Source organism: Anolis sagrei, chromosome 2, assembly GCF_037176765.1.
Source record: "Anolis sagrei isolate rAnoSag1 chromosome 2, rAnoSag1.mat, whole genome shotgun sequence".
Lineage (NCBI taxonomy): Eukaryota > Metazoa > Chordata > Lepidosauria > Squamata > Dactyloidae > Anolis > Anolis sagrei.
Genome location: NC_090022.1, coordinates 139148997 through 139437354, shown reverse-complemented (window position 1 = coordinate 139437354; position 288358 = coordinate 139148997). Strand labels below are relative to the sequence as shown.

Genomic DNA, 288358 nt, shown 5'->3' with positions numbered 1-288358 from the left:
CTTAATAGGTTACTTCAGTTAAAAGCTTATTCTTTCTTTGTGATGTTTCTGTTGCAATAGAGATTCTCACTGGGTTTCTCTCACCCTTTCTCTCATACACTAACTATTAATATAATTAAGTCAACTCGACTTATTTAAACTACTCAGGCTAAAAGCCAAAACCTTCCTTGATTCTCTCTACTATAGAATTAGCCTTTACCTGTAGCTTTTAAACTATAGATTACCTTCCTGGTTCTCACTACTCAACAGAACCAGCCACTCCTACAGTTCACAGACTGTAGACTAACTGTTTTAAAATGGCTGCCCTGCCAAGTGGCAGTTGGCTCCACCCCTGTTTCCATGGTAACCCAGCTCAACATAAGCTGAGCTGGCTACCACCCCCCTTAGTTATGCAACATTAAATACTTACCCTTTAAAACATCTATCTATAATTATACCTAACTGCGAATTAAAAATTTACACTTCACTACACTGCTCTATATCCACACAACCCTGAATTGCGAGGTGCCAGCAGCTCTCTAACAAACATGGGTCTGGTGTGCCTAGAGTGCTCAATGAAATGGCAGTGTATCTCATCAGCAGAGCAATTAGTATTCACAAGCAAAAGTAGAGCAACCAGTCCCGTAGCAGCAGCACCCCACACAAGGTCTAGAAGAGAAATAAAGTACATTTACTATTCTTTAATAAAGCATATGAAGCAGGTCTACTTACAAATATCAAAGTTTCATAATATAGCAAGAAGCTTTGTAGCATGTGCTCTTCAAATAGGAGGGAAAGAGAGGGAGAAGTCTAGATTGCAAAACAGAGGCCGAACAAATTCAAGCTAAGAGCAAAGTAACAGATACAGGAAGCGGGACTGTGTAGCTAAGACTAATAAAAAAGAAACAACATAAAGAATGCTGTGCTTTAACGTTTAGAACAGTGGTTCACAACCTCCCTAATGCCGTGACCCCTTAATACAGTTCTCTCATGTGGTGGTGACTCCCAACCATAACATTATTTTTGTTGCTACTTCACAACTGTAATTTTGCTGCTGTTATGAATTGTCATGTAAGTATCTGATATGCAGGATGTATTTTCATTCACTGGACCAAATTCAGCACAAATGCCTGATATGCCCAAATTTGAATTCTAGTGGGGTTGAAGGGGAGATTGATGCTGTCATTTGGGAGTTGTAGTTGCTGAGATTTATAGTTCACATACAATCAAAGAGCATTCTGAACTCCACCAATGACTGAATTGAACCAGTCTTGGCACACAGAACTCCTATGACCAACAGTAAATACTGGAAGGGTTTGATAGGCATTGACCGTGAGTTTTGGAGTTGTAGTTCACATATACCCAGAGAGCACTGTGGACATAAACAATGATGGATCTGGACCAAACTTGGCACGAATATTCAACATGCCTAAATGTGAATACTGGAGGAGGTTAGAGATAATAGACCTTGACATTTGGGAGTTGTAGTTGCTGGGATTTATAGTTCAGCTACAATCAAAGAGCTTTCTGAACTCCAACAATGAGAGAATTGGGCTAAACTTCATACACAGAACCCCCATGACCAATAGAAAATACTGTGTCTTCTGATGGTTTTTGCTGACCCCTCTGATACCCCCTCACAACCCCCCCAGGGGTCCCGACCCCCAGGTTGAGAAACACTGGTTTAGAAAGACATCCAGAATGAATTTGCCTGTAAGTAACTGATGTACTCGTAACCACACTTCACTCTGGCCATAAGTCCCACATTGGACATAGTGGTTGAGTTTGTGAGAGTTCTAGACGTTACCACCCTCCAAAACATTGGATGGCACCAAGTTGCCCACCTCTTTTCTAGGAGCAACCAATCGATATTTCAAAGCAATGATAAATGAACTTACCATGTTGCAAAGGTATATAGTATGACCTCCATATCACTTATCCATAGTGTCACTTACTCATTTTGAGCTTCCTGTACACACTACACCGTCTTCTCATTCACTCCACTGAAAACAATAGGGTTCACTAATATCTGCAGCTTTGTATATCCATGCAAAATTCTGAAGCGTATTCTCTGCGGATATGGAAATCACACTGTATACTGTGGAACATTTTTGGTGCTGTTGAAAAAATGGATGCCAGGTAGCACATCACAGTTGCTACACATATCGGCCATGAGGGTGTGTGTGTACATGATGTGTATATGTCATCAGAGTTGATGCCGTAACAGATTTCATTCACTCAGACAGAAACTAGTCTTCTGAGGTGACACAACTAGAAAGCAGTACCATAGCCAAAGCCCCAGTCACTAACTCTAACTGTGAGCTCAATTTGTGAGGTTTCACTGACCTCATAGGGCCCCACAAGGGAAACTGCAGGATAGGTGAGTGCAGAGAAGTCACACAAGGAGCTGAGCAGGCAATATGAGTAGTACTGCAGTCACCCAAAGTACTCAATAATAAGAGATTAAGCCTGATTGTGATCCACGGCAATACATTCCAGAACTTACATCATGCTGCAATTACTAGTAACGACTTTTCTCTTGCTGGCAACATACGCACCTTACAGCAATATGGCCATTCCTGATCCAGAGGACACCATATTAGGCTACATATCAGAGCTCCTCAATCCTGAAGAATGCCATGAGCTCTACCTCCGACTAGCCATCCCACGAAGAGACGCAGAGCAATCGTCTTCAGCGAAAGATCGCTTCCCTCCAAGCCAGTGGCAAGACATCTCTAACATGGACCAATGCAAAGAAAGGCTTATCCACTGGCTGGAAACACAAAGAGGTGCCATGGGTTGGGACCGCTTGGCCCGAGCTCTCCGACAAATTGGACGTCCTGATATCTCCCGGGAACTGAAGAAGAGCCTGAATAAGAACAGGAATTTGGAACCAAAATGGGAGCCTGACGTGAATCAAACCAAAGAGGCCCCCAAGTCATCTCTGCTCCTTGAACAGAAGGTCCCCACCCGGAGAACTCGTCTCAGCCCCATCCCAAATCACTCGAGGCCCCTTCTGAAGGAGGAGGGCTGGGGGCTGACAACCTCCTTGCAGAAGTTGTTTGTGCACCCTTTCAACAACCTGATCCTCCAGCAGTACATTGGTTCAACTACCCGGCTGCTCATTGTCAGTGTCCTCACTGGACTGATCCTCTGGCTCATTTCGGTCTATTACATCATCTGCTGGAACCTGCGTCAGTGCCTCTTTGCAACCGGAGGCCGCTATGATGGGACCCCAGCTGGGCTGAACATGAACTTGACAGTGATCTGGAACCATCCATTGGAAGAAGACTTGTCAGAGAGTATGGAAGATCCCAATACTACAGAGGAAGAAGAAGGGGAGAACACCGAGGAAGAATTTTGACCCACTGCTCAGCTTCCAGTGAAATATGCAGGAAAGTTGATCTCATTAAATAAATGCACTTGTGGCTCTTTGGTCTAAGCTTGGTGCAGCAATTGACCTTGGGCACAACTCAGCTGAACAAGTGGGCCTAAATCCAATTGCTCTTCCCAACTAATGTGGACCCATTGAATCAGTGGGACTCTCAGGAGAATCAGTTGATCAAGTTCCCATTGATCTGATGAGGTTTGCTCTGGTAGGATGTGGAACTGGATTTAGGTAGATCATTTTAGCAGATAATGTTTTAACCTATTCATTTTAATATCTATATCCACAGATTTTATTTAATAGGTGCAAGAGACAACGCCGATTAGAATAGTTGCATATCTTGGACTTTCTGCTGGGAAGGATCAGTTTCTTCTGAGAAAATGTTTTGAATTTATAATGTGTTTTTTTTAAAAAAAAAAACTCTGCTTGTAATGTTTTAATGTTCAACACTCCTGCTCTGTGTTCGTAGTTATAAAATTCATTCATTCATGAAGGCTATTAGATATTCAGAAGATATGGTCCGATTTTCAGTCACAAAGGAGATATAAAGCAGGCATCAAAGATTTATTATTATTATTATTATTATTATTATTATTATTATTATTAGGTTGCTGTGAGTTTTCCAGGCTGTATGGCCATGTTCCAGAAGCATTCTCTCCTGATGTTACACCCACATCTATGGCAGGCATCCTCAGAGGTTGTAAGGTCTGTTGGAAACAAGGCAAGTGAAGTTTATATATCTGTGGAATAATGTCCCAGGTGGGAGAAAGAACTCTTGTCTGCTTGAGGCAAGTGTGAAAGTTGCAACTGGCCACCTGAATGGCCAGCTTCAAAGACTGGCTGCTTCCTGCAAGGGAATCCTTTGTGAGGAGGTGTTACCTGGCCTTGATTGTTTCATGTCTAGAATTCCTCTGCTTTTTGAGTCTTGCTCTTTATTTGATGTCCTGAATTTAGAGTTTTATAATACTGGTAGCCAGATTTTGTTCATTTTCATAGTTTCCTCCTTTCTGTTCAAATTGTCCACATGCTTGTGGATTTCAATGGCTTCTCTGTGTAGTCTGACATGGTGGTTGTTACAGTGGTCCAACATTTCTGTGTTCTCAACAAACAGAGTATAGATCAATAATTTCAAACCTTTTTCATGGCTCATGCAAATATGTGTATGGATGACCGAGTGTTGTGTTGGTACGCTTGGGCCCTGGTCTCCGACGCAAGACCCTGATGTATTGTTGGGAGAAAGTTATCTTCGCCACCTTTCCACAAGCATCAAAATATCTCAGATCATCCCGGCAGAAAAGTAAAAACAAGATTTAGTCACAGATCTTCTCCATATTTTCTAATTTGGCCTAAAGGGCTGATTGAAATGTCCCCATTCCCACTGAGAAACTGGCAATTTTTCTCATGGCACAAACGAGAGGCTGCCCTCACTGGGCAAAAGACGGAAGGAATCATATCATAGAATCCTAGAGTTGGAAGAGACCTCGTGGGCCATCCAGTCCAACCCCCCTGCCAAGAAGCAGGAAAATTGTATTCAAAGCACCCCTGACAGATGGCCATCCAGACGCTGCTTAAAAGCCTCAAAAGTAGGAGCCTCCATCACTCTCTGGGGTAGAGAGTTCCACTGCTGAATAGCTCTCACAGTCAGGAAGTTCTTCCTAACGTTCAGGTGGAACCTCCTTTCCTGTAGTTTGAAGCCATTGTTCCGTGTCCTAGTCTCCAGGGCAGCAGAAAACAAACATGCTAACTTCACCATTCTTGTGCCTTATCACATTAGAACTGAAAAAGGAGGCATGGAGTATGCATGCCATTTGAAATCCTGTGGCTGCACAATTCTAGGGCTTATAGATTATTGAGACCCAGGGCCTCTCTGGCTGAGCATTTAAAAGGCCCCTCCCCTAAACTATAAGACCCAGAAATCTGGGCAATGATCAGTCTCATTCTGCTAGTGATTTTGATGTGGATGCACTGCTTTGAAAGCTACTGGGCACTTCTTTGGACTTCCAGAATACAGCAGCTGCCTCCTCTTGAAATTTGTGGTAAACTGACTCCACCTTGTGGTTTCTCCGGATTTTTGTTACAGCAGATGCCTCAAGTGAGGGAATGGTGGACTTCATTAGACTGGGTGAGGAACCTTTGGCTCATCAGATGTCTTTGGACTACAATTCCCATCTTCTCTTAGAATTGGTTATACAGCCTCAGGCTGAGAAGATTTAAAGTCCAACAATATTGCAAATGTGCAGGGAGGCGCCAGAGTGGATGTAGTGTAGTGGTGTGGGTGCTGGACTAGGGATGTGGAAGATGAAGGCTTGAATCCCTGCTGAGTTGTGGAAAGCCACTAGGCAAGTCACACTCTCTTGGTCTCAGAGGAAGGCAATGCCAAACATCCTCTGAACAAATCTTGCCACAAAAAAAAACATGACAGAGTCAACAGCAAAAAGAAGGAACTGTATGTTTTCTACTGCTGCTTTAAACAAGCTTTGAACCATGATGTAGTGGAATAGCCTAAAATCAGAAAGAAGCACTTCTGAGTTTATTGGCTTTGCCATCCATTTCCTACCGTCAGAATGTATTTAATATTATATTTGTGGGCATGTTTGTTTACAAGTTACATCAGCTCTAAGAGGACTTTTATTGCTCATCCTTTCAAATAATGTCATTGTTAGGTTGCAGTTAGTTTTTCGAGCTGCATGGCCATATTCCAGAAACATTCTCTCCTGACGTTTCACTCATATCTATGGCAGGCATCCTCAGAGGTTGTGAGGTCTGTTGGAAACTAGGCAAGTGGGGTTTATATATCTCTGGAATGTTATTGTTGAAATACTGCAAGACCTCAAAGCACCTCGCAAACACTTTTAAAAGACTCACTAATAAACAAAAAGCTGAATGTTCTTGATGTTACACAGCCAATATTCCTTTACAAAGAGGAATCTAGGAGGCAGGCAGAATGAAACTGGACAATTCTTCAGATTAATTAGAACCAAAAATTTGACTAACAACAAAGGGAGGGTTGTTGTGTGCTTTCCAGGCTGTATGGCCATGTTCCAGAAGCATTCTCTCCTGACATTTCACCTGCATCTATGGCAGGCATCCTAGACCTTACAACCTTTGAGGATGCTTGCCATAGATACAGGTGAAACATCAGGAGAGAATGCTTCTGGAACATAGCTATACAGTTCAGAAAACACACAACAACCCAGTGATTCCGGCCATGAAAACCTTCGACAATACATTGAACAAAGGGAGGGATATATGGCTCTCTATGTGTTGCTAGACTGCAATCTCCACTCTTGATCAGCACAATGAATGGTAAATGATGGGATCTGTCATCCAATAGTATCTGAAGAATGCACTTTCTACATCTCTGCCACAGGACAACCAGGCTATCCAAATTCTTAGGATGAAATGAATTATAGGGTAACCTATAGAAGGCATGAGATTGAGGGAGGTTATTACAAGGAGTAAATTTAAGAGAGATTAAAAACATGTGGACGAGTTGCTGGTGTGGGAGAGACCAGAAGAGGGCATTGTTGGAGAAGCTGAAACCAGAACAAAGATGCCTGTGTAGTCTGTGGTTACTGTTCGCCAGGTGGAAATGTGGTTTTTAAGATTAATGCACTAGATTGCCCAAGGATCTTTATTTAAGTAACACCAATGTGATGCAGGTGTTCTCTATACATGTGGAACAGCATCCTGTATATTAACAGCAAATACATGCTCTGACTGCAAAGGATTCTTGTAGCAGCTTTGAGGCTAATGGAGAGAAAGTTGTAAGCATTCATAGATTTGGCCTTCTTCCTCAGATGCAAGAAATTTAGCATCTTGAAAAGCTTTTGCTACCAACTTCTTTCTCTTAGGTAGTATCTAAGATGGTACAAAATCCTTTTACGTACTGATATCCCAGGCTAATATGGCAATGTCTTTAAATTCTCTGACTATTGGTTCATATGGAGCATCCCAACAAAAGGGAGGTTTGTACTCCGAAAGAATACAACTCCATCTTCCAAAAACAGTGAACATATAGTGATCACAGACACAAACTTATCCAGTGAAGAGTGAGCATGCTTGATGGGCAGAGATAGTTGATTCAGGATTCATCTATGCTGTAGAATTAATGTAGTTTGACCCACTTTAACAGCCAGGGAATCATGGGAGTTGTAATTTTACAAGGTCTGCATCTGCCAAAGAGGGCTGGTGCAAAAATATGGGAAGAGGTGTGAGAGGATTATACCCATCTAATATCACAACTACAAACCCAGGATTCCATAGCATTGAGCCATGGCAGTTAAAGTGGCGCCAAACCAATTCTACAGTGTAGATGCACACTGATAGTGAAGGAGAAAAGGAAAACCATTGAGGAGAGAAGGGGCTGAGATATTAAAGTGACATTTAAAGAGACATATCTGTGAAATTCAGGGGGAGGAGAAAACCCCACACCCAATCTCCAGTCTTCTGAGGTTTCCAAAGTGATATAACCCGCTCAGAACCTGCTGAGCCCATAGGAAGCAGATTATACCGCACGACTCCCTGAGATAACCCTGGTAAGCCATAAAGCCGCTCCAGACCCCTTTGCTTGTGATAAGAGGACATGGGAAGGTTAGCTAATTATCCATCCTAGAAACACGTGGATGAGATGGCTGCCACGGCAGCAGCAGAAGGGCAGACGTCACTCTGCATCATTCTTGGATTCAGCCACAGCTCCTCGAGAAGGATTGTCTAGGTGAAGGGGAGGTGGCCATGGACATGATGCTTTTCTTAGGTTTCTTAGGAGATTGATTGATTGATCTTGTAGTCCTGTCACCTGCTGCAACTAGGTTGCTCAGAAGAAGCATCAAGTCAAAACTACAATCCCTACTCTCCAAACCAAGAAATATTGTAATGATTTTTTTTAATTGAGTCATAATTTTTAATATGGTTTAATAGAGACATCGGAGACACACTTTTCTGTTTTCCACTTTTTCCAGGAATTGATCTCTCTGACAAATATATGGAGAGGGGAAAGGTTGTACTCCATCCATAAAGACTTGCTTTTTGCTTAATTTCTTCTTTTTCAAGCTCCAAACTGGTGGGAGAAAGCCTTTAACATTTCTACAAAATGTTTCAAATAAACCTATTTTATGGGGAATAAGAATATTTAGAAGGAAATTGTGGTCTGTGTGCAAATTGCACAAAGGTTGTGGGAATCCCTTCCATCCCTTTAACATGTCCTTTTCTTGAAGAGTACTAGTAGCAATGGTCACATGTCCAAATTTTTGGATTCTTCCCTACTCCGAAAAAGTTGGATAGTTATTTTTGAGTTCAGATTAAAATGAGCAGATTAACCACCACACTGATATGAAATCCCTTCTGGCTTTACATATATAATTTTTGCTTGCTGTTTTGATTAGTCTACATCTGCTTTAATAAAAACACATTACTATGTGGATGTGTTTTCCCTCATGGTATTTTAGGCTATAGATACTATATAGAAATGCTTCCAATATTAAATAGTATGTTTTTGTGAACCACTAAGAAGTCATTACAAAATGAGTGGCTTATGAATGCTTTGAAGTACAGTATGACCCACATATCCAGGGGTTAGTTTTCAAGACCTCTCAATCCCTAAAACCATGGATAATAGCGAAACCTATATTTTTATTATACTTGGGCTGGAAGCATAACATAGATTTGCCCTTGGAGACCTAGAGAGGCCCACAAACACTTCTGGAGGAAAATATTTTCTGGGTTGTGGGTAAATAAGATTGTGATTTCTAATCTGTGGATAATGGGGGTGTGCTATAAATAAATTCTATCACACATATCATTCTTGTTTGCATTGAACTGTGGAAAAACATACTTTAACTTTTTTGGATATTTGAAAATAAACCTATCAAGTGAATCAATGTGAAATCTGTGCTGTTTATGTCTCTCTCTGCTATGTGCATGGGGTTAAGCAGGGGATGAGTGCCTTTTTCTGGTCTGCCTATTCAAAATATCTTTATTTAATTTGCAATATCCTCCAGGTAATATGAGCACCATAATCATATGAAGGGAATGACAAACCTGCTCTGAAAAATCTTCTCCTTAAACTCTCCAAAGAAGTAAACTAGGTCTACAAAAGCTTAACATAAGTTTGAATTAACTTGAAGGCACAAAATAAAAATGTGGTCGAGTTTCCGAGTGTGTGGATTGTGTGGTTCTCCAACGAGGAACTGGGAAGAAAAGAGACCATCTGAGGATTGCAATACATCCGACGGGTAAAAAAATAAAAATGCATATAAGAATGCAAATATGGGAAGAGGTGTGAGAGGATTATACCCATCTAATATCACAAACCACATTACAAGCATGCCACCCACAAAGGAACCAAAAATATTCCAGCTTTTAAATTAGATTTAAGAGAAAAATCAGGAGAGTGTTTGGAGAGGTTTTTTTTATTTCGTGTCAAAAGCATTCCATAAATAAGTATAAAACTGATAAAATAGAGGGAGCACAAGCGGCTAAATCATTTTAGACCAAAACCGGGCAACAGCATCCGCATCGTCTGTAGCTTTAATCAATTCTTCCTCTGTGAATGAAGCAGGGCATTGTGGGCAAGTATACCGGTGTGGAGTAGTTTGGTCTGCTCCATAGTAGCACAAGGTGGAGGATTCTTCTAGGTAGTGCCATTTTGCCAGGTTGTCTTTTGATCTGCCCACTCCACTTAAAACTTTACGGAAATAAAACTACTTTTATGGAGGGCTTGTGGACCCACTGTGGAGACTTGAAGGGACACACACAATATTTACCAAACACAGGTAACAGGGATAGTGAAACATACATGTCATATGGATATAATATAAATATCCCATTCCAGATTGCCCATCCTGCCTTCTATTTGTACACATCCTTCTATGATTCCATGCTATGATATATCAGCAGATGCAGAGTGATGAAGTGCTGCACAGATCAGATGTTCTCAGATTTTTGATGCACATGATTCTGTCCTCTTAGGGTGCACCTACAGTGGCTACTTAATCTAGAACCTTAGTCAGTCTGGAGCATTATGTGCCATCTCTCTTCCCCATGCATTATCCTCCAGACTGGCCCTGAACTGATCATGATGCACCAGGCCAAATCCTGTGGAGATGCCACACCATGGCCCACACAGACCAACCACCTGGCATCATATGAGCACCGGTGGCCCTTCCCCTGTTTTTGGTGCCACTGCTGCCTCTTCCTTACCATTCTAGGAGCTTCAAGGAAAGACAGCTAGTCAGCAACAGACATTTGGACATGAGATGAAAAAAATGAGAGGTTGGTGTTTCCCACCACATTGATCGCATGAGGAAGGGAGACTGGATGACCCTTGTCGTCTCTTCCAACTCTATTATTCTATGCCATGTACGAGGGTTATCCGGAAAATAAGGTTACAACATTTCTTTAAAAAATACAAATAATATATTTTAATAATACTTTCATGAATTGTAGTATAGATGTTATATTATTTTTCCACATAATCACCACTGAGTTCAATCCATTTTGTCATTTGTGGGACAGGTTTTTGATGCCTGTGTTACAGAAGTTTCCCTTCACCTTTTTCAGCCAGTTCATCACTTCGATTTTCACCATGTCGTCGTCGGAGAAGTGTTTTCCACCAAAGTGTTCCTTCAATTTAGTGAACAGATGATAGTCATTGGGTGCGCGGTTGGGCCTGTGAGAAGGGTGGTTTAAAACATCCCAACCAAATGAAATCAACAATTCTTGTGTTGCAGGAGCGGTTTGCAGATGCGTGTTGTCATGAAGGAGACAGATTCCCGTCGTCAGCCACCTCCAACATTTGTTTTGAATGGCTCTGTGAAGTTTTTTTCATGGTCTCACAATATATTCCATACCCATTTTGTCACATGCTGTCTTGAAATTACATCGTCTCCATAAACTGAAATGATTTTGCGATGAATCACAGCGGCGTTCATGCCCTTAGCATTTAGGTAGCGTATTACAGTGTGAACTTTGCACTTGGAGAGAAACAGAATGAGGATGCTCATCTCTAACTTCACTACAGTGCCAGTTGATGAGCTACTAACAACTGGCACTGTTCTTTAGCTTCTGCTGGCTTCCCACTACACGGCAGTGATACCAACTTCGCTCATCGAAATTCCCCCACAAGAACTATGTGCCTTGTAACCTTACTTTCCGCTTAACCCTCATAGATGATTTATTGGGCCGAATTTATTTATTTATTTATTTATTTATTTATTTATTTTGGAGCATTTGTATCCTGTCTTTTGCAACCCCCAAAGGGGGACTTAGGACGGCTTACAATTAGCAGTCATTAGAAACAGTTAGATCACAACAATTAACATAAATAGGTTATCAGCAATAAAAATACATTAAAAAACAATACAAATACATTAAAAATCAGGCCAAATCCAGCTGTCTGCACAGAAAGAGAACCTAAGGGTGCTCTGGATTTTTCCCTAACTTTGCTTAGCAAAGATGAGTTGAGGCAAAAAAGAAAAATCATCATTGAAAGCAGCCATATGTTATTTGGACCACCAGAACCAGGTTTAGTGTGAATCTGCCTTTTTTGCCAGTGTAGACACTGCCTTAATTCACAGAAAAGCTTAAAGCAACTCACTGATATCTGTGGCATACCCTCTTAAGGAGGAAGTGGAGAAAAGAGAGAAGGGATGCTCACTCAGAGTAGACACATATGATCTTCCAACTATTTCTGGACCATAGGACCTAGAAACACTCAAGAAAATTGCTTCACTGAGCTGGTGGTTCTCTTGAGATTTCCAAAAATACGCCTTCCTTCTTGCATATGTGTGACCTATTTTGAAAGTGATGTCATTGATATGAGCTCATTATATAAACATATAAAACACAAAGTAAAACAGCAAGCAGCACAATAAAATCCTCATATGCAAACTCATTTCCATTCCTACTTCAGTGTCATTACAAGCCTGATCCCAGGGTTACCATATTTAGCAAACAAATAAAGAGACATATTGCACTGATCACTCTCATGAATCTCTCTCTTTAAAAATCCCTTCTATATGAATGCAAGAATTGATACTAGAAATATTTCTAATCTCGAATATATAGAAATATAAACAATCTGGCCTTTCCTTTCCCCCCTCTTCCAACAGCTATCTTAACCATTCCACCCATATGCCCAATTTTTTCTCCCTCCCTTCATCCATCCTCTCTCTCCTCTTGAATAATATAGCCCTGAAAAAGAGAGCATGTTTGGGAAAAGGAAGACATATGACAACCCTAGCATTTTTACTCAATTACTCCAATAACACATACAATATCAATGATAACAGAAACACTGCAAGGTTCAAAATGTGAATGGGATAAATAAAATCATAGAGTCATAGACTGGGAAGGCCATTGGGTCCAAGAAAATTGTTTCTTCACCCACAGCTTTGGAATCATTGCTTCAACTGGACCAGAGATAAACACAGCCAACAAAAATAATCTTGGTATCTTGGTTTTAAGCCTGTTCTCGGGGTTATTCAGAGGTCTGATTAAGAAAATTGCATTGGATAGACTGCATCCGCTCTAATTTCTTAGATATGGCTGTCATGATTTTCTATGGGCAAATGGACTAATATATAGTATCTGTATCTCAAAAACTAGAGCTGACAAAGGAAAACTGGAATCAGCATGTCAAATATACCCCAAAACAGATCTAAAATTTGAAGCACCAAAATGTGTGTAAAAAGGTAACGGTTTCCCTTACATTAAGTCTAGTCGTGTCTGACTCTAGAAGGTGGTGGTCATCTCCATTTCTAAGCTGAAAAGCCGGCATTGTCCATAGACACTTCCAAGGTCATGTGGCTGGCATAACTGCATGGAGCACCGTTACCTTCCTGCAGAAGCGGTACTTCTTAATCTACTCAGATTTGCATGTTTCTGAACTGCTATGTTGGCAGAAGCTGGGGCTAACAGCTCCCTGGATTGGAACTGCCAACCTTTCAGAGAGCAAGTTCTGCAGCTCAGCGGTTTAACCCACTGAGCCACCAGGGGTTAAACCGCATTGTGTAGGCCAGTGCAATCTAGCCCTCCCAGAAACCCATCATACTGACTAGGGCTAATGTAAGCTGTAGGCTCAAATAATTAATGTTGCCCACTCTTATAAGTGGCTGCCCACCTTCTCTGGAGTCAAAACATTGTACAGTAAACAGTAGCATAGTTGCAAGTTATGGGAACCTGCATGCAGGATTTAGAGGCACTTGGTGTTGTTTACCTCTAGGCCAACTCTGGCTATTTATAAACTGGCAGTTTATCCGCCGTTGATGCACGACTGGCAACTGACCAGTTTTCCTGTTCACTTGAGCTGCTAACATGCGTAAAGCAAACACCAAGTGTGGTAGATCAGATAGCGTAAAACACTTTCTTGAACTTACAAGTCAATGTCGCTTCCTTCAGCTTGTCAGGGCCAGGAATCAATGTATGAATATGCCAAAGAGAGTGCAGTGGTTAAAATTAACTTCTGACTTAAATACTCTAAATCCTGCTCAGAACCGTTTTAAGTAACATCGCAAATTAAGATGTCTTCCCTAGCTAAGCTTATAGCAACGTGCAAGCTGTCACAGCTCAGGAGTCTAAATCCCCATCTCAGGCCCAAGACTGAAGCTTCTTTTGTCCCCGGAAACTGTATCCGAAAAGTTCCACATGTCTTAGTATTTTGGAAATGATGCTCCACCCAGCATATGAGGCAACAAACACTAAAGGGAGAGGAACAAGAGGTGAATATCTGCCTACTTCAGGGAAAGTCTGGCAGAGACCTGCTCAGAAGACATGCCTCAAAAACTTAGCTTCTGAGACACCTTCTCAGACTACAACGGCAAAACTGCAATAATCCCAGGTATGTTTTCCTCTTGCTATTATCGTGTTTAGAAAGTGTGTAGCTGTTTCGTTTCTTGCCAGTGGTTTGATCTGATGCCATATTGTTTTGAAAATATTAAGAACTTTCGGGCATCACCACAACTGAACACAGAAGCTGCTCATTGTACTTTCATTCCTGAAACAAGGCTTGTTGGTGTGTTTTTTGTGCCATTTTGTGTGTGGTCTTCAATATCGTCCTGGTATTTGAAGATTAGGATTTCACCTCTTTGGGTTACATTTTGCAAGAAATAGTTGTTGCTGCTTGAGGGGACTCCAAAAAAGCACCCCAGGGCCCATCCCCATATCAAGACCTATTAGCACCAGTCAACTTATTTTGACACCTGAGTCTCACAAGGATCTTCTCTACAGCATCAACACTATAATAAAACAATTATCTAAAAGTCTGTTATCCGTTCATGATACCCCAAATCAGTTGCTTGAGACACCTGTCTCAATATGTGTAATATGCCATCCATGATATTCCTGGAAGTCCTGCATGTGAAAACTTTGGTCTAGTGTGATGAAAAATATTGAGGAAAATAATTTTATTTTGTGAAAAAACTCTTCTTTTTAAGGGCATGAGGCAAGATGAGCTAAACAGGACTGCCCATCGACTGCATCTGTTATTGATATATGTACTGCATATGCTCCTGTTTAAGTCGAGGGTAGAGTGTAGAGCCAACATTATGGATTTTGATATGATCCATTGATAAGTTGAGAGCCATCCCACAAAACAGTGAAAGCATCAACTCCGCCTCAGAGGGCCAGTCCTCCATGGCGTCTACCACAATTTCTCCATCCAGTCACTCAAAAAAGCAAGAAGCAGCCCCATGCCAGAGAGGGTAGAGGTGGTTGATGCTTCTTTCATGTTCTACCAGGAAGGGCTAAGCTCTTGGTGACTCTACTCAGAAGAGGATGGTTCTTTTTTATCTTTTTCTTTTTTTCTTTTGGTAATAGTTAAAGCACAGCACTCATACTGACCTGTGGATAAGTCAACCCAAGTTAGAATTTCCAGACTTATGGTATTAATTTATTTCAATTACATCCCACCATTATCTTCACAATATCTCTGTGTGGTATGTTTGGCTGAGCTGAAGGAAATGCCAAAGTGAACTTCATGGCTGACTGGGACCTGAACCAGGATCTTGCCAGTCCCAACACTGCTATAATTATATCACAGAGTTCCCTGGGCCATTTAGTACTGCGGGCCCTGGCATCCACTGTGGTTTGGTTCCAGGATCCAAATCCACAGATAGCCAAGTTCTATGATACACAATGGCATAGTGAAATGGTGTTGCGTATATAAAATGACAAAATCAAGCTTTACTTTTTAGAATTAAAACAAATATTTTCAAGCCATGGATGCAGAATCTGTGGATATGGAGGCCGGACTATAGTTCATCCAAAGCAAAATACAGTATGCCTCAGGAGACTTTGTGATACTAGGAGTGGTGAGATGGGGTAAAGCTGGACATTCTGTTCTGGGTAATTTAGAGAAGAGTTGTTGTCCCTGCCACCATATTTTTGTCTGTTGGCTATTATTTCTTCTTGTTTTCCTGCAAACTTACCAGGGACTGGCAACCAATGATTCAAGGACCACCATGAGTCCAGGGACTGCCACTTTGAAAAGCACTGGTTTAGAGAAGAAGAAAAAGATACTTATTCCTGGGATACGAATTCCTGTTAGTCTATTACAAAAAATTTTATTTCATTGTTGGCTCTGTGCTCATGTACATCTGATGTGCACAAGTTGCAAAGCACAGCAGATCAGCTCCCCACTGATCATGCATGACTTGTGAGATCCAAAGGCCAAGCCACAGCAACCACTCATGCAGTCATATTCAGCTGAAGGATGGGTGCGTTTCACCATGTCCGTATTAGGCCATTTCTTATTAAGTTCACTCTTCAAGTGTGACATAACCGCTCTGAGTTACTGAGGCTTGGGGTGACATTTTCTGACATTTTGACTGTTTGCAAGGAAAGGAGCAAGTGCTGGCTCTGCCCTTTTAACGATTGTGTGGGCTTATTGTGCCTACCCCATCTCTTTCTTTCAGTTATAGGTATATTCAGGTTTCCCTCGGCGCTTTCAGCATGTGTGGAAGGATGCATTGATTCTCCAACCTCCGTGGCCAAGCGGGGGGCAGCAGGGTAATCCTAGTGATCCGCACCCCACCTCATGGCAGCTGACACTTCCCCATCACATGTGTAGCCCCATTGTTCCAAATGGAACACGGGGAGGCTCCTGTGTTGTTGGTGCAATGTTGTAGGATGCAGCCACCCAATTGAGTCATGGAGCCCCACCAGAAGTGAGACTACATTGTGTGATGGGCGGCATGAGGTTCTGTGGCTCAACTGGGGCAGAAATGTCGTAAGACACAAAATGTCCACTTGTGATGAGGTCGTAAGTACACTAGGAGGGCAGCCAAGAGCAGCCTTCTGAACTTTGCTGAATGTAAGATATATTTGCTAGTGACACCTTAGAGAAGCCCTAAAATGAAGCAACTTTAAGGCACATAGCAACAACATGAATTCGGCCTAGTGGTGTGATCAGTTGATAAAGATTCCAGCTTCACTAAGGATCAGATCTTCTGGGAATGAAAATTGGCTGACCCAGGATATTTTACTGCCTGAGATAAGGAAAAATTATATCCTTCCGCACCATAAAAAGCTAATTAGACTGCCAGTCAGATCTTACTTTTGGTGATGATGCAGAAAGCCATTTTGGGAATCAGGACAGGCTTTGTGACAGTCTTCTAAACAGAGGGGGATGACTTGATGGCTTTGAAGGAACAGTTTGGGGTTGTGGTTGGGGTGCTGCTTCTAATGCTCTCCAGCTTCTGTGGCCGAAGACAAGAGCTCACCTGCTAAATCAGTGCTACTCAAGCTGGTGGTTCTGTGATCAGTACCTTGGCTGCCACTGGCATACCAGTGAGTTTTCAAGAACGAAAAGAAAAAAATGGGCACAAGAATAATACCAGACTGAAATAAAATTGCTGATCCCCCTAAGTCAAACCCTGAGGAAGCATCGTGGTAGTGTATCATAGCACATAGAATAATAGAGTTGGAAGACACCACAAAAGCCACCCAGTCTATCCCCCTCTGTTATCCACAATCAAAACATTCTAGACCAGGGATTCTTGCACTTTTTTAAATTCATGACCTCTTTCTGCCAATAGTTTTTAATGAAATCCCGGGTATATAGGTATATAAAATATGTATAAAATCAAAGAATTACTTATAGTAAATCAGCATTTGCAAGTCTTGCTAAACAGGCTGCTTTTTCTTTTTATGAACTGCAGCTGAAGCATTTGTTGCAGAGTCCACTTTTAACACTGCACATTGTTGCTAACAGATTCATGTAAATTTCTAAAACATACATTAGGTGGCATTCAGAAACCTTTTACTCTTACCAAATTTCTTGTGACCCCAATTGGTCACAATTGGGTTTCGGACCCAATTGGGTTTCGGACCAACAGTTTAAGAAGCACTGCACTAGACAGATGGCCCTTCAGTCTCTGTCTGAAAACCTCCAAAAAGGAAATTCCACCAGATTCTGAATCAATGTGCTCTTATCAGGGCTTTCTTTCTAATTTTTAGATAGAATCTCTTTTTCGGTATTGGAGTAGAGATCCAGGATACCTGCCCTAATCCAGTTAGTTTCAGCCAGAATCAAGAAATCGTTATTACTAATATGTCCTATTAATTTCAATTTGGACCCAATGCAACTAATATATATGGATCCAATACTATGAACTATATGAAAACAGAAGTATCAGAGCACACTTTGATGCTACCTTTCTTTTTTTTTTCCCTGGTAGAAAAGAGTTAAATATATTAGCACATTTAAAAAAAGTTTCTAACTCTTTCCCATTATTATATACTATTATAAAACTTGCATGCACTAACATTAAGATGCAAAATAATAATAATTTTTAAAATAAGCAAATACTCCACTGTCTTTCAATTTGGCAAGCTTCCCAGATAGAAGTAGTTCATTTTGTCTTCATTGTCTCCATTGTTCCATGTCCTAGAGCTGAGTTATACAGATCCGGTATCCCATGGCTGATCCAACATGGAATACAAAGACACGAGACCACTTAATAATAATAATAATAAAAATAATCTTTATTTCTACCCCGCCACCATCTCCCCAATGGGGACTCAGTGATCACTTTGTCTTTGTCTTTGTACTTTAGGGAATCCATTTTCAGTTTAGTTATTCCCAACATGGTATACACCAGATCAGCCCTCCAGGATGGATCAGACAGGCACCACTACCCACTCCCTGGGCCACTGTGGAGACAAAAAGGAGTCTTGACTGCCCAGTGATACTAAACACAGTTCAGTGCTACTAGACAGTGACTCTAACGGCCTCCCCGCCCCCAATACTCCATGTTGTGGCTGTCTCTGGACATGCTATGGGTACTACCAGTCAGCTGTTGATTCCAATGATGTCAAACAGGGCAAAAGAGGAACTAGGAAGTGGAGATCTCTTCTCAGATTACCCTGTTGTTCTACCCAACATCACTCCAGGAGACAGCCCACTTGTAGGACACATGAGCTGAGCCAGCCACAACACAGATGATGGGAAGGGATGCTAAGTGCCATCCCATGTCCCCAGGCCTCCCAACCCAGAAAACATGGGATTTCAACAAAAACATTTGAATCCAGTTTAGTCTCAGAACCAGCTTATTTACAAAGGAAACCCAAAGTTGGAAACACTTCAAATTAAAGGATAGAATTCATACTAACCTCAAATCAATATGGGGCAAGGCCATGTTGAGGTGGCCTTGCCCTGCTTACCCCGGATCATCTCTGTGCAGTATTTGGCTGTCCCAGAGCTTATCTGGGCCTGTTCCACGCTTATGACCTCACCACATAGCTCAAAATCAGTGTCCTAGGATGCCTAGGGCCCACTTCAGGGACGAAGCCCCACTGCAGCTATCATATGACATTGCCTGTGGCTCCACCCCCAACTGGGGAAAAAGCATCACCAGACGCTTTCCCCAGCAACATGGGATGCTTATCATGTTGTGCTGGCTCCAATGGAGCCAGCATTGCACTTCCCCAAGAAGGCCAGATTTCTCCATGTGATGGGGAAAGTGTCACAAGAGGGAGCCATGCGTGGGGCAACAGATTCGCCCTGCTGTTCCCACCTTTCCTCACCAGAAGCGTGGCGAAATGGGTCACTTTGCCTGGACTTTATAATGAGGTGGAGAGTAGTCAGTTTCCATGTGTTCCTAGTCTCTGGAGCAGCAGACAATAAATTTGCTCAATGTGAAATCCTTTCAAAAATTTAAACATGGGTATCTTCTTCAAGCTAAACATTCTTAGTTCCCTAAGCCACTCATCACAGGATATGGTTTCCAGAACTTTTACAATTTTGGTTGCACTTCTTTGGACATGTTCCATCTGACAGATAACCCCTTACATGTTCTTGCAGTGCGATCTTAGGTCTTACTGGGTATATATCTAGTTCAAAGGAACTGAGGGTCCCATGGGCTTCACTGCCAGCATGTCCACACTGAATATGCATCCTAAAACAACATGCCCCCTTCTTATGAAATAGCAGTGAGAGAAACCAGGAGTGATGTTGAGCCAGTTGTCTACCATTGCCCATTTCATTAGAAAATTCCTGACAATCATGTATAGAATATCTGGGGTCTCTGAAACATGACCTTAGAAGATGTTAAGCAGATGGCCCAGGCTTGGAACAAGTAAGACATGAGTAACAATCTCTCAAACCCATAGCATGCTCAGAAGAAAACCGCACGAGGTAATGCAATTTGTTCATGATGGATAACAATACATTTTTTTCTTCCCTTGCAGGCCCTCCAGTGCATACTTGGAAGTTTTTGTTGAAGCATAAGGGAAAGGGGTACAACCATGGACAGCCAAAGAAACGAGTGCTGTTTTCTGTGAGTGGGCTGGATGACCGATGCCAGCGACGCAGGAGAACGAAGCACATCACCCACCTTAGATGAGTCAGATCCAGAACTACACTATGAGGAAGATGAAAATGAAGAAGATGAAGAAGAGAGTGAAAACCAGGCAAAGGAAGATTCAGACACCAGCAGCATCCTCTCTGATGACTCTGTCTATCCCATTTATGAACATGCTGCACCTGAAAATGATGGCACAGAACTCACCTTCTACCAATGTTGCTTCAGGAACAATGCAATTCAGTTAAAGCAAAGGCTTTATAGTGGGGTGACCAGACAGGAGGTCATGGAACTAGACATCAATGGACGGGTAATTAAAAAAAAACACAATCCCTGTAACCCTAAGACAACATGCTAACATATAGGACTGAAACAGCCTTGGGATGAAAATAATGCAACAGCTCACATGGGATCAAGCCCCAGTTAAAATGGCTAAGAAACGAACTCTCTGTAGCATTGCCAGGATTCCAATAATATTATTATATACCAGAAGTAATACAGAAACTGATTACATAACAATATCAAGGGTACCAACAATAAATCAATTTGCATTGGGAAGGTGTGGCTAGGGACCTCATCACATGAGGAATTTTTAGCATCCTAGAATGCTTCTGCCCCAGTTGTGGGACAGATGGGCATGAGTCCATCACACCATGTTGCTCAACTTCTGATGGAGGCGCTGCCCCTAACCGGCATGGAACATGGGAAGGCTCTCTGTCCTGGTTGAGTGACAGTTCCCCTGTATGATGGAGAAAACATGGCAAAACAGGAGGGGGGGGGGGGCAGTGTGATAAGGTTGCCAGTCATTTAGTCAAGACAAAAAGCATCCTGGGGCATGAATGAAAGAGATCATTAGGAAGATCAGTGATCAACATGCCAGCACCTTCTTGGTATATTCTAGAAATATGCTCTCTCAGGTTCATTTTCACAGAAGGGTGGATTCTTTCTATTCCTTTCTCCTGAGTTTCGCTTCACACTAAACTACTGTTGCTGGCAAAATCACCATCTTCCTACCTTTTTCATGTTGTTCCTTTTCCTAAAGGGGTCTTCTATCCTTATGATGGCAGGACCCAACAGAATTGCATTAACTCTGGTTATCAATCATATCCATATGGTTTTAATTGCAAAAATACAGTGAGTTCTCCCTCCTGGCTTAGGGGCTCAAGACCTTTGCAAACATGGGAAAACCACACACAAAACACTTAAGAGAACATCTCTCTAGGAATCTCTCACTCCTTCAGCCCAACTATATGTTCAATATGAGGGAAGAAGACAAACTCCTGGTGGTGCCTTTTAAATAGTTCATCTGATCAGCACTCCCACACCCACACCCCCTGGAAGATATTATTATAGATGTCACACAAACCATGATTGGCCCCTTAAAGCATTTTCTTGCTTCAGATGTGACAGAGGATAAAGTCCTACATCCAGTAGTTACATAAGACTCAATTGCCAATTCAATTACCAGTAGTTTCTCTACAGCAGTGGTTCCCAATCTTTTTTTTTTAACCAGGAACCATTTTGACAAGGGACCACTCTCCAACATTATTACCAAAAGGGTTACGAATCAATTTCTGGTCAACTTGAGATTCTGTTTGGTTATTTGGGGTGCTGATTCAGAAAATTGAATTGGATAGACCACATCAGCTCTAGTTTCTGATACAGAACATGCAATTCGGTAGTCACCATCTGCTCGCACAAAGAAAACCATATTTAATAAGCCTCAGCACTATAAGAGGGTTTCGCAAGACCAGTTGCTCTCGTGGCAATGGTGCAGTAATGTTGAGGCCACAGACCAGATTTTAGTTCTTGCAGATCACTAGTGGTCCACGGACCACAAGTTGGGAACCACTGTTCTACAGGGATTTGCATTGTGGGCCCTTCCTATTCCAAATCTCCATCAGCAAAATGTCTTGGGTCAGTCTTGATCGCTTGGTGCAGCATATCAAGACTGGGCTATGTCATTAAAACAGAAATGAATCTCTTACAGGAGATACTAAAGTTTCCTCAGTAATGAACTCTTTTCTATTTTCTTCTGCAGAATGGTCTGCTAGTGGCATGTTTCAAGGGCTTCGTGGACATTGTCACTACTCTCAGTAAATGCCGCTACTTGGATATCAATCATCAAGACAATGATGGGAACACAGCACTCATGATAGCAGCTCAGGCAGGTAGGAAACTGTATGTTTGCCTTTGGTGGGCAGTGAGAGGTTTCCTGGTTTTTGGAAAATTCAGATAGCACTGCAGGGCATCTGACCAAAATTCAAAAGCCTGATTAAATAATGTTCTCTTACATTGTGTTCAAGTGATCAGGAAACTCATGAGTGTTGTGTGCATTCACCAGCCTGTGATGACCCTACAGTTGTTGGGCTGCAATTTGCATCACTCTTTATTGTTGACTGTGATGTCCAGGCCTGTTGGGCATTGCAATTCAGCAACCACTAGAACAGGCATGGGCAAACTTCGGCCCTTCAAATGTTTTGGACTTCAACTCACAGAAATCCCAGCCTGCTTACTGGCTGTTAGGAATTGTGGGAGTTGAAGTCCAAAACACCTGGAGGGACCAAATTTACCCATTCCTAATCTGGAAGATGTCATAGTTCTCACACCTTCTTTAAACAAATAATAAAAATGGGGAAACTATACTGTGTGTGAAATGATTGGAATTTTAGGAATTGTGCTGAGCTATACATGAGGGCAGAGTACTGAGAAAGTGACCAAGTATTCCAATTTAAAGAGGGCTGCTGGGACCAAGTCCAGTTCAAAATGGAAAAAAACACATTCAAGGTACTGTAAGGAGGGCCTTGAAGCTGACCATCAGTGGCAAGCACACTGACCACCTTTATGTCATTTTTGTCATCAAGCTGACTATGACATACTTTTGTCATAACAGCTCTGTTAAGATCTTGCAAACTCAGGCCTTCATCTTGCAGAACTATCTCTTGTTTCATTTTGATCTGTCTCATCAAAGTTTTTACAGTAAACAACATTCAGAAGTGGCTTACTCGTACATAGTTCTGCACATGCTAAATCCTTTAGCAAAAGTGCCACTGTCATTATCTCTGAGAAGTCTTCTGTCAGTGTTAGCTGCTACTAGTGCTGCCGCCCAGTGGGTGTTTGTTTAGTCTGGTACTTCATAAAGGACGTCCCTGACTGGAGACCCCAGCAGCAGTTCTACCAGCAGCATAGCCTCTTCATTGGAGGACATAACCCCACTGCCATGGAGAGGTAGTGCCTTGGTGGGACAGATCACCTAGATATCCTTAAATTGTGACTATATTCCTGGCTGAATCATAGTTATGTGAAACTATGGATGCAACCAAACATGGTTGAATTATTTCACTTCTGGTCCCGGCTTATCATAGGTTTCAACTATACAACCGTATAATGCCATATGAAACTGAATTTATTGTTTTGAGGCACTGTGTATGTGCCATTGTAAGATGCCTTGAGTCCTCCTGCTGGGGTAGAGAAAGGCAGGGTATAAATATGGCAAATACAGTGTTCCCTCACTTATCGCAGGTGTTACGTTCAAAGACCACCCACAAAAAGTGAAAATATACAAAGTAGGGATGCTATACCTATTATATATCTCACATTCCAAGGATAAGGCAGAAGCGAGGAGAGATTTAAAGGCACCGTGCACTTTTTTTTTGCTAGCTATAAGGAAGGGGCCAGGCATGTAGCCGGGGGGGGGGGGGGGCTCGGGGGGCTTCAGCCCCCCCCCCCCGAAATTTTCATGGTGGTTCACGAAAAGGCCTTATTGGTGCATTATTTAAACTTATGTTTATTCATATCATGATTTGATCACCATACTCAATATATCCCATATGCATGGGGGTATTGGGGTAATGATACAAAAGGTTTGCTAGGCTAGACCCTCTTTCACTCAGACTCAGCCCCCCCCCCCGAAACTCAGCCCCCCCCCGAAACCCCCCCTGAAAAAATTTTTAGCCCCCCCCCCCCCCCCCCCCGAAACGAAATCCTGGCTACGGGCCTGGAAGGGGCTATAAGGCCGTGATTTACATACTGCTTTTATCTCCTCATTCTCTTTTTTTTAAACAATTGGCTGCCTGTCTCCTAAGGGGGAGGGTGAAACACCCTTCCACACTCCATCATTGCCAGGAGGCAAAAACCCACAAAACAGCGAGTCCGCAAAAAGCGAAACATTAAGTAGCGTGGGAACACTGTAAATAATAAATAAATATTATGTGGTCAATTTAGACTCATATAATGCAGTTTAACTTCATTGAACTGCATTACATAAGTCTACACTGAACACATAATACAGTTTTAAATGGTATTATATAGCAGTGTAGATAGGTTGAAGTATACTACAGAATCACTTGGAAGACCTAGCAAATTCCAAGAGAGACCATTTTCTTATAGGCATGAGTAAGTGACATTGCAGGTAAGGGTTCAGCAGTTACAGGTGCCATACTGTATTTCTAAGAGTCTGCAGGGTGTAGCTGTTTGAATGTTGTACTAGGACACTGGGAGACTAGCATTCAAATCTCCACTCAGCTAGGGAAACCCAGTGGTGACGCTGGAAGAGCCAAACTCTGTAAGCCCTTGAAGAAGGCAATGGCAAACCTAATCTGAAGAACATTTGTCCCCAAAGCCCTATGAGAAGGTTGACTTAAGTTGAAGTTGACACAACAGCTTGTAGCAACAATTATTTATTAATTTAAAGTGATCCTTATATATTGAGATGTCTGTATGTTATATAAATCAATGTATTCTCTTGTGTTTTCTTAATTGTCCATTTTTTTGGTCAACAATGAAGTGGCCACATGAATATGTGCGAGTGAGCCAAAGCATTAAGATCTGTAAGATCTGCAGTAGTATCATCCTGATATATATATATATATATATATATATATATATATATATATTGCTAAAGCTTAAGACCCAATTACACATAACAAGCAACAGATGTTTCCCAGTTTTACAACTGTATTTTCCCCTCATAAAGACACCTAATGAATTTGAAGGGGAAAGTAGGGCCAACTGTGGTGAAATGGGCCAGGGCAGCCAGAATTATGCTCCCCTTCTCCCACCAGGTACTGCTTTTGATCAGAACCATAATTTCTGGAAGATTTCATTGTTTTCAAAGGTTTAATGAGGTGCCATGGCTGGCACTTATGTGTAACATATTTTCTCCTGGAGAATGTCTTGTTGCATACATATCTGTTACCTTTTGTGTGTAAAACAGCTCTGGAAAGAGCAGAGAAGGGAGAAGAGGAAGGAACTTTGATCCTTTATTTTTACCCAGATTTTTCCTCCATGTTCATTGGGGAATTATCTTGTGATTGTGTTGCCCACACACAAATATGTATACTGGTGTATGTTCTCAGTTTCATGCTTTGTATCCAACAATTATGAGCAGGATTGGCTCTTTCATTAAACAAAATGAGGCAGCTGCTTTGGGCAGCAAGTGCTGGTTTTCATGAAAGGGCAGCAAGTTGTTAGCTGCTCAAACTAACAGTATTGATATTTTGGCAAGTAGCCCCAAGCACTACAATAACTTAGATGGTTTTGAGTGTTGGATAGATTGACTTGGGTTGATAGAGAGTGAGGTCTCTAAAATCTAAAAACATGTTGATAACAAATGCATACTTATACATTTTTAAAGAAATGTATAAGAATGTGTTCCTGACATTGAAATATAATCTCAGATAGTGCAAAATACAATATTGATATTTCAGTGATGATCTCATTTGGCATCCAGACTAAAGATGGGAAAACATAAAAAATGGAAAAATTAGGGACCCCCCTTTTTTCCCCCAAAGCCTTTTTTCTGGAAAAATTGAAAAGTGTGTAGAATATGTTATTTTCCAATGAGAAATAATATATCTATGTCATGGTATTCAAACTACCATATATACCTGAGTATAAGCCAAGTTTTGGCACATTTTTAATATTGAAAAAGTCCCCCTCGGCTTAAACTCGAGTGAAGGTCCTGGCGGGAAAGTGTGGGGATGAAAGAAGCCCTTTGCAGGCTTCTACCAGCTGTACATCTCCTCCCCTTTCAGCACAGCAACCCAGCTGAATCTCTGCCAAGAGAGGAGGAGAGGAAGGTGCATGGCCTCTCCTCTCGGCACAGCAACCCAGCTGGATCGCTGTGCCAAGAAGGGAGGAGAGGAAAGTGCATGGCTCATCAGCCATGAACCTTCCCGCCAGGCCAAGCTTGGCCTCTTTTCTCAGGTTGCTGTGCCGAGAGGAGAGAAGAAGCTGCATGCCTCAATTAATGTAATTTTATTGGTATCTATTTGTATTTTGAAATTTATCAGTAGCTGCTGCATTTCCCACTCTAGGCTTATACTCAATTCAATACATTTTCCCAGTTTTTTGTGGTAAAATTAGGTGCCTCGGCTAATATTTGGGTTGGCTTATACTCAAGTATATACGGTATATAGCATGAAGACCTTAATGAGAGATTTCTGAGACTTTTTGTTTCTACACACTTTTTTTCTTTTTTTCTGAGGGAAAAATGCCTTTGGGACAAAATGGAAAAAAACTCCTGTTTCCCCCCCCCCCCACTTTTCTGTTTTTTTTCTCCAGGCATTCTCATCTCTATTCCAGACATACAGAGATATTGTCATTCCATGCTTTCACACATTCTTTCTGTAGTTCTCTGTTTAAATGTATCACAATTTGCTTTTCAGGCCGCAGTTGAGAAACAGCAGAATTACAAAGCATTTAAAAAACTCAACACAGTTTAATTTTGCCAAATTCACTTCCCTCCTGCACTCTTCTGCTGTTCTGTCAAAAAAAAACCTGTTCTTGGTAATAGGTAGATTTTCAGGAATAGTATGAGAGTGATGGCACTGTGCAGACTGCAGGGTAAGAGAGGAAATTAGTTGTTCCATTAGGTAGGATATCATGGAAATTGCAGTCTTATGGTCTTGAAAGGCTCCCTTCAAAATATCTGTTTCTGAAGAGGGGCAGTGTTCCTAATGCTATTTCCTTTCTCTCTCCTGCCATCAAGGACATATCACAATTGTTAACTACCTTCTGAACTACTATCCTGGATTGGAGCTTGAAATGCGAGACTACAGAGGTCTGACTGCCCTCATGAAGGCCGCGGTACAAGGGAGGAACGAATGTGTCGCAGCCTTGCTCTTGGCAGGTATAATTGCTTCTCTTCAGTCTGTTCAGTATTTAATTCTTTCATTCGTCTTAATTTTATCTACCGTAATCACTTTGTCCCAGCATCTCATGTAACACTGTAAGAAGCAGGAGTGGAAATCTGTGGTGTGGTGGCGCATCACTGTCCACAAAAGCCTATGCCATAACAAATATGTTAGTTTTGAAGATGTCCATGGGGGTTCCTGGTCGTTTGATGGACTGGCTCTTCCTTTTTCTTTAGCTTACCTGGCAGTGGCCACAAATATCTATCTGCAGTTTTAATTTTTCACAATACCCAATTGTTATGCTTTGTCAGAAGCATTGTGGTAGTCACAGCCATTCAGTAATGTTCAGAGCTCCATCATAGAGTGCTACAGCCCAAAGGTATCGGGTCCAAAAAAACCCCAAAATCTCTAGCTATGTATGTCTAACCAATATAAACAAATCCAAAGTCACACTGAACTGTTGTTATTCTAGAATTTCCCTCACTAGACATTTCTTAAAATGCCTGTATGTGTTTAAAGCACTGCAAGGGATTAATCAAGCCCAGCATTCAGAAAAGAGCCCTAGATAATCAGTGGGCTTTTCACTCTCATCTTCTCAGCACTGAATAATTCACATTAGACTTCTGATAAGGCCTATCACAGTTTGGACTAAGTCCAGTTGACAGGCCCCTCCAGTATCCAGCTCTAGATCCTTATTCTTGATCTGTCTGGCTCAATGGATTAACTACTGACATCTGCTGGCAGTTTTGACACACAACACTGCTTAGTCTTTTGTTACCAAATCCAATACCATTATTGTCCAATGTCCAGCAACTTCCTCCTCCATCACTACCCACATCCAATGACAGTCAGCGGAGGGAAGTCCATGTGTTATTTTCAACATGACATTATAAGACTTGTGAATACATTTATTTCACTCCAAATAGTTGACATCAAGAGGGGAGAACGAATAATCAAAATCAATACCATGAGGAAGGTCAGGCTCACCCAGTCATGGCTTCCACCATATCTGCAGAGTGGCAAATTCATTCTGGGGGCCCTTCCACACAGCCATATAACCCAGAATATCAAGGTGGATAATCCCACAATATCTGCTTTGAACTGGGTTAACTGAGTCCACCCTGCCATATATTCCACTTCAAAGCAGAAAATTTGGGATTTTATTCAGCTGTGTGGAAGGAGCCTAGGTTTCAGTCTAAATTTTCAAGAGGTTCCAAACTCTGTTCCTCAAAATAAGTACAGTACTTTGCATAGTTCCTTTTAAATTTGGACTGAATTGCCGAGACAATGAAACGTACGCTTCTATGTCAGCTACTGCAATGGATTGTGATGATTCCCATGCTAGATAGTTGTGGGAGAAGGAAAATGTTTTCTTTCTGTCCAGACATCAATACAAGAATTTATGAACTGCAGGCTCTACTGGCAAATCTGGTGGTTCCTGCCTATCTAAAGACCTACTTATTTATCTTCAAATTCTACTTCCCCCTTCAAGCTCCTTTAGGCATATATACAGGTTCCTCAAAATACACATCAAGTGAAGTCTATGTTGGGGCAAAAGAAGCCTACTGCCATATTAACAGCAACCTTAATGAAGAAGCAGTTAAGTGGTGGTCATTATGAAAGGCATTATGTCAGGGAAATCAAACCATGTTGGATTTCTAATAACTTGTGATTTCTCCTAGGAGCTGACCTGGCTGCTGTGGACCCAATTAAAGGAAAAACCGCACGAGAATGGGCAGCCCTGACTGGACGCTTTGAAACTATCATCCGGATTCGAACCCTCCTCGAACGTCCGTGTGCTGAGCAATTCTCTAAGAAGTACTTGCCAGAATGGCCTGCTTTGCCTATGCTGGTGGCAGAAACATTGGGTTTATCCAGAACCAAGCGCCTGACTAATAAAATCCGTTCGACATTCACTATCAATTTTCCACATGACCCTGAGCCAGATGGTGTGATGGATCACATGGTGCGCATGACCACTTGCTTGGCTAGCCCTTTTGTGGGCACAGCTTGCCAAACGGTCTGTCCTGACAGCCCACCAGAAGTGGGCAAGCAAAGACTCTCAGTACCAGAGATCCTCAAGGAGTACAAACCAGATCCTGATGCCAAATCCATGGCCAGTGCATCATCCTGCAATGGTCAGCTCATGACGCCGACACGAGTTCTGATACCATACCAGCAACCCAGTACTCTGGTGAAGATCCTGTCAATTCCTTTGCGCCTGCGTCGCAACACCATTTTCCCTGATGGCATCCCAAAAATTGAACTCACCAAGTCGCCTGGACAGTCAGCTCCCAAAGAGAAAAAAATAAAGCCCGACAAGAACAGGCTGGAGTTGCCCAAGTGGCGATACAAGGAGCTGAAGGAGGAGAAGAAGAAAGCATTGGAAGAAGCTGGGAAACCTAAAAAAAGCAAGGGAAAAAGCAAAAGCAAAAGAAAGAAGTAATAGTAGTCATTGGGGGAAATGTAGTGGTGAGGAGGGAAGAAACTCCCACTAGGGTGCTGAAATTTTGCCCCTGCCAATTGTATCAAGTTAGTATTACTCACAAACAATTCTTTATCATGTCTCGGCCAGGCTAAACAGCTAACTATATGAGATGTTATACCATTGGAAACTGGTAGTGATTCTGCTCGGGGTTTTAGTCTGAGGTTTAAATGCACCATCCAAGGCCCTGAATTTCACCCTCAAAAATGTTCAGCACCTTGGACAGGTAATTTAACATTTGAGCTAAGCTGGGTTCAGTACTTTGGACAGCTTCTTCAGAGCTTAGATCAACCACAGAAGTGGATTCACCACTCCATGGACAAGGAAGCTACCACTGGGTTACATGTAACCTGAGTAACAGGGTCGCTGATGTTCCAGGGAGATGAAATATGGAAACATATACTTAACAGAGTTGTAGATCAGGTGTTTAAGCCAGAGCATATAACCTTTTGGACTGCAACCGCAAGAATCTCCCAGCCAGTGCAAAACCATGCTGACTGGAGGATTCTGGGAGTTGTAACCCCACTACATACTTTTCCAAAATGTGATTAACACCCTACCCTGCTTTTCTGCTCCAAATTCCCTTTCTCTCCTTGCTTTAACCCTCAAAAGGTTTAATGTGTGTATTTGGCCCATGGATATGTTCTGGACCTGCAAAACCTCTTTGGAGACCCACCAAAATGGACTGGAATGAGTTGGAAAATTCATCAAAATGTGCTGACACATGTTTCCTTTCACTTCTCTGCTCTAAATTGCTTCTTTGAACTATGATTTGTTTGAAAAGCACCAGGGCACCACTTTGATGTGATGTGTAGTTTACCACTAAGACACTAGGATCCTCTTCGCACAGCTCTTTTTGGCTGTGCCATTGAGACAGCAATTGCTGGTGAAAGGGAAGGCATGTGGAGTGGCTCGTGGCCCCTCGTGCACCCTCCCCACTTCCCCCATCACATGGTGGAGATGGGACAGGGTGCAGTCCATGTCCCCATTAGATGGGAGAAAGGGCAGCAATACATGTTGCCCCACCATACTTTCCCCCATCATTTTGACACTTCCACCCCACTTTGGGAGGATTGTGGGTGGGGCCTGCCATGCATTGTGTAATGGCACACGGTGGGCCCCGTTTTTGCCATGTGAAGAGGTGGTAATTCTTTCAGTGGCTTCCACAAGTAGTTCTTGCATCCTCTGTTAGTGTGAAACGTGGATGTAGCAATGAAAGGGTTAATAGAAATGTGTTTGCCACTTAATTTATTGTTATTGAGTTCAATATCTGACAACTCACTAAGTGTTGTTAATTTAGTTCTACTAATTTCCATACATCTGGACAGACACATTCATTGAGGAGTTGATTTGGCTTGGAAGTGCCCTTATCACATCTACTACAAATTATTAGGCCAAGTTCGGAGCGGGGATCATTATCAGGAAAAATCTGCTGCGAAGGTCAATTGGCTAGCATTTGTGCCATTACAAAAACATTCTTCCCCTGTCTCCAGATTACTTTTGTCATTATTATGTACATAGATTTTGCACAATGAACATTATTAAGTTGGGAAGAAGCTGAGTTCACACTGTTGATAAAAGAACCCCTATGACTTTTCTTTGAATACTACTTTCTTCACCCTCTTATCTAAACCCAACTGTTTTTTGCCTTCACATAATATGTGCTGTTGTCATATAGTTCCAATACTCAAATCTTACTACTGCTGTGCCAGCACTTCTGGCTTACACCTTTCTCATACTTGTTCTGTACTATGGCATGTTTTTACATCCATGGTAGGAAAATTGTTGGGGTTTTTTTAAATCCTAGAGAAGGGTAATTTCAGAACAGTGGCCCTAGGGAACAGATGCTGCACAGCCAGTAACATTTTTAATTAATAGAAATGTTTGTAAACATCGATATTTTTCCTCTTCCACCCCAAGGATGTGTGCTCATGGAAACTTCCCCTGCCTGTAGTACCATGCCAGTGCTTTTAGAACCAAGTGGAAAGTATCTGAAATTCATATTCAAAAAGATGACACAAAAACAAATCCATTGATGATGTCACACCACAGAGACCGAGGCAGCCCATCCTGTTTCTACAGTTGTCCCCATGATGCACACAAATGATCACAGTTGTGTTGCAGCCAGCCATTAGGTGAAATCCACATGGAGTGCATTTATTGCCCTACCGACATGGTGGCTTCCATGTCAGTAGGGCAATAAATCCATTCCATGTTTTAATCTGGATTTAAAGGAGCAGTCCAATGCACTGAACCTGTTTTGAGGGTGAGATTCAGCTTGGTCAGCTTTTAAAAAAAAATATTATAGCCTGAACTGAATTCATTCTCATCATCATGCAGTCCATCAGCCTCCACTAATCTAGCCCCCTTTTCTAACCCTTTACATCAATGGTTCTCAACCTGTGAGTCCCCAGATGTTTTGGCCTACAGCTCCCAGAAATCCTAACAGCTGGTAAACTGGCTGGGATTTCTGGGAGTTGTAGGCCAAACTCATAGGGACCCACAGGTTGAGAACCAGTCAGTGCAGGGGCCAATCAGGAAGTTTTGCTGCCTGAAACAGAGGAGGGAACAGTGCCATCGCCACATCCAGCCTCTGGTCTTGAGTCACATACATTCAGCCAAGTTATTTTAACACATGGAACAGAAAATCTCACAAGAACCTCTCCCCACATCTGTTAGTTAAAATAAAATAAATACAGTCTAAATTATTGATCTTTTACTGTTCCTTATGTCACTCAAATCTGCTGCCTCACTACTCCTAACAGTAGGGCTGGCCTTTGTTTACTATAATATATATCCTGCCTTGGAAAGAGTTCGTACCTAACACTACACACCTGTGACATCTGACCATATCAGTGAGTATGATCACTTTACAGCATTGAAAGGCAGATTTGCTCCCTTTATGGCTACGTTAACCAATACATATTCTACAGATATATAAACCCCACTTGCCTAGTTTCAAACTGACCCCTCAACCTCTGAGGATGCCTGCTATAGATGTGGGCGAAACATCAGGAGAAAATGCTTCTGGAACATGGCCATGCAACCCAGAAAACTCACAGCAACCCAATACATGTTTCGTGGGCTAATACAATTTGTGGACAGTCAAGACTTTAAGGCTAATGTAGCCTTTGCTAGAGCTGCTAGGAACTGAACTTTATGTTTCTGACGAACCGAAGGGTTTTGCCTGTTTTCTTCCTGGTGGTATGATCTTCCTCTTGTAGCAATAGCTACATACTTTTCATGAAAAAATGGTTCAATAAAACATTTTTCCATAGTGATTAGAATTATGTGTTAACCTTCACAAGTTTTCTCAAAGGAATAGACTGGTTTCTAATCAGCCCTAGTCTCCTGTGTTCCATTTCTCTCTGTCTCTACAACACAACTCAGTGGGAATACTCCAAGGTGTAGTTACACAGTGCTGCAATCACAACAAAACACAAAGTCCCAATCCTGTTATATATGCCAAGCTGCATCATTTCAAAAAACAAAACAGCATTTCAGTTATCTCCAAGCGACTATTAACAGTGCTATGAAAACAGTCAAGCAAACACTTTACTCTTGTGGGAGTAAATGAAACAATTGTCACAGTCCCCTGAGACATCTTTGCATCTGTACAAAAAGTCTTTAGCATTCAGGCACTGTATCCAAAAACAGCTAAATCTAAAAGAAACATTAACCAGTTTTTCAGCACTCATACAGATACAGAGTTGTTTCTCCACTTTTAGAAGCAGTCATGAGAGTATAATAGTTGTGTCCAACCTACCTATGTATATATTTCTGCAGCACACAAGTTATATATAAAAGAGTCATATCTTTTTGATACCTAAAGAATTATTGTATGAGAAAACTAGGGGCCCTTCCACACAGTCCTATATCCCAGAATATCAAGCAGAAAATCCCCCAATATCTGCTTTGAACTGGGTTATCTGAGTCCACACTCAGGGCCCTTCCACACAGCCCTATATCCCAGAATATGAAGGCAGAAAATTCCACATTATCTGAGTGTGGACTCAGATAACACAGCTCATAGAACATAAGAGAGAAAGGTTTGAATCCCCACTTGACCATGGAAACCTACTGGGTGACCTCAGATACTGAGAAAAAGGTAAGTCACACTCTCTCAGCCTCAGAGAAAAGTAAAGGATACTGCAAGTGGCTTCCTCACCAAATTTTTCATTTAGAATCGGCAAAAATACATCCACTTTAAAGTATTTAAACTTGGAATTCAGTATTTTGTAATCAAGGCAATTTTCTGGGTGGCAATACAAGTCTCGTGTTGACTGGCAAAGTGCCTTTGAGAAGTGATTGACAATAGCCCATGGGGCATATTTATGGGGGCCCTTCCACACAGCCATATAACCCAGAACATTAAGGCAGAAAATCCCACAATATTTGCTTTGAACTGGGATATCAGAGTCCACACTACCATATATTCCAGTTCAAAGCAGATAATGTGTAGAAAGGGCCTGGTAATGCTGGTGACACATTAGTAATGCCATTGTCTGGTGGAACTGCCATTGTGTTTAATACACCACATCAACCATTCTGCATCTGAACATTTTATAGAACATGCTTCTTATAGACTGAAAACTGGTTCAGACGCCGAGATCTCAGCACAAAAACAATCCTGTGGCTTATCAAATCATGTAATAGTTGTGTGCTTCTGTTCCCTGTTATCCCAACTTCTTTCTTTACTTACCAAGCTTAACAAATACACATTGATTTCATAAACCATAATAAATTATTACAGCCTCACTGGGGACCTGTTACAAAAGACCTCCTAAACCAGATCCATATCTACACAGAGTGAGGACCTCATCACATTATATTTGGGAAGCGTCCTAGGATGCTTCCTCAATGAATCCCAATGGAGCCTATCATATGGCACAAGGCTACTTCCAGTGGGGCTGCAAAGGAAGTATCCTGGAAACTTGCTGTGTTCTCATTAGTAGAAATGGGGGAAGCCAGCCAGCAATGCTTTCCACTGTGTAATGGGGAAAGTGGCACAGTGGATGATGCAGGGCATGGGCCAACGGTTTCCCTTGCTGTCCCACAGATTCGCCACGCTGCCTGGCTAATTCCTCCGCTGTCGCTTGGCTTCAGGACCTCAGTGTGATGGGGTCCTTAGAGACGGCTGATTACTGGAGGACTTTTAAAAGTAAATAATTTATCAGTTTTATATGCTGGAACAAATACAAACACATGATTATAAAAGAAAATGAACATATTAAGCAAAAGAAATAATTTTCTGTACAATGTCCATATTCCATCGCAGTTTCCTAAAATTCCTGGTGCTTTTGAAAAACAAAATCAGCTCTTGAGAACAGGTGTCGCCTTTCCTCCCACTGCTCAGGTTATATCATTGAGTTATTTAATCGGTAGAGTTGCTGTGGAAGCATGAAATGCAAAAGAGGACTCTCTGAAAGCAGTCTTTGTCCTGCTTTGTATTTCATCTCCAGGCTCCGTGCGGCTGTCTTCCTTATCTGACTTCTCCAGCACAGCTTGCATATGGGATGGGGGCGTGCAGACAGCACACGGATGCAGGAAACATCTACTCAGTCTGTACACGCTGTCCTAGTTTGTCTTTAGCGTCTGGTAAGGAAGAGGAAGAAAGAGGGGAGCTGAGGATGGGTTTGATTGGGAGGATAAGAGAATTTGGGGGGGGGGGGATACAAACTAGAGGTCATGATGATAAGACTTATGTTTTGAAATATTTGCACATAAGCGAGTGAATGAAGAGCTTGCTTTAGCCAAAAAGGCACACAATCCTGAAATAAGGTGCAATGGATCTTAGCTCCCTCCTTCTATGCATTGCTTTATTGCTGAAATAAGATACATATCATGTAACTGTCTATTTTATGTATGAACAAGCAAACAAATGACAGCACATCTTGTTTGGTCCTTACTTACTTAGGCGATCCCTCATTGTCTGTGTAAGATTGTCCTCCAAGTTCGGAGTCCTAACAGTAGGTTCGTAAGTGACTGTGGAGCCCTATTCTTGACCTGCATGTTCTGCCGCAGTGAGGGCATCGGTTCCCAGGTGGAAGGCAGTCCCAGCCAGGGTTGGCTTGATGGGCTTTACTCTTGGCACGTTTCTCTCTTTCGCCCTCCATTCATGCCTCTTCAAATTCTACAGCACTGCTGGTCACAGCTGACCTCCAACTGGAGCGTTCAAAGGCCACAGTTTTTAAGGTTGGCTTTGAGCCCATCTTTAAATCTTTTTTCCTGTCCTCCAATATTCCATTTTCTGTTCTTGAGTTCAGAGTAGAGCAACTGCTTTGGGAGACAGTGGCGAGGCATCCAGACAATGTGGCCGGTCCAGCGGAGTTGATGTCGGAGGACCATCGCTTCAATGCTGGTGGCCTTTGCTTCTTCCAGCACGCTGACATTTGTCCACCTTTCTTCCCAAGAGATTTGCAGGATTTTTCGAAGGCAGCGCTGATGGTTTGGTCCAGAGGAAGCAGGGGTTAGGCAGCATCAAGGGGCCCTTCCACAGAGCCAAATAAATCCCACATTATCTGCTTTAAAGTGGAAAATATGGCAGTGTGGACTCAGATACCCCAGGGCCCTTCCACGCAGCCCTATATCCCAGTATATCATGGCAGAAAATCCCACATTATATCAGAGTGTGGACTCAGATAACCCAGTTCATAGCAGATATTGTGGGATTTTCTGCCTTGATATTCTGGGTAATATGGTTGTGTGGGAGGGCCCACAGAGAAACACCCTCAGGTACTACATTATGAGTATAGGAAACAGCATCATGTATAAAACCCTTCAACTAGTGTTACTTATTAAAACTCAAAGATAATAAAGTTAATTTTAAAAAGGGTTTAACACATTTTGTTTATCATTAATAATCTTAAAAATTTAATTTAGTTGCAATTATGTTGGACTACTGTATACTGTATACCTGGTGCTGCCCAGGTATTGGAAGAGCCGCTGCCATCCTGCTTTAATCCCTTCTTTATCTTTTCTCCCTTCATACTTTTTCCCCTTTCCTTTCTCTTCCTTCATTCATTCCCTCCTTTTTCTTCTCCCATTCCTTCCTTCTTTTCCCACTTCTTTTTCTCTTTCTCCCATTCTGCCTCCTTTTCCCTCCCTTTTTTACTTTCTCCAGCTGTGAGAGGGCCTACCTCATGGTGTCTCCTAGTTAATAAATTTATAACGTAATCAATAACTGCTGAAATATAGTTTTTTTAGCTAAAACTTTAGCTAAAAATGACCTAGGGCCCTTCTACACAGTCAAATAACCCAAAATATCAAAGCAGATAATCCACATCTGCTTTGAACTGAATTATCTGAGTCCACACGGCCATATAATCCAGTTTAATGTGGATTTTATACAGCTGCGTGGAAGTGACCTCAGTTTTCCCTTTTCCATTACAATCTATTGAATATAGGCAATAACTGAATTCTTTGAACAAGTTTGTACCTATTGCTGTTAAAACGTCTTGTAACACGGAGTAAATTCTACCTGTAATATAGAACCTGCAGGAGACTTTTGAGCATAGCTTTGCTTGTGCCCGGTGGGTTAAACCGCCGACCTGATGAAATTGCTGACCAAGAGATCAAATCCGGGAGCGTGGTGAGCTCCTGTTAACCCCATGTTCAATAGGTAACAGTGCTCCATGCAGTCATACTGGCCACATGACCTAGGAGGTGTCTACGGACAACGCCAGCTCTTTGGTTGAAAAATGGAGATGAGCACCACCCTGCAGAGTCAGACACGACCAGACTTAATGTCAAGGGGAAACCTTTACTTTTACCTATGCTGTGTGACTTCAAGTCATTTTGACCCTAAAGCTAGGCTTTTTCTGAGGCAGATGAGAAGGTTTGGAAAAACACCCAAGCTCTTTAGCCAAGAAGGCTAAAAGCCCTGTACAACCACAACTCCTATTATTCCATAACATTGGGCCATGGCAGCTAAAGTGTTGCCAAACTGAATGTATTTACCCTGTAGACACACCTGGAGAGGGAGGGGAGCAGGAGAAGCCAGGAGCCCAAAATCTCTACTCTGGCATTTCACAAATGAAAACAAAGCAAATGTGTTAATGCAGATGAATACAGAAATTAGGAGAGGTTTCCAAGTTTGCCCAAATGCACTCTCAGTGGTCCTGGTTGGAGTCCATTATATTTCCTCAGCCTTTGCCATTTCATCCTGAGACACGGTCAGTTACTGAAGGAGGGTCAGTCTCTTCCTTTACAGATAAGAGCTATATGTCCATCTTCTATATGTGACCTCACAACCTCTGAGAATGCCTGTCATAGATTCAGGCGAAACGTCAGGAGAGAATGCTTCTGGAACATGGCCACTCAGCCCAGAAAACAAACAACTCAGTGATTCCATTAAAGCCTTCAACAACACATTGTCCATCCTTTGTTTTGATACGAAACAAGTCAACCTGTTACTTCAGAGACCAAACCATATCCCTTCCTCTTCATGGGCCTTCTATGACAAAATTTAACACCCCCCCCCCAAAAAAAAACCCCATCCAAGAGTCTAATCTTTGTGGCAGCTGCACATTTGGCTAAAACATCCTTCTGATTCCATTAGAAAATGTCACATTTGTCCCTCTTCCGCATCCCGACCCGTTCTTCTTTTCAATGGTTTCATAATGTCTGTCTGGCACCACATTTCTCCTCAAGAGTTTGTCTGTAGGAGTTGGTTTGGCTCTTGAATGGGACATACTTGACTGATTGTTAAATTTCCCAGACAGTTTTCTCACTGCCTTCGCTAAAATAGTCAAGGTCTTCCGGGATTTTTTTTTTACATTTCACACAGAAGAGTGTCCTCAAGATTGCTGCCTGAATGTATAAGAAAGCATGCATTACCCTCAAGAGCTTTACCATGATTACACTAACTAGAATTATTATTTTATAATTTTTAACTAAGGGTGCATCTGCAGTGTCAAATTTATGCAGTTTGACACCGTTTTAACTGTCATGACTCTATATTATGGAATTCTGCTCATTGTAGTTTTTGAGGTCTTTAGTCATCTCTAATGGAGTGCTGGGCCGTGGTGGTGCAGCGAATTAAACTGCTAAGATGCAAAACTTGCTGATTGGAAGGTCGGTGATTTGTTAGCCCCAGCTTCTACCAACCTAACAGTTTGAAAACATGCAAATGTGAGTAGATCAATAGGTACAGCTTCTGCTGGCCACAACAGCTTGGAGGTGTCTATGGACAGCTCTTCGGCTTAGAAATAGAGATGAGCATCACCCCCAGAGTCGGACATGACTAGCCTTAATGTCAAGGGGAAACTTTTACCTAATGGACTGCTAGTGTTTCCCCAAACGACAAATCTCCGCATTCCACAACACTGAGCCATGGCAATCAAAGTGTGCCAAACTGCATAAATTCCATAGTGTAGATGCCTCCTGGGGTGTATATTTTTGGCCTACAATTCTCATCCTCTCTCTTTATTGGCTATGCTGAGTAAAACAGCAGAGAGTCAGCAGAAAATGCCGGAATATCTGCTATGAACTGGGTTATCTAAGGGCTCTTCCAGACAAGCCCTTTATCTCAGGATCTGATCCCAGGTTTTCTGCTTTAAACTGGATTTACCATCACAGCCTTGTTAGGGCTGCAACACCCACTCCATCAATACGTTCGGCCATCTTGGCCAACCTCACAGTGTCCCCATCAACACTGCCATATAAGGCAATTTGAAACTCAGTCTTAGGGCCCTTCCACACGGCCATGTAACCCAAAATATCAAGGCAGAAAATCCCACAATATCTGCTTTGAACTGAGTTATCTGAGTTCACATTGCCATATATTCCAGTTCAAAGCAGATAGGAACCTCCAGCACCAAATCCTAGAAGCACCTTAGTAGAACCAAGATCACTGCACACTGCGCATCGCACTTATATTTAATCCTACATCCCTCCTGCCACGCCAGCACTTTTAACCCAGTACCCCTACTCCGGCCGGCCCAGTTTTAATAGTGTCTTGTGTATGGTTTACCATTATTGTTTTCTGCTTAACTGTTTTTAATTTGCTTGGGTATTGTATTGTTGTATTGTGTTTTGGGGCTTCGGCCTGTGTAAGCTGCATCGAATCCCTTGGGTAGATGCTAGCGGGGTACAAATAAAGTTATAATAATATAATAATAATAATAATGTGGGATTTTATTCAGCTGTGTGGAATGGTCCTTATTTAATGTAGTTTAAATACACTGGACTGCATTGTATAAGTCTACTACACTGACCATATAATGCAATTTCGAATAGTGCTATATGGTAATGTAGATCAGACCTGTAAAATGTTGTAAAGTATGGGAAACCTGCCAGTAGTGAAGCAACAGAAAGTGTCAACTCCGTTTGTCTGATTTTGGAGAGCCAAGGTTCATATTGTACTTGAGTTAATAAAGAAAAAGCCTTGGGTGACCACATGATCTGAGTCTGAGGAAAAACTATGCATGTCACGAGTTCATGCTGAAAAAACACATTTCTGCTGTCAAACAAAGCCACGATGAAAGATGGATTCAAAAATAGACCAGAGCTGGTTGACTCCACAAGAGGTGAGTGGGCAGCTGAGATTTCCAAGGAGGAAGAAAGATGGCTCATGAGATTAGAGGAAGGTATTCCAAGTCAAGACACATTTCCTGCAACGAGATTTCCTTTTCCTGCCTCCACAGCGCAGATCTGCTGTTATCAGATCAAACTTCTTTATTTCCAATTCAAGGGATGCAGACTCAACAAAGTTCTTGTATTTCCCGTCCAAGAGCCTGAAATCACCATTGCTCAAGATAAGCAACAACCCTTACATCTTAAGTGGCATTCAGATGAACTCGGATTATACGAATAACCCATGCATTTGGAAAATGGGGGAAATGGATCAGCAACCTAATCTGAGAAGACTTTGCAAAGAGTCTGGCTCCATAATTTTTCACAACAGGAAATGTCAGAAGGGTATTTTCTTCCTTCTCCCTGCCGTGTCATTGAACACTCAAGGAAACAACCACTGGCCATTTTCTCACAATGAATTAGCATGTGGGAAAACATAGAGACCTTTAATTTTGGTCTTAGTAGAGCTATGTTTTGTGGTTCGGCCTCTGGAAATATCAGAATGCTTGTAAGTTTACTTTCTCCATAACATAACCATCACAAAGTCTGCTTTCCTGGATGGATATAATCCCCCACTGGGGTTAAACCACTGAGCTGCTGAGCTTGTTGACCAAAAGGTCACAGGTTCAAATCAGAGGAGGGGCGTGAACTTCCGCTGTCAGCCCCAGTTTCTGCCAACCTAGCAATTTGAAAACACAAATGTGAGTAGATCAATAGGTACTGCTTCGGTGGGAAGGTAACAGCGCTCCATGAAGTCATGCCGGCCACATGACCTTGGAGGTGTCTATGGACAATGCCAGCTCTTTGGCTTAGAAATTAAGATGAGCACCAACCCCCAGAATCGGACATGACTGGACTTAATGTCAGGGGACAACCTTTACCTTTACCTTAACGCTGATATCATCCAACAATTCAGAGGAAAATGAGGATACTGTATGGCCAAGCAACATTTGAGATGACAAGGCTTATTAATGAGGGAGAAAACATCATCTAGCAGAGGCAAGGTTTCCCATGCACACCCTTTTCTCTGTTCCACACTGAGTTTAATGAGTGCAGACATTTGCACTTTGAGTTCAGCTTGCAGCAACTGAAGTAAACTAAAAGTGAGGACAAAGGGATACAGGGCGGGGGAGAGAGAGAGAGAGAGAGAGAGAAACTGGGACATTTTACCATCATCCATGCATGTAGCCGGGGGGGGGGGGGGCTTGAGGGGCTTCATCCCCCCCCCCCCCGAAATTCTCATGGTGGTTCGCGAAAAGGCCTTACTGGTGCATTATTTAAACTGTTATGTTTATTCATATCATGATCTGATCACCATACTCAATATAACCCCCCCAAAACTCAGCCCCCCCCGAAACCCCCCTGAAAAAAATTCACACACACCCCCAAACGAAATCCTGGCTACGGGCCTGCCATCATCAATAAATAGTACAAAACATGGTATTTATGTAATGTCAGGCAGTGTCTAAATTCAATACAAATGACATTCATGAGATATATTGTGTTGATACTAGGCTTGTGCATTTTGGCTGAACCTCAATCTTTTTCTGCTGGCCGGATTCCAGTAGACCCGTATGCATTTTTGCAAGCCTCCTAAAAATGGGCAGGTACCACAGCTGAAAAATGCGGCTAGATCTGGCCCATTGGTGGCAATGGGGAACTTACAAGGCTCTGCTTTTCATTCCTGGGACCATTTCCTTTTTTCCCCTTCAAGGGAGCCTGGATTTCAGCAACAGGGTGATCCTGGCACTCCAACCTTCGCCTCTGTATTTGACACTGAATGAGCAAAGGAAAACATGAGTGCCTAGAAGGTTTAGTTGCAAGCTCACATAGTTTGTGAAGCTGTTCAACATTCTTAGAAATAATAGAGTATGTATGAGAAGGCTTTAGTCATAGCTTCCAGTTTCCGGCTTTGTAGAGCTGGAGCTGACGTCTGAAAGCAGCTTATACTTTGATAATTGAATATAAAAATACCTGTTCAGAATCAGACCTATTTATAGTAGGCGTAATAATCAATGTTTTCTCTTCCCAGCACCCTGCACATCATTAGTGTTGTCATTGTAACAATTTACATCTCACCTTGCATAATGGATTAAAAACTATACAAAAATGTCAATAAAAGTATATATATACATTTAATTTAGAAGACAATTAAGCAATGTATTAAACATTAACATTCATTAAAAGACTATATGTCAACCTTAACACCAGCATTGCACAATGTTAAAAGCTCAACAAGTCAGTTTCTAAAAACATAATCACATAAAAATGTTTCAACTTCCTTACAGAAGTGGAGCAAGAATGGAGCTCTCCTGGCCTTCCTAGGAAAGGGGTTGCAAAGTCTGAGAGCAGCCACTAAGAAAACTGTTTCTCTTGTCCCCGCTAAATGAACCTGAGAAGGTAGTATAATAGAAAGAAGGGCCTCTCCTAAAGATTTTAGAGCTCCAATGGGCTCATATGGGGATATATAGTCCTTCAAACAGCCTGAATCCAGGTTGCAGAGGCACTGAATGTCTACCATCGATCATACCTTAAGATTTGCTGTGCTGTCGCACGCTGGGCCTGTACATAAGACTGTAGACAGGGCATAAATTCTGTGTGCCCAACGGGACGCCGGGGCTGCCTCAGATTAAAGGCCTTTGGATTTCCTTAAACAGAGTCTTTAGGTTGCTTAAAGGTTCAACAAAGTTCTTTATTATTGAAAACAAACAGGTACTTTAAGGCTTTCTTAATAGTCTATTGGCTCTCTCGATCTTGTCCACAGGGAACAGGCACTATCTTCATAAACTGTATTTCAACTAATGGGGAAATCCTTAACCTCTAATCTAGGCAGTCTGTCTTCGCCTCTGTTGGTGTGGAGCCCCTACACCCGGTACCAACTGCTTCTGGCTTCCACAAGTGACCCTTACCAAGCAGAGCTTTGTAGACTTCCAGGGGGAAAGGAGTTCAGGTTTCTGTGATGGCTGGCTGAAGTCCTTCAGCAAAGGAGCTGTAGGGCTGTATAACCCTGGCCAAGCTGTGAGCTGTATATCTCCCCGGCCAAGCCGTAGAAGACGAAGCTTTCTACAGGAGCTCTTGGTATTGTGTCCTGCATGAAAGGCTTCTCTGTGTAGACTGAACTCAAAATGGCTCCTATTCCCTCTAAAACCCAAAAAGGGGGCGGAACCAGGGAACCTAACTATAATTGACAGGTGGCTTGCCCTATGATTGCAGCCAAAAGAAGCCACCTATCTGCAGAGTTCCTGAAACTTGGGACTATAACAAACATTAAATGCGAAGCAAACAAAATTGGAGCTCTTGGTGCAGTTGTACCTGCACATTTGCTACTTTCATTGCTACTTTCATTGCCTATATGTCTATAGGACATATTGTATAAGCTAGTTATTTGGGTTCCAGTCCTATATGTCCTATAGTATTTAAGTGCTTCAAGATAACATCCAAATCTTGCATTGTATAAGCTAGTTATTTGGGTTCCAGTCCTATATGTCCTAAAGACATATAGCACTGGAATCCAAATAACTAGCTTATACAATGCAAGATTTGGATGTTACCTTGAAGCACTTAAATACTATTTTTATAGCACAGGTTTGGTGTGCAATGGTCTGCTTCAACAGATGTAACTCATCTACAAAAATCATAACAGAGGCCCATCTACACCAACACTAAAATTCTGCTTGAAGTCAGCTCAAGTTTAGTGTGCTCAGAAAACAATCTCCAGAGCAGTGTTATCTTTTTTAAAAAAACTCACCAGAAATCCTGGATCAAGCTAGAAAATCTGCTGAATTCCTTCTGTGTATAAACAATGCAAAAGAAGAAGCCAGACGGCAAATGCAGGGATTCTCATGTAAACAGGAGTAAGAAAGCATTCACAATAAAAAAGCAGCTGTAAAGCCCAGCTGGAAAATAAATCTCTCTCCCACCCACCCCGCTAAGGAAAGCCCAGCGTTCCCATAGGAATGCCTGATTTTACTGCCCTGCCTTGCTGAGTTGTGAGGCAAGTGCTTCTGAGAAGTTGTTTGTCTCTTAGGGGAGGTAAAAAACATATTCCTGGATTTCAATTGAGCCAATCAATCTGGAGCAGAATGTGATGAAGAAATCCTGTGGATTTGTGTGGACTCACTTGCATATACCAGCCAGTTCCTGTGGTGCCTATGTCGGCACTCTGGAGTGAACTGGATTTCTATCATTCTCATTCTGCTCCTGATTAATTGCCTATGTAGAAGTACCCTATGTTAGTTCTCAAAATAGTTTTTGCAAACTGTTATTAGGGTATCTGTCTTGTTCAGAATGGATATGATAAAAATTAGTTTGAGGAAGGAACACATTTTGAGACACTGCATATTGGCAGAGGTTTCTAGTGAAGGCCAATGGGTCCCATGTCAATGGGGCAGTGAATTTGCTTCACATTTTAATCCAGATTTTGAAGGACCTATCCAAAGTAAACCCTAGTTCATACCCTTAGGCATCTTGGATTGCTGTTTTAAAGTTCAGACTCAGCCCCAGGACAGATTTACCACCACCACTGATATGGAAGCCACCAGTTCTCCCTGGATTTTGATATTAATGATGCTGAAGAAAGAGGACTTGCATGTAATAAGCAAAAATATGCCCCCTCTCTATGCTGAAAAAAGAAGAACACATCAAATGTAACCTAGGTTTTTCTTTTCTTTTTCTCCCCTTGAATGAAGAGAAAGTTGCAAGGGATTATATTATATCTTGCATTTCTATCACATGGTTGTCAAAAGCATAGGAACCCCACTAGTGGGACTCTCACACTAAAAGGGGCATTATGAAGTGTCAGTATATGGAAAACGCATAGGGGAACAGGAAGGTCCAGCCAGGAGGTGTGAATTAGGAATTCCTACCTACTGAATCACAGCTTTAGGGTAGTGCTTAACAGGTTACAGAATATTGTTGTGAATGCATTACTTATAGGGGTGACATGGGCATAATGTGTTTGTTTTTTTTTGTGAGGTACCATTGCAACCTTACTCCTATTTTTATCTCATTAGAGTTTTTTTTAACATTTTATCCTGTACATGTGGCCTGCCCACTGTTACTGCAATTGTGTTTATTGTAATGTTATTTTGTTACTGTATGCATATGTGTTTTTTTAATGTAATTTTGATGATTTTGCTTGTTGTTTTTGGTTTTATTTTGCTGTAACATGTTGTCTGGGCTTGGCCCCATGTAAGCTGCTCCGAATCCCCATTGGGGAGATGGTGGCGGGGTATAAACAAAGTTGATTATTATTATTATTATTACTATTACTATTATTATTATTATTATATCAGAGATATTTTGAGTTTGAGATTTTGAAATGCCTGTATATGCATATATGTACATAATGAGATGGGACAAAAATCTAAAGATGAAACTAATTTATGTTTCAGAGGCACCTTATACATATAGCCTGGAGGTAACTTCATATAATATTTTGAATAATTTTGTGGATGACACCAAGTTTGGGCACACTGAAGCATCACAAAGCCAAAGCATCCTTATCTCAGACAGGCACATGGACAATTTTAGATTTCAGAATTCAAGATAAGGTATGCTCAACTTGTACTTGTTTGGAGGAATTATATTGAAGAATTAGGACATTTTTCTATTTTTAAGTGTGTTGTTATGAAATGATGATGTTGGTGGTGGTGATGCAATATGTTAATGACAGGCTGCTAATGCACAATTCTTCCAGTAATGAGTAATATATTGACTTTTAAAAATATGACTAATGTGTTACTTTTTAAAAGCTAGATAGAATTTATTCTATTATCTTTTTACATTATGCCTTGCCTCTCTTTCATTGGTGTGGGCAGGTGCAAAATGACCTTAATTGTATCATGCTGTAGGGAGTCCTTGAGATAGGTTTTAACCCACATTCAGTTTTAGACCCATAGTCTCCAGAAATTTCTACGTTTCTCCCAATCTCTAGGAGAAGATAGATTTCAGGGTCAGCAGCACTGGTAGAAGATAATGTTTATATTTCTGTGTAACGTGGTGTTACAGCTTAGGAACTCATCTCTAATGGGTCCTACCTGACTCCAGAGCTCACTGGCTTGATGTTGCTTATTTGTTCAGTCGTTTCCAACTCTTTGTGACCTCATGGACCAGCCCATGCTAGAACTTCCTGTCGGACATGGCCACCCCCAGCTCCTTCAAAGTCAAGCCAGTCACTCCAAGGATGCCATCCGTCCATCTTGCCCTTGGTCGCCCCCTCTTCCTTTTTCCTTTCATTATCCCCAGCATCGTTGTCTTCTCTAAGCTTTCCTATCTTCTCATTACTTCACCTTTGCCTCTACTTTTTTGTATGTGCGTGGTGTGGTGATTTTAGCATTGGATTATAACTCTGGAAAACAGAATCCAATTCCTGCCCAGCCATGAAACCTTCTGTGTGACCTTGGGCAAATCATACACTCTCAGCCCTGGAAAACCCAGTGACGTATGGCCTTAGGGTCACTATAAATTAGAAACAGCTTGCTGACACACAACAACACAACTGTACTTATGCAATGTCAGTACACTGAAACATTCCCGGTCTACTTGGCATTTCCTCAAGAACTTGTTTTGTCTTTACTTATTTGCCTTCATATTTTAAAATATTTTGTGCACATCTCCAGCTTTGAATATCTGTAATCCCACTGGTACCTCCCACCATGTTTTTCAGCAGCTCTGTTTTGGTCCCAGTCCTGTTGGTACTCACCATCTGTGTTCAACATTGGAGAAGATGCTGCTGCTGCTGACAGCTTAAGTGTATTCTGGTCTTCAACAGAACGGCCAGTCTCACTTAAGCACAGGAACCAAACAAGGGCTGAGCTCAAAATGTTGCAAGACAGCACAAAATAACTGTTACTTTGCAAGCTTCACAAACTTTACTGGGTCAAGAAGCCCACTGATAGCAGCTTACCTAAAGGTAAACCTTAGAAAAGTTACTTTGAGGACCACCCAAAAATATTTTCTCAAAGGGAAGCAGAAAACCTAGCAGGGTTTTGACAGGTCACTGTTCTTCTAGTTATCAGACAGGATAACGTTTTACTGTTTTGGACAGATAAAGTAGTGATTAGTTTGGTTAACTAACACATAGCTTTGGATTAGTCCATTCAGATTTGAAAATGAAGGCGGCAGCAGGGAAGGATGGGAGGAAGGAAACCCAGAAAGGTGAGGCAATAGGGAGACCATAGAGAACAATTGCACAGGGCCCTGCTGTGCTTGGGAGGAAGAGTGTGTTGTGTGTGCGCATATAGATCTACGCTCCGCAATAGGAAATGCTTTATTAGCTGGGAGTGGTGGAGAAAAGCCAGGCAGGAAGAGGCAGTAATAAGAAACATTTTTAACTTCTCCCACATCCAGAGCTTGCCAAACCGCTGCTTTCAGCAAGAGGGAAAGAGCAGGGGGGCTGGAAAGAGGATCCTGTCTCCCCCCACAACCCAGCCTTACACACTCCCAGCTGCCTTCAACTCTGTGGCTTCCTTGAAACGGACTTCACTGGAGCTCAGCTTCAGCCCCAATCTGGGGGCACTGTTCTTACTGAAGTGAAAATCCAGGAGGACTGGAACCGTTGGAAAGGAAACCCATGAATCCATCTCAGGCCATGCATCTAAGACCCATGAAGAGATGCCCAGTGTGACTTCAGTCAACAACTTTCCCAGAAAATAAAAACCCATCTCGGACTCTGGTACCAAAGAAAATGCTTTCATCTGAGGAATTCTCAGCCAAGGCCTGCTGAAAGGAGATAGACGGCAGGATACGGTTTAAAGCCCAAGTTTGCTCCGTTCTGTCTACAAAGACTCCCGGGTAAGTTAGAATTAATGTGTGTCTCTCTTGATTCGTTCCATATTTATTTGAAGACATTCAAGAGAACATCTCTCGGGCAAAAGCGGGGGATAAATGTGACATTTTTAATATCAAAATTTTAGGCCTCAGGCTTTTTATAGCATGGAGAAACTATTTAAATCCTGTATGTCCATTACTCCTGGGCAAAATAATTACAATAGCAATGATGAAAGAGAAAGGAAGTACATTAGAGTCTTGATTATCCAACCTTTGCTCATCCAAAGTTCTACATTATCCAACACAGCCTGCCTCCCTCCCGGATCCACAGACATTGCGATGTTTTGCTGCTAAATTCGTAAATACAGTAATTACTACGTAACATTACCATATATAGAACTGCTTTTTCTGTCGAACTGTTGTAAAACATGATGTTTTGGTGTTTAATTTGTAAAATCATAACATAATTTGGTGTGTAATAGGCTTTTCTTTAATCCCTCCTTATTATCTAACGTTTTCACTTAACCAAAATTCTGCCGGCCCATTTATGTTGAATAAGCAAGATTCTATTGTAGCAAAGAATAATGCAGTTATTAATTTTGTTTTTATGCTATGCATTTTCAGCACTGCAAGAACTATTCCATGATATCATCAGGGATTTGCATTACACAATACACAATGTTACATATAATGTCTTCTTTCACAAATCTGTTGTGGACATGGCCCACTAGGGCCCCTTCCACATGGCTGACAAAAATCCCACATTATCTGCTTTGAACTGGAATATTATTTATTTACAGTATTTATATACCGCTTTTCTCACCCCCGGGGGGAATCAAAGCGGTTTACACAAAAATAACGCAAAATTCAATGCCTTATATATATAAACCAAAACTCAATCAACAACATATAACTAGCATAAAATCAATATATGGCAGTATGGACTCAGAAAACCCAGTTCAAAGAATATATTGTGGGATTTTATGATTGTAAGCCGTCCTGAGTCCCCCTTCGATGGTTGAGAAAAATAATGCAGCCTTATTTCTCTGGGTTATATGGCTGTGTGGAAGGGCCCTAAGTTAGCATGTGGCCCTGCAAGGCTCTTTCTGTGACCCTTGGCTTCAGACAGCAGTTTTTCTCACAAAATTAAAAGGGGTGTTGATGTGTGTCTTCTAACGCCTTCATAGATTTTGGTAACATTGCATTTTAAAATATACATTTTTAAAATACTAGTTTTTCAAAATAAGTGATAGACTTCTCACTACACCTGGTTTGGGTTTTATTCTTTGCATGTATGGCCCACAGACACACTCAAGAGCAGAAAAATGACCTTCAGTCTGCCTAAGTTTCCCTCCTCTGACCTAAAGAAAAGTCCTGCCCCTCAATATCCAGCAGGTCTGTGCAAGAGCTAGCAGGCTTCTGCTAGATTTTAAGGGAGCACTTATCAAGAGATAAAGGCCAGAATCTTCTTGGTGACATACACTGCTATAACATTATTATTATTATTATTATTATTATTATTATTATTATTATTATTATTATTTCTAAATCGCCCTCTCTCCCCAGAGGGACTCAGGGAGGTTTACATATATATATATAAAGGCAAACATTAAATGCCATAATTAAATCACACAATATCAAAAGATGAAAAATAAACATTATCAGACTTATTGCAACAAGAGAATTCAGATTAAAACAAGAGATACAAATACTGAGGGAAACATAATTATATCAATAAAACATAATTGCACTAAGCATATACCCTAAACAGTTAAAACGACCAAACTGAAAAATGTGGCAAGCATCAGTTGTACTTTAAAGTAGACTGTAGCAGCCATAAAGTGCTGGTTGTGATAGTCCTTCTCCTCTCTGTAGAGAGGAAGGTGGAGGCCATTTTTATTTCTTTAGGGAGGGAGTTCCAGGGATGGGGAGCGATCACAGAAAAGGCCCCCTCTCTTGTTTCCACCAACAGCGCTTATGACGGGATGGGACCGAGAGCAGGGCCTCCTCCACTGACCGAAGTGTATGAAGGGTCTATATTTGGGAGATGCAGTTAGACAAATAGCCTGGAGCCAAACTGTTTAGGGCATTATAGGTAACAACCAGCTCTTTGTATTTATCTCAGAAGCAGACCAGCAGCCAATGGAGATGCCATAACATGGGACTGATTCTCTCCCTGTACAGAGCCCCAGTTAGTAACCTGGATGCTGATCTCTGGACTAGTTGAAGCTTCTGAACTATCTTCAAAGACAGCCCCACATAGAGAGCATTGCAGTAGTCCAGGCAGTATATAACTAAGGCATGGACTACCATGATCAACCTGGATTTATGCCAATGTATATTATTTTGGGGAGTCAATGTAGTATAGTGGTTTGAGCATTGGACTATGACTCTGGAGATCAGGCTTTGAGTCCAGACTTGACAACTGGAAATCCATTGGATGGCCTTGGGCAAGTCACACACTCTCAACTTCAGAGGAAGACAATGGCAAACCTGAGATAAAATCAGGTTTGGAGTCTTTTCATGCAAGCCCAAGTAAGATCATTCAGAATAATAGATGGGAGGAGCAGATCCTTTTCAGTCGTGGTCCCCTGATTGCAGAGGTCTCGAATGAAATGTGTGTGGTTTTTCCCCTTGAAATCTTTGAAAAGGCTTTGAGATTCCATCTGTTTCTGTTGCCTTGTAACTACTTAAAATATTAATGTATTTTTATATCTTATGTTATATTTTATGGTTTAAACAACCCAGTACAGGCTATTCCTTAAATTGAAGATCTACACAACATAACCTGTAAAAAAAATAGTATAACATGGCAAAATAAATAATATTTCAAGAGTGGAAAAGCAAGACAAATGGCATGTGAAATTTTAAAAATGGGTGTACTACTCACCTAAAAATGCAAAATTGGTGTTATAAGGCAGGAGAAATGCAGGATTGCACCAGAAATCAACCTCAATCATCCAGCCTTTAGGAGAAAGGGAGATAAATTTCACTGCTTAATAATTTTATTTAAAATGTTTTTTGCACTGGTGTTGGCCATTGATTTTAAAACTATTATAATATATTGAGATCAAAGTAATTGGTTGTTTAAAATTAATAAAATGATATTTTGTTTGTGTGCAGGTAGGTGCCTTCAAAGTATCTATTGACTTATGGCAACCCCATGCATTTCATAGGCTTTTCTTAAGCAAGGCATATGCAGAAGTGCATAGTTTGTCAGGTCCTACCAGTGAAATATAGTCTACAGCGCCTGGTTGTCTCCCCACCAACTACTCACCAGGTTTGATTCTGCTTGGTTTCCAAAATCAAACAGGGTCTAGAGCCTTAGGATATTAAGTAAACAGCTGGGCATAAATAAGAAAGGGGTGAGCGGCTGCAGACCAACCTAGGGATCTGGGGAAAAGACACACATGAAAACATTAACTCTTCCTCAGGTCTCACTTACACACCTTCTAAATTGCCAGATAATCCAGGAAATCACAGCAGAAAATCCACATTATCTGATTTGAACTGGGTTATCTTAGTCTACACTGCCATATCATCTAGTTCAAAGCAGATAATATGGCATGTGTACAGCTGTGTATACATTCCCCATTAAGCCCTTTCTACATAGCTGTATAAAATCCACATTGAATTGGATTATATGGCAGTGTGGACTCAGCTTCACTAGCACAGGGCTTCATTTGTCCTAAACCTGGCACTGGTGGCCTCCCACACAAGTACTAACCAGGGCTGACCCTACTTAGCCCCCATTGTCACAAAAATGATGTGTCACAGGTAGCATCATTGCTTGCAACAAATTACATTTCCTGAAATACTGTTGCTTCTAGAGCAGGCATGGGCAAACTTTAGCCCTCCAGGTGTTTTGGACCTCAGCCCCTACAATTCCTAACAGCCAGTAAGCTTGCTGGTATTTCTGTAAGTTGAAGTCCAAAACACCTGGAGAGTTGAAGTTTGCCCATGCTTGTTCTAGAGTGCTATGCCAGGCTCTAGTGATTTCATTGTCTTTTTTACATGATCCAGATTGCTTAACTGTTCTACAATGCAACCTTTCCTCAACTAGGGAGCGTAAAATGTGAAGTGAGGTATTCACTCATTTTTGTGAGATGTTGACAAAGGGCCCTTCCTCACAGTCATATAACCCAAAATATCAAGACAGATAATCCACAATATCTGATTTGAACTGGTTTATATGAGTCCACACTGCCACATAATCCAGTTCAGTGTGGATTTTATACAGCTGTGTGGAAGGGACCAAAGCCTGTTGAAATCACAAAGGCGTGAGATCTCGAAGCCCTCTTCAGCTGCGCACTCAGCACCCAATTAGGCATGTTGCTGCTACCAGATTTAAATATCACACTGGTCACAGAATGAAAGATTGCCACTGTGGGAAATTCTCTAGTGACATAACTTGAAACAAGACTGAAAACTGTTCTTGAAGTTACATACATTGGAAAATTAAAATAAAAAGGAACCAAGTTATGAGTATTATTTTGGCATTAAAAAGCAGAACCAGCCTCTCCCTTTGAGGTTTGGAGACTTTTAGCCACAGAATTATACTTGGCACTTACAGAGGACTTGTTTAAGGTCTCAGGGGTGTTTCTGAAAGGCAATCTTTGCAATGAGTTAGACCTATAACGGAGCCAATTTAAGAATGAGTTGGGGAAGGCTGCTAGATGAGAGAGTAACTTGCCTTTGTTCCTGATGAGATCTGAGCCAAGGACTCGCCTCATGCTCTTTAAGTGCTAGGGAGGATAAGAGCATCAAAGGAATCAGTGGAATGTAGAACACGGCTGGGGAAAAGGTGGCACTTCCCCTGTTGTTGGACTGCAAAATTTCCATCATCCTTGGCCATATCATTCTGCCAATGAACACTGGAGTTCAACAGCATTTGGAAAGCCACAGGCTGTCCACCCCGATGCAGAATGAGTGGCAAGGAGGAGTAGACATTGAAACCAAGATAAGCCAAAACAAAATCACAAGGTAGAAGGAAGACTCTAGCTCAATGGCAAAGAACATTCTTTGCATCCAGAAGGTCCCAGATTAGGTCCCTGGCACCTCTTGTTAGCACACAATGCAAATAGAGAGAACTCTTGTTCCTGTTAGGACCCTAGATCCTGACTGGGCCAGAGTGAAGAGAGAGGGGGCCAGGGGACCGTTCCACCTTGTCTCCTGTGCTATGCTAATAATATAATGTAATGTAATATATTGTATATACATATATTTATAATATTATAATATAATATACTATAATACATTACAATAATAATAATAATAATAATAATAATAATAATAATAATGTAATACAATATAATAGGGAGCCCCCAGTGGCGCAGTGGGTTAAAGCGCTGAGCTGCTGAGCTTGTTGACCAAAAGGTCGTAGGTTCGAATCCAGGGAGCAGCGTGATCTTCCTCTGTCAGCCCCAGCTTCTGCCAACCTAACAGTTTGAAAACATGCATATTTGAGTAGATCAATAGGTACTGCTTCAGTGGGAAGGTAACATCGCTCCATGCAGTCATGCCGGCCACATGACCTGGAGGTGTCTACAGACAACGCCAGATCTTCGGCTTAGAAATGGAGTTGAGCACCACACCCCAGAATCGGACACGACTGGACGTCATGTCAGAGGAAAACCTTTACCTTTACCTACAATATAATAGTAATATGATAATATAATTATATATTTTATATTACATGTAATATTGCAATATGATGGTACAGTACAATATAGTAATATAATACTGATATTGTACAATGCTAATAATATAATATATCATAATTATATATATATTGTAAACCGCTCTGAATCCCCTTCGGGGTGAAAAGGGTGGCATAAATAAATAAAAGAATACTACCCATCTAAATGAACAACATTGGGTTCAGTAGACAACTGTTCTGTGGGCTAATTGATAAACCAGCCACCTTAATGAACAGATGTAAACATTCATACAAGTAAACTGGCCTGTACGAAATGTGGTTTGAGCAGCTCTGTACAAGATTATGTCTACAGTGAAACCACTGTGTAATAGCTTTACCCATATGGCCAGCCCACAATCCTAAACCCTCATTTCCCACGCTGTTTTTTCTGGCAGCATTGTGTATGTAGGACACCCTGAAAATTGCAGTGTCAACCAAAAGCTGCAAGAAGATTCTACTGAGCAGTGGAATCCTTCACTCAAAGGCAAGTTCTAGCTTCATGCGTTGGTTCCCCTTCCTGCTCAGCTCAGTGTCACTTAAGGGTAAGAGAGAGAGGGAGGCCCCATCGACACTTCCATATACAGTCAGTCCCCAAGTTACAAATATCCAACTTACAACTGTCTCATAGTTAACAACAGGGGCGGGACAACAGGAAGTGACATAAATCTACCCCTCGGAAGGGAAATTCACTCTTGATATTTATTATTTATTTATTTAGAGTATTAGTATCCTGTCCTTCTCAACCCCTGAAGAGGAACTCAGGACAGCTTACAATTGGCACTCATTAGATGGTGACAAAGAAACAGAACACAACGATTAACATGAACAGGTCAACAGCAATAAAAATACATTTAAAAAGCAATAAAATGCATTAAACATATTGGCCCTTAAACTATTAAAACAACCAAGTCTGAGTCTGCAAATCCAAATCATAGTCCAGACTTCCAGTCCAAGGTCTCTTAATTGACAATTCTCATGGAGAAAAAGTGTCTCTACTGAAGCTTTATCACCAATCCTTGTTTCACAACAAGCCAATTTTTTCAAAATCCAGTGATCACTGGGACCAAAAGGGAGGTGAGACCTTTCTGAGTAAGGGCACAAACAGCAAAAGAAACAGCACAGGGGTGTTAACCCTTCCCTATGATATCCAAACTGTGTGTACATATACATATATACACACACATTTAAACTGGAGTTTCACTTCAAAATGTACCTGTTCAGACTTACATACAAATTCAACTTAAGAACAAATCTACAGAACCTTTCTTGGGTTGATGTAAGTTTTTCGTGCTGTATGGCCATGTTCCAGAAGCATTCTCTCCTGACGTTTCACCTACATCTTTGGCAGGCATCCTCATAGGTAGTGAGCACCTCACAACCTCTGAGGATGCCTGCCATAGATGCAGGTGAAAGGTCAGGAGAGAATGCTTCTGGAACATGGCCATACAACCCTGAAAACCTACAACAACCCAGTGATTCCGGCCATGAAAGCCTTCGACAACACATAGATCCTATCTTGTTTGTAACTTGGGGGCTGCCTGTAATGTAGTTTGAAACAATGTAGATTCATATAATGCAGTTTAACTACTCTGAACTGCATTATATAAGTATACTGATCATTATATGAGTCTATAACTGCATTATATGGATATTGTGGACTTGTTTAATGTGATTTAACTGCATTATATGAGTCTACATCATCCAGTTAGCAACTGATTTGCTACTGCATTGTTTGGCAGTGTGGAGGAAACCAGAGAGAGAGCAAGAGTGAGAGAGGGATTTGGAAAAAAGCAGCAATCTGATCACAGGACTATTTGGGATTTTGTATCAAATACTTAGCTAGCATCTTTGGTCAATAACAGATCTATCAATGGCAGTTAGCTATAACAACCAATACTGGGATGTTTTTCCAAGCTGACATGCTTCAGATGTAATACTGGGAAGTTGGAAGCCATCTTTATTATAGCCCCCCATAGGGATCTAACTGGTCAACCCAAGACATTTTTCAGTCTAAGGCAAAAGTTCAAATGCTGTCCTTCCTGGGTTGTTGTAGGTTTTTCGGGCTAAATGGCCATGTTCTAGAAGCATTCTCTCCTGACGTTTCGCCTGCATCTATGGCAAGCATCCTCAGAAGTTGTGAGGTCCTTCCTGTCATGTTCCATAAACAGAAGATGATCAGGCCGGCGAATCTGAATTCAGTGTTGGATAGAACAGCATCTTCCACTGCACCTGTTTTCTAAAGTTTTATTGCCACAGCCACCATCAGCTGTTTGAGGTAGCCCCCTCAATTTCTGACTTGATAGAGCCAGTCCTAACAGTTGGAGACAGAATGCTAGACCAGATGGACTTGGCTCAAGCCTATCTGATATCTCTTTTTTCTCATTTTGGTCCTAACTACTCTTAGGCAAATCCAATAAGGATGTCATCTCAGTATCACAAGACCCCTATGGGTGAGCATTCAGCAACTGCCAGACGTCAGAGTGGCTGCTCAAAGCTTCCCTTCCTGCCCTTTCATATAAACAAGAACATCCTACTGGTCAGGAAATGGGTGCAATTGTCGGACCCCAAAGAATGCATAAAGAAGGAAGAGAATCAGCTACTAGGGGTTCCTGTGAAAATAACAGTCTTGCTGGAACTAGGACATTGTGTGGTCCAGTCAACTACACAGATACTTAACTTTGGATCTTTAAACATATTTGCCTTGCGTTTTGCTGTCACAATCTGACACTTTTGTGTACATGCCTGAAATTTTCATCCACATCTTCCTTTGTTCTGAGTTGACACAGGACAAATTAGAGCTTGGAAATGTCATTTGGGATTGTAACATCCAGAATCACTCATCTGTCATGACCAATGGTCATGTTGGGGGGTTGTAGTTCAATAAAGCAACACTTTTAAATTCCGGGAAATTCCCTCTTTTCTCACACTCAGGGCCCTTCCACATAGCCCAGAATATCATGGCAGAAAATCCCATAATATCTGCTTTGAACTGGATTATCTGATGGCCTTTCCACACAGCCCCATATCCCAGAATATCAAGGTAGGAAATTCCACATTATATGCTTTGAGCTGGGTTATCTGAGTCCACACTCAAATAATGTGGAATTTTCTGCCTTGATATTCTGGAATATAGTGCTATGTGGAAGGGCCCTAAGAACCCAGAGCTGATGGGGTCCATCCAAAGCAATTTTCTGAATAAGCACCACAAATAGAAACAGGCCTAGAAACTAAGACACTGAGGGCCCTTTCACACAGCTCTATATTCCAAAATGTCAAGCAGAAACTCTCACAATATCTGCTTTGAACTGGGTTATCTGAGTCCATACTAAAACAATGTGGGATTTTCTGCCTTGATGTTCTGGGATATAGGGCTGTGTGGAAAGACCCTTAGTCTTTTCACTTTTCTCCTCCTCTCTATATGAGCAGAGAAGACCTTACATTTCCCAATTCCTGGGTTGGATTTCTAGAAGGATGTGATTTTTCACACAGTTCCAAGGTCACACTTAAAGAGAATCTGGAAAGTGACAGATATACACGAAGGCGACTCTTTGGCCTATCCTCTGGGGACTCCGGTGGAGACAGTGTCTATGAGAACTAGAAGCTCACAGGCCATCTGAGAAAGGAAGAGGTCACAGGATTTCACATCAAGGGCAGAGAAGTCTGAGAAGCAGCTGGAGCAAAGGAGGGAGCTGGGATGTCAAGGCTGTTGAGCTGTCCAAGAGGAAAAAAAAGAGAACGTAGAAGAGAAGAGAGTGGGAGGAAGTATATTAGATACAGACATGCACAGACAAATAATATGCTGGAATTGGCTTGGCTTCTCATTCTTGATTCTTGTAAAAAATATTAGGGGAGGGATATAGTCTAATGCCTCTTGCCTTGCTGCAGCCTCTTCGTGCCAGGATTGTCTATACCAATATAACTCCCTTCCGTCTTACAGTAGACATGCAGTAATGTAATAAAAGACAATAGTACAATGTAATCAGTAACGCAAAACAACAAATAAAACGACTGCCTAATAAATCTACAATTAAAAAAGACCAATAATGAAGAGAAAGGCTGAAGGAGGGAGACAGAGAAAAGGGGAGAAAGGTCACCATACTCTAGTCCTGCCCATTCTTGAAACATTTTTGTTTCACTACAACTTGGAATTAAAAAAAGAAATCAACTCAACAATGGGAATGAAATGTTATAACAAGTGCCAACAATTACTGTAAAATAGTTTGAGACAACAAAAACCCATGTGAGCAACAGCAACTGTGCTGTTTTATGTCTCCATGTCGTTTCTAGTTGGAAAGTTTTCTGGAGCTTTTTTTTCCCATGTCAGAAGCGAACATTTTGCAAGTCGCTTCTGGTGTGAAAGAATCAACCAACTGCAAGGAAGTTGCCCAGGGGATGCCCGGATGTGTTACCATCCTGCTGGGAGGCTTCTCTTGTGCCCCCGTATGAGAAGCTAAGGCTGACAGATGGGAGCTCAACCCGTCTTGCGGATTCAAAACACCAAACTTCAGGTCACCAGTTCAGCCGGCACAAGGGTTTAACTCATTGTGCGACTGCAGCTCTGGCGCTGAGAGTATGTGACTTGCCCAAGGTGAGTTTTCATGGCTGAGCAGGGAGTCAACCTTTTGCCTCCAGAATTATAGTGCAACACCTAAACCACTGAAACATTGGCTCTCTCTCCAAAAGCCTTAAGTAAGAGAAGGAAAAATGCAACAAATAGAAGACCTGTTGTTCCTGGTGTGTCTCATGTAGATGTAACACGATTTCCCTACAAACATGTTTGCACACAAGGGCTCCAAAATAATGCTAAATTGTGGTTAAGGCTGATAATGTAAAGACCAGGTATGTGTTGGAAAATAGTAGGAGATAATTGGTCTTGATGCTGGTATTTAAGAGCCAAGGAAGACTGAATTGCAGTATTCTCATTCATTCTGATCTCACTATTTACAAAATAGTGATGTCTGATGTCTTGTCTATATCTCCTCTTCTGGAGCAAAACCCAAGCAGCCTCTTGTGGGGGGCAGTTGTGTCATGATTTCCTAGGTAGTCTTATGACTGGGGCCTTGCTGTGTATGCTTGTTCTGGTAGACCTTTGTGAATGCACAAACCCATTCTGTTTACCAGTCTCCATTTCCCCCATCGAGAGCAGAATCTAAGCAATCTTGATTCCTGTCGAAGCTGCAACGCCCTGGCCGCTTGCTGGAATTTGTGAATAGCAGGAAACGGAGACTTGCAGCTTGTTTGTGCTAGGAATCTGTGACCGACGAACAAAATCAGTCCCTAGACTTTCAGACCAGGCCCCACATCTTGTGCTTTGTATTTATTTTTATTCGTTGTTTGCTTATTATTATTATTTTCACAAAGGAAAGGGTTGCAAGAGTTGGACAGAGAATGGGTGAGGTTAAGACGCCACTGAGTTTAGCTTGGCAAGATTTTCTGTTTCACAAGAGAATGAACAAACAAGCAAGTCCTCCACCCACCCACCCCACTGTCTCCCTCAGTGAAGCAGCTGGAATATTTTTGTATATCTATAAAAAGTATTTTTATATCATTGATAAGCCTGCTGAAAAAAATCCAAGAGTCTCTGCAATCAGAGGCTGGCTTCTGTTCATGGAAATAGAAGGGACATGTTGGAATCAAACCAGGCAGCGCAGCACAAAAGATGAACTTACAGCAGTACAGGGCCAACTCAGCATCTTTGGAAGCTGAAACTTCCTGATAGGAATAGATATTTGATTACTGGTTAGAGGTGGAGGTAGGAAATATAAACCCCAAAGCCAAAAGGCCCCAGTGAAATCGGATTTGAGAGCAACTTCTGAAGGTTTCTCATTCTTCATGGCTTAGTTTAATATGCTGCTGAAGAGCTCCCTAGTACACCATTTCTGGCTAAAGAGTTAATTGTGGTGATCCAGAATAGGTACAAATGAATTATGCCAAAATGGTTTACTGGTGTCATGCACATATTAACATAAATAGAAGCCAAATTAAGTTATATTGTTGGCATTAGTTAATGTTTTTCTAGGCGAGTTTAATGAAAATGGTTATATCATTCAAACATAAACTTTAAAATTCTATATAACAACAACAACTTTATTTTTGTACCTCGCCTCCATCTCTCCAAAAGGACCCGGGGCAGCTTACATATGGCACAATGCTCCTGAAACAATGCAAAAAATATACAATACAATAAAAGGTAAAACCACAAGCATATAAAACAATTATTTGAACATTAAAATAGCACCCAATAACTAATGGTGAGAACAGTCGTTAAACATGGCCAACCGTATCCAGGAGCAAGGGAATGAAATATGCAAGTTGTAGCTCATGAACGAGGGAATGGGACGAAAGTGCAGTGCTGTCATTAATTGTGGACCATTGGGGTTAGACATTCTCAAAGGCTTGTCCAAACATCCAAGTCTTCAGTTCCTTCCGAAAGGAGGACAGGGTGGGGGCCTGCCTAATCTCCATGGGGAAGGCGTTCCAAAGCCGAGGGGCCACCACCGAGAAGGCCCTCTCCCTCGTCCCCACCAACTTTGCTTGTGACAGTGGCAGGACTATAAAGAGGGCATCCCCAGCAGATCTTAACAATTGTGCAGGAACTTTGAGCTATATGAACTTTGGTGGAATTAAACCTCATTTCTAGTTTCCAAAGACTTTATTTTAAAACATACTTATTTTTAGCATGGCACCTCCCACATGTTTTAGATCACAGTATCTCTGACCATTGACCAGATTGCCTAAGATGATGATGGAAATGGTAGTCTCGACATACGGATAACATCATTTTGTATACTCCAGATGCTCAGTCAACTTCTGCTCAAAGCCTAGGCTATCTGGGCAGGTAAAGTTGCAGAAAAATTCTCCTGACACCCAGTCTAGGGCTGAAGATGTTCAATCCAACGTAGGTTGAAAACCCCTGTGCCAAAATAATAATAATAATAATAATAATAATAATAATAATAATAATAATAAATTGTGCAGTTTTCTGGCATTGTATATTTCTGCCGCTTCTGTGATTGTTCATTTGTATTTTGATTCTGTAGCGCACTTGTCGATGTATGTCCAGAATCAGCAGCATCCACCGTGGTCCTTTTTATCCTGTGTGTCGACCGAGCTAGTATAGACTTCGCTTTGGTTTGTTACTCCATAATGCTAATAGGTTAGGTGCTCTTAGTTCCACTCCTCAGCTGAGACCTCTCTGGCTTGGTTGACAAAATCATGATCTGTCAACTGCAAAAGGCCACCTTACTTGGATTTGTGTGCATCATTCAAAAATACATCATACAGTCCTAGGTGCTTGGGAAGTGTTCGAATTGTGATTTTGTGATACGAAATCTAGCATATAGATCTCGTTTGCTGTGACATACTGTGCTTTTGTGTCAGTAAAATAATAATAATAATAATAATAATAATAATAATAATAAAATTCATTTATTACCCGCCTCTCCTGATGACTCAAGGCAGGGTACAACAAAGTCAAAAACACATGAACATAAAATATATACAATAAATTACATATATTAAAGCACACACACACACACACACATATATATATAATGTACCAAGCACAGATATGGAACTGACATATAGTAGCAACAAAATGTAAACCAAAACTCATGATTGAAAATTGACTAGATAGGCCTGTCGGAAGAGATGAGTCTTCAATTGCATTTTAAATTCCAACACTTCATTTAGCTGACGGATCTCTCTTTTCTAGCAGGTCATTCCATAGTCTTGGGGTGACTGATGAAAAGGTCCTCTGGGTGATGAGCATCAGTTGGGTTCTGGCTGATTGGAGGACCTAAGTGTCCTAAGGGGTGAGTTGTGCAAGAGAAGACGATTCTGTAGATAATCTGGACCGAAACCATGTAGGGCTTTAAAGGTGAAAACCAACACTTTGTACTTTGCCGGGAAATTGATTGGCAACCAGGGGAGTGACTTTAATATAGATGTAATATGCTCACTCCTAGACGTTTCTCTAACCAATTTGGCTACCTTATTTTGAACTAATTGGAGCTTCCGAAATTGTTAACCCAATGTACAGCACATTACAAAAAAGGCTCAAAGCAGGTTTTCTGAGATCACAAGAGATCTTGGCATTTGTGTCAGGTTCTACCAGGGGACAAAAAAAGGAAGAGGAGAGCCAGGATGATGGGCCCCAGTTGGAGCCAGGGAAGGCTAACAATCTTGCCACGGCATCAAGTCTGGTCCATCCCAGACAGAGTTGAAGATCAGGCGGGGGGAGGCAGGGGCTTTTCATCCTCTCAACCAATGAATATTAAAGCACTGGGAACAAAAGTTCAGGCAATGCTCCATTTTCAATATAGGACACTGAGCTAATGAGGCCAGCTGTGCTGATTAACTGCTGGCAATAAATTCGCTCAGCCCAGGCGCTTGATTCCATTGCTGGAGGCAACAGCTCCCAAACCTCCAGGCAACCCTGTCTGACATCCTTGGCTTCCTGACCTTTGGTATGTGCTTATGGACTAATATTTCTGGCAACATCCCTCTTAGCTTTGGATTTAACTCTGGTCTGCTCTCCCCTATGAAACTCAGGCGGCCTGGACCAGTTTTCTGTTTGTAACCTGATGGACTCCTTGAGTCTGGACTGACTTTATCCCTTCCAGTTCTTGTGAACTATAGCAAGAGAGATTTTTAGGAGTGTATTTCATTCTTTTTATACTTGTGTTTGGTCACTTCTTTTAGAAAAAAATACTGTTTTGTGTGGTTTGGGTTGTTTAAAATGTTATTGTGAATATGTTTTACTAGTTTTGAAAGCTGCCTTGGATCCCACACTGGGAGAAAGGTAGGATGCAAATGGAATAAAACAAATAATTGGTATACTCATTGATTGTAATCTTATGGTATTTCCTCAGTAGAGATCATTGTCCTATTATTTATGTGACCCCCCCCCCCATTGTTGTTAATATTATTGCTGTTACTTGCATGTAACATCCTATTGTGTATCCTCTTTATCAAACAGAATGAGACTGTGTGTGAGAGTATGCAAACCACACATGAAATGGTTATTATTGTGAAATGTGTGTTAAAGGTGGTTATTATGATTTTTATTGTCAAATAAGTCCCTTCAGGGAGAGAGTCCCCCTTGTGGGGAGAAGGGCGGGATAGAAATATACAAAATAAAAATAAATAAAGGTGTGGGTTAGAAATATATTATTATTATTATTTTACTGACACAAAAGCACAGTATGTCACAGCAAATGAGATCTATATGCTGGATTTCGTATCACAAAATCACAAGTCAAACACTTCCCAAGCGTCTAGGACGATATGATGTATTTTTCGAATGATGCGTGTAGATCCAAGTAAGGTAGCCTTTTGCAGTTGACAGATTGTGATTTTGTCGATGTTAATTGTTTCCAAATGCTGGCTGAGATCTTTTGGCAAAGCAGTTCGATTTTGTGGTCCTGATAACGGCTGAGTTTTTCCTGTTGTTTTTCTTCAACGCGACTGTCATCTGGTATGGCAACATCAATAATCCAAACTTTTTTTCGTTTCCACAATCGTGATGTCTGGTGTATTGTGTTCCAAAACATTATTATTATTATTATTATTATTATTATTATTATTATTATTACTTACCCTGTCTTTTTGTTTTGTAGACAAAATGCTTCAAGGACTTATCATGGGTATTTTCTTGATGATCTTGAATCTTCAAAGAAGCTTTATCACTGGTAAGGAACTTGGGGAGAGGTGGGCAGGTAGATTGTGTACTGGACAGGTCCTTGTTAAAGCATGGTTGTCAAACTTTTTGTTCCTTCTCAAGTCAAAATTAGTGTTTTAGAAGCTGGCAGTCCCACTGTTGGTTGGGCTAAGGACAGGAGACAGAGCTGGGGCAGAATGGCGGGGACAGTGTTATCTTACCAAGTCTTTTTAACAGAATAGGCATAAAGAATGGTGAACGAGGAATGAAAAGTACAGACTTGGTACCAAATTGCAGCAATATATATAAACAAGGCCATAAAGTGTAAGCTGGATGAAAAGAAAATTCTAGTCTAGCCCATCCTACTGTAGTTATATGTGCCTGCATACAACAGACAAAGTAAACCACAGCTGCCTCCAGAATTCCTTACTGGGCATATGTGAATAGCAGCATAGAGAAAAGGAAAGAACAGGTACGTATGTACCAGCTACTTCCCAGCATGTTAAAATAACATGTAACCCGGATTCCAAAATGGAAATAGAAAGGAAAGTATACACCTTCAAATGGTACATAGATGGTTTAAACAGCCTCACACGGAGTTTACTCAACCTGGCTGTTTCATTTCACATTTGAATGTTTTTTTAAAAATAAAAGGTTTGCATAAACATATTGAGCTGCTCTTCTTTTTTGTGGTGCAAATAACCTATCCCTTATTCTTTACATATTATTATGTTCCCTCTGGTGCCAAGTTCTCTACTTCATTATCTATGGTATACCAGTAATTGTTCAGTATGACAAACAGATACACACATACTCTTATTTAGATACATGTATATTCTTGTTTAGAGCCCCAGGTGGCGCAATGGGTTAAACCGGCAGAACTGAAGACCAACAGGTTACAGGTTCGAATCCGGGGAGAGGCAAATGAGCTCCCTCTATCCGCTCCAGCTCCTCATGCGGGGACATGAGAGAAGCCTCCCACAAGGATGATAAAAACATCAAATCATCCGGGCGTCCCCTGGGCAACGTCATTGCAGACGGCCAATTCTCTCACACCAGAAGCGACTTGCAGTTTCTCAGGTTTCTCCTGACACAACAACAACAAAAAAAGCAGGACTGAAGACAGACAGGGCAGAGGTTCAAATCCAGGGAGAGCGTGGATGATCTCCCTTTGTCAGCTCCAGCTCCTCATGCATGAACATGAGAGAAGCCTCCCACAGGGATGGTAAAACATGAAAACATCTGGGTGTCTCCTGGGCGACAACCTTGCAGACGGCCAATTCTCTCACATCAGAAGTGACTTACATTTTCTCAAGTTACTCCTGACACACACAAAAAAGTCTGTATGCAGCATCTTCCATTCTTTCTGCCTCTCAAAGCTGTTAATCCCAAATAATGTTTGGCAGCCTGCAGCATTGTTTGGTTGCATTGGGAAACTAAAGAACAAAGAGTGAAGTTTCTGTTAAATGTCCTGTCCTCTTTCACATCCCTGCAGGTGAGCTGACCTGTGCTTGTGATGAACACGCACCAAACTGTGTTTTCAGTGAAGAAGGAAAAAACTATGTTTGTTCTGGAGTGGTGTGTTTTGTCAGCAAACATCGGGCGGATGGAAACATTATATCCAGGAAAGGATGCCTGCAAACAGAATATGAGACATGCAGGGGTAGCATACAAAAAAACTATGGCATGACATGCTGCTCGTCCAACATGTGCAATTTAAATTTAACCATTATGTTGCAAGGTAGGTCTGTCTGTTTCCAAGTAGGTCTGATAATGCCAATCAGGATGGATGTTTTCTCCCACTTCTCTGATTTTATTCCTCCAGCAAGACATGAGAGCCCCATGGGATTGTACTCTAGATTAGACATGCAATAGTGACTTAAAGCTCCTTCTTTTTACTCTAGAGCAAGGTTGGGAATCATTGCCCCTCCAGGTGTTGTGGGACTGCTGGCTACAGATGGGCTTCACCTCACAAAAAATGGGGAAAATATCTTTGGTAGTAGCATGGCAAATTGGATCAAGAGGGCTTTTAATTAAGTCCTTGGGGTGGAGATGATCCCTTAAGCATCTGTCCAAAAGCAAGCTCTAAAAAAAAACAAGGATGTGTTTGCGAGAAGATGAGAGAGAATAGGGGCCACAATAAAAATCACGGTTGTATAAAAGATGACAACATGCAGAACTTTAGATGTCTATACACTAATGCGCAGTGTTTGGAAAATAAGAAGAGCCTGATGTCCTAGAACAGCGGTTCTCAACCTGGGGGTCGCGACCCCCCAGGGGGTCGCTGGGCCATTTTCCGTGGGTCACAAAGCCACCTCAGTTAGCTCCGCCCCCCACCAAAATGGCTGCAGGATCCTGTGCGAGCCAAACAGCCAGGCGCTCCTAGTTGGCTCTCCTCTTCTCGCAGGACTGCAGGGAGTCAGGAGGAGGAGCTTGTAGGCAAAGGCGTGCGCGGGCCCTTGCCTCTTGCCTAGCAGAGAAGGGGCGAGGATTGAGCAGGCCGCCCACTGCTCTCCTCTTGCCCCCCCCCCCCTCGCCTCAGAAGGTGCAAGCCATGGAGGGAGCTACAGCCATGGAGGGTGCCTTTGCCACTCGCCTGTCGCACCCTCTGGCCTCTCAGGCAGCTGTGCCTGCACCACTCACAGGGCAGCAAAGAAGCCTCTTCAGGAAGTGAAGCGATTGAAGGTAGGATAAATCTAATCTTTTGTACATGCCTCTATTGTTTGTGGAGTTCAGAATGCTCTTTGGTGCCTGGTGAACTGCAATTCCCATAAGTCAGGGTTTATTTTTCCCAACCCCCTCCAGTATTTTCTGTTATGACGTAGCAACAAAAATATGGTTGGAGGTCACCACAACATGGAGAACTGTATTTAGGGGTCACGGCATTAGAAAGGTTGAGAACCACTGTCCTAGACCCTTTCCACACAGCTGAATAAAATCCCACATTTTATGCTTTGAACTGGAATATATGGCTGTGTGGACTCAGATAACCCAGTTCAAAGCAGATATTGTAGTATTTTCTGCCTTGATATGCTGGGTTATATGGCTGTGTGGAAGGGCCCTGAGACCAAACAATGCCATTCAAAGAGTGGTAACCACGTTTATTTTGATATATAAAAGGGCATAAAGGAATCCATTGCTAACTGATTTATCCCAGCCCAAGCTTTTTGGAACTCCTGTCCACCTTGTCAGATTCATTGCTCATGGAATCACTTCAGAGCATGAGATGGAGCTTGCTCTTGGCCACTGGTATGGTCTGGAGGCTTCCCGTCGGGTCACCCATTTGGCCACTAAGGGAACAGAATTATGACCCAGCTGGGCTTTTCTCATCTTCTGGTCACAGTAGTCTCTAATGCAGGGGTCCCCAAACTAAGGCCAGATACGGCTCTCCAAGGTCATTTACCCGGCCCTGCTCAGAGTCAACCTAATTCTGAAATGGTTTGAAAGCATACAACAACAACAACAACAATCCTATCTCATCAGCCAAAAGCAGGCCCACACTTCCCATTGAAATACTAATAAGTTTGTATTTCTTAAAATTATTCTTCATTTTAATTATTGTATTGTTTTAAGTATTTTTTGCGCTACAAATAAGATATGTGCAGTGTGCATAGGAATTCATTCATGGTTTTTCTTCTCAAAATTATAATCTGGCCCTCCAACAGTTTGAGGGACTGTGACCTGGCCTTGTGTTTAAAGTTTGAGGACCTCTCCTCTAATGAGTTGGGAATCTTTTGTTGACATGTTACCAATTTGCTGGAGTAAATAGAAACTAAACAGTCAGCACTACCACAAAGAGAGCAGAAACCCAATGGAATCATTTTATTTCTTTCCAATCAGGTGAAAAAGATAAAGTGGGTCCATCTCTTACGAACCTTCTCCTGATGATCTTGGTCCCACTGTTTGCCATTGTACTCCTTTCTTTGTTGATGGGGCTCTTTTTATGGAAAGTGTGCCAGAACCATCAAAAGAAAATGCAGCTTGGGTCTGATGATTTAGGAGATATGGATTTCATCCTGAAGTCATCCATCGCTGGCGACAGTACCTTAGAAGTAAGTCAGTGCTGAGAACAAATGTCTTGAATGCATGTTCCCTTCGGTGTCCCTGCTGCCATGGCCCCTATCTCCAGACAGCCCTCACAAAAGGAAGCAGGGAGAAGGTTATTGGCAAGCCAGTTCATAGCTTTGGTTCCTGAGTTGCATCTCAAACACAGCCACAAATAGAGGAACTTTGCATTGGTTGACTTTGCCTTTCTTTGTATTCTCTCTCAATCTCTTTGACAGATCTCTACCTGTTTACCGTTGATTGTCTTTCTTTGTTTTCCCATCTACTGGCTTGCCATCAGATTTAATCATAGCAAGAATGGGCAACATGTGGCCTCCCAGATGTTGTTGGCTGTGTTGGATAGTCCTGGTATGAGTTACAGTCCATCAAAAGAGCCACACATTCCCTGTCCGTCTTATATTACTAGCACAAGCGATCTCAAAAATGGAGATTGTAATTTGTGAAATATCTTGGGTGCCTTTGTCTGTTTTCTCCAGTAGGCAAATCCGGAGATCCTGCTAAATTATCTTTTAGCTGGCTTTAGTATCTCCATTTGCAAGTAGAAAGCAGACAAGGAAGCTACATCAAAATTATGATCATGGCCAGTGCATCATTTTATTTGGCTTCGAGTGGTGCCAGATTTTGCTATTTTATGAAGCGTTTCTCTTGCCATTTGTAAAGCTTCATCATTTGCTTCCAAATGTACCCAGGACTTGATGGAGGATGACTGCACTACTGGGAGTGGCTCAGGACTGCCCTTCCTTGTCCAAAGAACTGTCGCTCGGCAGATCACACTGTCTGAATGTGTCGGTAAGCAAAAGTATCTGTGCACTACCATCATCACTCCTCCAAAAGCCAGTCTGTGTATGGCAAAAGTTGGAAATGTTATTTTTAAAAATCTGGCCATTATAGTCACAAAAAGTATGCTTTCCAGACAAAATACAGTTCCTTTTTAAATTTTTGCCCTTAATTATCTCCTCTTGTCGTACTGCTGTATTCAAAACTTTAAGGACTCAAATGATCAATAATGGGGAGAGCGAACACCTTGTTTTTTTGGTATATCAATCACATGGTGCAGCCTCCGGTGGCGCAATGGGTTAAACCCTTGTGCTGGTCGACTGACAGGTTAGCGGTTTGAATCCAGAGGAGTGGGGTAGGCTCCCATCTGTCAGCTCTAGCTTCTCATGTGGGGACATGAGAGAAGCCTCCCACAGGATGATAAATTCCCCAGTGTCCCCTGGGCAATTTCTTTGCAGATGGCCAGTTCTCTCACACCAGAAGCAACTTGCAGTTTCTCAAGTCGCTTCTAACATAAAAAAAATCACATGGTTTGATTAACTCACCACTGGACAAATCTGTGCCAATTCTGAAGTTACCCTCAGTTATCCCACTAAGAAGTGATTTCTGATGTAGCAATTTTAAGATAAATATGGATTGGTATCTGTCATCCTGAGAATTCCTTTGCCAGCTCCAAATTATCGTTAGTCCTCTGTGAAAAATGTTAGGCTCAAGGAAAGTGATGCACAGACAAAGCTGAACATTAAGCATGTCTGTCTCTCAACTCTACTGGACAATAGAATTTGTATTGATAAGATGTATCAAACATTTTTAGTCAAATATTATTCAAAAAAACTAAAAAGTTAGTTTTGAGGCAGAAACAGACATTATGAAGCAAACACTATAGGATCCCAACTTTGTGGATATATCAAATAACTTTGACAGACAGTTATGTTCATGCCTATGTGTTTTCGAGTCACCCCATTAATTTTATATGGTTTTTCCTAGATCAGGAATACTCAAAAATAGTTTTGCCAGCACCTTCCTCTGGAATATAGCCTACAGCATCTGATATTGGTTAGCAATATTGGTTAGCGGGGTCAGCTAAGCAGGGTTAGCTGACCCTGCTTAGCTTCTGAGGGCACTTCCACACAACCTTATATCCCAGAATATCAAGACAGAAAATCCCACCATATCTGCTTTGAACTGGGTTATCTGAGTCCACACTCAGATAATGTGGGATTTTCTGCCTTGACATTCTGGGATATAGGTGGAAAGTCCCTAAGATCAGCCAGGATCTGGTGCATTTAGGAACAGGAGTGAATGCTTAATGCTTGCACTTCTAGCTGATTTTACTTTGCAGAATTCCTCTCCTGCTCCCATTCCACCAATATCTACCTGCATAGTTTAAGACTGAAAGTAAAGACTGAAAGTAAACCCTACAGAGGGAGGCCCCCTTCCATACAGCTGAATAAAATCCCACATTATCTTCCTTGAACTGAGATATATAGCAGTGTGGACTCAGATTATTTATTTATTTACAGTATTTATATTCCACCCTTCTCACCCCACAGGGGACTCAGGTTGGATTACAATACACATATACATGGCAAACATTCAATGCCATAGACATACAACACATATAGACAGACACAGAGGCAATTTAACATTCCAGCTTTCCAGCTTCATGCAGGTATGCTGGATTCCAGCCACAGGGGGAGCTGCCTCTCCACCGTCCACTTGTGACACCAAGTCCTTGATGGAGTACTTCCTCATTCTTACACACGCTGCTGGAAGTTTTTATCATGTCGTAAATTAGTTAAATTAGCCTCCTCGCATAAAGCGGTACCTAAATTTCCTACTTGACAGATGCAACTGTCTTTCGGGCTGCATAGGTCAACAGTAAGCTAGACTTTTAATGGCCAGGAGCTCACTCTGACCTGGGCTGGCTTCGAACTTATGACCTCTTAGTCAGTAGTGATTTAATGCAGTTGGCTACTAACTAGCTGTGTCCACTTCAAAGCAGGTGTTGCGGGTTATTCTGCCTTGATATTCTGGGTTTATATGGCTGTGTGGAAGGGCCGTAAGGACCCTTCCACACAGCTGTATAAAATCCTACATTATCTGCTTTGACCTGGAATATATGGCAGTGTGGACTTGGACAACCCAATTCAAAGCAGATATTCTGGGTTATATGGCTGTGTGGAAGGGCCCAGGGAAGAAAGACAAGGAAAAGAAATTCTGGGGGAGGAATGGGTGATCAGGGAAAGGATAGATGCCCTTTTCCTAATGAATCCCAGCTAAATTCTCCTCTATGTAATTCTTCCCCCACCCTTCATTTTTGCCAATAACTAGCAGGCACATATTTGGGAAATACAACTTAGCAAAGTAGTCTGTTGTTCTACTCTTTAAAGCTTAATTGCTTTTACATATTAGAAAACAGCATTTGGCTCATGATGTGATACAGACTGACTCACAGTTATGGAAACCCTGCTAAAAGAGGTGGCTGCTGAACAGCTAGACAGGAAAGATGTAAAGCCGGAGTGTTGAAAGAAAGGGTAAATGTCACATACAGTAAGTTTAATTTGCGTAGGAGGGGGCCTTGCCGAAATCTCCCATGTTTCACAGCATATAAATAAAGAAATGCTGCAGAAGGTTGGAAGGTGATAAGAGACACATCAATTAAGATACGGTAGGAGCCAAAAGTATGCATCCCTATAAATGAACAGTACACATCAACAAAGATTGTCACAGGGAGTTTTTTGAATATGTTTCATTGGGAACACATGGATTACTTTTACTGCAAGGAAGAAAACACTAGCAAGAATTTAGTCACATTCAAACAACTGGCATTGATATCAGCTGCTGAAATACTTTGGGAGCAAATACATTTAATATTCACTGAGCATTTACACTCTTCAAATTATGCATCCAACTTCGCCAATTGATTGTGAGTTTGAAGAGCATTTACACAAGACAGGTATAACAGTTTGATTCCACTTTAACTGTCATGGTTCCATGGGATCTTTGAATGTGTAGTTTGGAAAGAGCTTAGATCCCTCTGTTAGAGGGCTTTTGTTCATCCTCCTAAATTACGTTTTCCAAAACTTAATTCTCAGTCCCTTTTTTCAACTACCTTAGCAATTGTAGTTCAAGGAATTGCAACACCTAGTCTAGAATTCCAAGTCTCTCAAGAAACTACAAGTCACAGAATTTCATAGGATGGAATCACGGGAGAGTGCAGGTGAGTTCCCTTTGTCAGCTCCAGCTCCCCATGCGGGGAAATGAAAGAAGCCTCCCACAAGGATGGTAAAACATCAAAACATCCAGGCATCCCCTGGCCAGCATCCTTGCAGATGACCAATTCTCTCGTGCCAGAAGCTACTTGCAGTTTCTAATGTCACTCCTGACACGAAAAAAATAGTCATTAAAAAGTTATTGTTTTGAAATCTTTTGACTGCACACTGTAAATAAATCCATAGCTGAACCTCAACAGTTCAGTTGTCTTAAAACTCATTTGGTCTTTCAAATACCTACCTACTTTTTAAGAACCATATGTGTTGATTTGTTCCTCTATGTGTTTGTTTCTTTTTAATCTGCAAATATTTTTAAAACGGTTCCAAACCTATACCAGGAATTACAGAGATGTGTTGGTAAGAATTTTTTCCAGTTCAGTGTGACCAAACTGAAAACATAGAGTTGGTGTTTCAAGACTTACGCTGGAAGAAGAAAATGTACAGGCAGTAAATTTGTCCATCTTCATCTTCAGTAATGAAGTGAATGACACCTCTAGTTTGGAGATTGAGCCACTTAAAACTCCTGCATTGAGGCCCAAGGTTAGCTAAGACCAATGTCTCATAGTATCATGCCTTTCTTCCCCCTCTCATTCTATGGGAATTTCCTCCTAGATGGATAAGAATTGTCTGAATAGATTACCAGAATACTGTCACATTATCACAGCACCATAAACCCTAATTTTATTTAATGAATATATCCTCCCTTTTAGCAGCCAACATGGTGTAGTAGTCTGATCATTGGACTACAGCTCCGTTGACCAGGGATTGAATCCATGCTTGGTCATGGCCACCTTGGCTTATCTTGAGACAGTCATATGCTCTCGACCTCAGAGAACAGCAATGCCAAACCTCTTCTGAACAAATCTTGTCAAGAACATTGTGTGAAAAGATCACCTTAGGGTTGCCATAGACCAAAAAGAGTTTTGGGAGGAAAGCAGAATATTAAATAAACAAATTGTAGAACTGTTTGCAGTATACCAGTTGTATTGGGACACAATGACAACACATTCTTTCTTTCTGCAAAAATGTCCTGAAAACCATTAACTAGGAGTTTTTTTGCTTCTGGCTTGGAATTCTTAGTTTTGTGACTTTTTTGGTCACAGGCTCATCAGGAAAACAGTGCAGGTTGATAGCTTCCGAGTCTTGCTCTCTGACAGAAGTGAACTCTAGCCAACTATATCCTAGGCAAAACAAACAATGTAGGCTGGTGTATTCAGGGGAACATATTGATATATTTATATGTTCTTTAGGTCAAAATAAAGACTAGGCAAGACAAACCAGATGAATTTTTTGTTTTTAACCCACTCCCCCACAGGCAAGGGACGTTATGGTGAGGTGTGGCGTGGAATATGGCATGGGGAAAATGTGGCTGTCAAGATCTTCTCGTCCCGGGATGAGCAGTCATGGTTCCGGGAGACCGAGATATACAACACGGTGCTGCTGAGGCATGACAACATCTTGGGTGAGCTGAAATGATGATAACCCTCCTTAAAGAAATGTCACAATAGAGACCTAGGTATCCCAGCAGTTCCAAGTGGTCTCCAAAAGGAGAAGAAAATTGTTTCCATATGTCAGGCCCCTGGCCCATTCTAGGTTTTGGTCCAAGCTATCCAAAGTGGAACTCTTGTTTTGGAGGTATAGTGCAGCACCTTGGATGGCTTCTTAAAGTTCAAATGAAAACTCTGAATGAATTCAGTGGATGGCAATGCATGGATGCCAAGGCAATCATCCCCTGTCATCCACTTCACATCTATTATTACTCCCAGACCTTTCATTGCCCCAAACAATAATGAGAACAAGGGAGGATATCCAAACAGTCGATGTAAAAGAGTCATTTTATTGTTCTTGGAACTAGCCCAATATAAAATGTCAAAATATCTTCCATTTTTTCTCCCAGAGCAGCAAAAATAGGGAAAACATGGGTGAATGGGAGCCAGAGCTGTAGAGGAAAATGCCATGTGCACAGTTAAATAGTCCAGGTTGGCCCTGCCTATGTCTATCTCTTTATTGTATATTATTTGCAGACTCTAAGTTATATTTCAGCACGGTTCTATATACCTCCTGTTCTTTGTGCCTGTAAACATTGTAAATATGGCATAATTACTGGGGTGAGGACAGGAAGGGTACATTTCTTCTTTTTTTAAAATGAATTTTATTATTATTTCCAAATTGTACACATTAGAACATAACTATTGGTAGATACATTTCTTCTGAGCAACACTTTTAAAAATCCATATAGACTTCTTCCTGCCTTCATCTGATAACCCAATAACCCCCACCCCTAGCTACCAGGCACAGTAGATCAGTGTGCGGTGCCCAAGGCGGCAGCAGCAGCAGTAAGATTTCCCTCTTCTTTGGGGAACAGACTAGTCCTTTCTTTCCCTGCTTCCTCCTCCAGGGCTTGAAAAGAAAGGCACTGAAAGGCAAAGTGAAGAGATGGGTGTGGAAGTGGCTGCTCCAACCCATACACAAACACATAGTCATCCTCTCAAGATGCAAGAAGGGAGGGTACAGAAGGAGCCAGTCCTCAATTGGGGTGTTTGCATGTGCCTTTAAATCCTGTTGACTTATCGCGATCCTATACATTCCACAGAGTGTTTTTTAAGCAAGGAATACTCAGGGATAGAGACTGAGGTAAGACTGGGAGTGCCACTCCCAATTCTCAGTAGTGGGCTGCTAAGTAGCATGTGTGTATATGTACCTTCAAGATGCATGTTGACTTAAGGCACGGTAATTCCATGAATTTCATAGGAATTTCATAGGAATTTCATGGAATTGTCAGAGTTCATTTTGCCTGTCTTTCCCTTGAAATATAGAGAAGGATCAAAAGGATGGGAACCATATTGGGGGCCTTGCCAGTTTATTGGTTATGGCTGTTTGAAAGGACAACAAGAATAGAAAGAAATAATGAATAAGGTGTAACTTATTGTGGTACATGTTTTGTAGGTGTAAGCAGGACCAGATTAGCTTGGATGCCACTAAGCCTCTTCCATTAATCATTCACATTATTAGAGCAGAAGAATATAGTCACTTGTTTGTTAACCTTTTGTAACGTTCAGCTTTTTATATCTGAATAGCTTGTTGTTGTTTTATGCCTTCTAGTCACTTATAACAACCCTACGGTTAATTCGTCATGGTTTTCTTTGCAGCATGGGATTGCTTTTGCCATCCTCTGAGTGACTTGCTAAAGGTCACCCAATGGATTTCCATGGCTGAATGGAGAATCAACTTCTGCTCATAATATTACACCGCAGTGCTTCTAACAGCAGAATTTGGAAAATGTATTTTTGGGGATTTGTAGTACAAAAAGTACCCCCAACTCCAAAACAACCTAAATTGTTTAGAAAACTGCAATAGTTGTCATAAAAAGTGGATTTTCTAGGTTCTCAGAAGTAGACATGTTTCTTGATGCTACATCATTGTTTTTGACAGTTTTTCTGCATGATCAGCCATGTTGGGTTTCCTCTCGTTCACACATATACAGCAGCTCTGTTAGCTGAGAGATTTGGGGAGCTCTTGTCCATAGAGTAACTTTTCCAAAACCTGGACAAAGGTGCATGTTTATTTTTACAACATTGTCTTTTATCATTCTGCATGTGCTTCTGGCATACAGTGGGCCCTCGGTATCCACTAGGGTTTGGTTCCAGGGCACACACAAATGCACCACGGATACAATAATCTGTAGATGTTCAAATTCCAATATAGTAAAATGATGTCCCTGATATAAAATGACAAAATCAAGGTTTATTCTTTTGGAATGTTAAACAATATTTTCAAATGATTGATGATTGAATCAATGGGTACAGAATCTGTTGATATGGAACTGTACACAAATGCACATAGACACATCCAGGTTCATTCCATGAGGTGCCTTTTGTGGGGACTGGTAAATGTAAGTAAACAGAACCATTACCACAGTTTTTGAATCAAGATATACCCTGCAGTATAATAAAGTGTCACTCAGGCTTGTGTAGCAAGTAACAGTATCTTTACTTCAGTTCAAAAAGTCAAACAGGGCAACAATATATACAGCAGTCTCTCTGAATTGACACAGAGAACAGAGGGAATGAACAGTCCTTTTAAACAGTCTTTAAGTTATACTTCATACCTTAAAAATGATCAGGTTTCAGAGAGTTGGCAGCCATTTCCTTCTTGGCTGTTTTCAGTCAGCGCTCTCTTCACTCTCCAAAGTGAAAGTGGCAGTTAAAACTGTTTGTCTCAGCAGCAAGCCAGACACAGCAACCAATCAGAACTCTGGCCCCTGCCATGCTCAGCCAATAAGCTGCCAACACATGTCTTTCCAGTTAAGCCACCACATCATGACATCTCTTTTCAAATCCTCACACCTTTGTGCATGTCCCATTCCTCCTGACCTGTGATTGTCTCCCTTCCCTGGTCCCTGCTGCAGGGTTCATCGCCTCAGACATGACCTCCAGGAATTCCAGCACCCAGCTCTGGCTGATCACCCACTACCATGAGCACGGTTCCCTCTATGACTACCTGCAGTACACTGCGCTGGATGTGGAGACCTGCCTCCTCCTGGCCTCCTCCATCATCTGTGGGCTCGTTCACCTCCATGTGGAAATTTTTGGCACTCAGGGCAAGCCAGCCATTGCTCACCGTGACCTGAAAAGTAGGAACATCCTGGTCAAGAACAATAAACAGTGCTGCATTGCTGATTTGGGTGAGTGGGCATCTTAGGCTGAGCAGTCTCTTCTGGCAGCCAGGAGGCACTCTTTTTCCACCCAGCCCTGATTCAGGAATTAGGAGACATGTTAAAGAAGATATATAACCACAATGTTGAGAGATATTCTGGGATCTCTAGTTGATTTACCCACCCATGCAGGCAGGTATACACAGCTAAGGCATCCCTGAGTTCTAGCCACCCAATTTTGTCTGTTTGGAAACCTAAAATAAAGGATAAGCCATCACCTTCTTTGGCTGTTTAGACAAAATCTTCCTTCTTGTTAGTTGCATCTGTTGGCTCATCTTCTGGAACAAGATAAAACAAAAATTGCCAAAAGACATGTCACAGCCCTTCAGAAGTGGTGGTTTGAATACTGGACTACAATTCTGGAGATCAAGGTTCAGTTCCCTACTCAACCATGGAAACCCACTAGGCATGGGTTTGGGCAAGTCAGACACTATCATTCCCAGAAATCCCCATGATAAATTTGCCTTAAAGTTGTCATAAGTCAGAAATTACTTAAAGGCACACAACAACAGATGTGACACAGATGTGATTAAACATACTGAACTCCTACAATTATTCCTCATAGAGCTTTTAGATTCTCCACTATCATGTTTTGCTTTCTGAGTTGTTTGGACTTGTAATTCCCATGATCTCCAGTCAGCAGAGTCACTGGTCGGGAATTCTGAGAGATGGAGTCACAAAACATAGAAATTCTGTTCGTTGGCCATCCTGCATTTTCTATTCATCCCTCCCTCCTTCTGGTAATTCTTTTAATATTTTGCTCCTTAGTCCTAACCATGTTCTCCATGACATAAAGTACTTTGCCCCATGATGCCCGATGCTCAGTGGGAACATGAAGCTGGGCTTCATCATCAGGCAAGCAACTTGCTGATAAATCTCTCCAAGAAGAATTCTTCTAACTACTGACACCATCATCATTGCATATTTTCAGGTCTGGCAGTCATGCATTCCCAAAGCACTGACTTCTTGGACATTGGAAACAACCCACGGGTGGGCACCAAGCGTTACATGGCACCTGAAGTCTTAGATGAACAGATTCACATGGACTGCTTTGAATCCTTCAAGCGGACTGACATCTGGGCCTATGGCCTCGTACTCTGGGAGATCGCCCGGAGAACAGTCGTGAACGGTAAGGTAGAATGAATGGGGAAATGCACCAAGTTGGAAATCTAATAGTAAGTTATAGGCTGGGAAGGAAAGCATGGCCAGGGGAGAGATCATCAATCTTAAATTGAAGTCTCTCCACTATAGATGTAATTAGATCTTTCTTTCTTTTTTTAAATCACAGCAGATAGATAGATAGATAGATAGATAGATAGATAGATAGATAGACAGACAGACAGACAGACAGATAGAAGCTTTGGATAGCATAGGGAAGGGTGAACACCCCTGCGGTGCATGTTTTGCTGCCTGTGCTCTGGTTCAGAAGATTTCACCTCGCTTTCTGTCCCTGTGATAATTGGATTTTGAAAAAAATTGGCTTGTTGTGGAAACAAGGATTGGGGATAAAGCTTCAGTGAAGATACCTTTTTTCTCATGATAACTCTTTCAAAAGTGAATTTCCCTTCCAAGGGGTGGATTTCTCTCACTCCCTGTTGTCTCACCTCCGTTCTTAACTATGAGTCATTTGTAAGTCAGATGTTTGTAACTCATAGACTACCTGTTTATCCTAAAGGCCTGACCGAGCACAGACTAGAGCACGGACTAGAGCGTATTTGAAAGCCTACTCCAAGGCAATGAGGGCAACAGAGAAATCGTTCATTGCTGCCAACATTGCTTCTACAAATACCCATCCAGCTGAGCTTTTCTGAGTGGTCAGAGGCCTATTACATACTGCTCCTCAAGGAGAAATCCCTGCCCATTCAGCAGTTCGCTGTGATAAATTTGCATGGCTCTTTGCAGATAAAGTCATGTAGATCAGTTCCAACTTGAATGCTGTTATTGATACAATTCCAATGGATGTAACTTTGGCTCCTGCTTGTCCAGTGTTGATGGCTACCTTTCAGTTTGTGCAGCCTGAGGATGTGGACAGGATCCTTGGAGAGGTGAGAGCTACCACAGGTATTCTAGTCCCTAAACCAGTGCCTGTTATCAGTAATGGACTGGATGAGGACAAAAAATTGAAATTTAATCCAGACGAGACAGGTATTCTTCTGATCAGTTGGAAGGCAGATCAGGGAATCAGGATCCAATTTATGCTGGATGGGATCACACTCCTGCTGAAGACACAGATTCGCAGTTTGGGGGGTCCTCCTGGACTCAGTATTGAACCTGGAGGCCAAAGTGTTGGCAGTGGCCGGAAGGGCATTTGCACAATTAAAACTTGTGTGCCAACTGCACCTATTCCATGAGAAGCCAGATCTGGCCATGGTGGTACATGCATTAGTTACATCCTGTCTGGATTGCTGTAACATGCTGTACATGGGGCTGCCTCTGAAGAGTGGTCAGAAACTTCAGCTGGTTCAAAGAGCTGCGACCAGGTTGCTAACTGGAGCTGGCTACAGGGAGCAGACAACCCCCCTGTTGCAGCAGCTCCACTGTCTGTCAATTTGTTTCTGGTCACAATTTAAAATGCTGGTTATGACCTTTAAAGCCCTAGATGGTTCAGGTCCAGGCTATTTGGCTGACCGCATCACCTTGTACGGACCTGCCTGGGCCCTGAGATCTTCAGGAGAGGCCCATCTCTCAGTCTCACCTCGTCTCAAGCTTGTTTGGTGGGAATGGGAGAGTGAGCCTTCCTTCTCGGTGGCTGCTGCCCCTTGACTCTGAAACTCCCTTGTCCCCAGGGAAGCCAGAATGGCCCCCTCCCTGATGTCCTTCCTGCAGCAACCTTTTTATTCAGGCAGGCTTTTAAAGAAGGTTTTTAAGATCATCAGGGACTGCTGTGATTTATATGCTTTTATGGTTTTAACCTGAATTGTTTTTAATATTAATGAGATTTAATACTGTTTTGATATTTGTATATTCTAAGTTGTATTGAAATGCTTTTTATTGTGAGCTGCTTTGAGTCTCCATATGGAGAGAAAAAGTAGGATATAAATAAACATAATAATAGTAATTCTAAGATCTTGCTCCCACTTCCGAGCATTTGCCACCAGAAGCAACGGTCTCACTCTCCCAAGTGGTAGAGCTAGCCCTTCTTCATATGGTGTGCTTATTCAGAGCCACTTAGGACAAATTTCCAAAGTGGTTCTCTTCCTGCAATTACTATGTTAATTTGGAATCATATGAACAACACCAAAAACGTCTTGTCTAGAAGCAGCCTTAGAAGAGAGTTAATGTCAGAGGAGTACTGGTTCTTTTAAAACAAGTGAGAGAAACTCCAACATTCATCATCCCCTGGTTGAACAATGGTTGTGGAGATGGCAATAACTTGGTTTTCTAAAAAAGAAGGCTGTAAAGTTTACTGCAGCAGCTGCATAAATCTCCTGTTTGGGATTTACAACAGCAGCTGCATCCAGGGGATGGAGGGGAGGCCCGGCCCCTCTGCTCGCCAGATCCCTTACAGTTGGCTCCCTGTGCACAAATAATCACTAAAAAGGGACTGTTAATGTGGAGGTTTTCGACTGGCTGAGTCGGACAGTGTTTTCTCTCTTGCTTTCTCTCTCTATCTCTTCTTTTCCTTTTCTACCCGAATGATTAGCTGTAAATTATAAACACTGTAATCTAGTGTCAGCGCCCAGCTCACTGATTAAAGGGGCCATTAGACTCAATCAGCACTTTGTTTGTTCAGCTCTGATTAGGAAACAAGCAGAATCACAGCTCGCTCTGGCAAGAGGCCACATCCCGGGAACTTTTGGTCTCCTCCTCCAGCCCCGTCCCTGCCTGCTGCTGTCCTCAAACCAATGCGGAGGCCTCAAAGGGCTGATCCTTACTTTTAGTCTCCCTAGCTCTCCACACCTTGCATTTGCATTCACTTAGGTCAGGAAAGGATGAAGGCCCCTTCCACACTGCTGAATAAACCCCCAAATGATCTGCTTTGAACTGGGGGTCCTTCCACACAGCCATATAACCCAGAATATCAAGGCAGAATAACCCACAATATCTGCTTTGAACTGGGTTATCTGACTCCACACTCAGATAATGTGGGATTTCCTGCCTTGAAAATCTGGGATATAGGGCTGTGTGGAAGCACCCTAGGTTATCTGAGTCCACACTGCCATATATTCCAGTTCAAAGCATAAAATATGGAATTTTATTCAGCTGAGTGGAAGAGGCCTGGGGTCCTTCCACACAGCCTTTTATCCCAGAATATCAAGGCAGAAAATACCACATTATCTGCATGTGGACTCAGATAACCCAGTTCAAAGCAGATATTGTGGGATTTCCTGCCTTGATATTCTGGGATATAGGGCTGTGTGGAAGGGCCCTGGGATACGACTGGATAGCTAGTGGTCAGTATATTGCTTATAGCTGTGTTGTAGGTGGAGAATTGGGAAATGGACTTTAAAACAATCCCTTTGTTTGTCAACATTTTTTAAAAAAGAGTTCGACCTGAGAGTTCTTACAATTGGCCTATTCTGTGGTGCTGTAGAAAAGCTAGGCTTGCGTCTCCAGAGTTTGCGCTTCAGCTATGATAATGATTCTTTCTGTCACTCTACGCTTCCCCACACTCTCTCCTTTGATTTTTGCTGCAGTTCCCATAGTAGCTTCAGGGTAAAATGGATTATCCGAACAGTGATCTAATGCTGTGAATTATCCCTGTTGTAAAATGAAATACTATGGAGTGCCTTGGTCTGGAATGGGCTATTAAGAACCATTAGCTTAACAAAAACACCTCCAAAGAGATTAAGATAACTGCATGCATTTTTTTGGAATCTCCTTGGGGGCATGACTGCAAGGAATGTCAGGATGAGTGCTTGTATTTCAGCATTTACCTCTGCACTTGCTGTTTTTTCTTATTTCAATGTCTTGTTGCAATACATCTTACACCCAAGCCTCTTTTCCCTCCTCCCCAGGACCCAAAAAAGTTCAGGGGGAAAATTGATATTTCTTAGCCAAAAACAGCTCAAATTTGCCACCTCACATGAGGTGTTCCTGCCATAGTAAAGGTAAAAGTTTCCCTTGACCTTAAGTCTAGTTGTGTCCAACTTTGGGGTAATGGTGCTCATCCCAGTTTCTAAGCTGAAGAGCCGGCGTTGTTCATAGACACCTCCAAAGTACCACCTTGGCAGGAAGGCAACAGCGCTCCGTGCAGTCATGCCAGCCACATGACCTAGGAGGCATCTACAGACAACACCGGCTCTTTGGCTTAGAAATGGAGATGAGCACCACCTGATGTCAAGGGGAAACCTTTACATTAGGTTAATGTCAAGGGGAAATAACTAGACTTAATGTCAAGGGGAAACCTTTACCTTTACTTGGAGTAAAAGAGACCTACTTCCCCCAAGTCTTATTTCTGTCTGACCTAATGTCAAGGGGAAACCTTTACCTTTACTTGGAGTAAAAGAGACCTACTTCCCCCAAGTCTTATTTCTGTCTGACCTTTTGCCCAGCCAAACCAGAGGCTTCAAAGAAAATAGCCATTAATTAGAAAGCAAGAGAATCTCTTAGTCAAGACACAGATTGGGCAGGCTAATCCTATCTCTCCTTCAGAGTAAACCACCAATTAATAAGCCTATTATACACACAGTTCATGACCTTTCACTGAACGTCTGTTAACTGTTATGTGCTTGCATGCAACCATACAGACACAACACTAACATTCTTCACACCCAATATCTACCTTGGGCTTTCCAAGTAGTTTCAGATTGCAATTCACATCATTCCTCCTCACTGGTTATGCTGGCTAAAGCTGCTGGAAATTTTATCTAGAGGGCCACATTTTGCCCATCTCTGCTTCATTCCTGCTTTATGGCAACCCTGTTGTTGTTCATTCGTTCAGTCGTCTCCGACTCTTCGTAACCTCATGGACCAGCCCACGCCAGAGCTCCCTGTCGGCCGTCACCACCCCCAGCTCCTTCAAGGTCAGTCCAGTCACTTCAAGGATGCCATCCATCCATCTTGCCCTTGGTCGGCCCCTCTTCCTTTTGCCTTCCACTTTCCCCAGCATAATTGTCTTCTCTAGGCTTTGCTGTCTCCTCATGATGTGGCCAAAGTACTTCAACTTTGTCTCTAGTATCCTTCCCTCCAATGAGCAATCGGATTTTATGGCAACCCTAAGCCTATCCTATTGCATGGGGTTTCTTGGGAAGACTTGTCCAGAGAAGATTGCTTTGTCTTCTGCTGAGACTTTTTTTTTTCATGTCAGGAGCAACTTGAGAAACTGCAAGTTGCTTCTGGTGTGAGAGAATTGGCTGTCTGCAAGGACATTGCCCAGGGGATGCCCAGATGTTTTGATGTTTTATCCTCCTTGTGAGAAGCTTCTCTCATGTCCCCGAGCTAGAGCTGATAGAGGAAGCCTATCCACGCTCTCCCCAGATTTGAATCTCCAACCTGTTGCTCTTCAGTCCTGCTGGCACAAGGGTTTAACCCACTGGGGGCTCCTTTCTCAGCAGAGGCTGACAAAGTGTGACTTGCCCAAGGTCACCCAGTAGATTTCTATGGCCGAGTGGGGATTCAAACCCTGCTCTCTAGGATTAAGTCACTATGCCATATTGGCTCTCTTGATAGCTTTGTCTGGTTATGCAAAGAGAGCAGAGAGGGTCCAGCCAAGTCTCCTGTGAAAAGAAGTGCCACAGCTTTGCATATGGATAGCCCTTGCACCCCTTTTGATGAGGTTTGATTGGCTAGTGCATTATAGTTCCCTTGTAGTTGGAGTAAGATCGAGAGGGGCCTTGGGATAATGAACAGGGGAAAAATAGGTTCTCAGCCTTCGCCCCCAATGGATTAAAGCCTTCCGTGCGAGAGCCATGCGGTAAGGAGTGGATTAACAAAGCCCAGCTGTCAGACACTCTGGGAGAGCAGAGATGGTGGCCACCGCCAGATGGCACTGGAGCCACAAGGTGCTGAGAAAGACAGCCCATAGACCCTGTGATGCAAGGGCTCCCAAGCAACCTGCCAGTGCAGGAGCCTGGACATTGAATGTGGAAACCGCTGCTCTGGGAGAATCCTTCTGCTGAGATCATAGCATGAAGCTTCCTGGAAGAAGGGACATTTGAGTTCAAAACCCTGTGAAAGGAACATTTCCAAGACTGCTCTTACCATTGGCCTCCTTACTTCCCATGGAAACATCTAGGGTGTCACTGATCAAACTAGTTATCGTCCTGTTCATGTAAATTCTGTGAAAGTTCAAACTGAAACTTGGAGCACATTTACCACATTTCTGGACATGGAAACTCTCAGCTGCCATTGGCAACATGTTGTTCCCAGACTGAAACTGCCAGATGGCCTAATAAAAAGGTGGGAATAGTCACAGGCATAATAGACATTGTGGAATAATTTCTGTAAGTTTTTTTTGTTTACAATGAAGGCTGCTGCTCTTCAGCTGGCCCCTCTAAAGAGCAGCTAACCGAATCACATGATATATTATGATGGTTGTAAAAAATATGGTTTATAGCCGAATACAGCCGAGTAATAAAAATAAGAAACACAATAAAAGCAATTTGATTAAAATCAGTTAGCTAGTTGGTATACCGGAAGACCGGGGCAAATAGGAATGTATTTTTATCTAGCACTGGAAAATCATTAGGAGAAGGGCGTCAGAAGTGTGTTCTGAATGGGAGAATGATACAACTCAGAAACACATAGCAGCTACTGTATTTCTTCAGTTCCAAAACACACTTTTCCCCATATAAAAATCTCTTTAAAAGGGATGTGTCTTAGAATCAAGGGTGGTTTTATAGAGTCAGGGGTGAAGCTTTGTTTCCCTGTTGGTGATATTGAAATTAGCATACATCTTATAACCAATTGTGTCTTAAAATCAAAGAAATGCAATATGTCTATATCTATCAGTATCATTTCAGGCAGGGATGGATTTACACTCAAGTTTTGTTTTTTTCATGTCAGGAGTGACTTGAGAAACTGCAAGGCGCTTCTGGTGTGAGAGAATTGGCCGTCTACAAGGACGTTGCCCAGGGAACACCCAGATGTTTTACTATCCTTTGGGAGGCTTCTGTCATGTCCCTGCATGAGAAGCTGGAGCTGACAGGTGGGAGCTCACCCAGCTCCCCGAATTCGAACCGCCGATCCTTTCAGTCAGCAGTTCTGCCAGCACAAGGGTTTAACCCATTGCACCACCAGGGGCTCCACACTCAAGTTAAATAAACTGTAGTTTAATATAGAGTCAGCAAAGTGCAGCCAATAGGCAACATGCAGCCCCTTCCATTTTTCACATCCCCAGTTGTTCCTAGTATTTTTTTTAAAGAGCCTCAGTTTGTCACTAAAATTCAGCATCAAACCACTAAATGTACTGTTGTGAATTGAGGAAAAGAATGAAAAGCACTCTAATCAATGGGATAATCAACATCCATGCCAATATGTCATTCAGAAGCCAATGCCACAGTGAGTATCATATTCCTCAAACTCAGTTTAATATTACATTTAAGATTCATTTGTATACACAAATGCTGAGTGGTGTACAAATTGGGGCATTTTAATCGTTAATGAAGAACAAAATGATATTATTTGTCCATAATGAAATTTAAATATATAAAATAAAATATAAACAGGATCAGTATATTTTAATTGATTATAAATCAAAAATTCACTATTAAACTCTGCACCTTCTGCCTAAGCGACAGCCTGTTTGGCATAAGACCTTTAAGAATTTGCCCAATCTGAAAAGGAACATCCAGCTCCAGAAAAGCTGCTCATCACTTAGATTATGAGGGCCATTTTAATTTTAAAAAAACCAAAAAAAAAAAAAACCCTGACACAATAATATAAACTTGTTAGATGGATGGGCAAAGGAGGTTGCATATCCTCTAATATTTCATAGAGGGGACATGTGACCAAACAACATCAGAATATGGTTAAGTGGTAGCCTGTTTGGCATAAGACTTAACAAAAGAGTTATTAAAGACGAAGAACATACAAACCTTGAGACCCTGCATCAGTTTGCTTTTGCCTGGGTCTGTTGGGATGGGCAATATTCCAATATTTCCTCCCTCTTGAGCCAACTAAGCCCTCTTCTACACTGCCATATAATCCACATTATCAAATCAGATAATCCAGATTATTTTTGAACTGGATTATATGAGTCTACACTGCCATATAATCCAGTTCAAATCAGATAATCTGGATTTTATATGCCAGTGTAGAAGGGGCCTGAGTGCAAACCACATCTACACATTGAACTTGGCCCCTTCCCCTATGACCTTTATATCAGCCATATTGTTTTATGATGATGTTTATGACTGTGTTATGTTTTATTATTTTTATTTGATTTATTTTAATTGTGTCTCTGTTTTTATCTGTAATTTTTGGGCTTGCCCCTTTGTAAGTCGCCCTGAGTCCCCTAGGGGAGATGGTGGCGGGGTATAAAAATACAGTTGTTGCTCTTGTTGTTGTTGTTGTTGTTATTATTATTTTACTGACCCAAAAGCACAGTATGTCACAGCAAATGAGATATATATGCTGGATTTCATATCACAAAATCACAAGTCGAACACTTCCCAAGCGTCTAGGACTGTATAATGTACTGTTGTTGTTGTTGTTGTTGCTGTAGGATTTTCTGCCTTGATATTCTGTGTCATATGGCTGTGTAGAAGGACCCTCAGTTTGCAGCAATTGAAATAAGCTAGGAACGAAAGGAGGAAGTGAGGGATGGAGAGAGAAACCAGGACATTGTAATATCAGCTGAAGATGTGGGTTAACAGAAAATTCATCAGGTCCCTCCTTGCCAAACTGAGGCAGTTGGAGAGAAGGAGGTGTAATCTCATAGGGCCCCTTAACCTTTGGGCCTAAACATATCTTATTCCAGGCCTGGCTCTCCAACCCCTGACCTCCTAGCACAAGATGGTCTTCCGAGGTATAAGAACACAGACTTTTGGGCAGCCCAGTTTGTCAGTTGTTTAAGTGCCTTAAACATAAGCTGCAGTCCTTTTGTTATGCCTGTAAATGGCCCTATAACTACAGAAACTTTGGTTTAATGACAAACCATTTAGATTCCATGGAGCAAGTGACAGCAAGGTTTCCACAATCTTCAGAAGTAGCCACAAGTGAAACACGCTGCAGTAGTCTCACACATAGCTAGACTGGCACACTTTAACAGCTTCCTAAGGTGATGGTAAATGTTTAATGAGAGACATACAATATAAGCACAGCTAGGTTTGTAAGCAAATTATCAACATGATCAGATCTGCTGCCAGTTAACAATGCTTTTCCTTGCAACTCTCATCATTTGTCGGTTGTCCTGGTTTTGGCACAGTGACATTTTTAAACAAGTGTTATTATCGAGTCAATGTCCTCAGCTTGATCTCAATTCATCTCATGCTTACTATGAGTACATCTACATCAGTGGTTTTCAACCTGTGGGTCCCCAGATGTTTTGACCTTCAACTCCCAGAAATGCTAACAGTTGGTAAACTGGCTGGGATTTCTGGAAGTTGTAAGCCAAAACACAGGTTGAGAATCACTAATCTACATTGTAGAATTCACACAGTTTGACATCACTTTTAACTACAATTGCTCAATTCTGTGGGATCATAGGGGCTGTAGGTTTACAAGGTCTTCAGTCTTCTCTGCCATAAAGTTCTGGTGCCTCCCTGAATTCCAGATCCTATGATTGCATAGCATTGAACCATGGCAGTAAAGTGGTACCAAACAGGATCAATTCGAATTAAATGCACCTCATGATATTGTATTGAATGCATGAAATTAATCAGGAGAAAAGGTGAGTGCAGTATATCTGAAATTTCTTAATATCCCTAGCATCAGATGTGTTATTGCAGATGTGTTATTGCAGATGTTCAATGTATTGCCGAAGGCTTTCATGTCCAGAATCACTGGGTTGTTGTAGGTTTTTTGGGCTGTATGGCCATGTTCTAGAAAAATTCTCTTTTGACGTTTCGCCTCCATCTATGGCAAGCATCCTCAGAGGTTGTGAGATCTGTTGGAAACTAGAAAAACCCAATTTTTCTAATTTCCAACAGACTTCACAACCTCTGAAGATGCCTACCATAGATGCAGGTGAAATGTCAGGAGAGAATTCTTCTAAAACATGGCCATACAGCCCGAAAAACCTGCAACAACTCACTTTCAGATATTGCATTACAGTTCCTATCAGCCCCAGTCAGCATAACCAATGATGATAAATGCTGAAAGAAACATCTGTAGACAACACACATTCTCTAGAACTAGCTTAGTGTACCTTACTATACTTGGCAAAGGACTTTCAAATCCACAAAATGCTTAGGCTTCATATCTGTGGATCTGCAAAATGTTGGGGTTCGTTCAGGTTCTCAGTAGTACTTCCTGGAGTTAGATTTCATTTTTTCCCCAAACTGAGCACGGTATACCTGGTGATACCATGCCCCATGTCAGATCAGTAACCAAAAATAATAATAATGCTGCATTGCTGTTGTTATCATGTCTATGTGGCCCTAAAGTGAACCTATGACTTGTTTTTCTGAACAAGTTTGATTGTCTTCCTCTGAAGCTGACCGAGAGTGACTTGCCCAAGGTCACACAATTGATTTTTACAGCCCAGTTGGGATTTGAATCCTGCTCTTCCAGAGTCATAATCCAATACTCAAATCATTATACCAAGTTTTCTTTCACCGGGAAGCACGTTGCCTAGATGCCAGTTCAACAAAGACAACTGCTGTGCTGTCTGGGGAGGATGGGTGTTACTGTAGTCCAGCTCATCCAGAGGGCACTGAGTTGTAGAAAGCTGCTCCAAAGTATGGGTCACAAAGTTAAGTGCCTTCAAATGACATACTCGCAATTCACAGCCAAGTAAGCAGGATATCTCTGTGTTAATTAAACGTATTTCATGAGCTTCATCTCAGTTTTGAAGTTGATTTATGTGAGGCTTGAGAGCACCATAGGCTGATGCTGACAGCACTGGAAAAAGGCCCTGGTTCATAACAACCGGTGCATCCAACCTCTTTGAAGATTTTTCTTTCCCTTAATAGTGCCGCATGTGCCTTTGGCTGTCACTGTGACACAATTTGTATGCATCTTTACTGAGTCTTTCCAAACACAGGAAACAGCTCAAACTGTATTTCATTTGAAAATATAGGCCTCTTTAAAAAAAAAACAAACAAAGAAAACAATTTCAGCACCTACCAAAACAACAAATTAGCTAAATCAAAATTATACATGTAGAGTTAACTTTTTCTTGGCATCATTAAGAAAAAGAATTTAAAAACAAATGGGCAATTACATTCACATTTATTTTAAATACCTTGACAGGTGTAAAGTCAAAAAGATTATTTATGTGAGATGAAAAGGAAAGGTGTGTCTTTCCAGAGAAAGCAGTGTGTCTTCCTAGTCTGGTGGCTTCCGTGTCAGTAGGGATAGATTCAGCAGAGGTTTCAGTCTAGAGCTGCCCAAAGTGATGAATGTGTGTGTCACCTGTTGACTGATGGGGACACTATGGATTTCATAGAGTTTTCTTAGGCAAGGAATGCTTTCCCCCGACAGCATCTATCACAACCTTTAAGATTTTGACTAAAAATTGGGGGAATAGTCATGATCCTAACATTGGCTTCTTCTCATTGTCATGTGTGAGAGAGCATATTACACGGCTCTTAAAATGTTGTTGTTCATCAGCATTAATAATAATATTGTTGTTGCTGTTTTTATGCATTATTTCTTAATATTATTCATTATTTGTTAACATTATTCATATGGGTTGAATATCTAATATAAAATGCTTGGCACCAAATGTGCTTTGGACTTTGGATTTTTTTTTATTTAGTTATACCTGTATTTGCATATATATGCATAATATGTTTCCCCTTCCTGGGGCATTTGTGCCCCACTCTGTGCTGGTCATGGACCGTAATAAAGTCTTGACTGATTGATAATGAGATGTCTTGAAGATGGGATCCAAGGCCTATTCAGATGTTGAATCTCTTCTGGCAGGTCATTCCACAACAACAACTGTAGTAATAATAACAATAATTAGATTATGATTATTATGGTTACACCTTTTTCTCAGACTGGGACTTCAAGCAGCTTACAATAGTTGAAAAAGCATAGAAGTTACCATTGAACAAACAAAAATACATTAATGTTCAAACATTAAAACAAACATTAAAATTAATAACATATCCAAATTAAAAAATTAAACCATCATTATCTTTGGAGCCGGTTCAATTAAAACAACTAAAATAAAAACAAATAAAAGTACTTCACAATATATGAAGCTCATGACATTTGTCTTGGAAAATCGATTTTCAAAGGTTTCAAAGGGTTTGCCAGCCTATACAAAGATTTTGAAGGAGGTGACAGCCTTGCCTCCCTGGGAACTACTGCTTCCGTCATCCCTCAGCTCTCTGCCAAGTCTGGATGAGTCTGATGGGAAATGGAGTTCCAGCAACATCTAGAACGCTATAGCTTCTCCAAATCTCTAGTAATAAATGGAAGAGTGTTGCACAGATTGGCAGATGAGTTAAGAGTCTGTCCATCACATAAAAGAATGGGGCCACACGCCAAGGGCATCTGGATGTTCTCACCTCAACTCCGTCTGTTCATCTTACAGGGATTGTGGAAGATTACAAGCCTCCTTTCTTTGATATGGTGCCAGTTGACCCCAGCTTTGAAGAAATGAAGAAAGTGGTTTGTGTTGACCAGCGGACGCCTACCATCCCAAACAGGCTGTTCTCTGACCCGGTGAGTGATACAACAGAAGGGTTAGAAAGAACCACATTCAAAGTGATGGGAGCAGAGAGGGGAGGTTGGAACTGAACACCTGGCAAAACCCATTTAGCCAGCAATGGGTCTGTGGCATTTTTTGCTTTTCTTGGGAAGAAATAAACCAAGTAAACCCACTGCCCTGAATCCCCTCAGGGAGACAGTGCAGGTTACAAATAAAATATTATTATTAATTATTTGTCACAACTGAGGTAAACCCACTGAATCAATGCCTGAATGCTAAATCAATACTTAGTACGAATTCTGTTGATTCAGTAAGTCTACCAAAAACTGGATTTTTACATGAGACCTCAAAGATATGGGTGGAGCCCCCGGTGGCACAAGGGGTTAAACCCTTGGGTCAGCAAGTCTGCTGACCAACAGGTCAGCGGTTTAAATCTGGGGAGCAGAGTGAACTCCTGTCTCTATCAGCTCTAGCTTCCCATGTGGGGACATGAGAGAAGCCTTCCACAGGATGGTAGAACATCAAACATCTGAGCGTCCCCTCGGCAACGTCCTTGCAGACAGCCAATTCTCGCACACCAGAAGCAACTTGCAGTTTCTCAAGTTGCTCCTGACATGAAAAAAAAAACAACCAACATCCTTCAAAAACAGGTCATGATGCTAGAAAATGCAATTTAGCAACATGTAGAGGGCTGCATGATTTTGACACTGATTTTTAAATCAAAGAGAGCATTCCATAAAATCATGGACCATGAACATCCAAGTCATGTTACTAACCAGAGGAAAAAACCTAAGGCCCCATCTACATGTAAAATCCAGATTATCTGCTTTGAACTGGATTATGTAGCAGTATAGACTCATATAATCCAGTTCAAAGCAGATATTCTGGATTTTTATGGCAAAGCCTTTAAGACTTTGAGCCATGGATCTTCCTTGGTGCCGCTGCCCAAACTAAACTTCCTCCCCTATATTGTGCAGTGAAGGACACCAGGACTGCCAACAAGGAGACTTACACAATACTTTTGAAAGTGCCAGATAGTCAAAAGGCCCTGGAGCTGTAGCCAGATTCTTCTACCATTTTCTTGGTTAGTCTTCCTTTCTATGCCTCTTTGCTTCAATGTCATAGCAAGTTGACTCCTACACAATATTTTGGAGAGAAGGTACAGGAATGAATAGAGGAAAGAAGTTGCAGAAATGACTTCTGCCACTGAGTCTCCCACTTGAGTCTTTGTTTTTGATGACCAGAGCAGATCTCTCAGATTGGAATTTGGTAAAACAACCCATATAGTCAAGGCCTTGAATTTGTACAGTAACACAGCAGCAGTTAAGGAAGGCCTTCTGCAATCACACATGTAGTATCAGTGCAAAATTTGGGGCTGGAGGCAAAGTTCTTAGGGGGAATTTCACTCAATTTACCAAATCACAAGAGATGAGAGGAAACACCTGTGGCTATGAAGATAAAAGGTTATAAACACATGTAGGCAGTTCCTGATGGAACCGCAGAAGCTAAAGGGAGGATGACCAAGACTTTGGGTGGTTAAATGATAGGACTCCAGCACAATGCTGTTCATCTCTTTGCAGCAGCAGGAGAAACTACCCATGGAGGTGGAGGAAGCAAATAATTACTGTTTCCTGCGTGTAATTCCAGCTTTTCCTCATGCAGACAAGCCAAGGCATGCCCCTTGGCCAGTTTTTTAAAAATGGAAAGAACTTCATAAAGGACCAGAAACTTTGGTGCTGTCCACTGTTAGCCTAGTCAACATAAACTTCAGGGAGGTTTTGTTCTCCCTTGCCATGAATTTGGCTCACACAAGGCAAGGAACATTGGGGGGGGGGGGGGATCTTCATTTTTTTATGCCAGTGTGGGAGATCCAAGTTGTAGTCTCCAATGAGCCATTGCAGCAGCAGCACACACACCCCACCTGCCCAATTACTCTTTCCAACCATGGTTTACCTCTTGAGGCAGTTATAAATAAAGGAAGGCAGCCAGCCAGGAATTTAACATCTTTGAAAGTCTAGGTAGGATTAGCATGGGCTTATCCCAGCCTCTCATAACACAACCCTGCGAGTTCAGTTAGAGGAGGAAGTGATGACTGGCCCAAGAACACCCAACATGCTTCAAGGCTGAATGGAGGTTTTAACCCTGACCCAAGAGTGCCTCTAGTGCTGTTCACACTGAAAGGAGGGGGATAAAGAAGCCCAGTGGACATGCTGGCTGGGAGGCCCTGGGAGCTACAGACCAAAAGAAACTTCCCCAAATTCAGTGTGATGCAGATTAAAGAAGAGTGACTCATAGCAGACTCTAGAGCAGTGGTTCTCAACCTGTGGGTCCCCAGATGTTATAGCCTTCAACTCCCAGAAATCCTAACAGCTGGTAAACTGGCTGAGAATGCACAGCGAAGCATCCACTGTGATAACTCTTGTCTATGCTGGTGGGATTCACCATTTATGCTAGTCAAGCCAGCAGTGGAAGAGGCAACGGCAGTATTGGGCTTATTGAGATCTTAAAATGAAAAATTAATTTCACCTAGAGACTGAGCATGATCCTAAGTGGATGAATATAGTTATTGTGGGAACTAAAACTGGGTTGCTGTGAGTTTTCTGGGCTGTATGGTCATGTTCCAGAAGCATTATCTCCTGACGTTTTGTCCACATCTATGGCAGGCATCCTCAGAGGTTGTGAGGTTTGTTGGAAACTAGGCAAGTGGGGTTTAAATATCTGTGGAATGTCCAGGGTGGGAGAAACATCAGGAGTGAATGCTTCTGGAACATGGCCATGAAACCTGGAAAACTCACAGAAGCCCAGTGATTCCAGCCATGAAAGCCTTTGGCAACACATGGAACTAGAATTGCAGCTCATATACCATCACCAGGGCAAATGTAGTGTGCCAACAGGACCCTGCAGCACTAACAGCTTCTTATAAGTGCCACAAACACTAACTTTCATGGGTGCAAATATGTTTGTTTGCATATTGTACGTTCGTACAGTTCTAACATGCCAACATACCTTTATGATAAGCAAGCCTGGTTCGGTGCAGTGGTTCCCAGCCTTTGGTCCTCTGTGTGTGTTTGTTTTTTGTTTTTTGACTTGAGCTCCCAGAATTCCTGACAGTTAGTTCTGGGAGGTTGGCTTTTGTGGTTTGAGTGCAGGGCTACGAATCCCCACTCAGTCATGGAAAGCCACTGGATGATCTTGAGCAATTCACATTCTCTCAGCCTCAGGGGAAAGCAAAACAAACTTGTGAACAATCTTGACAAGAAAACCCAGTGATAGGATCAACCTTAGGGTCATCATAAGTCAGAAAGAACTTGAAAGCACACAGCAAAACTATACCTCTACACACACCATTCAGTCTTTTTAGCAAAACCATAAATCTGCCATAAGTAATCCAAACAATGCATCCAATGAAAATGACAGGGCAAAATAAAAGATTTTCCACATTGAAGGATGCGAGGGAACAATGCTCTGGTTTGATAGGTTGTTCCTTTGGGGGAAGGGGAAATACATCAGAGCATCACTCCAGTGCAGACAGAAACAATTCTGAAGTATGCCAGCTTGCCATGACACCTGAACATGGCATAATGTTAAGGCTAAGGTTAGCAGTTTATGGTCCTCATGATGCTGTCTTCCTTCATTGCCTACTACGCTGGTAAGGTCTGATAGGAGTTGCAGACAAACAACATCTGAAGCATCACACACTCCTTGCCCCTACATCAAGGGATCTGGTTTTACTCTCCTTCCGATCCTGATAGCCCCAAGGACAGCACTTTGCTTGAATTATGTTCTGTCAGAAAGCACATTTTCTGATCCATAATTCTTTTTCTGGACAATCTTAGAACAAAAGTACTTGCTTCTTCATTCCTTTCAACCATCCATTTCCAGTGTGCTCTTTGCATGATATGCATGCACACTGAGCATGTCTGTCAGGTCCCTGCTATACCGCCATATAAAACCCAGGTTATCTGCTTTGAACTGGATTATATGGCAGTGTAGATCCTACAATCATTTTCAAAGCAGGCAATGTGGATTTTCTGCTTTGAGAATCTGGATTATATTGTAGAAGGGGCCTCAGACTCTCTCCATACTCTACGAAAGCCTGAAAAATCATGTTTCCCAGGAGGTAGTGTAGTCAAGCATGATACCATCATAATCAATGCTAAGGGAGTGCAAGGAGTAGTCATCCAAACATCTCTTAAGGCAAAAGTTTCTTCACATGCTCACAGTACACATATTATAGAGGGCAAGGATCAGATGCAGGGGCTGCTGAACCTGCCCTTTTTTTTAAAAAAAGGGGGTCCTCAAACTTTTTAAACAAAGGGGCAGGTCACAATCCCTCAAACTGTTGGAGGGCTGAATTATAATTTGAAAATAACATGAATGAATACTATGCACGCTGCACATATCTTATTTGTAGTGCAAAAAACACTTTAAAACAATACAATAATTAAAATGAAGAACAATTTTAATAAATATAAACTTATTAGTATTTCAATGGAAAGTGTGGGCCTACTTTTGGCTGATGAAATAGGATTGTTGTTGGTGTTGTGTGCTTTCAAGTCATTTCAGACTTAGGTTGACCCTGAGCGAGGGCTGGGTAAATGACCTTGGAGAGCCATATCCGGTCCCCGGGCCTTAGTTTGATGACCTCTGCTTTAAACCTTGCTTACAATCATGCTTTAAAAGTCTTCTAAAGATAATTGCCCTGACAAATTGTCCATAGGCATAGAGATGGCCCCAAAGCTGCACTCACTCAGCCAACTAACTAAACTAAACAGAAAATAAAAATCCTCCTACTCACATTAACTAAATCTCTTTGTCTATAGAGATAAAACTCCCCCAAATAGTTTAAAACCTCAGAGAGAAAGGGTCAGGGAATAAACAGCTAGCTGTCACATGGCTCTCACGCAATGTATTAATTTTCCCCTTCTGACCCTCCCTTTGGAGAGGATCTTGTGCAATGTGACTTCCTGGCTCCATACATAGCAATGTACATTATTTCTTTTTTTCTCCAGACCTTCTTTTTTTTTTTGTCCTTAGGAGTTGAAAGAACAAAGTCCTTTTTTGAAACCTCAGAAAGCTGCACATACCCAGTGAGACTTTGGGTCCATCTAAACCAGCATGGTCTCTACAAGAGATGCATGGAAAGCGGGGTGGGGGGGGGGGCTGTTTGTTTCCTAGATGTTGTTGGACTGTAGCTCCCATCAGTCCTAGCCAGCTTTGACAGTGATGAAGAGCGATGGGAGTTGGGGTTCTACTTCCCTGAAATGATTTTGTTTTTATGTGACATTAATGTTCTCTTCTTTCCTACCCTCCACCTGTCTTTCCAGACTTTGTCTGCCTTGGCTAAGATCATGAAAGAATGCTGGTTCCAGAGTCCCCCGGCCAGACTCACGGCACTGAGGATTAAAAAGACACTGAAAAAACTCAGCAATTCCTTCGACAAACCCAAACAAAACGCCTAACTGTGGGGACCGGCCCTGGGACCAGAGATCAAGTTTCTGATTCATTAGTTCAGCAAGGAAGTTCAAGGTCACCCACCTCCCACTTCACTTTCCAGCCACTGGCCTTGCTGACTTGGGTGAATGGGGCTGCAGCAGCAAGCAAGCAAACCTCGCCTGAAATCTGGGCAAGAGGAATTGGGCTATGAGCCCTCGGGACTGGGATTGATCCTTTGCAGGGAAATTGCATGGAACAGATGACGGGCTTCGGTCCTCCTTAATTTGTTTTCTCTAACAACAAAAGAGACCGGGAAACACCAGCTTCCCTCCTCCTCTTTCTCTCTCAGAACATATATTAATATAAATACCCCCTGGATCTGTAACCTGACGCCAGTCGGTCTCGCCACCAACGCCTGAAAAAATGGGAGGGATCCTACTTGGAAAGAGCACAGCTGCTCTGCCCAAAGGGGTGCTGCCTTGGAAACACCAATTAAGAGTCATTCATAAGCTGGTTTCTCTCCCTCCCTCCCTTTTCTAAAAAAGATTGGGTATGTAGGATCTGCTTGTGTGTGTTCAAATACTGCTTGCATGTCTGCATGTGTACAAACAAGAGGGAATACAGATTGCAAGGCTCCCACTTGTCAGAGCCTGATCAGACCAGATGTGCATGTATGCACAGGTTCATGCCACAGCAATCTTAGATGAGAAAGCATGTTTGCAGAGATATAAACAAAAACTGGAGTGTTGGAGTTCAGAATTCAATGGTAGTCACGTTGTCTGCAAGCAAAAGGCAAGCTCCGCTGACAGAATACTGGAATCTGGAGGAACCAGGAAGGGGGAGGGTGCCACTGCCTTCCCAAAATTGCCTGCAAAAATCTGGGAAATCCCTTGTAGGTGTGTTGTTGTTTTTGGCAGCAGAAATGGCTGCAGTGTTGAAGGAATGGGAAGAACGTTCTGTGGTGCAACTGTCTGAATAATGCTGGATTGAACCTGTGTTTTCTGCCATGGCTGAACTCAAGGGCAACATGTCTGGGGTTTCAAGGTGGCCGCAGATCAGATTCAGCCCATCTTCACTTTGGAAAAAAACCTCCTGTGTGAGTTGCTTTCAGCCCAGTGCTGGTGTAATGTGGTCACAGTAGAGGAGCTGAGGCCTATTGGTGTAGGAACCTCACTGATTATGTGCTGCTCAATTCAGGCTGTAGCAACCCGTACAAGTAAGCCTCCCGTACAAGTAATCCAGGAAGAGCGTGGATGAACTCCCTCTGTCAGCTCCAGCAGGGACATGAGAGAAGCCTCCCACAAGGATGGTAAAACATCAAAATATCCAGGCATCTCCTGGGCAACGTCCTTGCAGATGGCCCATTCTCTCAAACCAGAAGCGACTTGCAGTATCTAAAGTCACTCCTGACGTGAAAAAAAGGCTCTAGGAAAATCTTTAAAAGGCAACAAACTAGTTGTAACAGTTTGTATTTCCACCAGAGGAAGGTTTTTTGAAATGGTAATGGCTCTTAATTGCACATTCAAAGCCAAGCCCCCCCTCCCCCCAATGTATTTTTTTTGCATTAGAAGAGGGATAACTCATAATCACATAAAAGCGAGGAAGGGGTGGAGAGAGAGGAATGCAGTAACACATTTATGACTCACTGCTTTTTTTAACAGGACTTTTCCTGAATATAAAAACACTCTGTATGCAGTACAGAGAAGAAAGAGCACAAAAGCTCATGCTAAAATAGAAACCAGTCACGTCTTAAAGGTGCTGCTACGCTGCTCCTTTTCATGTCTGCAAGAGATTAACAGGGCTACTTCTTCAAAAACCACAAGCACACAGTCTTCCTAGGGTAATTCATTTCTCTCCTCCCTCAACAATCTACTGTAAAGACTACAGTTAAGATCAAGGGTACTAAGAAAATGGGAAGGGGAGGTCAGAGCTTGGAGAGGTTTCTTTGTTTGGAGAAGGATGGTTAGGAGCTATAATCCCAGCTCCTGAGTAGGGCGATAATGTCACCATCCCTGCTAGGCAAAATACTTTTGCTACTCCTTTTCTATGAGGCTTGGTTCCACTCTGCAACAGGACTCCAACGGGAGACTGGCAGGGAACACCTTGTGTCCATCATGAGAGAAGGCTGGAAAATAAAGGTCACAAACTAGAATCACAACCTGCACCAAGAAAACCATGGTTAAGACAGATTCCCCCTTTGTCCATTTTGCTGATCTATATCTTTCAGCTCTAGAATTTGGCTCAACAAGCTAAATCACAATTTAATTGGACATTTGGAATTGACTCAGATTCAAGCAACATGTCATGGTTAAACTATGATTACGGTAGCCTTCTGGCATTTTGAGAAGCAAATCTTATGAAATCCCAAAAGATGTAAGACCTTATGGGGACGGATTCAAGCAATGACCTTTTTACAGCCGCTATGGCATAGTGGTTTGCGTGTTGCACTACATCTCTGGAGACCATTTTTTAATCCTCTTTCAGCTATGGTAACTCACTGGCTGACCATGTGTGTTTGCATAGGTCTGTCTGTTTTTCTCACTATCAGTCATCTGTCTCTATCTGTTGTCCGCCATGTGCCTTCAAGTGGGCTGTCAGCTTGTAGTGAGTCGACCCCATGAATTTAATTTGATTTTATGAGGCAAGGAATCCTCACAGCTGATCTTTCCAGCTCCTCCCTCTGAAATATAGCCTACTACGCATGGTATTTCTTGGTGGTCTCCCATTCAAGTACCAACCAGGGTTGATTATGGCCCCTTCTACACTGCCATATAATCCAGATGATCAAAGCAGATAATCCTCATTATCTCCTTTGAACTGAATTATATTAGTCTACACTCATATAATCCAGTTGAAAGCAGATAATCTGGACTTTATACGGCAACGTAGAAGGGGCCTCTGCTTAACTTTCAAGATCAGCCAAGGTGACTTTGAGTCCGTTTCCTTCAGCCTCCGAGCAAAAGCAAAACCCCTTTGAACAAATCTTGCCAAAAACCCCTGTGATTGGACCACCTTAGGGTTGATATAATTTGGGCATGACCTCAAGGTACAACAAGGAAGGCAACTATTCTGAAAAAGGGGAGGTATAATGGTGGAAGGTGGGTATTCACAGGAAAAAAAATGAAGACACCAAGCATTAATGGGAAAGCTATGGTAAAATTGTGTGGCAGTATATTCAGTACGCCTAGGGAATCTCCAGGGAATTAATCATCTTGTCTTAAACTTTTCAGAAACATTTATACTTGCACATAATGTACCCATGACAAAGCAACCAAGTACACCTAAGTGAAAAATTTGTAATCCCAATTCACCATAGAGGCTCCAAGGTTGCTTTTCAAATGTCATTATTTTGCACAGATGTTATATATATATATATTTATTAAATATGCACCAGAAAAAGTCACCCACTATTTTTCATGTGTGTGTATATATATATAAATATGTTTTATTCTGCATATGAATCAGTGTACTTATGCAAATATGTGAAGGGGGGAAAGAATTACAGGGAAGTGCTTCTACTTAGGGTCTTTCACAGTTTAAATTATAGGGTTTTGTTTCAGGAAGAGAACTATTAACATGGGTGTTGTGTAAGGGTGAGGCTTACAAGGGTAGAAAGATTAAAGGAGTAGGGAGAAAATGAACTTTTTAAGAATCCGGAGGAGAAAAAAAACAAACTCCACCTACAAGATGCATAATCCCATTAAAGTCAGTGGAACTGAGGCACCTTAACTATTTCTTTGTAGGCAGTTGTTTACCTGCTCACCGCTAGCAAGTAAAAATTCTTCAAAGAAATGTCACAATAATTGATTCCCCTTTTTTTCCAGTGACTAACAGAATTTTTTAGAGAAGTGGACCAGCGAGACAAATTGTGAGCTAGAACATTCTGCTGAAATATTTGCTGAGCTGGTCAACCAAAATCTATAACTGAGTTAGAATTTGAACACATGAGTCCTACTGGATGACGTTATGGCATATTTTAATCTTTGGGATTTGCCACCACAAATTTTCACAGCTCAATTTATTTATACCCTCCCTTTCTCCTGATCCTTCCTGCACCTCTAGGAAATAGAATGCAAGGCTCCAAAGTCCAGAAAATTCTGTCCCAATAAACATATTTTAGATGCACTTATGTGACAGTACACCATCACAAAAAGTACAGTGAAACTACAAAAGGCATGTCTTTTTACAAAAACGTGTATCTTAACAGTTATATTTACAGATGTGGGTTAATATGTCTATCCTTCAGCTCTATTAATCAGGGACACAATATTGGCTGACCTCTCCCTCAACTACCCACTTACAAAAAAACAAACAGATTTTCTCCTGTCTCATGCATATAAATACAAATAGGAGCATGTGTGATTGGGATCCTAACTCTTTTTTTTTTTTAAGCGATCCATCTTCCTCTTACGGCTAATCTCTCTGGAAAAGAACAGAAACTCCTAACAAAAGATTGGAAAGAAACCCCATTATTGATGTCACAAGAGCAATGCTTTGGTAGTGGGAGAGCCTAGGATTAGCAAACAGAAGCCTCAGATAAAATTTATGAGAAAGACTCCCATCTTAAAAGTCGGAAAACTCCTAGTTAGCATAGAGATCAAAGGCTGTATTACAGAAACTAGTGGTTCAAATGGGGCTATTATTTTTTGCATAAGAGCCTGGAGAAGTTACTTATAGGACTACAGCTCCTAGTATCCTCCAGCCAGCATAGCTGCTAACAAAACCGCTTCATGCATCAGCAAAACATGGAGAAGGGGTACATAGTCAGATGATACAGAGGATGCACTAAAGACGGGAAGTAATGTAATAGACACTCAGTAGGGAACTCTCAGATTTCAATCTATGTTCCCAAGAGGTCAACAGCTGTGTAGTTTTACAACCAATGGTTTGCAATCTGCAAGCTATTGCAATCAAGAGATGTGTGTCCAAAATATTACAACTGGCTCCATGTTTTATTTTTATTACTCAGGGAAGCTCTGAGTTCCACGTGGCTTTAGCTGGGTGTTTTATTAAGCTGTGGGTGAATAAATATTTGTGCATTAAAAGGCCAATCAGTTTTCCAACACTCAAAAGTATATGTTGGACTGAACCATAAAATAGCATGTAGATAAGGCAGTGAACCTTGGGGTGCATTTACCCCTCAAGATCTTTGTTCTATACAATTTACTACCAACACCATGCCCTCCCTGGGTAGTGTATATTGGCACAGAAGCTCTGTAGTTATCTTTATTCAGAGGTTTGTAGATGCAAATCAATAACACATGTGCCTAATAGCTCTATGTATTCAAAACAGCTCTGATTGCGAGAAAGTAAACATAAATCATCCGATGAACTGGAAGACAGCTCTCCTGTGCAGACTGTAAATTCAGGGACAAGTCTCAGACGAAGCTAAATATGGAATGGATAGAAACCCTCTCGTCTCCATAGCCACTGGTGCTGATACAAGCAGAAGCCTGCTCAGCTGCAGGCAAAGAAATTTAGGTTAAAAAGGAGGGCAGCTCTGATTTAGCACAACAATTGTGCTCTTGTCATGGGTATTGAAGTGCAAATCTCAAAGCTATCTTTACAGCATGTATGCATTTTCTTTGCACACTGCACTTACCAACATCTGGATTATATCTGCATCCGCGCTTTCGTGTTTGGCACTCTAACAAACATAGATTGTGTTCAGAAGTCTCGGGAATTCTGGCTTGCTGATGAACCTGTCGGCTGGGGTATGGAGTACTGATAGCTCTCACTTACAGCAATAGTGTCTTAATAAGCCATGGATTTGTACTTGTGCTTTCTTTAGAGAGAGTGGGAAAAACATGGGGCAGATGTGGCTCTTGCCCATCTTGATCTAGAGCCATCCCCAGACCAACCCCTGTCCCCAGGACAAAATTGAATTACCTCAAAACAAGGAGACATACTCTTGGAAACCCCTCAAAAAACAAATTATCTAAATCACAGTACTAGTTGTGGCCCGAGTTGTGTGGTGGCGGAGGAAATTTACCCTTATTTTTGCAACACCAGATGTGAACTTCCTATCACTTTCATTTTTGCAAAGAAAGACCAAAGGTAGAACCACTATTGTGTGAAAAAACATGTTCTAATCCAGGAGGAAGTGACACTTTGGTATGTTTCTCTCCCCAAAAGCCAGATAACAAATCTTCTGCTTTGGAGCAATTTGAAGGCTGGAGGGAGGAACTTTTGTTTAATTAAAATGTGATAAACACATATTTGATCCATCATTTTCCCCCCTTCCACTGCATATAGGAGCAATCAAGCTCACTTACTTAGGTGATCCCTCGTAGCTCGAGGGTAGTCTTCCAGATCTGGTGTCTTTGTAGTGGCTGTGGAGCCCTATTCTTGATCCACATGTTCTCCCGCAGTGAGGATATTGGTTTCCAGATGGTCAGAGTTGGCTTTACACGCCTTCCTCTTGGCACATTTCTCCCTTTCACTCTCCATTCGTACCTCTTCAAATTCCACAGCACGGCTGGTCACAGCATGTTCTAACAAATTGAGCCACTGAACTACATAGATCAGTGGTTCTCAATGTGTGGGTCCCCAGATGTTTTGGCCTTCATTTCTCAAAAATCCTAACAGCTGGTAAACTGGCTGGGATTTCTGGGAGTTGTAGGCCAAAACACCTGGGGACTCACAGGTTAAGAACCACTGACATCAATTATTTTACTTGGTATTTCAAACCACCGTATATCCGTAGCCAAAAAGTGTAAATCAACTATAGTGCAGAGGACCATTGGTATCTGCTAGGGTTTGGTTTTAGGGCTAGTTGTGAATACCAAAATCCATGGGTGCTCAAGTCCCATTATATACAATGCTGTATTAAAATGATATCCTTTATATAAAATTGCAACATTAACCTTTACTTTTGGAGTGGGGTGAGAGTTAAACATTTTCAAGCAATAGATTATTGATTATAGGGACTGTATTACATAAATCTTAGTGTGATGTTAATAAGTCTTCGGATACATGCAGCATTGGCATATGCATTCATTGTTTATGTTCAAATATCCAGTAATAATTTGATATGAGGAATATGTTAGTTCAGATCATAGTTTCATACTACAAGAAGTAGCCTTAGGAGAATCACTGAGTGTGGTTTAACCATCCCAACAACCATGTACACAGACACACAATGCAGAATATCCAAAACTAGAATAAGTCCCAAGGAAGGGTTGTGGAGCCCCTGATTGAATCCCCTCCTGACCCCAGAAAACCCACCATACCCATGCAAATAGCTCCCATTTTTTAATGGCAAAAATGTACTTCATGACCCGAGTATGTCCATCACTTGGCAGGATTTTCCAGTTAAATTAGATAAATATGCAGCTTACATTAGTCACTCCTTTGATTTTCCATGTTCAGTGATTGATATCTCCTTTTTTGGATCTTTCTAGTTCTTTTTTTAACAAGCCAAGGAAGGCTGTAATTGAACTTACTTAAGAGTAAGTCTGTTTTAATTCTGTAGAACTTAACCCCAGACCTGTTACTGGAATTGGAAGCCACATCCCAAACATGAGATCCATATGCAGAACCAACATCAGTTAGAACTTTATAATTTATTTCTCCAGATGCACATTGTTAGTGCTCTGTACCATTTGAATGCTACTCTCACCATGCACATGAAAATTGCTCATTAGTTCACATCAACTTCTTGAGAATTGTGGCAGGTTTCTGGAGTTGTGTGGCTTCCATATAATGACTCCATCTTTAAGTTGTTACTGATCACATTGTAACTTTAATTAATATTTAGACTAAAGGCTAGTGGAGATTCACTGCTAGTTCTATCATGGGAGCTCTGAGCTACTAATATTCATGGCAATCCAAATATGTTAGGTATCATCTTATGAAATCTCTACAGAGGAATAAGGAAGACTAAGGAAATAAGGCCCAATTACTGGTCTTGGTGTCATCTCTCGTGATTGTTTAGCACAGAAGTGGGAATATATGGACCCACAAATTCCTTGGCCTCCAGTTCCTATAAACCTAGTACATCTAAGGAATTGTGAGCAGTTTAATACTCAAACAAAGTTTAACAGAATAAATAATAATAGTAGTAGTAGTAGTAGTAGTAGTAGTAGTTATAGTCACATTGAGGAAAAACAACAGGAAAAACGCAGCCGCTATCAGGACCTCAAAATCAAACTGCAAAGGCACTGGCATAAACCAGTACAGATGGTCCCAGTGGTGATCGGCACACTGGGTGCTGTGCCAGAAGATCTCAGCCAGCATTTAGAAACAATAAACATTGACAAAATCGTGATCTGTTGACTGCAAAAGGCCACCCTACTTGGATCTGTGCGCATCATTCAAAAATACATCACACAGTCCTAGACCCTTGAGAAGTGTTTGACTTGTGATTTTGTGATACGAAATCCAGCATATATATCTCATTTGCTGTGACATACTGTGTTTTTGTGTTAGAATGATGATGATAATAATAATAATAATAATAATAATAATAATAATAATAATAAATTTTATTTGTATGCTGTCCTATCTCCCCAAGGGGACTCACGGCAAATAATGGAGAAACATCAAATGTCAAAAATTTGCAAAAAATATCCAAGCTGTACAATCTAGTCCTTCTGATGCAAAATTGCCTTTGGAAAGTATTTTGTGGATAGCTTTTAATTTAGCGAGTCAGGCTTGCAGACCTCAGAAATTACTGTAAAATTCACTGTATAAACAGAACATACCATGGACTCTTGCACTGCATCACCCAAGCCCTTATCAGTCAATTCACTTCAGAATGTAGGAGTTTCCTGTTGATAAGAACAACAAATAGGATGGGGGTTGGGAGAGGAAAAGAAGGAGGAAAGCCAGTCAGAGTGAAAGAACACTGGCCAAAGATGTTGATGAAATGACCCTAACGTTTGATTCTCCGATAAAAATGCAGATGGTGCAATGACATTTCCTGGAATATGTGATTCTCCTCTCCCTGTTACTGATTCCAGTAATGTTGCAAAATATTATAAAGTACCCAGAATGGAAGTGAACTATTAGATAAAATCATGTTGCTTAAAACCTAATCCTGACAGAAATGGCCATGTGCTTGTGCTTTGAGGGCGGAGTGTGTGTCTGGATGGCAATCTGAAGGCCTGCCTAATGATTGCAGTCAATAATCTCTCTCTTTCACTTGGAAAGCCAATGTGATCAGTAAACAACCCCAAGACTGGTTAGCAAATATGTTAAACAAATAAAACAACAGGGAAAATAGCTTACTGATTTTAGTTTTGATAATATTAAGTGCTAGAAACTATCTTTATTTGCTTAGTGAACTTCTATTCCAGCCTCCCTGCCCCTAGATTTCAAAAGCCACAGGATAAGAAAAAGCATATACAGATTTTGAATGCAGATAGGTTTAACATATTTGTACAAAACATACATGATTGTATACCTACAAATGTGGTCCAATAACTACACATCCTATAGCTACACAGGTGAATTTTCCTGTCTCATCTTGTTCAGAGTATATATCCTGAATATAGCACCCTTGGTTGAAAGGAACCTAAAGGCTTTTATAGATTCCAATCCAGTTCCCTATCTCTTAGGGCCCTTCCACACAGCCATAGAATCTAGAATATCAAGGCAGATAATCCACTATCTGCTTTGAACTGGGTTGTCTGAGTTCACATTGCCATATAATCCAGTTCAATGTGGATTTTATCATCTGTGTGGAAGGGGCCTTGGGCAGGATTTTCTGTTACTACTTCAATGTGAATTCAAAACAGGGCTCTCCCCTTTCCCCCTTTATCATAAGACAATGAGGTAAGGTAGACAGAGAGCAAGTGACTGGCCCAAGGTTACCCTGCGAGTTGAACCACTCCATAGAGCAACGGTTCCCAATCTGTGGTCCATGGACCACCAGTGGTCTGCAAGAACTAAAATATGGTCAGCAGCCTCACTGTTACTACAACGTTGCAATGAGAGCGACTGGTCTTGTGAAACCCTCTTATGTTTATTTTATTATTTATTTATTTATTTATATACCACTTTTCTCACCCTGAGGGGGACTCAAAGAAGTTTACATAAGCGGTTATTGCTTATGTTTTTTAATTTGCTTTGTATCGTATTGTTATTGTCTGTTGTTGTTGTTGTGTTGAGGCCTTGGCCTTTGTAAGCCGCATCGAGTCCTTCAGGAGATGCTAGCGGGGTACAAATAAAGTTTAATAATAATAATAATAATTACACATAGATAATGGCAAAAATTCAATGCCTTACAACTACAACAGTAAAACCACACTTTAAACATAAATCATATTAAAAAGAGTACATCATCAGTACATGCTGAGGCTTATTAAGTATGCTTTTCTGTGGGAGAGCAGGTGGTGACTATTGGATGGCATATGTTCTGTATCAGAAATTAGAGCTGATGTGGTCTATCCAATGCAATTTTCGGAATCAACACCCCAAATAACCAAACTGAATCTAAAGCTGACCAAAAACTGATTCGTAACCCTTTTGGTACTAATGTTGGAGAGTGGTCCCTGGTCAAGTGGTTCCTGGTCAAAAAAGGTTGGGAAACACTGCCACAGCAACAAGTACCTGGCATTCCATATTCCAGCCCAACACTAACCAGTACGCAATGGTGGCTCTTTGGCAGAAGGGCACACCTACTGCTACTATACTAATGCATATGAATAACTTCTCAGTTCTATACCTCCTTACTTAGGAATAAGCTCCACTGATTGTAGTGTGTCTGACATTGAATAGGAATGTAGAGAATTACATTCTCAGTCACTTATTATAGGTTTAATGAACAAACTCTGTCTTGCAACTCCACTTTTCATCCTTGTTACCTCTGTGAAAATGACTTTTTCTTAAAATGACAGGCAGGACTAACAGGAGCACTAGGTGCTACAGTCCAAAACAATCCCCCATTTTCCTTGGTCTGCTTCTTCCTGCCTCCCGCTCCACCCAGGGCTGGGCAGCTGACTACTGTTTTCACTAAGCAGGTGGTGTCAGGTTTCAGGATTGTCACAGCCACTCCAAAACAAAGAACAGCAATAGTTCAAGCCTCACCATAAGCCTACAGCATTTAGACTGAAAGCAAGAGGACCATATAAAACCCCAGATGCACAGTGAAGGTAGAGTTGCTGTGTCCAGTTGACTTGCAATATTATCACACCAGGGCTTTAAAGCTGGCAGCCCCGCATTTCTGCTACCTGCAGAGTGCTGGAAAATGTAATTTGGGAAAGCGAGGATCTCTATAGCTGAGAATTCAAAAGTCCCTGCCCTAAACTACATTTTCCAGAATTCTGCAAGCAGCGGAAATACAGGGCTATTCGCCTTAAAGCCCTGGTGTGATTGGTGTATCCATAGTTAGCAAGTATGATACTTAGAAGATGGAAGGCATGCTGTCTGTCACCAGGAGCCCACCTGAAATCCATCCAACTTAGCAGAACATGCTAAGCTTAAACTCCATTGGTGTGTCTCCAAAAAAACCAAACCAAAAAAAAAAAAACCCAGGACTTCCATCCCATAACAAGGTAGCAGAGTTGGGAGATACACAAATAATACCTTAAGATTATAGGTATCCCATGTATGTGCAGGGAGTGGGTTCCTGAACTTACCATGGAAAAAAGAAGCTATAGATAATCCTACATCACCCCATTGAAATTAACAGCTTATTATTATTATTATTATTATTATTATTATTATTTCGAAGTTTTCTATACCGTCCTTCTCAACCTCGACGAGGGACTCAGGTCGGTTTACAGCATATATAAAGTACAATCATATAAAAGAACAACAAGTGCAGCTCATTACATATTAAAATAGTACAATACAGTACAATAACAGCTCCGCTAGAAGTTATCATAGGGCCATAATAGAGCAGGCATGAGCAAACTTCGGTCCTCTGGGTGTTTTAGACTTAAACTCCCACAATTCCTAACAGCTGGTGGACCAAGAAAATTCTTACAGCGGTGTCCTCTCTAGGAATTTGCTAGCCCCTCCAAAACAAGTCTGTTGGAGCTCAGCCTGGGACTGTGTTTCAGGATCAGGGTGCTTTGGATGTGGGGAGTGATGTCAATGAGTTTCAAGATGGCAATGGTTTAGTCAATGATATTGATGCAGAGAATGATCAGGAGATCCCTGTTCAAGTGTAGTTTCCCATGAGAACGTCCCTGAAGGGTGTGGGGATGATGGTGTGCTCCCTGAATTGCTACCAGAGAATTCCCATGACTTGAAGCCTGAAAACAGCTCGGCACCTGGCCAAGCTTCAGAAATTAATGAGCAAATAGATAGATGGGAGGAGAAAAGTCAAAACAGAAAAGCTGAACAGTGGCTTCGGCGTTCTGCTAGGCTCTGAGAGAAAAAGATAAGAGATTCACAGCTAAAGAGAAACCATTTTCAGAGTGCTTGGAACGTAGCTAACGAGGGGATAAAAGTCCCAAGTACAGGATATGTAGTCAGATGAAGCATCATTTGGAATCATGAATCTAGTTTCATGGAAGCCTTGCCCAGAAGATTAATGTTTAAGTGCCTTTTGTTTGATGGTTCTGATTCTTGGATTCTATGATTTTATATTCATTCCTTGGATTCATGTTTCCTGGTGTTTTGTTTTGTTTTGTTTTGGATTTTATTAGAGAAGTTTTGACTTTGTTTGCATGGACTTTGTTGGATTATTTTCCCTGGACTACTTTGTTCCTGATTATCTTCGTACCTAATTGGATTTATCTATTTCTTTAAAGTGCTTTTTACTTTACTGCTTTCTAATTATCTTCAATAAAAGGATTGTTTTTCCTACTCAACAGTGTGGTGTTTAAAGTCAGAGGGCTTTTTCCTGTTCTGGAGGGCAACAAAGTCTATGGAAACCACCATCAGAAGCATAGCATAGAATCGTCTGGAGGACATATTTTAGAGAGGACATATTTTGTCAGATGAAACCTTTACCACTGTCATCATCCTCTAATCAAAAGGAGAAGGGAGGAGAAAGAGAAAGGAAAAAAGGGAGAAGAGAAGGAAGAAAAGGAGGGGGAGAAGAGAGGGAGAAGGAGGAGGAGGAATAGGAGAAGAAATAACTAGCTTCATCTTCCATCATAATGGGAAGGGCTATCGAAAAATCCCATGATTCTTTAGGGAGGACCACTGCATATTTTATCAGCATTGACCTAGCTTACATCTTCATTAACACTATCCCTGGCTCATGCACTGATGCAACCAAGTTCTGTAGATGTAGACAAATGTCTGCACAACCACAACAGAAAGGAAGAGAACAAATTTGTACGTTTGTGTGAATGATCAGAACCACTTTCACTCCCTGAAGTGTTCTTATTTTCCAGCCATTCTTTATCTACAGTCCGTACATCTCTTGGCAAGGGTCCAGCAGCTGGACATGCTCTCCTTGCTTTAAGCTTTGGAGGCCTGGTGTAACTCTGTCCAAGCGCATGAGCACACGCAAGCAGGCAGGCAGACCAGGAATTCCATAAGTGAATCATGAGCTGAGCCTTCAGAAAGAATGTAAGATGGGGGATTTTCTTCAAGTCTGGAATGCAACTGCCCCAGCAGCACATATGCTCCCCAGGGGACCCATAGCACAGCACTTGTGTGCCATGGCAGAAAGGAGAAACAGATCTTAGTCTCTCTATGTTTATTGTACAACCAGGCATATTTTAACTAGGATCTCACATGGATTTTACCCCTCTAGGGAGCCACCAGCACCAGGATTTGGAAGGTGGTTCTCAAGAGAGAGGCTTACACCACTCTGCTGAGCTGCATTTAGAAAGATCCTCTGCCTGGTTTAAAAATGCTGGGGTCTGAAAATAGCTGTTCAGACTTAGGGGTATCCAGTGTCATTGTGTCTGAGTTTCATATAGAGCCAGCAATGCAGGAAAGCTTTAAAAGAGTATTTAAATTCACATGCATGAGAAGAGAGGGAAATCTTCAATCTCCTGCATCTGACTTCACTGGAAATGTAAGCTTCCCCAAGCTTAGGGTTTAACAGCAAAGAAATATATCTACACCAAGGCCAGGGGTGCATTTACATTGCAGAATTAATCCAGATTGACATCACTTTGACTGCCGTGACTCAATGCTATGGAATCATGGGGGTTGTACAGAGCTGGTGCCTCTTTTCTAGCTTTCACTTCCAAAGATTGCTGTTGTATCCTCAAACTACGACTCCCATGATTCCATACCAATGAGTGGTGTCAAACTGCATTAATTACACAGCGTAGATGCACCCTAATCCTTCATGTAGACAAACTGTTTTCAAGCTGTGTGTTGACTGGAGTGCCCGGGTGTGTCACATGATTGAATTTTCATTGGTTGATTACGTTGTGTTGTGGAAATTACACGTCTGAAAGTGTGCCTCCAACATGAAATATCTGGAAAGCTCTGGTGTGGATGAGGCAATTAAAATGAATCACTATCACTACTACTACCAGGTTATGAAGTGTCGCAAACTGTCTCCTAGTTTTAAGTAATGTTTACATTGCATTTTTGTACCTGCTATGTACATGATGCAAGTCTTATCACCAGTCCTCCAGTCTGCTCCATATCTGACTCAATGTGCAAGCGCATATCCAAAAGAGTATCATTGAGGCAGCAGAATTCATCCTACAATAAATATGAGAATAGCATAATGAATGTTACAATTTGGGTATAAAACAAGTTCACATTACTGGATTTCCCTACACACAGGTTTTCTTTACACATTCATAATCTTCAGCTCTTGACTACTAACACCAAATTACAACTTACATTTGGAGCTTAGAAAAATTACTTTTTGGCCTAATACTACGAGAATCCCCACAGGCCCTTGCCATGCTGCTTGAGAGATTCTGGGAATTAGTCCAAAATTAAGTGAAACGGCAAGCCTCTTTTGCGAATAGGCCATCAGAGTAACAAGAAACTTTCAGGTCACCTGTTGTCACACACAAAAAAGGTATAACTCCTTTTAATAAAAGCAATTGAAGCATAGTTGTCAGTTCAAAGTAATAACTGAAATGATGGGGCCAAACGTTAATGAACACGTGTTAAAAAGCACTTTGATAATAGTTACAAGTCAGGTCTTGTAACTGTGAATGTTCATAATGTGATTCTGGAAGTAAATGCTTATGAGCAGGACCAAATAGAACTAGCTCTTCTTTTCAACATTTTCATGTTATTTTTGTCAGTCAAAGTCTGTGTTTTCAAACTGAGTAGGGTTGGGTTTAGTGCTGTGCAGTGGTTTGTAATGGCTTTTTAAGAGAGTGTATACAGTTTTAAAGCTATATTTAGCAGTTTTCTCTCATACAGACATATATACATACATAGTTACGTATAGATATAGATGTTGATATTTAGTCACTTTGTTGTTTGCTCTACAAATCCATGGCAACACTACCACAGGATTTTCTTGGTAAGAGCTGTCCGAACACTCAAACACTTAGGGATTATACCAGGCATGGGCAAACTTCAGCCCTCCAGATGTTTTGGACTTCAACTCCCACTATTCCTAACACCCTGAGGTCCTTTCCTTTTCCCTTTCCCACTTAAGTGGCTGAGGGGTAAAGGAAAGGGCTAAAGGGTGTTAGGAATGGGTAAGCTGAAGTTTACCCATGCCTAGGTTATACTTTTAGCTTAGCTGTAGCATTGTTTTTAATTTACATTGTTTTAAATAACTTGCGTCCCATTCTTGAGGGGCATGTGCAATAGCAATGAAATAAGAAAAAGATTACCCACATTTTCTACACTCAGCCAAGGAAGACTACACTGGCCAACACACATTTTGGAGCCACAAAAGTTAGGGCTGTTTCTAGGTGGATTTGACACGGAAATCCCACAAATAGCACCAGTTTCCCCCCTATGGGCTCTACTTTTTGAGATACAGAACATATGCCATCTACCAGCATTCATCTGCTTGCCTTTAGAAAATTGTGTCAACCATATCTAAGGGCCCTTCCACACAGCTGAATAAAATCCCAGATTATCTGTCTTGAACTGGAATATATAGAGCCCCCAGTGTGCAATGGGCTAAACCCTTGTGCTGCCGGGGCTGATGACCGACAGGTCAGCAGTTCAAATCTGGGGAGAGCAGGTTGAGCTCCCTCTGTTAGCTCCAACTCCCCATGTGGGGACACGAGAGAACCCTCCCACAAGGTTGATAAAACATCAAACATCCAGTTGTCCCCTAGGCAATGTCCTTGCAGACAGCCAATTCCCTTACATCAGAAGCAACTTTCAAGTCGCTCCTGACACGAAAGAAAAAACTGAAATATAGGGCAGTGTGGACTCAGATAACCCAGTTGAAAGCAGATCTGTGGAAGCACCCCTAAACTAGTCTGATGACTCAAGGGCCTGTCCAGACAGCCCTATATCCCAGAATATCAAGGCAGAAAATCCTACAAGATCTGCTTTGCGCTGAGTTATCTGAGTCTACACTCAGATCATAGAATTGGAAGAGACCTCACGGGCCATCCAGCCAAGAAGCAGGAAAATCAAATTCAAAGATAATGTGGGATTTTCCGCCTTGATATTCTGGCATATAGGGCTGTGTGGAAGGGACCTAAGAAACCAGAGCTGATGGGGTCCATCCAATGCAATTTTTTGAATCAGCACCCCAAATAACCCCAGGAACAGGCCTAAAAACTAAGACTCTTGAGGGCTCTTCCACACAGCCCTATATCCCAGGACAGCAAGGCAGAAAATCCCACATTATCTGAGTGTAGACTCAGACAACCCAGTTCAAAGCAGATAATGTGGGGTTTTCTGCCTTGATATTCTGGGATATAGGGTTGTGTGGAAGGACCCTCAGTCCACACGCAGATAATGTGGGGCTTTCTGCCTTGCTATCCTGGGATACAGGGCTGTGTGGAAGGGCCCCAAGAAAGTCCCTTCCTGGAGAACACAGAAGGCAGGAAACCGCCTTTTGTTTTTTTTTTTTTTTTTTTTTTTTTTTTTGGTATCAGGGTCCACTTCTTTGATCTCCTGATCTAAGGCACGCGCGTCTTTTTTTGTCCGCCGACATCCATGCCTAGCGGACACCGGCTGCCTGTGTTCCCCTTTAAGCGCCAAGCGCCGCCTCCCCTTTAAAGCCCGGCAGGCTCTTCCCACTCCTCCTCCCCCCTCCCCTCCAGTTCTCGCTGGCTTGTCTTGTGTGCCTGATTTGTCTCGCGCAGCAGCGGTCTCGGCCGTGCGTCGCCTCAGCTGCTGCTGGAGCCGCTGTTGTCGGAGCGAGCGAGCGAGGAAGGGGAGGTTGCCGCGAGGCCGCCGTTGCCATGGCGGGGGGCCCGGCTCGCGCCAACGCCGCCGCCACTCCTGCTGCTCCTCCCGCCCCGCGCCCTTTCTTCCCTACCTGCCTCGGGCTGGCCGTGCTGGTGCTGGTGCTGCTGGGGGGCCAGCGGGGGGCCCAAGGTGAGCGCGAGCGGAGGGAGGGGGGAGGGAGGGAGCGGGAGGGGGGAAAGAAACAGAGCCTTCGCCAACATGGCGGCTGCGATATTGGGGAGCCTTCCTCACAGGGTAGTGGAGAAAAAGGAGGAGGAGGAGAAGGAGGCCAAGATTATTGGGGGAAGGGTGGGGGGAAGAGGAAGCAAGTCCCCCCCCCCCATTTCCCCGTCCCCCATCTATCCCTCCCCAGGGGAGGCCCATGCCATCCTTCAGCCCTTCCTCGAAGCTCCTGTTGTGTGGCTCCTTCCTCAGCAGCAGCCATGGCTGGAATGAGGCGGCGCGCCTTCCTTCTGAGGTGCGGCGTCCTGGGAAGGTATGGCGGACGTGCCTTGGTCGGGTGTGTTTGCCTGCCTGCCTGCCTCTGGGGGACTGGGGAGCAGGAAGGGGGCTCGCCCCCTATTGGGGTGGCTCAGTGGCTAGGGCTTAGGCCCCATCGGGGAAGGAGAGAGCATCACCTTAGCGTTTGTTTATGTAGTCATTTATTCGCCTCCTGTTGGGGTGGCTCATTGGCTGGGGCTTAGGCGCCATCGAAGAAGGTGATGTTTATTCGGCCATTTATTTATAGAGATGGTTCGCCATTGAGGGGTGTCAATGCTAGGGTTCAGAAACCATCCAGGAAGATGAGAGGGACATCTGATCTTTATTCAGTCATTTATTGGTGTGTGTTTTTGCAGACGAGGGGAGGGGTCCTTTTGTGCCCATGCGTTGGTGTGTTTCTGTGTGTGTGTGTGTGAGAGAGGGGAGAGGCCTTTGAAGGCCTGCCAGTTCCTTTTCTCTCTGTATTGTATCACAGAACTGACTCTGAGAGACCGATGTCTTCAAAAGCACGTTTAAATGGATGTTACATATTTTGTCAACAAGATGTACAGTTTGAGCATCTCTTGCCCTAAATTCCAAAATGGTCCACATGGATGGCTGAAATAGACAAATCAAATCAAAATCTTATATTTACAGTCCACGACCAGTGTAGAATCATAAAGTTGGAAGAGAACTCATGGGCCATCCAGTCCAACCCCCTGCCAAGAAGCAGGAAAATTGCATTCAAAGCATTCCACCTTACAGTCATTCATCCACATCAGTACATTGTTTACATTAGGTTAGGACAGTGGTTCTCAACCTGGGGTCCCCAGATGTTTATGGCCTTCAATTCCCAGAAATCCCAGCCAGTTTGTCAGCTGTTAGGATTTCTGGGAGTTGAAGGCAAAAAACATCTGGGGACCCCAGGTTGAGAACCACTGGGTTAGGATATAAATTTAAATTTAACACCATTTAAAACCCTACTCTGATTGTAGGTTTCAAAAAGATAACCTAGACCTGGCATGGGCAAACTTTGCCCTCCAGGTGTTCTGGACTTCAACTCCTACAATTCTAGGTTTTAGACTTCAACTCCCACAATTCCTAACAGCCTACTGGCTGTTAGGAATTGTGGGAGTTGAAGTCTAAAACACCTGGAGGGCCAAAATTTGCCCATGCCTGACCTAGACCTTAAAACTATATCATGTTCAAAACATTTTGTCCTGTTCTATAGTAGTTACCTTAAAATCATTCATCCATGTGAATGCTTACATTAGGTTATGATATAAATTTAAATTTATCACTATTTAAAAGCTATTTACAAAAATGCTACTCTCACTATAGGTTTCGAAAAGAAAACCTAGACTTTAAAACTATATCATGTTAAAAACATTTTGTCCTGTACTATAATAATGACACTTTTGCTTTCTGGTGGTTCAGTAATGCAATCTTTGTTTAATTCACAAAGTTATTTAAAATCTGGTATACAGTGGATAAAGTATATGTGAAACAGCAATAAATGGCGTTTTAAGGCTTGGGGCCCATCTTTAAGATATCTTATTTTGTGGGTATATGCAGATAGAAATATTTCAAAGTAATAATAAAAATCAAAACATTTTCAAATACAGGAGATAACGTTCAACACAAATTTCTCCTCCGAAAAGGAAATCATATGTTAACCTTTGAAAGTAATCATACATTCTAAGTGAGGTTTGGGTTCACCTTAAATAGCCTGGTTTTTTATTGTTTGGTTTCACTTGTAAAGCACTGTCAGTCTGATGACTCTTAATTCCCCCTTGCTGTCTCAACAAAGACATCATCAAAGAAGGAGCCAGTCACAAACCAGTTCCTTATGTGCAGACACATTTGTTAATTTATTTTCAAAGAAGGTAAGAAGCCTTGCTCTTGAGAACATCTTGTACATTGACAGAGCTGATGCTGATGCAGGGCAGTTTATTCATATGGAATAGTCTCTTGATGATGTTTCTTATGAAGTCACTTAAAGATCTATAGGGGAATAATAAATTATCGTAATTTTACCATGAATTCTCAATTCCATATTTACAAACCAGCACCTGTCAAATTTACCTCAAATGATTTTTTATCATGTGAAAAATACATTTTACGCTTCCCTCATTATGTACCTTCTTGGGCCCTTCCACATAGCCATATAACCCAGAATATCAAGTCGGAAAATCTCACAATATCTGCTTTGAACTGGGATATCTGAGTCCACACTGCCATATATTCCAGCTTGAAGCAGATTATTGGGATTTTATTCAGCTGTGTGGAAGGGGTCCTTGTTAATATGGACATTCAGATGCAGATTTCCTGAAAATTCAAAACCATGGAAGAACTGGGTTTTGGGACGGAGTTCCTCCCTGGAAAAAATATATTGGGGCATTTTGATGTATAAATAGTCTTTTGTAGATGTAATCATTGTTACTTTAGAAACCTAATGCGTGTGATGTACAACACGGCTTGTTCATTTGAAAAAGTATTATGATTGAATATATTAAATGTGAATGTATACTTTATTCAGACAATAGTTATACATTTATTCAGTTTAAATATTTTTAAAAAAAAAGGAATTGCAAGATGCCGAATGATCTACTACTCTGTTTTTCCCAATTTGAGAAGTCATCAAAAGGCTATAGTTGGAAGCATACAAAATGTACAGAATAATAAAAGAAAGGATGTATTCTAAATGCATATGCCTCCATAGTGTCATCCAGACAAGGAAATCACTCAACTTTCAGGAAGAAAAGCTCACAGTAATTGGGAAGGACCCTCAGGATGAAATTAATAGTTTTCTTTTCTGAGCTATATTTTTCTAATCTTCTATTTTTAATCTTCACCAGCATATAAAAATGAAGATTGGCCTATTCAGGCTGTATTACGAACAACAGATGTTGCATATTCTGAAATGTTTTCTCTTCAATTTCAAGACCCCACAATGCTTTAAAATAGATGGAATTGGTACAAGCCATCAAGCGATATTTCAGCAAATTTCCTGAAATTATATGTCAGGATTATTCTAGAACAGGGGTCCTCAAACTTTTTAAACAGAGGGCCAGGTCACAGTCCCTCAAACTGTTGGAGGGCCGGATTATAATTTGAAAAAAACATGAATGAATTCCTATGCACACTGCACATATCTTATTTGTAGTGCAAAAACCACTTAAAACCAATACAATAATTAAAATGAAGAACAATTTTAACAAATATAAATTTATTAGTATTTCAATGGGAAGTGTGGGCCTGCTTTTGGCTGATGAGATAGGATTGTTGTTGTTGTGTGCTTTCAAGTCATTACAGACTTAGGTTTTCCCTGAGCGAGGGCTGGGTAAATGACCTTAGAGGGCTGCATCCGGCCCCCGGGCCATAGTTTTGAGGACCCCTGTTCTAGAACATTGGTTCTCAACCTGTTGTTCCCCAGGTGTTTTGGCCTACAACTCTCAGAAATTCCAGCCAGTTTACCAGCTGTTAGGACTTCTGGGAGTTGAAGGCCAAAACATCTGGGGACCCACAGGTTGAGAACCACTGTTCTAGAAGGTAGATAGAGAGGGACAAGGCAGAAGTATTTTATTCCCATAGTTTTCCATTGTTGGTCCTCCCCCCCACCTCACAAGAACCAGTTTGGTGAAGTGCTTTTGAGTGTTGGTTTATGACTAGAGGTCAGCATTTGAATTTCTGGTTTGCCATGGAAGCCCTCAGAGGAAGGCAAAGTCAAACCCCCTCTGAACAAATACTGCCAAGAAAATATCATGATAGGTTTACCTTAGCGTTTCTTAGAGGTCAGAAATGTCAGTTTAAATTATGCATCATATGAGGAAAGTGAAAAGTGAGATACTTGTTCCCTTACATAATATTACTATCTAGCAACCCATATCCAATGAAGATGAATAATACGAGATTCAGAAGCATTTAATGAACAATCATAAGTGGAATTCATCAGTAAAAGATACATAGATAACTGTCAACCTGGGTGGCTTTCAAATGGAATTGGATAATAGTAAAGGATATAGACATCAGTGAAGTGTCTAAATCAGTGGTTCTCAACCTGTTGGTCCCCAGCTGTTTTGGTATACAACTCCCAGAAATCTCAGACAGGTTACCAGCTGTTAGGATTTCTGGGAATTGAAGGCCAAAGCATCTGGGGACCCACAGGTTGAGAACCACTTGTCTAAATATTCTGTGAGTGCCAGATCCTATCTGATCTTGGAAGCTAAGCAGAAGCATTCCTAGTCAGTACTTGGATGGTAAATCATCAGTGGATATTAGGTGTTGTTGTTCATTCGTTCAGTGGCTTCGGACTCTTCGTGACCTCATGGACCAGCCCACGCCAGAGTTGTTGGCCGTTGGCTGTCACCCCCCCCCCCAAACTCCTTCAAGGCCAAGCCAGTCATTTCAGGATATTAGGTGCTGTACGCTATATTTCAGAGGAAGTAACTAGTAAAGCCACCCCTGAGATTCATTGCTTAAAGAAACTCCATGAAATTCACTGCTACATTTATGATTGTGTAGTGGATTTCTTGTAAACAATTGATTGGCCACTGATGAACAGAACTTTGGTCCAAAGAGGCCAATTGTCTTATCCTTCATAATGATTATTAATAGACTTATTCCAATGGGCTTAAAAAAAGTGTTTTGGGATGAAATTTCTAATGTGAATAAGGATCACATGTTTCCAGATTGTTAATGTGTTACAATAAAGTAGGGCTGGGTGACTTGTGGTTTTCCAGATTATTTTCTACTGCAACTCCTTTCTTATTAGCTATGCTAGTAAGGGCTGCTAGTTACAATCCAATAACATTTGGAAGACAAAAAGTTGTTCATTTCTGTGGAATTTTCTTGGAAGGAAAAGAATAAAGAAGTGCAGTGCCCCTCTTGATCTGAAGCACTGCATTTAGGAAACATTGTTAATTAGATTATAATCCCAGTATCTGCAGAGTTGGGGTTGTTCTTGTATAACAAAAAAACCCAAAACAAAACATATAAGAGCTTTGGCAGAAGAGAATGAGACAAATGGTGTTTGGTGGTTGTAGTTTTATTTCCTGTAAAATATTGGCTTGCAGATACAGGCAGTCCCCAAGTTACGAACAAGATTAATTATGTATGTTTGTTCTTAAATGGAATTTTATGTAAGTTGGAACAGGTACATTTTAAGTGTAACTCTAGCCATATTTGTGTGTGTGTGTGTGTGTGTGTGTGTGTTCTGGATAGAGGCTATCTCTTCTGAATAGAGGCTATCTCTGCCTCTTTTCAGGAGAGTTCCCTTCAATTTCTGTCCCTGTGGTTATTGGATTTTGAAAAATTTGGCTTGTGGTGCAATCAAGGATTGGTGAGAAAGCTTTAATGGAGACATCATTCCCCATGATAACTCTTTTAGGAGTAAATTGCCCTTCTAAGGGTAGATTTTTCTCACTTCCTATTTTCTCACTCCTGTTCTTGACTATGAGTTGTCAGATGTTTATAACTTGGGGACTGCCTATATTGGAGAAAATGCTTCTGTATGTTCTTGAAAGGTGTTTCTAAAACTGGGTGTATAACATGTCTTAAGGGGTTTCATGCTTTGTTTCTGAAGGCTCATTGTTTATCATTGCAAAGGATGCCACCTTTGAAGAGATTCTGCTATCAGAAATCCCCATCACAGTCAGCAAAAACCTCCTTGTTTTTCTCTTAAAAAAAAAAGAAATCTGCTTTTTAGCATTGACATTAGTGGCATATAAAATTGCAGGTTAAAGCAGACCCACAACGAAGGTTCACATTTTGTCACTCAGTACATCTTCGTTGTGTTATGATCTTTAAAATAAAATAAAAAATCAAGAGCTATGCACCAATGTCTGAATGCACTTAGATTTCAGTTTTACAATCCAATCTGTTCATTTCAAAATAAGCGTTACTAATCTCATGTATCTTAATAAATTGAGAAGAACTGTATAATGGTAATGGTACTGATAGTCCTCTTTTCTTTCTAAGCAATGACAGGAAATAGCTAATAGTTTTTAAAACAGTACAAAATCCAGAATTATCAAAACATTGAAACCAATAGGACAGACAGAAAACAATAGCAAAACCAATCTGTAAAAATGTGCTTAAGATAAGTCTGCAAAATGTGTGGCATCTTCATAGAACTGTGGGTCTTACTTAGGTTATCAAGTTACATCACTTTCCTCCTTGGGGAGTTTGCTTATGGGAAAAGCTTAAATTTGTGAAAATGTATGAAGGGATGAGTATTTGAAATTATGGCTGCTAGTTACTACAATTCTATAGTAGTAATCTTGGGTCACTTCTGTTGTCACCTGTGCATATGCCTATGTAGTATGGTGTAATGTAGTTAATGTTCCAGTGAGAATTGAACTGAGGCATTCATCCCATAAAGATATTTCAAATACAGACAGTCCCCAAGCTGTCTGTATTATAACAAGATAGGTTCTATAGGTTTGTTCTTAAGTTGAATTTGTATGTAAGTTGGAGCAGGTACATTTCTTAAGTGCAACTCCAGCCATATATATGTGTGTCTGTGCGTGCGTGTATGTTTTGGACAGCAAGTGGTCTTTGTTTTGCTCTTTGTGCCCCTGTTCAGAAGATTTCGCCTCACTTTCTGTCCCTGTGAGAATAAGGAAGTTATTCTCTATTCCTGTTTATTTTAAGCAAATAAATATGAAGTTCTCAAAGCACACTAAAAGGCATGATATTGACAGACAGGTTCAGCTGCCCACATGCTTCACATACACGGCTGTTTCACCTATAAGAATTTCATTTAATAATTTTTTAAAAGCTACATTTTTAGACACCACTTTTCCTTCCTGCTATTGAGTTTTTATTTAAAATAAACGAAGTGGAACTACAGGCAGTTCCTGAGTTACAAACATCTGACTTAGAAACAACTCACAGTTAAGAACATGGGTGAGACAACAGTAAGTGAAACACATCTAGCCCTAGGAAGGGAAATTCACTCCTTGAAGAGTTATCATGAGGGAAAAGGTGTCTCAACTAACGCTCTATCAATCCTTGTTTCCATAACAAGCCATTTTTTTCAAAATGCAATTCTTTGGTTTCTTTGTTTTGGTAGAGAGTCACTATTTCCAGCAAATGTTGTGTTTTTGTATTTTAGCAGCTTTCTGCAGTAAGGTTGTGCGTGTAAAATTGTGCATATAAAGCTCAGTCCTTATGGAAAAACGTAAACACGAAGCAAGTTTTGCCAACTTGCAGGAGAAAGACAACACCTTATTATTCTTAATGTTGTTACCTTAAAAAGCCATAATGTGCTATTCATGACCTTCTAATATGTACAATTTTCTGTAGATTTGTATTATGATACACATACTTTTTTTTGTATAGATTAAAATGACTTCCTAATTTTGTATGGAAATGCAAATCATGTTATTTCCACAGTATTGGAATATAAAGTGCTTTGTGGATAAATCCAAGGGTCTAAAGCCTGGCCATTGCTCCAAGAAAATGTATTATAATATTATATGGGCAAATTGGCAGATTTGGTTATAATTATGAATAGACCACAATTGATATGTTTTTACTTTCTAAGAAAAGTATGAGTTTGCTAGAAATTGAATGCACCATCCAAAAATGTGTTTGAGCTTTTTATGGAACATCTTGGCTGGACAAATGTAATTGTCCCACACACACTTTTGGCAGTAGGGATGAATGCCTTGTTATATACACTCTATTGGAATTTGCATTTGTAAATCGCCTCATGGTAGGTAAAAGCAGACAAATTAAAAGTATGCTAGTCAATGAGTAATACTGTTTTCCTCTTTCACAAATGACTGAGTTTATCTAGTATAGTTTGCATTCCAGAAGAAAAAGCAACAAGGTGATAATTTATTTGACACAAGCTTTCACTTGATTTAATCACATACTTTAAATTTACAATATAAATGCTTCATTCATGAGCATTTATGTCAGATGGGGAGTCACTTATTCGAATGTAGTTGATTTCCAGCATTTATCCATTTCTGTTTGCAAACCAAGTGATGTGGTCTAACACCCTTGAGTATGACCCTCCTGTTTTCACTGTGTGGATATTTCAGTAGTAAAAAAAAAAAGATCAACCAATAGATCAAATATTACTCAAAAGATAATATGTATGTATTCAAAGATCAAATACAGTCACAAACTAACATTTAATTAAAGAAATTATTTAAAGCCAGAAATATTTTGATGATGGAGTTTTCTAAAGTTCTTGCATATGGATAGATACCATTGTAGCAAGCTTTGATTTTGTGTTTTACTCGATATAGTTCATACAGCTGCACCAGGCAACTTGCAAGGTAGGGTTAGGAGGGTGGGGGTTTGTGGATAGAGTAATTAGAGACATCTGTTGTTAAATGAGATATGGATTTCTATATATAACATGTCTCCTGGAGTATCAAAGTTTAGATAGGTTTAGATAAGAGAACCTAAAACAAAGTTTACGTTCTCTTGGACTATTGAGAACCTGTTACTTAATAAGTTGCTAGGTAGTTCATTGAAGACAGACTTTCTGCATCTTGGGAACGAGGTAACTCAGCCATTGCCCTCTACCAAATGATCTCAACAGTGTCTCCTTTACCCCATTTTCTTTCTGAAACTAGGTGGATGATGACTAGGAACATGGCTTTTGTCAGTCACAAAAGTCTAATATCTAGGATGTTCTTTGCAGAGAAATTCATCTGGCACAGATTCCTCTTTGGTGCCAAGAAGTATTTTTCTTAATCTCCTTAGACACCTCAACATGTTTTATGTGTAGTTTTAGCCATTTTGATGCCATTATGGCAGCTCCTACCAGAGACATTATACTGAAGTTCATTGTATTGTAAATCATTGGTATTTGAAATAGTTTTTCCGTTTTAAGTCAGGGGTAGCATTTGGAGTAGCTTATAAATTTATTATATAACAATTTTGGAGAAAAAATCTTACGAACTCAAGGGTTTATCCTTGCGTGTCATACACCTTGCTTTGTAAAAATACTTCAAAGATTTTGATCAAGTGATGGGGCAGGGGGGAGAGAAGCAGAACTGAATGGGGCTTTCACTCCTTAAGCCAAATCTGTGTCATATAAGCCAGTGTTCTATCTCTGATGAAATCTCTGTCAGTTAACTTCGGCACATCCCTAACAGAACAAAGCTTTCATTCTAAGGCTCTGAAGCTTAATATTAGGCTTGTTTAAACAGCTTCATTTGGGGTTGGGTCTGTCTTTGGCATGTCTGTGTCTGATTTTCTGCTCAATACAGTTCAGAACAAGCTTGTGTTGCACCTTTAGATATTTTATTAGAGGCGTAGATAAAATCGTAATCAACCAGAATACCTTTATTGCACCCAGGCATTTTATTTTATTTAAGGGAGTTAAGTTTTATAGAAGTTAGGCATTTATCACTCAGTTGCTTTTGATTTTTTTGAAAATCTGATTTTAGGGTTTTTTTATTCTTTAAAAATTGGCTTTTCATAATATTGCCAACTGAACTCTTAATGTGTCTATGGAAAGAACTTGCACTTTCTTCTTAATGTGGAAATATTTTCCCTTGTTGCTTATCAGAACTTACACATTTTGCTTTCTAATTTGGATTTTACTGGTTACCCATTAGTCATATTTATTTAATTTCCTTTATTTTTATTTTGCCATTCCCCCTGATATACGGACTTAAGGTGGCTATGAGCAAACATTACACATTATAAATTAAGAACAAAGCAAATGCATGCAAATATAAATACAAACATTAAAAAACAATTATATCTTTGTGTCACAAAGCATAAAAATTAAAATACAATTAAAATTACAGTTAAAAAACTGCACATTTCCCTCAAATCCCACTCATACCATCCCTAGCAGCCTGCCCCATATCATTTCCTAAATGCCTGATGGCAGAAGTCCATTTTCAGTGGCTTGCAAAAGGCAAGCAGGGATGAGGCCATCCTGGGCTCTTTAGAGCCATGGTTCTCAATCTTTGGTCCTCCAAGTGTTTTGGCCTTCGGCTTCTACAATTCATAACAGCTGGTAAGCTGGCTGAGATTTCTGGGAGTTGAAGTCCAAAACACCTGGAGAACTAAAGATTGAGAACCACTGCTCTAGGGGGAGTCTCTCATTAATCTCCTTCCCTTGAAAGGTTGATGCTGACCTGCTTTCTGAAACATGTGCCAGTGTTGCCAAGCAGTGGCTACAATTATATCATTGTTATCCTCTCACTGTTTCTCTATAAAAAGAGACCAAACACAGCATTAAAAACAATACAATACACAACATTAATATATACAATTAAAAAACTTTAAAAAGCATACACACATTAAAATAGAATTAAACATAGAAACTATTGAAAATAGTTAAAGCAATTAAAAACATATTAACATAAAGAAAGTACTACACATTACTCCCAATGCATGTTCAACAATTTTTTTCTTATAAAGCCTGCTGAAATAGAAAGGTTTCAGCTTGTTACCAGAGGGACAGCAGGAAGGGAGGGGGGGGGGAGGATATTCTGGCTTCCCTAGGTAAGGAGTTCCAGAGACAAGAAGCAGCCACAGAGAAGGCCCTCTTTCAGATCCCCCACCAACCGTGCTTGATAACTATTTCCAAATTTCCAGTACAACTTGAGCAACCCAAATTCCAAAATCCAAAACACTTCAAAATCCAAATTTCCCTACATACGTGACTGAGATTCTTGGAACCTTGTGTTCTGAGGGTGCAATATGCATAAGCTTTGTGTCGTGCACAAAATTGTTGTAAATATTTTCTATAAAATTACCTTGAGTCTCTGTGTGTAAGGTGTACATGAAACAGTAGTAAATTACATGTTTAGACTTGGGTCCTACCTCTAAGATTATGTAAACATGGAAATGCAGGATTTGAAAAAAAAATCCAAAATACTTTTGGTTCCAAGCATTTTGGATAAGGGATAATCAACTTGTAGAAAGTATTGTGATCAGGGATCTTGTATCGCACTATCAATTTGGAGCAGCAGCAGCATTAATGATTACAAAGCAGCTAGAATTTTGAGTGTTATTCAGTTAGCTACTCCTTCACTGGCTGACAGGAGACAGGCTGGTCTTCTTCTTGTTGTGATGTTCTTCCCATTGTCAAGAGGTGACAGAGTTGGATGTACCTTTGTTCAGCCATGCACAACAATTCTGTGCTTCCTTGGTTTACACAACTCAGATTAAGAGTTTTGAAATGAATTCCCTAGCCATCACCATTGGGAGCATTCTAGAGAGACAACAGATATTTCAAAACAGTGTTTTCACCTTCAGAATTAGAGCACAGAGCAGATTAGCTAATGCAAGTCCCCATCCAGACTGCAGGCTTCCTATCAGGCCCAAGTCCATCTCCTTCCTGGTGTTGTACAAGGAAACTCTGGCAGTTATCTCCAGTCAACTCAGATCCAGAGTTTCACTGCCCTGCTCTTCAAATATCCCTAAGTGCATATAAGTGGACTATACTTGGCATTAATGCACGTTATTGCCCTGAAGATCAATTGTGGGCAATCATACGAAGACGTGGGCTTGGCTTTGCTTTCTGTATGTGGTAGTACAGTTGGCCTCATCTTCTTTTGGTCTTACTTACCCTGCCCTCGCTCCCTCCCTCTGAGCTCATTCCCAAATTAGAATTTTTCCTCTGGATATAAGGAGGTTTTCCATCCCTGGTGTTGATGTCTGGTATTGATCATTTTTGTTATAAATTATATTTATCTTTAACTGATTGTAAGACTATTATGGATTCATTTTGAAAAGCCAAAATAAAATAAAAATGTTAGGAGCAATTTGCTACTTTGACCAACTTGAAAGGTAGATGTTTATAAGAATCTACTCTTAACTTTCCTTGCTGTCTTACTCTTTCCCCCTTATCTGTGAAACAATATATTTTCCTTTGTCATGTCTCAGGCGCACCACTTCATTGTACATGAAATATACATAGAATAATAGAATAAAAAAATACAGTTGGAAGAGAGCACATGGGCCATCTAAACAAACTCCCTGCCATGCAGTAAAAGCACAGAGTACCCTGACAGATGGCTACTAGCCTCTGTTTAAAAGCCTCCCAAGTAAGGAGATTCTGCCACGGAACAGCTCTCACAGCCAGGAAGTTCTTCATAATGTTCAGGTAGAAACTCCTTTCTTGTAATTTGAACGCATTGCTGTAAGTCTTAGGGCCCTTCCACCCAACCATGTAACCCAGAATATCAAGGCAGGAAATCCCGCAATATCTGCTTTGAACTGGGTTATCTGCGTCCACACTGCCATATATTCCAGTTCAAAGCAGAAAATGTGGGATTTTATTCAGCTGTGTAGAAGGGGCCCTAGTCTCCAGGGCAGCAAAAAACAAGCCTGTTCCCTCCTCCTTATGCCATTTCACATATTTATACTTACTTACTTAAGCAATCCCTCATTATCTGAGTAAGATTGTCCTCCAAGTGCGATGTCATGGCGGTGGGTACGTAGGTGACTGTGGAGCCCAATTCTTGACCTGCATGTTCTCCCGCAGTGAGGGCCTTGGTTTCCAGGTGGGAGGCGGTCGCGGTCGGCTTGTCGCGCTTTCCTCTTGGCATGTTTCTCTCTTTCACCCTCCATTTGTGCCTCTTCAAATTTTACAGCACTTCTGGTCGCAGCTGACCTCCAGCTAGAGCGTTCATGGCTATTATGTCTTCTCGCAACCTTCTCTCCTGCAGACTAAACATATGCAACTCTTTAAGATGCTCCTTATAGAGCATGGTCTGCATTCCTCTGATCATTTTAGTTGCTGTCCTCTGAACACCTTCCAGCTTGTCAATATCTCAAATTGTGGTGCCCAGAATTGGACACAATATTCCACATGAGGTCTGACCAAAGCAGAATAGAGGGGCCCCATGACTTCCATTGATCTAGCCACCATAGTCCTTTTGATGCAGCCCAAAATCCCATTGGCTTTTTAGCTGCTGCATCACACTGTTGTCTCATGTTCAACTTGTCTATGAAGACTCCAAGATCTTTTTCACATGTACTGTTGTCAAGCTTTCGGCATCTTTGCATTTCATTTTGCTGCCTAAGTGTAATATCTTACAATTATCCTTGTTGAAATTCATTTTGTTAGTTTTGGCTATCATGATACATCAAGAATCGTATTGATCATTGTTTTGATCAGACAACTATCTTTATCATTGTTTTGATCAGATTTCATACTAGGGTTTATAAATTTTGTACAGGTGTCACTTTCAAAATGGACAAAATAGAATAAAGTCCAATACTAATCAGTATCTTTTTGAACTTTAAAAATCACTCCCTTCTCCCTATCTAAATACTCTGTTAAAATTTGTTTTACAGCCACTTGCCATCTGAATGTAGAGAGTATTTCCATTTGTTTGAGGTTTTTCAATATGTGTATTCTATGAAGAGCTCACTTGCCTTGGACAATGACCCGTCTTTCACATTCAGGTGATTGATATATAACAGAGATAGAAATTATCTGGCCTTCCAGATATTGGACTGTAACTCCCAGCAACCTGGCAGCAAAGTAAAGGATGCTGGAAGGTGGAACTTTGAAAGGTCTGAAGGGTCTCAGACATCCCATCTCAGATATGTCACAAGTTATTCAATAAATAAACATTTAATAAATATGCATCAAATCAATGTAAATTTATTCTCTTGGTAAGAAATACGAGACACATAAGATCTCTTTCCTTAATATAATTTATTATTTTGGTGATTTGGCTGGAGTATGGAGGGCACAGTCAACCATCACATGTTTCTGCTTTGCACAAAAAAATTAAGCCTAGTCCCACCCCTCAGTATATTTAATGTAGTTTTGTGCTCTTCCCAGTGTCCCTGTTACTAATTTTTACCCTGTGTCTGACATTGTTTGGGTTGGTTTGGAAGAAGGAAGCATATGTCTTGAGGGATTTATTTGCTTTTCACTCTCACAGATCACATTACTCCCTAAACCTCTTGCAGCATTACTAATTATCAGACATATCTGTTGTGCGTGCAGACAAATTGGAAAGAAAAAACTGGCACATAATGGATTTTTAAAAATTAAGCATGCAGTTTCTGATTTATGAGGCCCCTATTGCACACTTATTTCATGGGGTACTTGGACAAAAGCAAACATTTAGCTTTTCATTTTTCAGTATATTGCTAGAGTTATTTATTTATCCTTTCAGAAGTGAACCAAAACAGTTGTATTATATTAAAAAACAGACAAACAAACAAAACACAAAATTTGCAGACTTGGTATTCTATTAAATGTCCTTTAACCAGTATCTGGCCACTTGGAGTGCCTCTGGTGTTGCTGCAAGAAGGTCCTCCATTGTGCATGTGGCAGGGCTCAGATTGCATTGCAGTAGGTGGTCTGTGGTTTGCTCTTCTCCACACTCGCATGTTGTGGATTCCACTTTGTAGCCCCATTTCTTAAGGTTGGCTCTGCATCTCGTGGTGCCAGAGCGCAGTCTGTTCAGCGCCTTCCAAGTCACCCAGTTTTCTGTGTGCCCAGGAGGGAGTCTCTCATTTGGTATTAGCCATCGATTGAGGTTCTGGGTTTGAGCTTGCCATTTTTGGACTGTTGCTTGCTGAGGTGTTCCAGCGAGTGTCTCTGTTGATCTTAGAAAACTATTTCTAGATTTAAGTTGTTGGTGTGCTGGCTGATACCCAAACAGGGGATGAGCTGGAGATGTCACTTCCTTGGTCCTTTCACTATTGGTTGCTACTTCCCGGCGGATGTCAGGTGGTAATAAACAATGTAATTTCTCCAGTGGTGTAAGCACAGGCACCCCGTGATAATGCCGCATGTCTCATTAAGAGCCACATCCACTATTTTAGCATGGTGAGATGTGTTTCAAAGTGGGTATGCACACTCAGCAGCAGAGTAGCATAGCGCAAGGGCAGATGTCTTCACTGTATCTGGTTGTGATCCCCAGGTTGTGCCACTCAGCTTTCGTATGATATTGTTTCTAGCGTCCACTTCATGCTTGATATTCAGGCAGTGCTTCTTGTAGGTCAGAGCACGGTCCAGAGTAACTCCCAGGTGTTTGGGTGTGCTGCAATGCTCCAGTGGGATTCTTTCCCAGTTAATCCTCAGAGCTCGGGATGCTTGTCTGTTCTTAAACACATGCCTGGGTTTTAGATGGATTAGGGATCAGCTGGTTTTCCCTGTAATAGGCAGTAAGAGCACCTAGAGCTTCAGAGAGCTTCTGTTCAACCATCTATTGCTAGAGTAAGCAACATGTAAAAGATGTGCTTCTGGAAAGCTTTTAATTAGTATTAATGAGCAGTTAGCAGTAAAGCAATAAAAGATTAACAGTATAGCCACACTGTAAAAAAAAGTTGGTTTTTATTGTATATGTGTTTTTAATGTTTTAACTTGTGAATTTTATGTTTAATTGTTCATATTGTGTGTATACGGAGAAAGGCAGGGTAGAAATATCTTAAATAATATCTTCAATGCCTGCACAACATTGACAGCTATTTCCACATGCTCATCATGTGATGTGAATTGGACTAACCATAGATTTTTGTGTACCCAACATTTATGTGTACAGCACAATTGGTCTAGAAATTATGTTGAAGAGAATAGGATATGTCTGTACTGCCTATTTAGTATTCCAAGCAGAATAAGGCCTTTTGAAAATAATTGACTCATTAAGAAGAGCCAGTGTAGTGTTTTGAGCATTGTACTTCAGCTCTGGAGACCAGTGTTGAAATCCATGCTCAGCCATGGAAACATACTGGATGAAATTGGGCAAATCACATTATATTAGCCTCAGAGGAAGACAAAACCAAAAGAAATATCACCAAGAAACTCATTATAGGATTGCTATAAGTCAGAGGTCATTTGAATGCATCCAGCAATAACAGCTATCACCAATTGCTACAAACCTAGCTTTTTGCAGCTTATGTGAAAGAAACAATAGACTGATAATTAGTGATAGACAAATTCATTCCTTCATTTAACTTAATTCATAAGATAGCTGTGCTGGTAAAATGGAAGGGCTGCATATTTACTATATGCTATGCTGTTTGCTGTTATTGCAAGAAAGATGGAATACATGCAAGCTCCACAAGGTTGTGAGGTATGCTTAAATCAGAGACGGTCCCCAATTTTTCAAAAACCACTCCCGTTAGCCCTCCCAACCCACTAAAGCCAAGAAACTTGGCTGAAAGTAGGAATAACATATAGTTTCAGTTTAAGCTATGCATTGGCATATTTTCAAAATAATGTCTATAGTGGCTCCTGGAATATGGTTTTTTGGATTATGTGATTTTAAATAATGGTTTTAAGCATTATGTTTTAATTATGTTATTTTAAAGTATATATTGCTTTATTTTATATGTATTATGGCATCGAATTGTGCCTCTGTTGTGAGCCGCCTTGAGTCCCCTTCCTGGATGGGAAGCGTGGAATATAAGTGCGGCAAATAAATAATAATAGCTGGTTATTCCTGGCTTTAATGGAAAGTTCCAATACAGTTGGTTTGGAATTACGGAATTTGTTTTGATGTATTTGTTGGTGTCTTGGAGTTTGTTACTTAAGGTGTTTTGTTACGGATAGTGACTATGGCCTCAACTGAAAGAATACTCGGAAAACAGGGTGAGGGGACAGCAAAATATTTTTGATAATGTTTGAATCAAATGCCTTTGTTTTAGTTATGATTTTATGTTGTTTATCTTTCCCCCTTCCCATGGCTTGGTATTTTAAAGTATTTCCACTGTGCTTAAATATGCTAAATGTCTCTAAAGACCAAACTAGAAAATGTTACTGTTGCCTTTTATCTTTTAAATTCATTTTTGTTTTAATGTCTAAATTAAACAAAACAAAATACTTTCATAGTATTTTTCATTTATTAACCAAGACATTTAATGACATAATAGTAAAGGAAAGGACGTGTGTTCAAAAACACACTTCTCCACAACATTTGTGAATGAAAGTGCATACAGAGTCTTATTGAGTTGTGTCATATTCTCACTGATGTTTTGTCAGGCTAGCTTACAAAAACTGACTAATGTAATCACATTTACAATAAAAGCTGTAAGTGGGCTGTCTTATTTTTCCCTATAAAAATAAAATACTTCGAATGTATAATATCTCTGTATTTGGGTTAGGGTGGGAGATTTGGGAGTTGTTTTTTACTTCAGTTTCCTCCCGCTTCTCTCTCTCCCTCCCAAAATGGAAAGGATATCTGCCAGATAGCAACACTGAAGTACTACTCTATCTTTATCTCTTGAATAAACCACTCTTAAGGGGAAACTATTTTTCTATTTGTAAATGACGTTTTGAACATCTTACCTCATAACAGTTTTCATAGACAAAATATCTATTAGTGATTTCATGTAAGATATACTCTATCTCATAATGAAGCTGTTGTCTTGTAGCTTTCTTGAGTAAACAAAGAATGTTATGTTCAGTTGGGCCTGCAAGATAACCACAGAAAGCCTTGATGTAAGGTATTTTGCCAGTTCTTTAAGAGTCATACAGTTTTATCAATCATGTTAAATACATTAATACATTACCAGCCAATTTGGTGCTATGCTAGAGCTTTCACTAGAGTACTGATATGCACACATCTACTTCCTGCCGTGTCTTATTTCTGTCATATTTTCTTTTAAGTCTTGACCCAAATCTGACCTTCCTTAGCTTGTTAGTGGTGTTCATTGCCTGTGATAGTGTGATGCGTTGCTCTTGCTTATTTATCCAACTTTCAGGAAAAGTGTAAGTATTTACCCTGAGAGCTGCATCAGTCTTGTTTGCCATGGGTATTTGTGTGTGTGTTTACAGTGCCTTCAGGTTGCCTGTTGACTTATGGCAGCCCCATAAAAGTCACAAGGTTTTCTTAGGCAATAAGTTCTTAAAGGTATTTTTGCCAGTTCCTTCCTCTGAAATATAGGCTACTGTACCAGGCATTTGTTGACAAACTCCCACTCCCTAATGAGGGCTGTCTCATTATTATTATTATTATTATTATTATTATTATTATTATTATTATTGCGCCTCTTTTTTTACCTTCTAACATCAGGCGGTGTTTTGGCTTACCTGTTTGGGGTTACAATTGATCTTTTTTGAAGTACAAAGACAAATTGGGAAGGGCAGTTGTGTGTCCTTAGACAATCAACAGACAAACATTGTAGAACTACAGTTGAGACCCTGTGTTTACAAGTGTAGGAAGTAATAGTCGTGTGATATCAACAAATGCTGTTGTACATAGTATGTGGTACAGTTCCAAATTGACTTGACATTGTAGCGACTTTTTAAAGGTAGAATTAATTACAACATTCTTTCTTTAATGTTTACATTACACTTAACTTTTGCATTAAACTCTGTGGGACAGGTATGTACATGCTGTTTATCCCCTCTGGGGAAACAGGATCTGATGATTGTTGTAGAAAGTATGGTATGCTTATTAAGTTCACCCACCCTTCACCTTGACATTATTGAATTCATCCTTGCTGCTTGGGGATTTGGCGGCGGTTTTTTCCAGGCACCTTGAGAGAGGAACAACCTCTGCTTGGAGGCTTCAGATGTGGGATTTGGCAGCTGTTGTGTGTTTGCATAAAGAGTAGAATGCAACCTTTATCCCATGGTATGGTGCTTGGCTGTTGCTTTGTGGAAAGCAAGTGCATACCTAGGAAATTCAGGCTGAATTACTGTGCACTTGCCAGAGATATATTCCCAAAACTGTGTTTGCTCAGAGGCAAGATCTCTGAGGCAGCATAGCATGGAGGGTCAAAAGTGATTAACTGCTCCTGTGGATACCAGCTATTGTTTATAGGATACCTGTCATCAGTTACTATTTTGTGGTTTTGAACCTATTTGGGATAGGAAGAAATTACTATAAATCAATCTTCTCTATTCCACCAAAATTTATTGCCCTCATTGTTGTAAAGTATCTTGTTTTTCATGAAATTTAGGCCCCTTCCACACAACTGAATAAAACCCCATATTATCTGTTTTGAACTGGGAAATATGGACTCAGATAACCCAGCTCAAAGTAGATATTGCGGGATTTTCTGCCTTGATATACTGGATTATATGCCTGTGTGGAAGAGCCCTTAGTACTCATTCTACAATATACTCTGTTGGAACAGAAGCAAATTGGTTATAAAGCATGCCTTGGTAGTTCGTGTACACTGTGACAGAATATTTAGGAGCATTTGTGCACATGAGAAAGATACCTTTTTCAGATGTGTAATAATTACACTTGGAAGTTATTTCTCTTACAATTGAAGGATTGAGTAAGTTCAGTGCTACACCTACCTCTAGTATTCTGCATCTTTATTATAAGAACTAGGAATTGAATGGATCATCTATTGTGGTTTTTTTGTTATTATTTTGACATTGAAACTCTGAAATAACACTAAATGCAGTTTCTGTAGTCCTAATATATTATTCAGAATCATTTCCAACTATCTGTTAGGAGTGTGTCACTGAAGCATCTCTTCTCTGTCCCTTCAGCTTTAAGGTGTTTGTGCTCTAATTGCAACGAAGCTAACTCCACCTGTGAAACAGATGGTGCCTGCATTGTCTCCATAACAAATGTGAATGGGTTGAAGCATCATGTCCGGGCTTGCATCCCTAAAGGAAAGCTGATTCCTGCTGGAAAACCCTTTTTTTGCCTGAGTTCAGAAGATGTGCGCAATACACACTGCTGCTACTTAGATTTCTGCAATAAAATTGATCTGATGGTACCCAGTGGTAAGTATGGTGATGAAACAAGGGTATTGTGTGCTTCCAAAAAACTTTCTGTTGTCTTTATAATAGTGCTGATATTAACCTCAATCCAGCATCAGTATTTCTGTAGTGTAATGTTCAATTAATAGCCAGATAATGTAATATTTGCTATTCTTGTTTATGTGTTTTCACTGAGAAGATTGCACAAACACCTAATTTTATAGTCTTTACAATGGTGGCTTCAGCAGTCTCATTCAGGTATAAATCAGATATCAACAATCCTCATCTGCCTAAGTTTTGGTCAGATTTTCATCAGAAACATGTAGTCAGTAAAGATTTTTCAGTTCCAGCTGAGTACTATTAACTAAATGTGTGGAATTCCCTTTTAAACAAGTAATTTTTAAAAGGATTTGGATACTTCATTATTTACAATTGAATCCTCTGGAGGTAAGTGGCGAACTCTCTGTGTGTATGTATACACCTTCAAGTCACTTGTCAACTTATGGTTAATTCCATAAATTTCAGAGGGCTTTCTTAGGCAAGGAATGCTCCTCCTTCCCTGGAAGGAGCTTTGCCAATTCCTTGCTATGAAATAGTCTACAGCACCTGATATTTAGACATTTCCCATCCAAGTTCTAACTAGAGCTGGCCCTGCTTAGTATCTTGTGTTAGGCAGGATTTGATACTTTTAGGGTATATTCACTTGGTATATTCATAATTTCTTCAGATTTTTCTAAGATGTTTTGTTTGATTAGATAATACTGGATTTATAGTCACAGTGCTAGTGCTGTATTGTTTAAATTTCATACATTTTTTTCACCTGCCAAAATTTGATTTGAATTTTTCTTTGGAGCATGTCTGTGATGATATTCTGGCTGCATATTCACATGAATTACACTAGGTAACAAATTTGAAAAAAAAATCTTGTTCCTGGTTTGAAAGTGTTATTTCCTGTTTAATTGGGTGGTATTTATTTTGAAAGTAGTTGTTGTGGCTGCCATTTTTAACCTTTCATATGCCATTTTTAACCTTTTGTGCAACCACAAAAACAATGTTTTACAGATTAATAAACTTGGGAAATGCCATTTATAACCCAGGAACAAAAATTGTGTTACATAATGTTATCAGAAGTATTTAGCATTACAAACACAGACAGATCATGTGGTATAGCCAAATAACCTGCAGGTATGTAAGAGTTTATAGTGCTATTCATAACTTGGGCAGAAATACTTCCAAAACCCAGACTGGTATATGTACTTATATATGGATATAAAAATAGCTTTGGCCTCCCCTAGTGGTTTTAAGTTTCATTACAACCTATTTTTTTCATGCTAAACCAGGGCTTTTAAAACTTTTTCCATTTGCAACCCTTCTTCACCTGAATTTTTATGTGATCTATAGGTATCTAAAATATATAGGAAAAACCAACCATTTATTGATAAACAGCATTTGCAAGCCTTGCCAAACAGATTGATTTTCTTTTTGTTGAGTACGGTTGCATCTGAAGCACAGTTCACTAAACACCACACATTGTTGCTAAAAGATTTTTACAGATGGGGGGCATTCAGAAACCTTTTACTGTTGCCAATTTTTGTGACCCCAACATTGAACTAAGGGACCCCATTTGGGGCTGTAACCCACAGTTTCAGATGCCGTGTTCAAGACAACCTGGCTACATAGCAAATATTAGAAAAAGGAAGATTGAAGGAAGACTGTGCAAGTCTGCAAGCAAGCAGTCTGCTTATCAGATATGGAATCAATAGCTTTACTTTTCATCAAGTAGACAATTTGATGAAAAGTGGAACTTCTGTATGCATTTGCTGCCTTCTGTAAGAAATTTTAACAGCAAAATCTACATCTAAAAATTTTGTTCCTGCCACACAATTCATGTATGAAAGATAGTGCTTTTTTACAAAACTAGAAAAATATTTAGAATTCAGATTTTTCAGTTGCTGTAAAATACACAATACTACAGTAATACAGCAGTGGGGAACTCTTGAATATAGGTGTTGCTGGAGAAATCAATTTAAAAGGTTGATAATAGAAGATACACTTTTTATTGGGTTAATCTATCATTTCTACATGAAGTGATAAACTACTTTGAACAAGAATCACATTAGTTTATTCTCTCAGTTGCATATATACTCAGTGTTGCACAGGTTTGCATTTCTTTTGAGGCTATTTCTTTTTTCCCTCCCTTAGCCCTCTCTCTTTTATTCTTCTTTTTCCTTGTTTTTGATCATACACCTTTCCCTTCCTTCCTTCCTTCCTCTCTTCCTTTCCCCCTTTCCTTTTTTGTTCATCACCCAGCCTTTCTCTTGGAAGTCATGGTGTCTGAGCAAGACACAGGCACATGTTTGTGTGTGCAAGTGCTCTCTCTCTCTCACACACACACACACATATAGCCCTTCCAAAACAGAAATCTTTATTGAATTGCTCTCTTCCTTACAGGGTCAATGTCCCATCTGTGGTCTTCAGGGCTGTGTTGTAGGCTTCATAGTGCAGACATTTTTGTTTATCAGTAGCTAATACTTTCTATATACTGCTATTTTTACTCTTTGGGACTCTTACTCCAAAACAGTTGTAGTTGAAACCTGGCAATTATTTTAAGTTGGGTAATGAAGGATATGTGTGCTGAGTCTGGTCCAGATCCATCAAGCCATGTAACAATCTCTGTGGTACAAACAAAAATATAGCTTATTATAATGGCTTAGTTTTGATATAATCCTAAACCCTAACTTAAAGTTCTGAACATCGGCTTGCTCTCTTCCCCTATCCGGCATGGGTTTGTAAGTAGAAATGTCTACCTCCATGTTGAACTAATCAAAATTTCACCTGGGTCAGATGAAACAACAACCTGTGGTTAGTTGAAAACAGAAGTGAATACCTCATCTATCCTTACAGTCATGTCAGAGGAGGGGAAAGCACAGGAGCTCAAGATATATTCATATAGTCACTGTAAATTCTTGCCAGGCTTTTCCTTGTTCTCTGGTGTGTGTTATCAGACCTGTTTGGGACATTTCCATGTTAGTTTTGTATCTGAAACTGAAATAGTTGCCCTTTCTGTCTCTTTAAGGTCATCGAAAAGATGAAGATGAAACTTCTTCTGGATGGGGACCTGTGGAGCTGGTGGCTGTGATTGCAGGGCCAGTGTTCCTTGTTTTTGTCATTATGATTATAGTAGTTTCTGTCTTTCACCATCACCAACGAGTATATCACAATCGTCAGCGTTTGGACATGGAGGATCCATCTTGTGAGATGTGTCTCTCCAAGGACAAAACCCTGCAAGATTTAGTATATGATCTATCTACCTCTGGCTCTGGCTCAGGTACAAACATTACTAAACTAGGAGGCACAGCTCTAAAATCAGACCTATAAGACAACTGTAGGTTTCCATTAAATCAGCACTTTTAAATGCTGATATTTCAAAACTGTTTTTACTATAAGGGAATAGATATTTAAGCTATCACTAAGATGTTCTGTCTCCTTGTCTTCTCAGTTAATTGGTTGTATCTTACCAATGCCAATCATGAGAATAGTGTCTAAAATGAGCAATTATTTCCATTTCCCTCCTTTTGAAGGGGGTGGGTTAAGGAAAAGAAAAGAAGGATGTGTCACTCTTATACTTTATATGGGATGTACTAGCTATCCACATAGCATTCACCTTCAGAATATAGCTAAAAACAGTTTTGCATCAGCAACACTTACATCTGATGTGTGTTCTTACTGCAGTAAAAATTCCACCATTTTGATAATTTCTGATCATCGTATCATTTAATTCATTTAATAATTTTATAACTGCCATATTTGTACCCAGCAGTAGAAATGGGGCTAAGGTATAACAAGCCATATCTTTTCTGATGTATAACTACATGAAACAAGATTTAATTTATACATTTCCTGGTCTTCCACTCTGTTACCTGTTACACATAGAATCTGTTAATGACTTCTTTGAATAACACACTGATTGACTAGGAGTGCTGGAGACTTTGCCATTATGCCTAACTTTTCTACTGGATTTTTTTCAACATTCCCCCCTTTTACAGCATATTTATATTCAGTTTAAAATATAGGATTATTAATCACAGTAGTCAGGGCCTACCTTGCACATCAGACAACTTGCTTTGACAACACATTTTTGGTGTCATTACTACTCTTGCTGTTGATGTGGATTCCACACTCTGTGGGTCTGTAGGAGAGAATTGCCTAATTATCAAAGCTTTACAGACTCCTCAGTGATTTGTATTGATTTTATCTTTCTTATATCTTTTTGTAACTTACATCTTTTGCTGGCAGGTTTGCCCCTCTTTGTCCAGCGCACTGTGGCTCGAACAATAGTCTTGCAAGAAATCATTGGCAAAGGTCGTTTTGGAGAAGTATGGCGTGGTCGGTGGCGTGGTGGTGATGTAGCTGTGAAAATCTTCTCTTCACGAGAAGAGCGTTCCTGGTTCAGGGAAGCAGAGATCTACCAGACTGTTATGTTGCGCCATGAGAATATCTTGGGGTTTATTGCTGCAGACAACAAAGGTATCATACTACTTCTGTGTTATAGTAAATAGATTGCAAGTATCTTTTAATCCTGGTGTGTGATGTTCATATGGATGAAACATCTAGTGTTGACTGGTTTGGTTCAGCATTTGTAGTGTTCATTAGCATTTACCTGCTAGAAGACAATGTGGATTTTTTCAGACAGTGGGTGACCTTAGACAGTGGGGATTTATGTCACTATGTCATTGTTTCTGTCGCTGTATATATTGCAATTGTTACAAGGAGTCAGAAAATGCTTCTGTCATTCCCACATTGTGCAAAGATTTTGTTTGTTGTTCCAGTCTATCCCAGAGCAATTTGGGAGAGATCGCGGTATGTGTATGTGTTCCTGTCAGTGACCACATGGATAAATCCAACTATATTTGAAACACTGTTACTTAATTTTAACATTTTTTTCTTTAACTATAGTAACTCAAACTGAGAAAAAGGCAGGATGTTGATACCATCATTGGTTTTCCCACTTTTCACAATACTTGACAATCTGGATCTGCCCAGTGTTGATAAGAGGCCAGCTTTGGTAGCAATAAAACCTCACAGTGATTCTGGCAGTAGAATTAAAAGAGGAAAAACAAGGAATTAGCAATGTTCTCCCTTACAAGAAGTGTGCTGTTGCATGCTGACCACTTGCTTTATATTGCAGCCTGGGAACCTAAGGAAACAGGAGAAAGTAAACAATTGTGTCACCCCAAAATAGTCACTTTCTCTTCTGTGGTTTGTTTTTTTCCCTATATGCTTCTATGGAGTGTATTCTGGAAGTACTAGAAGAGCTGGGTTTTGTAAATTAATTTGACATAACTATCAAGGAGGGAGTGAAGAGAACAGCTGTGAGGTTAGATTACTCAAGGACAGACCAGTTCAGTAGAGCATTTGAAATGGGAAAAGGGAGTCTCATTCTGTCCTCTCTCCAGGGACAGCTTTGCCTTTGGGGAAACACAACTATCACAGCTAAAAGTGGTAATTAATATATTACATTTGTATTCTGAGGTCTTGGAATGGTAAAAGGACTCTTCTGTCTGAAACTAGTGACAAAAAGATAGTAACGACTCACATAAGCACCCATTTAAAACCGTGCTTTTCTTAAGAATCATCATAAAGCTCTGCCTGAGGGTATTTACTACTATCCAATAACTTCATCATCATGCCCCATATCCCTAGTGATGGAAGCTACTGATGTCACATTTCTCATTTCCTTCCAGTGTGAGTGCTTGTTGGCTGGAACAGCTTTTTAACCCTTTTATGTCTAAGGTCAGATAGACTTGAATGGTTTCATTTATTGCACATAAACACACACATAAAAGTCTTGGCAGAGATCTTGTGGAAGTATTACTGTTGTAGTATTATTTCCTCAGCCTTGGAAACAACAGAGAATAGTAGTAGTCGCAGGGAGTATCTTTGGCAGGCAGGAAAGAAGGAGAAATGACTGTGCTTGGTCAGATATGGAAATTTCCAAGAAGTTCAGACTGTCCATTTTTGTTCTATCAGCCACTTTTTACATTAGCTAAACTAAGAAGACTTTTAAATTACTTGAGTTTTAAACTACACTGATGTTATTTTGAAATTACACATTTTATATATGAAAAAGCCCAAATAATATCTATCAAAACATAGGTCTGCTATTTTTGGCAAATCTGGTAACTTGACAACAGAGCTACTGAAATGGGTAGATGTGATCTTTGATCTTTTGTTTATCATCTTCTTACTCTGTAAGTAGACCTGGGGTCCATAATATGTTTTCCCAACTTTAGCTTATACACTCAGTTTTTCTCCTGCTTTCCTTTTTGCTGAGCAATGGCTTTTCCATTATTTAATCCACTTTGGCTAGAAATAAACTTCTTAACCCAACTAATGCATTTCTCTACAAGTTAAAATAGCAGGAGATTAAATAACTACACTTTATAGAGCATTCTAAACCCCCCATAAAACCTGCGTAAAGCAACATCAGACTATTTTATAACATTGTTGTAGCCACAAAATCTCGGCCACAACCCAGTCTTCTGTAATATGGTTAGAATAGTGTGAATTTTACACCAAAACTAAAATCTTATTTACATTTAGATATAACTGGTTCTGCTGTTGCTGTATTTTTCCAGGGTGTCCAAATTATGTAAGACAATATAAACAAAAACTTTAGGTCAGAGTTGCCTATTGAGCTAAGAGATTCTTCACCAGAAAAGTGCAAAGTTCAGATCAGGCAGCTGGAGTTTCAGTATTAATGATCTCAAAATCATTGTTAACTTATTGCTGAACAACTGGTTCTGTTTTTGTGTCTTTATGCTACAATAAATTAATTCACTTAATTGTGTTTGAGCAGTAATCCCCCCCCCCCCCAATTAAAAAAAACATAATACTATAGTAGAGTACTTCATTTTGGAATTGTTCACACTGCAGAAGTAAAATAATAATGTATATGACAGAAATACACTATGCTTCACTACCATGCAGTGTTTTTTGTTGCTATGTAAGTTGGACAACATCACAGTTCTGCCCATGTATTCGATATTCCTGGAATAGTTGCCATTCGTTTTGAAAACAAACAAGCAACTAAAATGAAGACTAAAACAGACACCAGTGTCTGATGTAAAAAGTGTTGGGACTAATCTCTGTTGCTATCTTTTGTACAATATCCCCCCCCCCCCCACCGCCACCCACCGACCCAAGCTATATGTTGCCCATAGTAATTCCAGTTTGTTTCATGGCAAGCTAGCAGCAATTAATGGCAGATACATTTTCCTGGGAGGTGAGAGGACGGTATTGCTGGGTCAGAGATCTATAAAATTCTTTAGGTTGTTTAAGCCTACTGGAAGGACTAAACTGGAGCAGGAAATGAAAGTACAGCAACATTACTGGTAGCAAATGGTGCAGCATAAGCCTTTGCTAATGCAGTTAAACTAAATATATCTTTCTCTGGTGTATTTTTTGCTGCTTACAAGATCTGCTGTTCATAAATGTGTTCTGGAACCAGTATGCCTACAGTTAATGCGCCCCATTTTAATAGTCCTTTACTTGTCTTGTCAACAGATAATGGCACTTGGACTCAATTGTGGTTGGTCTCTGATTACCATGAGCATGGCTCTCTATTTGATTACCTCAACCGATATACTGTAAATATTGAGGGGATGATTAAATTGGCTCTGTCTGCTGCCAGTGGACTAGCACATCTGCACATGGAGATTGTTGGGACCCAAGGTAAGAAACAGTTTCTATAGATAAAGTTTTTGTGATGATCGACAAATTCGAGCAGAATAATTTCAGAAGAAGAAGATATACAAAGAAGCTGAAAAAATAGTTAACAGCCAGGAATAAATATTAGAATCACCCCTAGTTCAAGAATCTGATTCATAAAATGACATTAAACTATAGTTCCTGCAATGGGGTAGTCTAAAATAACCAGGATTATTGTACCAAAGAAGGGGGAACTGAAGGGAGAGCAGATGGTTCAAATACTTCTTAAGAAGTGAGGAGGAGTATATACCAAGTAGGCAACAGTCTTAACAAGAACAGACTGATTGTTGAGATCCTGATCAGCTTGCGTTGATGTTAAAAGAAGTGCAGTGAATTTGATAAAAAGCTTTCTTTTCTCTTCAGGATTATCAATTTGGCTCTTTAAAGCTGATTGTGCTAGTGGCAGTTTTAGTGCTACCTCCTCCTTTCTTTGCTTTATTTTTGTCCAATAGTTTGTGAATGAGTTCTCTTTCTTTATGGTTTGTTAGGAAAGCCTGGAATTGCGCACCGAGACTTGAAATCCAAGAATATATTAGTGAAGAAAAATGGAACTTGTGCCATTGCAGATCTAGGTCTAGCTGTCCGCCATGACTCTGTTACTGATACAATTGACATCGCTCCCAATCAGAGGGTTGGAACGAAACGGTAAGGAAATAGCAAATGACCTTATCTGGACATCAAAAAAGACACGATTTGTTGTTGTTGCAAACATTGCTGTCTCCTTTTCTTTGTCCCTTGGCTATCTAATGTTGAGGATCTATGTTTCTGTTGATAAGCACTTGCTTTCTGTTTGCTAATTAACTTTGACAACATTCAATGTTAGAGTTGAATATTTGATCAAGAAAAAATAGATTTGAAAAATATTTTAAAGTGTTAATTTGTTTAGAACTACTGTTAAGGCATCTTAACCATCAACAGGTTTGATAGTAATACTAGACACAAAAACAAATTAGATAACCAATATTGGGAAACTAATACATTTGTAAATATTTTATTTATTTATTTATTTATTATTTGAACTTATATGCCGCCACTCCCCTGGGGCTCGGAGCGGCTTACAAGAATGGCTAAAATCTAACAAAATTTAAAAGCAAAATATTGTTAATTGTAATAATCTGGTTTTAGATGTCCATCTAATGCAACAGTTCAATGGCTGTGTCTTTATTTGGACTCCATAGAAAAAGAACTTGCACCTCCTTTAAATATTTTTTCCAAATAAATATATTAAAATAGATTATTTTGGCTTTCCCGGAATCTCTGTTATATAGCGTCTAAATAGTGTCTTTTTGTTTTTTATCTCATTTAATTTCTTTGTTCTTCAGTAGTTGCTTTTCTAGAACTGTGCCTAGTATTTATATTAGAGCATTACAAAGCAGTAAAATACAGGATAATGCCATGGGCAGTGGCTTTTTCCAAGCATGATTCATTTTGCTCCTCTTCATAATTGGAGATGTCTATCGGAACCTATATGAAAAGTTTTGCTGATTCTCAGTATCATAATGCAGTTAAAATTGCATAATGAGACTGCATTATATAGCAGTGTAGATGGGGCTGCAGTGATTAACCGTTGCCATAGAGTTGCTCTGGAGGGCCTAAAGATTCCTGGAAATAACATTTCTCCAGGTATGTCTAGGTCCTCCAGTATGTGTGTGTGGTTAATTTCCAGCAGAAGTTTGCAATAGAGTTGCACTGGATGATCCAGAGATTCCTTGAGAGTTCTGTCCATTAAAATAGTAGATTTTTTAAATGGTAGTTTTTCCACTTCTGTGGTTGTCTTGTGGCCCTAATCCCAGTGAATGTGGAGGGCTGACTGTAATCAATTTTGAGATGAACAGATTTCTCTCAAATGAACGACATTTTCACAAGAGTTGCAGAGTCGTGTTTCAGCAGGTATGTTCTACAATATACATATGTCTAACACCATAGTATGCCTAAATCATCTCACTCAAAATAGGTGGCTTGGCAATGATGTACGAGGTATATATATCTAGAGAGAGAGAGAGTTTGTGTGTGTGTATTTGTGAGCATGTCCCCTGTAAACTCCATGACATTTAATCTGGTTGTTCTTTTTTGTTTGTTTGTTTCAGTTACATGGCTCCTGAGGTTCTTGATGAAACTATAAACATGAAGCATTTTGATTCGTTTAAATGTGCTGATATCTATGCCCTGGGCCTAGTTTACTGGGAAATTGCTCGCAGATGTAACTCAGGAGGTAACAGATTTTAAAAAATGTTTTCATAGAAATTAGGAGAATTTCCATTTTGTTTCAAGTGGTAGCATACAGCAGTCTCATTGAAATACATGAAAAAAGGAAGTGACTTAATATTAAAGTAAGCTAACAATGTGATGGGAGGAGTGGGAAACTGTGCTTATTTATTCTCGGGATGGCATGAGAGGGAGCAATCCACAACTGGCAGGAATTTACATTCCTTTCTGTTACATCCATTAGGATCCTTTGCTGCTTTTCCATCCAGTTTTTATTTTCCTGCCTGTCGACCCAGATGCAGTCACACTGCTTCTCTAGAAGATATAGAAATAAATAGATATTAGACAGGAAAAAGTAGTGAAACAACACTGAAAATGGTAAAATAAAAACATTTATTCAAGTCTCTGTGATGGCTGAGAAGCTAGATGAGGGATAGCAGAAAATCAATAAGCCAGCTACTCAGATGACTACAATAGAGCAAATCTCTGGGGCTGAGGAAAACGGGAGCTGAGAAAGCACAGGAGACAAAGTCTAAAAGTGGCAAAGAAAAGGAAAAAAAGAAAGGGGAATAATAAACAAAATTTAAATAAATGCTAAAGGCAAAGGAAATTGCCTAATTGCACATACTGGAGAAAAGTGCCATAAGTGCAATGAGTTCTCCAGCACAAAGTCTTCAAAAGCGTCTCAGGCAGGCAAAACAATGGCAACATGATCCTTGCTGATTTCAGAGAACACTGTTCCATTGCATCAGCATTTCTATCAGATTCTCCATAATGGGTTTGGTTGGAATGATTGGCCTTTGTTCTGTGGTAGAGCTCTGGTTCTGGGTGAGCTTTCAGTGGTTGCCTGTGTTCCTTTAGGTGCACTGATTCATCAATAAAATATTATTCAAAATCTCTTGACATCTCCGTGTGACCACAATACTCGGCATGAAGCAAGTAGCAATTTGTATATCATTTTGCTTGGCTAGTGGTGAAGATTATACATTTAGATTTCTTTTCTCTTGCAGGCTTTTGTTGTGCACTGGAAATAATTTGATTGTTTTAATTGTGTGAAAGATATGTGATACAGGTTGTGGGGTGCTATGGGGATGGTTGCGTCTTTTGCTCAGTGAACTCCTTGTGCAAAACTGGATGAAGAGGATGGAAAAGAAGTGGGCAAGGCATTTTTTTTTAGTTTTGTCCTTTTTAAAATTGAATCAATGTGCTGAGACGATCAGCTAATTGATTTTTTGTTGAAGACCAGTTTTAATGATGCCATCCTCCCAAGTTTGTAATGCTATTGCATGCAGTTGTTTCAGCCTGAAGTATGGGGCTTCTGTGTCTGTGGAAATTAGAAGTAGATAAAATAACATTCTGACTTTCGTTTCTCTTTTTAGGTATCCATGAAGAATATCAGCTACCATACTATGACCTTGTGCCCTCTGACCCTTCCATCGAAGAAATGAGGAAGGTTGTATGTGACCAGAAGCTGCGGCCCAACATTCCCAATTGGTGGCAGAGTTATGAGGTATTCTTGAACACTGAAAACAGAAGAATAACTTTTGCACACAAAATGTTGCTTTTTATAAAGCAGATGTCTCGTTTAGTTCAGGCATGAAAGGAGAACTCAAACACGATAATCCTGATGGTAGATGGCTCCTCAGAGGGGGTAAAAGTGCTTTCTTGTTAGTGAAAGGGGGCTTCTGGGTGGTTTGTGGTAATCATTAGGTAAGCCATATATTATTTCTGCAACAAATCTGTATTACAGCTCTCCACTGGGCTGTTGAGAAAAACGGGTGTATTACACTGACAAGAACAGGAGCTACCTGTAGAAGGCAGAGCTTACAAGTGCTTACAAGTTACAAATGTTGGATTGTTCTATTTCATAACTATCAAATTGTAACTTTGGTTTCATTTCAAATATGATTAACAAGTATTAAGATTCTTGTTTAAATCAGACTTTTTTAGCCCAGGCAGGAGAATAAATGTAAGTACAACAGTTCTCTGAACTCTCAGTCAACACCCAGATTCTAATTTAGTTTGCAATTTCATATTAATAATTAAGTGGAATGTGCTGCTTTAGAGCATGATGGAGTCTCCTTCTCTAGAGGTTTTTAAGCAAAGACTGGATGGCCATCTGTTAGGAGTGCTTTGATTCTGTGGTCCTGCATAGCAGAAGGGGGTTGGACTGGATGGCCCTTGAGGTCTCTTCCAATTTTTATGATTCATATGTTTCTATGAAATGTTTTGATGGCATGCTAAAATTTATCTCAGCGTGTGGAGGAACACTAGCTTGACCATCTTGCTATTTTATTTAGGCTAATGAATAAGATTTGAAAACAGTACATTAAATTAGTGATGTTCACAGTGCCATTACAGTATGTCTAAGATTTTTTAGAATTACATCTAGTTGGAGAGTAGTCTAATATGGATTGATTGCACCAATAGGCTTAGTCTCACGGGGCTTTAGTCCTTGTAGTGAAGGAAAGCCAGTTAATACAGATGGGTTCTCTTATCTTGTGTTCCAGTAAGTGGATAAAATGATGGAAAGTGCTGTTCTCAGTGGTAAAGAAATATCCTTTCTCTTATAATAGAGTAAACTAGTGAGGTCATATTTGAAGACACTTCTTTATGGGCTGTGTTTTATGCAAATACGTAGACTGTGTCATCATAGTATACACAGTCGGTTGCCTGAAAAGTAAAAAGGCAACTGGTTGTGCTATGTGGCAGAAAAATCCCTGACCCTACCTCTCTCTTCTTAGGCTTTGCGTGTAATGGGGAAAATGATGCGAGAGTGCTGGTATGCAAATGGGGCTGCACGGTTAACAGCCTTGCGCATCAAGAAAACTCTTTCACAGCTCAGCATCCAAGAAGATGTGAAAATCTAGTCTGCACGCCCCATCCAGAGGAAACTGCACAAAAGCTGCCATGCTGGGTCTGATATGCGGTGAAGGAGGCCTACCTCGTATTTCTGTACAGCCTGCTGCTATCAACTGGACAATGTGGTTTGCAAATGGTTAGGTGTGGAGGTTGGACTTCATAGACTATGTTCTGCTCCTGCTTCAGGAGTGAACTGCATTTTTTAAAAATCCCCTCCTGAGCGTGTTAAGAGAGGGATGTATAGAGGGGTGTTGGCCACAAACTGCAACCTTTGTTTCTCTGGCGGAAATCCCTGTAAATTCTAGTGACATGCTGGTTGGGGAAATCCTTCTAGCTTGGGAGAGGAAATGACTTCTGTATGCTCTGAAATGTGTGTGTGAGAGGGGGTGAGGTTCTTAAGGACGGGACATGTGCACACAAATCTTGTGTGCACCCTGCCCATCCGTACACGTGAAGTGCTTGGCCCTTTTCTAGCTTGACAGATCAGAAGCCGGCGCAACCATTAGTTCTCAATGATGTGTGCATGTGCAAAGGTGCGTGTCCCTGTGCCTCCTAGGTATGTATTGTGCCCGCTTGTGCTCCTGTGCATGTGAAAAGTGTAGTGACCCCTTGTGATGTGCAGGTGCTCTTGTCCTCTTTGTCCACTAGTTGAACATTAGCCATCTGTCGCCTCACCAGGGAGGGAGAGGGGTATGTCCTGCAAGTAGTTAGACTGACCAGGGCGCGACACCCGTTGTCTCACTGCCATTCCTCCCCTCCTTTGCAATGCAGAGAAAAGATGTTTCGTTGCAAGGTTCCCTTGGAGTGGTAATGCCAGGCAGCAGTCGTTATCTGGGAGACAGAGCAACCTGCAGAAAGACTGAAATCGGTGCTGTTCTCACTGTAAAGGAAATAACGCTAAGGAAGGGTGGGAGAGAGAAACTGACCTGATAGGATCATTGCCCTTCCATTTCTCAAGGTGCCTTTGGCAGAGTGACTTTAGCATTTAGAATTACTCAAAAGAGTGAAACCAATATGGGGAGACATGTTTTCGCAGACTTTCTGGCAAGATTGGTTCATTGAGGAATAATGACTGTAAAACATTTTGTGTGTGTGTGTGTGTGTGTAAATATATACATATATATATACATATATATATGGTCTCCCATATTCTGGGAGCGACCATTGAGTCACTTGGGGAGGAGGGCAGGGAAACGTTGGGAAAAAGATTAACTGCATGCATTTTGTTTCAGATAAATGATCAGGGTGTACAGTAGTAAGACTGATTTGGCTGTTAGGTTTGTGTTAGAAACAGCCCGAGACTGTATTACCGTGGAAATAATGCATTAAAACTCCATTATATATGGATTGGGTTGGGTATTTGTGGTAGATAACTCCTGAAGCCATAACTTTTAACTGGAGTGATTTGATTAATTTTATTTAATTGTTATTTTAATAGGCGGGTCTGGATTTTAACTTTTTTTACTATTCTTTATAAGAGAAGTAAAATGGATAATTACCTCTCATTCTGTTTATAAAGAAATCACTGCAAAAATCTGAAAAAATGCATACAGCTCAATTTTACACTGGAACTGTTTCTATTGAAATTGTGAGCCCTGATGTCTGAGAGGAGGTGTCTCCACTCCACGTCAGGCTATTTTTAAGAATATATAGCATTCTGTGTTTGCCGTCTGTGTTCATATGGATGTTTGTCTTAGTGTGTTCCCCCAATCCTTCCTAAGACCCTTCTCATGTGTCCTCAACTGTGGAAGTGTGTATATTTGAAAGTCAAATTGTGTATTTGTACATTCTCGTCTTGGTTTGAAACAAGCTGTATTTTCCTCCCAGGGCGTGTTTTGAAAATCTCAGGTGCTACTATTCATGGGAAGAGATAAGGAGTTTGTGCCTCTGATTGTAAGACATGCCTTCCTCGGCGAACTGTTTGATCATTCTGAGCCAGAGGGCACCACACACTTCCTACAAAGGGACACAGCTTAAGCAAAACCATCCCTTCATTTCACCTCTGAGAGGAAATGAAACTTGAAGCTTCTCTAGGTAGTGCATTTCTGTAAATGAGAAATGGTGTGTGTATTTGGTTGCTGACTTTAGAAGTTCAAGATAGCACATTAAAAGATTTAAATTTGGCAGAGAGGTAATGGGCTTGTAATCCCTGTGTGGGACACCCCCCTGTTTAAAAGAAAATAATATCACAAGAGCCACTGCACTTTTAAAAGTCCTTGGTGTTCACTGTTTGAAGAAATGGGGAGGTGGTAGGGGCCGAGAAATTTAAGTTGGGTTGGAAGTCCCATCTGTCTTATAGGCACATTCCTTTTGAGCTTTTCTCCCATTTTCTAGTTTGTGATTTCTCCCCATGATATTGTAATTTAAGTGCACTACCTAGAAGTAAATTCTGTTCAGACCAACAGTGTATGCTTCCAGGGAAAAGCAATTTTAATTGGAGTATAATTCATCTAATTCATATTTTAAAGCAATTTGAGGTGTTGCGTGGTTTCCGGGCTGTATGGCTATGTTTAAGGAGCATTTTCTCCTGGTGTTTTGCCTGCATATGTTGCTGGCATCCTCAGATCCTCTGAAGATTTTTTTTTCATGTCAGGAGCAACTTGAGAAACTGCAAGTCACTTCTGGTGTGAGAGAATTGGCTGTCTGCAAGGATGTTGCCCATGTGTTACCATCCTGTGGGAGGCTTCTCTCATATCCCCGCACAACAAGCTGGTGCTGACAGACGGGAGTTCACCCCGTTGCCCGGATTCGAACTGCTGAACTCTTTTGTTCAGCAGTCCTGCTAGGACGAGTGTTTCACCCATTGCACCACCAGATGCTACAGATGCAGGTGAAATGTCAGGAGAAAATGCTACTAGAACACAGCCATACAGCCTAGAAACCACACAACACTCCAGTGATTCCAGCCGTGAAAGCCTTCAACAATACATTAAAGCAATTTGCTACTCACATGCCTGGATGCCCACCCATTGTCTATATAGATATCTTGTCACCTATTACCTTCTCTGTTGCAATTGCATCTAACAGATGCAATCTTTATTTGAGATACTTGCTGCTAGTCTAAAACATTTTACCATTATGGGCAACAAATCTCTCACAAAGAGAAATGATCCCGTGTGTTTATTTTTTTAATCTTTTCTCCAAAGAGCTATGGAACAGAAACACAAATCAATTTGCTCACTCCAAATCTCTAGTCATATTGAGGAGAAGAGCAAGACAGCCAACTGAAAAGTATTAGAAGGCACTAGTAGTACAATTCCACAGGGAGGGCAGGGCTCGGTGCTTATTTGGATACTCTGTTGTAACATGCAATAGAGGTGGGTCCAGTGATGTGTGAGGTTAGCTGTTGAGTCTAATTTTCTTGCATCCACTTAATCAACTACAAAAATAAGACGGAGCAGTATTTTATGTCAACAGACACATGCAGTTATGTCAGTCATTGCATGGTTTTCCCTTTTAAATATGTGAAAACTATGGAAAATCAGGAAAAATGCATAACTTTGCAGCTGTCAGCCAAAAGGGTTTTAAACACTAAGAGTATCTAGAAGAATAAGAACTGTCTCCATAGCCAAACATCTGTTAATGTATTTATTTTTAGTCCAGAGGTCATAGTAACCCAACCATGAAATGGAATACCAGTTTTGGACTCCAATTTGGAAATAACCAATCAGACTTATATCTTGGTATCCAACAATTGAATAGTCTGTCAGTATCAGACTTCCAAAAGAGTTCATGTAGTTGTTTTCAAATCTAGATGGTGGCCGGTATGGGTCCTTGGCAGGTAGGGCACTGGCTTTAGAATAACTTGTTACTGGTACTGTTGTCTGTCTCTTCCCCGCCTCCCTTCTTCCCTCTTTTAGTCATCTTGTCCCTGGCTCCTAGTTGACATATTTGTTTCAGGTTTTGTATGGTTTATTAGAAAAAGACTGTAAAATACCACTTAGACACTTTACCTCTTCAGTATGCAAATGTAAATACATGTAATATAGGAAAGAAATCTTTTGTTTTAATATAATAAAGAGGCTGTCCAATTTTCTGTTGTACATTATTAAAGGTTTGTTTTTATTCACGTTGGCTCTGTGATCATTTCTGTTCTGGTTTATTCCTGCTCAAGTGGATGGCAACAGATAACAAAGATCATCAGATCTCCTTTCAAAAAGCAAATACCCAAGGGAGGATACAAACAGAACTGCAATGTATCTGTCCTGCTTATAGTGACTGGGTTAAGATTCTTGCTAGAACTGTTTTGTGGCTGAAGAAACAGGTCCTCTTGTGAGGAAAAAGGCACCAGAGTTTTGGGGTATGCAGTGGGCCCTTGGCATGCACTGGGATTTGGTGCCAGGATCACTGTAGTGGTGTAGTAAAATTACATATCTTATTTAAATGACAAAATAAAAATGTGTGTGGGGGTTGTTTTAAATATTTTCAAGCTGTGCATAGTTGATGAAGAATTCAAGGATGCAGAGAAAAAATTTTAACATCTACGTGTACTTTGGACATTATCCACAAGCAAGAAAGGTGAAGCAACCAGTGGAAAGCACTAAGCATTTGTTCTTCCTGCAACAATGCCCGGTGTGCATCCTTTCCATATAAGCGCCTTAAGAACGGATCTGTCAGGAGGAGGTAAGTGTGCAGTGTTTCTCAAACTTTGGTTACATCACACACAGGTTTAATAGTGTTATTGTTGATTCCCAGGCTCTATTGGAAGTCACACATCATACTTGCTCTTGAAAAAAAAGAGATAATGGATTTTGTATATGGCCCTAGGATTAAAAAGTAAGGATTCTCCTCATTTTGGTGCTGCATAGTTCCTATTGCTCTCCCTTTTGCTTGGTTAATCATGATTAAAGAATGTTAAATAAATTACTGGAGGGAGTGCCGAACGTGTTGCAAATGGAGAACATCAAAATAGATAAGCCAGAAGTGAAACTGCACAACAAATGACAATATAGTCAGCCCTCCATATTCACTGGATTTAGGTTTGAAGGACCACCACAAAAGTGAGAAAACTGAATTTTAAAAAAATCTGAGAGAGTACTATTCGAGGAATCACTGGATCTTCCAATGCAACCCTATCCAGCTGCCAGAAACTGAACATAGAATCATACTGGAAAACTTACAAATGCCTAGCCTACAGAAATGCTTTATCTAGAGACCTCGACATCTTCCAGCAGAATTCTATAGTCAACTTTCTGCAGAGTTGACCATAACGTGGTGCTGAAGGATCTAGAAAATCTTAGAGAGAATGTATTACAGGAAGTCTCCAGGTTACGAACAAGATAGATTCTGTAGGTTTGCTCTTCAATTGAATTTGTAAGTTGGAACAGGCACATTTTTAAATGCAACTGCTGCCAAATATATATTGGATAGCATAGCGAAGGGTTACCACCTCTGTGGTGCTTATTTTGCTGTCTGTGCCCCTGTTCAGAAGATTTCCCCTCACTTTCTGTTCCTATGGTAATTGGATTTTGGGGGGAAACATGGCTTGTGGAAACAAGGATTGAGAAAGCTTCACTCGAGTCCCTCCCCTTTTCCCCATGATGACTTCCAGTATTTAATTTCCCTTCCTGGAGATTTCTTTCACTGTTGTCTCACCCCTGTTTTTAACGATGAGTTGTTTGTAAGTCCGATGTGTGTATCTTGGGGACTGCCTATACGCAAATACGTAAAAAAAACCACAAATGAGAAGGGCTGACTACTTCTTTTCCCCGGTGTGGGACTCAGGATGGCTATAAAAAATTGAAACAGGACTTAAAAATTCGCATCATACAAAAATTAAAAACATTAAGATAGAAATAGTACATGTTTGGAAGAGGGAGCATTTCCTTTTGGGGTAAATCCCAAATGAATTAATCCTGATTTTGTTGGGAACAACAGCACTGAGATTGCACCTAGATGGCTTTACTTAAGATACTGGAAGAACACACCAGAGCATCCAAATCTGTTGGAGAATTGGTCAATTCCTGAATAATAAAGCTCATCCTTAAACTTTGATACCCAATACAAAATATTTACAGCTGAAGGCCCTTCTATTCCTGCCAGATACATGAGGCCACCATGAGCTGCAGAGACAGATGTGGAGCACAAGAGGGAGGTGGAGATAAGTAGCTAAATCTTCTGCTCTTGTCAAAGTGTCATATATTTCCACAAGAGGATTTGCAGAGCCAATAACAAGCTTACCCAGCTTCAAGACTTCAGAGTGTATGTAACAAAAATTAAGGATTCTCTCCTCCATGAGTCTAGTTGAATAAAATTTAAGCTATTCTTTGGCATAAGAGGAGGAAACTGCTCATCCAATTTTGTGTGATTAAAAACCTCCCCATGTGAGCAGAGCATGTGGCGGGAAGAGGACCGTCCCAGGCTGCCAACCTATCCTACACCCCAACCCGCTTTTATCCTTTAACAATATTATAGTGTCTTACCTACCTTTAAGAAGCAGCCAAATTGAATTAGGGGGTTAATTTGGCCGTGAACTGGGAGGTTACCATCTGGGCCTCAATTCTGTGTCCTAAGGGGAGTTTTTTTCCGCCCCAAACAACCTTCAGTTTTCATTTTCTGTAATTTTAAGGACTGGGTGATGCTGGTAGATCAATTAGGCATTGCTTCAAAAATACCTTGTACTTAGATGTACACCATATTTTATCATACCAAATATTATAGTAAAATTGATTTATTGACAGATTTCGGTTCTCTATTTCAATTTCTAGCAACATGGAATCGAGAGGGAGTGAATGGGATTTCCAAGGACTTTAAGTCTCTCTGTCGGAAAACATAGAAATTGCCCATTTTATGCCAGAAAAAATCCCAAAAATTAAAAGTGTATGACTTCTTGTTTCTGCATGTGCGTATGCATGATTGCACCCTACCACCCATGACCTTTCTCATTAGAGTACTAATATTACAGCATTACTATTCCACTTTAATCTGTGTAGGCTTTTGTCTCATTTATTTTAATATTTTTGTCTCTCATATATATATATATATATATATATATATATATATATGTTGTATTTTAATTATGTTTTAACATGTGCTTTTATAGATGTATTTGACTGTTGTACCCCACCTTGAGCTGAAAGGAGGAGGAGGGTAATTAAAAATTATTATTGTAATCCTTCCTTCCTTCCTTAGGCGATGCCTTGTACCCAAGGATGATGGTCCTCCAAGTGTAGTGTCTTGACGGTAGGTCCATAGGTGGTTGTGGAGCCCTATTCTTGATCCACATGTTCTCCCCCAGTGAGGACATTGGTTTCCAGGTGGAAGGTAGTCTCGGTCAGGGTTGGCTTGATGCGCCTTCCTTTTTGCCTCTTTGAATTCTGCAGCACTGCTGGTCACAGCTGACCTCCAGTTAGAACACACAAGGGCCAGGGCTTCCCAGTTCTCTGAGTCTATGTCACTGTTTTTTAAGGTTGGCTTTAAGCTTTAACTATTATTATAATAGCTATTATTATAATAGTTATTATTAGTTTCCCAGAAGAAGCTTGTTTTCTTCTTTGTTTATGTCAAGCGCCTTCTGGTTTTTTCCCACTTGATGGCAATGCTAATGATAAACTATCACAGAAGTTTCTGGGGCTGAGAGTGTGTGACTCACCCATGGTTACCTACTAAGTCTCCTTGACCCCGCTGGGAATCAAATGGTGATCTCCAGAGTCATAGTCCAATGCTCAAATTACTACATCATGCTAGTGGTTCTTGTTAGGTCATTCCATACCAACATGCCTAGCATTTTGAAGTCTTCGGTATTGACTAGTTCTACAGATTAGCCCTGAATCAGCGGTGGAGGTGGATTACTTTTGCTTTCCCCGACTGCAATAGGATTTCCCTGAGCAGAAATTGAAGCCTCAATTACTCAAAAAACCCAAAACTTTTGAATTAAAGGAAGAACCATATTTAAAGCCTCTGTTGCAATTCAACCAAACAAGCCTCTGCTTTTTGCAATAATGTTCTGGTAATAAAATTTGAGCATCTTAACACAAACACTCCTGTGTTGGGACTCTTAACTACTTCCTTTTAAAAACTGGCAAGGGAATGTCAAGGGAATCCCTCTGAATACATTCCAAAGACAACTCCATCATAGGAAAACATGCTTATCCACACGCTAGTTAAATGTGCAAGAAAAAAAATCATATTCAGCCTCTTTCCTGGAGTCCCCCCGTGGTGCAATGGGTTAAACCCTTGTGCCGGCAGGACTGAAGACCAACAGGTCAGAGGTTCGAATTTGGGGAGAGCACAGATGAGCTCCGCCTGTCAGCTCCAGCTCTCCATGCGGGGACATGAGAGAAGCCTCCCACAAGGATGGGAAAACATCAAAACATCCGGGCATCTCCTGGGCAATGTCCTTGCAGGCGGCCAATTCTCTCACACCAGAAGTGACTTGCAGTTTCTCAAGTCACTCCTAACATGAAAAAAGCCTCTTTCCCGCCCATCTTTGCCTGTACATGTACAAAACCCTGAAAGCTCCAAAAAGTATGATTTCTTATTACATATTGATTTCTCATATGTTGCATTTCTGTATTTAACCAATTTGCACTTTTTGGAAAGGAAGAATGTCATGTTGCATTTGGATAAAATATAAACACATCAGTCTCAATGCAGTCTGAAAGCTGATGTTTCAAACCTGATCAGAAATAGAAAGGCTCATAAGTTTATTTGTCGTCATTGGTTTTTTAAAAATATTCCTATACCTCCCCCTGCTCCAGAAGGCAGGGACAGATATATCTGCGATTTCATCATTTTTATATCTTTGTGGGAAGACAGATCAAGTAAGAACGGGTGTTCTGCTTATTATTTACATGCGTCATCCATAGTCATCCACAGTTTCAATATTATCATCTACACCAGAGCTGGGAGACATGTGGGAGCTGAATTATACTTCCCACCTTTGTTGACGTCTCTGTGACTCAAATACATGTGCGGTGCATCATTTAGAGTCTTCTAGTGCTATTATGCAACCTATTTGCCCATGTGTAAATCTAAAAATTGAATCAAAAATCCACACAAAAACCTGGGTCAACTTAATTCGAATATTGTAACTTATTTTTCATTTTAAAATCAATTATGAGTAGAGTGGCCAAATGCAAGAGCTTATCCATCCTGGCAATGACCTCCACTACTCTTTCCACCATCATGCCACTTCTGACCTTTTTAGATGGGTGGACATGAAAATGGTGGGAGCCAGGGGCAGCTGGCCCTCTAAAGTGGTCTTGGTGCCTTTCCCTCTCCACAGAACGACCCTTGATTGGTCTGTGGTTCATATCAAAATCCTAATTTTGGCCCCCAAACCTGCCTTCAATTTGTAAATGAGTATATACAGGGTAATACCTTCAACCCCGATTGTTTCAACAGACTTTTAGTAACTATTTTCCATAACTTTGCTCTTATTTTTGTTTCCAGAATTGTTATTAAAATATTTTTAATTCTATTGATTCTCATTTTACTGAATCATACATTAGACTATTTTTATATATTCTTTATGTTCTATTTGTCTGTATGGATTTTGATATGACCCATGCCTAAGTCAATAAGAAAGCCACCACTATTATCCTGTAAGGCAGTGGTTCTCAACCTTCCTAATGCCCTGACCCCTTAATACAGTTCGTCATGTTATGGTGACCCCCAACCATAATATTGTTTTTGTTGCTACTTGATATCTGTCATTTTACTATTGTTATAAGTCGTAAATATCCAATATGCAGGATGTATTTTTCATTCACTGGACCAAATTGAGCACAAATACCCAATACGCAGAGGTGGCCCTAGGTAATTTTCAACAGTAAGCAAACAGTATTCCCGCCTCCCCCCCCCCCCCCCTTTCCAACAATCACTGATATATATTTTCTGTTCGTCGTGGGAGTTCTGTGTGCCATATTTGGTTCAATTCCATCATTGGTGGAGTTCAGAATGCTCTTTGATTGTAGGTGAACTATACATCCCAGTAACTACAACTCGCATATGTCAAGGTCTGTTTTCCCCCAAGAGCGCCTCGAAAGCGCCCCTGGGCAAAATCAACTATACTGCAAATGCTTACTTTGCGTAATGGGTTGAGCCACCCCTGCCAATACAACCAAATGTGAATGCTAGTGGGGAGGATTGATTTTGTAATTTGGGAGTTGTAGTTGCTGGGATTTATAGTTCACTTATAATCTGTTTAAAATAATCTTTATTAATTTTCCATTAAAAACATACAATAGCTGATGGGTAGGGTGGTAAAGAGGAGTTTAGGGTAGTGGGAGGGGAGAGTAAAAGCGTAGAAAAGAATAGGAAGTAGTGTGATTAATAGATGTTGAAACAATGTATATATACATATATATATAATGTGCCAGGTGTGGGAATCGAGAATTGGGAAGAGAGTTGTGGGGAAAGAGTGGGGGAATGGGATATGCATGATGATTCTGGCGTTGACTTCCCGGTATCTTTTGGAGGTTCTTCCTATTCCTTCATTCTTTCCCTCTTTAGTTCACTTATAATCAAAGAGCATTCTGAACTCCACCAGCAATGGATTTGAGCCGAACTTGGCACACAAAGCTCCCATGACCAACACAAAACACTGGAAGGGTTTGGTGGGCATTGACCTTGAGATTGGGAGTTGTAGTTCACCTATATCCAGAGGAGCACTGTGGATTCACGCAATGATGAATCTGGACCAAACTGGGCACGAACACTCAATATGCCCAAATGTGAACACTGGTGGAGTCTGGGGGAAATAGACCTTGACATTTGGGAGTTGTAGTTGCTGGGATTTATAGTTCACCTACAATCAAAAAGCCTTCTGAACCCGACCAACAACAAAATTGGGCCAAACTTCCCACACAGAATCCACATGACCAACAGAAAACACTGTGTTCTCTGATGGCCTTTTACGGCCCCTATGACACCCCCTCATGACCCTCTCAGGGGTCCCGACCCCCAGGTTGTGAAACACTGCTGTAAGGCATTTGAAAAGGTCAGAAACTGTGCCATGGTGGAGAGAGCAAAGCTGGCTTAGTGCGTCCTATACGTTCCCCTGGCATATGGGGCTATGCTTTTGCCTTTCACCACTGTATTCAGAAGAGATTGTTCCTTTTTCATAAGAGTTAAGGTACAATATTTACATTGACCCCTTGATAAGTCAGCCAAGGTTTTTTAGATCAATGTTTTTACTTAAATAATATATATAGCATATAGGGTAATTTGATGGCAAGCAGGTTCAGAACTATTATATTAGGGTTTTTAGATGTTAAAGGTTAACATTATAATAGCTATTATTATAATAGTTATTATTAGTTTCCCAGAAGAAGCTTGTTTTCTTCTTTGTTTATGTCAAGCGCCTTCTAGTTTTTTCCCACAAAGGCAGGATGGCCATCTGTCGGGGGTGCTTTGAATGTGACTTTCCTGCTTCTTGGCCGAATGGGGTTGTACTGGATAGCTCACGAGGTCTCTTCCAACTCTGTGCCTATGATTCTATCCCTGACTTTGCAGGGCCCAGCAGACATTATCCCTGAAATTCGGCTGGATGCCGGCAGAGGGCGCTCCTGCATTTAGAAGCCTGACCCATCCTCGTGCAGCGGGCAAAGGAGAGGCGCCCAAGTAGTTGGGAAAAGTTGAAGAGGGCAGGCATTGTGTGTGCCAGGCAGCAGGCCTGCGCACATTCCTGCCATCTCTCCTTCCATTAGTAATTGCAGGTACCCAGCTCCATTAATGGGGAGAGGCAACACAGGCCCAACACTTGCACTCCTGGGTCATGGTTTTTATTTATCGTATCATATGCAAATCAGGGGTATAGTTGTAATGTATATATTTTTAAAAAAACAAGAAGTTTAAAAACTTGGCATTATACTAAATGTCCTTTGACCAGTGGCTGGCCACTTGGAGTGCCTCTGGTATCGCTGTGAGAAGATCCTCCATTATGAATGTGGCAGGGCTCAGGCTGCATTGTAGTAAGTGGCCTGTGGTTGGCTGGACTCCACTTTGTGGCCCCATTTCTTATGGTTGGCTCTGCATCTCGTGTTCATTGCCTTCCAAGTCACCCCGTCTTCTGTGTGCCCAAATGGGAGTCTCTCATTCAGTATCAACCATAGCTTGAGGTTTCAGGTTTGAGCCTGCTACTTTTGGACTCTTACTTGCTGAGGTGTTCCTGTAAGTATCTCTGTATTAATTGATTTAAGGCGTTGGTGTGCTGGTTGAACAGAGGATGGCCCGAAGATGTCACTGCCTTGGTCCTTTCATTGTTGGCTGCTACTTCCCAGCAGATGTCAGGTGGTGCAATGCCAGCTAAAGAGTATAATTCCTCCAGTGGTGTAGGGCGCAAACACCACATGTTAATGCGCCATGCCATGTATAAATATGTGAGGGAAAGTGATAGGGAGGAGGCAGAGGTGGCCCTAGGTAATTTTCAATGGTAAGCAAACAGTATTTTGGCGCCTCCCCCCCCCCCCCCAACCAATCATTGATATAAATTTTCTGTTCATCATGGGAGTTCTGTGTGCCATATTTGGTTCAATTCCATCATTGGTGGAGTTCAGAATGCTCTTTGATTGTAGGTGAACTATTCATCCCAGTAACTACAACTCGCATATGTCAAGGTCTATTTTCCCCCAAGAGCGCCTCAAGAGCGCCCCTGGGCAAAATCAACTATACTGCAAATGCTTACTTTGCGTAATGGGTTGAGCCGCCCCTGGGAGGAGGGAGCAAACTTGTTTTCTGCTGCCCTGGAGACTAGGACGCGGAACAATGGCTTCAAACTACAGGAAAGGAGATTCCACCTCAACATGAGCAAGAACTTCCTGACTGTGAGAACTGTTTAGCAGTGGAACTCTCTGCCCTGGAGTGTAGTGGATGCTCCTTCTTTGGAGGCTTTTAAGCAGAGTCTGGATGGCCATCTGTTGGGGGTGCTTTGAAGGTGATTTTCCTGCTTATTGGCCAAATGGGTTGGACTAGATGGCCCACGAGGTCTCTTCCAACTCTATGATTCTAAAGACTCTATGACTTTACTAGCCGTCCGCTGCAACACATTGCTGTGACCCAGTCTGTGTATATGTTTTGTGTGTGTGTATATGTGTGTGTGTATATTTCTGTATATTTGCATATGTGTGTTTGTGTGTGTGTGTGTATATATATATATATATATATATATGGTTTTGTGCATGTGTAGTAATGTATTTTTAATTGGCTTTTTAAGTCTCTTCTGATGTGTTTTTCGGTATTTTTATGAATGATGGTCACTTGTTGGCCTAATAGGTGTATTGTGTCCAAATTTGGTGTCCATTTGTCCATTGGTTCTTGAGTTATGTTAATCCCACAAACAAACATTACATTGTATTGTCGAAGGCTTTCATGGCTGCAATCACTGGGTTGTTAAAGGTTTTTTTGGGCTATATGGCCATGTTCTAGAGGCATTTTCTCCTGACATTTCGCCTGCATCTATGGCAAGCATCCTCAGAGGTCGTGAGGTGACCTCACTACCTCTGAGGATGCTTGCCATAGATGCAGGTGAAATGTCAGGAGAAAATGCCTCTAAAACATGGTCATATAGCCCAAAAAAACCTACAACAACGCAAACTTTACATTTTTATTTATATAGACGATTCTACAATTCTTGGGAGGAGAGCAATGTCCAATCTTGATAAAATAATGAAGAGTAGAGACATCACACTGGCAACGAAGCAATGGTATTCCCCGTAAGTAACCCATGGATGCAAAAGCTGGACCATAAGGAAGGCTGAGCGAAGGAAGGTAGGCACTTTTGAACTGTGGTGCTGGAGGAAAGTTCTGAGAGTGCCTTGGACCACAAGAAGATCCAACCAGTCCATACTTCAAGAAATAAAGTCCGACTGCTCATTGGACGGAAGAATAGTAGAGGCCAAGATGAAGTTTTTTGGCCTCATCATGAGAAGACAGGAAAGCTTAGAGAAGATAATGATGCTGAGGGAAATGGAAGGAAAAAGGAAGAGGGCAAGGGCAAGATAGATGGATGGCATCCTTGAAGTGACTGGCTTGACCTTGAAGGAGCTGGAGGTGGTGACGGCCAACAGGGAGCTCTGGCGTGGGCTGGTCCATGAGGTCACGAAGAGTAAGGAACGAATGAACAACAACAAAAGGATTCTACATTGTGGAATGGAAGAGAGAGGAGAATTCCTCGAGGGAGGGGCGTGGCTTGTTTGGAGAAGAGGCGTGGCTTGCAGGAAGAGAAGGCGTGGTTTCCATTGACTCCAGAGGCGGCTGAAATGGCAGTGGGCGCGTCTATGCAGATGAGGGGTGGGGCTATGCAGATGAGGGGGCGTGGCCTTGGCAAGGAGGCTCGTCCCCTTCCCTTGTCTTCGCCAGCCTCCCCTCGGAGGAGCCCATCTCGCTCGAAGCCGTCGCCCACCCACCCACCCTGCTCGGCCATGACCCTGCGGAGGCTCCGGAGGCTCCGTCCCGGGCAGCCCGAGGAGGAAGCGGCGGGCTCCGGGAGCATGCCGGGGGCGAGGGGCGTCCTCGGGGGGAGAGCCTCGGAGCTGGAGCTGGAGAAGGCGCTGGCGGCCTCAGGAGGGACCCTGCCCAGAGCCAGGCGGGTGAGTGAAGGGCGGAGACCGAAGGAAGCAGGCAGGGAGGGAAGCCCCCATCCCTCCCTCCTCGTGGCCGTCCCCAGCCCTGCCATGCGGGTCCCAAGGCCGAGTTCTGGGGAACTACTTCGCAGGACTTTCGCCTTGACATGTCTCCTGACCCCCATCCTTCTCTGTCTCCTGGAATCCTCGAGCTGGAAGAGGCACAGTCCCACCTTTTTCTGGCAAAGAACCATCAAAGCCTCCCCGACAGATGGCCATCCAGCCTCTGCTTCGAAGGAGAAAGAGGCTCCTCTATGTCACATCCTCTCAAGCATCTATTCTAGACCCAGCCATGGAAGTCGCAGGATCACCTATGGAAGTGCTTCTCAAACTCTGCTCCTCAAAGTGTTTTGGGCTTCCGCTCCCAGAAATCCCAACCAGCTTACCAGCTGTTAGGAATTGTGGGAACTGAAGTCCAAAACATCTGGAGGAGCACAGTTTGGGAAACTGGCCTGTTTTTTTAAAATGTCAGGAGCAACTTGAGAAACTGCAAGTCGCTTTTAGTGTGAGAGAACTAACAGTCTGCAGGGATGTTGCCCAGGGCACACCCGGATGTTTTACCACCCTGTGGGAGGCTTCTCTCATGTCCCTGCATGGGGAGCTGGAGCTGACAGATGGGAGCTCATCCCGTTCCCTGGATTCAAACGGCCAATCTTTCGGTCAGCAATCCTGCCAGCACAAGGGTTTAACCCATTGTGCCTCTGGGGGCTCCTGGCCTATGGTTTCTAGGACTACATGTATAAGATGATACTTTTTTTTGGTTATTTTTAAGAGAGAGAAAGTAGGGAAACATCAGTGCAAAAGTTAGGAAGAGGTGTCTGTGAGTCTCGATATAAAGGACATTTCAAACGTGTTGTGGTCCAGCTTTGTGTGTTTTGTATTGTCGAAGGCTTTCATGGCCAGAATCACTGGGTTGTAGTAGGTTTTTCTGGGCTATATGTCCATGTTCTAGAGGCATTTTCTCCTGACGTTTCACCTGCATCTGTGGCAAACATCCTTCTCTGAGGATGCTTGCCATAGATGCAGGCAAAACGTCAGGAGAAAATGCCTCTAGAGTCTAGAACATGGCCATATAGCCCGGAAAAACCTACTACAACCCTTTGTGTGTATTTTCTGGGACACACAGTTGAGGGTCAGTTTGGCACTGTCTTGGCTGGAGTGGTTGTTTGTCTTTCTCTTCCACAGCCGTATTATTCCTGACAAAGGCGTGCAAGCCCTTTTGGGTGTGATGCACAAACCCAGCGCTGAATCCCTAACCATTTATCCCCTTAGCAAGCACTTTATATCTTTAAGGGTACTGTATTGTGCAGTTTTCTGTGGGATTCAGTTCTGGGTAAACATACAAAAAGGATTGGGCAGTATTTCAACTTAAAATATAGGGATCAGGTTTAAAGTTGGTCTGCGTGTTGGAAAGTTTCCTCCGTGGGATGCTCGTTTTTGGGACAAGAAAGAATTGTGTATCTCTCAACCCATACTTTGTGGTACTTTCCAGTTCTTTGCTCTGGGTCCATTTTTGGATTCCCTGGAAAAGTTGGTCTGACAGCAAGAAGGGAATCTTCCTATAATTTCAACGAACTTCCTATCAACCCTTTTTCTAAGTGCTTTTAGGAAAGCTGATCAGGCATTTCCTGGGAGCAAGGGATAGCATACTCAGATGTAAACCTTTTTGGGTTACTGTGAAGTTTCTGGGCTGTATGGCCATATTCCAGAAGCATTCTTTCCTGACGTTTCACCCACATCTAAAGTAGGCATCCTCAGAAGTTATGACTTCACAACTTCTGAGGATGCCTGCCATAGATGTGGGTGAAATGTCAGGAGAGAATGCTTCTGGAACATGGCCATACAGCCCAGAAAAGTCACAGCAACCCAGTGGTTCCAGCCATGAAAGCTTTCAATAACATAGGTTACCTTTTTGGCATACAATTCCCCAAATCGTCCAGCTAGCGTGGCCAGGGGATTCTGGGAATTGTGGTCCACAGAAGTAACTTTTCCAGACTCTTTAGGATCTTGAGCATGCCCCTCCTCCCTGCTTTCGAACTGTCACTGGCTTGTTTTTATAATCTTGGCAGACTAGACTGTGCCTTCTAGGAAGTAATCTTTGGGATTTAACTCCTCATAAATTAGTTCAACTTCAGGCTACCATCCTTTTGTGAATTTCCTGTCCAGTTTCCTTCCACACGGCAAGTTGCTGCAGGTAGTTCTATATTATATATCTAATGATAATGAATGCAGTGAAATGACAGAGTTTTAACATCAAATTGTAAAATAAACATGCATAAGCCTTGAGAATGTGTATGCATGTGATAGACCATAATTTCTATTTTAAAAGAGGGATAAAAATGGATAGAGCCATCATTGACAATAGGTTCTGAACTGCTCCCGTGTTACCAGAATGAACAAGGCTTTGTAGAGACCAAACTATTGTTTTATCGTGTCAGAGGCGACTTGAGAATACTGCAAGTCGCTTCTGGTGTGAGAAAATTGGCCATCTGCAAGGAGGTTGTCCAGGTGATGCCCGGATGTGTTACCATCCTGTGGGAGGCTACTCTTGTGTCAGTGCATGGGAAGCTGGGGCTAACACACAAGAGCTCACCCCACTTCCTGGATTTGAACCACCAACCTTCAGATCTTCAGGTCAGCAGTTCAGCCCTTGCGTCACCGTGGCTCCAAACTATTGAAAAGTTCCCTTTGTTTACTGCAGCTCCCAGAATCTCCTTACCAACTGGCTATTGGCTGTGGTGTCTGAGGATATCTGGGAGTTTTCCACTGTTTAGTTTCCAGGCCACTTGTTCCCAACTCCCTCTTGCTTGTAATTTACCCAGATGCTTCTCTTGAGACCTCTGCTCTCTCTCTTTACCAAGAAACTAATCTTCTTGGTTGTCACTTGATCCAACCATCCTCTATTGATTTCATGAATATTAAGTCCATGTGAGAAGTTGCAGAAGGTTGTTCGCCAGGCTTGCTTCTCCAATTCCCGGTTTTCATAGCAAAGAGTTGCAGTTCTTGCTCATTAACCATTTTTTGCTTTCCTTTTTGTCATGGGGTTCAGTCAAAATCCCCTTGATGCAATAGGGTTGCATGGGCTGTATTTATTTATCGGGTGTTGTACTCCCAATTTCTTCCCTGCCTGTGTCCCAAAGGTCGGTGGTTTGAATCCGGGGAGTAGGGTGAGCTCCCATCTGTCAGCTCCAGCTTCCCATGCGGGGACATGAGAGAAGTCTCCCACTGGATGGCATCCCTTGAGCAATGTCCTTGCAGGTGGCCAGTTCTCTCACACCAGAAGCAACTTGCAGTTTCTCAAGTTGTTCCTAACATGAAAAAAAAAGTTGTGTCTTTGGATTAAACATTTCCTATATTGTGTTTATGTTGCTCCAGAATTTCCTTGCTTTTTTACAGGACCACGACACATGACAGGAATTTTTTTACATTTCAAATAAATATCCTTATGTACATTTTAACAAGTCCTGCTGGAATCAGGTACCACCTGCTCATCATCTTGTAAAAGTTTTCTCTAACATAATTTCCTTTAAACCACTAGTCTTATTTTTTTTCCAATTGTTCTACTTCTGTGGTATGACTTACCTTTTGAGCCATTAATGAACTCCACTCCTTGCAGTCCAAAGGTTCCTTGCTTCTACACATGTGTGTCACATTAGGGCTAAGGGTGGCTTTCTTTTGCTCTCCTTAGCTCAGTCAACACTGCTCAATATTTTGCATGAGTTAACCTGTCCTTAGCTGGTCAACAAAATATATTGAGGCTTGCTAATGGCATCTCAATCTGATACCCTCCAAATGTGTTGGACGGCAACTCCCATTTCTCTGGGGATGGGGAAAGCTGTTGTTCTGGAAGGACCAGGTTATGGAAGGCTGCCTAAGACTGTTAGGAACTGGTGGCTCAAATTGAGGAATTTGAGAACTTCAGATATTGTTTGTCTTCAATACACTTAGCTTATACAATCCCTGTCCTATCCGTCTCTGCACACACACACACACACACTTTTTTTCCGTTTGTTTAGCTATTTGAAATAAGGAGCAAACTGTTGATGGTACTGGTAGTCTAAACATTTAGTTTGACCTTGTTTTAGGATTTCCAGGAAAAAAAGTCAAAGCTCTAAGAAAACATGGAGAAATTATTTTAAATATGTATTACTGCTAAATACATGTTAAACCGCTGGGTTGCTGAACTTGCTGGCCAAATGGTCAGCGGTTCGAATCTGGGGAGCAGTGTGACCTCCCACTGTTAGCCCCAGCTTCTGCCAACCCAGTAGTTCAAAAACATGCAAATGTGAGTAGATCAATATGTATGCTCTGGCAGGTAGGTAACGGTGTCCCATACAGTCATGCTGGCCACATGACCTTGGAGATGTCTATGGACAATGCTGGCTCTTCGATTTAGAAATGGAGATGAGCACTAACCCCCAGAGTCGGGCCCAACTAAACAATGTCAGGGGAAACCTTATCCTCTATCTGCCCTTATCTTTTCTTAGTGTATGTGTTTTAATGTTTTCTTCAAACTTTTGTTTGACCGTGGACTGTGTGACACCATTTTTGTGTTGACACCCCTTATCAAACCATGTTCTCTCCCTTTTCCATTTGTGCAACCTGGATTGAAAGCATGCTTAGTGTGTTTGATTCAGTGCGGTGGGAACAGTCCAAGACTGTGTGACTGATGCCTGGCATGCCAAGATTGCCGCTTTCCCATTCACTCCTCTCATACCAAGATGCATCTTTGCGTGTGACTCTTGCTGCTCTAATCCCTGCTCCGCTCTTCCTAGGAAGCCACCCTTTCTTCCTGGCTTCCTAATGTGCTTGGAGCTGCTGCACAAAATGATGCCTCTTCGCTTGTTTTCTCCAAAACATTATTCAAGGTTCATCCTTTTGATCCCTACCCTCTGCTTCCCTATTGTGTAACTCTTGAGGGCCAAGCACTGAGCTAGGCCTATGCCATACTGGTTACAAATTGGGGCATGCTTTTTCTCTTTTACTATATATTCAATGGGGCACTCATTTACAGGTGGTCCCCAAGTTACGAACAAGAAAGGTTCTGTAGGTTTGTTATTAAGTTGAATTTGTTTGTAAGTTGGGGCATGAACATTAAAGTGTTCCTCTATCTAAATATGTATATCTTTTAGCTTTGGCGAGCATAAGGAAAAATTAACACCCTTGTGGTGTTTGTTTTGCTGTCTGTGCCCCTGTTCAAAAGATTTCACCTCACTTTCTGTCCCTGTGAAAATTGGATTTTGAAAAACATGGATTGTTGTGGAAACAAGGATTGGTGAGAAAGCTTCAGTGGAGACCCATTTTCCTCATGAAAGCTCTTTCAGGAGTGAATTTCCCTTCCGAGGAGTAGATTTCTCTCATTTCCTGTTGTCCCAGCCCCGTTCTTAACTATGAGTTATTTGTAAGCCAGATCTTTGTAACTCTGGGGACTGCCGGTATTTCACTCTTTGTGTATATACTTAAAGATTAGTACATTATAAATGTAGATGGTGCACTGGTGCCCCTGTTGATCTAATGTCCGACTTCTTCTTCAACCCTACTGCCCATCTTTCCCATTTTGTATCATCTCAGGAACATTTCCTTTGATGTAGTCCATAGAAGTAGTTTGTTGTTCCTGTGTGCCTTTCAAGGATTCTGACTTATGGTGTCCTTCTCCTAGGGTTTTTATGCTCAAATTTCTTCAGAAAGGGGTTGACATTACCTGCCATCAAAGCTAAGAGAATATGGATTCAACCCTGCTGTGCTATGGACTCTCAAAGTTCGTGTCCAATACTCAGACCATTTTACCACTCCGGCTCTCTGAATATCTATACCTGAATATAAATATGCATGAGAAAATCTTCTGGAAACTCCGGTCAGTTATAGATGTCTGCAAGTGTCCTCTCTTTCTTCTAATGGAGTGGTGAAATGCATACATCCCTTTAGATGTTGACTACAGTTTCCACCAGTTCCATAGCCATTTGTGGGAGGTGGTGGAAATCTCATTCCAGTAACTATCAGTGAGAGAAGTTGCTGACCACTAATTTAAATACTGTATATACTTCTGTATAAGTCTAGACGTTTTATCCACAAAATCAACCCTAAAAAAAAAAATCTAGATTGACATGGGCCAATGTGAGTACTGTACCTTAACATCCTCTAATCTGTGAAAAGCAAAAGTTTAGTCCATCCTGTAAGAACTGACCCCTTTGATTTTGCCATCATGGCACCACTTCTGGCTGTTTTGAATGCCTTTGGGGAAAATGGTTATGGCCAGGAGTGCCGTTGGGTCTTCCCCCTCTCTGTGGATTGACTTATCCACAGATAATTTCAAAATATATATTTTTGACCTCAAAACCTGTCCTTGAAATATACCTAAGGTTGACTTAGGGCCCTTCCACACAGCCCTTTACTTACTTACTTACTTATTTACTTACTTACTGTATTTGTATACTGTCCCTCTCAGCCCTCAGGCAACTTGAGGTGGTTTATAAGGCAAAATTCAATGCCACAAAAGTACACAAATAATTTAAAAACATTAACATAAGTAAAATCATATATTTCAGAATATCATGGCAGAAAATCCCACATTATCTGAGTGTGGACTAAGGACCCTTCCATACAGCCATATAACCTAGAATATCAAGGCAGAAAATCCCAAAATATCTGATTTGAACTGGGTTATCTGAATCCACACTGCCATATATCCCAGTTCAAAGCAGATAATGTGGGATTTTATCCAGCTGTGTAGAAGGGGCCTCAGATAACCTAGGTCAAAGCAGATATTGTGGGATTTTCTGCCTTGATAATCTGGGATATAGGGCTCTGTGGAAGGGCCCTTAGACATCAGCATATATCCCTAAGAGAAAATAATGATGATTTGCCTTTTTCTCAAAGTTCTTAGAAGCAAAACAAGCTGTTGCTTCTAAGGACTCTAAAGTAGGAGACTTTTCACGGCCATCTTTCCTAGCCTGTCAGAAACAATGAAGCCTTGAATAGTCGCCGGCACTCAGCTGCCGAACTGAAGTTTGTGTTTGAGGCAACAGTTGGGGGAAACAAGGACTCATTTCCTGTGCAGCTCTCCGCATCCCATAATAGTACCCTGTGGCTACGGCAGCCTGCTTACTGCACGCAGAGATAACAGCTGTTGAAAGGGACTTCGTCCGCTGTGACTCTTGCAAACAGTGTGCGTCCCCACCACCAGCTACACATTAGTTCCGTCTTCCAGGTGATCTGGAATTAGTTTACCTTCCTTCCCTGGCTTGGAAAGATGGAGGAAGAAAGAGGACGGAGGCCAGTGGGTGCCAGACTGCTGTGACCAAGTGACGTCTGTGTTTCAAAACACCTTGGCTACCATTACATCATTGTGGTTAAGACCAGAAATGACATACATGTAAAGACGCAGAGCAGTTGTGCAAAGGAGAGCCACATGTGCCTAATGCCCTTCTGGTTAGCTGGGCTGGCACAGTTGTTTCCCAACAAAATCTCCCCTGTAGGCTTCAGAAATGTAGGTTGGGAAAAGAACTGCGCTTCCGGACTAGTTTCCTCTTCTAATCTGCCACCGACAGAATGACGTTTAAGTGTTTTTCTGTTCCCAATGAAGTTCTCAGGCCTCCCCCCCCCCCCCCCCCATTTTCTAATGGCTTCAGTACAGTTCAGCCCTTTAGATCCAAGGACCCTGCATCCACAGATTCAGCTCAAAATTTTGGGGGGAGAAATTCCAAAGAGCGAACATTGATTTTGCTATGTGCCTTGGACTATGCCCCCAGTAGCACAGTGGGTTAACACATTGAGCTGCTGAACTTGTTGACCAAAAAGTCGGAAATTCGAATCCGGGGAGCAGTGTGAGCTCCTGCTGTCAGTCCCAGCTTCTGCCAACCTAGCAGTTCAAAAACATGCAAATGTGAGTAGATCAATAGGTACCACTCTGATGGGAAGGTAATAGAGCTCCATGCAGTCGTGCTGGCCACATGACCTTGGAGGTGTCTACGGACAACACCGGCTCTTCGGCTTAGAAATGGAGATGAGCACCAACCCCCAGAGTCGGACACAACTAGACTTAAGTCCAACCAAACCTTGGACTATACTGATGTGTTTGCCATCCTTGCTGTTGCCTTCCACCATTGCATGGATTCCCTGGCTCCTCCTGGTACATGTTTGAATTGTTCTTCATTTTATATCAGTGGTTCCCAACCTGTGGTCCACAAGAACAAAAATATATTCTACTGTCTCACCATTACTACATCATTGCCCCAAAACTACACAACAAACAAGAGCAACTGCTCTTGCAAAACCCTCTTATCGTGCTGGGGCAATGAGGATGTCAGAAGGGGAGAAGCTACAAAAGATTACTACTACCACATCAGCTCTAGATGATTAAATATAGTTTTCTGTGGGCAAGCAGATGGCAACTACTGGATGGGATATGTTCTAGATTGGAAACTTGATCTGATGTGGTCTATCCAATGCAGTTTTCCTTAACAGCACCTTAAATAACCAAACTGAATTTAAAGTTAACCAAAAATGGATTCATAACTCTTTTGGTACTAATGTTGGAGAGAGGTTCCTCGTCAAATGGTCCTTGGTCAAGTGGTCCTTGGTGAAAACAAGGTTGGGAACCACTGATTTATATGAAGGACATCATAGCATCACTCATATCATGGACTCCAGTATCTATGGATTTTGGTACTCGGGAGCGTGTGTGTGTGTGTGTTTATAAGGGGTGTGTGTGTCTTGGAACCATATCCCTGCCAATGCCGAGCTTTCACTGTATTGAGGTGGTGATGATGGATCGCATCTCCCATCAGTGAATAATTGTGGATATTGCAGCCCAGTTTCTGGAAATTTACACCTTTTCCAGGCAACATAAGCTTAATATGAAATATTTATTGCTTTAGAAAGGACATCCCAATGACTTAACTGGAAATTTAAAATTATTGGCCAAGTGAACTGTGGACAAGAGTGATGTTTACACAGCCATGAAGGCCTACTGGGTGATCATCTCTCAGCCTTAGAGAAAGTAAATAGCAAAACATAATGTATAACTGTGGACAATATATAATACGTTGTCCACATTTGACTAAGTTGCATCTCACAATCCCACCCAAACTTCACCTTTCAAACTACACAGTACCCCAAACATTTCCATATTGTCGAAGCTTAAGGTAATGCGCAGGGACACATCCAGCTATTTTCCTGTGGGTCACTCTTCCGCCGCAGGCTTTTACGGGCATGTCCAGGGGTCTTTACAAACTTCTCTGCAGCACAGCTGAGTATAGAAAGATGGTGAGATGCATCCCCATACATTAATGGCTTTCTGACAACATGGAAATGATTGTGTAGTTATAGAGACCACTTAATGTGATGAGCTTATGGAGCAATTTTGGCCAAAAGTTGCAACAAAGGTTTGACCTGTGCAGAGACCATAAAAATGAATTGAGATGGCCTAGGTATGACATATGCCATCATAATTCACAAACACAGTGCCAGAAATTGCTTCCAAGCTCTTTAGATGACTCCTTCATATTTGTTATTTCAAGGAATGTTAATGTTTTAACATTTTATAAAAAATTGCTTTGTAAATAAACCTATGTATATATGCCTTTACTGGCATTCTTGTGTAGTTTTTAATCTATTTTTAATTAGTTGTAAGGTGCACTGAGTCTCATTATTGAGAGAAAGATGGGATATCAATGAATAAAATGATGCTGCTGAGTGATGCTGATGCTGGTGATAAAAACAATGGAGCAAGCTGTATTTAAAAGACTTGCATGCCCTTCTTAAGTGTCGGGTTGGGTTTATATACCAAAGACATAGGGACAGGTGCTGAAATGAAAGGGATGAGAGATAAGGCGCTGGACGCACTTCATTGTGCTCCACTGTGATACTGATCTTTTGGATGCATGGATTGCAAAGGTGCCCTTGTCTGAACACCACTGGCTAGCATTTGCCACACTTTTAAACAGCTTTGATTAACTTTTGTCACTTAGCTACAGCTTGTTCAATTGCTCTGAATATGTAGAGATTCCCCGTTTAGTAACATTTTACCCACCCCCCTTTTTGAGATCCTAATTGGTGCGGTAGATTGGTTGCTGTTCATTTATTTCATTTATAGCTTGCCTTTTCCCCCCAGGCTGGGACTCAAAGCAGCTTACAAGAACTAAAAACGAGGCACACAAACATTTGCATCAATAAAAATATATACAAAAGTTAATGTACTATACAACACACTTATCCACAGGGAATACATTCCTGAATTGATAGAGAAAACAAGAAAATGGATAATAGCAAACTCTTTTGAAATGAATAACTTCTGCTGGCATTAATGGTCAAGCCTCCTTGGAGGACCTAGAAATCCCCCCCCCCCAAAAAAACTTATTTTGTCAGATGTGGCCATAGGTACTGTTCCAGAAGGTATGGGGGGGGGGGGAGGTTGTAATATGTAATTAAATGTTGTAGTTCATTCCATGGTTGTGGCTGATATCGATATAAATGGGGATGTGGATCTTGGGAACTCTGAGCCTACGAACCAACATGAGATTTTAAGTCCTGAAAATGATTAGTCTGTGTCTCCAGCAGTTAATGAAGGTCACGTTCCAGAGAGGTACCAAGATGGTGCAGAAGAGTCGTTCTCTAGGGAAACGGACTCAGAGACTGAAATCCCAGGTGGAGAGAATAATGAGTTGCAAGATAATGAGCTAGTTGATAGGAGACTCAGTTTTCAGAAACTTTGTGCTGCTCAACAGAATCTTCGAAGGTTACAGTGCTTGTTAGAGAAGAGACATATATCAGGAAGTCATGGGAAAAGGCATGATTTCATGTGTCTATTAGAGAGGCTGGGTGGTCAATGTTGGTAATTGAGGTAACAGTTTTTGCCAAGTCCTAGTCAAGCTTTCTGAGGGAATTCTAGTTCCATGTCTTTGCTCCTGTTTCATGCTTCCAAGTTTGAAGGATTCTTCCTGGATTTTTGTATTGGATTCTATGCTGCCTTGTAACTTCCTGATTTTCTTGTATTTCTGTGCTGGATGTCCCGTTGCTTTAGGATTTTGGATTACTCTTGTACCTTGAATCTTGTGGACTATTTTATACATATAGACTTTGAAGTTTTTGCTACAGTGCTTTTTATATATCTTTAATAAACTGCTTTGCTGATTTAACTTGGGCTGGACGGTGGTGGTTAAGTGCAGAGGTGTTTCCTGGCCTGGGGTGCAACATTAAACTATAAATAGCACAAAAACCAATTTTAAAATGCATTTCTCAGAAGCAGGAAATATAACAAGCTTGACAGTTTGTTCTTTCCCTATACACATTGTCATGAAACAAAAGGGACAAAAATCATCTTCACCTGCTGCTAGGTAGATGTGATGGAGCACTAATCTGGCCTCTCTAAGAGAGTAATTCTGAAAATTGGGAATGGCTGGCAGAAAGCTGCTTCTTTCCAGCTGTGGAGAGATGGAGAAAATAGCCTCCACCTGATGATTTTAACACCCAGGCAAAGAAAATCATGTCCTTCAGATAGTCTGGATACAAGCTGAATGGCAATTTGGTGGCTCTGCACCAAAAGCCACCTCTCTACTGACATCTATTTCGATTTCTTCCATAAACTCAGTGAATTAAGCCACATTGCCACTCAATGGGTCTTTCCCCTTTGTCACAACCTGTCAGGTTTTCAATCTGACAGCTTTATTTGGATAGCAAAACAGTTTCCAAAAGCCATCTTGGACAGTCATTTTGTTGGTCTCCGTTACTATCCATAGCTTGACAAATGTGCTTATTGTGTACTGCTGATCTGGAAGTCATAATCCAAATAATAATAATGAAGTAAAAAAGAGCTCTGCTGACTACAGAATACCCCAACTTTGCTTAATAAAGTAAATGAGCATGAAGGCTTTGATTGAAGTCAGTTACAGGGAGACTTAGGGCGTGTTTACCCTATAGAATGAATGTAGTTTGGCACCACCTTAACTGCCATGGCTTGGTTCTATGAAATCATAGGAGTTGTAGTTTTATAAGATTTTTACCCTTCTCTGCCCAAGAGGGTTGGGTCCTTGGCTAACTACAACTCTCAGGATACCATGGCATAGAGCCATGGTGTCAAACCACATTCATTCCACAGCAGGCATGGGCAAACATTGCCCCTCCAAGTGTTTTGGACTTCAACTCCCACAATTCTGGAATTGTGGGAGTTGAAGTCCAAAATACCTGGGGGGGGGGGGAATTTGCCCATGCCTGCTGTAGATGCAGACACAGAGAAAGTGAGAAAGATCAGGGGGAGGAGAGAATGGGGTGCAATTTGGACTCTGCTTTTGGCGTGGAGTGTCCTGTGCAAGAATAGCTTCCCTTGGCCATGGACCTTCAAGCAGAGCGTGGTCTGTGATCTTTTATAAAGCCCTGAAGAATCACAAACCCCATGACAGGAAACGCGGCCCTTTCCTGTTCTTTCTCAATCAGGAGATGAAAAGCCCTGTTTGTTTATAAAAGCACACACTGTTTGTTGGTGGAAGCAGAAAGTGAGTGAGAATATATATGTGAGGGTGTGTGTTAGAGTCAGAGAGAAAGAGAGAGAGAGAATACACACATACACAATTGCACAATAATACAATAGCAAAGACTTATTTCACAGTCAAAACTACTAGGTAAAGGTTTCCCCTTGATATCAAGTCTAGTTGTGTTCAACTCTGAGGGATGGTGCTAATCTCCATTTCTAAGCCGAAGAGCCAGCGTTGCCCATAGACATCTCCAAGGCAGGCATGACTGCATGGAACGCCGTTTTCTTCCCACAGAAGCACTACTTATTGATCTACTCACACTTGTATGTTTTCAAACTGCTAGGTTGACAGAAGCTGGAGCTAACAGTGGAAGCTCACCCCGCTCCCCGGATTCGAACCACCAACCTTTTGGTCAGCAAGTTGAGCAGCTCAGTGGTTTAACCCACTATGCCACCAGGGAGCCCAAAACTACTACACTAGGATTATTTGAATCCTCTTTTATTGTCCTGTCCGCCTTGTATACCCTATGTCTTATTACAGGGATGTCAAACATATTTTCATCGAGGGCCACATCAGCCTTATGGCTGCCTTCAAAGGCCCATTGAATCCATTGACAGAGAATCCGCAGATATAGAGGGCCAACTAAATATATATATTTTTACATAGAGTTTAGTACTCCTTACTTTTTACCCAATTTGGGTCCCCCAATGTTTTTGAATGAAAACTCCCATCACTTTAAGTTATCGGCCATGCAAATTGAAAATAATGGGAATTCCAACCCAACAGCACTTGTGAATTTGAGGTTGAGGAAAGGATAAAGGACATTTTAAAGTCAGACATCATATCCCCAATCCTTGTATTTAAATTTCACTGTCCTGACACAATGGAACAAGATGTAGCCTTCCAGATGTTACTATATCAGAGCTCCCATCAGCTCTAGTCATGATGTCTAATGATAAAGAAAACAGGAGTTGTTGTCCAGCATCTGGAGGGCTACATAAACGGACACGATGGGCCAGATTCAACCCACAGGCCTTGAGTTTGACACCTGTGTCCTGTTTGAACAAAGTGAGACATGAAGTCATGCATGCCTTTCACACCTAAGTGATTCTACCACTAGTACTTTCCCCAGCTGTAGTTTCCTTATTTATACCCAGCTACTCACTACAGTGTTCCCTCACTTATCGCGGGTGTTACGTTCCAGGAATACCCACAAAAAGTGAAAATCCAAGAAGTAGGGATGCTATGTATATATATCTTTACAATCTCACATCAGCAAGCAGCATCTCAAGCAGCTGCTGCACAAGCCCTACTTTCATTTTTGGTGTCTATTCATCCACTGAGTAAATACGCTATTTATTGTAAATTGTAATTTTTTATGATTTATAATATTTTAGTGTTAGAATTAATACTTTTTAAAATATATTTTTATACATTATGTGATTTTTAAACCGTGAAACAGCGAGTCTGCGAAAAGCGAACTGCAAAGTAGTGCGGGAATACTGTAAATATTCTAAATATCTGTTTCCATCTAATCTTGGATGCTAAATAGGGTCTGCCCTGGTTAGTACTTGGATGGGAGACAGCCAGTGCTCTATTTCCATGGAAGGAACTAACCTCTATTTCAACAGAAGGTCCTATTTCAGTGGAAGGAACTAGCTGAACCACTTCTGATGAATCCTTGCTGAAGAAAACCTTATGAGATTCATGGAGCTACCGCTCAATTGAGAGATGACTTGAAGGCACACAAATATGCACACATATACCTTCCTGGAAGGACATCCCCCATCCTCAACCCAGGAGACGGCTCCTTGGTCTCATTGTTGCTATCTCTATGGACAGCACATGTTTGCTTCGAAATCTGTGTTTAATTACTGTTGGAGACAGCCATCTCTACAGACCCACCACTGCTCTTTTGCCTCTTTTAAGGCCCAAGGACTGAGGCAACGGGTGGGGGAGGACAGGGGAGTAATTGAGTTTTACTGTAATCCTAAGCAGTGGCGGGTCTCCTCCTTCAGCCAGCTGCCGTGTGGAGCTGCCCCTGTCCTTGCCGCTTGGCTCAGAGAAGCCTCTTGGCCAAGAATCCTGTATTTATTCCCGAGAGGCTCTTCCCTCCAAGGACTTGGTGCGATAAAGACTCCCTTAGCCACAACTATCTGGTCCCTTGGCTCCAGTTTGAACTACAAAGAGGTTTGTTGTTTACACAGATGGTATACGTGGCATATTTTCTGTTTCCCATCTTCACTTGCACACATGCACACTATCAGGCTTTTTCCTTCTCCCTATACACATGTGTATATGTGTGTCTAGGAAGAAAGGAGGCTGTCACGCAGGGGCTGCCACTTTGAAAACTTAGACATAACTATTCACCCTTTCATGGCTGGGAATGTCAGCACGGGCTGCTTGTCAGGCAGTGAACTAACCTCCACTGAAATATCCTTTTCTATACAACCATTATTGGTACAGGAGCTGCCACCAGTTTTCCCAATTACAAACCCATCTGAGGCTTCTTTCAGGCCACCAGCACAGCCGTGGGCAAGGAATTATGGAAATACCTGATGGTGCAGTGGGTTAAACCACTGAGCTAACTGCTAACTGAAAGGTCGGTGGTTCAGATCTGCAGAGCAGGGTGAGCTCCTGCTGTTAACCCCAGCTTCTGCCAAACTAGCAGTTTGAAAACATGTGGATGTGAGTGGATCAATAGGTACCACTTCAGCGGGAAGGTAACAGCACTCCATGCAGTCATGCTGGCCACATGACCTTGGAGGTGTCTATGGACAACGCCGGCTCTTCGGCTTAGAAATGGAAATGGGCGCCACCCACCAGAGACAGACATGACTAGACTTAATGTTAAGGATAAACTTTTACCTTTACTTTTGCCTAAATCATAGAATCATAGAATCAAAGTGTTGGAAGAGACCTCATGGGCCATCCAGTCCAACCCCCTGCCAAGAAGCAGGAATATTGCATTCAAATCACCCCTGACAAATGGCCATCCAGCCTCTGCTTAAAAGCTTCCAAAGAAGGAGCCTCCACCACACTCCGGGGCAGAGAGTTCCACTGCTGAACGGCTCTCACAGTCAGGAAGTTCTTCCTAATGTTCAGATGGAATCTCCTCTCTTGTAGTTTGAAGCCATTGCTCCGCGTCCTAGTCTCCAAGGAAGCAGAAAACAAGCTTGCTCCCTCCTCCCTGTGGCTTCCTCTCACATATTTATACATGGCTATCATATCTCCTCTCAGCCTTCTCTTCTTCAGACTAAACATGCCCAGTTCCCTAAGCCGCTCCTCATAGGGCTTGTTCGCCAGACCCTTGATCATTTTAGACGCCCTCCTCTGGACACATCCCAGCTTGTCAATATCTCTCTTGAATTGTGGTGCCCAGAACTGGACACAATATTCCAGATGTGGTCTAACCAAAGCAGAATAGAGGGGTAGCATTACTTCCTTAGATCTAGACACTATGCTCCTATTGATGCAGGCCAAAATCCCATTGGCTTTTTTTGCCACCACATCACATTGTTGGCTCATGTTTAACTTGTTGTCCACGAGGACTCCAAGATCTTTTTCACACGTACTGCTCTCGAGCCAGGCGTCACCCATTCTGTATCTTTGCATTTCATTTTTTTCTGCCAAAGTGGAGTATCATCTAGGGCACTTGTATAAATTGGGTAAAAAGTAAAGCACACCAATTATCATGTTAAAAAATTATAGTTGGCCCTTTGTAATTGCCCTTTGGAGGCAACCAGGCTGTGGTGCAGCTAGTTAGTAGCCAGCTGCATTAAATCACTACTGACCAAGAGGTCTTGAATTCGAAGCCAACCCAGGTCGGAATAAGCTCCTGACCACTAATAGTCTAGCTTGCTGTTGACCTATGCAGCCCAAAAAACAGTTGCATCTGTCAAGTAGGAAATTTAGGTACCGCTTTAAGTGTGCAGAAGAATGAGGAAGTACTCCATCAAAGGACTGGTGTCACAAGTGGCTGGAATGTTAAATTGCCTCTGTGTCTGTCAATATATGTTGTATGTCTAAATGGCATTGAATGTTTGCCATGTATATATGCATTGTAATCCACCCTGAGTCCCCTGCAGGGTGAGAAGAGCGGAATATACATACTGTAAATAAATAAATGAATAAATAAACGACATGGCCCTCGATGAAAATGAGTTTGACACCCCTGATCCAGAGCTTCAAAGGTTTTGCACCCATAGCATATATTTTTCCAGGAATGGTTAACTAACTCTTCAGCATTGTTGTAAATTACTGGTTGAGACCCTCCTTTTTAAAAACCCATACTTCTCTGACAGCCCCAGTGGAGTTCTGCCTACTGAAATGGTGTTTGAGAGGCCACTGAAGTATTGTGTCTGTGGGGGAAGCTGCCACTGAGCTGACAGTCTGCAGTCTAAGCCTGGAGGTCATTTTAGGCTGGAGAGAGGGGGCCAAGAGGAGGGAGGCGGGGGCCCTGTGCTCAGATGGCGGCCCTGGCTGGCGTGCCGAGGCGTTTGCATCCGTGCAGAACATATGTTTGCCTTCAAACATAATTCCAATCGCATGTGTGGCTGTTTAATAGAAACCTGCTGCCTTGTCTCTGGGCTGCTCCCTGGGCCAAGTCAGGGAGTTCAACCAGCGACTAAAGACTCAGGACGTTTGCACGCTTGCGCAGCTTGGAAAAGTTAATAAAAGACGGAACATTGTCGTTAACCAACTGCCGGGCCATTTGTGACTTGGCCAAGATGTCTGACATTCTTAATGCTAAATGTGAACTGGAATGAATGTGGGGCCGCCGCCCACCTCCCGAGGGCGGTTGGATATATTTATGCTAATTGGCTAATTGATCCTCTCAACCTCCGTGCGCTGGGTGTGCCGTTTTGCTCAAATATCCAACAATGGAAGGGTTTGTCTGTTAAGGGGCTCGGGTGGTGGGTTTTATTTAAAAATTGGACTTTGGGATAAAACAGGCTTTCTCTCCCCAGGAATTCTCATTTCCCCGTGGCATCAAGCCATGTGGCTTTAAAAGCCTGCAGTGTTCAGAATCTGACTTTCCATTTGCATGCTTGACATCAAAAACTGGTGGTGGGCACAAGATCCCCTTTCTCCCTTGTTTGTAGTCTTGCCGGTTGAAACAGTTGACAAGGTTGGGGAGAGATCCAAGGAAAACCACCTTAGATGCCCAGGTTTCTGCTCAAATGTTAGTAAGGTGCTAAGTTGATTATAGTTATTAGTTTCTGAGTTTCTTCCAAATAGCTCAAGGTAGCTTACATAGCTTTTCTCCTCACAACGGTAAGGAAGGCTGAGAGAGACTGGCCAAAGATCACTTAGTTTAATAGCAACTTGAACCTTGAGCTCCTGGTTTGTTTGTTTATTTATTTCATGTCAAAAGCATTGCATAAATAGTAAAGGTAAAGGTTTTCCCCTGACATTAAGTCCAGTCGTGTCCAACTCTCGGGTGTGATGCTCATCTCCATTTCTAAGCCGAAGAGACACCCCCAAGGTCATGGGGCCAGCATGACTGCATGGAGCGCTGTTACCTTCCCACCGGAGCAGTACCTATTGATCTATTTGCATTTGCATTTTTTCGAACTGCTAGGTTGGCAGAAGCTGGGGTTGACAGCAGAAGGTTATGTCTCTCCCCAGATTCGAACCTGCAACCTTTCAGTCAACAAGTTTAGCAGCTCAGTGGTTTAACCCACTGCGCCACTGGTGGCTCCTATTGCATAAATAGATAAGTCTAAAACTGATAACTTTAGCTTTAAACAGTTCTTCCTCTTTGCATGAGGCAGGGCATTGCAGACAAGCATACAGATGCTGAGTTGTGTGTTCTGCTCCACAGTCACACAAGATGGAGGATTCTTCTAGACAGAGCTATTTTTCAGGTTGTATTTTGATCTGCCAACTCCACTACTGAATCTGTTCAGGGACTTCCAAATTGCCCATTCTTGGTTTACCCTTGTGGGGGCCATCCAGTTGGAATTGCCTGATTTTGCCACCCACAGGGATACTCTTGCTCTTGCTGGAGGAACATTTAGAGGATTGGTGATTCTCATGAAGCTTCCTTGATTTAAGTCTACTGGGAAGAGGGTGATAGTTATATAGTGGGTGGCTTTCACAGTGTTCAACCTTATTTTTCTCGCAATTGGCAACAACTTCCTATTGCACATCAGGGAGGGGATATACCAGCTAGCTTATAAAGTCTATCAACAGGAGTAGGTTTAAGACACCCTGTGATTATTTCTTTATTTATTTACGAAATTTATATGCTGCCCTTCTGACCCCGAAGGGGACTAAGAGCGGCTTACAAGATATATATACATACAATATATTATATTATTAGCATAGCACAATATCAGTATTCTATATTACTATATTGTACTATATAATTTTATTGTAATATTATTAGTAATATTACATGTAATATAAAATATATACTTAAAATGTATTATTATTTGTATTGTATTACATTATTCTACTTGTATTAGATTATTCTACATGTCTGGAAGGTCCCTCAGTTGGGACTAGGATCTTGATCTCTTAATTTTGATCTTACCGTAAACACTACAGTACACTGTTTTTCAGAGTTGTCCTAAAGAATTTGGGGAGACAGCACTGGAAACAAAACAAGCAAAGCCCGGAGAGAAACAAAGCTCTCATGGTCCCTAGTGTTTTTGCATCTCTTCAGCCCAAGGAAGGAAGCAAAACGCTAACCCTAATTGGCAGTAAAAAGCAGCGTAAATGATCAATGAATACAAGCACTGTAGTTTAGACTCTTTTCTGCAGGCAAAAATAGACCAGGCACCATTCACATGTTCAGCAATAGCCTGAGTGGTTTCTGGAAGACCAGTATAGTAGGCACATTGGTACTGGTCCACACTGGGCATACACTGCTTTCTTCAGTGTATTGAAAGGAAAGCTTCAGTTGGTGTAAATGTGAGTCTCTTCTCCTAATGCAGATTCTAGGCACAGGGAGCCCAATCTTGATGAGGACTATGGACCAGCAGGTTGAGGAGTGAGTCAAAGTACTGCTATACACAGATTCCCCATCGAGATTCCTCCCGACCTTATTCTGGCATTTTAGGAGATTAAGAACACACTGTGTGGTGCACACAACTCTGATATGGAGAAGTGGCGTAATAAGAAGTAGTATTTGAATAGCATGGTTTGACTCTTCAGAGCATTAAGTAGGAGTTACCTCTGTACCCTTTACTTCCAATTAAGGTAGGCAAAAGTTGTCCCAATGCAGCATTGTTCCTGTGGGGTAACTTATTGAGAGAGGAGATGCAATGTCAGTCAAGCCTCCCTTCATCCCTTTGCTCTGCATTCTCCCCTGTTTTAGTCTGCCTTAAGAGCTTGCACAATAGCACAATAGCCTTGCCTACTGTCTGCCTTAAAAAAAAAAACAACGCTCAGAAAACAAAACAAAACATCTCTTCTGAAGAGCCAGAGGGGTGACAAAAGGGGGCGTATGTAAGAGGGGTTTCATATGCAAGTGTGTTCCACGTGAATTTATTTTGTGCCATTTCCTTGGCTTTAAAGCAATGCGATGGGTCTCCTTGTGCTCCTCATGTGTGTCTGTGGAAGGGCTCTGGGGCACGTTTCATTCCTTGTTCCCGATTAATTGTATGTTTTCTTCTTCTTTTCTTTTGCTGTCATTCCCTCAGGGCTCGGGATTGAAGTGGAAGTCTCTCAGCCAGTCGCCTGAGCAGCACAGGTAACTAACTGCCTTTGTCTCTTTCTGCTCACTGGAGAAATTCAGCCGAATCAGCAGCTTCTGTCCTGACCGCTAAACAGACTCTGATGCTTCTGAACTGTAGTCAGGCTGCTTCATGGAGCTTGGCAGTCTTTGATAACTCTGCTACCACCCTTTGCTTTGAAATGCCACTTGACTCTTCCACATAAAAGTGCTGCACCCCAAATACCTCACACATGCTCCCCCTTCCCTCTGTGCTCTTCTTTGTTTGTTGCACCGGGGCCGATTACATGAGCATCACAGCTGTGACACATGCCACCATCCTCTAATGTCCCAGCTGGTTTGTGGTCTCCCAAACATGAAAGGCCTTTGGAGAAGTGCTTTACTGAAACCCTCCAATTGTTCTTTCCTTTGGAGGAGATATTTTAGCAACAGCAAGTGTCCTTGATTTTCCTAGATAACAAGGGGATCTTTGGAAGAATGTCTGACACGCACACCCTCCTGGGAAGTGCTAGATAGGAAGTATGACCTTGATAGGCATGGGTTACTATGATATCAGAGCTGGGCAACTCCCTTCTTTTCAAATACAATTCCCAGAAGCCCCCACCCAGTATGGCATAGCCCCCCCCCCCCCCAATATGAGGCTCAGGCCAGTTAGGAATGGTGGCAATTGTAGCCTACTGTGGGCATGATGTTGGAGAAGCCTCTTAGTCTTTATCCAGATAGTAACTATCAGTTTTCCTCACTAATCCCATTTTGGTAATGAGAATAGAGTTAGAAATGCTAGTGATCATAGTCAAGCAAACATATTAAGTTATTTATAATTATATAATAACACTTTATTTATATTCTGCTCTATCTCCCCAAGGGGACTCAGAGTGAATTAAAACATACACCGTTAGGCAAACATTCGATGCCTTTTAATACGGAGGAATAACAAGACATACAAATACACAGAACAAAGGTAAAGGCTTCCCCTTTCATCTCCGGCTTCTGGAGGCGGTGCTCAACTCTGGCCATGGGGAGGTGCTCTTGTTCCATCTCCAAGCCGAGGAGCCTGTTGTCCGTAGACACCTCCTAGTCGTGTTGCTGGCATGGCTGCATGGGCACCTTTATTACCTTCCCGCCAATGCAGTACCTACTGATCAACTCACATTTGCATATTTTTGAACTGCTAGATTGGCAGGAGCTAGGGCTAACAGTGGGGGCTCCCTCCGACCCATGGCTTCAAACTGGCAACCCTTAGGTAAGCAGATGCAACAGTTCAACAATTTAACCTGTTGCACCGCCAGGTTATTTATATCTATATATATCTTAGATATATCTATATCAAAGGAAATTGGAAATTAGTTTAATAGTTTAACCCAATTTAAAATTAATGTTTAAGCACGCTGAAAACATTAAACACTTTAGCAAATTGGAAACAGTTTGAATTGTGAGCCAAACTATTTAGCAGGTAGGTCAAAAGCTCTGTTGAGTGAATCACAGTACATTCTTCCCATAAGAAAATAGGGACAGTAACTTGAAAATCCATCTGGGGATTTTATGTCAGTGTATCTAGAACCATACAAAGGGAATTGGCCAAAGAAATGAATAAGGAACATTGAGTAGGCAGCCTCTGTTATAACAAGATCATTGCCACCACTGCTTTTCCAGAAAACAAACTGAGGCTGCCAACCTGAATTACAGGGAGAAGTTTCTGCTACCCATTTTTCCAATGGCTGGCTTAGCTACTGTTTAGAAAGTGCATTATTCTCCCTCTAGTATCACGATTCCATCACCATGTCCAGCTCCTCTGCCTTGACCTCTTTGTCATGTGTGTCTGCAGTTTTTTTTTTCATGTCAGTAGTGACTTGAGAAACTATAAGCCACTTCTGGTGTGAGAGAATTGGCCATCTGCAAGGACACTGCCCGGGGGACGCCCGGATGTTTTACCATCCTGTGAGAGGCTTCTCTCATGTCCCCGCATGGGAACCTGGGGCTGAGAGATGGGAGCTCACCCGGCTTACCGGATTCGAACCCTGCCGACACAAGGGTTTAATCTATTACGCCACTGGGGGCCCCAGACATTACCGCAGACACAGACATTACTGTGTCTGCAGTAATATACCTTAACAAGGTGGCCCTTTGCTCTCTAGTTTGTGCTGCTTTGTTTGCTGTCTGTCCAAATTCTAGTTCTGAGATAGTTCTATGATTAGTCAGAATGAGGTGGTTGACTGGTGGCAGATAATGAGTGATGGCAGCAAAGTGCTTCCTTTGCCATTCATTTCTCTTGGAAGAAAAAGAGCAGTGTGATAGACAATGCTGTCCCTTCTCCAATGTTGGAGCAAGATCCCCCCCAACGGGGATGAGAAAGGCCGGGCATAAATGAAGCAAATAAAAAAAATATTCAGCTGGGTTGTTGTAGGGTTTTTCAGGCTATAATGCCATGTTCTAGAGGAATTCTCACCTAGGAGAGAATGCTTCTAGAACATGGCCATATAGCCCGAAAAAACCTACAACAACCCAGTGATTCCAGCCATGAAAGCCTTCAACAATACAAAGATTCAGATGCCAGTCCAGTTGAGAAGAGAAGTAGAAAGGTTGGTATCTCCAGCATGGCTTATTACAGTGATAGTTAATGTTGTAAGTGTATTTTGTTGTGGTTCATGTGCTCTGCAAGTGGCAGTGTTGTGGTCAGAAGTGCATCCCCTGTCAGCTCTAGTTTTTATGACATGGAACATATGGTATATGCCAGTCATCATTGCTCACCCATAGAAAACTATGAGAACCATATCTAAGAAACTAGAGCTGATGTGACCTATCGAATGCAATTTTCTGAAGCAGCACTTCAAACAACCCCAGATACCGTTTTTGGAATCTGCAAATTAGATATAACCAGAAACAGGTCTAACACTTGAGGCACCAAAATGTGTGTTGGCCAGTGATTGGAGCTGTAGTTCCAAATGTCAGGATCACCAGGCATTCCTTGCCTCTTTGTCTAAGCCCTGTAGGATCATCTTTCAGTGCATGGAAATGATACCAAACCCATAAGTACTACTTTGGGAAACCGAGTTTTGGTTAAGTTTTTTGTTTGTTCGCTTTTTTCCTGCTTGTGGTTTTCAAAACAATTTGGCATTACCTTTTGAGTTCTCCTGAAAGTGCAGTTCTCAGAAAAGACAAGAACGCTACAAAAGGTAGCAACTCAGGCACATAAACAGAAGAGAAGAGCAGTGTCTTCTAATATGCTCATTATGGCGGCGGGGGGGGGGGGGTGCTTGGGTGTGTTTTAATTTGTTAAGGGGGAAAGAAATGTCAAGTTATGAAACAGGGAACTAAGCCCAGCATGACTAGTTTCAGCTGTCTTGGAATCAGCTCAATACATCTCATTACCCATCCCACCTCCCGTCATCGGGAGAAAGACTATTTGTCACCCAGAAGCCGAGAGAATGTCTATGTCAAGTCAACAAGGCTGCTGGTTCTGCAGAATGAAAACTATGAAAGAACATGCAACACTCTCTCTTCTGTGTGTGAACACACAGACCCCCAAGTCCTGGAGAAGCTCAGGGGGGTTTGTTCCCTCCCCAATTAAAAATAAGTTCATAAATATTGTTCAGGCTACCACTTAATCTCCAAGAATTAACAGTTCCGCAATGATAGAAGTCAAACATTCTTCTAACAACACTTCTGAAATCTTTGCAACCCATTTCAGTGATACCATAGACCTGCATGGTTGCAGGGTGGTCTACAAATGTTCAGATTCAGCACTTGGTGATTTAACAAATGAAATATGCAAGTGGGTACCGTTACATTTGAGATGGTATCAACATTTTCATAGCTATACTTGCTCTTGTAGCAATCTTCTATCACACTGGGAACGAAGATCCGCATTGTCAAAGCAATGGTATTCTCTGTAGTAACGTATGGATGTGAGAGCTAGACCATAAGGAAGGCTCAGCGAAGGAAGATAGACACTTTTGAACTGTGGTGTTGGAGGAAAATTCTGAGAGTGCCTTGGACTGCAAGAAGATCCAACCAGTCCATACTTCAGGAAATAAAGCCCAACTGCTCATTGGAAGGAAGGATATTAGAGGCAAAGACCAAGTATTTTGGCTACATCATGAGAAGAAAGGAAAGTTAGGAGTAGTCAATGATCCTGAGGAAAATGGAAGGAAAAAGGAAGAGGGCCGACCAAGGGCAAGATGGATGGATGGCATCCTTGAAGTGACTGGCTTAACCTTGAAGGGGCTGGTGATGGCCACAGCCAACAGGGAGCTCTGGCATGGGCTGGTTCATGAGGTCATGAAGAGTCGGAAACGACTGAACGAATGAACAACAGCAGCACTCTTCTAGGTGTGATGCTTCACCTACATTTGCCCTGAACATTTCACTTCACATCTATTGATTCGTCCTGGACTCAGGTGTCAAACTTGCATTTATTGACCAGCTTCTATAATCACTTTAGCCAGTTATAGATTTATTATACGCAATCCTTATGAGCTACTTTGATGGGTCATTTAATATCAGGGATGGAGAAGCCGAGACCTTCCAGATGTTCTTGAAATTCAGCTCCTCCCCCCCCCCCCCCCGCCACTACTGGAATTCCTGGCCAGGATTGATAGGAAGTAGAGTTCAACAAGGACTGAACAGGAAAAATATATCTTCTGTAGCGGGGGGGGGGGGGGGGTTAGGGATTCACACCTCTCCCCCACCCCCATTTTTAAGGTTAAAAACACCCCTGGTTTACTCATGAAATCAAACTGGGTAACCAAATCCCCGTGCTAAGTCTATGAGAAGAAAAACATAAACAAGTCTCTCCACAACCGCAAGCGCTATCTCAAGCAAATTTTGACAATTTATTCACGGTCATTACTTGCAGCAATAGCCAATATAGTGGAAGCAACTGGATTGGCTCACCCATAACTGGCAGGCAAAGCCTAAAGCATGGCAGGGGTGGGGGGTGGGGGGGGGTGGATTTGAAGGCCCTCATGAAGGAGATCAGACTTGGTGGGGGCAGTTGACAGGGGCGGAGATGCAGGCTATTTAAGGCTGCTCTGCCCCCCGCTGTGCTCTTTGCTTAAGCGTGAGGTAGGAGGCAGGTTCCTAATGGGAATTAGGCCTTTCCTTCCTCCCCCCCCCCCCTCTCCTTTTCCAGGTAGTAGGGTTCCCATTGCTATGCCTATATATAGGTTGTTTTCAACTCTTGCACATTTGAAAACATACATAAGAAGCACAATGGGTCAAGAAAGACTGACTGGACTTGCTCTCTTGAGTGTCCACCAAAGTTTATCAATAGAACCTGTTTTCTGTCAAAGTGTATTGACACAGTTTTCAAGTGTTTCCAACAGACGTTGTATTCTTTTGTAACTATAAATTACCAATTACCAGTCATTTTTAGTTATTTTAAGACTTGAAACTTTATAACTAAAATAGAACATTGATTTAATCAAGTCTATATAAAATATAGAATGAACCATACAATTTAAATTATTTTGTGCTATACTCTTCATGATTTCCTAAAAAAAAGTTTGACAACCCCCACCCGTGATCCCCGAAATTCTTTTCTGGCTATGGCCATGATCTTCTATATTGTATATACAAGAGATTCTCAGAAGGTTGTCCCAACTTCCTCTTGCTGGTCTCATTGTTCATTCAGTTCAGGCTCTTAGAAGACTTTGCTTCCGAGAAACTGTTTTTGTTGCAATAGATGGAAACTGGAAATGTTCAAGCCAACCCCTGAAAAAGTGTGATGGAAAAAAACCAATACTGTAATACCAGTGAGATTCATATTTCTTAACTTTCAGGCGGTTAGGGAGGAGGGGATTTGTGTGATCACAACTTTCTGACTTTGGAAGGGAAAATGTTGAAGATTCCTGTCTCCTCTGTTCAGGAAGTGAAGCAAGAATTACAAAAGCTACAGATTTCTCGCTTTTGGCCCAGTGTCTCACCACTGCAAGTTCATTGTACATAAACAGCAACCAAACTAAGAATAAAGGGGAATGGTTACAACTGGCAGTGAGCTACTAATTCTTCTGCACAGAGGATTTTCTCTTGGAGGTTAGGATAAAATAACAGCCAAGGACAGGTCTTCCTAAACTACCACCAGCATATGTACATAAGGACGTGCCTAATCGCAGAGTCTGATCCTTGTCCAGCTCATTGTTGTCAACAACCCAGATTTGTATGCAGAGGTTGTTCCTGTACTTAACGGAAGATTCAAGGGCTTGAAACTGCCCTTTTTTTAACCTGGCATATGTTCTCTGCATTTACCAGAGATTTTAATAGTTGTGAGATCTGACTGATATAATTCCATCATTTAAAAAGCTGTCTTATTCTATGAACGTTAGATTTGTGTGTGTGCATAAATAAATGTTGTTGTTTTTTTATTTGTATACCGCCCCTCTCAGCCTTCTGGCGACGCGAGGCGGTTTACAAGGCAAAAATTCAATACCACAAAAAGCAAGTACAATTTAAAAATGTTAATAGCAATAAAATAATAACAACAGCAATAAAAACATAAGTCAATAAATCCCCAATAAAAGCATTGTCCAATTCCATCGTATAGTTGTTCTGTTTTCCTATGTCCATTACTCAATATTTGCAAATGGTTGCTAGAACAGCCATGTTTTAAGTTTTTTTCCCGAAATGTTAGGAGCCAAAAAGCCGATCTAATCTCCTTAGGGAGGGCGTTCCATAGCCAAGTGGCCACCGCTGTGAAGGCCCTGTCTCTCGTCTCTGCCAGATGTACTTGTGACAAAGGCGGGACCGAGAGCAGGGCTTCCCCAGATGATCTCAACATCCTCGATGGTTCGTAGGGGAGATGTGTTTGGATAGGCAAGTTGGGCCAGAACTGTTTAGGGCTTTATAGGCCACAGTATATACTGTATATACTTGAGTATAAGCCAACCTGAATATAAGCTGAGGCACCTATTTTTACCACAAAAAAACTGGGAAAACATATTGACTCGAGTATAAGCCAAGGGTGGGAAATGCCGCAGCTACTAATAAAAATAGGTACCAATAAAATTACATTAATTGAGGCATCGGTAGGTCAAATGTTTTTTAATATTTACTGTACTTAAAACTGTAATGTAAGATAAGACTGTCCAACTCTAATTAAACCATTATTCAATGTAAATGTGCATATGGACCCTTCCAATAATAATAAAGAGAGTAAAATAATAAATGTAATAATAATAATAATAATAATAATAATAATAATGGAAAATAATGGAAATGTAATAACATAGAGTAAAATAATAATAGAGTAAAATAATAAATGTTATAACAACAACAACAACAAAGTAAAATAATAAATAACCTTAACTCGAGTATAAGTTGAGGAGGGCATTTTCAGCCTTAAAAAAGGGCTGGAAAACTCGTCTTATACTCAAATATATACGGTAATTAAACAATAACTGTCAGGTTGTGAAATGTGGGTGCTATAGTTTAAATAGGAGGTGGTTGTTACATAACTCCTGAGTACAGTGCAATTCTTCACTGGTATTATATTATTTTTAGCTAAGAGACCTTCCCTGTAAACAATAGTGAACCTTGAATCCTGAAAATAACTGCACGGCCTTGGACTGAAGGACTTTGCTATCTTTATTTGATACTAGTTTTTAACTAAATTTGATTTTCAAGTGTATGAAAACATACTTATTTTGGCATTCTTTTGCATGAGAAATTCATGGCCCAGGAAGGCCAAGGTCTGAGGGAAGCTTGCCACTTATGCAGAGCACCAAAAGGAGCCCCACCCAGGGAAGTTCATATGGCTCAGCTCTTTAGTATTAACCCAATGCTATCCACCCAGAATCTATAAAGTTGCAAATGCTAAAATCTAAATATTGTTGACGAAAGAACACTCAATGTGTTGTTGAAGGCTTTCATGACCGTAATCACTGGATTACTGTGAGTTCTCCGGGCTGTATGGCCATGTTCCAGAAGCATTCTCTCCTGACGTTTCACCCACATCTATGGCAGGCAAGCCCTCACAACCTCTGAGGATGCCTGCCATGGATGTGGGCAAAACATCAGGAGACAATGTTTCTTGAACATGGCCATACATCCTGAATAGCTCACAGCAACCAGAAGAATGATCAGTTGCTTTTGCTTTTATGTTCCTAATGTTTCCTTCAATAGGGTTTCTCTTTCTTTTGTCTTTGGGGCTTGCTTCCCAGCCACTCTGAGGCTTAGCTTGGACTCCTCAAAGGATGGATGCTGTGGCGGCCAGCCTACTCCTGCTTAATGGGATGGAGGTTGGGGTGTGGGAGTGCAAGTGTGGGAGGAGATGTGTCATGCAGTGCAAATCCTGTAGGTGATCACATTTCTTATAACTTCCCACCTACCCTTTGTTTAGAATGATACATGAAAAAAATCCTCATTATGAGAAATCAGAAAGGGAGGTTGTGATAGGGTGTGATTGTGTGTGTCTGTGTGTGTGTGTCAGGAGTGACAAGTTGCTTCTGGTGTGAGAGAACTGGGTGTGATGAAATAGATTTTTAGTACATCCAGCCGAGAAGATGAAGGAGAAAAGATCATCCGTGCTCACAAACAGTATTTGCATAAATAAATATTGCACTTGTTCGTACCTTGTGCCAGTTCTGGGCAATCTTGGGCACTAACTTCCTTTCCCCTGTTATTTACAGGAAAGTGATCACCCTTGAGAAGGAAGAGGCACAAGCATTTGGCTTTGAGATTCAGGTGAGTTAGCTCAGAAGACGAATCCTTGGCATCTCTCTCTCTCTCTCTCAACCCACTTGTTGCCATCTTTACAATCTCCTTGGTTTGGTTTCCATCAAAGAGAGCAGTGTGTTATGAATTAAAACCTCAGAGGGAGATGAATGACTACACCAAGAATTTGCCCAAACATATCTGCAAAAGGGAACTTTCTGGAAAGTGATTTTTTCGGTTAGTGAAAAAAATGTTTAATCTTCAAAATCCACTGCTTGGATTTCAGAGCATGAGTGGGAATTATGCCCCTTCCTCCAGATGTTATTGATCTGTATCTTCTAGCATTCCTCACCTTGGTGATGTGGGCTAAGGCTGCTGGAAACTGCAGTTCGGAAACATAGGGAGACACACATGGTTTACAACCACTGGTTCTCAACTTGTGGGTCCCCAAATGTTTTTGGCCTACAACTCCCAGAAATCCCAGCCAGTTTACCAGCTGTTAGGATTTCTGGGAATGGAAGGCCAAAACATCTGGGGACCCACAGGTTGAGAACCACTGATTTATACCCTTAACAGAGAATCCCAAGACTGAAAATCTGGCAAATCTTGTGCTTCACCACATGTTGGTCTCCAAATAGTGGAATAAATATTTGAATTTTCTTGTTGGGAAATACTGAATTTGGGTTTTCTTTTTCTGTCTTTTGTCTTTGTCTCACTGTTTGCCATGCATTGCTGGATCCTCCTGCTGCTAGGAGGTACTTTGCTCCTTGATCTACCTTATTAGATAATGTTCCACCTTGCATGTTGTGATGTGGCCACAGTCTGGCTGCATAACCTTTCCAACCATTTCCTGTTTTCCTGGCTCCTTTCAGACATATGGGTTACACCACCAGGACTCAAAACGTGTGGAAATGTTCACCTTCGTATGCCGAGTGCATGACGGTAGCCCAGCGCAGGTAGCTGGCCTTAAACCTGGTAAGATATTGACACGATTTACTGTATGGAAACAAATGATTTGCCTTTATGACATGGCTTGCTTTCATATAGCATTGCCTGTAACAATTAAACAAATATCAACCAGATTTCAGAATGTCTTCAATGGGAAGTGAAAGTGTTTTGCTGCCCAGAACTGAGAGCACAGAGGTGGGAAATCGGCTGTGTGTGGCCTTTTCACTTAGCCAGAAATGGGAAATCTTAATTAGGGCATCCTTAGTTCTCCTTCTCCTTCCTTTAAGCATCATTTACAATTCTGTGTATTACTGGTTTTAAGAGCCAGCATTTTCCTTTGTACTTACCCCCATAAGCGATTATTTGAACTGGTCTTACCCTGCCTAGAAAATCAAACACCCCCCCCCCCCCCCGCTTTCCTGTCTGTAATTTTCCCTCTTAGCTTATCCTTCACTTTACACTTCCTGGTCCCATCAAAAGGAAGTCTGGTTTAAACCAGGGGCCCTTTTGTACTACACAGTTACAGCACAGTGATCCCATTTTAATTGTGGTGGCTGTATCAGATTTGCTGTTCCATCAGAGGCCACAAAAGAGCTCTCTGATCAAGAATGATATTCTTCCCAAAATTACAGATCCCAGGATTCTATAGGATGCAGAAATAGAAAATAAAGTGGAATGGTAATGCTGTGATCATGTAAGTGTGAAAGGCCCCAGGACCTGCAAAGTTACATTGTGGTTGTACAACTCCCAAAATCAACAATCCATCATGGCCAGTGTGAGTCAACACACATCATGTTTTCAAGATGTGACTTCAACTGGCCAATTATCGGAGAATATGATGTGAACCCCCAGTGGTGCAGCAGGTTAAACTGCTGAGTTGCTGAGTTTGCTGACCAATAAGTTGGCAGTTCAAATCCGGGGAGCGGGGTGTGCTCCCACTGTTAGCCCCAGCTCCTGCCTACCTAGCAGTTCAAAAACATGCAAATGTGAGTAGATCAATAGGTACAGCTCTGGCAGAAAGGTAATAGTGCTTCATACAGCCATGCCGGCCACATGATCTTGGAGGTGTCTACGGACAACTCTTCGGCTAAGGAATAGAGATGAGCACCACCCCCCGGAGTCAGACATGACTCGACTTAACGTCAGAGGAAATCTTTACCTTATGATGTGGGCCATGAAGGAAGTAAGTTCCTGCCTTACTTGTGGCTCCCCAGCACAATATTTTTCTCCTTTTAGAGCCTGAAAGAAAAGCTGGGACACACTGTAAGTGTAGCCCTGGCAATTCTCTCAATGATACCAGAGTCTTGGAGAAAGAGGATTACTTGGTCACACTCTTGCCTGATAATTGCGAGTGGCTGTTCCAGAAGGTGTTGGAGTCACAGTGTTTGTAGTCCTAGTTAACATGGCTAAGGATTACAAGAGCTGAACTGCATCAAAATAAAGAGGGCCTTCCATCGGATAACCTTTTTGTTATCAGTCTCAATAAATGGATGGATGGATGGATGGATGGATGGATGGATGGATGGATGGATGGATGGATGGATAGATAGATAGATAGATAGATAGATAGATAGATAGATAGATAGATAGATAGATAGATAGATTCTGCTTTTAGGGTTTCACAAGAGGAGAAGAAATGCAACCACAAAAGGAAGTGAGGACATGTCCACATGCATATGCGTCTCATTTCCTTAGCAGGACCTCATGTGGTTTGTAATTGGCCAGTTGAAGTCAGTTGTTATCAGCTGATACTGATGAAAGAAAGAAACTGTGGAAGTGGAGCTGCCCCAAGGCATGTTGGCGCCTGAGCTGAAACTGCAAATTTCACCTCTCTTCTGAGGTTCGGTAATCTGGCTGGGCAAAGTGCAACCCCCCAGTTCTGTTGGTGTGGTCCTACAGACAAAAAAGTTGTTCTGCAGTGAAGTATAGACAATGTGGAGGGCATTTCCATCACATCCGGAGCAAAATGTTTGCTTCAGGATGTCCAAAAAGACTTCTAGAGGTCCAGGGAAGCCCAAAAACATGGTGAGATGTTCCCATGGCACCCATGGGCATTTGCGGTCCAAAAACAGCAGAAAGTTCTACAGGTACATTTCCTTCTCCCTGGTGGCTGAAATCATAGCCATGTAATAAATTAAGTAACTAACATGGTAATAGACCGGATCTACATTGCCATATAATGCAGTTCAGTACAGTTAAACTGCATTGTGTGAGTCTACACTGGCCATATAGTGCAGACTCAAACTGCATTATATGGCAGTGTAGATCCAGCCAAACAATTCAAAGACTGGAACATCAGTGTGCAAAGGAATTTTGCAGCAGGTACATCTCAGGAAATAGATTCAGTCTACAAAAGCTTCTACTGCCAACTTAATTCTCTCAAGTAGTTTCTAAGGTACAGCAAGATCCTTTTGCATACTAACATTGTTGTGTTCTTTCATGACGTCCAAAATCAGCTGCTGGACATGACTACACCTAATGTCAAGGGGAAACCTTTACCGTTACCTTATTATTTATAATGGGACTTTAGCATTCATGGATTTTGGTATCCACATGGGGTTCTGGAACCAAACACCAGAAGTGACCAAGGATCCACTAGATCTGAACATGAGTGTACAATGACATTTGGTTCTGGCTGGGGCCTACTGTGGTAAAGCTCAGTGGCACACGAGTAGTGTGCCCAGGAAAGGTTAAGCAAAACTGACAGTTCGAACAGATTGCAGAATTCCATTCCTGAACTGGATAACTTTTTAAAGAATATTCTGGCCCATAAAATACAGCACAGAGTTTCTGTGTCATGTGAAGTCCAGAATTTTACGCCACCCCACCCACGGAGGTTGCTGAGCTGCAACTGCCTGCATACAGTCATTATTGGCTACTCTAGCAAAGCTGCACAGGAAGGCCTCACAACTCCCACCCGTGGTCTAATGCCAGGGAAACAACATGCTCTTGTTCTGCCAGTTCATGCTCTGAAAGGGATCCCAACAGCTGACGTTTTTCCATTCATCTCTGGTCCTTAGGCGATACCATCACTGCTGTGAATGGGCTCAATGTGGAGGGGATCCGCCACCGTGAGATTGTGGAAATCATCAAGGCATCCGGAAATGTACTGAGGTGAGAGAAGGGTTGGTTATGTTGGAGAGAGCCAGTAGACGTCCCTCTCTCACACAGAGAGAGACTTATTTCTCTTGGATAGAGTAACTGCCTTGAACCAGCCACCTCTAAGCACACCCTTTTAACTACTTTTTTTTTTCAGATTAGAGACTTTGTATGGCACATCAATTCGGAGGGCAGAACTGGAGGCCCGCTTGCAGTACCTTAAGGTTTGTGACATTTCTGATGCAGAGCATTCAGGAAAGAATGAGGCCATCTTTAGGATCAGGATAATTTTTATTTAGTTCTGCCTATATATAGGAGAGAAGATTCAACATATCCTACTTTTTTAACGATAGCAATGATATACTTCATTGGTAATCCTGAGCTATATGTTGAACATCAAGTATATAGTCAGCATGGCCACCGACAACAGCGAGGACTCTCTTTACCAGACCTGTTTTTTTTACTCTGCTGATTCCCTGGACGTTGTATCCATGGCTGCCCAGTTGTCGCACCCCAAGACAACACTCACCCACAGTGCCAGTGTCAAGTGCAGCAGCAGTGGAACTGCTTGTTTCTGGGACAAGTTGGTTTTTAATGAACACATTTGGCATTGCAAATATATTCCTTTACAATATGCATACAAGTACATGACTATAGAAAAGACAAGAATGCATACTACTGTATTGCCACACTCTGTTAAGCAATTGCTGTGGCAGCTCGCATTTTCTTTGTCTCTGTTGGCAGTGAAGCTGCTCCTTATTCAGATCTCAAAAAAATAGATGTCACCTACTTTTCAAAGAAGTACTGTAATGGGGTTGATTAGTCAAAAGTGGAGAGTGGCCAAGACAGATAGAGGCTACTGCCTGTTGTTAAATGGCGCCCCAAACACAAGGTAGTGGCAACTCCCATATAACTTGTGAAGCAAAGGTAGGACCGCACTAGCCCTCCAAGTGTTTTCAACTAGCTAAATTTTTGTTTAAACTTGTCTCTTTCCATTGCAGCAAACACTTTATGAAAAATGGGGGGAGTATCGGTCATTGATGGTCCAAGAGCAACGTCTGGTCCATGGTGAGTATCAGGAAGGGGTTGGTGGATCAATTTGCATGAATAGCGGTGGGAATCATGTGGACTTCCAGATGCTGTTAGACTGCAAGTCCCATTAATCCTAGCCAGCATAATAGCTGTTGAGGAATGGTAGAAGTTGTAGTCCAACAGCATGAAGGCTATGTGATTCCCATCCTTGATCGACAATAGTTGTTCCCAAACATGAGTCCACCTGGTATTTTGGGCTTCACCTCCCAGAATTCCTGGCAATTGGTCAAGCTGGTGGTGAAGCAGGTTAAACTGCTGAGCTGCTGAACTTGCTGACTGAAAGGTTGGCAGTTCAAATCCAGGGAATGGGGTGAGCTTCTGCTGGAAGCCCCAGCTTCTGCCAATCTAGCACTTCGAAAGTATGCAAATGTGAGTAGATCAATAGGTACAGCTCTGGCAGAAAGGTAATGGTGCTCTATGCAGCCATGCCAGCCACATGAGCTAGGAGGTGTCTACAGACAATGCCAGCTCTTCAGCTTAGAAATTGAGATGACCACCCCCCCCCCCCCCATTTTTGCCATTTTTGAAACTCTTATGTTCATCTTTCTGTATAAAAGCACATCCTTTGTTGTGTTTCCATGTACAGTTCAGGGGGTGGGGGGCGGGGGGGGGACACCATGCAGTCCCTGAGAATGCATACCTCGGGATGCTGTATGGTAAGCATCTCGCTCTCTCCTCAGGGAGAAAATGAGATCGTTCAGATTTTGGCATCTCCTTCACCATGGAATCATTCTCCTTGGTCATCTTTGGATTCCACTGTTGGTGGTTAATTAGGAACTCTTTAGGCTGGGAACTGAACTGGGTTGGATGTCTTTCTTAAGTGAAATAAACAATCGCCCTCTCCTCTGCTGAAGAAGCAAAGACTTGGATGGGTTGTATGTGTCTCTCCCTTTTGGAGAACTGAGATATTGCCCTCCACATTCTAATTCTCTGCTCTTTCCTGCTTAGGGATTGTAGTGAAAGACCCCAGCGTGTACGATACCCTGGAGTCTGTGCGTTCCTGTCTGTATGGCACTGCCTTGGCAAGAGGCTCCACGCCTTTGAGGATGCTGTTGCCAGGAGCAAGCAGCACGTACAGCAGTGTGGGCTGCGTCAGCACGGCCACCGACGACAGTGAGGACTCTCTTTACCAGACCTGTTTTTTTGACTCTGCTGATTCCCTGGACGCTGTCTCCACGGCTGCCCAGTCGTCACGCCCCAGGACAACACTCACCCGCAGCGCCAGTGTCAAGTGCAGCAGCAACAGCAATGGAGCTCCCCGCTTCTGGGACAAGTCATGTGAACAGAAGAATTCCTTGGCAACACCAAGGCCCAGGAAGAGTAAGCATGGAAGCTTCCGCAAGAGACTACTCAAGTTTATCCCTGGATTGAATCGTTCCCTAGAAGAAGAAGAGAGCCAGTTGTAAAAGGACGTGCAGAGCTGGAGCAATGGCATGGGGCTTAGTGTGGGCCTGGGAGCCCCCGCCTTCCAATGCGGCTATTTATTTATTTATTTCACCAGCAAGAAGATTTGAGCACCCATTGAGGCGCTTAAAAGGACAATAGTTTCCATGGAAGATCTGAATTTGGTGGTCAGTCTATGCTTTATGGCAGTGGTTCTTGTCCTTTGCCCCAGAATCTCTAGTCATTGGCCATGTTGGCTGAGGCTTCTGGAGTTGAAGGTCAAAACATCTGGGATGCCAAAGGTTCAAAACCACTGCTTTACAAGATATAGATTGTGCAGAATTGCTCTGGCCTTACCATTGTTTGGGCAGCTACACTTTTCAGGAAAGGAACTCATGGGGAGGGAGACAGTATAGGTCTTCAAGGAAGCAGTAGGGATGGGGGAAAGAGGCCTCAGGGGGGATGTAGCATATGGTAAGACCAAAGAAACAAAGGGGAGCTGGCTTTCTTCATTTCTGGGAGAATAGCATTCTTTTCTGGAACCAGAGTAAACCAATCTATTAATGCTACCAAGGTTGTTCCTTGCATCAGGGTGGGGAGGGGGTGAGGACTTCTGGAAAGGAGTGGAACTGGGAAGTTGAAAATGCCTAGCTGTAAAATAACAGGAAGTAAGAAAAAACTTCCGGAGATCTTGGGTGGTCTGGGATTGTAAATTGTGGACTTCGTTTTGGGTCTTTAAATGGGCATTAGCAGAATTGACATGTTGACCTAGGGCTTGAAGTATCATTTGAGGTTTAGAAGTTGGAGTTAATTTAAGAAGTAGGATGGGAAAGCCCAATCCTGGGATAAAAATGGGTTTCGAAGGAAGGGGTTTCAGAACTGTGGAGCACTTCAGGATGTCTTGGCAGTGAAAACTGTTGTAGAACACAACCACATCACTGTCTCCAACCCTGGACCAGCCTTTTCCTTTCCAGTCCGTAGGTCTTTTGCTTCTAAGCCATACTCAAGAAATGGACCTATTAATCCAGTGGATATCTCTTGTCACGTAGGGCAAGCTTCTGTGGCAGCAAGCATTGTGTCACTTATTGTAATGACCTTTTAGTATCAAAATCTAGCTGCAGCATATGGGAATCCTCTCCACCCACAGTTTATGCGACTGTGGTTTCTGAGCTGCCTATCTCCATCTGTAATCGGTTCAGAGGAGCGCTCTTCACGAGCCACATCCTGCCTGTCTCGTCACCTCCAGGGGCTTGATTCCAGTTGCCCACAGCCTCCTTCCAGCACTTAAAAAAGTCCAGATGCTCTTAAACTGCTTAAAAATATGTTTATAGAGCAAATTTCAAAGGAGTGTGGCCAAAAGAGGAGAGCTGTTTTCGTACTGCACGTCTCCTACCGCCTTCACACACAGCATTACTTGGAAGACTTTCTGGCCTCAGGAAGGGAGAACATCTACCTCATGGTTTGAACTGAGCTCATTTTGAATTAACCGTGAAGAAGTTTCCAAGGAAGCTTGTGAATTTCAGTTCCTTAGAAAGAAAAGTGACAGAAGTCACCAAATCATGGACACTCAGGGTTCCAGACCCGAAATTCTATATTTGAGGCTGAATTTGTCAAACGGAGCTTAGGGATACTACTTTTTTGTTGCTACAACTCCCAGCCCTCTCCGGACAGCAGGCTGCTTGGGGAATTTTAGTTGTGGCCCAAAAATAAACTTTTCTGAATTCTGCCTCCAGTTTTAACTAACAGTGCTGAGCTTCTAAACATTAGTCAAGTCAGCCAGGAGAAGGTCTGGCCCTGCAGTGACTTCCTAAATAGAAGCGCTAGTAGATAATAGGGCCTCAAACAGGGATGGTTAACTTTTGGCTCACCAGACTTTGCTAGACTACAGTTCCCACATTTCCTTACCATTGGCCATGCTTGCTGGGTTGCCTGAAAGTTAAGGCCAAAACATGCGGAAGACCAGCAGCTGACCAGGAGAAAATGAAAGGAGTCTTGGTTATAATGTAATGCAGTTGGGAGATGGAATGATTCCTTGTTTTGTTTTTAAGTGCTTTGCCAATCTCTTTTTAGGGAAGGCTGTGGGTGAGAGCAACCAAAAGGGAGTTTTCTCTCTCTTCTCTTTCTCTTTTTTTACAATTGTAGTTAAACCTTATCTCAGGAAATAGCTGCAGGAAGGGGAGGAGGGAGTTGACACAACACAGAAAGAAAGGGCTAAGTGTACACATGGAGTGTTGTGTCTGAAATGGAGGTAATCACACCCCTTAACTGAAAGCAAAGCAATGCTGGGGTGAAAGGATACTTGGCAGGTTTCACTTACATTTGCATAAAAGTATGACCAAGGGAGAAGCAAGGCTGTTTTTTTGTACACACATATGTGCATCAACATTTCAGATGTTAACTTTTAGATAAATATACTATGACTTTTTGCATTCACTTGGTGCTATTGTTTCTTGACATTGTCACAGCAAACAGCTACACATGCACAGAGTTTTTTTATGTTTCCTGGTTTCATTCCTCCAGTAAATGGGAAGCTTCTGCATTGGGCTGATGGTCCTTCAGACTGCAGAGATGACTGTGATAACTGTTTCAGAAAGAGTTACAGGTTCATCAGATTTCTAAGGCACTTTCCACACAGCTGAGTAAAATCCCAAATTGTCTGCTTTGAACTAGGTTATATTGTAGTGTGGATTCAGATAACGCAGTTCAAAGCAGATATTGTGGGATTGTCTGCCTTGATATTCTGGGATATATGGCTGTGTGGAGGGGCCTTAAAAGGGAAAGGACGAGTTGCCTAGCTTGACAACAGCCATATACTGGTAGAGGTTTAGCTAGGCTTTTGCAAATGGATGGATATCTTCTGGAGCTGCCTATGACTGGGATTTTATCTCTGCCATTATAGCTTTGAGCTATAATGCTGGAGCCCTAGCAATCCAGTGATTTACTCAGTATTGCAAAGTCTGGTGCTTTCCTTCCATACTATCTTTGGTTCTGTGCTCTGGAATTGGGAGTTCCCAAACTGGCTGGCTGTTTATGATCAGGCGGTGCCCCTAAATTGCATAGCAGACTGTTCTGCTTTGGCCCAAAATAACCCAGATCAGAAGGAGTGTGGGTTAAGTTTAGCTTCAGAAGGAGCAGGTGCCATCTGGCCATGTTGTGGGAATGACCACAGTATGGGCACTGCAACTCCCAATTGCTCTTTTTTGAAAAAAAATCTTGTCCTGTTCCTGTGCTTTTAAAAGTCATCCATCATGAAGATTTAAAAGGTTCTCTTCCGCTTAGCTCCATATCAGTTGAAGTAGGTTGTGTAGATGATTCAAAGCTTTGGCCACAATTTAGGAAAATTACTCTTTCAAACATCCACTTACCCAAATCCATTGAACACTCCTAGAAAGGCTATGCTGGCTGGGGATTTTGGAAATTGTGGTCCTAAAAGTGTTTATTCCGTGGTTCTCTGCATTTAGTCCCCCAAATATTTTTAATTTCGTCTCCTAGAACCATTTGTCTTTGACCAACTTGACAGTGGCTTGTCAGAGCTGAAGTATAAAACAGCTGGAGGATCAAAGATTGACAACCCCTGCTTTAAATACACAGCAATTCAGTGCCAGATGTTAAAAGCCCTTAAAGCCTCCCAGCTGAATAGATGGATTTTTGCTTTCTCCCCCATTCGAAGGTTTGTTTGTCAAGCTCTTTCTGTGTTTTTGGTAATATTGTTTGAATATTGGTAAGTTCTCTTTACCAGACCTGGTGAAGAGAAGGAAACACAATTTCCTTAATCTCGACCAACATCTTTCTTCAGTGCAGCTAACTATGTCCTGAAACTTCACACACAGAAAAATTGCATTATGGACTTGCCCTTGACATCCTCTAAGGTTGAGAGAACGTAATTTGCCTCAGGTCACCCAATGCATCTCCATGACTGAGCAAAGCATTTGAGCATTGGTCTCCAGAGTCACAGTCCAACATCCAAACTATGACATCACACTGATTCTCACAATTTTGAAGCCTCTGGTTAAAAAGCAACACTGCAATCCTGAGCAGAGGTTAGTAGAAGAGAAACAGAGTCTGTGCAATATGAATAGTAGGACATTAAGTTAGGGAGAAGGAATCAGGCTTCAAAACTTCTACTCGGTGGTTCAGTTTGAGCTTTCTTACCAGGAATGACTTGAGAAACTGCAAGTTGCTTCTGATGTGAGAGAATTAGCCGTCTGCAGAGATATTGTCCAGGAGACACCCAGATGTTTTACCATCCTATGAAAGGCTTCTCTCATGTCCCTGCATGAGCTGACAGATGGGAGCTCACCCATTCTCCAGATTCGAACTGCCGACGTTTTCGTCAGCTCTGCCAGCACAAGGGTTTGACCCATTGTGCCACTGGGGGCTCCTATAAGAATATATGAAAGCCATTCTCTGGATTTAACATGAAGGGTGTGTGTGTACTAGCCTTCCAACTATCTGACCTTTTTTCATGCTAGCTATGACTTCTGGAAGCTAAACTCCCAAACATCTGAAGGACCAGAGTTTGAGAAGCACTCTTCCATCTAGGCAATTCATGAGAACACAGCACTCTGTGCCTTGTTGGTTAGTTCCTACTAAACGGGACCCACTCAGTGTGTGTTGTGGCTTGACCCACTGGTTGTCAATTTAGTCAATCAGTGTATTATAGTTCAAACTAATAATACTAATTTAGCCCATCGCATGTTTTGAAAACTGCCATATGAAATTCAAGCCACATAAAGCTTTATTAACGTACTTTTTGGGAGTAATTGTGATCTTTAGAAAGGCATGACGTTAGAAATCATAACCTTTTTGGAAAATTGATGCCATAATCTTTTGGGTAATGGAAATCTCCATAATCTTTTTGAAAATGGCATTCATTACCACTAGAGAATCTCCCTGAGAAGAGTTAAAAACTTGCTTGATTCAACCTTCACCTTAGTGGTAAATATCCACTAGCATTCATGCAAGACAATTAGGTTTCTCAGCTGTTAAACTGATATACCTAGATATCTCTTTGAACTGTTAGGAACACAAAAAGTATATATATAGAAAGAGAGCAGAGTTTCAGAAGTGTTCTTTCAGTTGCCCAAAAAATATTACTTTCCCTTAAAACATCTTAGTTTAAATCGTGCTCTCAAAATAAGTAAACTTCTTTAAAAGTAACTTAGTTGGTTTACTCACAAACTTCATGTATTCAGCATACTGGTACTTCACATATCAGTCGAGTTACAAATAGATTTGATGTAGTTTGTGCAGGTAACACAGGGCATCTGTCTCATAATCAACAGTCCAAAGTCTAAAGCATCTCTCTGTTCTGAGAGTCCAATAGAGTCTCTGTTCTCTAAAGCATACTGTTTCTACAGACTTGTCTCCAAAAGGCAAAACTGATCAAACATACCTAGTGATGTGTATATATGGGAGCACTACGGGAATTGGGGTAAAGCCTTTCTTTTCCACTTCTTCGTGGCAGAACAATGCTGTATCTTGGCCAATGTCTCATCTCACACCTGCTTCTACACCAGTTCTTTCACAAAGGGGTGACCATCACCATCATGCAGCCCTACAAATGTTGTACTGCTGCATCCAACCCCCGTAGTCGGCCTAGATAATGGTAAGGAATGCTACAAGTGTCAATCTAACAACACTGGAGGCCCACATGACCATCCCCCAAAAGTAGATGCAATGAGCAATAGGTTAGAGAAGCAGCAAGTCCTTTCTCATTCTGCCATACAGCGTGTGTCGACAAAACCATGTGATTCAAAGCATCACTACTGGAAATAATGACAGCTCTGGCTAGAGTGCATGTGCATTAGAATGTTCAAACAAAATTAGCATGGAGTTTAGTCTGGAGTGTCTATCAATACGACTGGACTTAAGAACAATGTTTCTGTGGTTACAGTATATCTAGATAGAAGGATATTATTTTTATTTTCTGAAACACTGCACAATTTTTTAATAGATGGTCATTTTGGTTTCACCCTCAGCAGTTTGCAGCCCTCTTATGATGGCTTTATGGTGCCTCAGACAGGGAGCTCCTCTGGTGCCCTTGACCAGGCTCCTAATTCCAGAATTCCTCAGGATACAGCCATTCAATAATGAATTGTGAAATATAAAAGGGCCCCCAGTTTCTCTTTACATCAAATGAATCTACTCTTATCTGAAGTCACCCACAGAATCTCTCTATTCTGGCATTTTAATTTTTTAAACTCCAGCCCATGACCCCTCTGCCTCCACCCTTATTGCCTGCCAAGGGCATCTCCCCACCAGCAGGCTAATTGGCTGTGTTTGGGAGAGTGGGGGCCGAGGGGGCTTATGCTTTATCCTGGGTGCAGCTTACTTGGATGAATACCCCCCTTCCATCTGTCACCTGCTGCAAGGCTGGGACCAACTGTTTTCTGAACGGCTTGTTCAGAGAAACCCACACTTAGCTGGGGGAGTTGGGAAGCTAATTTTCTCGGCAGCCCTTTCTGTTACACTCACAGAACATCTGAGAACAAGAAATCCAGGCTTCCAGATGGTCCAATACCTTTGGAGTCGATTGAATATGCTTGTTCTTCCCTTCTGGAGAAGGTAGCCAGCTTTCCAATGAAGTTCTGCCTTCAGTGGCCATCTGACAGGTAGAAATCCCCACTAAAAGCAGGGCCAGTCAGTGAGTAAGGTTCTTTGTTGTTATTTGTCACCAAGTCAATTTGGATTGATGGTGACCCTATGAATGAGAGACGTCCAAGGCTCCTGCTCTTCAACAGCCCTGCTCAGTTCTTGCAGACTCAGGGCCGTGGCTTCTTCAATTGAATCCATCCATTTGCAGTATAGGCCCCTTTTACACTCTCATATAAAATCCAGATTATCTGCTTTGAGCTGGATTATATGGCAGTGCAGACTCATATAATCCAGTTGAAAGCAGATAATGTGGATTATCTGATTTCATAATCTGGATTATATGGCTTTTGGAAAATGTGAATCTCCATAATCATTTGGGAAATGGGATTCATAACCTTTTTGAAAAACCACTGGTCATTAAAAGGCATGACCTTGTTAGAAGTCACGACCTTTTGAAAAATGATGTTCACCAACCTTCATGCAAGGCAACTAGGTCTCTCAGCTGTTAAACTGATGTACCTAGGTATGTCTTTGAACTGTCAGGGACAAAGACATGCCAATGTACATAATATATATTCAGCAGTGTTCCTTTAGCTGCCCCAAAACATCTACTCTCCCTTAAAATATAGCTGCTTTTAAATCATGCTCTCACGAGACAAAATAAAAAGTCTTCTTTAAAAGTAACAGAGTTGGTTTACTCTCAAAATTTCATGTATACAGCATACAGGCACTTTGCTACACAGAGAAATTTTAAGTAATTTCTCTGTGTAGGTAATACAGGGTATTTTCTTTAGAAACAATAGTCCATAGTCCTTATTTAGGCGATCTCTCGTAGCCCAAGGATAATAGTCCTCAAAGTGCAGTGTCTTGGCAGTAGGTCCGTAGGTGGCTGTGCAGCCTATTCTTGACCTGCATGTCCTCCCGCAATGAGGACATTGGTCTCCAGGTGGAAGGTGGTCCCAGTCAGGGTTGGCTTGACACACCTTCCTCTTGGCATGTTTCTCCCTTTCACCCTCTATTCATGCCTCTTCAAATTCTGCAGCACTGCTAGGCACAGCTGACCCCCAATTAGAGCACTCAAGGGCCAGGGCTTTCCAGTTCTCAGTGTCTATGCCACAGTTTTTAAGGTTGACTTTGAGCCCATCTTTAAATCTTTTTTCCTGTCCACCAACATTACGTTTCCTGTTCTTGAGTTCAGAGTATAGTAACTGCTTTGGGAGATGGTGATCGGACATTCGGACAACGTGGCCAGTCCAGTGGAGTTGATGGCGTAGGAGCACCGTTTCAATGCTGGTGGTCTTTGCTTCTTTCTGCATGCCGACATTTGCAGCATACATCTTACTGAAGTCTAAACCGAACTGTTCCTGCAGTCTTCTTAAAGCATACAAATGGCTTCTACTCTCTCTAAGAGTCTAATACAGTCGTTCTCCACTGAAGTCTAAAGCAAACACTGATCTAAAATGGAGTCTTAGTCCTGAATATGTCTAATTCTGATTACATGGTCTGCAACCCCTCCCACAACAAAGAGGTTAGATAAAATTGCAAACCAATACATATAGTAAGCAATTATATACATAACAAATTACTGGAGGCTTGAAAAGGTTGCTAGTTCAAACAGGGCAGTGTAAAGGAGACCATAGTCTCCCTCTTCTACTACTGCCCTGCACTTTATCAAGCCTTATCATATTACCCAATGAGTTAGGTCATCTCATGATGTATCCAAAATACAACGGCCTTTGTTTGGTCATAGAATCATAGAATAATATAGTTAGAAGAGACCATGTGGGCCATCTAGTCCAATCCCCTGCCATGCAGGAAAAGCATAATCGAAGTACCTATGACAGATAGGTCATTTTGACTGTTAGTGAGAGTTCTGTCTTGACTCACTCATGTGTGTTTTGCAAGTCCATGGCATCCCTAAATTTCTGAAGAGCAGATTCTCTTCCTGATAATTTTATTCACTGTCTGACCTTCACATGCATGTATAGAAATCAGAAACACTGAGATTCTGACTTCAGTATATGTCTCTGCACTTGAACATCTTATCTAGTTCCTTCATGGTTGCCATTCTCTTAGGATATATCTACATTGCAGAATTAATGAAGTTTGACACCACTTTAACAACCATGGCTCAATAGAATCCCAAGAGCTATAGTTTTACCTTTCGCTTTTTCTGACAAATAGTATTGGTGACTCACCAAATTACAGCTTCTATGATTCTTTACTATTGAATCATGGCATGTTAAATTGGTGTTGAATTGCATTGATCCTACAGTGTAACTCAGGCATGGGCAATCTTCAACTGCCCATTTTAAAGTTAGGTAAATAAGCCATAACTATTATTTTATCTTCTTAATATTCAACTGTAACCTGATAAGCAGACAACAAGACACTTAACAGCCATTATTGTTTCTATTTTTGTTGTGAAATGTACAGTTTCTGTTCATCAAGGCATAAGGAGAGAATACACGGGTTTCTGTTGAGTTTGTAAACCGAATTTCCATCAATGTGTTCATGTTAAAGCTAATCGGATATGTACACTCAGAGAGAAGTCACAATCAGGTCTACATCCCAGTGTACTTAACTAGCATTGGCAGCTCTCAGATCAGCACTAACAGAACATTTCTCAGGGGGCATTACAGGAAATTTAAAGAGCAAAAATTAAAAGGGGAATCCCAGGACAACCTTAAATCTATGGGCTTTGGAAGCTGCAAGCTGAGGCCAGGCATGCTTAAGGCGACTAATAATTTAAAGCTGAAAAATTCAGCTAGAGAAGACTGGTTCACACATAGATTTATATGACTGGATTACTCTGTACTTAATTACATCAGACTGTGAGATTAAGACTCGGTTTCCACTATTTTGTCTGAAATGACAGAAAGACCTCCTGCGGAATGGACACAATCTAATCCTGCACATTGCAGGGATTGCCCAACGCCAACCTACTGTATTCTTTTCAAACGACAGGATGGGAATCATGTAGTCATACAAATGTTGTTGGACTGCATCTCCTAGAATCCTATACTTGCTAGGACTGCTGGGGCTTGCAGTCCATCATGATTCCAGTCACTGCCCAGGGCCTTTCCACACAGCCGTATAACCCGGAATATCAAGGCAGATAACCACAATATCTGCTTTGAACTGGATTATCTGAGTTCACACTTCCATATAATCCAGTTCAATGTGGATTTTATACAGCTGTGTGGCAGGGGCCTTAGTGTATTGCACACTGGTTTGCCTTAACTGGATGGGCTTTTGAACCTAGCACTGCGCTATAAAAGTCCTGAATGGACTGAAAATCCACAGATGCGGTTTCTTCCATTGTGGTGCTATTTCTGCAAGAGAAACAGTCCTGCTTTCCTTACAGAATAAATGACAGAACAAGAAATTTCACTGCAGTATTCCTCTTTTTAAAACCTCCTTTTAAAAAACCCCCAGAAAGCTTAATAATAAGAGAGCTCTTTAGCCACCTGCTGCACCCGTAGGCAACATTTGGATGATGAGTTTACTTAGAGCCAGGAAGAGGGGGGGGGGTGAAGATTAGGGGATGCTGGGTTATAGGCAGGTGTTGCTGGGGATGGGGTGGGTTGGGGGAGGTGAGTCTATATATAATACTCATGCCTCTTGGAGCAAGCAGGTGCTGTTGAAACCTAAACACTCACCTGGCCTCAGTTACCATAGCACCTGGCCACCTGGCAGTTTTTTTCAATGCTGTTCCTATAGCACTTTGCATAGAACTATCCAAGGTAGGAAGGCCATAAAAGAATCAGCAAACAATGGCGACAGAAGGTTGCCAATAACAATCTCACCCTCCCGCCTGATTGTCTCCGCTGCTTGAACTAGACTTACCTGAGTGATAGTTGGAGACAACACCTGTACTTATAATGTTTGTGTCAAAGAAAGAATCCCAGCAAGCTTTGCTTGAGGTTGAGCAGATTAATGGTAGATGAAAATCCAGGCAGCGAAACATTTTCCATCTATATGCCGATTTTGCCTGCTACATTTCTTTTCTTGCTTCTCCCTCTTCCCCAGCTAAAGGAAGATGCTTGCTCCCTACTGTGGCATTCAGCCTTTCAAAAGCCTCCAAATGCATGGAATGAAAAAGAGGGAAGCTTTGCTTAATTAAAGTTGCCCCGAGTCCCCATCGGGGAGATGGTGGCGGGATATAAATAAAGATGATGATGATGATGATTATTATTATTATTATTATTATTAATTGTATAACGGCATTGAATGTTTGCCATATATCTATTCTGTAATCTCCTCCGAGTCCCCTTGGGGTGATTGAGCTGAATATAAATAAAGATTATTATTATTATTATTATTATTATTATTATTATTATTATTATTATATTTCCTGCCAGACCTGGAGTCCAGTAATGGCAAATGGCACACCTTGACCATACAACATGAAGATCCTAACCTGCAGCAGCCTGCACAAATCAGTGCTCAGGATAGTAAAGATCCATTGTTTGAGTAGCTTTACCTTATGTTTCATTTGAGAACACAGACTCCTCTGACATCCACTTTGGATGAAGTGAATACACCTCTGGTCCTTGCCTTCACCCTGTTCAGGACTGATTTGAAACTTCGGAGTCTAGGCAAGCCAGGAACCTGAACCCATGGTTTAGTGGAACTGAATTCATATATCCCTTGGATAGGCCTTCCTCCTCTGCTTGAAAGTGTGTGTTTGCTGAACGCAGACAATGTCAGCTCACCCAAAAGCTCAGACATGAGGGGAGAGGACTGGGAAGAAAGCCAATAGGTGCACCTCCTTGGGCCTATCCTACCATCTGGCAACAAGTAGAGTGCCAACATTATTTTTATGGGATGTGTGCTGTTAAATAAGGCTGTGAAAGATGTAACGAGTGGCCATGACAGCAACTATTACAGCTGGTATATTTTGGCACCCCCATAACTGCCAGAAATACAGTTCCTACCTGGTCTGATTTGTCTTATCAACTGGTTAGTAGAGGTACTTAGATTCTGCTCTAGTCCATTTCTGAAATCAGCTAGCCTATAAACAGTTGTGTGCATTTCCCTTACACCAACAATGCCTTGCCTGCCTTACCCTCACTGCAGAATTGTAGCAGTTTTGTACAACTTAAATTGCCATAGCGTCATCCTATGAAATCCTGGGATTTGTAGTTTAGTGGTACCACAGCTCTCACAGAGAAGTGTAAATATCCCACAAAACTACACATTTCAGAATCCAACAGCCTTGAATCTTGGCAATTAATGAGATATCAAACTGGTAAAATTCTGCAATGTGGATAAAACTTTAGTCTCGGGTTTCACCCTTCAAACTCTGATGCTGCTGACCTGGCAACTCTAGTTGGTGATGTACCAAGCCCTTTGTCCTTCCTTGTATCTGCAATAGGTTCTTAGATCTGTTTCAATACAGTCAGGCACCTGTTTAAAGCCAGAGAACCACAACTCAGCATCCGTTAATAGTTCAAAGGATCCTGAGGCATATTCCTTGAGCTGCCTGCTGCCCTTAAAGGTGTTGCCTTCCCAGGGAGGCCCTTGGGATGCCTGTTTGCTCATACTGACCTTTAAAATGGTGCAATTTTTTCTTCTTCTGCTTCACTTCTCTTTTCTTCTTTTTCATACGGAAATGCTCCGAGTTTGAGGAAGTATCTTCTTTAACCTTTTCCTGTGGCAAACAAAGCAGTGACGTGACCTTCATGTTTCCAGACTTCCCATTACTTAGAGTGCTCAGTCTCTGTACGGTAAAGAACAAGTTGCAGAAGACAAGCAGGCCTGAACATTGCTGAGGAGAACATAATCCTTCCTGCCCCAGAAGGTCTGCTTTTTATGTAAAACAAATTGAGCCTAAGACCCCTCAGCAGGACCCCCAGAACTGTTTTTAGGGGGTGGGGTCAACTTTAAAAATAAATAATAATATATTTTATTTATATTCTGCTCTATCTCCTCAAGGGGACTCAGGGTGGATTACAGAGCATATATACAGCATACATTCAATGCCATGATACAATTAACAAAGGCAGACAATACAGAAATAGAGGTAAAGGCTTTCCCATCTTTTCCATCTCCGGCATCTGGAGTGTGTTGTCACTCCATCTTCCATGTGCAAGGAACTTTATTGTCCATAGACGTCCTCCCAATAAAAGCACTGGCATGTTTTCATGGACACCTTTTATTACCTCCCCACTTGGACATCTATTTATCTACTCACATTGCTGTTCGAACTGCTAGGGAAACAGAAGCTGAGGCTGATGGTGGGAGCTCACCCCAACCTGAGCTTGAACTATCAACTTTTCGATTGGCAAGATTTTCTGAAGATGGCAGTTTAACCCGCAGTGCTGGGCAGCTGGTTCTTACAATTTTGTCTGCTTCTGGGGTGCAGGCAAATTATTTTCCCTATTTAATATAATTCAGACACACTTAAATTTGATGATCCTTACAAGCATGATGTGTACGAAGAAGTACCCCCTATGTGTTCAGTGCAGCTTATTCCCAAATAAGTGCTCATAGGTAACAGGATCCTTTGTTTAACACCTGCCATATTTGAGATAATGATGTATTGTTATATCCATACTGTAATACCATATTGATACTTTTCATTGTAAATATAGACATTTCATATATAGACTATGCCCTTGTAGCTTTGGAGCAGGTGGAAATTAAAGCAGAGTTAGATGAAAGCCAGCTGCAACTTTGGTCCCTTCCACACAGCTGAATAAAAACCCACATTTTCTGCTTTGAACAGGAATATATGGCAGTGTGGACTCAGACAACCCAGTTCAAAGCAGATATTGTGGGATTTTTCTGCCTTGATATTCTGGGTTATATGGCTGAGCAGAAGGGTTGTAACTGTTAGTCAGAAACGGTTAAAGCATATTGCAGTCACAGGGCACTTGATGAGAAGGGAGTTGAGCTTCAGTTGGGAAGAAGGACTGTCCTGGGACCCAAGGCTATTCTCATGTGAACCAAGATCATAGAAGAGTGATGTCATGCTTAGACTAATCAACCAATAAAGGATGAACCAGGAGAAGCCCCTTAAGCCAATGAGATGTCTGCGTGCCAAATGTTTGGCTGCCTAGCCTATAACTTGTATATCCTTGGAGCCATCTATAGCTCTGACAAGAATGCTGCATTTTGAAACTGCAGTGTAGGCACAGGCATCACTTAATATTGGCTAAGCTGGTTAGAGCTGCTGGGATTTGCAGTCCAACACTATTTTAAGAGCGGCACAATTTGCTTCTCTGTCCTAAATGCATTCTATTGGTCAATGTTGCCTTCTTGCACTGATAAACATTCACAGGGATAGTAATGAGGGACTTGCAGGAAATGAAATACATAGTATTATCATCACCTTCTTGAAAGCGACCACAATCCCAAAATGGGTAAGATGGGTGGCTGATCTTTTTGGACAAAGTGTTGGAGCTCAGATTAAGTGCTATTCCCTCTCTCCTCTTGTTTTCAGCATAAGCTTCCTGTTCCTTGCTTATGCTTAGTCTTTTTCTTCTTCTTCTTGCAAGTAAGGTGTAGGAAGGGGAAAAAATGTGATTCCGTTTGCCTTCTCCAATCTGTTTTCTTCCTAAACATGTTGCTTGCGTTCATCACAGAGTGTGTCATCTTTCCCTCCTAAGATGCAAGCAGGGAAGAGGTGAAACATCTAGAAGAAGCCGTGCCCACAAACAGAAATTACTCTGGAGGTTTATTTGTGGCAGTTCCGGCGTGATGAATATTAAAAAAATCTCTGTTGCTTGGCTTTTGGGGAATTGCGTTACTAAGTGTAGGTGGCCATACACCAAATGACTAATGTGAACCATGAGACAGAGTTTGAGTGGGGGAAAGGCTCTGTGTGCGGGGGTACTGCACATATCTCTATGACAAAAGGAGTGAAGAAAATAAGGAGAGATCTGTTTGCGTATATGCATTTCTGTCCTTGCCATCCCCTCTGGTTTTGGTTTGGGGGTTTTCGATTTGCTTGGTGTGCAGTACTGCTACTTATTTTTACTGCAACATGTTGTTGGCTTTGAGGGGGTCTTTGCTGGACTTCTTCAAGGGAACTGTGCTCAATTCAACTATTCCCAGCAGTGTGTGGCACAATGGAAGAAGCAGGGACAGACAGATTCACCAATGTAGAGAGGGCAGGGCAACTCTGAAATTTAACCTAAAATAAGATTAATGGCTCTAGTTTATTAAATATGGGTTTTTTTGTGGGTGAGCAGATGGAGACTATTGGATGGCATATGTTCTGTATCAGAAACTAGAGCTGATGTGGTCTATCCAATACAATTTTTCTGTATCAGGACCCAAATAACTAAACTGAATCTAAAGTTGACCAAAAACCAATTTGTAACCCTTTTGGTACTAATGTTGGAGAGTGGTCCCTGGTCCAATCTTCCCTGATCAAAAAAAGATTGGGAACGAGAGACAGGGCCTTCTCGGTGATTGCTCCCAGGCTATGGAACTCCCTTCCTGGTGAGATCAGGTAAAAACTTGGCTGTGGGACCAAGCTTTCGGGACAGGGCAATGAAGCGGCAGTGGGAAAGATGGCAGGGCCAATTGGATTTGATGCGGTTGGCTAGGACGGATTTAAATGGTGTATTTTAATATTTTGACAAATGTTTTTTAATGTTTATGTATTGTATGTGAATCTGTGTCCCGGCATTGAATGTTTGCCGTGTATATGCTGTGCTCCACCCTGAGTCCCCTTCGGGGTGAGAAGGGTAGAATATAAATGTTTTAAATAAATAATAAAATAAATAAATATAACATATCTAAAGTAGACAGCAATGCTAGCTATGCCAAATGGAGGTCCAGCACCAATGTTATGTAGCTGAAGAAGGATCAGTGGTAAATTCCAGAAGCAATGTGCTTCCCTTGCACTAGCAGATCCATCAGTCTCCACTAGGCCTGGGTAACAACGCAAAAATTTGTTTCTAAAATCGATTTGTAATTGGGGGTTTTTTTTGTTTCGATATTTAAAATAATTACAAAATTTTCCAAAAAAAAAGTTCGGTATTTACGAAATTTCGTAAATATTTACAAAACATTTTGTAAAGATGGCGCCCTTTTTTTTCAATATTTTTAAATATTTTTTTAAATTTAATTAATTAATTTAGTAGAATAGGGAGGAGAAATTAAAATTATTATTAAGGAGGGAAGGCAGGCACTCACTCTGGCGGGCCCTCTCACTCGCTCGCCGCTCGCTCGCCCCTCTCGCTCGCCCTCTCGCTCGCTTGCTCAGCCGGCGCCGAGAGAGGAGCTCCCAGCAAGCATCGGCAGGCGGCCATCTTACGTATTTCCGAAATGGACGGAAATACAAAATTTTTTGGCGCCTGCCGTTTCGATATTTAAAAACATTTCCAGGTTAAAAAAAAAGTTTTGTAATCGTTTCGTAATTCAAAAATTAACGATTTTTTAACGAATTACAAATTAACGAAACGAATTGACCAGCCCTAGTCTCCACTATGTGGAAGCTGTGTGTATGCGTGGCTTGTGGACTTACGAATTCCATAGCATTTTCTTAAATGGGATACTCTGAGGTAGTTTTTTCAGTTCTTTCCTGTGCAACATAGCCTACAACAACTGGTCTTAACGATTTGGCATTGGAAAATCCTACCTTGGAGTGTGTGGAATCTGTTTCTCTGGAGGTTTTTAAACAGAGGTCAGGTAGCCATGTCAGGAGTGTTTTAATTATAATATGCAACACAAGTTTTGTTCCTGGGTTATAAATGTCATTTCCTAATTGGTTATATATCATAAGATCATGGAAAAGTTTATTAAATTGTGAAAACGTTGGTTTTGTGGGTCATTCTGCAGCATACTTTGCTATAGTTTTCCAATGACTATCTCAGAGTCTCAACCAATTCAAAATAGTTTGTGGAGTATAACAACTACTTTCAAAGTAGGTACCACACAACTAAAGAGGAAATAACACTTTCAAATCAAGAAGTTATTTTTCCCCAAATTTTGTTACATAGTGTTATGTGTATTCCTGGGGTTGGACGGGATGGTCCTTGGAGCCTTTTCCACATCGATCATTCTATTTGCTGGTGGTCTCTCATCCAAGCACTAACCAAGGCTGATCCTGCTAAGCTTCAAATATCAGGTGGCATGTGAAGGCTTTGGGTCATTTAGGTCATCCTGGAGGCTGTTCCAGGTGGATTTTTTGTCCCTTCATAAGAAGACTACTGTGTCACCCCAATGGCATTCACAGCTAACCAAGCCTTCTCTCTTCCAGAGATTACACACACACACACACACACACACCCCTGTTTTCATAAACCCTGCTTGCGAGGAAAAAGACTTCCCCAAATGAAAGCCACAAGAGTCAGGTCTGAGCAGAAAAGATCCATGTAGAGACAAAAGAGGAAGTGGTGGCAGGAGCAGGAACCAGAATGACGCCAATGGGAACGCAGTGGTTGGTGATGAGGAAGACTGATTCTCACATAACCTGCTGTCGTAGTCTAAAAAGAGATGTGAGGGGAAGAGATAAATGGGCAGATGGTTTCACTACCCACATGCAAGTATTTATTTTTCCTCTCTCGAGTTTATCACAGTTCAGTTCTCTTCCTCTCTCTTTTCTCTCCCTCTCTTTTAACATAAGTCTCACACTGCACATGTTCAGATTTTGTTTTCACTTCCTGGTTGAAAAAGTAAAGCCATTGATGCTGGATGGCATGAGGACACCTCAAAATAGAGCAGGAAGGGCTTGTTGTAAGTGATTTCATGTATTTCACCATGTGTGTTGCTCTAGAGCAGACATCATTAATGGAGTTGAGTTCAAACACATCTAGGGGACATCACATTGGAGAAGACTGATGGACAGAAGGGGATTCCAGCCTGAAGGTCTCTAGATCTTTTTGGACGAAAACATCCACAATTTTGTGCTGTTAGCTGTGCTGGCTGGGCTTCCAGGACTTGAAGTCCAACCATGTCTATGGTTGGGAAGCACTGGATAAACACTAAGGAGGATCAGGCTCCTTTAGACAAGGAGACACTGTTCCAGTAGACACTACGTTTCTCATCCCTGACCAACAAGCCATGTTTGCCTAAATTTACTCTCTACACATGGCCCATGTCAGCATTTTATCTACCTTAACTGGTACTTTACTTTCGCCATGTTTTGTGGAAGGCACTGCAACAAAGGTGGGGAATTTGTATTCCTGAGGGATAAATTTGGCTCCAGAGAAGTTCCCAAAGGCTTCTCTGGACATTTGGCACCATGTTCAGTGCTGAACATGGTGCCAAATGTCCATTTTTTCTGTTTAAAACTGCTACTGCTACCAACAAAGGTTTAGAAGAAACTTTTAGCCCTTTAGAAGACTAAGGGGATGTGACAAGGGGAGGATCCATACAAAAACTGGGAGGATAGGGAAACATGGTGCGATAGGAAGGAGAGAGAACTTAGGGAACACACAAAGGCCAGATTGGGACACCAGGTTTGCTGAAAAGCATCCAAGGTTTTCCATCCATGCTATCTAGGGAATTAAAATGGCAATCAGGTTATTCAGCCAGCTGGTGTTGCTTAGAGTGCTATGCCAGGGGAAAAAATTGAAGGGGCGAAGGCCCAAACAGAATCCCAGGGGGCTCTTTCAGGGTCCCTGAGGACTGACACGTGGTCCAGGATGCCAGGTGCTGATGTCTGCCCCTCCTCTCTCCTTAAAATTTTCAGACGCTTAATGACTTTTCATAATTAACTGCCATGGATAGTTTGGGTTGAGATCATGCCCTGGCACCAATTGGACTGGCAATGACACTCTCTGGCCAAATGTCACTCCAATGCCCTGGAACCAGTGCCACTGTACCAGATGTCTCCTGTCCTCCACCCATACTGCATCTTCAAGCACAGATTGGCATTCATTGGTTTGTAGCAAGCTGGCATATTAAATGCAGGAAGAAACAATGAGGAGTAGGATGTATCAATCCATGGGGAAAGGCAGGTTAAAAAAAGAAAAAAAGAAAAACCATGTTGTTGTGTGGAAAAACACAATTTTATTTTTCTATTAGCCAAATGTTTTGGCCTGTAATATTTAATGGCTTTCTTTGGAAGTTGATAGAAGCTTAAAGAATGCAAGAATAATAGAATGGGGAGAGTCCTGTTTTTCTATGTAGGCTCAGGCAAAAAAATACAATAAAATGCTACAACCCCTCCTGGCATCTATGTCCTTCCTTACTAATATTTTGCCATCTTGAACACACTTTGGTATTGCTTAGTCATACATGTCCCAGTTTCCAACTGTGAAACAATGGAGTGGATTGAAATTGAATCCAGACAAGACAGAGGCACTCCTGGTCAGTCGGAAGGCCAAACAGGGCATAGGGTTACAGCCTGTGTTGGATGCGGTTACACTCCCCCTGAAGATGCAGGTTCACAGCTTGGGAGTCATCCTGGACTCATCGCTGAGCCTGGAACCCTAGGTTTCGGCGGTGGCCAGGCGAGTATTTGCAGGGGAGCAGTTAAAGTTTGTGTGCCAGGTACGCCTGTACCTTGGGAAGTCTGACTTGGCCACGGTAGTCGACACTCTGGTTACATCCTGTATAGACTACTGCAATGCGCTCTACATGGGGTTGCCGTTGAAGACTGTTCAGAAGCTTCAAATGGTCTAGCGGGCAGCAGCCAGGTTACTAATGGGAGCAGTGCTCAGGGAGCATACAACTCCTCTATTGTGCCAGCTCCACTGGCTGCCAGTTTGCTTCCAGGCACAATTCAAAGTGCTGGCTTTAGCCTATAAAGCCCTGAACAGTTCTGACCCAGCTTACCTGTCCGAACGTATCTCTCCTTATGAACAATCTAGGAACTTAAGATCGTCTGGGGAGGCCCTGCTCTCAATCCTGCCTTCCTCAAAGGTGTGTTTGGCGGGGATGAGAGAGGGCCTTCTCAGTGTGGCCCCTCGGCTGTGGAACTCCCTGCCTAGGGATAGTAGATCGCCCCCCTCCCTCCTGACTTTTCGGAAAAAAGTAAAAACCTGGCTCTTTGAACAAGCTTTTGGAAAAGCAGCATAATAGAAAAACACAGTACTATCAAAGAGTGAACACGGAATGGCTTAAACAATGCTAATGGAAAATGAGCTTAATTGGAAGACACTGATGAGTATAGTTTTAATGGTTTTATATGGATTTTGATTATGCTATGTTAAATGTTTTGAATGGTATTTATGTATGTTGTGGCATCAAATTGCTGCCAATGTAAGCTGCCTTCAGTTGCCTTTGGGCTGAGAAAGGCGGGATAGAAATAGTGCAAATAAATAAATAAATAAATAAATAAATAAATAAATAAATAAATGTGGGGTTTTTTCAATTCCAAGTTTCCTCATACACCTGAGGTGGGCAAAGTCCACACCACAAGCCACATGCAGCCCCTGAGTCCTACTATTATTATTGCTTCTGAAACACCCCTCCACACATTACAAAAAAGAGAAAACAAATTGTCCCTTGTCCCTCTACAGTTGCCCACCGCTACTATCCATCACGGCCAAGGGCCTGTAAAACAGACCTGTAAACCAACACTTGAAGACTGGGAACAACTGCTAGGGATCCTACACATCTGGAAGAGTTGTGATCGTTCTAATGTTTTTGAAATCCAATTCCCACCAGCCTTAGCCATCATTGCCAGCACAGAGCCAACTTCTGCAGACTTGGTTAGCCAGACCCCTTGGAGCAAGCCCCAGAGCGAAGTTGCGCTGGTGCCTCTGATGGATGCTGCTTTCCAGATGCCTGCCTCTGCAGGCCCAATCAGGCATGAAGAAGTCACTGAGCACCCGCACGGGCGCACATGCCTCTGTCTGTGCATTTCCCACCTGGCCTTCAAACAGTCGGTCAGGGCAAAAACAACAGCTCTGCATTCCAGGGTGCCGGGACTCCGCCGACACAGGCCCAGCAACCCTGAGATGCAAATGCATTGTGACAAGCTCACAGGCCTGGGACGAGGAGGAGGAGATGCATTCGCTTGGTTGAGCATGGCATGCACCGCATGGAGGCAGCTGGTTAGAGCACCAGGAAGCCTTCCACACCCAGCATCCACCCAGGGTCCACCCAGGGAGCAGATGGAGGGCCAGCTGGGAAGTTCATAGACAGTTTAGAGAGGAAGTGAAGACAGACAGCCTCAGGGAAGCTCTACCTTTGCTCTCACCTGTCTTCTAACTTGGGAGGCCATCATGTTCATCTCAACCCACAGGCGCAGCCTAGCAGCCCTGGCTCCCAGAATCCTGGCACTCTCCATCAAGGAGCTTCAGAGAGGGAAGGGAGATAACCAATGTTTGTGGCTGAATTTCATGTTCACATTAATGAAGGGCCCAAACTTTCCTGGAGTCTTTGTTCTCAGAAAATGTACCCAGAAGCAGGGCTAACATTTGAAGCATCAAAATGTGTGCTGGCCAGTACTGTATTGCCTTAAATTAATTCTGGTACAGTCTTAGAATACCCTTCAATGTGTGTGTTCTCAACATCTTCTTTGTGATGCCTAAAAACCTGATTAAAGAGGGAAAATTGGGAAGAGACCCAAGCAGATTTTGGCACTGTAAATGTTCTTGGCTTCCATGAGTAACTGTAGCCAAGTACATTCCAGGAATTAAAGAGAAGTGACTCAGCCTTCACGTAGCTTCTCAGTAACGTCTTACGGTGGCCTTCCTCCCTGGTGTGAGGCTTGAAAACTCTGCTTTCCAGGCAGCGCTATGACCTATCTGAGCCCTCCTGAAGTGCAAGGAACATTCTCCGCTGTGACTCACACCAGCATATTGGCAGAATAACGGTAGCACATGAGCCTGAACGAGACTAGTCCCATGAGCGCATCATGCTTTCCTCTATGTGTCTCATCTCCTCAGCTTAACTTTGGCTTGGAATCAAATATGGAGCAGGCAGTAAGCATCCTATCAAGCACACAGTCAAAGAATTACACTATGTAACAAAATTTGGGGGGGAAAATCCGTTCCTGGTTTGAAAGTGTTATTTCCTGTTTAATCGTGTTGTACTTACTTTGAACATAATTATTATACTCCAGAAACGTCATTTTTGTGGCTGCCACAAACTGTGTTGAATTGTTTGAGACTCGGTGAAATATTCATTGACAAACAATAGCAAAATGTGCTGCAGGATGTCCCATGAAAACAAAGTTTTCACATTGTCGAAGGCTTTCATGGCCGGAATCACTGGGTTGTTGCATGGCAACGGTGGCGGCAACCAAGGTCCCTGAAGTCCAAGATGTCACACGAATTGAACGCATTGATGCCCACTCCCACATCAGAGGGCTTGGCTTGGATGATACATTGGAACCCCGACAGACCTCACTACCTCTGAGGATGCTTGCCATAGATGCAGGCGAAACGTCAGGAGAAAAATTGCCTCCAGAACATGGCCATATAGCCCAGAAAAACCTACAACATACCAAAGTTTTTGCAGTTTAAGAAACTTTTACCATGTTTTTATGATAGAGCCAATTAGGAAATAACATTTATAACCCAGGAACAAAAATTGTGTCATGTAGTGTTATTATTCCACTTCAATTCCTATTGCAAAACTTTGTTGCTTGTAGTTTAGTGGCCAAGAATTCTAAATTACCATCCCTAAACTACAAATCCCATGATTCCATACTGTTGTTGCTGTGACAATTAAAGTGGATTAATAGTGTGAGGCCCTTAGATGGAGGCAGGGGGGTGTATTTGGCATCCTCTTGAGCCTATTACTGTAGAGGATATCAAGGAATGTGTGCCTGGGATTTGCTTAGAGCACTAGGTTCACCCAGCATCATTTCCTGCTTAGTTTCCTGTGGGATCTTGTGAAATTTCTGCTTGGAAACTCCCAGCTCAGCTTTTCCTGTGGCAGTGCGGCACCATCCTGGAGTCTGTTTAAAGGACATCTCAAACTGAATGGGGACCTGTTATTCTTCTCCCTGCCTCCCCCCTGTGTTTTGGAAACACAGCCTCACTGTAGCAGGCACACAACCCTGCTGGCTGAATAAATTGCTAACTCTCTATTAGGTATCCTTGGCTTTCGAGGGTCATAGATTTGGCTGCTTTGAAGCGGGAGGTTATGTTACACTGACTTTTTCCTGCTTCAACCTTCAGTTCCACATCTGTTAGAGGCCAGGCCAAAAGGCAGGCAAGTGAGCCACGTGAAGGGACTTCCCTGAGGCTCCCACCACATATGCTCTCAAAGAACCAGAAAGAAGTCACTGTTCCTGGAATGTTAATTTCCCTTGATAACTAGTTCAAGGCTTAATTAACACTTGCATAATTTATACAACAGTCTGATAGATTTGAAAACTGAAATTACACACTGCCCATGAGACAAGGTAGCACTGTACCATGGGCAGCTCCTCAGAGAAATGAAGTCCAGCAATAACCTTGGCAGTCAGGCTAGCTCTAAGAGACCAGATGTTAGTGGATTGTAGTCCCCAGCATTCCTCACACTTGGGTCCTGCAGTCCAGGAACATCCGGGGGGGCTGTACAATTCCCACTCTTTTTAGCTGCTGTTTAACTTCCGTCAATCCTGGCCCGCATGACTACAACTGAAGAATAATGGGAGTTGCAGTTCAACAACTTCTGGAGGCCCAAATATTGGCCACCCTTATTCTACCCCCTTATCAACAGCCTGCCTGTAAAGCCAAATGCAGAGACAACTACTAAATATCACATTTGCAAAACAAATGTGAGGATAGGCAAAATAAATTATAGAACTGGCTAAGATCATAATCAGTATTCAAATTTCAGCAGCGGCTAGAAACAGGAAACCCCCTGCTTGCTGATAATGTGGGACCAACCTGGCATAAATAAGCAGCAACTGTTCTTTGGGCTTGCTCGCTGAAAGTTGCTGAATAATAATATTCAAATCAACAGCAGCTGTTCTGTTAATAGAAAGTGGGTAAAAGGGAGATGATTGTGTCTAGATAGCCTAAAGGCACCAGAGCCCTATTTAGCACTTGGGTGGGACAGAAATGGCAAAATCACTCACTGAATATTCCTTGCCTAAGCATGTCCCAGGTGTTTATGTTTTTTTTTTCTGTGTCAGGAGCAACTTGAGAAATTGCAAGTTGTTTCTGGTGTGAAAGAATTGGTTGTCTGCAAGGACGTTGCCCAGGGGACGCCTGGATGTTTTGGTGATTTACTATCCTTATTTATTTATTTATTTCGGGTACTTCTACCCTGCCCTTCTCAACCCCCTAAGGGGGACTCAGGGCAGCTTCCAACCGGCATACATTGATGCCTACAATTCACACAATAAAATTCATAGTAACAATAATTATAACAATTAAAACTTTACATTCATACAATAAAAATACAAAAAGATACAATAAAAAGCCAGCCTGGTGGCCATCATTTTGCCAAGTCTGTAATTAATAAATTCATTCTGCTTATCATAGTCCGTTTCCAAAGCTTTAGTCGTCATTGTCCATTATCAGTCTGCCAGATTACCCAAAGGCTTGGTCCAATATCCATGTTTTTAATTTCCTTCTGAAAGAGAGGAGGGATGACGATTATCTAATTTCCTCGGGGAGTGAATTCCACAGACGGGGGGCCACCACCGAGAAGGCCCTGTCCCTCATCCCCGCCAATCTCGTTTGTGACAAGGGCGGGGCCGAGAGCAGGGCCCCTCCAGAAGATCTTAAATTCCTAGGTGGGACGTAGAAGGAGATATGTTCGGACAGGTACACTGGGCCGGTGCCGGTGTGGGGGGCTTCTCTCATGTCCCTCCATGGGAAGCTGGAGCTGACAGATGGGAGCTCACTCTGCTCTCTGGATTCAAACCACTAACCTTCTGGTCATCAGTCTTGCTGGCACAAGAGTATAACCCATTGCGCCACTGGGGGCTCCTATGTTTATGGTGTCAGTATAAGTTGATGAGTGACTTTAAATCATGTGTACACATAACACCCGATTTGTCCCTTTTCACAAGATGCTGCAGGCTACCACGTACAGAGCATGGGAGAAGGTGGCTATTTTGGCTGAGTGATTCTAGGAATGGCAACCTAAAAAGAAGAACCTTACTCAAGCCTAGAAGGACTGCCAATGAATACAAGGTGCTCTTCTAGTCGAAATTTCAAAGGAAGAAACTGTGAAAAACCACCTCAGAGTATTCCTTGCCTAAGAGAACTCTATGAAGTTCATGGAGCCACCATAAGTCCACAGGCAACCTGAAGGCACACATTCTCACACAGAAGGGAGATCTAGCGCAGATGCACAGATAAGTTGGACTAAGGAGCCACCTGCTTCACCCTCCTCTAGTTCCTGCAAAAGAAAGAGGAAGGAAACGAGGAAGGCTTTACTTCTCTTTTAAGAACAGCTGTTCTCTTGGGGCAATGTGCTGGTAGCTGGGCACTTATATGTTCTGTCTCTGGGTTTCCACCTCCAAAAAAAGCTCCACAAACAGTTTGCCGAGATTAAATAAAATCTGAAACAGTTTGCAAAAATATATGGTGTGATTTTATGTCTTTTCTAATAAAGGCCACCCAAAAGCATATTATGCAACAATATGTGAAGTCAGATGTGGTTATCTTTCAGAGCTGTTTCAGGCTGAAGAGTGAAACAGTATTTTCCAGTGTCCCAGAGCTGCTGTGATTATTTTGTAACCACATTCAAGGTGCAGTTGGCTCCCCCATATGGATCCCATTATTCCCACTGCTGAATTGGCACAATTGCTAGATCCCTGGGTGATTGGCAGTCTAAATCAGCAAGGATTCCTGCTGTCCAGCTGTCTTTAAAAAATGGGAAGATTTGTGGTAAATGGATTAAAAAATAAGGAAGGAAAATTACTGTCACAAGAAGAAATGAAATTTTGGACAGATGAAATGTAAGAAATGGCTTGAGACGGGTGGAGGGGAGCACTGTGGTGAAAATGTAAGAAATGGCTTGAGACGGGTGGAGGGGAGCACTGTGGTGAAAAAGGGGGGAAAAAAAAGAGAAAAGGGGTGGAAATGTCAGAGCAAAACAACAAAACAACATGTTAAAGAGGTTGATGTACAAAATGTAATAGTATGTAATAAATGTGATAAAACAATAAAAAATTATTTTAAAAAAAATGGGAAAAATAAAATGAGGTGCACAAACTACTGGAGGAAGTGTCTTTATCTGGCGCCATCTGCTGGAGAAAATGGCAAATGCAACAGACATTCCACAAAGAGCTTCAGAAGGACATTGCTGCCTTCCTTCTCACCTGTATATCTTTGGAGATACTGAAATGCAGGGCTGGAAAAACTAAGAGCCCTCCGTGTATAGGAAACACATATAGGCCACTACCAAAAACATCCAGATAAGGTATTGGGTAACTGAGAAATCATCATCATCATCATCATCATCATCATCATCATCGTTCTCCCTGTAGATTAAGGCAGAGAACAAATAAAATACGGCATGTAAAATCAGTAAACACAAATGGCCTGATGCACCTGATGAACCAACCTGGACACAGCCTATTATCTGAGAACACAGAAATGCTGGACCACTCTAACAACCACCATGTCAGACTACACAGAGAAGCCATTGAAATCCACAAGCATGTGGACAATTTCAACAGAAAGGAGGAAACCATGAAAATGAACAAAATCTGGCTACTAGTATTTTAAAAAAATCTAAAATTAGGAGAGTAAATAAAGAGCAATACCCAAAAACAGGGGGATTCCAGGCAAGAAACTATCAGGGCCAGCTAACCCCCCAACAAATAATCCCCAGGCAGGAAGCAGCAAGGCTTTGAAGCTACAAGGCCATTCAGTGCTAATCAAGGTGGCCAATTGCATCATTCCCATTTGACCTCACAACCTCTGAGGATGCCTGCCAGAGATGTGGTCGAAACGTCAGGAGAGAATGCTTCTGGAACATGGTCATACATACGAAAACTCACAGCAACTCAGTGAATCTGGCCAAAACAGAATTGAAGAACATGCTCAGTCCTTTCTGATGCTTGAATTGGTCCCAATAAAGACTTGACAAACCAGCTGTCATTTTGTATGGTGTCTGTTTCTATAAATCCCAAGGCTCAGTTTAATACGAGGTCTGACCACAGGAGGGCAGCATAACACAACCCTGCAGAAGTCAGGAAAGTTGATGAGTTCCTAGGCAAGACTTCTTTTCACACAGACTTTGGTACCAGAGGTAGAAATAACTGGGAAAGAAAATGCTATATTTTAGCTGTATTTTGATATCCTCTACTATTTTATGACTGTGAGCCATCTTTAAGGCTCTAAAGGGATGTTACAAAACCTCTGACATAGAAACATGTAAATAGAAGTGTTATTTTAAAGCATTTGCAATTAAATATCTTAGAAAAGTATTTTGTAAGTTATTTAATCCTCTCGTGGTGCAGCCAGTTAAACCACTGAGCTGCTGACCTTGCTGACCAAAAAGTTGGTGGTTTGAATCCAGGGAGCGGGGTGAGCTCCCGCTGTTAGCCCCAGCTTCTTCCAACCTAGCAGTTTAAAAACATGCAAATGTGAGTAGATCAGTAGGTACCACTTCTGTGTGAAGGTAACAGTGCTCCATACAGTCATGCCAGCCACATGACCTAGGAGGCATCTATGGACAATGCTAGCTGTTCGGCTTAGAAATGAGCACCACCCCTCAGAGTCAGACACAACTAGACTCCATGTCAGGGGAAACCTTTACCTTTTACCTTACCGACCTAAAATCTTCCCCAAAATAGAAATCCATTCTCCCGACTATTACAGTATTTCTTCCATTCCAAAATGCATCCCCCCTCCCTCCATTTAAACATCTTTGAAAATGGAGTGCTTTTTAGATTTGCAGTTCTTTTTATAGAACCTATATAAATAAAAATGTATTGTTTGTTAGTGGGATTAACATAATTCAACAACCACTGGTCGAATTGACACAAAAATTGAACACTACACCCCTAACACATCAACGAGTGACCATCACTCATACACACCTCCCAAAAACAGCAGAAATGACTTAAAAGCCCAAAAAAGCTAAATGATGATACAGCCCAAATGCACTGCCTCCAAGCTGCCTCCTTGGATTTCTTTGAGAGCATCCCAATCCGTACATTTCCTATTTCCTATTCCTGGACTGCAACTGCAGCAATCTTCCAGATAGATAAGATATATAGATTAGATAGAGATAGATAGTAGATAGATAGATCGATCAATCAAAAGGACTGCTGGAAGATACAGTCCCAGAATAGGTAGTGAATGAAGAAAGGAAAGAAAGAAAAAGGGAGGGGAAAGAAGAAAAGAGGTAGAGAAGGAAGGAAGGAAAGAGAGGGGAGGGAAGGAAGGAGAGAAAGAAAGGAGAGAAAGAGGGAGGGAAGGTTGGCCACAGCAACATGTGGTGGGTACAGCTAGTATATAAATAAAGCTTTTTTTCTGAAATTAGTATGCGTCTTACAATTGACGGCATCTTAAAATATGGTAATTTGGTTATTTTGAGAAATGCCTTTAAGCCATAGCTGTATAACATTAACCAAAGTTCTTGTTTGAAGAGAAATGTAACAACAAAACGGAAGGGGGAAAATAAGAATTCTTTCTGGAAGGAATGCGATATCTATTCAAATTGTTTTAACAAGAAAAAAATGGAAACATTTAGCTTAATACCAGTTGTAAGACCATTTTTTCAATCAGGAAAAAACATAGTCTACCTTTTAGATTATATTATGTTTTTAACCAGTTGCCTTTAAGAGTATGCAAGACGTTCTCTGAGGGATCCATTTCAGTCTGGTTCCAGACCTGGTTATGGAACTGAAACAGCATTGATCGCCTTGATAGATGATCTAGAAAGAGAGCTAGACATGGGGAGTGTGTCCCTGTTGGTTCTCTTGGACCTCTCTGCATGTTATTATACCATCAACCATGGTATCCTTCTGGGTCGTCTTATAGGGATGGGAATGGGAGGCACTGTTCTGCAGTGGCTTCCTTCCTTCCTGGAGGGGCAGACCCAGATGGTGGTACCGGGTGACTCCGACCCCCTGGCCTGCGGGGTCCCTCAGGGATCCATCTTGTCTCCCATGCTATTTAACATTGACATGAAACCACTGGGAGAGATCATCCGGAGTTTTGGAGTTCAGTGCCAAATTTAGGCAGACGACACCCAACTCTATTACCCCTTTCCACCAAAAGCCAAGGATGCAGTTCTGGTCCTTACTTACTTAGATAATCCCTTGTAGCTCAAGGATGATGATCTTCCTGATGTGGTATCTTGGCGGGTGGGTCCATAGGTGACTGTGGAGCCCTATTCTTGAGTCGCATGTTTTCCTGCAGTGAGGACATAGGTTTCCAGATGGAAGGCAGTCCCAGTCAGGGTTGGCTTGACACACCTTCCTCTTGGCACATTTCTCCCTTTCACCCTCCATTTGGACCTCTTCGAATTCTGCAGCACTGCTGGTCACAGCTGACCTCCAGCTGGAGCGCTCAAGGGCCAGGGCTTCCCAGTTCTCCGTGTCTATGCCAGAGTTTTTAAGGTTGGCTTTGAGCCCATCTTTAAATCTCTTTTCCTGTCCACCAACATTCCGTTTTTCGTTCTTGAGTTCAGAGTAGAGTAACTGCTTTGGGAGACGGTGGTCGGGCATCCGGACAACGTGACTAGTCTAGCAGAGTTGATGGCAGAGGACCATCGCTTCAATGCTGGTGGTCTTTGCTTCTTCCAGCATGTTTGACATTTGTCTGCCTGTCTTCCCAAGAGATTTGCAGATTTTTTCAGAGGCAACACTGGTGGAATCGTTCCAGGAGTTGGGTATGACGTCTGTAGACAGGGCCTGAACCGGTGCCTGTCAGGAGTAAAGAACTGGAGGTGGTGCTCATTTAGTTCTGGGGAGGGGCTTTCCTCCATTTTCAAGTTGAGGAGCCTGCATTGTTATCTCCTGATTGTGTGGCCAGCAAAATTGCTTGAAGCGTCTCTTTATCTTTTCCCACTGAAGTGGTACCTATTTATATACTCAGTTTTTGAACTGCTAGATCAGCAGGAACTGGAGCAGACAGACAAGAGCCCACCCCAACTCGCAGATCAAACTGTCAACCTTCAGGTCAGCAGTTCAGCAGCAGAAGGATTTAACCCATCGTGCCACTGCAGCTCCTATTATTGAGAAGCCCCCTAATATTGAGGTCGCATTTTCCCCTGAAGATCACCTTGTGGCTGTCTGAGACATTTACACAAATCTGTTGTGCAGTGTTTCCATTATATCCTGCAGAAGATGCTGCAGCTATACTTCATAAAAAAAGAAAATCAGCCTGTTTAACAAGCCTCGCAAATGCTGATTTGTTATCAGTAAATGCTTGATTTCTCTACTGCTTTTATATACCTCTGTACTCAAAGTCATGTAAAAAAAATCTCAGGCTGAAAAGGATGTGAGTGAATAAGTTTAAGAAACCTGGAATTATATGATCTGCACTTTTCTCTGATGCAACACACACTCATGTATTTTTAACCAGAAATTTCAAATGCCTTTCCCATCAAAAGAAAAAAATAAGTTACAAGCTGTATAATAAATGTAAAGGTTTCCCCTTGACATTACGTCTAGTTGTGTCTGACTCTGGGGGGGGTGGGGGGGGTGGTTCTCATCTCCATTTTTTAGCCAAAGAGCCGACGTTGTCCAAACACACCTCCAAGGTCATGTGGCCAGCATGACTGTATGGAGAGCTGTTACCTTCCCGCCAGAGTGGTACCTATTGATCTACTCACATTTGATTGTTTTTGAACTGCTAGCTTGGCAGAAGCTGGGGCTGAAAGTAGAAGCTCACGCCACTCCCCGGATTCAAACCTGCGACCTTTCGGTCAACAAACTGAACAGCTCAGCGGTTTAACCCGCTGCATCACCGGAGGCAGTAGAGAGCTACATTGCCTCTTGCCCCCATTTTCCTCTTGTCTCCATCATTCTCACGGGTTTTTCCCTCCATTTCGGGCAGCTGCAAGCAGCAAAGGACAGGAAAAGGAGGAAGAAGGAGCCTATGTCATGCTGCCTTGTATAGGAAGCAAAGAAGGAAACCACAGAGTATGAGAGACAGAGTGGGAGTAGACACACAGATAAAAGAGAGATAGCAAAGCAGTGGACACGGGGGAGAGAAAGTTCCATTCACAAACAGACACAACAGTGTAAAGAACCAGATGGGAGGTGTCAAAACCATGACATACATAGCTACCAAAAGGAAGATAGTGGAGGCGACTGGGAAAATGGGATACCAGAAATGGGTATCACTGACACAAATATTACCAAAAGTATAGGAAAGGAGGGAGGCTTTGAAATAGCCAAGCAGCTAGGAAGAATGGGGGTGCTTCAAAGGTGCCCCAGCAAACAACAACATGTGTTGCTGTTGCCTAATGTGGTAAAATATTTTTCCTTATGCACAATTTTTCAGTGGTAAACTGGAAAGAATTTTGAAAGCTTCTCTCCAAGTTGTAATCTCAGTCGCAGCAACTTGGATTTTTTTAAAAAAGGAAGGAGCAGTGTCATAGTTCACGAAATATAGTGTATAAAATATACAAGCTGATAGTGTTGTGCCTTTCAGGCCAGTTATTCTAACCATTATACTGGCATCACATGGCAAGTGGGAGGCACACCAGTACACACCCACACAGGTTTCGGTGATGACCTTGGCTTCTCATTCCAGCTCATTCGCTACCTTCCCACAAGACAGAACTTGTTCCTTTCAGTTTCAAATTTCACCTCCGATTTCTTCCTTCTTTTGTGTCCATGGTCAAGTTCCACTTCAGACACAACCAGCTATTGTACATACATGGTTATCCATCCCTTCTCAGGAAGGAGCAAGCCTTTCCCCACTTCCCGCTTGACTACTTTGCTTCATTCTGCCATATTCTAGTATCTTGTTTGTGACTGTCTTTCAAAGAAGCTTTGGCTGGATCTACACTGCTGTATAATCCAGTTTCAAAATGCAGTGTAGACTCAAATAATATGGCAGTGTAGACTCAAACAATCCAGTTCAATGTAGTTAATCTGCATTCTGAAATTGAATTATATGGCAATGTAGACATCCAGCTTTAGGATACTGCAATCGAATGAGGGAATAGACAGTTGTTCAGTATTATCCAAGTCTCCAGTGAGAAACCTTAGCCGCTACAGATGCAGCCGGATCACTCTCAGACAATGCTCTAGGGCTGCTTCATTCCCTGGGAAGCTCACATAGTGATTCACGCACAACTCCTCACATCCATTTCAATATACTGTACACCTTCCACTGTGTCCCAACCTGTGGTCCATGGACCACCAGTCGTCTCCAAGAATGAAAATAGGGTCCACAACCTCACCATTACTACAATGTTGCTCGAAACAACGCAGCAATGAGAGCAACTTGTTTTGCAAAACCGTCTTATAGTGCTGAGGCAAGAGGGATGTCGGGAGGGGAGGGGCTGACTACTCATGAAAGATGACTACTACCACATCAGCTCTAGATTATTAGATATGGAGTTCTGTGGGCGAGCAAATTGTGACTACCGGATGGCATATGTTCTGTATCAGAAACTAGAGCTGATGTGGTCTAGCCAATTATATTTTCTGAATCAGCATGCCAAATAACCAAACTGGACCGAAAGTTGACCAAAACTGATTCGTAACCCTTTTGGTACTAATGTTGGAGAGTGATCCCAGGTCAAATTGATCCCTGGTCAAAAAAACAATAGTGAACCACTGATATAGATCAAGTTAATAATACATAATTTCAATTTTTAACCATGAATTTTAAATTTACATTCTAACACATTGTATTTTAATCTTTGTTCTGATTTCCTGATTGTGAGGGCGACCAACACAGAATTCCCTGCCTTCAAGCTGATCTGACCTGCAGCAGGGAGTTCCACAGTTCTCTATTGCCCACTTGGGTCAGCCTCTGGGAAACGTGGCCACGGCAGCAGCTGCAACAAAGAAACCTTTTCTCTGCTTCACTTTCTTTCCCTTCCTAACCTTGTAACAAATCCCCTCAATAAAAGTATCAATTGATTATAACTTTTTATCTCATTAGTGTTATTTTGTGTCCTTTACTGCCTCCAAACTATTCTCTGCATGAACTTTCCCTCTGCCAGGCTGCAGATGGCTGCCGACCCACCCGGGATGCAATTTTTGCATCCCGGGGAGGCCGAAACTGCGCTCCTCCAAACCGCGGATGCACAAACCATTGGGTCCCCATATCCGCAAGTCAACGGATCACTTCAAAATCGGTGCCATTCTTCTCCTGGGCAAATTCTAGGATGAATAGCTATTTCGCTTTTGCTCCGTTAACCCCTCCGCCCCGGGAATAACCTTTTTTTGCCTCCAAAAACCCAACATGGAGCCAGCTGGCTCTCTGATGCCACCACCTTCTTGCTGATGACCATGGAGCCTGTTGATCTGGGGAACCTGTCACAGTAACTCCTTGGGACTCCCAGGAAACCAGCGGGCCATCAGGGTCACCGATCTAGTGGGATCTGTAGTTTCTTCGCTCCCAATGTGGTCCCTGACCTCCAGCGCTGGCAGTCATCTTCATAAAGACCCAAATGGACTCCGGGGCACCTTCCCCAACCTCCCCCCATGGTTTCTGCAGCAAGGGTGCAGGGGGCGGGAAGATTGAATTTGGCAGTTCTGTATTTCCTATAAAATGTACTCCTTTTTGCCATGCTAAACATGTCAACTTTGGCAAGGGATTGCAGTTTGACATCCGTACCACCTGGGATGAAATAAAGACAACTGAGTGGCTTTTCTTCAACTTGGTGAGACCTTTTATTGGGAAAAATCAGGGAAAAATCTTGGGTGCTTCATTTCTGTCTCACCAGGGCTAACAGGCTCTCTTTGGTGAGTCTGACTGGTCTTTGCCTCCTGGCAAAGATCCCCAAATTCTTGCTCGATATCAGCTGCAGTCTGCATCTGCATTATTTTTTGTTCCTAGAACCCCATGTTTTCTCCTTCTATTTGCCAGTTATCAATCGGTCTGGTGGCCACAATCCTGGTTTTTTAATGTTTAACTGGAACCCAACTTTTTCACTTTCTACTTTCACCTTGGTTAGAAGGCTCCTCAGCTACTCCTCACTTTCAGCCATCAAAGTCCCCTTCTACATGCCATATAAAATCTAGGCCCCCTCCAGACAAGCCCTATATCCCAGGATCTGATCCCAGGTTTTCTGCTTTAAACTGAATTATTCAAGTCCACACTACCAGATAATCTGGGGTAAACAGAAAACCTGGGATCCGATCCTGGGATATAGGGCCTGTCTGGAAGGGCCCCCAGATCATCTGCTTTGAACTGGATTATCTGGCAGTGTTTGTTGTTGTTGTTTATTCATTCAGTCGCTTCTGACTCTTCGACTCGTATAATCCAGATCATGGAAGATAATATGGATTATTTGATTTCATAATCTGGATGATATGGCATTGTAGATAAAACATTGAAGTCCCTGGCAAACAGTAGCTAGAGATATCAGTGTTTTTAAATTTTGTCTAATCCAGTGTCTTTTATTAAGAAAACAAAACATGCACAATTTCTCACAAGGTCTCCATCTTGTAACTGAACATGGGTTAAGTCCAAATCAATTAAATCCAATGTAAAAGAATAAATAAACCTTTGCGACATTATTGATGCTAACCCTTTTATTCATTACAAACTCTATTGCTTCCCACTTACTCTTTGCCACTTGCAATGCTAGTTGAACTTTCTGTTTGCCAAAGAGACAGAGAAATTCAAAATTTAAAAAGAAGGTTGTTTACTGAGGCAATGTCACAATTCAGCTCAAGATTCCTCCCAAGTGTTAGTATGTGAAGTCTTAAAAAATAAGGAAGGGAAAGAAAAGATTTTGGGCCCAGTGTTCATTAAAGAACTGCTTGGCAGTTCTCCAGGCAAATGACGATAGGAGGAGGCCGTGATGGATTCCCTGCTCATTAACCTGTTTTGTTTTGTTTCTGTTTCCACAACAACTGCTGGGTGAAGGAGCCCTCTCAGGTAATCCCTTGGATCTTCCTTCGATCCGAGAAGATAACTTGCCGCCTGAGCTTATCTCCAGTCGGTACAACAGTCGCTTCTTTCCCCTGCAGAGCCTCACAGGGCAAAGGCATTAACTCTCCATCTTTTTCCGAGACGTCAAACGCAAACATCTTTTGAGCATCTTAAGTGCTTGACTGTACCAATGCAGGCAAGCAGGCTGTTGCCTTACATGAGGGCAAACTGTGTGGCCACTAGCTCAGTATCACCTATTCTGGCTCGATCTGACCTCTCAGGTCACAGGCAGAGTTGGGATCTTCCCTGAAGAAATGTGAGATGCACAACCTAAACGTTATATGTGAAAACAACCTCTACTCCTCATCCTCTTACACTGCATGTGCAAAGAATGATTTAACATGCAATAGTGTATATTTTGTACATTGCATTTGAGGGCAAGGATGGATGAAAACCCGAGGCTGCAAAATGTTTCAAGATACCCCAATGTTTACTAAGAAGCCTCATTCAATAAGTATCCATTATAACAGGCATGGGGAAACTTCGGCCCTCCAGGTGCTTTGGACTTCAACTCCCACAATTCCTAACAGCCTACTGGCTGTTAGGGAGGCTAAGGATCTTCCTTTTAACGATTTGTCTTAGAGCCTTTCCACATTGCCATATAACCAGATTATCTGCTTTGATCTGGATTATATGGCAGTGTAGACTCATATAATCCAGTTTAAAGTAGATGTAAATTATATGCTTTGATAATGTGGACTATATGGAAGTGTAAAAGGGGTCACAATTTCCCCTATTGTAGGGACAGCTAATGCTTGATTTTCACTCCTTGTAAAAAGAAATATAGTACAATCACTTCTCCACGTTCACTGGGATAAGCGGCACGGGACCCTTGTGAAAGTGAAAAACCATGAATAAAGAAATTGCTATTTTTATTATAGGCAGCTCTGGTGGCGTACAGGGTTAAAGCACTGAGCTGCTGAACTTGCTGACCAAAGGGTCGCAGGTTCAAATCCGGGGAGCGCCATGAGCTCCCACTGTTAGCCCCAGCTTCTGCCAACCTAACAGTTTGAAAACATGCAAATGTGAGTAGATCAATAGGTACCATTCTGGCAAGAAGGTAACAGTGCTCCAAGACGTCATGCTGGCCACATGACCTTGGAGGTGTCTAAGGACAATGCTGGCTCTTCGGCTTAGAAATGGAAATGAGCAGCAACCCCCATAGTCAGATTTTTTTTTTGTCATGTCAGGAGCAAGTCGCTTCTGGTGTGAGAAAATTGGCCATCTGCAAGGACATCGCCCAGGGGATGCCTGGATGATTTGATGTTTTTATCATCCTTGTGGGAGGCTTCTCTCATGTCCCCGCATGAGGAGCTGGAGCTGATAGAGGGAGCTCATCCACCTCTCCCCGGATTCGAACCTGCGACCTGTCGGTCTTCAGTCCTGCCGGCACAGGGGTTTAACCCACTGCGCCACCGGGGGCTCCCCCATAGTCAGATACAACTGGACTTAATGTCAGGGGAAAACCTTTACCTTTATTGTTATTATAGGAGATAACACCTCTCTACGAATTACTAGGTCTTGCAGCATACTATGGCCAATTTTCACTGGAAGCTAAATATGCAATTGCACTGGGGGACCTAGAAATTTCTAGCGAGATGAAATCTCTAGACCGTCCAGCATGACTGGAGGAAATTGACTACAGAGTCACATTGGAGGACTTAATAATCTTAGAGAGAACATTTGTCATCACAAGTTGATAATCACATCTGCAAAAGTCAAAACCACAAATGTGGAGGGATGACTGCAATGCCATTGCAGGGATCTATTTCTAAACGAACATCCTCTGGAAGGTGCAAGACACAACTCCCATCTTTATGTGAGCAGTTATGTGATCCCTTTTGATGGAGGTCAGAAAAGGGGGAGGGAAGAGATATGTTGGCCCACATAGCTTTAATATTTGCATTACAAAGGGATTTTACTCACTTTAAGCTTCATGTGCAAAAATGCAATCTTTGTAAAACTGCAGACGTTTGGAACAAGCCTGGATTTGGGAGATTAGTGCAAAATAAGAATCTCGTGATCTTGGAAGGTCGCCGCCAGTCCTCCTCTTGGCTGGGTCCACTCTCAGAGCCCTTCCACACAGCCATATCACCCAGAATATCAAGGCAGAATAAACCACAATATCTGCTTTGAACTGGAATATCTGAGTCCACACTTCCATATATCCCAGTTCAAAGCAGATAATGTGGAGTTTTATTCAGCTGTGTGGAAAGGGCTTCAGAAAAAACACATAAGATAATAACCTCTCTTTCCCAACAGTCACTAGAGTATATTTAAAGGCACAGGTGGCAGTCCTGCCCATATTTTTCCCCATCCAACCAGCCGCTCTTACCTCTGTTTACTAAGGGTGTATCTACACTACGGAATTAATGCAGTTTGACACCACTTGAACTGCCATGCCTGGGATCTGTGGATTGGTAAATTACCAACACTCTTTGGCAGAGAAGGCTAAAGAACTTGTCAGAATACAACTCCTAGGCCCTTTCCACACAATAAAATAAATAAAATCCCACATTATCTGCTTTGAACTGGAATATATGGCAGTGTGGACTCAGATAACCCAGATCAAAAAGGATATTATGCGATTTTCTGCCTTAATATTCTGGGTTATATGGCTGTGTGTGTGGAAGGAACCAAAGCACTGAGTCATGGCAAAGTGGTGTCACGCTGCATTAATTCTACAGTGTAGATGCACTGGGGGGGGGGGGATACTAGATTGAGTTTAATGGCATTCAAAACAGCAGCCTCACAACACAATCCCAGTACCTTTACAGAGAAGTAGAATAGCAGTAGTGTACCATATGTCTTAAGTGCTTAATGGTCAACATTATACACAGTTTTTTGGAAGGAAGCCCAGTTGGACTCACTGAGATTAATGACACATTGGACTGTACTTCCTGTCTGCATTAAAAATACTTTTCAACCTGCGTTTCCTATACTCAGAGATAAGCCTCGCAGCACTGAATGCCACTGACTCCCAAGCGCGGGGGGGGGGGGGGGGGTTTGAGGTTTGCAGCCATGTACTTTTGGGGTGTGTGTGCTATAATCATAATAATATACTTTATTTATATTACACTCTATCTCCCCGAGAGGACTCAGAGTAGATTACAGTACACATATACGGAAAACATTCAGTGCCATTATACAATTAACACAGACAGACAGGACATAAACAGAGGTAAAGGCTTCCCATTTTTTTCCATCTCCAGCATCTGGAGGCTGTGCTTGACACCGGCCATGGGAGGTGCTGTTGCTCCATCTTCCATTCTGAGGAGCTTTGTTGTCTTTAGACGCTCTCCCAATTGAACTGCTGGCATGTCCGCATGGCGTCATTTATTACCTCCCCGCCAAAGCGGTACCTATTTATCTACTCACATTACTGTTTTTGAACTGCTAGGTGAGTGGAAGCTGGGCTGATGGTTGGGAGCTCTCCCTAACCCAAGCTTGAAGAAGTCCAGGAGGTCACAACCGGCAAGATTTTCTGTGGCTGGTGGTTTAACCCGCTGTGCTAAAGCCCAGGTTGTTGTTGCATGCCTTCCAGTCGTTTTCAACCAATGGTGACCCCATCATATTATTCTGTGTTTGTATATTTTAATATATATTTTATAGAAATACAATTTAATATATATCTTTTATAGAAATATATCTTAATGTGTGTGTGTGTGTTTATGTGTTTTGGAGCCCCTGGTGGTGTAGCGGGTTAAACCATGAGCTGCCAAACCTACTGGTGAAAGGTCCGCGTTTCGAATCCGCGGAGCAAGGGGAGCTCCTATTGTTAGCCCCAACTTCTGCCAACCTAGCAGTTTGAAAACATGCAAATGTGAGTAGATCAATAGGTAGCACTTCTGTGGGAAGGTAACAGCGCTTCATGCAGTCATGCCAGCCACATGACCTTGGAGGTGTCTATGGACAATGCTGGTTCTTCGGCTTAGAAATGGAGATGAGCATCAACCCCCAGAGTCAGAAACAACTAGACTTAATGTCAAGGGGAAACATTTACTTAACTTTTATGTGTTTTAATTATGCTGTAACTGCCTCGAGCCACAAGGAGAGGCGGGTAAGGAATTAAATTATTATTATCATCATCATCATAGGGGTTTCTTTGCAATATGTGCTCAGAGGAAGTTTGCCCTTGCCTTCCTCTGAGGCTGTGGGTCCTTCCAGATAGGTCCTTTATCCCAGGATCTGATCCCACATTTTTTGTTTATCCCAGATGATCTAGCAGTGTGGACTCATATAATCCAGTTTAAAACAGAAAACCTGGGATCAGATCCTGCGATATAGGGCCTGTCTGGAAGGGCCCTGAGAGAGAGAGAAACCACTTCTGAATATTGCTCTCCCAAGAAAACCCTATCAAAACTCAGTGGACAATAGGCAGCAAGTACTGGCTGCATCTACAGAAGGCATGGGCCAACTTCGGCCCTCCAGGTGTTTTGGACTCCAACAATTCCATACAGCCTATGATCTACAGTGTAAATGAATGCAGTTTGATACCACTTTAACTTGCAATGGCTCAGTATGTCAGATCCTGAGAGTTATTTATTTATTTATTTATTTATTTGCGACATTTATATGCCGCCCTTCTCAACCTGAAAGGGACTCAGAGCAGCTTATAAGATATATATACATTTTGTTGTTGTTCATTTGTTCAGTCGTCTCTGACTCTTCGTGACCTCATGGACCAGCCCACGCCAGTGCTCCCTGTCGGCCGTCACCAACCCCAGCTCCTTCAAGGTCAGTCCAGTCACTTCAAGGATGCCATCCATCCATCTTGCCCTTGGTCGGCCCCTCTTCCTTTTGCCTTCCACTTTCCCCAGCATAATTGTCTTCTCTAGGCTTTGCTGTCTCCTCATGATGTGGCCAAAGTACTTCATCTTGGCCTCTAGTATCCTTCCCTCCAGTGAGCAGTCGGGCTTTATTTCCTGGAGGATGGACTGGTTGGATCTTCTCTCAGTCCAAGGCACTCGCAGAACTTTCCTCCAACACCACAGCTCAAAAGCATCGATCTTCCTTCGCTCAGCCTTCCCTAAGGTCCAGCTCTCACATCCGTAGGTGACTACAGGGAATACCATGGCTTTGACTAGGCGGATCTTTGTTGCCAGTCTGATGTCTCTACTCTTTACTATTTTATCGAGACTGGACATTGCTCTCCTCCCAAGAAGTAAGCGTCTTCTGATTTCCTGGCCACAGTCTGTGTCTGCAGTAATCTTTGCACCTAGAAATACAAAGTCTGTCATGGCCTCCACATTTTCTTCCTCTATTTTCCAGTTGTCAATCAGAGTTGTTGCCATAATATACAATAGTATATTATTAGCATAGTACAGTATCAATATTATAAGGTAAAGGTAGTCCCCTGACATTAAGTCCAGTCATGTCTGTTCCTAGGCAAGACTTCTTTTAACACAGACTTTGGTACCAGAGGTAGACATAACATGGAAAGAACATGCTATATTTTAGCTGTATTTTAATACTCTCTACTATTTTATGACTGTGAGCCATCTTTAAGGTTCAAAAGGCATGTCACAAACCTCTTACATAGGTAAAGGTAAAGGTAGTCCCCTGACATTAAGTCCAGTCATGTCTGACTCTGGGGTGTGGTGCTCATCTCCATTTCTAAACCGAAGAGCCACCATTGTCCGTAGACACCTCCAAGGTCATGTGGCCAGCATGACTGCATGGAGCGCCGTTACCTTCCCCCCGGAGCGGTACCTATTGATCTACTCACATTTGCATGTTTTCGAACTGCTAGGTTGGCACAAGCTAGGGCTGACAGCGGAAGCTCACGCCGCTCCTCAGAATCGAACCTGCGACCTTTCGATCAACAAGCTCAGTAGCTCAGTGCTTTAACCCACTGCGCCACCCTATTATATATATTACTAATATATATAATATTATATATTATATATATAATATTATATATTACTAATATTGTACTACACCATTATATTGTAAATATTACATGTAATATAAAATATACAATTATAACATTGTATTAGTAGTAGTAGTGTTATATTGTATTCCATTATAATATTACCAATATTATATGTATATACAATATATTATATTATATTTTTAGTAAAGCACAGGAGACAAGATGGAACAAGTTGTCGTTTGCTGTCTCTCCAAATCGTTGCAATCCATAGCACTGAGCCTTGGCAGTGGAAGTGGGGTCAAACTGCATTCATTCCACAATGTAGATGCACTTACTGGCACGAGGGGATAGAAGGCACTTACCTTTTGTGATGGGCCATAAGAGAGGGGGGGGGGGGAGGGAGGGAAGGGGTTGGGTCCCTCTTAAAGGCGCCCCTTCCCTTTCCTCCACGCTTTCGCAGGAGGGAGGGGGCGAGGCCTCGGCTTCCGCTCGCCACAAGCCCGAAATAGGCTCGCCCGGCTCTGGCTGGATGGAGGCGGGGGCGGAGAGCCTCGCGCTTATTCCGCCGGGCGCGCGCCTGCCTATTTTTAGCCCCCATTGATGGCTGGGATTCCGACGACGTCAATGGAGCTCGGCGTTGACGTCACGGAGGCTGCTGGCCGGGCCCGGGAGAAAAGGGGCGGGGCTTGCGGGAAAGCACTCACTAAAGCGGCCGGCAAGGAGCGCGCGCTTGCAAAGAGCGCTGAGAGAGCAGCCGCAGAGGGAAGGATATCCACGAAGAGAGAGAGTGAGAGAGAAAGCGAGTAGCCACCGCGGGGGACGGGTCCCCGATGGCGCCCAGGCAGAGACGGAGCACCTCCAGCGCCCAACAGGTGAGCGCCATCCCCTGTTTTGATTGGCTAACCTTCCAAGGAATGAATGCAGTTTGACACCTCTGTAATTGCCACCACTCAATGATCTGGAATCCTGAGAGTTGTTAACTTGTAGAGGCACCAATATTCTTTGGCAGAGAAAGTTGGGAAACTACAAGTCCCAAGACCTATATAGTATTTAGCCATGGCAGTTCAAGTGCTCTCGGGTGGATCAAATCTGCAGTGTAGATGCAAGCCTTACTCTTCGGGACTTGAAGCCTTTAGCAGAGAAAGTTAAAGACCTTGGGAAACTACAATTCCCAAGACTGTATGGTATTGAACCATTACAGTTCAAGTGCTGTAAGGCTGGATTCAATCAACAGTGTAGATGCAAGCCTTACTCTTTAGGACTTGAAGGCAGAGTTTTTCTTTGACAGAGAAGGTTAAAGACCTTGGAAACTACAAATCCCAAGACTATATACTATTGAACCATGACAGTTCAAGTACTGTCAGGCTGGATCAAATCTGCAGTGTAGATGCAAGTTTTACTTTTTTGGGACTTGAAGCCAATTTTTCCATTTGGCAGAGAATGTTAGAGACCTTAGGAAACTACAAGTCCCAAGGCTGTATAGTATTGAACCATGGCAATTCAAGTGCTGTCAGGCTGGATCAAATCTACAGTGTTAGATGCAAGCTTTAATCATTGGGACTTGAAGCCAGTGCTTCCCTTTGGTAGAGAAAGTTAAAAACCTTGGGAAACGGCAAGTCCCAAGACTGTATAGTATTGAACTATGGGAGTTAAAGTGCTGTCAGGCTGGATCAGATCTACAGTGTAGATGCAAGCCTTACTTTTTCTGGGACTTGAAGCCAGTGTTTCTCTTTAGCAGAGAAGGTTAAAGACCTTGGGAAACTACAAATCCCAAAACTGCATAGTATTGAACCATGGCCACTCAAGTGCTTTCAGGCTGCAGATCAAGCCTTACTGTTTGTAACTTGAAGCCAGTGTTTCCCTTTAGCAGAGTTTTCTTGGGAAACTACAAGTCCCAAGACTGTATGTATAAATTTATTATTATTTATTAATGTATGATCTTTCTATCCCACCTTTCTCCATCCCAGATTTGACTCAAAGCAACTTTACACATAGGTGACTATTTGATGTCTTGAAACAATGGACAATTAAAATAAACTTTTAAAAATAGAATTATAAAACACATTAAGACAATTAAAAACATTTAAAACACTACAATAAACCCCTAAGAATTCATAATTTTGATTTTCTTTGTTTCTGTCTCCAGCTCCCATCTAAATAGTTTATAATGAGAGGGGGAATTAGCATTATTTTTCCAAACACCTAATCATTAAAAACAGTTAGACATGAGTTGCATATGAAATGGCGAACACAGGTGTTTATTAACATGTATCATAGCCATCATATAATGCAAACAGGTTTGCCAGTGTTCCGGTGGAATAGTATCTTAGTCCTTCTCCTCTCCATATGCTAAAGTGCATCTTCAAAACAATGTGAAGTTCTTTAAAGGAGAGGAGGGTGGAGGCTGTTTTTATTTCTTTAGGGAGGGAGTTCCAGAGACAGGGAGTGATCACAAAGAAGGTCCCCTCTCTCGTTCCCACCAACAGAGCTTGATTCAGGGGTGGGACCAAGAGCAGGGCCTCCTCCACTGACAGCAGTTCACAGGATGGTCTGTATAGGGAGATATGATTGGACAAATAGCCTGGACCCAAACCGTTTAGGGCTTTATAGGTAAATGGTGAGATTTGGGGGTGCACATAGTATCCCCTCCTTTACTAGATTCTATTGGCTTGTCTGTTGAATAAACATGCAGGACTAGGATCTGTGTTGGTTGGGAGTTGATCTCTCTCAACTACGGGAAAAGACTGGTGCTTTCTGCTATACCAGGCATGGGCAAACTTTGGCCCTCTGGGTGTTTTGGACTTCAACTCCCATAATTCCTAACAGCTGTTGAAGTCCAAAACACCTGGAGGGCTGAAGTTTGCCCATGCCTGCCCTAAACAGACATTAGACCTCTTCTAGGCGGTTATCCCTTTCTGTCTGGAATTTGCAAAGCCCAAGATGTTTTTAAAAAATATATTGGAAGAGTTTTCCAATCTAAATAGTTGAAAATGTTTTGCCTCCCACTCCTGTGTACAAATGGAAATGTTCAAGTACAGCTGGTTTTGTTCCTCTTCCATCAGAATTGTTCCTTGCGCCTGCCTTGGCATCAGGTAAAAATTGACCCATGTCTGGATGTTTTCCAAAGGTGGAAGCTGTGTGCCTCGGTTGGACCTGAAACAAGTGTTGCGGTTGACAGATTTCACACAGCACAATGTTTTGTGGAATATGATATGCCTCCTCAGATTCTCTGAATATTAATTGAAGCAAAGATGTGCAAGCTGTGGGTCACATGATAATCTATGAAGACTTTCGCATTTTGATCTTTCCCAGCTAAAAAACATACCAGATCACCACAAAAAAATCCCCCCTTAGGAACCATCTGTATTTGGACCGATTTTCAGAATCATAAAGGAGGTATCATTTTCAGTCATGTTGGGACTTGAGTCACCATATGGCTTCCATCCCTTCCACAGTTTCCCTCCTAGGATCTAGATCAGTGGTTCTCAACCTGTGGGTCCCCAGGTGTTTTGCCCTACAACTCCCAGAAATCCCAGCCCGTTTACCAGCTGTTAAGATTTCTGGGAGTTTAAGGCCAAAACATCTGGGGACCCACAGGTTGAGAACCACTGATCTAGAGCTTTGAGTATGATGCACACCCCACACACCTGTAAATATGCACCCACACACCCACATGTGCATACATGGCCAGAAGTCGGAAGTTGGAATTTAAGACCAAAGTGAATTTATATACATAATATACTGACAATAACAATTACATCTGTATTAACATTGCCCCTTCCCAGTATTGCATTCCCTAGACCTGTATTCCCTAGAACCCAGTATTGCATTCCCTAGAACCCAGTATTGCATTCCCTAGAACCCTATTGCATTCCCTAGAATCCCTAGAACCCAGTATTGCATTCCCTAGACCCAGTATTGCATTCCCTAGACCTGTTGCATTCCCTAGACCTGTTGCTGTAGGCAGATAGTTGTGTCAGTGTGCAAAGATCAACATATCTGTTCACTGTATTCACCATGTCATGGGTTTATCTCAAGGAGCTAAATGGCACAAAGGCCCTAAATACTGTCCTATCATGGAAGCTAAGCAGGGTCAGCCCTGCTTGGTACTTGGATGGGCAATCTTCAATGAATACTAGGTGTTGCAGGTTATATTTAAGTGGAGGGAGCTGACAAAGCCACCACTGAATAATCCTTCCTTGCCTAACAGAATCTATGAAATCTCCATAAGTCAACAGGACAGCTGAAGGCACACACACACACCTGTATTTACACTTACTACTTTCCCCTCTCTCTGATGTATTTCCATGTGGCATAAAAACAAATCCCTAGACGACCCAAACTGTGTTGGTTGGCTTAAACCATCACTTGTTCAACCTGGCCTTCTGTCAGCTCAGAAGTAAATCTCACTAGATTTTAAAGAACTTGCTCTCAAATAAATATGCGTAGTGATTGGCATGCCAAAATAATCTTAAGGGGTTTTGTTTTTGTTTTGTACCTTCCAAGTTATTTCTGACAAATGGTGCTCCTATCTAATGCTGTCTTGGAAACATCTGTTCAATTGAGGTTTGCTTTTGCCTTCCTGAGGCTGACGGAGAGTGACTTGCTCAGGACAACTCAGTGGATTTCCATGGCTGATCGGGGATTCGGATCCTTGTTTCTGGAGTGATATTCCATCTCCCAAAACACTACACCATGCTGTCTTTTGGAAATAAGTCACACTTGATTCATTTGGGTTTGCTGCACAGAATCTGTGTTCAGAGCTGCAGCCTTTGAATGCCAATTGCAAAGGGGATACAGTAGATTGCTTCTTGGTTGGCTAACAAGCCATAGTCTCCTTTGCAACCTGTTTTTTTCCCCCTGCTGGAATCAATCACAGTTCTTTTGCCATATTGCTCATTTAACAGGTTTGCAAGAGATCTAGGTAGTTCAGCATATTTTCTATGCAATGGCACCAGGTCAGTACATCAGTCACACACTGCCTCGCCTTTCTAAAGTGAAAAAAATTCTAGTCCTCATGGCTAGAAATTTAAGCTTAAAACTCTGTGGGAAGTCTCCAGTAATACTGATGGCTCAAGTAAAGATCATGTAGGAATTGGTACAGCCAGGCCCGTAGCCAGGATTTCGTTTCGGGGGGGGGGGGGGGCTGAACTTTTTTTCAGGGGGGGTTCGGGGGGGGCTGAGTTTCGGGGGGGGGCTGAGTCTGAGTGAAAGAGGGTCTAGCCTAGCAAACCTTTTGTATCATTACCCCAATACCCCCATGCATATGGGATATATTGAGTACGGTGATCAGATCATGATATGAATAAACATAACAGTTTAAATAATGCACCATAAGGCCTTTTCGCGAACCACCATGAAAATTTCGGGGGGGGCTGAAGCCCCCCGAGCCCCCCCCCCCCCGGCTACATGCCTGGGTACAGCAATATTTCGGCATTGAGAATAGACCCATATCCCTTAAAGTGAAAATGAAGTTTGCAGTTCTTTTGGTCACCTTTCTCCTAGCTGTCTTGGATGTGTTCATTATTTTAGCTTTCTAAGGGCCCCTCCAGACAAGCCCTACATCCCAGGATCGGATCCCAGGTTTTGTTTATCCCAGATTATCTGGCACTGTGGACTCATATAATCCAGTTTAAATCAGATCCTGGGATATAGGACCTGTTTGGATGGGCCCTAAGGTTACAAACCTTCTAGCTGCCTTGGATGTCTTAATTAATGTAACATATTTCTGTATTGCCTTCCAGCTCACAAGAGTTCTCAAATAAAAACCCATTAAAACAACACAAAAATGAAAACATTATAAAACCCAGGAAAAAAACTATTTAAAATCTTTTAACATTAGTCTAGCAACTATCATAGAATCCAGCTTTGAAACAGTTTGCAGACACGCAAGTCTAAATCAGGGATTTCAAGTCTTTCACCCTTCAGCTGTTGTTAGACTATAACTCCCAACAGCCTTAGCCAACATTGCCAATGGTGAGGGATCGTGGGAATTGCATCTAAAGAATACTTGTTCATAATTTTAAAATAACATAATGTTTAAGTAATAAAGGTGTAAAATGAATGCTGCCATGTAGGTGTTTGTTCTGTCAGGGAACTAATGTGAAATATGGGCCTTGGAGCCTTATGAGAGAACCAGCATTGTGTGACTATATGGAATTTCAGTACCTTGCTTCCTGAGAGCGAGGGCTTGGCCTACATAGGAACGTCTCTAGAGTGGATAGGATGGACACTTAGCACACAGTAAGTGTGATGCTGGAGTGATGCTCCTTCTGCTGTGTTAGTACAGGTGAGCCAAAGTTTGCTGTTAGCTTTTAAACCTGGTCACAGTTGCTTTGCTCCACAAGGAGGGAGCCATAGCATTTGTGAGAATCTGCTTGCTTAAATGGGAATATCTTGATCTCATATTTGATTTGAACTCTGTGGGAAGCCACAGAGCATTACAGGAGCCAATGCTCCCTCTTTAGAAAGCATCCTTTCAAAAAGGAGTGGAGCCTCATGCGTGTTAGATAAGTGCCCCTCCTATAGTACACACCAGTTAACTTTCTGGAGCGTTGCCTCCTGTTCTGGCAGAAGAAACTCTCTTTCATAACTGTGCTGAAAGGAGGTGAACACAGCCAGTGTTTGCTCAGTCACATCAATTTTTTTGGCATCCGCCCTGCTGTGGGGCTTCCAAGTTCCCTTCCCAGACTTTAGCCAGAAAGTCTAGGCTTGAGAGGTGAATGAGCAAGAGGAGGAGGGCAAGATGCCTTGGTATTGAAGGGATTCCCCACATGGCCCATATATGGAGGCCGGTGTGTCCTTCCAAGTCCTGGTGACGCGAGCTAGGCCTGTCCAGCTGCTGACGTCCAGGGGTGGGTGGGACACCCCTTACGCTTTCTCTGACGCCCCTGTGGGCTTGGCTTCTTCCTCTGAAACACAAACATGCGTGCGTCTAGTGCGCCGCCTGCCAAACCTCGCTAGGAGTTCCTGGCCCGGCCCTGGATGATTGGAAACAGCTGTGGGTTCATGCCTTCCCCTGCGGCTGGCAAGCGGCCAGGCGGCTCCTGCACAAGGTGTTTGCTGCACCTGCAGGCTTTCTTCCTGCGCTGAGAGGGAGCAAGGATCCTGAGCCTTCCTGCAGTAAAAAAAGATAACTTTGTGGCAAATCCTTTTCATTAGGAGTCAAGGATATAAGGACATAGCAAGTTTTTTTTTCTTTCTATGTGTGAAATCAAAAACCTAGAAAAAGGGTAGCTCTAATATTCTGGGCCAAGAAAAGGATCCTCCTTAGAATCATTTTGGGAGACGGGAGAAAGAGTCGTTCCTTTGTTTGATCTCTACTTGTAATTGTTTTGTGGATTGGTAAATCACTTTGAGTTATGCAGAGGAGAAATGGCTTAAGCCAGTGTTTCTCAACCTGGGGGTCGGGACCCCGGGGGGGTCATGAGGAGGTGTCAGAGGGGTCTCCAAAGACGATCAGAAAGCATGTTATTTTCTGTGGGTCATGGGGGTTCTGTGTGGGAAGTTTGGCCCAATTCTATTGTTGGTGGGGTTCAGAATGCTCTTTGATTGTAGGTGCCTGCAACTCCCAAATGTCAAGTCTGTTTTCTCCAAACCCCACCAGTGTTCACATTTGGGCATATTGAGTATTTGTGCTAAGTTTGGTCCAGCTCCATCATTGTTTGAGTCCACAGCACTCTCTGGATGTAGGTGAACTACAACCCCAAAACTCAAGATCAATGCCCAACAAACCCTTCCAGTATTCTCTATTGGTCATGGGAGTTCTGTGTGCCAAGTTGGTTCAATTCCATCATTGATGGAGTTCAGAATGCTCTTTGATTGTAGGTTAACTATAAATCCCTGCAACTACAACTCCCAAATGACAAATTCAACCCCCTAAGCCCCAACCATACTACTATTCAAATTTGGGCATATTGGATATTTATGCCAAATTTGGTCCAGGGAATGAAAATACATCCTGCATATCTGATATTTACATTGCAATTCAAAGCAGTAGCAAACTTACAGTAGCAACGAAAATTTTGTTGTAGTAACCTCATGTTGGGGGTCACTACAACATGAGGAACTGTATTAATGGGTCACGGCATTAGGAAGGTTGAGAGACACTGGCTTAAGTGGCCTTTCCCAGTGTTTATTTGTGCACTTCAGACAAGCTGGAGAAGAACATCCATCATCCACCAAAGTGTCAGTTTAGTGGCCACTCTTGCTGAGGATGATGAGAGTAGGTTGACAATGGTTGGCCAAACCTCCACTGCTCATTTAAGCAACAGGTTACAATGCTAAACCAGGGGAACAGCATGACAGGGAATTATTTACATATGCACAAATAAAGAAAGCAACATTATTGGGGTGGAGAAGATGAAAGCTTCGGTTTTCCAGCTTACCAAATACCATGCAAGAAATATTTCTTCAGGTCTTTGGCTGGTGGTGTCAAACTCTGATCTTGTATTAAAAATTGTATACAATTGCTCTTTCTATTGCAAAGGCAGCATGCCTCTCGATTGCAGTTGTTGGGCAGGTAAATGAGAATGCACTGTTACCCTCTTGTGCTGTTTGGTTTCCCTTATGCTGTTTGGCTACAACCTAAAGCATTCCTATGAGTTATGCTAGATGAGGTTGCTGGAACTTACAATCCAATACTTTTGGAGGGCTGTCTGAGGGTGAATTTTTAAAACAAATATGTATTTCTTGGAAAGATGGAATCATTGTTTAATCCTATGGAGCGGAGAGTTGGATGGCCTCACCAGGGTCAGTCCTCAGAGTGACAGGTCCGTACACCTTGTTCTGCACCTGTTTATCTTTGCCAAGAAAGATGTTTTACTATGAGGTTGGTTCTCTGCCAATCAAAATGGTTGTGGCAGGACTCCCAGATACATGTGCTGAAGGTGTACATTGCCCTGGGGGTGGGAGTGTGGAGAGAAAAACACTTAACAATAAGAGGTCATTTTAGGTCAGCGTGATGTATAGCAGGTAGCCTCTTTCAGTAGTTTCTTTTCTTATTTTTTCCCCTCTACAATATTAAGGGGGGAGGGTCTTGCTCCACTCCATACTCTCCAGGAAAAAAAAACTAGCCTGCTAGCTTCCATGCACAGCGAAGGAAGCCCTCCACCCAAGATTCACCATAATATTGTGGATATATTGGGGGAGGAGGGTTATTGTGTCAGAAGTGATTAAAAATATACTGCAAGTCACTTCTGGTGTGAGAGAATTGGCCATCTACAAGGACATTGCCCAGGGGATTGCCGGATGTGTTCCCATCTTGTGGGAGGCTTCTCTGATGTCCCCGCATGGGAAGCTGGGACTGACAGACAGGAGCTCACCCCATCTCACAGATTCAAACTGTCAACATTCAGGTTAGCAGTTCAGCCGGCACAAGGGTTCAATCCATTGCACCACCGCGGCTCCTTGGAGATATTGGTAATGAGCAGAAAACCTGAGAAAGTTCAGAACTAAATTTATGAGATTACCGTACTGGGAGCAAACCATTAAAAAAACAAAACACAAGCACTGTCATCCTCTGATACAACAGTACCATGCGCATCCTAGAAACCAGCTGCAGAATTTTGTTCCATCTTTCTTTTAAGGACCTTGGTTTATTTCATGACCTGAATGATCTTATTCTAACTTTGAATAAATTAGGAAAATATTGTCTAGTTCCTTCATAACTGTCCTTCTAAATCTAGTCTTCTAATTCTTGACTGCAGTCCCCATTCTAATTGATGACTGAGCCAAGATATGGAAATTCTTGAATGATTTCAATGTATTAATCATCTACTTTAAAATTATGTAACACATCAGTAGTTATTTTGAGAGTTTTTTATGTTCTGCTGTAAACCTTCCTTTGACTTTCTTCAGTAATTACTCCAAGCCTTTGCTATTTTGTGCTAGTAGTATGATATCGTCTGCATATCTTAAATTGTTGATTATCCTTCCTTCAATTTTCATGCTTCCATTCTCCAAGTCTCTAATCTTGCTTTATGTTTGATATTTTTGGCCTATGGTTAAACAGAAAAAGTGATAAGAGGCTGCCTTGCCTGACCTCTTGTCAATTGGAAACCATTCTGTTTATCTATATTCTGTCCTAACAACAGTAGCCTCTTATCCTGACTACAGGCTGTGCGTCAGGACAATCAAATGTTGCGGCACACCCATTTCTTTAAGAGCGATCCATTGTTTTTTCATGATCTACACAATCAAAAGCTTTGTTGTAACCTATAAAGCACAGGCTGGTTTTCTTTCCAAACTCATCAGCCAGGATGTTCAGTGCCTGAGGAATTCTGATAACTGTTACACAAAAAAGGAACGTATTGTCGAAGGCTTTCATGGCAAGAATCACTGGGTTGTTGTAGGTTTTTCGGGCCGTATGGCCATGTTCTAGAAGCATTCTCTCCTGACGTTTCGCTTGCGTCTGTGGCAGGCGTCCTCAGAGGTTGTGAGATCACAATATCTGAGGATGCCTGCCATAGATGCAGGCAAAACGTCAGGAGAGAATGCTTCTAGAATATGGCCATATGGTCCGAAATACCTACAACAACTCAGCTTTTCTAAGCTCTGGTTTTGTAGTCCTGGGTTTGGATATAAATCATGAATCTTGACTCCCACTTGATCTTTTGGAATCCAAACAGATTGGAAAGCCTCTCTTGGTTCTGAACTTGTTTAATGTCTTTGAGAGAATGAGGCGCCAGCTCTCCTGGGAATAACTACTTGGCTCCTTGGAAGTTTCCGTACTATCTAGAGCATATCAATAAACCAGAATCATGGCCAGGAACTCCAAGCCCCCTTGGCACATTCCTGTCCAGAACACACAGCAGTTGGTTCGGAGGATTTTGTACTTTTTGTTAATCTGCTTTGCACCTGGGCTGGGCACACAGTTGTCTGCTTCTCAGCTGTTCACTTGGGTTCCTGAAGATCCAAGCTCAACACGAGAGCAGACTATGTGTCTAGACAAGATTCCTGTAAAGTGTGAGGCAGTCAACAGGGGAGCCTATAGACCGATCTGATATGGGAAAAGCCAAATTGCAGGGCCCAGATTCCACCTAGGGCACGTGGGTCAAACTCAAGGCCTGTGGGCCGAATCTGGCCTGCCATGTCATTTTATGTGGTCCCTCAAATGCTGAGCATAACCTCTGTATTCTTCCTAATGAGACATTATGACTATAGCTCATGGGAGTTGTGATACTGTCTGGAAAGCTGCATTTTGTTCTGTTTGGTCAGGATAGTGGGGTTTGCAATTAGATACAAAGCTTAGAGATATAATGTCTGCATTTAAAATGTCCTTAAACTTTCCCCAACCTCAGAACCACAAATGCTGTAGGCCTGCCATTCTCATTATCCCCCGTCTGCATGGCTGATATAAGTAAAACTGATAGGAGTTGTTGTTCAGTAACATCTGGGAGCCCAAACTGGGTAAAATCTGAAGAGCACTGTCCACTGTGTTAAAGAATTACGGATTCAACAGCCCTTTGAAGGCTAATGTGGCCCTTGATGAAAGTGAGTTCAACGCCCCTGATCTAGGACAACGGTAGGCAATGTCTACCAGTGTTCTCAACCTACAAGTCCCACCAGCCCTATAGTTAGTCTTGCAATGGACAAAAATGATGGGAGTTAACATCAGGGTCCCATTTTGCCCAAATGGCCAAAAGCAACTTCTCTGTGTTAGTGTTTAGGAACTACAGCCCTGAAGCTGTTTCATTGTGGAGGGATATAGGCTGAGAGGAGAAACAAACATGTGTTTGGCAACCCCAGGACTCATACCATTTCAAGTGTATCTCCTCTTGGCACTTGAGAACCAATGCAGAATTTTTTCTGAATCTATGATGAAGGATTGATGGCATAAAATTGTGCATGGCAAGAAGCAAAGCTTTGGAAGCTTACTACTTTGAACTGCAATACCCAGTACCCCTAACTAGCATGACTTGAGCTGGCTGGGGGCTTTGAAAGTTATAGTCAAAATAGCAACTTATCTTAAGTCTGGTATGGGCTCAAATGTTCACGCACAGCTTATTAGTTCTTGCAGTACAACGGTGGCTGGGATTAATTTTTACAGGATGGCATTGCATGTTGTGTAGTTATCCATGGGATAAAGTTGCCTTCCAAATTAGAATATTCAGTTCTGTTAAAACATTTGAATTAGCTGTTTTAATTAACCAAAACCCTGACTTTTAAAAAAGAAGACACACATTCTAAACTTTCCTAAATGTTAATGATGATAAAAAGTAAAGGTTGTCCCCCAACATTAAGACCAGTCGTGTCTGACTCTGGGGGGTGGTGCTCATCTCCATTTCTAAGCCAAAGAGCCAGCATTGTCCGTAGACACCTCCAAGGTCATGTGGCATGACTGCATGGAGTGCCATTACCTTCCTGTCGAAGCAATACCTATTGATCTACTCACATTTGCTTGTTTTCGAACTGCTAGGTTGGCAGAAGCTGGGACTGACAGTGGAAGCCCATGCTGCTCTCCAGATTTGAACCTTCAACCTTTCGGTCAACAAGCTCAGTGGTTTAACCCACTGCACCATGGGGGGCTCCTATTAATGATGATACATAGGACAATATGTCCCATCCATTATATGGTATCTTGAGCAAGGCATTGGGAGTCAATCCAACAGAATGTTGAATGAAAGATACACACATACATGCAAAGTGATGGCTGGTGGAGAGAGATGGGGAAAAGACAGAATCAAAGAGTTGGAAGGGACCACAAGAGCCATCCAGTCCAAACTCCTGCCATGCTGGTACAGAAATGCCTTTAGTAACACAATCCACAAAACATCAATACCTTTACTGAGAAGCTCCAAAGCATTTCAGTAACGGAGGCTAGCTTATTGGCTTCAAACATGGTGCTTAAGTCAAGAACATTCTGAAACCAAAAGATGTCTAGGAACACCCTGATTACCAGGCTTACAACCCATTTTTTTCCTGAAGAACCAGACTGTGCCGGAACAGAATGCAAAGCTGAGTTACTTTCTACAGGGCAATTCAATGTGATTGGCAGTACATGCTGTTGCTGCGGATTTTAACAATTGGTTCATCCCAGCAATGTTTAGGGTTTGCTCCACTCAGCTGACTAGTAAAAGGAATGGTCTTTGTAATTTAATAGAACTACAACAAAAAGGCCTGATTTCCAGCCATAAATGTAATGACTCCATCACAAGCACAGTTGGTGGGAACAAAAGAGGGGACCTTCTCGGTGGTGGCCTCCCAGCTCTGGAACTCTTTCCCTAGGGAGATTAGCTTAGCCCTCACCTTGTCCACCTTCCAGAAAGACTTGGATGTCCCAATGCGCCTTTGAATAATGTTTTAGCTCCTGATTCAGTCTGTCTAGCCCTAATTTTCAGGTTGAATCTCCAGCTCCAGCCTTAAAGTTGTGTTTGCACAAGCCCTTGTCCTGCCCTATTAATCTCAAATCTGCACATGCCCACTTCTCTCGACTACTCGTTTCGATGTTTGGTTCATGTTTTATGATGTCTTACATTTTATTGGTTTTATTTAATATATTTTATTATTATTTGTTTGTAATTACTTTGCATCCTTTGTTTATATTGAGCTTGGTCCCCATGTAAGCCACCCTGAGTCCCTTTGGGGTGATGGAGGCTTCCCTAAGTGTGAAGGCCAAAGAGCACAATATGGGCCTTTTTAATGGTCGTAACATTTGAAGTTGTTGCTGCTGTATCGTGAGCTTTTGATGATACACAGTTCCCATTTTGCAGTCACACTTTGACCAAGAGTGGAACCCAGTGTGCTGGGGTGTTATGTGTACCTAACACCTTTCTCCTTGTGACAACTTTTAGTGATTACTTTGAGGATAAGGGAGGAAATGTGGCTCATGAAAGGCAGGGAGATCTGACTAGGTTCCCCCCTCTCCTCCGCCCAGTCTTCCCCCGGGGTGGCAAGCCACATTTCCATGACTGGAGGAAGGGGGAGATCTTGCCTCATCCTTAGACATCAGTAAATCTGCAAGCCTCAAACCACTACTTACTCTGAGGCACCCTTATTCAGTTCAGTGGAACTTTCCATTGAAGCCATGAGAGGATTAGACTGCTGTATATACACTCCTTTGAATATATTTCTCTTTACCTAGGTCTACCACATACTTGATTTATTTTTGCCTTTTATGGTGCTACTCTCCTTTTTCATCTGGAATTGCCCTCGAATTTATTTGCATAACCAATTTCTGCAAACTATTTCTTAGAACCATTCTCCAGCTGTTCTTTCTCCAAGGAGCATATACTGACTGTACAAGAGGCTTGCCTAATTTGATACAAGGACAAATGTAAGACACTACATTTAGGCAGAAAAAAATTAATGCAAAACACAGAATGGGTGATGCCTGACTTGACAACAGTCTATGTGAAAATGATATTGGAGTCTTCATGGACATGAGACAACAGTGTGATGCAGCAGCTAAAAAAGCCAGTGGGATATTGGACTGCTTCCAAAGAAGTATAGTGTCTAGATCGAGGGAAGTCATGGTGCCTCTCTATTCTGCTTTGGTTAGACCTCACCTGGAATACTGTGTCCAATCCTGAGCACCACCGTTTAAAAGAAATATTGACAAGCTGGAAGGTATCCAGAAGAGGGCAACTAAAATGGTCAAAGGTCTGGAGACCATGCCTTATGAGGAGTGTCTTTAAAAGCTGGGAATATTTAGCCTGCCGAAGAGAAGGTTGAGAGGAGACATGATAGCCATGTATAAATATGTGAAAGGATGTCATGAGGAAGAGGGAGCAGGTTTGTTTTCTGCTGCCCTAGAGACTAGGGCTCAGAGCAATTAGTCCTTAAAGGAAATGAGATACCACCTGAACATTAGAACTTCTTGACTGATGAGAGTTGTTCAACAGTGGAATTCTCTGTTTTGGAGTCTGGTGGAAGCTCCTTCCATGGAGGCCGGATGGCCATCTGTCAGGGGTGCTTTGATTGTGATTTTCCTGCATGGCAGGGGGTTATACTGGATGGTCCGTGTGGTCTCTTCCAACTCTATGATCCTATGATTCAACGATCCTTCAAAACCTATGAAATTGCTCAAGAGTTCTCAGTGAGCCTTCGTGGGCTGGCTCCAAATCCTACCTTGTTTTTATTAGTAGACAACTCTTAACTCTTGGGAGTTATTAGTAGACAACTCTTAACTCTTGGGAGTTACGCAGGATTATTTCTGGTTAGTACTTACATGGGAGCCCACCAACAAATACCAGGTACTCTGGGCTATATTTCTGAAGAAGGAACTGGCAAAACCACTTTTGAGGATTCCTTGCCTAACAAGACTCTGTGAAACTCATGAGGTCACCATAAGTCAACAGGTGATACATATTTTAAAGGAATCTTTTCCAAACTCCATTCATTACCCTGCACAAATTTTTATCATATCTCAATATTGTAATGATAGGGCAATGGAGCCGAGACCATCTGTGTCAAGGAGGGGTAATTGGTCTGATAACCTTCAGATGTTCAAGTAATACTAGGATTCTGCAACTTCACTGACAACCTGAGGCCATGCTGAAGAGGGGCTGAAAAGGCCATAGTGGAGCTCAAAAGGGCAAGCCACTCTAAACATGCCAATATCATAGTTGTTGGATGAACCAGCAGGAAGAACCTGGCATCTCCAGGGAGGACTCCTGGTGAGACCCTGGAGATCTTTTGCTGAGATAGACCAGTGACCTGATTCAGCATAGAACAACTTCCTACATTATTTTTAACTAAAGGATAGCCCACAGTCCCCTTTAGAAGCAGGCTGTTCCTTTAGTATTCCTGGACAGCCTACGCATATGCAACCATTATCCTTCAGTGATCTATTTACCAACCTAACTTGGAAGGGAAGGAGGAAAAATCCAGGACATCCTTAGTTCCATTCCACATTCCTTACATTTTAGGGTTTGCCCTAAAAAGCCAATGTTTTGAAACTGCTGGAAAGAACCAAGGGCCGATTCCCCTTCGCAGCTGCTATGCTGGGACTCCCGCCAGGCGCTAAAGCTCCAACATGCAATAAAAACCCAGTCTTGTTACGCAGGCGGCTTTACAAACGTGAGGCCTTTAAGCAAACCCAGAGGCTGCCCAAGCTAAAAATATTTTTAACAATAGGAAAATACATCAATCTTTCCAGCTGCTAAGTTTTCAGTGTCTTTTCTGCCTGGCCTACAAAATTCCACTTGGAGGCTACAGGCTTGATGTCTCACTACACTGGAGAACTTGGGGTACTGCGTGTTAGACAGATTAAAAACGGCTAATGTATGTGTTCAGATCCATTTAGATTGAGCTTGTCCCTTTCCTTTTGCCTTTTGGAAGGAAAGCAGCAGTCTTTCTATGCATTACCCCCTGTCAATCATTATATTATGAGTCGCCCTTGGGCTGAGAATTGCGGTATATAAGCGCAGTAAATAAAATAAATAAATATGTGTGTGTGTCCCCTGGAATCTTTCAGAGGGTGAGAAACAACATCTAGGGGGAAAGGGGCATATTTCTTCCCCACGTCACTTTTTCGCAGACAGAACACAACACTTTTTCAGAGACAGGTGCCTATTACTGTTATCTGTTAGTGGTATTCCTGCTGAACTGGACCAAAGTCCATCTAATTTAAGAAAGAGAAAAGTGTTGCCTTCCAAACATAGGATTTCTGTTCTTGTCCGCACTCACCCTTAGGTATGCTAATTATACTGAGCCGAGGGGTGTTTTAGGATAAAAATATTGGAAGGACCTCAGTTACCCGCCTATTTCCTTGTTGTTTTGGATTATTGCTTGAAAGTCATAATGTATATTCAGGTTCATATAACACAAAATAGTTAAGGGATTTAGAGTATGTGCCCTTGCTGTGTGAAGTCAATGGGCCAGCTAACCATTTATTTGCAACCCCATTAAAAGATGGCTGATCTTGGAGATATAAGTAGACAGCTCAGTGAAAATATCAACCTAGAATGGAGATACTGTAATAAAGGTAGAATGCGTTGGAGGATGTAAGAAATCAGTTAGTGTGTGTGTCAGCTGTAAAATAAGATGCACGAAGCTGATTGGTTGAGCTACACCTGAGCCTAGGTGAGCCTGGGACTTTTGGTTATTGTTACATTTTTCAGGCTTGAGCTATGCAGGTGCTTGCAGAGAAGCACAGAGAGACAGTTTGGAATGTGTTCTTGTTTCATGAGCTGCTGGAAGGAGTTTTTCCACATGGACAAAGAAAGACCATTTTAAATCTTTCAAAAAGGCCATTGTGTGAGTCAATGCAACTGATCACATAATTGTATATATGTTGTTCTGTATTACGAAGAGTAAAGTACTCTTCATAAAATACAAGGAAAGTGAAATCTGTGTGTCAGTTCATGCACTCTCAAACATACTAGCTGGATTTTTTTCATGTCAGGAGCAACTTAAGAAACTGCAAGTTACTTCTGGTATTAGAAAATTGGTCGTCTCCAAAGACGTTGCCCAGGGGATGCCCAAATGTTTGATGTTTTACAATCCTTGTGGGAGGCTTCTCTAATGTCCCCGCATGGGGATCTGGAGCTGACAGAGGGAGCTCAACTCACTCTCCTCAGATTCTTTATTGGTCATCTGGCAAGACAGTGTGTGGGCTAATCAAATGTGAACTACCGTACACATGGTTAATTTTACATTAAGCCACAGAATGCACATTGGGGAGTATAATAAAAGGAATAAGGAAGAACCACCCACTATCTTAGTGTTCTTTGGATAAAGTATGGTGTGTAATACTATTGTACTAGTCTGGTTATTGCACCTGAATAAAAAATATGATCAAGTTGGAAAAACAGACAGACAATGGCAACTCAAAAGATTAAGAGGCTAAAGTAGCGCTTCCCAAATTCTAGTCCTTCGTGTGTTTTGTGCTTCAACTCCCAGAAACCTCAGCTGTTTTGGTCAATGATCAGGGATTCTGGGACCTAAAGTTGAAAACACCTGGAAAACAAGAATTCAGGAAACATGGGGCTAAACTAACACCAAGCTGCAGAGAAACTTCGTGACAACCTTTCAAGCTCTTGGAGCTCTAAAGTCCCTTTATCCTACTTTTAGTACAGCACACTAGCTGAACTATATTTGAAATATCTGTATGTCTGTGGTTGTGTTACTTCTGGGATGTAATGAAGGTTTTGTAGTTGGATGTACTGCTGTTTGATATGTTATGTGTATTTTACGTGTTTAAATTATTGTACAGTGTCATGTTTTAATTGAATGAATGGTTTAAATGCTTTTTACATTTTTCCATATCGTTTTAGGTGTTCCGTTTTAGCTTATATTGTAAGCCATTTTGAGGTCTGTTTAAGAGAAAAGTGAGAAATCAAATAAATAAGATTGATGGTACATTGAGGAGACTTGTATAGTGTTGGATCTTGTGAAAGTTTGGCAGCCTGAAGTTCAAATTGAAAAGCAAATGCCCTACAACACAGAGATTTCTTTGGTTTGCCTTACCTGCTAGAGCAGGTATGGGCAGACTCTGGCCCTCAGCTGGTATGCTGTTAGGAATTGTGGGAGTTGGGAGTCCAAAACACTTGGAGGGTTAAATTTTGCCCATTCCTGTGCTAGAGGAATCCTTTTTGGCCTGTAGTTCACCAAGAAGGAGGTCAAGACACTTTCACTGGATTATAACACTGAGGCCCCTTCTGTACTGCCATATTATCCAGATTATCAAAGCAGGTAATCCACATTATTGGTTTTGAACTGGATTATATGAGTCTACACTGTCATATAATCCAGTTCAAAGCAGATAATCTGGATTTTATATGCCAGTGTAGAAGGACCTGAGTCTTCCAGGTACTTTGGAGTCAAATGCAAAGTCAAAAACTTCCATGGACTGACATCAACTGGTTGTGACAAGCCATCAGACTTATCTCCTGATGGTCTGTCATAGTATATTAGGCTAAAACTCTGTACCTTTAGCCCACAAGGGACATTTGTACAGTGAATGACTGAGGAACTTGATGTCATAAAACAGCTCCCAAAGGGCTTTGGCCACGTTGTCCATAAAAAAACTCTTGTCGTACCTTAAAAGACTGACGCATTTACAATGGCACAAGTTTTCATGACCTAGAAACCAGGTCACACAAGTCTTGTATAAGTTAAGCAAGAGGGGGAAAAGTGAATCTTAAAACATTACTGTGGCACAAGACAAGGAAAGTGAAATCTGTGTGTCAGCTCATGGACTCTCAAACATACTAGCTGGATTTTTTTTCATGTCAGGAGCAACTTAAGAAACTGCAAGTTGCTTCTAGTGTGAGAGAATTGGTCGTTTTCAAGGACATTGCCCATAGGACACTGGGAAATTTATGTTTTACCATCCTTGTGGGAGGCTTCTCTCATGTCCCCACATAGGGAGCTGGAGCTGACAGAGGGAGCTCAACCTGCTCTCCCCAGATTCGAACCCCTGACCTGTCGGTCATCAGTCAGTTTAACCCATTGTGCCACCGGGTGATTATACTTTTGTTATAACCTGCTTTGAGGAATTGTAAATCTTTAATAAACAGAAGAAGAGGCTTAAATGGTGTGACTGATGAGCTGCCTTTCCAGAAACAGTGGAAGATGGAAAAGGAGCATAAAGATATTTGTAGGAGAGGACCTGTGGTTGTTCAGGACTGTCCAATGGATAGCAAGGATTGCCAGAAATGCACTCACCAAATCAAGTGGCTAGAAGTCACTTTTGGTTTTGAAAAGTGGCGGAGAGGGGGCTATAAGCTCTTCAAAAGGTAAATAGCCTCTTGCGAAGACTTCTAGGAAAGAGAATTTACCCCTACATTTGCCCAGAAAAAAAGAGTCTGGGGACCTTGGTGGGGGCACATATGGCCTCTAGGGTCTGCTTTGTTAGAGGTGTATCTCTCAGAAGGGAGTCTCTGGGAAGCGAGGGAATACTTCTGAAAATGTATTTATGGATGAGCCCTGCAGGGAAAGCCACCCGGCCAGCGACAGGTGCAAAGAGGCACGTGCAGGAGCTGACCTAGTTCTTCTGGACTCCTTAGTCACCCTTGTCTCTAGTTTCCTTTGCTCCATGGAGGAAGCCCGGGGGGATTCCAGCAGGCCGTCACCCAAAACAGCCAGTCAGCCGGAGATGGCAAGGAAGGACACATGCTCTTCTTTGGGCTCTGCTGTCGTTGGGGTTCATCTTCATACTTTGTTTCAGTCACTCCCTGTATCTTTTAAAGACAGCAGCAGGTTAATTGTCCAAACAGCTTAGAAATAAAATAAAAAGAAAGCGTCTTTGATTGGAGAGCAAATGTTCAATTCAAAATTATAACTGCTTTACTCGTAGTAGCAAGAACCACACTGGAAGTGATATTTCTCCTCTGTGTAAGAGGTGAGGTTACTTGATATGAAAACTATGCATCACTTAAAGATCTAGGACCCATGTGCACTAGACAATTATAGCACTCTGATTCCACTTTAATTGTCATGGTAACGCCCTATGGAATTCTGGGATTGGTAGCTGAGGGAGGTGCTTTTAGGATCCTCAACCAGGGAGCTCCCAGGAAAGAGCCATGGCATACAAGTGGACTCAAAGTGTTATGTAGGCAAAAAAATCATTTCTTGCCTACACATATTGTGTTTTTCCAAATGCCCATGAACCAATCTATTAAATCAGCTAGAATGCATATGATTTGTAATAACAGATCAGGTTGCATATTCTTTTCATTTGTTGTTTCCATTGGCTTGCTGATTCTTCAATCTTTTGGATTGATACGATCTTGTGTTCACACACTCCACTCCTTTTACTTCATGGTATCAATCCGGAGAGCGAGGTGAGCTCCCACTGTTAGCTGCCAACCTAGCAGTTCAAAAACATGCAAATATGAGCAGATCAATAGGGGAAGGTAACGGCATTCCATACAGTCATGCTGGCCACATGACCTTGGAGGTATCTATGGACAACGCCAGCTCTTTGGCTTAGAAATGGGGATAAGCGCCACCCTCCAGAGTCAGACACAACTAGACTTAATGTCAAGGGTAAACCTTTACCCTTGCCTTTTATCAAAGGTGTACAACTAACAGGCAAAAGTTTGCAACGACAGTTGGTTTGTACTAAACTTTAATGTTCTGTTTCCTTCCCATCTCCATCCTTCTCCCCATGGGAACTGAAAATGTGAGTTTCCTAGCAGTGCCCTATTGGCATGCAGTGCCTGACCTGCTTGGCTCCAGTGGTCTGGCTCCACATGTGCCTTATTACTTCATGAGCCTGGGCCCTGGCTGGGGACCAGTGGACTGTGCTGCAGGAAAGCCAAAAACCTGGGAACCAGCCCAGTGTTGCTAAATGGGGCTAAGGCAGGGCAGTGACTGGCTGGCTAAAATTAACTCAGGAGGATTGCATCATTGGGTCCATTTAGCAGCAGGGCACACAGATAGAAAAACCTTATCTCTAAGCCAGAAAACTTCATAATATGCCAACTATAGTGTGTTGGGCAACATAGGAGTAGGATCAGGTGAAAATGAAACAAAAGCCCATCCTCATCATTCTGTGTATGTGTCTTATGACAACCCAATGGATAGTGGTGGTGTTATTGCTGCAGAACCCGATATATCTAAACAATGCCCCATTCAAGTACTAACCAGCCTTGATTCTGCTTCGCTTCCAAGATCAGAGAGAACCTGGTGCCTTGAGAGTATCTAGGTCAGGCATGAGCAAACTTGGGCCTTACAGGTGTTTTGGACTTCAATTCCCACAATTCCTAACAGTCTCAGGCGTAAGCTTAAATGGCTGAAGGGGGAAAAGGAAAGGGCCTGAGGCTGTGTTAGGAATAGTGGGAGTTGAAGTTCAAAATACCTGGAGGACCCAAGTTTGCTCATGCCTGATCTAGGCCCTACTCTCATGTACAGCCCTTGTGTGCCTTTAAGTTGTTTCTGGCTTACGGTGACCCTAAGATGACGATGATGATGATAATAATAATAATAATAATAATAATGCTTTATTTATATTCTGCCCTATCTCCCCGATGAATCTATCATGGGCCTCATTTGCAAGGTTTGTCAAAGGAGGGCTTCCTTTTGCTTCTGAGGCTGATCTGTAGTTTTCACAAGGTCTGAAGACTTCTCTGCTCAAGAACAATGGTGCTTCAGCAAACCACAACTCCCAGGATTCTATAATATTAATCCACGGTGGTTAAAGTAGAGCTAAACTGCATTCATTCTATACTGAGATTTCTGACTCAATCCTCCAGGCTGTTTTGGATACTTCAGATTCTAGATTTCTGTAGAAAAAGGAAAAGCACAAAGCTATGTGGACAGGCAAGATATTGATGTCCTGAAGGGTTTTGTGTGTGTGTGTGTGATCAATCGGCAAACTTTGGCTCTGTGGCAGGGATGTCCCTTTTCAAGTGATTATGCATGTAACAGTCTGTTCCTGGGTTGAAAGTGGTATTTCCTGTTTAATTGTGTGGTACATACTTTGAAACATCTATGGCAGACACCCTCAGAGGTTTTGAGATCTCCCCTTCTATACGATTATTATTATTATTATTATTATTATTATTATTATTATTATTATTATTTAATAATAATAATAATAATAATAATAATAATAATAATAATAGCCAGCATAGTGATCTTATTTGGTGGGTACTAATCTTGTTGTGTAATAATAATAATAATAATAATAGCGGTGAGTTTTCCGGGCTGACGTTTCACCTGCATCTATGACAGGCATCCTCAGAGGTTGTGAGGTTTGTTGGAAACTAGGAAAATTGAGTTTATATATCTGTGGAATGATGTCCAGGGTGGGAGAAAGAACTCTTGTCTGCTTGAGGCAAGTGTGAATGTTGCAATTGATTACCTTGATTAGCATTTAATGGCATTCAAAGTGTGACTGGTTGCTGCCTGGGGGAATCCTTTGTTGGGAGGTGTTAGTTGGCTCTGATTGGATTCTTGTCTGGAATTCCCCTGCTTTTTGAGTGTTGCTCTTTACTTACTCTCCTGATTTTAGAGTTTTTTAAATACTGGTAGCCAGATTTTGTTCATTTTCATGGTTTCCTCCTTTCTGTTGAAATTGTCCACATGCTTGTGGATTTCACTGGCTTCTCTGTATAGTCCAACATGGTGGTTGTTAGAGTGGTCCAGCATTTCTGTGTTCTCAAATAATATGCTGTGTCCAGGCTGGTTCGGGTTTAGGTGCTCTGCTATGGCTGCGTTCTCTGGTTGTATTAGTCCGGTTGTATTAAGGAGCCCCCATTGGCACAGTGGGTTAAACCGCTGAGCCAGGCATATAGCCGGGGGGGGGGGGGGGCTTGAGGGGCTTCAGCCCCCCCCCCCCGAAATTCTCATGGTGGTTTTCGAAAAGGCCTTACTGGTGCATTATTTCAACTGTTATGTTTATTCATATCATGATCTGATCACCATACTCAATATATCCCATATGCATGGGGGTTTTGGGGTAACGATACAAAAGGTTTGCTAGGGTAGACCCTCTTTCACTCAGACTCAGCCCCTCCCCGAAACAAACTCCCCCCCCCCCCCCCGAATCAAAATCCTGGCTACGGGCCTATGCTGAGCTGTTCAGCTTGTTGACCGAAAGGTCGCAAGTTTGAATCCAGGGAGCAATGTGAGCTTCTGCTGTCAGCCCCAGCTTCTGCCAACCTAGCAGTTCCACTGTCCGCACTAGCTTCTGCCAACCAAGCAGTTTGAAAACATGCAAATGTGAGGAGATCAATAGGTACCACTCTGGCGGGAAGGTAAGGGCACTCCATGCAGTCATGCCGACCACATGATCTTGGAGGTGTCTATGGACAACGCCGGCTCTTCAGCTCAGAAATGGAAATGAGCACCACACCCCAGAGTTGGACACCACTAGACTTAATATCAAGGGAAAAACTTTACCTTTCTTTTTACTTATTAATCTGCAGTGCCTTTGATGTTGGACTGGATGGTCCATGAGGTCTCTTCCATCTCTATGATTCTGTGTTCCCCGTTTGGCTCAGCCTCTGCTTAGGAACCTCCAAAGGAGGTGGCATTACCACCCTCTGAGGCTACAGATCTCCTTGCAGGGCGGTTCTTACGGTCGGGAAGCTCCTTTCCTTGCCGCTTGACTCCATTGCTCGGTGTCAAGGCGGGCGGAGCGAGGCAGGTCTCCCCCCCCCCTCTTCGGCTTCCGTGGGAAAGGGCACCGGGTCACGGGCGATGCCGTCTTTCCCAACCCTCCTGCCCTTCCTCTCTGCAGGTTGAGCGGAAGGAAGAAGGGGCGGGGCTAGGACGGGGTGGGCGGGGCCTGGGCTGCATCGCCACCGAGCCTCGCGGGTGGGAAGCGACCACCGGAAAAAAGAGGGGGTTCCAGAGCGCTGTTTCCAGTCTGCGTCTTCGTTGGGTTGTTGTGAGTTTCCCGGGCTGTGGGGCCATGCTCTAGAAGCATTCTCTCCTGACGTTTCGCCTGCATCTATGGCAAGATTGTGAGGATGCGTGCCATAGATGCAGGCGAAACGTCAGGAGAGAATGCTTAAAGAACATGGCCCTACAGCCTGAAAAACCTACAACCACCCAGTGATTCCGGCCATGAAAACGTCAATACACCTCAATGCTATGGAATCCTGGGAGGGGTCGCTTCACAACATCATTCGCCTGTTTTGCAAAAAAGGTTTCGCCAAACTACAGCTCCCAGCTTTTTATAGCATCGAGGCATGGCAATTACTTTGGGGGGGGGGGGGATTCCAAGATCCCCCTCCCATGCCTCCCTCTCCTTGGATGCTCCCCCTTCTGCTCCTTCCTCTGACCCTCTAATATGGATATATATCTTCCTTTATTTCCCCCTGCCTCCTTCCCTCCGCGCGCGCACGCTTAGGAAAAAGAGGGAGCGGTGGGGCTCGCGGCAGCAGCAGCATCAGGGGCGCTATTTTTAGCCGGGGGCCCGCGGGTTCTATTTTTAGATCAAACAATGGCGCGGCGTGCGTCAATGGAACCCCGCGTGCGTCACCCGCGCAGACATTCCGACCCCTCCCCCTTCGCTCCGCGGGCGCCGGAACAGGCCGCCCCTTTTCGCCTTAAATGGCGAAGGCTGCAGCCGGGCGCGTGCGTCAGAGGATAACCCCCCCGCTCGCGCCTCCCTCCCTCTCGCGCGCGCGCCGCCCCTTCTCCGCGTGCGTCACAGAGAGCTTAAGAGAATCTCCCGGCCGCGGGCTTGGGGCGCCCCATTGGCTCAGGCAGCAGCAGAAGCAGCAGCAGCAGCACCAACGAGAGAGAGAGGAACAGCAGCCCAGCAGCAGCACCGCTCCAGACTCCTGTATATATATGCATCTATATATATATGATCTTTAGTACATAAGACAAGCACTCCCAATCCTATCCGGAGGGAGAAAAGTGGAAGGAAGGAGCCGCAGCACCGCTCTCTTTGCTTTACCTCGGGTATGTGGAGTTTTGTTAAGCTATATTCCCTTTCTCTCCCTGAAGGCAGGGAGGAGAATTCTCATGCTTGTTGTTGTTGTTGTTGTTGATGACTTTAGTTTGCGGGTTTTGTTTATGGACGGAATGGTTTTGCAGGCTGGAAAGTTTCTCTGCACCTTAAGGATGTCAAGGCAATACACAACCAAGGATGCCTGGCTGTGTATTTTCTCCTACATGACCAGTATTTTCTTATACATAACTTGTGGAGATAGGGTGAGATATAAATAAATTATCATTATTATTAGTATTATTGGATTGCTGTACGTTTTTAGGTATGACCATGTTCCAGAAGCATTCTCTCCTGACGTTTTGCCTGCATCTATGGCAGGCATCCTCAAAGGTTGCCTGCCATAGACCTCACAACCTATGAGGATCCCTGCCATAGATGCAGGTGAAACGTCAGGAGAGATTGCTCCTGGAACATGGCCATACATCCTGAAAAATTTACAGCAACCCAGTGATTATGGTCATGTAATTTTTCAACACGTTGTTATTTTCCGGACATGGAAGAGATCTGAACATCCCCTTGGTACCCTCTTAGGGGAGTGCATTGAAAACTTTTCCCCTTCTTTTGTGTATAATTTTTATATACCTCAATGTGTATCTACACATGGCTAAACAGCATGGAATAGTGGGATTTGTAGTTTTACAAAGTTTTATGCCTTCTCTGCCAACTCCCAGGCTTCCATAGCATTGAGCCAGGGCAGCCAAAGTGGTGTCAAACTGTGTGCGTCGTAAAGGTAAAGCAGCGGAGTTTTGCTCAGCTTTATTTAAATTGCAGCCACTATTTGCTTCCAAGGAGGTGTGTCTGGGTTTGCAGGTTGAAGAAAATCCTTTTCCAAGAGTGGATGGGGTTTCAAATGGGATGCAATGCCAGAAAACTCTATCCCACCAACCTGCCGAGTGCCTTGGACTGGATGGCCCTTGCGTCCTCTTCCAGTTCTGTGATTATTATTTCTGAGGACCGAGGAAATGTGTGTTTGGTGCTGGGATTTTCCTTCCTTATGCACTTTGAAGACCTCAAAGTGCTTTGGCAGGAGAGGATCCGACAAGGGTGCACTTGTTTCCAAGGGGCCAGCTTTCCTCGCCTGCATTTGCATTTTCAAGGGTGAAGCTGTTGTAACCTGAGCTGGTGGGAGTTTTGGCAGATGTGGACAACGTGACGTCCAAGTGGCAGGGTTTGGGCTCTTTTCTTTTATAATTAGCAACCTTGATTGTGACAGGAAAAAAGGTTTGGCAGTTTGGGATCAAAACTAATAGGGGGAGTGTTGAGAATTACAGCAATGCAATGAAATACCATACGTCTTATAACTGCAAATCTTCCTTGTACCCATGTTTTGGGATGGGAAAGGGATGGGAAGATGTGGAGATAAACATTTAAGCAATCTATCCCAGCCTCTTGAGTTGTTCGCAGCTCTCATGTTACGCAGAAGTTTGCTTCATCAGGCTGAATCTGCCCTGCCTGGTAAAGCCTTCTGCCTAACCTGCAAGCTTGCAAGCTTCTGCACAAAGTGAGGGAGCGTCAGGTTGGCTTGCTTGTTCTGAAGAGAACTGGATCGCACAGTGCAAAACTCTCTCCTTGCTAAATGTCAGCAAAGAGACTTGATTCTCACAGAGAAGTGAACAGGTACTTTCTGAGACCCCCATCTATTTATTTATGTATTATTTACAGTATTTATATACCGCCTTTCTCACCCCTGGGAGGACTCAAAGCGGTTTACACATAAATAATGGCAAAATTCAATGCCTTACATTAGGCACTGATACGATGCCAGTACAAACAATTACAATAGTAAAACCACAATTAAACATAAATCATAATTAAAGCAATACATCAACAAGCATTAAAACAATAAAACAGTCTCGTCAGTCAAATCGCCATTCCAGTCAGTGTCCCTCTAAAATGCTAGATACATCTACTGTCAGAAGAACCATGATTTTAATTTTTTTTTCTAAAAGCCAGGAGGAAGGGGGCGGATCTTACCTCATTTGGGAGTGTGCTCCATAGGCTGGGTCATTTATTGCAGTTCGAAGCTAGCTCCAAACTCTGCTGGCCAGACAACAAACTCCTGCAAAAGTACACGAAAGCAAACCCTTAATGCACATTAGTGCTCTGTGATTTATTTGTGCATTTTCCATCCGGGCCTCAAACTGATTCCAGAATTTCCTGTGTAATCCTCTGCACAGTATAAGGTAAAGGTTTCCCCTGACATTAAGTCTAGTCGTGTCCAACTCTGGGGGGTAATGCTCATCCCCATTTCTAAACCAAAGAGCCGGCATTGTCCATAGACACCTCCAAGGTTGTGTGGCCCGCATGACTGCATGGATTGCCATTTCCTTCCCACCAGAACAGTACCTATTGATCTACTCACATTTGCATGTTTTTGAACTGCTAGGTTGGCAGAAGCTGGGGCTGACAGTGGGAACTCACCCCACTCCCTGGATTTGAACCAGTCAAGCAGCTCAGCAGTTTAACCCACTGCACCACCAGTGGGCCCCTGCACAGTATAACCACTTTCTTAATAACTGCATCAAATGGTCAGTGTAGATAGGATCTTAGACTACCAATCCTAGAATTCCCTAGCCATTTGGAGAATTTTAAGAAGCTGTAAAATCCAAAGAGCAACTTTTCTACATTCTGTTTTCCCACTGCTTTGAATAATGTTTGCTGCAATGGATTGTGTCCGGCCCTTTATCATACTTCGAATAGACTCACTGAAACCAATAAGATTTAAGCTGGCCAATAGTCTCAAACCAGTGTGCCCCAGCCTATGGATTCAAGATCCAAGCCTACTGATTCTGTTTCCCAATGGTGAATCAGCTACTTCATTCTTTGAAGAGAAAGGTGGGTCGGATGGTATAGGGAGAACCTGAAATGATCTTTTTATAACTCTCTGAGGTCTTCTCCTTCTACCACTTCAAAAGAGATGCTCTTCTCTTCTTCTTTTTTCTTTTCAAAAAAAGGGTTTTGATTTGCAAAGCAGCTTGGTACCAGCACAGGCAGCGGAGGGCATAAATCAAGACGGCCCCCCTCCTGGCCCCTTTCATGTGGCTTCATGGGGTTTGCCGTTCCTGGCATGTGCGGAGCAACAGGTGCAGCATCAAATTCAAGCACCTGGCAGCCCGCGTCCCCCCTCCCCACCCGCCCTTCACAGCTCCTCTTGTTTCTAAGTTCATGCACCAAGCTTCAAAGGCTGACCAAGTCGGCTTGCAGCGCTTGTATTTTCAGTTGTCCTCCTTTCAAATGGACCCACAGGCACTTCCTTGCCATTCAGTCTTGGACACATCAAAAATGTTAAAAGGGAGGCACAAAATGTTGAATCCTAAGGGTAGATAGGTTTTGTTGCACCAAGTAGGATCCAGCCTACCTAAGATTAAATCCACTGAAATAGTATTTCAGCAAGTCTCATTTATGTCTTCTTTGAGCGGATTCACCTCGGACTGTGATTGAAGATTCATTTTTTTGGAAGTAGCCTTAAAAATATAATTGACAACTGGGGTTAATAAAACACATCAAGTGCTCCCACTTCTGTCATTTTTCAGTGATATCTGTTGGCATACACTACACACATGCATATGTCAATCACTTCTGGGTGGCTGTATAACAGACATTTGAATCTCTGAACAACCCTTAATTAATACCTGTTCAGTAATTATGGCATTTCAAAAGAATGAATGGTGGGTTGCAGCTCATTGCAGGTGTGTCTATTCAAGGGGAGGCAATATTGAATGTAATGGGGCTTCTTCCTACAAAAGATTGTAACACTAATGTACTTTCATAGATGTATTTGACTATGTTGTGCCCTGTCTTGAGCCTAAAGGAGAGGCAGGTGAATAATAATAATAATAATAATAATAATAATAATAACTCAGCCGCTATGAAGACCTCAAAATCGAACTGCAAAGTCTCTGGCATAAACCAATACAGGTGGTCCCAGTGGTCATTGGCGCACTGGATGTCATGCCAAATGATCTCAGCCAGCATTTGGAAACAATAAACATTGACAAAATCACGATCTGTCAACTGCACATCATTCGAAAATACATCACACAGTCCTAGATGCTTGGGAAGTGTTCGATTTGTGATTTTTTGATACGAAATCCAGCATATAGATCTCGTTTGCTGTGACATACTGTGTTTTTGTGTCAGATAATAATAATAATAATAATAATAATAATAATAATAATAATAATAATATACACAACAAGATTAGTACACAACAAACAAGATCACTATGCTGGCTATTATTATATTATATATTATTAATAATAATAATGTATAGAAGGGGAGACCTCACAACCTCTGAGGATGCTGCCATAGATGCAGGTGAAACATCAGGAGAGAATGCTTCTGGAACATGGCAATACAGCCCGGAAAACTCACAGCAACCCAGTGATTCCAGCCATGAAAGCCTTCAACAATACATTATTATTATACATTATTATTATTATTATTATTATTATTATTATTATTATTATGCCTTTATTAAATCACTCCTAAATAGTCAATTTTAAGAGAGATAGCCAAGGTGAAAAGCAAGAAGGCTCATTGAACTGGAGTATGTCAGCTGCATCCAAACAAAATACCAGGTATCTTTCTGTTTAAATGCTCTTTAGGAGAAGCCAATCTTTTTGGCAGACAATCCTGGAAATTTCTGGCTCACTTTCAAAGTTAAGGCTCTCTCGTGGCCTTAATATACAAACTTTTCCCAATATACTGATTATCAATTGTGGAGACATTTATCCTCCTGTATTGGCAGTCCAGCAGGGGGAGCCCATGGGCAGTTTGCAATGTTTACAAGTAGCTGGAGATAAATTGAAAATTATATTGATAGACATCAGCTTTATTGATCCCCTAGCAGTGTTCCTCTGAGGCATTTGATTCTTCAGACATTTTTTTTAAGTATACCAGATTTGAATTTTTTGGTTTTCCTCAAGCCAACTATTTTTATGTTCTTCCAGGCAGAAATCTTTGGAACAATTTGTTATCCAGGTGGTGCTCCGGTAGGAAGCAAAGATGCGTATGCATTTAATGCCTGTGTTTCTCTCTCCCATTAAAACGTGTGAACATTCTCCAGCATTTTCATACCAGCTTCCATGAGCCACAGACAAAAAAGGAGTTGTAGCCCAAGGGCATATCCACTTTACACAAGGCCCTTCCACACAGCCATACAACCCAGAATATCAAGGCAGAAAATCCCACAATATCTGCTTTGAACTGGGTTATCTGAGTCCACATTGCCATATATTCCAGTTCAAAGCACATAATGTGGGATTTTATTCAGCTGGGTGGAAGGGGGCACAGTTATATCAGTCATACTACATTATTTGCTCTGGGATGTGTAGTTTTGTGAGGTATTTGGAATTCTTTTAACATGGAGCTGTAATTAATGTAATTCAAGGGGATGCAGTGGAAACTTCCAATTCCCTCCTCAGAATGAAGCCAAGGCACTTAAAGTGGTATCAATCTGCTATAATTCTGCTGTTTGGATGCACCCTGTGACAGCGGAAGAGCTAAAGGGTCTCCCATTTTAGTCCAAGGGTGAGCAAAGTGCAGACTTCCAGGCATTGTTGGACTTCAGGTCCCAGCAGGCCCTAACCAGCACATTGAAGAATTCTGGGAGATGTAGTCAAACAATCTTTGGAGGGTCACTACACTTTGCTCAACCTGTTTTTAACACCAAAAAAGTGGGATAGAAGGTTCATCCAAACAACCAAGCGGCCAAGCAAAGAGAAGCATGCAAGGAGGGACGCTGCCCTGCAAAATTACTGTACTTGTGTCATGGCTAAGGCTGCTTGCCTGCCACTAGGAGAGAAGCCATTTGTCTGTGAGAACAACAAGGATCTTAAGGGGCTGGCGGCCAAGGGGGGAGTTGCACCCGTTGTCATGGCAACCCTGCAGGGATGTCTGTTCTTGAGTGGCAGGTTGGAAAAATGGGGAAGGGGTTGGTAGACACTACTGCCCACCGGAGGAGAAAGATGCTCGTCCTGCAAGCCCTTTGCCGGAGGGCTAGCACTCCTGGCAGTGTGCCACAAGCCCCTGTGCATCAGATGGCTACTGACCTCAACCATGTCTGGTCCCTGAGGCTTTGTGGAAAGAAGGCATTGCTTCCCCCGGGGCAGAAATAGGTGGGTTTCTTATGCAGCGTTCAGACAGGTAGGTGGAATCCAGGGCAGCCAATGATATTGGGGCTTCAAAAACTACTTTATGGCAACGTTTGAAAATATGGGGTTGGGCAGGAGCAGGTTCACATCATGATCGGGTCAGACCCATTGAAATCAGTGGGACATTGTCCAGGTATTCAAACTGATTTGTCACTGGTTTCAGTGGGCCAGAAGAGGTGGGAATTTTTAACATGATACCACAGATACAGACACACAGAGAAAGTTATTTTGGGGAGATATATTGCTTTCTACCTCAGTTGCTGCTGCTTCTCCTTTTCCCCTTTTCTTTACTCTGGCCAAATTCATATTTTAAAATTTTTACTTTTTAGATCTAAGAAATAAACATACATAGTACCTTTTGCATAATTGTAACACTGAGCAACAAGTATTCCTTTTCCTGAAAGAGGAAGAAATGTTACTGTCTTGATTTGAGTATAATGCAGAAGTGTACTTCAGTTGAGGTATAGCTATTAAAAATGTGTGAAACAATGCGCCCTTACTATCTGCTTGGTAGGGTTTAGTATCTGCTTGGTAGGATATTGGTATCAGCAGGATCCCCGGTTGATACCAATATCCATCAGTGTGCAAGTCCTATGATATATAATGGCGTTGTAACTTGGTGTCCTTTATATAAAGTGGCAAAATCAAGATGTGCTTTTTTAATTAATTTTTCCCCCTAAGCCATGGATGGTCAAATCCATTAATATAGGGGACAAACTGCATTTACAAGAAGTCCCCAATCAGGTTCCAAACCAGGATAGGTTCTGTTGATTTGAATTTGTGTGTAAGTCAGAACAGTGTTAACTCCAGCCAATTTATTTGGGGGGTTAAAAGCTTTTGACAGTATAGGGAACGATTAACACCCTTGTGGTGTTTTACTGTCTGTGTCCCTGTTCAGAAAATTTCACTTCTTTCTATCCCTGTGATAATTGGATTTTGGAAAAAAAAATGGGTTGTTGTGGAAACAAGGATGGGTGAGAAAGCTTCAGCAGAGACACCCTTTCCCCATGAAAACACTTTCAGAAGTTTCCCTTCCTAGGAGTAGATTTCTCTTCCCTTCCTAGGAGTAGATTTCTCTCACTTCCTGTTGTCTCACCCTTGTTCTTAACTATGAGTTGTTTGTAAGTTGGATGTTTGTCACTTGGGGACTGCGTGTATCACTGTCTTATAGAATTATAAGGGGACATATTAGTGGTGTGCTGTCAGTGTTCCAAAGTATGGCTACCAAAGGGCAAGAAGACCTTGCTCGGCCTGCTCTTCTGCCTCAGAGTATTAGTTAGATGTGCAGAAATCAGTAGGTGGAACTGCCATGATGGCAAGGAGAGTGCCACAATTGACTGCTGATGTTTGCATATTGCACTTACAGGTTTCAGCACTGATCATTTGTTGCCAAGCTACTGGGTTGGGAATTATACAGCTTTCCACATATTGTTGGATTGCAACTCCTAGCATTCCTCACTATTGGTGAAAGTGGCTGCTAATAGTGCATTCTATTATTTTACTTCAGCTTAGAAATTGAGATGAGCACTACCCCCCAGAGTTGTACACGACTAGACTTAAGGGGAAACCTTTACCTTTACTTTAAGCTCAGTGGTGGTCCTCCAGATGATTTGGTCCTACAGCTCCCATCAGTTATATCCAACCTGATTGGTCCAAAGGATTTGGGGAAATTGTGGTCCAAAAACATCTAGTGCTTCACAGTTGCTTATGGGGATTCTGTTCTGAAGACAGGGAAGTACTAGAGGCAGCTGGGAAAACTTTTACCCTTCAGATAGCTTTGGACTTCAATTCCCAGAAGCCTCCAACCAGTATGGCTGATTGTAACATCTAGAGGACCAAAGATAGGGACTGCAGCAGAGAGACCTTCCCAACCATCTATAATCCCAATTCTTAAGGTGCAACTTCAGAGCATTGTGGAGAGTTTGTGTCCTTCTCTTTTGAATTTCCTAGATTTGTATTGCTCAGCAATGTTTTTATTTCTTTTCCTTCTCAACCAAAGGGTCAGATTCAATATGATGTTTTTCAGGCTTGGCACATGACAGTTTTTTTAAGCCAATGCAAGGGCCCCCAATCAAACTCAGGTCAGTATCAGTGGGCAACATGTTGAGTACTTTTACCTTTGCCAGTTCCTAAGCGAGATAAGAAGTCCCACATTGGTTATTTATTTTTGAGGAATGGACCCACCAAGGCTAGCAAGATGAGGAGCAGTGTCTGCCTTGGACCTGGGAGATTCACAGTGTTTGAGAGGCCATAGCAGCGGATCTTTCCTACTGAGTTGCAGTCTGCTCTCAAATCTGCCCTTGTACTCTTCCAACCTTGGAACAATTCCCAAGATTAGATCCCTAGGCAGTGTAATGGAACGACTAAGGTTTGCATTACCTCAGGAGACTGCTCCTCTCACATTTGCAGGCGTCAGACCTTCCTTTGGGAGCAGAGAGCCAATAAATGCTGTGAGCCCCAGAGATCATCTGCTGCTCCTTTTGCACACAGTCAATGACAACAGGCCTTAACCATTTGTTAGTTTAATTTGTATCCTGCCTTGCTTCTGGTTCACTCAAGTTGGTATCCATGGCTCTTCTTCTTCCTTCTTCATAACAACTGGTCCTTACCTCCGATTGCAGTATTTCCAGTCCTGATCTGGATGGGGTGGGTGAGCTGTCTTTTCAGTTCCTGGCATTAAACTGGAAAGCAGAGTCCTGTTTCTGCCCAGAAATGGGCCTTCATCGTGGGCCAGGGGTGCGACTGTGGAAAATCCCCTTGGAATTCAATATATCTCAGTGTTCCTTCATCCTTAAAGGCAAGCACATCCGTAGCCAACAGAACTTAACCTTTAAAGGTCTGCGATATAGATAACACGATCAACTTTCCATAAAGGTTACTACTTTCTTGGCTTTCATCTCGGTCAAAATCTCCAGTTATCAGAGTGTGCATTTTCATATTAAACCCTATGACATGCTTTCAAGGCCTGGGGATACATCTCTGAGCATGCAAGGTTGCCTTGTATTTGAAGCATAACCTCTAATAATAATAATAATAATAATAATAATAATAATAATAATAATAATAATAATAATAATACAGATTGCTTGTGGGGAGCCTAGTGTTTGTATATCCCATGGTGTTCATAGTTAAAATAAGCAAAATTCATTTCGCTAGGATTTTTTTCTGCAAGATTTTTTGGGGGGAGCAGAGGTTATAGACTCTTTTCAACTTCTTTCCTTACAGGAACACAGTTTTGCAATTACCATATATACTCGATTATAAGCCGATCCGGATATAAGCCGAGGCACCTAATTTTAGCACAAAAAATGGGAAAACTTATTGACTCGAGTATAAGCCTAGGGTAGGAAATACAGCATCTACTGGTAAATTTCAAAATAAAAATAGATGCCAATAAAATTACATTAATTGAGTAGATTAAATGTTTTTGAATATTTATTTCAAAGAAAAACAGTAAACTAGCTCTGTAAGTGGAAAAGAGGGTCAACAAAAACATTCCATAAAAAATATGTGTATGAAGCTTCTCAAGCTGGGTTGCTGTGCGGAGAGGAGAGGAGGGGCTGTGTGCCTTCCTCTCCCAGCATAGAGACCCAGCTGGGTTCCTGTACTGAGAGGGAAAAAGAGGAAGGCATGCAGCTTCTCCTCCCCTCTCTGCACAGCAATTCAGCTGGGTTGCTGTGCCGAGAAGAGAGGCCAGGCCCAGCCAAGCAGGAAGGTGTGTAGCTGATGAGCCATGCACCTACCTCTCCTCCCCTCTTGGCACAGAGACCCAACTGGGTTGCTGTGCTAAAATGGGAGGAGTCACACAGAAGCCCCGCAAAGGACTTTTTTCAGCCCCATGCCTTCCTGCCAGGACTCTCACTCGAGTACAAGCTGAGGGCCCTTTTTCAGCATAAAAATGTGCTGAAAAACTTGGCTTATACTCGAGTATATACGGTACTTGCAGAAAAAGTTGATTTTTGTTACATTTTGGATAATTATGTTGGCAAAATGATTCTGAGAGTTGCAGTACAAAAAAAAAAGTTATTTCCCCTGTAGCACAGAGTTAAATCCATGTTCATAGCCTCCTCTTGACAATGAATACCCAATAACTGATTGTGTCTTTCCCTCCTCCCCACATCTTCTCCTCGTAGAGATGCCCTGTATCCAAACCCAATATGGTACCTTGCTTCAGAACGGAGGACTCTGCGACCGCTACCCAGCAGACCTCTTGACCCCAGAGCTTGGCAAGTCCACCATGGACCTGGTTAATACAGAGATCACCACTGCCACCACCTCTCTGCCCAGCTTCAGCACCTTCATGGACAATTACACTGGTGAATTTGACGCCTTCCTCTACCAGATCCCAGCTGCCAACCCCACCTCAGCTTCCTTCAAGCTAGAAGACTTCCAGGTGTACGGCTGTTATCCTGGCTCTTTCAGCAACCAGTTGGATGAGACCATGTCCTCAAGTGGCTCGGACTATTACGGCAGCCCTTGTTCTATCCCTTCCCCATCCACACCAAGCTTCCAGACTTCCCAGGGCCCATCTTGGGAGAATTCCTTTGGGGCCTATTCCCCGACGCACACCTACGACAGCATGAGGCCTTGGGTGACGGCGGCGACCACAACAGAGCCCCCCAAAAGCACTTCTGTCCAACCTTCCTATTTCTCCTTTGGCCACTCTGCTCATAGCCCCGGCGTGCCTCCACAGAGTCCCCTGAAGATGCAGCCAGCATCCCACCCGCATTTGGTGGATGGTGATGTCTTCTCACTACCCCAAACCTCCCCTGCTGTGAATTTCCCTCCTTTGCCACTCAGCCAGGCCTCGCCTGTTCTGGATAGCTCTGGCTTGATGGACAATTCCCTCTCCCCAACCAAAGCACGTAGTCCTGGGTCCAATGAGGGACGCTGTGCTGTCTGCGGGGACAATGCTTCATGCCAACACTATGGTGTCCGGACATGTGAAGGCTGCAAGGGTTTTTTCAAGGTAAGAGCAGTGTTGTCTCCTCACATTGTAACAGCCTTAGATGCCATGCAGACAAATCCCAGCCTTACTCATGCAGCTTTAGCCACTGCAAAGAATGGTGGGCTATCGGGTCTTCCTTTGGGAGAATGAGTGGGTAGGCTTGATGGGAGTGATGGAAGACATTGTTGTGACTGCTCCAGGAATGACTCATCGGGCCTCTCTCTGCATAAAGAAGGCCATTGTAGAGCTACTTTCCCTTTCAAGGGGGAGTGTAGGTGGCAGAACAAATGCGTAGAGATTAGCCTTGGATGAGCGGCAGCATCCCTGTGACATTCTCTTGTTTTCCATGAAGAGTCAGATGGGGATCTTCTGGCCTCCAAATTTTGCTGAACATCTAGCAAACGTTGGCTGGCCTGGGTTAGGTGGGCTGCTGGGAGCTGGAGTGCAAAAACGTTTCAACAGCCACACACCATTCCCAACCTGATGTAAAAATATAAAGGGGATATTGGAAAGAAAAGGGGAGTGTTGTCAACCTTCCACATTTGCTGGGGTTAGATGCACATGAAAGCCAGGAATAAAGAAATAGCTCTTTTTCACCCAAAATAATGTCTCTCCAAGAATTACTAGGTCTTCCAACATGATTCTATAGTGGACTTCTGTCAGAAACCGACCATTTGAGTAGCTAGAGAGACCTAGAGGACTGTTCTCTCTAGAAATCTCTAGGTCCTCCAGCATAACCAGAAGAAGTTGATCATGTTCATTAAGTTGTATTTTTAGCAGTTCTTACCACTAAGAGTTTTTTCCTGCCAAAAGGCCCTTGAAAACCCCAGACTGCCCGAAAACCTATTGATATCTTCATCTTGGATATAAGTGCTACTGTTTGGGCTTAATATTCAGATATATTGGGCACAATTCAGCATAGACACCTTTCCTTATCTCCATAAGGAGGTGGATTGAACTCTGCTTCTCTTTTTTTTTACTTACAAGATTTTTAGATCTTATAATCTAAAAAATCACAAGAAGTCTTAAGGGAAGCCAGACTTTCTGTGGTTATTGCTCCAGTGTAGCGGACCCTGAGGCTGTAACGGGGGTACGTCCCTTGTTACAGCCCAAGTGTTTCTAAATCTACTTTGCTGGACAAGTGCTTCCAAAAGGAGGTCACCTAATTTGCACACATCCCAAGGAGTTCTCATTTCTCTTATGGTTGAGGCAAGGAGAGAGATAGCAGGTAAATTGAGTAAGAAGTCATTTCCTTGCCTCTTCTCCAAGCCACGCCTGTGTGCTGGCAAATGCAAAGAGAGCCTGACTAGTAGGCACATTTCATAATTATGTGGTTTTAACACCTTTCAAAAAGGAGAAGACAGTACATGAGCCTCATATCCAGCAGTTAGAATACAGAAAATTGTTTTTAAGGCCATATAGATCCTGAAAATGTATTTTATTCAGTAAGGCTTTACTCAGAATGGAAAATTTAATAGTCCTAGGGGATTTGCTGTTGTTACATGTCTTCCGCTTGTCTCCAACGTTGAGTAACCCACTCTCTCCTAGGGTTTTCTCAATAAGACTTGTTCAGAGGAGGTTTGCCCTTGCCCTTGCGCTCCTCTGAAGCAGCGAGAGTGTGAAATGCCCAAGGCCACCCAGTGGGTTTTGTGGGGATTTGAATCCTTTTCACACCATTTGTTAATTAGCTTACCCATGCCCGAATGTTTGTATATTAACTGATACTGTTTTGTGAACATTCCTTGTATATGCGGCATTGAATATTGCCATATTGTAAGCCACACTGAGTCCCCCTTGGGGTGAGAGAGAGCGAGATATAAATATAGTAAATAAATAAATTGTAGCAACTTCACAAACACATTCAATTTTAGTAGAAACTGTCTTCTAAAACCTTAAAGATGTAACATTTTTACTGTAGCCTAAACCCTCATGGCCACTGCCCACTTTATCAGAGAATGGCCAAGATAGCCTGTTTCATAATATGTGCATTGAGTCTTTATATTGCCACAATATTTTGCTTTTGCTGCATGACAGTTTTAATATAATGGTCATCACCTGCACTTCTTGCATTCTGTTCCCTTCTTAACCTCACTTCTTACCATTCTGCCTTCTCTGCGGTCATGAATAAATGTTAGCCTTTCATGCACAACACAGCACAGCTATTCCTTTGAAGAGCCAGAACCACGCTTAGTCAATGGGGAAAATAATGGTTCTGACAGCATTTCATGGGTTACATATACCCCTTATGCTAATACTAAAACTTCTGAGTCTTTAAATATACAGGATGTGGGGATCCATTTTGATTCCCAAAGCCTAGCAAATTGCACAACATCTACAAAGATTTTAAGTCCTGATCAAATTAACATCACATCTGCAGCTTGCATGGTGAAGAAGGGAAGTACGCCTGGCAGCAAATGGAAGCATTTTTCCATTTTAAAGCATGGGGTTCTGTGAGATCATCAATGACTTATTTGAAGTTCAGGTTTATGCTCATCTTGATCCTGCAAAACATCCAGAAATTGTTGCAGAATTCCCTTTTAAATATATATCTAAATATGAGTTTTGCTCTGTGTTGACTCCACCTCATAGCTGCTTCATAGATTTGCATTGAACTTGCATCCAAACTATGCCTATTTGGTCGGTTGTCGATATTTTTTTAAATCCTACTCCTCCACAACAGAGGGGGCCCCAAGTGAACACTTTTATCCTTGGAGGCTTCCAGGAAACCTTTTTAGTAACCTGAAATTGTGTCTTTTTGGACCTAATGAAATCAATCAGTTGTATTGCTTGGTGTCCTGGGGACTTGGAAAGGGGGTACTTCCTTGCTGCACCATATAGCACATTACTGTATCATTTGATAAGACCATGGTATCTGAGCTCTCACATGCGCTCTCATTAAAAATCAGCAATTTGGTTCTAATATCAATGTACTTTCCTTCCCAAAGTGAATACATGAACCAGGCTACAACTGTATTTGAGTTGTCTCTGAGATTGGCAGTATGGTGTTGTTAGGAAAATTGTACAGAAATAGTGAAATTAATGTGAAAAAAATTATCATTTGGAGAAATTGATTACAAATAATTGCATTAAAAATGGAGTAAACCAATATTCATGGCAGTATATGAATTTTCAAGGACATGTATCGAGGGTTTAAAAAATCAAACTAGTACAGAATTGGGAACAAATAGACTTGATTAGGAAATTGTCAAAAATTGTCAAAAACAGATGCAATCAGAAATGGCCTATTTATCCATTTCCTACTCACAGCTTTCCCTTTTTTTATGCAAACTGAAAAGTTTGGTATGTTCAGTTGGATCAAAAAAGATTCAATATGTGACACCAACTATGAATGTGGGGTGGCGAAAGTTTGTGCCATGGAGGACTCCCTTTACAATGTGTCTAAAAAGACAATTACATCAGAACACTGCCTTATTCATAAATGCTTCCCATTCAGTGACTATAATGCTGAAAATTGCTGGATTTGTTTTAGTTGTGATCAGACCATTACAGATATATTGCCTCAAATGGTGACACTTTACGGTGGTAGTGGCTGAAATGTCCAACTGTTGACAATCAATTGGCAATGAGAGTATTTGGGCATCACCATTTCCAAAGTGTATTTGGTTTTTTTTTTTTCTTACATTGCTCAGAATCCTTGAGTTATAGCCCTCAAAAGTAATTCAGCCAGGCCCTGAAGCACATGCATATAACACAGTTTTATAGCTTGTGATTTGAAATATCAATTTTTCATACTTGTTGAGGCAAAGCAACTGAAGGTCTCAGAGAAGGATGCTTAATTTTCTGTGTCAAGCTTGCTTGATGCCATTTCCATCTTTCATCACCACATTTCTATGGTATTAGTAATATTACCCACATCAGAAATGTGCCAGCACAGCTGTGTCTGGAAGGGGTGCCCACCCACATGGATCATGAGATTGCTGTCATATCCTTGAGATTGTGCTTTTCTGAAATGAGAAACTACAGGTTGTAGGAACATAGCAAATACATAAAGCACTGAGGGACAGACCTTGGTTTTTCTGTCGTCAAGGTTGCTGGGGAAGAGTACAATAGCCTAACCGCCCCCTTTGTTTTCTCCTGCAGCGCACGGTGCAGAAGAATGCCAAATACATCTGCTTAGCCAACAAAGACTGCCCTGTGGACAAGCGGCGGAGAAACCGGTGCCAGTTCTGTCGGTTCCAAAAGTGCCTTGCTGTAGGAATGGTCAAAGAAGGTGAGGCACATCCCCTCTCTCACCTGTTGTCTGTGCCTAGGTCTTCTTTCTCTCTTGGTAAGATTAAGAACTAGCCTGTTAGTGACTGAATTAAATGGCAAAAAAGGCAACTCCCTTGCAACCTGCTTGGGTTTTTTTTATCATGTCAGAAGTGACTTGAGAAACTGCAGTGTTACAACTGCAAAGTCGCCTTTGGAGAATTGGCTGTCTGCAGAGATGTTGCCCAGGGGACACTCGGATGTGTTACCATCCTGTGGGAGGCTTCTCTTATGTTCCGGCATGAGCTGGCAGATGTATAGGTAACTTGAGGAATTCAGTTTTCCTAGTTCAGAACTTGCAGCTACTATAAAGGTAGCTTTAAATCTCTTTTGTAGTCATAAAGTGTTCAAGAAACTGATTTGGTAGGAAACCATTCTTCTGAATGGCTAGCAGCACTAAATTTTCAGCTGCTTTACTGATGCTAAGACAGGGAGTAGATACTAGGCCATGCTGGAGCTGGATACACAACCAAAGTGTGCATCCGGCCAACAAGTTCTCCCACATCAGTGGTTCTCAACCTGTGGCTCTCCACATGGTTTGACCTTCAACTCCCAGAAATTCCAACAGCTGGTAAACTGGCTGAGATTTCTGTGAGTTGTAGGCCAAAACACCTGGGGACCCACAGGTTGTGAACCACTGGCCTACATATTTTGCAGGAGGGGGGCACTGAGAAGCTGAGATATTCAAAACCAGGCCAAATAAGCAGTAAGAAAATATAAGAGAGAGGGTGCAACTTTGTTCCTTGAAAAGGTAGCTTTTCATCCAAGCTTCCCTTCCATGGAAGGTCTGCAAGAAAGTGGAACAGGAAAATATATAACATTGCTTTCTTTGAATATTCTAAAGCTTTTCTTGACATGGCAAATTATGTGTAGCTAGTCTCACATATTCCTCTCCCAAACTACATTTAAGTACAGAATACCAGTACGTGAAACCATGTGGAACAGGGCTTTTGCATGCCTGTGCCTAACTTGTCAGCATGTGATAATTAGTTAAACGTCATCTGCTGCTCTGGCAAGGGTTTTTTACCTGATGCTCCTTGATTAAAAACCTCCCTAGGCTGCACGTGTCTCCTGTCAGTAGCTCCTGCTTGTCTAACAGTCTGTTCTCACCTCTCCATTTGTACCTCTCTTCCCTCAGTGGTGCGGACAGACAGCTTGAAAGGCCGTCGGGGTCGACTTCCCTCCAAACCGAAGCAAGCTCAAGATACTTCTCCAGTCAGCCTCATCTCGTCTCTCGTGAGAGCACACATAGATTCCATCCCCAGCGCAGCAAAGCTGGACTATTCCAAGGTACTTATCTGCCTTTTGCGAACATGAAGCACTGTGGCCTCCTGACAACTGTTGCTGTTGTCGGGTGGGATAGAAGCAACGTCTTGAACTGATAAAAGGAACAGCATGTTAAATGTCTTGGAAGCCAAACCCTAATATCATTGATAGGCACAGCCAGACATGGCATGGTCTCTAAATTTCCAGCAGTGGTTGACAGCAAAGAGCCCAAAGAGAATCCTAAGAGAAGGACAAGTGTATTTTGCAGAACATTCTGCCTTCGGATACAGTATTGTCACTTTTAATAGTGTAGGCTACTATAAAAAGAGGGATTTTGTTCATGTGCCATTAAGGAGAACTGACTGGCACCACTGTGCCTTAAATGTCTCTGCCATATAAGGCCTTTCCGTCATGGGGAAATGACTACAACTGATCAAGGCCCATCCAACCTGTAGTATGATTCCAAGTACATGTCAGACAGATGCTTCTGAGATTCACATAAGCAAACCGAAAAAGCACCAGTCCCCTTCTGTCACATTAGATATATCAGTTTACTACCCTTTAAGTTGCCATGGCAACATCATGTGAATTCCTGAAGTATTTTGGTTTAGTCAGAGGCACCGGAGGAGCTCCTTGGAAGAGAAATCTAAAGGTCTGTTTCTCCACTGTGTACTATGGTCAGACTCCTGCTTGTCTGTCCCCAGATTATGGCTATTTAGAGGCTTGCTTTTCAGGCTAATAGCTGGTGAAGAGCAGTCCTCTGTGTATAATCCTTTTTATTTTAGCCAGGATGGGGAATCTGTTGTCTCTGAAAATGTTCCTGGATTTCAGTGCCCCTCTGCCTCAAATAGCATGGCCAAAAACATCTGTTCATGCACTGGTCATGTTATTGTTATTATAGTTTGTGGTATTTATATTCACCTTGTCCATAAAGCTGGGACTCAATAGAGAAATTAATTCCTTCAGAGTCTGTGGCCTGTCAGTTCCAGGATCCAGAATTAAACTGCTACCAAGAGCCAGCATAGTGGAGTGGTTTGAGTGTTGGGCTACAACTCTAGAGAACATGGAAACCTCTGCTGGGTAGCTTTTGGCAAATCACACTCTCTCAGCCTCAGAGAAAGGCAATGGCAAACTTTTGAACAAAACGTGACACAAAATCCCCATGATAGGGTCCCCTTAGAGCGACCATGTCAGGAATGACTTAGAGGCACACAAGATCAACAGACTGTTTCTCTTTCTTTACACTCAAAATATCCAACAGAAGATTCAAGATATGTAACAAAAATGCAGTTGGCTTAAACTAGGCTAATAGAAAATATATGAATTAGGCACTCCAATTGGGACCTTACTTTGCATGTAAACTGGAGCATAATTGCACTGGTTTCTGCATCTCTCCAGCATCCCTGAAAAAAGGAAAGCGGTGAAAGGAGATTCCTTATTTGACCTGTTCTTTAAACAACTTGCTTGTCTTTGTGCTCCCAGTTTCAGGAATCGGTCTCCTACCAGTTTGAGAAGGAAGACTGTGTGGATGTGCAGCAGTTCTATGATCTGTTAACAGGGTCCATGGATGTGATCCGGAAATGGGCAGAAAAGATTCAAGGCTTCCTAGAGCTTCCAAAAGAGGATCAAGACCTGCTTCTAGAATCAGCTTTTTTGGAACTCTTCATTCTCCGGCTAGCATACAGGTAACAGCCCTGCCCCTTGAAGTTGTATAAAACTGGGTGGAGCTGTGTGACCACCCAGATATTGTGGGACTACAGCTCTTAGCAGTCCTTCCCAGCATGCTCAATGGTGTATGATATTGGGAGTTACAATCCAACTCCATCTAGACAGATGCATGATTCTCACTCTTGGCCTAAATAGAGGTCCAGGTTTGTCTTATATCATCATATGTATGGTGCAGAGTGCTTATCACCCAGGAATGAGAAAGCTGATGTTGATAGACTTTATTTTCCATAGTCCCTGCCTAGAGACGATGGGAATTTGGAGTCCATCCATTGGAAGGGCTGAAGATTATATCATCTCAGAGACATCTAGCACAAGCCCCTGCCTTGCAGGAATACACGACTAAAGCCTTCCAGAAAGGAGCCCAATCAACCTCTGCTTAAAGACATCTAAAATTGAGAGTCCACAAACTTCCAAGGCAATCTGTTCCACAGTCAAACGGCGCTCTTCCTAAACTTTATGTGGAATCTTGTTTGAATCCATTTCTGGAGTAACAGAAAACAAGCTTGCTCCATTTTTCTACATGTCATCCCTTCAGATATTTAAAGATAGCTATCATATAACATCTCAGTCTTCTCTTCTCCAAGCTAAGCATATCCAGCTCTCTTGGCACTCATTCCTACGGGCCAACATGGCAAAACAAATGCCGGGAATTGGACCTGGGGATTTTGACATGCAGAGCATGTGCTTCAACAGTTCACCTATGTTGGCAGTAGCTTTGACTGTGGGTTATCCTGTGTGGAGAGGAACTTGTGGCTCTTTCTCAGGGCAGAGGAGAGAAAACTGGGATTTTTTACCCAAACATGTGCTTGCATCCTATGGCTTGTGATTCTCCCCTCAGTGGTTACATCCACTAAATCAGGCAGGAAAACAGAAGGAAAGCAAGACTATTGGGACATTGTAGATTGCTTGGTACAGGTCTTCATGCTGCAAAGGGTGGAATCAATGGCTTAATCCTTGGCTTCCTGCATTTATTTCATTGTTTTCCTTTTTGTAGGTGGGCAGTTGTGCTTTGGGGTAGGTGGGAGAAGGTTTCCAAACAAATCTATCAAGATTAGATCTTTGTCATTTGTATGTTACAAATTTCATGCTTTGCTTTGCAGGTCCAAGCCAGAAGAAGGCAAACTGATATTTTGCAATGGCGTGGTGCTGCATCGCATGCAGTGTGTCCGGGGCTTTGGCGAGTGGATAGACTCTATCATTGAGTTCTCCCAGAACCTCCATCGCATGAACATCGATGTGCCCTCCTTCTCCTGTCTTGCAGCACTTGTCTTAATCACAGGTAGATGGACACCAGGCTTTCTGGGTGGGTTGGGTATCACAGCAGAAAACAGCAGCTGGGAAGGAAGGGCCCAGGCAATTCCATCACAAGCAGTATTTCTCAGAAGGCTGTTAATACCTTGGATAGTGCCTCCAAACAGACTTGTAATCAGTCTGTCACATTTGTAGATTCCTTCAGAGAAGAGCATAAATCAAAGTTACTTTTGTTCATCTACAGCTTTCAGAATCCCCCAGTCAGCATAGATATTTAGGAATTCTGGGAATTGTATTCTCCTGACTCCCAAAAGTTAATAATAATAATAACCAAAAGATGATAATAATAATAATAATAATAATAATAATAATAATAATAAACTTTATATTCTGCCACCATTTCCCAAAAAGGACTCGGGGTGGCTTACAAGGCACTACAAGTGTAGTATATAACAGACGGTACATGAGTATAAAAACAATATCACATAAAAGTTATATAAACAACCATTATTAACACATCAAATTCTGCATGAATAATCACAGGATGCCTTAAACCTACACCTGTTGAGAAATTCTACAAGATAGCTAGCTGGCACCCCCACCCCCCCCCCCCACCCCCCTGGTAATGTGATGAGAAGTTGTTGCTGGCAGTGAGAGAAATATGGTTGAACACTCTGAAAGCCATCTACTGCATGGCTATCAGCCTCCTCCCAGTAGACTCAAATTGAGGAAAAGCTTCATGAGGACCACCACTCCTCTTAACATTCCCCCAGCAACAGCAAAAGTATCCCTCTGGGCAGCTAAACGAGGCAGTATCCATAGCTCATGATGAACTTGAAAACTGTTTGTGATATGAAGCCATATATTTAAAGTCTAGAGATCCCATTCTTCCTGGCTGCTTTGAACTACAGTATTGGTGGCTTTTCTTTTTATGGCTCAATCAGTATTAACGTTCCTTTCCTCTCCCCGCCCCGCCCTCTCTGCCTGTCCTTGATCTCCCATCCAGACCGCCATGGGCTAAAGGAGCCAAAGAAGGTTGAGGATCTCCAGAACCGCATCATCAGCTGCCTTAAAGACCACGTAACATCTACCACCAATGAGCAGGTTCATCCTAACTGCCTCTCAAAACTGTTGAGCAAACTGCCTGAGCTCCGCACCCTCTGTACTCAAGGTCTGCAACGCATCTTCTACCTGAAACTGGAGGACCTGGTGCCCCCGCCTCCCATTGTGGATAAAATATTCATGGACACGCTGCCTTTCTAAGGATTAAAAGTGAGGAATCTGCAGTGGACAGACGGTGCTTTCTTTGAAGAGGGCCTTCTTCCCTTCCCCTTTTCTGGCTTGGCTTGTGTTTCTCCATCCCTGCTTTCCTCTGGATGGGACAAAACTGGAGGAAGGGAATTCCTTGCCAGCCATCATCTGGAGCAGAGGTGACAGGAACATTTCCAGAGACGTTGAGAGGTTGTTCAGACTGAAGACTACTATAGCACTATGTGCCCTTTCTCTTTCCCCAAGCCCAGAGCTTAGAGGTTACTGGGACAGTCAGAACTGCTGTGTAATTCTCTCTGAACTTGAGGCATCTTGGCTTTGGATTTTTTTTTTAATGAAAAAATAAACTTATGGGGAGAAATCCCAGTGTGCCTTCTAGGGTTCCATGCACAATATCCCTAAATGATGCTGCCTTCCCTATGACCTGCCTGCAAACAGCTCTGCGTGCAGTTTGACTCCTTAGATTCCATGCAGTTGTATACAGATAGGCATTCTGTTGTAAGTGTGGAATATGTTGGATTTTGTTTTTCATTTTTACATATACACACAAGCATATATATATATATATATACATATATATACTGTCAAACGCTGGTTCAGGATTTTTAAAAGGAGGGGGGGAAATGCCTTTTCTGATTTTTATCCACATGATCAGGTCCTGAATCTTAGCTTCGGCTCAGAGCCTTCCTCCGCAGGTATGGTAATAGGTCTCTTCCAGGCCTCTTGCATAGGAGCTGCTGCTTGCATCCCAAAACTGAGGGCTGAAGAGATGGGGAAGTGGCTTCACCATAAATACGCACGCAGTCATGGGGCAGCTTGTTTCCGCCCACCTGCTGCTTCTTCCAGGGCAGTTGAATGTTTGTTGGGTGTCCGAATTTTTTTGTACAAGTTGTATATAAGACAAACAGCATGTTGGCTTTGTAAATACAAATTAATGACTGAGTGAATGAATGAATGGCAGAGGTGGGAGGAGAAGGGAGGCTCTTCTGTTTGAGCCAGAGACAATTGTGCGTTGCCCTATGCCTGCAGGACACCTTCTGCCTTTCTTTGTACATAACTTTGTATTGTAAAGTCCGCCAATTTTTTTTGGCATTTATATTTGTCTATCCCTGCTTTCCAATTTCCAGTATGTGACTTTTTCCAATTATTAATATATATATATTTAATATATTGAATTAAAAAAGTATCTGGATTAGATGTACCTTTCATCTTACTGGTATTTCTGCTTGGTTCTGAAACTTTACTTAAATGCCAAGAAAGGAATTCCTCCTGCATAGAGAACAGTTCTCACCTTGTGCTGTAGTTCTTATATTGTCAAGTACGCTAGCCTTAAAAGAGGGGGAGGGAATAAAGTCAGAGGTAGCCATCACTGACCATGTTGTGTATACACTTTTGTTCTCTGTTCTCGCTTGTGGCCTTCTTCACAGTACATATCTATAACATTTTTCTCCCACTTTTGTTGCCACCAAGGTAGCCTATGAAATTTATTTATTTATTCATTTACTTCACCTCTGTACCGCATTTCTCCCCCCAGCAGGGGACTCAAAGCGGTTTCCAATATAATTATGGTAAAATGTAATGCCTCACATACAGAAACCTAAGATAACAATAATAATATACAATTATCAGTGAAATAATAAAACATGGCGTCATTTAACATGAAATTAAAAACATACCAATATAAACATTAAAATCACACAATCCAACAACCATAGTTCAACCTGTTCCAAATATATCTATTGCACATAATCCCTGATCATTCCTTGTACTTCCTACTGCCTAAAGGCTTAGTCTCACAGCCAAGTTTTTTTCTTTCTTCTGAAGGCCAGGAGAGGGGAGGGTGCTGATCTAATTTCATTGGGGAGGGAGTTCCATAGCCAAGGAGCTACCACTGAGAAGGCCCTGTCTCTCGTCCCCACCAATTGCACTTGCGAGGGAGGTGGAACCGAGAGCAGGGCCTCCCCAGATCATCTCAGTCTCCAATATTATTCATAAAGGGAGATATGTTAGGACAGGTAAGGTGGTCCAGAACCATTTAGGGTTTATAGGCTAAAATCCTGAGATCACACACCACTTCAAATTCTCAGCCCGTATGGTCCATAGGATAAAGCCAGGCAGCTGAAGTGAAATCAGATCATATAGCATGAAGGAGATGTATCGTTTGCAAACATATGGAACTGCTTTACCATCCCGCCAGGCAGTTGGTCAGTCTTATTCAGTGGTTCTCAACCTGTGTGTTGGCCTACACCTCCTAGAAATCCCAGTTTACCAGACGTTAGGATTTCTGGGAGTTGAAGGACAAAATGTCTGGGGACCCACAGGTTGAGAACCACTGGCCTGATTTCAGGATTAATGCATGTAGACCTGATTATTTTGAGTGACAGTTCCCATCTCCCATTCCTATTGATTTAGCTGGCAATAGATTTTTTTAAACTTGTGTCAGAAGTGACGAGATAACTGGTGTGAGAGAATTGGCTGTCTGCAGAGACGTTGCCCAGGGGACGAAGCCCGGATGTCTTACCATTCTGTGGGAGGCTTCTCTCATGTCCCCACATGGGAAACTGGAGCTGACAGATGGGAGTTCACCCCGTCTCGCAGATTCAAAGGGGCAACCTTCAGGTCAGCAGTTCAGCCGGTTTAACCCATTGTGCCAATGCAGCCCCAGCTGGCTAGAGATGAAGGGAATTGCAATCCCAAAATAACTGGAGGGCCACACCTTTCCTATCCCTGATCTAGATCAGTAATTCCCAGGTTTCAGAGAAGTAATTCCTCTCTAAACCTTTAGGGACTGAACTAGAGACTCTACATGCCAAGCACAGTAAGCAACCAAAAACCATAAGTGAAGAGAGCATTCCTTCAGCAACGTCAGAAGTCTTACCCTATTTAAGTTTGTTAGGCTTCAAAGAAATATTAAGCTTATTATTAAAGTGCTAGAGACTAAATATGGGGATTTCAGTATATAAAAGAGGTGCTTCAGTACCACACTGACAGTATATATGCACAGAATTCATTTTGTATAATATATGTTGTTGTTTTGTGTGTTCAAGTTGTTTCTGCTTTGTGGTAATCCTAAAATGAAACTATCGTGAGGTTATTTATTTATTTATTTATTTATTTACTTCATTTATATCCCACCCTTCTCTATCTCAAAGGGGACTTAGAGCAGCCTTACAAATAAGGCAGCAATCCCAAAACGTAAACATACAATATAATAAACTTCTTTATTAAAACCAAATATTTAAACAACGCAATTTTAAACCAGTTATTAAAATCACGCCATCCAGAATCATAATCCGAAGCCATTACTTTGGTCTGTTCGCTGTTCCTTATTCTCTTGTTGCACTAAAACCTTGCTGTCTGAAAGCTTGGTCACATAACCATGTTTTTACTTTCTTCCTAAAGGTCACAAGGAAGGGGGCTGCTCTAATTTCACTAGGGAGTTCCATAGTCAAGGGGTCACCACTGAGAAGTCCCTGTCTCTCATCCCCACAAGTCACACTTGCAAAGGAGGTAGGACCAAGAGCAGGGCCTTCCCAGATGATCTTAATCTCCGAGGTAGATCATAGAGGGAAATACATTTGGACAGGTAAGCTGGGCCGGAAGATTTGTTTGGGTTCGGGGGAGTTGCTATTGCCTCCCCTCCCTCTGAGACTGAAAAAGCATGACTTGACTTAGGTCAACGGATGTGTTTTCATATGATTTGAACCCAGTCTCCAGAGTTGTAGTTCAGTGCTCAAATTATAGGGCCCAATGAAAGTGTAAAAGCTGCCATCTGGGTACAAGCCTGGTAAGCCTTGCATAAGTTTAAGGACATTATGACTCTTCTAGAGTGCTTACTATTTTCCTCCCAAATGTATCAGGGATTTTTTTTGTCAGCTTCTACTTCTCTTATCATTTCTATTTTGGAAGCAAGACTAATAGATCAATTAGGTGGCAAAACACATGCCAGGATAGCTGGTGAGGCAGGTTAATCTGCTTTCTCCCCCTTTTTTTCAGTACTTGGTGCTCAAGGCAGCTGTTATACATAAATACACACTGCCACAGTAGGCTCATCTAGCTCATTGCTGTGCGCCTTCATGTTATTTCCAACCTAGGCAATGCCAAGGGGAACCTATCATGGAATTTTCTTGACAAGATGTGTTCAGAGGAAGATTGCCCTTGCCTTCTTCTGAGGCTGAGAAGTGAAACTGGCTAACCAAGTGGGTTTCCGTGACCAAATGGGGATTCAGACCCTGGTCTCCTGAGTTGTAGTACAATGGTCAAACCACTAAACCATGCCAACTCTCCAGGACTTCCTAGAGCAGAAATCAATTATTTCCCAAGTCAGATTTTATTGCGTTATTTACTGTAGACACATTGCTGCAGCCCAAGGTGGTGCAATGGGCTAAATCCTTGTGCTGGCAGGACTGAAGACCGACAGGTCATTGGTTCGAATCTGAGGAGAGCACGGATGAACTCCCTCTGTCAGCTCCAGCTCTCCATGTGGGGACATGAGAGAAGCCTCTGACAAGGATGGTAAAACAACAAAACATCCGGGCATCCCCTGGACGTCCTTGCAGACGGCCAATTCTCTCACACCAAAAGCGACTTGCAGTTACTCAAGTTGCTCCTGACACAAAGAAAAGGCTCAACACTGACAGTCTGTCTTTCCCCAACACTCCAATGCCAACGCTAGGGTGGGTGAACTGTCAGCCAGACAAAAGACATGAAAGAGGTCTGTAAAAAGAAGCACCTTTATCACAGCCTTTGAGGTTTGCTTAAAGGAACTTGTTTCTGTCAAGGTCTAGACAACTAAACAGTGTAACAGCCAACTCTCCAGAGGTTGGAAGGCTTTGCTGGGATTTGTTCCCAGAGAGGTTCCTCTCCTTGTTGCTTCCTATTTCTATTTCTTAAACACACACATTCAATGGGTCCAGTGTTTACCACCACACAGGGAAGATGCCAAGGCAAGTCTCCCTACTCTGGCCACTGCTTGCCTGTTCAAAAAGGTCAAGCTAGCAGGCAGTGAGAGTGAGGAGGTGAAACAGGACCAGGAAATGCTGATGGCAGGGAGCGCTTTGCAGAGGTGTGACTTTTTGTCCTCACGACTCACTGGTGGTCCACGGCCCACAGGTTAAGAACCACTGCTTTAAACCATAGATCCATATGATAGGTCCATGAAGCATCTATACAGGTAGCATACCCATACAGAGGCAAAAATAAAAGTCTATGTGCAATTAAAGCAACCAATTAAATTCAATACAGCAACAGGTCTGAAATACAAGGTATTAGTTTTTACGTAGCAGACTTAATTTAAACTACTCTCCCATTAAAGTTATTTTTGAGTAAGTAGTAAAAATTCCAAAAGAGTCTTGTGGCACCTTAAAGACTAAGAGAAATAAATTACCCCAACTAATGAAATTCAATATAGCAAGAAGTGGTGAAATACCAGATATTCATTTTACCCTTTTCCACAGCATGCTGTGACTTTGAAACTCTTTCATAACAGTTTTCTGGGCTTGTAGTAAAAATGGCAAACTAGTGACCCCTTAAAGATTACTCCATTCCTTAAGGGATACACTTTTGTGGACTATACAGCCCATCAAAATATGCAAGATTAAATAATATCCCGAAGTGTGAGAATCCTCTTCCCATCTGTCTAATACCTTAATCTGCCAGGCGGGTTTGGTTAGCAGGAGGTAGCAATTTCTATCTCTACGCTGCAGTGATCAATCTTTCCAAAGCATTTTAGTACTGATAGCTTCCCTGGGCTGGCCAGTGGATATGGCACACTACGGGTGTGATGTGGAGCAGCTGCTTCTCTGTGTCTTGTAGGGTGTACATTCCAGTTGGTGAAAGCATCGGCGTTTCCGATGGGAGGGGCCTTTTGGTGACTGAGCCCTGGCTCTCAATGATCTGAAAAGGGGGGACAATCTCCCCTCCCTTGGGGAACTTACTGAGCTGACAAATGCCAAGCTTATCTCTGCCACCCAAATAGCCTCTTTTTAATCCTCAACGCAGATGACTCAGAGTGGGGCTTGGCGCTGGACCCACCTGGGCATCCCAGCCCACATGGCTCCAGTCCGGAACCTGGGCAGAGTAGCACGTTCACATCATCCCCTACAGCATGGAAGAACCATTCATCTGAACTACCCCAAACACAATGCCAGCCTTCCAACAGAGAAACATTTTTACAGTGAGTCTTGGAAATGCATACATGTGACTTAAGAGCACATGGGAGTTATGTTTCCCCTGTATCCCCTCCAACATAGGCATATGCCT

General features: G+C 42.1%; 5 protein-coding genes and 2 long non-coding RNA genes across 9 annotated transcripts; 5 read left to right on the top strand and 2 right to left on the bottom strand.

The window, feature by feature from the left end:
• The first annotated feature begins 13676 nt into the window (after positions 1–13676).
• ANKRD33 (ankyrin repeat domain 33) lies at positions 13677–33068 on the top strand. Its single transcript, XM_060764049.2, has 5 exons — positions 13677–14204; positions 20054–20476; positions 22208–22337; positions 27158–27298; positions 28985–33068. Exons 2-5 carry the CDS (start codon positions 20156–20158, stop codon positions 29746–29748), a joined length of 1356 nt encoding a protein of 451 aa, XP_060620032.1. The 5' UTR covers positions 13677–14204; positions 20054–20155; the 3' UTR covers positions 29749–33068.
• A 14570-nt stretch (positions 33069–47638) lies between these two features.
• On the top strand, positions 47639–96742 carry ACVRL1 (activin A receptor like type 1). Of its 2 annotated transcripts, none has more exons than XM_060764050.2 (10): positions 47639–48156; positions 63451–63522; positions 64987–65232; positions 67332–67543; positions 68246–68345; positions 72924–73070; positions 76017–76292; positions 77254–77451; positions 89914–90044; positions 95358–96742. In XM_060764050.2, the coding sequence occupies exons 2-10, from the start codon at positions 63456–63458 to the stop codon at positions 95490–95492; spliced, it is 1512 nt and encodes a 503-aa protein (XP_060620033.2). In that variant the 5' UTR covers positions 47639–48156; positions 63451–63455; the 3' UTR covers positions 95493–96742. The 2 variants fall into 2 exon arrangements, with proteins under 2 accessions (XP_060620033.2, XP_060620034.2); XM_060764051.2 differs by lacking the exon at positions 47639–48156 and adding an exon at positions 62165–62298.
• On the bottom strand, positions 90919–110045 carry LOC132768302 (uncharacterized). The gene is made up of 3 exons (XR_009630694.2): positions 109927–110045; positions 104172–104237; positions 90919–91166 (listed from the first exon to the last, which is right to left on the bottom strand). It is a non-coding gene; the product is annotated as an uncharacterized lncRNA (long non-coding RNA).
• Positions 110046–112534: 2489 nt separating this feature from the next.
• On the top strand, positions 112535–149675 carry ACVR1B (activin A receptor type 1B). Its single transcript, XM_060764054.2, has 9 exons — positions 112535–112815; positions 132554–132793; positions 135846–136097; positions 137066–137296; positions 140336–140503; positions 141028–141184; positions 142627–142751; positions 144124–144254; positions 145489–149675. Exons 1-9 carry the CDS (start codon positions 112680–112682, stop codon positions 145612–145614), a joined length of 1566 nt encoding a protein of 521 aa, XP_060620037.1. The 5' UTR covers positions 112535–112679; the 3' UTR covers positions 145615–149675.
• A 10278-nt stretch (positions 149676–159953) lies between these two features.
• Positions 159954–197925, top strand: TAMALIN (trafficking regulator and scaffold protein tamalin). The gene is made up of 8 exons (XM_060764055.2): positions 159954–160137; positions 180290–180339; positions 188946–189000; positions 189843–189945; positions 192939–193032; positions 193175–193241; positions 194019–194085; positions 195058–197925. Exons 1-8 carry the CDS (start codon positions 159970–159972, stop codon positions 195513–195515), a joined length of 1062 nt encoding a protein of 353 aa, XP_060620038.1. The 5' UTR covers positions 159954–159969; the 3' UTR covers positions 195516–197925.
• A 21229-nt stretch (positions 197926–219154) lies between these two features.
• On the bottom strand, positions 219155–236491 carry LOC137096080 (uncharacterized). The gene is made up of 3 exons (XR_010909246.1): positions 236217–236491; positions 221216–221377; positions 219155–219516 (listed from the first exon to the last, which is right to left on the bottom strand). It is a non-coding gene; the product is annotated as an uncharacterized lncRNA (long non-coding RNA).
• A 133-nt stretch (positions 236492–236624) lies between these two features.
• NR4A1 (nuclear receptor subfamily 4 group A member 1) lies at positions 236625–283298 on the top strand. 2 transcript variants are annotated; one of them, XM_060764057.2, is made up of 7 exons: positions 236625–236726; positions 271500–272335; positions 276416–276545; positions 277722–277873; positions 279332–279534; positions 280678–280856; positions 281835–283298. In XM_060764057.2, the coding sequence occupies exons 2-7, from the start codon at positions 271502–271504 to the stop codon at positions 282089–282091; spliced, it is 1755 nt and encodes a 584-aa protein (XP_060620040.2). In that variant the 5' UTR covers positions 236625–236726; positions 271500–271501; the 3' UTR covers positions 282092–283298. The 2 variants fall into 2 exon arrangements, with proteins under 2 accessions (XP_060620040.2, XP_060620039.2); XM_060764056.2 differs by lacking the exon at positions 236625–236726 and adding an exon at positions 260908–261162.
• The last annotated feature ends 5060 nt before the right edge of the window (positions 283299–288358 follow it).

What these genes read in the sequence shown, in the direction of transcription:
- ANKRD33 (XM_060764049.2), top strand. Translation starts at nt 20,156, where the DNA reads ATGACCGATGCCAGCGACGCAGGAGAACGAAGCACATCACCCACCTTA. An exon ending in AACTAGACATCAATGGACGG is followed by an intron (nt 20,477 to 22,207) that starts GTAATTAAAAAA and finishes TTTCTTCTGCAG; the next exon opens with AATGGTCTGCTAGTGGCATG. An exon ending in CATGATAGCAGCTCAGGCAG is followed by an intron (nt 22,338 to 27,157) that starts GTAGGAAACTGT and finishes CCTGCCATCAAG; the next exon opens with GACATATCACAATTGTTAAC.
- ACVRL1 (XM_060764050.2), top strand. Translation starts at nt 63,456, where the DNA reads ATGCTTCAAGGACTTATCATGGGTATTTTCTTGATGATCTTGAATCTT. An exon ending in TCAAAGAAGCTTTATCACTG is followed by an intron (nt 63,523 to 64,986) that starts GTAAGGAACTTG and finishes ACATCCCTGCAG; the next exon opens with GTGAGCTGACCTGTGCTTGT. An exon ending in TTTAACCATTATGTTGCAAG is followed by an intron (nt 65,233 to 67,331) that starts GTAGGTCTGTCT and finishes CTTTCCAATCAG; the next exon opens with GTGAAAAAGATAAAGTGGGT.
- ACVR1B (XM_060764054.2), top strand. Translation starts at nt 112,680, where the DNA reads ATGGCGGGGGGCCCGGCTCGCGCCAACGCCGCCGCCACTCCTGCTGCT. An exon ending in TATTGCTGCAGACAACAAAG is followed by an intron (nt 137,297 to 140,335) that starts GTATCATACTAC and finishes TCTTGTCAACAG; the next exon opens with ATAATGGCACTTGGACTCAA. An exon ending in CAGAGGGTTGGAACGAAACG is followed by an intron (nt 141,185 to 142,626) that starts GTAAGGAAATAG and finishes TGTTTGTTTCAG; the next exon opens with TTACATGGCTCCTGAGGTTC.
- TAMALIN (XM_060764055.2), top strand. Translation starts at nt 159,970, where the DNA reads ATGACCCTGCGGAGGCTCCGGAGGCTCCGTCCCGGGCAGCCCGAGGAG. An exon ending in CAGTCGCCTGAGCAGCACAG is followed by an intron (nt 180,340 to 188,945) that starts GTAACTAACTGC and finishes TGTTATTTACAG; the next exon opens with GAAAGTGATCACCCTTGAGA. An exon ending in GCATCCGGAAATGTACTGAG is followed by an intron (nt 193,033 to 193,174) that starts GTGAGAGAAGGG and finishes TTTTTTTTTCAG; the next exon opens with ATTAGAGACTTTGTATGGCA.
- NR4A1 (XM_060764057.2), top strand. Translation starts at nt 271,502, where the DNA reads ATGCCCTGTATCCAAACCCAATATGGTACCTTGCTTCAGAACGGAGGA. An exon ending in GCTGCAAGGGTTTTTTCAAG is followed by an intron (nt 272,336 to 276,415) that starts GTAAGAGCAGTG and finishes TTTCTCCTGCAG; the next exon opens with CGCACGGTGCAGAAGAATGC. An exon ending in ATTCTCCGGCTAGCATACAG is followed by an intron (nt 279,535 to 280,677) that starts GTAACAGCCCTG and finishes TTTGCTTTGCAG; the next exon opens with GTCCAAGCCAGAAGAAGGCA.